The following is a 216,109-nucleotide window of genomic DNA, read 5'->3' as shown; positions in this document are numbered from 1 at the left end:
TGTTGTGATTGGATTATACATTTTCTTGTGATATTTTTATTATATTTCATTTTGTAAATGGAGTAAAAAAAATATACCATGAAGAATTAAAACCTATTTGGGATATTTTCATTCTTCTGGCTCTTGGACAACTTCTGTAGATTTATAGGAATGCACCAAGTCCTCCATCATAGCCTCTGTCCTCACTCCTAAGGCCTATGAAAGGCCATATTTGTTTCTGTGTCTCCTGGGCCTGAACAACTCCAACATCCTGTGAATCTCAGGAAATGCAGTTCTGATTGATGTGGGCATTAGCATCATGACTGCATTTGACTGCCACCTTCCCTTCCCTACAGCCCTGAGCAAGGGTTTTCTGGGGCTAGCTAGTGAGGGGAACTCTAAACAGCAAAACCAGGGGTGCTTGGGAAATAATCTGCTTTTTTTCCATCATATGGTGCTGGGATTGAACCAGGGCCTCTGGCTTGCTAGGCAAGTGCTCTTCCACTGAGCTACATCCTCAATCCCAGGAAAGAAATGTAATGCCCTGGATCTTGGCCCAGGTTTAAGTTGGTTCCATTTGATTATCCACGGTTCTTTGTGAATAATAATTATATTTGAGGTATTTTTAAATAGTTTTATAGTGTTGAACTAATATTACTTGCATAATAATAGGCAGGTAAAAGTAGGTTGGGCAGGCAAATGACTCAGTGACCATTCAGTTATGATGGTGAGTGGCAACATACTTGAAGTCATCCCCACAGCACCAGGTTTAAAAACTTGTCAGATTGTTTAATATCTATTTTTCTGAATAAATTCTCAGTAAAGGTCTATTGCCATTTTTTCAGACAGTAAACACAGCTGAGTGCTGTGGTGCATGCCTATAATCCCAGCAACCTGGGAGGCTGAGGCAAGAGAATCCCAAGTTCAAGTTCAGCCTGGGCAACTCAGATCTTTCTCAAAATTAAAAATAAAAAGGATTGGGGATGTAGCTTAGTGGTAAAACACCCCCTGGTTCAATTCCCAGCACACACACAACCAAAGTAAAAGCATTCCACTTGAGATTAAGAACTAAACTAAATTTTAAAGACAATTTTCTCTAAAATTATGCATCTTTATAAATCTTTGTTATATGATAAACTTCAAAAAAGATGGAGTACTGAGGTTAGGGAGAAACTGTCATTCAAAGAGCTGTCTGTGCAGTGACAAGAATAGCTGTGTGAGAATGTTGAAGGAAGAAAATGCTGGGTAATAAGTTTGGCAAGAGTTGACCTACTTATTTGTCTGATTCAGTATCAGAAACTCAGTAGCAAAGCTGCAGAGAAGGACTGGGAAGTGAGTTAATCCAGCAGAGAGCTCTTTTTTCTCAGAAATGTTCTGATCAATAAGGCATTGAGCAAAACAGAGGGAGACTAAAATCTCTACATTAATAGGTGATAAAGCAAAGGAGGAAAGAATGCTAGTTCCTTAAAGGATGTACTGGAGTACACTTCAGCCTTTTATTTGCCATTACGCTTTCAATGAGCACTTACTAATCATTTGTTTGAACGTACATATGAAGTAGACTGCTTTAAGGTGAGCCACTTCCAAGTTGCTGGCATGTGAGTTAATGATATCATAGATTCTGAAACACAGTAGAGAAAGAACTCATGAGGGGTCCTTGCTTGGGTATCGGGGGTGGAGGCAGGTTAGAAAAGAAGTGGAAAGGATGAGCCTGGAAGCAGGACACCAGGAAGGAGCACCCCAGGGTGACTGCACATTCGAGCATATACACAAGAATGGTGAGAACTGCCAGCCGATTTTTTTTTTTTTTTTTTGCAGATTTTTAAAATAAATTTTGTAATGTTTCAAATTCAGGATGCCAATCATCCCTTCTATCTGTACATGACTCCAAAATATATGAAGACACTGCAAGCTGGTCGTAATGACTGCCAAAGATGCAGTGTGGCAGCAGGCTCACATTCACTCCGCCCACCTGTTCTTGCCTTCGAGCTTATTGAAATAGCCATTTGGACCACTGGCAGCTAAAATATATATTTGTTAATAATTTTATTTTATCCCAGCAAGATTACAATGGACTTTCAAATGAATTGGCATTTTACTCAAAATTTGGGTTGTGGGGAAATTAACTTCTCTGTGTTACATAGTGAATAAGTAATAGTCACATAAGAAATAGGCTTTTTTTTTTAAAGAAGAAAAGGGTGGAATTTAATCTTTTATTTATAGGACACCATAAGATATGAAATGCCACCTAGAAATAAGAAACCCATTTAGAAGGCAAGTTTCATACAGTATGTACAGTTTGGAACTGTTCAAGTATAGTTTTGTTGTAAAAAGTGCTACAATAACAAACCACATATTAAAAAGAGCTCTTAGTAAATAAACAGTAAGACGAAATTATACCGAACATAGTACACAACAAACTTTATGCCTCAGTTGTACAGCCTAGAAGTTAAAGGTCCCAGGAGTCCCATCCTGAACTTGGAAGTATAGCCTCAAAGGGAGTTTCTGGCACCACATTTTGATCTTCCTCTTCCTTTACTGAAAAATACTTCTCAATCAAGTTTAATGAGGCCTTGTACACAGACTCATTTTCGTGGTTCTGTAGAGCTTCAATTTTGTCCAAACCTCCACATTCTTCAATCCTTATACTCAGTTTCTCAGTTTCACCTAGTTCCTCAGCAACCTGAAAGATATTTGAAATGGCATCCAGAATAACCAGAATAATTTTGGTATCTTTCGCAGTTAAGAGGTTCATCAATGGTTCTATTATGCCACAATGAACAAGGTATACAATCTGTTCAACTGTCCCACCACTTGTATAATTGGTCATAGCCCATACAGCTTCCTTTTGTGTCTTAAAGTCTGCCTTAGAACACCAACGAGGAATGGGACAAATCCATGATTGACAAATTGCTGTATCTGGTCCTGTCGGCCAGCTGTGATGTTTGACGTTGTCCATGTAGCTTCCTTCTGAAAATTAGGTTTGGTATTGGTTAGTTAGGCTGGGAAAGACTGCTAGTGCACCTGCATCTATCACAACCTGAGTCTGTTCATCTGTTCCAGTCACAATATTCCCTATGGCTTATAGAGCAGGAGTCACAATTGGCAATTCAGAAGCTTCCAGAAGCTTCACAAGTTGGGGCACAACTCCTGTTTTCACAACCGTTTCAATGCGTTCATTTGGACCATCAGTAAGGTAAGAAATAGCCCAGCAGGTATCTGCTAATATTTCTGGATCATCATGATGCAGGAGATGAACTAAAGTGGGAAGAATTTGCTCAACAGCATCTAATGGGAGTGCAGGATTCTTGTGACAAAGATTTGAAAATGTCCAAGTGAGATTATGTAAGTAACCACATGCTGAAGTTGACAGATCAGGAACTGCAAGAAGAGCCAGCAGTGGGTCCACTGTGGCATATTTGATAACCAAGTCTCGGGAAACTGAACCATCACCTGCAATGTTTCCTGGAGCCCATACAGCTTGTTTACTGATGTGAGCGTGCGGAGATGCCAAGAGAGAAATGAATGCTGGGATAGTACCTCCATCCACCACAGCCTCAGTCTGTTCTGACGTCCCAGAAGCAAAGTTAGTGACAAACTGAATGGGACTACAATCAGTTTTGCCCAAAAAGGACACAAATTTCAGATCAAAACAGCCCGGATTATGTTGTCTATGGGGGGGGGGGGGCTGTTTTTCCCAAGAAAGCAATTTCCTAGCAGCTTGAGAAGCTTGGAGTTGGCTTTCCAGATTGCTGCTCTTTATGCCTTTGACAGTGTCATCAACAGACCAATTCACAGTGCCCTGGTTGTTGCGGTTTTCCTGTAGAGGCAAAGGAGCATCATCAGGAAAGGAGCTTACACTTCTCCTTTTCAGCATCTGTCATCCTTCTTAGCCTTCTTCAGCTCCACGTTAACTTCTATTGGGCGCCGCCTCATTTCTGTGCTGTCTTTTCCCTTGTTCTTGAATCTGGTGAGCTGGCAGATTAGCATTCTCATTGGTGGACATGATTATGAGACAAAGGGAGAAAGCTGCACGGCCAGCTCAGGCTTCCACAGGAGGCAGCTCGCAGGTTGCGGATCAGCTGCCCTGGAAACGTCCACCGCGGCTCAGCCCAGAGACGGGGTCAAGAAATAGTCTTTACAGATATTACACCAGATGATCGCTCAGGTCCCTTCTAGGCTCCAGTATTCCAAAATGTAGGTTGTCCTTTGTGAGCCCAAACCACCAGCCATGACATCTTTGGATACCAGACCCAGCCAGAACCCAAATGCAATAGGGGTTCTCACCATATTGCTTTAAACTGCCGAGCTCAGTGACTCTCACCGTGGTGTCACAGTTAGAGTTACTTGATGTGTTCTGAAGTTTGTAGATGCCTGGACTCCACTCCAGGCATGACATCTTGGGATGTGAATCCCAAACAGAACCCAGGCGACTCTAATGTACAACCATGATTAAGAACTTAGCTCACCCCACACATGGGTGGAGTGACTATCTCACTGGCTTACCACCTTCTTCAAATCAAGGCCCTCTGTGTTATTCCAAGAGCCAACTTTCCAAGCATCCTCGAGCACTTTACAGCACATACAGGGACACTGGAGCCTGAAAAGACTTGAGCAATCATTTAGTACAAACTTTGGAAAGACTATTTATTACTGTGATTATTTCTTATTCTTTATGTAACAGAGAAATTAATTTCCCCAAATATTGAGTAAAATGTCAATACATTTGAAAATCTGTTGTACTATTGCTGGGAGAGTGCTTTGTTCACATAATTATAAGATTGTAAATCATTATTATGTGCTTAAGTTCCCTGAGGGCCAGTACAAGGAACTTGATTAGTTTCATTAAGCATGTGCGGGAAATACAACTTAATTTATTTTAAAACATCATACTCGTTAGAGGTGTCTACTAATTTAGATGTGTTTTCCCCAAGTTATACCGAATCAGGGAGGCTGAAAAATAATAGTAATTTGTAGAATAAATAGGTTACTTTTACCAAAGGTACTTAGGAGAATATTTATAATAGTTTAAAATGAGAACTAGATTTTTGAAACATGGACAACTCTGAGCAGACAACTGATTTTCAGATAAGATATTTGAGTAATTATTCAGATGAATCATCCTACTTAAAAATTCTGAATAAAATATTATTTATTTAAAGTATTGAATAACAGACAAAGTGTTCAGGATTATCAGGACAGATATCTAAATGAAAGGAGACAGATACATGGAAAGACTCACAGAGCACTGAAGCTCTGTTGCCCGAGGGCATTTGCCAAACAAAATTCCCTTTTGGTTTGCTGACTTCCCAGAACAGGAATGAAGAAGCCAGAACTAGGACATGCGCAAGGTGGAAAGGCTTCACCTCTGTGAAGCTCAGACCTCTAAGTGCTACAGCTTCCAGGGTAAGGAAACCAAAGGAGCATCTCCTAACTCCCCACTGTCAGGAGACACACACAGACACCCCCACACACACCTCAAAGTGGCTGAGGAGATGTGATCACATGCCAGTCATCCATAAAGTCGCAGCCAGGATTCATATTACCTGGGGGGGTGGGGGGAATAGACCTATAGTTATTTAAATAAAATCTTCCCACAAAGAAACTAGAAGTTTTTACTGGCAATTTCTACCAGTCAGGAAGACAAACTTATTTGAAACTTATTTGAACAGAATAATAGATGCCCCAGAAATTAGGTACAGGAAATATCATGAAGTAAGGCCATATCCACACAATTTCAATAAAACCTTTCTGTAATTGTACCTTCACCAATGCTACAACTTGTTTATTACAATAGTCTAAGCAATATGGTGAAGATCTTTTTTCCTCTAATTCCGTCAAGTGTTCTGTGGGAAGCCATCCTTATTTAGCAGAATCAGACTAGGTTGAGCCATGGGATGCGGAGGCCTGGCTTCCAGGAACTAACAGCAACAGAGGTGTGTCCCGGATTGCCAGGAAGCATGTGGTGCTGTGTGAGAGTGGTTCCCTGTCTTCTTCTGGAATATTCTCCCTAAGAGAATGACTCTCCTAACTCCACCATATCCTGTCATCACAGAAAAAGCTCCTCCCAGTCTTGCCCCCTTTACCTGTGTGTTATAAATAAAAGAGAATTGGGCTACTCCATGTTGTTGTTGTTAGAGGCCAGAGCTGGTATGGCCAGATCCGTCACAGCCTCCCTCTAATAAAAAGAGTATTGGCTCTTGTGTTTTTATTGAGTAGATAAGTGTTTTCATAATAGATTAAAAATACAGCCAACATCATCCTCCAGCAGTTAACCCTTTTCTCATCCATGCAGAACATGGCTGAGAGACCCCAGCGACGGTCTTCTATGTTGCTCACCACATTGATTGCCTTTACTATTATATTATTTAATGTTTGAGCATTTTAGAAAATGTTGTAAAATCTATGAAGTGTCAAAAAGTAGTTTACTTACAAGAATCAAAAATCACAGTACAGCATGACTGCAGAAAGATGACAAGTCCCTTGACTATAATAAAATAATGATTTAATTAATATTAACATTTTCATAATCATTTAAAAGCTAGTCTGTATTATTGGTAATAAAAATTATTCAAGTCCATTTTTCTTTGACTTACCCAATAGACATTTTAGATTACATCAAATTATTAAAAATTGTGCCAATTCACCATTCCGGGTGTTTACTGATACATGTACTTAATGCTATTTGCTACATGGTCCTTTCTTTCATTAATTACATTGCATTTTAAGATTGGAGCTAAGGAAATTTGCATAATTATCTGCATGCATATTTATACTCTGTGCCCGTAGAATCACAGGGAACAGGTGGAACTATTCAATGAAGTATGTGACAAATGCTATTGGAGTAAGTAATATGTTTAAAATTAAGATTTTTACCTTGTAGCAAGCAAAGTTCCCCAAATAAGTACATATTTGAAATGTCTCTTTTTGAAGACCAAAGCTGAAGCAAATGCCCAGTATAAGATTATATCTGAGCACTCTAGGTCAAAAAAAAAAAAAAAACAAAACAAAAAACTAAAGTCAGAGCTACTGCTATATGGAGGGAGTTTAAGCTGTCTTGATCACATAGGATGATGTACACCTGACGCCAAGGTCACCGCACTGGCAGGGCATTTAAGTATTTCCTTTTCGTGGGTAATGACAGCCTGTATAGTTCTGCCTGTTATGTGTGTGAATGAATACACGCTCACACACATACACACAAAGCCATTAATAAGTGCCTTTCTGTGGTGGAAGGACAAAAGAAGGACATTTTTTTAAAAGATGACATATTTAATGTCCTGGTTTCAAGAAAGAATTGTTTCTAGCAATAGGACAAAGAGCAGGGATGCTAAGTAGAGCAATACTAAATGGAAATGGCAGAAAGAACCATTAGTAGTAAGTCATAAATCTATTGTTTTAAGTTTAATATAATATGAGGGAGGGAAATGCTTCAAAATCCTAAAGAAAATGTACAGTTAAGTGAGAGAGATTATTCTGCTACTGCGATGTAACTAATGGTCGGGGACCAATCAGGAAACAGAAATCACACAGCATCTGAAGAGGGGAGCCTTAATAAAATGAATTATGTACTAAACAGAGAATTGGACTCACAAGGGATTGACTGGTTTTCAGAGTCTGAGATTTTATTTTCTCCTACTTAAGCTAATAAATTAACCTGTTATTATTTAATGGATGCTGACAGAAGACTTCCATGGATCAGAGACAAAGAATTTTATCACTTATGACCCAGAAAGCAATATAGGTATCATGTTTAGGTCAATTCTAGCTCCTCAAGTCCCACAGCAACAATGCAGAGAATCCCAGATGAGAACACACTCCTTAGTAATCAGCAGTAGGTAACCCTGCTCTTTGTCCTCCAGGTTTCTTACTGTAAACACAACCCTGAGAAATGAGCCAGGTAAATAGTAGTGGCAGAGCCTCTTTCCTTCCTTCTGCAATTCCTCCAGCACCATCTACGACAATACACTGTGCCAGCTGCAAAGGAGAAAAGGACCCACGTCCATGTTCACAGAGCAGGTGATCAAGGTTGGATTTAGAGATGAGAAGCAATAAATTGAGAACTGGAAGATAGGATTATCAGTAGTACCAGGCACAACTGAATTAAGATATTGTCTGAAAATATAGAACAAAAAGGAAGAGTGATTCGATTCATTTTAACAAGGCTGTGTGTGTGTGTGTGTGTGTGTGTGTGTGTGTGTGTTGTGTGTGCATGCGCATGTGTGCGCAGCTGCTGTGTTCTGAGAGTTAAAGTAACTAAAAGACATGGTCCCTAACTCATAAGAAATCTTAAAGAGCTTACAACCTGGGGAAAAGAAAAATAATCATAAAATAATGTCTCAGACAGTCTTTTACATCAATGATTTCCTTTCATACAAAAGGGGAAAATAAAGGGAAACACCTTAGTAAAAAAGAAACGTGTTATGGATAAACTGCCCTACAAGAAGGTAGGTAATAAATCAGATTATGAGGCATCAGGAGAATTCAGCGAAAGAAATATAACTAATATTTTAAAAATATGATTTTCTTCAATAATCAGTACACTCCCAAAAATAAGATTTATTATGTGAGCTTAAACGGATTATGGATGGCAAGCATTTTCAGAAATTAGTTCAGTTGGGTTAAGTTCAGTGGTAGAGCGCTTGCCTAGCACGTGTGAGGCACTGAGTTCACCACTCAGCACCACATAAAAATAAACAAATTTATTTTAAAAAAGAAATAGTTAAGTTTAATAAACATTTGTTGAAGACCTAGAATATACCAATTAAAGAATGCAATAAATTTTGTTAAATGACTAACATAAATATGTAATCCTTTTCTCCTACATTTTCTGTTACTTATTGATCACCTCATCATATGGCAGCAAATTTCTAATATTTTCCACAGAAGGAACAGGTAGGTAATTTACTTTCCTTTTGCATGACTGATCATAATTTATTATCAATAATTTTAGCTTCACAACTTGCTATTGATAATGTCTTATAAATTTTTAGAACTGTTAACAAATTGGGGGAAACATTCTTTTCACACATAAGTGCTGTTTCTCCTCTGCTTTCCCTTACTGCTTTGCTTCCCTTACTTTTTTTAAAACAATTTTTTAGTCGTAGATGAACACGATACCTTTATTTTATTTATTTTTATGTGATGCTGAGAATCAAACCCAGTGCCTCACACATGCTAGGCGAGCACTCTACTACTGAGCCACAACCCCAGCCCTGCTTCCTTTACTTTTAAGATGTATTCCTATCATGATAACAACTCCTGTCCTGCACCTTCATTCCATTGCCTAAGTCAGTTCAATAGCAATAACTTCATTATACATGAAAGTAGGAGACTGACAAGGGACCAGTGGTTTTTGTCAATAGGCAGTTTCTATGAAGCAGAAACTGTTGTCTTGGTAAATGTCTGATGGATGACTCTGTGGGGATAAAAAAAAAATCTACAGTTTGTACCATCTGCTAATTTTAATGGTATAAATACTCCCCCACTAGCTACCAACAGGACTTCACTGAATGCAAAGTTAGGAAGTGACAGGCACAATCAACTGTCCTGAGCCAGCATGTATGGCCCCAGCACACCAGGGAGTAGGAGAATCAGCTCACCATTGCTCTACACTGAATACAAAGTGGAGAATGGTGCTTTTCTCCAGGGAAAAATAATGAATCTAAGGTTTGATGAGACTGTAATTTTACTGATTCTCTCTCTCTCTCTCTCTCTCTCTCTCTCTCTCTCTCTCTCTCTCTCTCTCTCTCTCTCTCTCTTCAACTTATTCATTTTTTTCTATTTATTCTTTTTAGATATACATGACAATAGAGTATATTTTGATATATTATAAATACGTGGACTAAAACTTGTTCTAATTAAGATCCCATTCTTGTGGTTGAACATGATATGGAGTTTCATGACTTATTTCTTTTTAAAGCATCTAAAAAGCAGCTTAATTTTTTCCGTTAAGTCATGAGTCATGGATGTTGTCAACAAAGCAAAAGGAATTTGAATGCTAAAAATTGTTTCATCCTTTAAAATGCAAAGCAATCTTCTGATAGTCATAAAACATGTGAAAGAAACATGCTGGACCTGATCATTTCCCTCACATTTCCAGAGAGTGCTGGTAGTTTCTGCCCCACTCTCATATTTGTCCAACCGAGTTGATACCTCACTGCATCAGAGAGTGAGTGAACTAATGCCACTGCCCACCCCCAGAGCATAAGAAAGCACCTCCGCATGATTTATGTGTAGAAACCTGCTTTAAAAATGGGCAAACACTTGAAAGCAATTTACAAAAAGGAATATCAAAATAGCCAATATAAATATGCAAAGGTACTCAAAATCATTCATCAGTAGGTAAATGCAAGTTAAATCTATTGACAGCACTGAACACCACACTAAAATAGATAAAATTTTAAAAGATTGGCAATACCAAGTATTGGTGAGAATAGAGCAATTAAAACTCTTATGCATTGTGGTGGGAAATTAAATCGACATAATCACTTGTCAGAATCTACTGATGCTAAATGTAGATCTATCCTATATTCCCATAATTCCGTTCTAGAATATATGCCAGTAATGGTTCATTTGAACTGTCAACTTGATTGGATTAAGAGATGCCAATGATTAAGAGGCTTCTGTGTGTGTCGATGATGAGGGCATATGTAGGAATAATCGGAATGTGGGATAGCTACTGAAGTGGAGACCCTCCCTAAGCATGTGCAGCACCACCTAATAGGATGGTGGCTTGGATGGAATAAGGGTTAGAAGGACAAGAAGCAGAAGCAGATGAAATGAACAGGTTCTTGATTACTGATTTGATCATCTGAGAGTATCGGACTCTTCGCTTCTTCATTCCTCCAAAGCGGACTCTGCCAGTGATTTGGTAGTTTCCAGAAACCTTGGTCTTGAACTAGGGTAGCACTGTTGATCTTTCTTGTTCTGGGGCTTCTGCATCTTGGACTGTGCAGTTGCTGGTTCTTCCATTTCTCCAACCTGCAGAAGGCCATTGTGAACTAGCCAGCTTCTGGTCGTGGAAGCCAATCTAATAAATCCCATTTTTATAATCATACTTCCTGTTGATTCTGTTCCTCTAGAGAACCCTAATACAATGCCCAACCGAAATAAGTGTCCATCAAAAGACATGAACAAAAATGTTCATAGCAGCTTAATGTAGAAATGACCCCAGTGTCTATCAACAACAACAAAAGAAGAATAAATAAGTTGTGCTCTTTCCCCACTCCCAGTACTGGGGATTGAACCCAGGGTTTTATGCATAGTAGGCAAGCACTCTACCACTAAGCAACATCCCTGCTGGGGTCTTAAGTCCCCTTGCTCTTCTCAGTGGCAAGGGAAGGGGACACTCCCCAACAAGGCCAGTCCGGGAAAGGTAGGGCCAACTGATCATCCGCACCCAGCCCTCCGGGCAGAGGACAATCAGACAAGTCAGGGAGACCAGTCACAGCAGGAACTCATTTATTGAGGAAGTCACACAGCTTTTATGTAGGGTGGGGGCTAGGCGGGAACCAATCAGCTTAAAGGTCAGCAAGGCACAGAGGTTCACGCAGGTGAGAGTCCCATAGGACTACATGGCAAGCACGAGCTGATCACATTCTCAGAATTGTTGTTAACCAATCCCTGATGGTGGTCTGATTTATGGTCATTAACTATTGAAACCGCCTTTGAGGCCTTGATGTTGCTTACTCGCCAGAGAGTAAGGAGTCAGCCTGAGTTAGTTAACGTGTCATTAGTCCCAACACATCCCCAGCTCTTTCTATTTTATTTTGAGACAGAGTCTTGCTGTTTCCCAGTCTGGCCTTGAACTTTCAATCCTCCTGCCTCAGCCTTTTGAGTAGCTCCCAAGGAATTATAGGCCTGTGCCACCACTCCAGGCTCTTAATTGTGGTACATTGATACAAAAATGAATCACTACCTATCCATAAAAAAGAACCAACTGCTAATTTGCACCAAAACATGATGATTCTCAAAGACATAATGCTCAATTAAAAAATAAATAACACAAAGGAATATATGCTTATGTTTTTTAATGCTTCCATGGATATAAAATTCAACAGGAAGCAAAACTGACTTTTGCTATTGCAGAAGGGTGTTGTAAATATGGAAAAGAAAAAACTAAAATGAACCCTGTGGTATTGAATTGGAATTAGCATAAACTCATGACTTTCAAGAAAGATAAATAGAAATAGAGAAATCAGTGTATTTATAAGTGTGTGTGTGTGTGTGTGTGTGTGTGTGTGTGTGTGTGTGTGTGTGTAGACAGAGAGAGAGAGAGAGAGAGAGAGGAGATAGACAAGCAGGTATGCCCTAGGTCTGTCTAGTGAGAGAGCCTGGAAATAGGGATACCCACCCACACCTTATGTCCAGATCTTGGCTTCTAAATACCGTTTTCTACCAACAGGAAGAGCTTGGCGAAATGGCTGACTCCAGAGCTGGGGCAGGGAAAATGAAAAACAAACATGGAACAACCTACTAAGTCCAAAAAGGAGGTCGGGCTCAACAAATGATAGGGACATGGCAGAAGGTCACAGGATCCTCTTGATGGGCTTCCACAGGCCCAGCTGGAGACAATATAAGCAGAAAAAAATAGAGTAATGAATTATAACTATCTGAATAAGATAGGAATTCATACAGATTGAAAGTTTTCTGTGGACCGAGATGTTCACACGTTTAAATATTCAAATCTTTATTCCAAAGATCAAAGAACAACTCTATTGTTGAGAAGACTAGGAGATCCCTTGTTAATCAAGTGATCAAAGTGAATTCATTACTTTGTAATGGGATAAATAAAAATTTTATGTCTAAGCTATGGAGACAGAAGAGCAATGTTTGAATGCTAGGGGTTGGGAGGGATAAACAGGTGGAGCACAAGGGATTTTTTTTCTTTTTTTTATTGTAAATAAATGGGATACATGTTGTTTCTCTGTACATGGAGTAAAGGCATACCATTTGTGTAATCATAAATTTACATAGGGTAATGTTGTTTGATTCATTCTGTTATTTTTTCCCTTCCCCCACCCCTCCCACCCCTATTTTCCCTCTATACAGTCCTTCCTTCCTCCATTCTTGCCCCCCTCCCTAACCCTAATCCTAAACCTAACCCTAACCCTAACACTAACCCCTCCCACCCACCATTATGTGTCATCATCTGCTTATCAGCGAGATCATTCATCCTTTGGTTTTTTGGAGATTGGCTTATCTCACTTAGTATGATATTCTCCAATTTCATCCATTTGCCTGCAAATGCCATAATTTTATCATTCTTTATGGTTGAGTAATATTCCATTGTGCATATATATATATATATGATATATGTATATATATATATATATATATACATATATCACAGTTTCTTTATCCATTCATCAATTGAAGGACATCTAGGTTGGTTCCACAATCTGGCTATTGTGAATTGAGCAGCTATGAACATTGATGTGCCTGTATCTCTGTAGCATGCTAATTTTAAGTCCTTTGGGTATAGGCCAAGGAGTGGGATAGCTGGGCCTAATGGTGGTTCCATTCCAAGCTTTCTGAGGAATCTCTATACTGCTTTCCAGAGTGGCTGCACTAATTTGCAACCTCACCAGCAATGTATGAGTGTACCTTTTTCCCCACATCCTTGCCAACACCTATCATTGCTTGTGTTCTTGATAATTGCCATTCTAATTGGGGTGAGATGGAATCTTAGGGTAGTTTTGATTTGCATTTCTCTTATTAATAGAGATGTTGAACATTTTTTCATATATCTGTTGATTGCTTGTAGATCTTCTGTGAAGTGTCTGTTCATATCCTTAGCCAATTTGTTGATTGGATTATTTGTATTCTTGGTGTAGAGATTTTTGAGTTCTTTATATATTCTGGAAATTAGTGCTCTATCTGAAGTATGAGTGGCAAAGATTTTCTCCCACTCTGTAGGCTCTCTCTTCATATTACTGATAGTTTCCTTTGCTGAGAGAAAGCTTTTTAGTTTGAATCTATCCCAGTTATTGATTCTTGCTTTTATTTCTTGTGCTATGGGAGTCCTGTTAAGGAAGTCTGATCCTAAGCCGACATGTTAAAGATTTGGATCTACTTTTTCTTCTATAAGATGAAGGGTCTCTGGTCTGATTCTGAGGTCCTTGATTCATTTTGAGTTGAGTTTTGTGCAGGGTGAGAGAAAGGGGTTTAATTTCATTCTGTTGCATATGGATTTCCAGTTTTCCCAGCACCATTTGTTGAAGAGGCTATCTTTTCTCCATTGCATATTTTTGGCCCCTTTGTCTAGTATGAGAAAATTGTATTTATTTGGGTTTGTGTCCATGTCCTCTATTCTGTATCATTGATCTACCTGTCTGTTTTGGTACCAATACCATGCCGTTCTTGTTTTTGTTACTATTGCTTTGTAGTAGAGTTGAAGATCTGGTATTGCCATACCTCCTGCTTCGCTCTTTCTGCTAAGGATTGCTTCTGTATGATATTAAAGTAGTAGATATAGGGTTTTTTTTGTTGTTGTTTTTGTTTTTGTTTTGTTGTAACATGTGTCCAAACTCACAGGATGTACCGACCAAGAGGAAGCTCTAATGTAAATTATGGACTGACTTCAGATGAAATTGATGTCAGTGTAGATTCATCAATGGTAACAAATGTACCACTGTGGCCAGAGCTGTGGTAATGAAGAATCTGCGAGCATGGGAGGCATTATAGAGACTCTCAGTAACTTCTGCTCAAACTGATTTTTTAAAAATCTCCTGCCACAGGGTGGGATGAATGCAAACACAGCAACACTTTCACCATATTCCTACCAAATGCACATGATCTGAATCTGATCATGACAAAACATCAAACTAAAATGGAGTGTCATTCTACAAACCAACTGGCTTGGGATTTTCAAATGTGCAAAGGCATGTGAGTTGAGGAAAGACCGAAAAACCATTCCAGAGTGAAGACAAAGGAAACTTGACAAGTTTAATGTAGCCAAGCCTTTGGATGGAACCCAGGGCCTCATGCATGCTCAGCAAGTTCTCATCCACTGAGCTACATCCCAGCTCGTAGAACAAATGTCTTGCCTTCCTCAAGATGCACAAGAAACATTAGTGCGGCTGAAAATCACCACAAGAATTGATCATTGAAAACTGCACATCCAGTCTCAGAATTGCCAATGTCAGCTTCTCTGCTTATTACTCTCAAATCTTTTATCCCAGGGACAGGAGATATGAGTTTATGAAAATGATCCATATTTGAGATATTGCAAATGAAGCAGACAAAAGTCTAGTCTCCATTTTCTTCCTTTGGGAAATTCTTAGAAGAAAATCGATACCCTTCCCTGCAGAAGAGATAAGCCAAGGTGAGCACAAGGTAAGAAGTGCTTGCTAGACATGTGAAATTATCATTTTTATGAGTTTGAGGAGATGTTTGCATTAAAATATCTCACTAGTTAAGAGACAAATGAAGGGAAAGCTTATTTTTCAGATAGTTATGGTTTCCAGGGCAGAGAAAATGTTCAAAGGAATTGGGGTCAAAGGAGGTGAGAAGGTATATAGAACTCTTAAAGTTAAAACTTGAAGAAAAATCAAAAGACCAAGAAGAGGTTAATTTATGCTGAATATTCTATTTTCCTAGCCTCTCGACTACCTTGTTCCATTTAAGTATGTCTCTATTCCTGACCTGCATTAATATTCCCTCCTTGGCATCACTTCTTAGCCTTTAGAGGGTGTTGGTAGTGGGAGAAGCCATAATCTGCCTACGTGAAGTTTCACGCTACTGAATCATGAGAGCAATTTACACCTCATTTAGAATTTTGAGACCAAAATTCCATATTTATTGTCCTATAAATCTTTGAAAATATCGTTTTAATGATTCTTTGCGCCAAAGCATCTTATGAAATATTACTTTCATAATATTTTGAACCATTAACTACCCAACAACCATCTCTACTGTCTGTTTAGGAAACCCTAAGTTCACAAGTCACACACAAGTAGCCACTTTCTGACAACATCAAGATCATATCAGAGCAAGTAGAGAAACAAATTATCTGAGTACAGTATTTCAAATCTACATTTTAAGAAAAGAAACTCCTTTTCCCCTTTTCCTTAAAATTTTTACTTATTCGGGGAAACATGGGCAGTTTCTTTGAGAAATTCAATTTTTTTTTTTGAGAAATTCAATATTTCTGAAAGGGAATATTTTCTTCTCCTAAAAGTCTGTATACACTGTGGAAAATGGTTTGATGGTTCCTTTCAAACCCAAAATGGATTACAATTCAGCCATGGCTTTTGTTGTCACTCATGGTGCCCCAGAGAAACGAAGATTTATTTCCATACAGAAACTTGTAAACAAATGTTCATAGCAGCTTTATGGCCCAACACTGGAAACAACCTAAACGTCCTGCAATTAGTGAACGATTAAACAAACTGTGGTACGTCCATACCACGAACTATTATCCAGCAATAAAAAGGGACCAAGTCTTGATACATGTAACAAACTGGATGAACCTCAAGGAAATTATGCAGAGTTAAAAAAAAAAACAACCCCAAAAGGATACATGTGACATGGTTCTATTTATGTAACCCCCCCCCCAAAAATAACATTATAGAAGTGAAGAACCATCAATTGCCAGAAGTTAGAGATGGTAGGGAGGGGAAATACGGCTATAAAGGGATGTCAGGGGAGAGTCCCATGCCAATGACGGAGTAGAACACGTTGACTGTGGTCTTGGTCACACAAAGCTTTTTATGTGATAAAATTGCATCAGGCTACCCACACATGCACGCACAAATGCATGTCACTGGTGAGACCTGTATAAACTGTACGACTTACATCAGTGTCAATCTCTTGGCTTTGATATTTTATTACAGTTAGATGATGCTACTGTTGTAGGAGGCTGGGGGAAGAGTACATTTCTTTGCAAACTTCTATAAATCCATAATTATTTCAAAATTAAAAGCAACAAAAAGGTCAGAGTCCAAACATTAAATCTTTCAATTTAATGTGATTTCTTGGAAATACAAACACGAGCAGGGAACAGGAAGGGGATGGCTAGCTGGGAAGTGTGGTCATGCACTCATGCCATGTCGCCATGGTAACATGGTAGCATTTCCTGTGTGTAGCATATTTTATACACATTAACCAGGAATATAAAAATGTGTTCTGTGTTTAGGTCTAACCTTAGGGTTTAAAAGACCCGATGTAACCTGGGTGTGTTAGGGCCTCAGCTGTGTGTTCTACCTTCCATCTTCCTAAGGCTATTGGGATTAACCAGAACTCTAGGGACAGGTCTTGGAACTTCTGACTACTTGGCCCCCATACGTCTGATCTTTTGTGTTAATGGCAGAATGTTGTCATTTATCAGTTCTGCTACTTGCCTACTATTTTCACTCTTTGAGAAGATTGCTCATCAAATAGTAACAACATTTTCCTAGGTTCCAAATATATCTCATCACTTGGTATTTTTTACCAAACATTTTTAGTTGTAGATGGTCATAATACCTTTATTTATTTATTTATGTGGTGCTGAGAATCGAACCCAGTGCCCCACACATGCTGGGCAATTCTTCTACCACGGAGCCACAACCTCAGCCCAACTTGGCATTTTTTAATACCATAAAAGCATTGTTACATATGCATACATGCGTACAATGTAACTATATGATTTGGTCAATGTCATTCCCCAGTATTTTTCCTAAATACTTGTGACATTTGCCTATCTCTCAACCTATCATGCTGATTTTGTCTATTCTTTTCTTATTTCTTATTTTTTTCTACTCCCTTTGGGATGCTTCTCCTCTGTCCTTTTCCTTTTTTTTTTTTTTTTTTTTCATTTGTTCTAATTAGGTATACATGACAGTAGTATGCATTTTGATACACTGTACACAAATGGAGCCTAACTTCTCATTCCTCTGGCTGTTCATGGTGCTCAGTCACACCAGTAGTGTAGTCATACATGTACATAGGGTAATCGCATCTGTCTCATTCTACCGTCCTTCCCATCCCCACTCCCCCACCCCTCCCCTCACACCCCTCTGCACAATCCAAAGTTCCTTCATTCTTCCCTACAATCCCCCACTATGGGTCAGCATACACTTATCAGAAAAAACATTCAGCCTTGGGTTTGGGGGAATTGGCTTATTTCGCTTAGCGTGATATTCTCTAGTTCCATCCATTTACCTGCAAATGCCATAATTTCATTCTTCTTTAAGGCTGAGTCATATTCCATTGTGTATATGTACCACATTTTCTTTATCCATTCATCTGTTAAAGGGCATCTAGGTTGGTTCCATAGTTTAGCTATTGTGAATTGAGCTGGCCTTTTCAAGATAGGAGTATCTTTAATTTTTTTTTTAGCCATGGAGGACAGGTTCAGAGGTTTTAAAATTACTAACACAAATTGCTGGGACAAGAAATAACATTTGGTCCCTGTGTGTTTTATAAAGAAGACAAAAGAGTTTCAAATAAATTCAATTTTCAGATAAAGTATGTTTTTAGGTATATTCAGAGCCCAAGTAAGTCAGAAATTCTACCTTAGGCTATTTATGAGACAAACAAAAAACCTAGATCCCATAATTTTGATTGAATTTTCTGAAATGTGAGTTTAATCAAGAAAATTGCACTAAATGTAAAATTGAATGTACATAGGTTTATTTTTAATTGAGGTAAAATTCATACAACATAAAGTTAACTATTTGAAAGTGAACAATTCAGCAGTATTTAGTACATTAATAATGTTCAACCATCTCATCTATCTAGTCATCTGGCTCCAAAACATTTTCATCAATCACAAAGAAACATCCACATGAAGTAAGCAGTTACTCCCCATCCCTCCCCACCCCACCACAGCTTCTAGAAATTACTATTCTACTTTCTATTTCTATAGATTTGCCTATCCTGAATATTTTTCTTAAAGAGAACTTCAGTCTTCTTTCACTTAGCATGATCTCAAGATTCATCTATGTTATAACATGTTTCAAAGCTTCATTCCTTTTTTGTGGCTGAACAATATTTCATTGTACATATATAACACAATTTGGCCATTCATGGACATTTGAGTTGCTTCCTTTTGGTTATTGTGAAGAGTGCTGCTATTGTATTTGTTTGAGTACCTATTTTCAATTCTTTGGAGTCTATATCCCTGAATAGAATTGTTGGGTCATATGTTACTTCTAAACTTTTTTTTTTTTTAAGAAGCCTTCAAACTGGTTTCCAAGACACAGAGCTGTTTTACATTTCATGCATGGGTTTTTAAAGAAAAGTATGAATCTTCAAAAATGAAACACATCTTCTATCTCCTTCCTTGGATTTGGCATACTCTAGAATAAATCAGTGGTTCTCAATTCTGGACCGACAGCACACAGAGTATAAAAGGAGGAGAAAAGGAGGAGGAAGAGGATGGGAGAAACAGGAGGAAAGGGAGAAGCCAGAAGAGGTAGTTGGTGGCCACCACCAGTCTCCAACTCTAGAAATACTAACGCAGGGCCTTACGCATGCTAGGCGAGCACTCTACCAACTGAGCTGTATCGCAGCCCCCATCAGGTAATTCGGGTGGCAGTGGGGCTGAGGACTACAGCTGCTCTATATGAATTCAGGATGAGCAGTTCGACAATTTCCCTCTAGAGAATAGGAACCATTAAATCGTCAGGAAACCAGAATTTCTTTTTCTTTTTTTTTTTTTTTAATATTTAATGAAATTGTCTTTATTCATAAGTTTGTCTTCATAGAAAAGAAGAAATGATGAATAAAGCCAAGCCACAGTACCTGACACGCAATATAATAAACAGTAAATTACAGTTGTGCTGACCATTATCAATAGTAGTATAGAGCGCAGCAGCAGCAGCATTCAATTATCCAGATTTAAATGTCAGATTTCTTAAATGTACTAGCTGTGTGACATAGAGCAAAGAGCATAATTTCTTTGAGTATCATTTTGGGAGGACTGACATCTAAGGAAGTTATTATTCAAATATAATGTGCTTCATAAATGCCTTACAGTTTTGAACCTGCAAAATGTCACCCCTTTGCCTTGAATTGAGACTTTCACCATTCCAAAGTCTTTTCTTTTGGTGAGATCCTACATAGAATGTGGTGCTTATGTCATATTGAGAGTGGCCTGATAGACTACAGCGTGTTCCACTAAATCTCAATTTAAGAAAAACAACATTTTTTTAGTGTATATACTATATGCTCTACTAAAACATTACTTACTGTTTATCTAGAATTCAAATTCTAGTATTTTTATTACACAGATCTGGCAAATTCAACTCTATTTTAATGAGAAGTTTACAAATAAGATAGTTCCTTAATCTAGTATTATTGGTGTCATCTTAGAGATGATAAAAATGACTAGATGACACTGACATTAATTTCTTTATATATATATATATTTTAATTTCATAAAGACAACAGTGTAATATATACCACAGGTAAACTAGGAAACCAGAATTTCAATTTCTTAATTTCCTTAGTCCTTGATTCACGGTCATGTAATGCATCTAGAATCTTGGTTGGCACATAATTGGGCAAAAATATTGGCTGATATTAAACATCCAATTTTATTTTAAGCTTAAAATTAATCAGTGTAACAGCAATCAATAATTGCTAAATGATATCAATAATTTTCATCCCCAATATTAGGTAGGAAACCAGATGGAAAAGTGGAAATCTCCTGATCAGATAATATTTTTAGCACACTTTCTTTTGTTATTAATAGCTATGTTTATTAGACTTTTTTTCTGTATAATATTGGGAGAAAATTATTTCCTCAGTCATCATTTTAAGTATGAAAGGGTAAACAATAAGTTGAAGGCGAAAAATAAGATGTTCAAACATTCACTGCACTTGTAGTGTACAATCAAAAAGTTCCCTACATTTACATTTATTTATTTTTAAAATGTGAATTCTACCTAAATTTTCCAGTTTTGCGCTCAGTATTAAATGTCCCATCCCTAGTCTCACACTATTCTCTTTTCTTGTCAGCCTTGGAAATTCTCCTGATTTTTTCTGACTTATAGCAAACTGTTACTAATGTTTTCAGTATCTTTCTGTTAAACTTCACGCAGTCCTTACCAGAGAAGATTCTGGCAAATACTTCTTTATGTTTTTACCAGACTGGGGCAAAGTGGAGATCTGCTTGAGTGGAAATATATTCTGACACGTTATATTAGTCAATTCTGTGTCATTGTCATGACCAAAATACCTGACCAGAAAAGTTAGAGGAGGAAAAGTTTATCTGGGGCTCTTACATAACTACAACACAGTTATGGGAATAAAGAAATCTAACACTGATACAAAACTATTTTGGGGGCGGTGAGGGACAGTTACTGGGAAGTGAATCTGGAAGGGAATAACCACTAAGCCACATCCCCAGCGCTTTTTAAATTATATTTAGAGACAGGGTCTCGCCGAGTTGCTCAGGGCCTCACTAGGTTGCTGAGGCTGGCTTTGAACACCCAATCCATCTGCCTCAGCCTCCCAAGCCACTGGGATTATAAGCATCTTGCCACCATGTCCAGTCAAAACTATTTTCTAATCAGTCGTCCATGTTTAAATTCCACCAATTACCCCTATAATGTTCTTTATAGGTGCCATTTTCACCTGGAGCAGGATCCAACCCAAGATTATACATTACATTCAGTTTTCAGGTTGCTTTAGTCTTTTTTTTTTTTTTTTTTTTAATTTTGAAACAGCCTCTGTCTTGATCAGCCTTGACATTTCTAAAGAAACCAAGTCAGTTCTGGTTTTTGTTTCTTTTGTATCTTGGGGGGTGCTGGAGGTGGAACCCAGGGCTTTGTGTGTGCTAGGCAAGTGCTATAACGCTGAGCTGCACCCCCAGCCTTTCTAAAAAATTTTATTTTGATACAGGATCTCACTAAGTGGCCCAGGCTGCCTTCAAACTCCTGAGCCTCCTGCTTCAGTGTCCTGAGTAGCTGGGATTACAGGGGTGCACCACCATGCGCAGCCTAGAAACTTAAATGTGTTCGTTAACTTTTTTCTAAAACAAAGCATAAATTAGGGTCTTCTAGTGTCATGGGGGTAAAGCAGAGAGAAAAAACAGAGAAACTCTACGTAACAATAAATGCTACATGTGGGGGAAGGATATTGGCCAAATTATATTGTACATTGTGTGCCTGAATGAATATGTAACAACTAATCATTATGTGTAGTAACTGTAATGAACCAACAAAAAATGTGGAGAGAAAAAAAAATGAGGATCAAATGAAAAACAAAGTTGCCAAAGATAAAAAATGCTACAAAAAGAGATTCTCTTATAAAAATGTTTCTACATGCCAGCAATATTTACTACCCTGAACATCTAATAAAGTAAAATATGTGGGGCAATATGTTTTAAGCTTCACATGCATAAATTTGTCTTAAATGTTAAACCCATAATGATGATTTTACATACATGAGTAAATCATAAGAAAGTAATCCCTTCTTTAAAAAAAAAACAGGATTGTGGTGCACACACGTGTGTGTGTGCGCGCACATACGTATATAAAGAAGAAAGGAGGGAAGGAAGGAATAAGAAAACAGCCCAGAAAGCCTTTCTCAAAGCTGAACCATGAACTTACATAAAAGGAGCACAAGTTAGAAAAGTTGTCTTTCAAATGCTTTTCAGATAGAAGCAGAAAGAAAAAGCCAGTTGTTGCTATTTTATGTGACTTGCAGCATCCTTAAAAGAAACAATCATTTAGCATGGTGGGCAGTGTAGCATTCTACTTCAACCCTGGGTCAAATTCTCTACCAGAAAATATCTTGAATTTGTTCATATCTTTTAATTTTTACTGCCAATACTCTGATAGAGCCGATAAATTAGTTCTCATTTCAATGGGTTTTAGTAGCAGCCTAATTAGTCTGTCTCTGGTGTCTTCTCCATCCAATCCTTCCTTAACTTGCAATTGGTGGTTTTCTGACATCTGTTACCTTGAATGTGGTAATGATTTCATGGGTGAGTGCATATGTCCAAACTCATCAAGTTGTATACATTAAAGAGTGCATTTTATGACTTACCAACTATATCTCAATAAAGGTTTTTTTTTTTTTTTTTAAGAAATGTATCCTTCTTAAAACACATATCCAATCACATCCTTCTCCTACTCAAAACCCTTTGATTGTGGAAATATACTCCAGATTCCTCACATGGCATTAGTGTCCCCCCAACCCAAGTCCCCAAGGCTAACATATCGGAAAAGGTATCAATCCTCAAAACATGAGAACCTTCGTTTCACTATGCTTTGTTTAGATTGGTCTGTCTGGAATACCCATTCTAACCTCTTTTCTGTCTTCTAAGCCTTCCTCATTCTTCAATGCCCATGTGAAATGTTCTCAATGTTTTAAATCTTTTCCTGAGTCCCTCCCCAAACCTGGCTCCACTGAGATCAACACCTTCCTCCTATGCTTGGCATTTCCTTCATATTACGGGTAGCTGGAGAACAGGGCACTTAACAAGTGCTCAAAGAACTTCAAGTGTTGAGTTGAATGGGATCATCATTTTTAAAATAACTTTATATATATATATATATATATATTTTTTTTTTTTTAGTTGTTGATGGACCTTTATTTATTTATATGTGGTGCTGAGAATCGACCCCAGTGCCTCACACATGCCAGGCAAGGGCTCTACCCCTGAGCCACAACCCCAGCCCATAAATAACTTTTTTTTTTTTTTTTTTTTTTGTGGTGCTGGGGATTTGAACCCAGGGCCTTGTGCTTGTGAGGCAAGCACTCTACCAACTGAGCTATATCCCCAGCCCCATAACTTTTTAATTATAGAAACTTTCAAACATAGGTGAGACTAGATACAATGGTACTCTAATAAATTCCCACATGACTATTCCCCATCTTTTTTTTTTATTAGAGCTCAACAGTTATATCTATCCCATTTTTAAAATTTAACATTTTTTCTGTTCAGCTGCATAAACCAGAACCCTGAGTTCTGACTGATTTACAATGTTTCAATTTTTTTTTTTTTTATTGTAAACAAATGGGATACATGTTGTTTCTCTGATTGTACATGGCGTAAAGGCATACCATTTGTGTAATCATAAATTTACATAGAGCAATGTTGTTTGATTCATTCTGTTATTTTTTTCCCTTCCCCCCACCCCTCCCACCCCTCTTTACCCTCTATACAGTAGTTCCTTCCTCCATACTTGCCCCCCTCCCTAACCCTAACTCTAACCCTTCCCTCCCCCCCATTATGTGTCAACCTCCACTTATTAGCGATATCATTCGTCCTTTGGCTTTTTGAGATTGGCTTATCTCACTTAGCATGATATTCTCCAATTTCATCCATTTGCCTGCAAATGTCATAATTTTATCATTCTTTATGGCTGAGTAATATTCCATAGTATATATATACCACAGATTCTTTATCCACTCATCAATTCAAGGGCATCTAGGTTGGTTCCACAGTCTGGCTATTGTGAATTGAGCAGCTATGAACATTGATGTGGCTGTATTTCTGTAGTATGCAGATTTTAAGTCCTTTGGGTATAGGCCAAGGAGTGCGATAGCTGGGTCAAATGGTGGTTCCATTCCAAGTTTTCTAAGGAATCTCCACACTGCTTTCCATAGTGGCTGCACTAATTTGCAGCCCCACCAGCAGTGTATGAGTGTACCTTTCTCCCCACATCCTCGCCAACACCTGTTGTTGCTCGTATTCTTGATAATCGCCATTCTAATTGGGGTGAGATGGAACCTTAGGGTGGTTTTGATTTGCATTTCTCTTATTACTAGAGATGTTGAACATTTTTCCATATGTTTGTTGATTGCTTGTAGATCTTCTTCTGTGAAGTGTCTATTCATTTCCTTAGCCCATTTGTTGACTGGACTGTTTGAATTCTTGAAGTAGAGTTTTTTGAGTTCTTTATAGATTCTGGAGATTAGTGCTCTATCTGAAGTATGATTGGCAAAGATATTCTCCCACTCTGTAGGCTCTTTCTTCGCATTGCTGATAGTTTCCTTTGCTGAGAGAAAGCTTTTTAGTTTGAATCTATCCCAGTGGTTGATTCTAGCTTTTATTTCTTGTGCTATGGGAGTCCTGTTAAGGAAGTCTGGTCCTAGACCAACAAGATGAAGATTTGGACCTACTTTTTCTTCTATAATCTGCAGGGTCTCTGGTCTGATTCCGAGGTCCTTAATCCATTTTGAGTTTAGTTTTGTGCATGGTGAGAGATATGGGTTTAGTTTCATTCTGTTGCATATGGATTTCCAATTCTCCCAGCACCATTTGTTGAAGAGGCTATCTTTTCTCCATTGCATATTTTTGGCACCTTTGTCTAGTATGAGAAAATTGTATTTATTTGGGTTTGTGTCCGTGTCCTCTATTCTGTACCATTGATCTACCTTTCTATTTTGGTACCAATACCATGCCGTTTTGTTACTATTGCTTTGTAGTAGAGTTGAAGATCTGGTATTGCAATACCCCCTGTTTCACTCTTCCTGCTAAGGATTGCTTTAGCTATTCTGGGTTTCTTATTCTTCCAGATGAATTTCATAATTGCCTGCTCTATTTCTGTAAGGTACGTCATTGGGATTTTAATTGGAATTGCATTGAATTTGTATAGCACTTTAGGTAGTATGGCCATTTTGACAATATTAATTCTTCCTATCCAAGAACATGGAAGATCTTTCCATCTTCTAAGGTGTTCTTTAATTTCTTTCTTTAGTGTTGTATAGTTCTCATTGTAGAGGTCTTTCACCTCTTTTGTGAGATTGATTCCCAAGTATTTTATTTTTTTCGAGGCTATTGTGAATGGGGTAGTTTTCCTAATTTCTCTTTCTGAAGATTCATCACTTATGTATAAAAATGCGTTGGATTTATGGGCATTGATCTTGTAACCTGCTACTTTACTGAAATCACTTATGAGTTCTAAGAGTTTTCTGGTGGAATTTCCAGGTTCCTCTAAATATATAATCATGTCATCGGCGAACAGGGATAGTTTGAGTTCTTCTTTTCCAATTCGTATCCCTTTAATTTCTTTGGTTTGTCTAATTGCTCTGGCCAGAGTCTCAAGAACGATGTTAAATAGAAGTGGTGAAAGAGGGCATCCCTGCCTTGTTCCAGTTTTTAAGGGGAATGCTTTCAGTTTTTCACCATTTAGAATGATATTAGCCATGGGCTTAGCATAAATGGCCTTTACAATATTAAGGAATGTTCCCACTATCCCTATTTTTTCTAGTGTTTTGAGCATGAAGGGGTGCTGTATTTTATCAAATGCTTTTTCTGCATCTATTGAAATAATCATGTGATTCTTGACTTTAAGTCTATTAATATGGTGAATTACGTTTATTGATTTCCTGATGTTGAACCAACCTTGCATCCCTGGGATGAAACCCACTTGATCATGGTGCACTATCTTTTTAATATGTTTTTGTATGCGATTTGCTAAAATTTTGTTGAGAATTTTTGCGTCGATGTTCATTAAGGATATTGGTCTGAAATTTTCTTTCCTTGATGAGTCTCTGTCTGGTTTAGGTATCAGTGTGATATTGGCTTCATAGAATGAGTTTGGGAGGGTTCCCTCCTCTTCTATTTTATGGAATACTTTGAGAAGTATTGGAATGAGCTCTTCCTTAAAGGTTTTGTAGAACTCGGCTGAGAACCCATCTGGTCCCGGACTTTTCTTTGTTGGTAGGCTTTTGATGACTTCTTCTATTTCAGTACTTGAAATTGGTCTATTTAAATTGTTTATGTCCTCCTCATTCAGTTTAGGCAATTCATATGTCTCTAGAAACCTGTTGATGTCTTCGAAATTTTCTATTTTGTTGGAGTATAGATTTTCAAAATAGCTTCTAATTATGTTTTGTATTTCCATCCTGTCTGTAGTGATATTTCCTTGTTCATTCCGAATTTTAGTGATTTGGGTTTTCTCTCGTCTTCTCTTTGTTAGTGTGGCTAAAGGTTTATCAATTTTGTTTATTTTTTCGAAGAACCAACTATTTATTTTGTCAATTTTTTGTATTGTTTCTTTTGTTTCAATTTCATTGATTTCAGCTCTGAGTTTAACAATTTCCTGTCTTCTACTACTTTTGGTGCTGTTCTGTTCTTCTTTTTCTAAGGCTTTGAGCTGTAGTGTTAGGTTGTTTATTTGTTGAGTTTTACTTCTTTTATTAAATGCGCTCCATGAAATAAATTTCCCTCTAAGTACTGCTTTCATAGTGTCCCAGAGGTTTTGATATGATGTTTCTTTGTTCTCATTTACCTCTAAGAATTTTTTAATTTCCTTCCTAATATCTTCTGTTATCCATTCATCATATAATAGCATATTGTTTAATCTCCAGATGTTGGAATAGTTTCTGTGTTTTACTCTTTCATTTATTTCTAACTTCAATCCATTATGATCTGATAGAATACATGCTAGTGTCTCTATCTTCTTGTATTTGCTAACATTAGCTTTGTGGCATAATATATGGTCTATTTTAGAGAAGGATCCATGTGCTGCTGAGAAGAAAGTGTATTCACTCTTGGTTGGATGGAATATTCTATAAATGTCCGTTAAGTCTAAATTATTGATTGTGTTGTTGAGATCTATGGTTTCTTTGCTCAATTTTTGTCTGGAAGATCTGTCCAGTGGTGAGAGCGGCGTGTTAAAATCACCTAGTATTATTGTGTTGTGGTCTATTTGGTTTCTGAAATTGAGAAGGATTTGTTTGACATACATAGATGAGCCACTGTTTGGGGCATAGATGTTTATGATTGTTATATCTTGCTGATTTATGCTTCCCTTAAGCAGTATGAAATGACCTTCTTTATCCCTTCTGACTAACTTTGGCTTGAAGTCCACGTTATCGGAAATGAGGATGGATACTCCAGCTTTTTTGCTGAGTCCATGTGCATGGTATGTTTTTCCCCATCCTTTCACCTTTAATCTATGGGTATCTTTTTCTATGAGGTGAGTCTCTTGCAGGCAACATATTGTTGTATCTTTCTTTTTAATCCAGTCTGCCAGTCTATGTCTTTTGATTGATGAATTCAGGCCATTAACGTTCAGGGTTATTATAGAGAAATGATTTGGTTTCCCGGTCATTTGGTTCATTTTTAAAATTTTGTTTATTTATTTGTTTGACACAACTTGTTTCCTCCTTTATTTGACAATTCCTTTAGGATAATTCCTCCCTTTGCTGATTTGCTTCTTTGTTTTTCATCTCTTCCTCATGGAATATTTTGTTGAGAATGTTCTGTAATGCTGGCTTTCTTTTTGTAAATTCTTTTAGCTTTTGTTTATCATGGAAGGATTTTATTTCATCGTCAAATTTGAAGGTAAGTTTTGCTGGGTATAAGATTCTTGGTTGGCATCCATTTTCTTTCAGGGCTTGAAAAATGTTGTTCCAGGCCCTTCTAGCTTTTAGGGTCTGGATTGAAAAATCTGCTGATATGCGTATTGGTTTCCCCCTGAATGTAATTTGGTTCTTTTCTCTCACAGCCTTTAAAATTCTGTCTTTATTTTGTATGTTAGGTATTTTCATTATAATGTGCCTTGGTGTGGGTCTGTTGTAATTTTGTGTATTTGGAGTCCTGTAAGCCTCTTGAACTTGATTTTCCATTTCATTCTTCAGATTTGGGAAATTTTCTGATATTATTTCATTGAATAGGTTGTTCATTCCTTTGGCTTGTTTCTCTAGGCCTTCCTCAATCCCAATAATTCTTAAATTTGGCCTTTTCATGATATCCCATAGTTCTTGTAGATTCTGTTCATGATTTCTTACCATCTTCTCTGTTTGTTCAGCTTTGTTTTCAAGGTTAAATATTTTGTCTTCAATGTCTGAGGTTCTGTCTTCCAGGTGTTCTATCCTATTGGATATGCTTTCTATGGAGTTCTTAATTTGGTTTATTGTTTCCTTCATGTCAAGGATTTCTGTTTGGTTTTTTTTCAATATCTCTAACTCTTTATTGAAATGATCTTTTGCTTCCTGTATTTGCTCTTTTAACTGTCGATTGGTGCGATCAATCAATGCTTGCATTTGCTCTTTCATCTCATCATTCAATGCTTGCATTTGCTCTTTCATCTCCTCGTTTGCTTCTCTGATCATTTTAATTATGTACATTCTGAACTCCTTTTCTGTCATTTCTTCTGCCATGCTGTCATTGGGTTTTATTGATGTAACATCTAGATTTGTTTGCAGCATTTTCTTTCCTTGTTTTCTCATGTTGTTCAGATATCAGTGGACCGCTGAGATATTGCAGATTTCCTCTGTTGATTTACAATGACCCTGAAGATTTCTATATATATCCCCTCTTAGCCTTCAGTAGGCTGAAGTCTTGGAGGAGGTTGATAATGCGGTGCTCCACAAGGAAGCTGCCTCTCTAGGAGTGGTGGCCTTCAGGTGGGGTATATTCCCTGCTAGTGGGCAGAGGTGCCTCCACTTGTTGACCAATGGTCATCCAAAGGGGACCTAGGCTGCGGGCTGAGGCAAGGCCTGTTTGGGCCTGAGTCTCTGGTTTTACCGTCCTTGTGGGAAACCTCACCCAGCAGGGAAGACTCACCCGGTGGGGAGGTCTCGCTGGTCAGTTTCCTCCTAGAGGTTCCCCTCAATTTACAGCTACTGCCTGGGCTGGGCTGCCTTCCTCTGCAAAGTTTCCAGGGGCCCGGCCCTACCTCCTGGGCCTGGGAGCCTCACCCTTCGCAGATGAATCTCCTTAGGCTGCCCCTCCTCAGAGAATTTGCCCATAGGCCTGGAACCTTCGCTCCGCCCTAAGCCTGTCTCTGTGCGGCTCTTCCACCCAGAAGCCTCCTAGATCCTGGGACCCTGTTCTGCACCTAATCGCCTGGCTGCGTGGCCCCTCCTCTGAGCAGCCACCTGTGGCCCCGAACAATCGCTCTGAGTCCCAGAGACCCGCCACAGGCCTCTTCCTCCAGACAGCCGCCCAGTATGCCGGTGCGGTCACTAGGAGTCCAAGAAACTCACTTCGTGCCTCCTCCTCCCACCAACCACCCGTAGCCCGGGGCAATCAATCACTCCGAGTCGAAGTGACCCTGCCCGTTCCTCCTCCTTCTCCAGATAACCCCCCGGGTGTTCAGGAGCAGTCCCTCTGAGTGGCTCTGAATCCACGTGACCCGCTGCACGGGTCCTCTGGGCAACCGCCCGGAGCTCTGGTGTGGTCCCTCAAGACCAAGCGTCCCACCACGCTTCTCCTCCAGGCAGCCCCCCTGTGTTCAGGAGCTGTCACTTTAAGACCAAACCACTCACCACTCGCCTTCTCCTCTGAGCAGCCGCCTGGAGCGCTAATGCAGTCACTGCGAGTCCAAAGGACCCGCCGCGCTCCTTCTCCTCCTTCTCCTACTCCTCCGGGCAGGCCCCGGGGTTCAGAAGTGGTCAGGGTCCAAACAGCTCGCCACGCAGCCCCTTCTCTGGCAACCGCCTGTAGTTCCCGTATAGTCACCCGAATCCAAGCGGCTGCTCCTCTTCCTCCTTGTCCTCAGGGCAGGCCCCGGGGTTCAGAAGCGTCGTTCTGATTCCAAACAGCTCGCCGCGCGGCTTCTCCTCTGGCAACCGCCTGCAGCTCTGGCGCAGTCTCTCCGAATCCAAGTGGCCACGCTCCTCTCCTCCTCCTCAGGGCAGGCCCCGGTGTCCTGAGTCCACACAGTTCTCCCCGCCACTCCTCCCCCGGGCAGCCGCCGGAGCCCCAGTGGCTGCTCCGAGTCCCAGCGCTGTGCCGAGCGGCCTCCTCTATGGCGCTCCAGCGGGGGGAGGGGCGTCTCGCCGGCAGTTCTACTTCACAAAGTTTCCTGCGTTCCGGGACCCCCGTCCCATCCGGGATGCCCCCCCAGGGGGTGAGAGTCACCCGGCTACTTTGAGTTGGTCCCAAGCGTCTCAATATCTCCTCTCTTGAATCCTGAGTTCTGGAGCAACACGTAATGCAGCCACCCTCTAGGCCGCCATCTTGAAAACCACCTCTCAATTTTTTTTTTTTAATTATCTGTGCAAGAGTGTAGCTTCTTGAAGACTGAGGAGGTGTCCTTTGATCTCTGTACCTGGCCTGGTGTAGTGTCTGGTACACAAGAAGTTAAATACTTATTGACTGAAAAACAGTCATACACAAATATCAGTGGGTCATTCCACTTCATTTTCAAACTGACTTCAGAGTCTAAAATTGCTTATCACTTGCAACATTCCACAACCCCCAAACTTAGAAATAGAGTCCACTAGATTCTTGCCATTATTTTTTTTCAATTTTGTTTTATTTTATTTTAGTTGTAGGTGGACACAATACCTTTATTTTATTTTTATGTGGTGCTGGGGTTCGAACCCAGGCCTCATGCATGCTGAGCGAGCGCTCTACCACTGAGCCACAGCCACAGCCCCTCTTGACGTTATTCACTTTAGAGACCTTAGTGAACACACATTTATGAATGTCAACAGTTGTACAGGTTATGCATAAATTTTTTTCCACTTGAGAACTATTTACCACAAAGAAACAAATTGGACATGCTTATTAATTCATAATGATAACACATGGAAAAAAACAAATTCCAATCAGGTTGCAAATGCCAGTCAGAAAACTAAGCTCAGTCAGTAGGTAAGTGATTTGGTGCCACATATCATCCTCAAAATTTATGATGAAAATACCAAATTCAGCAAAATTACTAATTCCCATACTCGGGGGACTTTCAGAGTCATTTGCAAACAGCAGAGATTGTGTATATTAGATCTTTAATTGTTAATCACGTAAGTTTTCTTACAGGTTAAAACAATTGTACTATGCACAATAATGCATCAACTTTTCTGAATTCTTCATTGAAAAGACAATTATTTTACTCTTTGTCTTAACAACCATTGAAAATCAATTGGCCACAGATGTACAGTTTTTCTCTCAAATCCATTGATCCATGTATCTATCTTAATGCCAGCATGACACTGTAATAAGTTTGAAATGGGAGAATGTTAGTTCTTCAGATTTGTTCTTTTTTTTCAAGATTGTTTTGCATGCCCTTGAAATTCCCTTTTTACCACAGTGATAATATCGGATACCACTGATGAGTCTACACTGACACATTTTTATCAAAGTCCCTAGTTTGCCTCGGGATTCACTCTGGAGGTTGTACCTTTGATGGGTTTTGACAAATGTATAATGTTATGTATTCACCATAGTAGGATTGTATAGAATAGTTTCACTGTCCTAAAAACCCTATTCTCTGCCTTGCCTATTCATCTTTCCCTCCTCACTAACATCTGGCAACCCCCAATTTTAATCTCTGTAGCCTTATCTCTTCCAGAATGTCATATAGTTGGAGTCATATGGTATATAGCTTTTTCAGACTGACTTATTTCATTTAGCAATTTCCCTTTAAGACTCCCTCCACATTTGCATTATTTAATATCTCATTTCTTTTTAGCGCTGCATAATATTACATTGTCTGGATATACTATAGATTATTTATCCATTCACCTACTGAAGGACATCTTGGTTTCCTCCAAGTTTTCACAATTATGAATAAAATTGCTATAAATGTCTATGTGCAGGTTTTTGTGTGGAGAGAGGTTTTCAGTTCATTTGGGTAAACACCAAGAAGCATGATTTCTGAATTGTGTGATAAGTGTGTGTGTAGTTGTGTAAGAAACTGACACACTATCTTCCAATGTAGCCGTACCACCCTGCATTTCCACCAACAATGAATGAGAGTTCTTCTAGTTCACATCCTCACCAGCATTTGGTGTTTTCAGTGTTTTGGATTTTGGTCATTCTAAAAGATGTGTAGTGGTAATGGTTATTTTAACTAATTATAATAATTAATTGCCAAATGACAACATTTTAAAAATCTTTGTCATCTGGATGTCTTCTTTGGTGAGGTGTCTGTCCAGGTCTTTTACACATTTTAAAATCAGGTTATTTATTTTCTTATTTCTGGGTTTTAAGAGCTCTTTATATATTTTGGATTACAATCTTTTATCAAAGGTGTATTTTGCAATATTTTCTCCCAGGCTGCAGTTTGTCTTCCCATTCTCTTAACATTGTTTTTAGCAGAGTTTATGCTTTAATTTTAATGAAGTCCAATTTATCATTATTCTTTTCTGGATCACGCTTTTGGTGTTGTATCTAAAAAGTCATCATCATACCCAAGATCATCTAGATTCTCTCCTATGTAATCTTCTAGGAGTTTTATAGTTTTGCATTTAACATTTAGGCCTGTGATCTATTTTGGGTTAATATTTGTAACAGAGCTGTGTCTAGATTCATTATCTTGCTTGTAGGTATCCAGTTGTTTGAGCGCTATACATTAAAAAGACTATTAGATCAAGTAACTAAATTAATAAGGATCTTTTCTGGGCTATTGTGTTCTATTTGTCTGTTCTTTCACCAATACCACACTCTCTTGATTACTGTGGCTTTACAGTAAGTCTTGAGATCAGATCATGTCAGTCTTCCAACTTTACTTCTCTCCTTTAATACTGAGTTGGCTCTTCTGAGCCTTTTGCCTCTCCCTATTAGTTTTGATAGAGATTGCACTGAATCTGTAGCTCAAGGCAGAGAAAGTGACATCTTACAATTCTGAGGCTTCCTTCTCATGAACATAAACTATTTAGTTCTTTTATGTTTTTATCAGTTTTTTTCTATTTTCTTCATAATAGATCTTGCATATATTGTTACATTTATAGCTGTGTATTTCATTTCAGAGGTGCTAAATAGTATTGTTTTAAAATTTCTTTTTCAACTTCATTGATTTCTTCTTCAGCCTGTTGATATATATTATATCAATTGTTCTCCTTTATGGAATCAGTTTTGCATACCTGAGATAAATTCCACTAAATTATGGTATATAATACTTTTTACACATTGTGGGATTCAGCTTGCTAATATTTTATTAAGAATTTTGAGTTTATGTTCACAAGAAATACTGGTCTGATTCAGGAATAGTGATACACACTTGTAATCCCAGCAACTCCGGTGGCAGAGGCAGGAGAACTGCAAGTTCCAGGACAGCCTCAGCAACATAGCTAGACACACAGCAACTTAGTGAGACCCTGTCTCGAAATAAACAATAAAAAGGACAGGGGATGTACTCAGTGACAAAGCATTCCTCCGTTCAGTCCCCAGTGGTCCTGTGTGTGTGTATTTCTTACAATGGTTTTTGGGTTTGAAATTAGTGTGATGCTGGTCTCTTGAATGAGTTTGAAAGAATCCCTTTATTTCTATTTTGTGACAGAGACTAGAAATCTGGTTAAATTCCCTACTTAAATATTGGCAGGATTCACCTGAGGATTCTTTGGGGTCTGATACTTTCTTTTTGGAAGGTTAATCATTGATTAATTTTCTTTAATAGATATAGGCTATTCACATTATTGATAATAGTAATTTGTGTCTTCTTTTATTCTTAGCCTGGCTAGAGGTATCTCAATTTTATTGATCTTTTCAAAGAAACCAATTTGGTCTTACTTTTTTCCTATTGATTTCCTTTTTCAATTTCATTGATTTCTGATAATTTTTCCTCATATTTTTTTCTTCTCTTACTTTGGATTTAATGTGCTTTTCTTTTTCTAGTTTCCTAAAATGGAAAATTAGATTGTTAATTTTAGCTCTTCTCTTCTAAAATATACAGCAGTGCTATAAATTTCCCTCCAAGTGCTGCTTTCACTTCACCCCATAAAATCTGATGCGCTTAATTTTCATTTTCATTTACTTCAAAACATTTTAAAATTTCTCCTGAGATTTCTTCTTTGACCCATGTGTTATTTATAAGTAAACTGTTTAACCTCCAAATATTTGGAGCTATCTTTCTGTCACTAATTTCTAGTTTAATTCCATATGGCCTGAGAACAGGAATTAACCAGAGCAGAGAAGCAGCACCCTACTTTAAAATCCACAAACATCCATCATTAATTATTTTAAAATCATTATTTAATTTTCTCTAGGATAATCGGATTCCTGATTGTAGAAGAAAATACTGGTTTCAACACTTTCATACTTCAAGTAATGAAACACAAATACTGTGGCAGGGCATACTACTTCGGGAAAGTCTACAGGGCTCAAATTTTAAAGGAAAGCTCATTTTCCCCTCCCACCTTAGCTGTCCAATTTAGTTGAAACTAAAAACAAACAAACAAACAAACCCTACCTGGAGAGAAACTACCTCTTACATCTCATCTTTTCTAGGTCAGAAAGCTGAAGGGGGAAAAAAATGGGGGGCGGGGAATGACACATAAGCTCGTCCAAACTCTCTTTTGCATGGACTGCGTAGGAATATTTGGCCCGTGAGACAACTTCCTCCTATTCGCCAACATTTTGTGTCTTCTTTTCTTTTCTTCCTTCCCCGTCCCTACCCTACCCTGCCGGCCTTATCTTCTCTGCTCCCCCTCTGCCTATCGCCGGCGGTTCAAAATGTAGGAGCGATTCCAGGTTCACAGATCCCGCCTCCCTGGGACGAGTCTCTGCGTTTCATCCAATCAGAGCCCAGGCAGGAAGATGAAGCACTGCAAGACCCCGCGTCGCCCAACTTCTCGGGGCTTCACTCCGCCCACGTCACGTGACCCAAGTCCACGTCTCCCACCTTTCCCGGGAGTGGTGGGCTCCTTCTAGGCACCGCCCCTCCAGGCACCGCCCTCAGATGGCGTTCGCGGATTGGTCGCTGCTCGCTCGGTCTCCTGGGTGACGGGAACGCGGTAGCCCTCTTGAAGGAGATCGGGTGCGCCTGCGCACTTACTAAATCGTGCGGCTGCTGGAGCTTTGAGATGAAGGTAAATAACTTACAAATCCTGGGGTTGGAAGGACGCGATCACTGGGCCTTCATCAGCCCGCTAAGCGTCCCTGTCAGGAGAGGGTCTGTGCCCGCTTCCCTTCTCTGGAGTTGTGGGGAGGACAGGCACGAAATGGAAGGAACCAGGGGAAAGAAAAGAAAATAGCAGAAAAGAAGGCGGAGAGGCCTCTTTTTGCCGGAACCGCGAACCGAGTAGAAGTGTGGGAAGAGGGAACCCCGCCACGAAAGGAGCAGACTGGGTCTGAAGACACCCGAACTTCACGGCAGAAAGAAGGGGCCACGGTGAAGTTGACTCAGTCGGGTAGCATGATCCGCATCATTTCGAATCCCCTGACAAGCCGGGCAACTGCCCGGCGCCCTAAAAAGAACGAAAAGTCTCCGAAGGAATAGTCTTAAATTGCATTGCCGGTGACTGGTCCAGACTGCCAGGTAGCGAGAGCACTTTATTCACCAACAAATCTGCTCCCGCACGCGCAAGTCTCAAGTCTTTTGCGCATCTCCTTCTGCACGCAGGTTTTCTAGGCTTGGGCTTCTCGTGAACCCCACTCCCTGGTCACTGGGGAGGATTTACCTCAGCAATACCTCCCGTCCTCCTCTGTGAAGAACTGGAAAGCTCAATTTTAAAATTATTTTAGACGTCTAACCCTTCTTTGTGGTTATATTAGCGTGGAAATAGGAATTGACAGATTAGTGATCATAACTCATATTTCTAAAGCTCTTCACAATTTATGAAGTATTAGAAGTAAGGAAGTATTCTCCATTTACAGTTGAGAATTCTATGCTTGAGGTAATTTAGTGACTTGCTTTAAAGCCCTGCAGTTAATAAGTGAGAAACAAAATTTAAATCTTGGTTTTCTGGGTATGAAGTTAGTACTTTTCCCTCTGCATTGTACTTGGAGCATTCTAGAGCTCCACAGAAGAAAAATAATATGTAAGATCACAGCCAGAGGCAGGTCTGCCATGAAGATAATAAAATTTAAGTTTAAGGGCTCCTCGCTTGCGTACAAAATTGCAAAAAGTAAGAGGCTTTATAAATACTTTTGTTTTCCCCCTCATGACTGTCTCCATGCTCTACCAAACCTAAGTGCATCTGGGATTAAAGCACGTCTCTGCTTTCGATCACGATTATATCTCAACTGCTTGTTTGGATGGATATTCCTTTATCTTTGGTATATGAAATGCTCACGGTGTTTAATTTTTAACATTGGAAGTTTTGTGTTGCCGCTGATCAATGTTTCATGTAGTAGTAGTAGTAGTAGCTAAGCTTCATATGACTAGATATGAGCATCATTGTTTAATCTGTAGCTTAATATTAAAATCTAATTATTTTTCACTTGAGTTTGTTACAAGATCAGCGCTGCTTGATATTAAGTATAATGTGAATCAATCTAAATTCAAAATTTGAGTAGCCACATTAAAAATTATAAAGAAATGTATAAAACTAATTTTAGTAATATGTTTTATCTTGCCCAGTATATCCAAAATGTTATTAGTCAATATAAAAATTATTAAGATAGTTGCAACCTTTTTTTTCCGTAGTCTTTGAAATCTGATTTTAAACTTATATCACATCTAAATGTGAATTGCCCATATTTCAAATCCTCAATAGCCACATGTGGTTTGTGGCTTCCTTATAAAAAGTTATACATTTTTGTAAAGTTAACATTTAGAAAAACAAAGGCCAGCCTGGAGCAGTGATGCACTCCTGTCATCAGGATGATCACAAGTTTAAGGTCAACCTGGGCAATTTAGGAAAATCATGGCAAAAAAAAAAAGGAAGGAAAAAAGTTTTGTAATAAACACTTTCCTATATCTTGAGGTCCATACTGTATTAACCACTTCTGTTTGGTTGTGTTTTGGTTGGTTTGGTTTGGTTTATTGCCTTATTTATTTATTTATTTATTTATTTATTTTGGATAAGCACTAACATCAGACTTCACTAACCTGAATCCTACTGTTCTCATGATCACAGTTTGACATCTTTTCTGACCAACCCTTTTTTTACATGTTTTAAAAATACAAAAATTCTATTTATTTTTTAGCGTGTTTTCTCTCTGCTAGAAAAGACTTGGCTTGGCTCACCGATACAGTTTACCTGGCAAAAAACATCAGGAAACTACCTTGCAGCAACAGGGTAAGAACCAGCGAATGTTTTAAGTAATTGTATCATGCTCTTGTAAACAAGGCACGTGTTCTACCACTCGAAGTTCTTATGTGACAGTAGTATGGTAGGAAAATGAATATTCTCACTCCATTAACATCACAGTTCATAGAACCTTTTCCCTGGCAATAACTTTTTAGATACAAATTATGAAAGTACCATGAAAGAATGCTGAAATCACTTGAGTGGCAGCCTAATTTTTTATATCTTTAGATAAATAAAAGATGCAATTAAATCATGTCTTCATATTCTAATTGTTTCCAGAGCTGATCATACAGTGAAAATCTTTGATCGTCATGGACAAAAAAGAAGTGAAATTAACTTACCTGGGTAAGTATAAGCTTTATTGCCTAAAAGATTTTTTTTTTTAAATTTAATTTTATTTTATTTTGGGGGGGTACCGGGAATTGAACTCACAGGCACTGAACCACTGAGCCACATCCCAAATCCCCAGCCCTTTTTTGTATTTTATTTAGAGACAGGGTCTCACTGAATTGCTTAGTACCTCACTGTTGCTGAGGCTGGCTTTGAACTCGCCATCCTTCTGTCTCAGCCTCCTGAGTCACTAGGATTACAGGCATGCACCACCCATGCCCTGCCTAAAAGATTTTTTTTTTAAGTTGCCTAAAAGATTTTTTTAAATAGTATTTTCTTAAAACTATAGTCAAATAAAATTTTACAACCTATATATAACCCTCATCTTTTGCCTTCTGCATTTACAGAGGAATTTGTTTTCTTCTACCACATGCAAACTGATTACACAACTGGAGCTCCAAAAGGACTTACTTTCTTCATACATAAGTAGTTAATGAAATATGTAGATGTATAGTATATGAGTTAGAGTTTATATCTACAAACACACATAAATTCACAGGGAGGCTTTATAGCAGAATCATAAATGAGTCCAAAATAAGGATTTTGAAATTAGAGATGCCCAACCTGCATCTATTTTAGTAATTTCTTCTCTAATAAGTTGAAAAATAGTTACTTTCCACATACATTTTAAAGAATGAAAATTTTATTTTATCCACTTTCATTAAACCAGTCTGGATTAAAATAAGTATAATTTAGGCACTTTTAATGATTTAGTGTAGTCATTACCTGTATTAGTTATTCTGCTGATAGTAGTTATTCTGCTGTCCCAGTAGTTAAGATGTGTAGAGACCTTCACCTAATTGGCCTTTTGCTGCTATGCTTTTAAAATTTGCATGTTTTCTGTGGTTTATTGACCATTTTTTGCAAACCAGGTAGTTTTATTTCTCTTGGTCTCAGCCTTTCACACTCCCTGTTCTGCCCTACTCATAGTGCTACCATTTTGGAATTGACAATTCTCTCAATTGTCCCTTCTGATTTTTGTAATCTGGGAAACAGGAGGTCAGAGTAGTCCCATGGTCCTTATGTCTAAAATAAGACACTCAGTGAAAAACCAGTTTGAATAAATCATATGAGATTAATTGCCTAATCTCTAATATCAATATTGATTACATAATGTCATCATTTCTTCTGAATTCGTTTACTGTATTCATGATAGTCGAATTTGACCAAAAATGATCTCCAGGTAAATAAATTTCTGTTATACATTAAGTCTTTAATTGGCAGATGATTTTATCAACAATTTGAAAGCTTCCCTCTTCCATACTTCCAAGATTTATGAGGATATTACGGAAAATTAAGATCTTATAGTATAGTATATACTTAAATTAAGATCTTATAGTATAGTACTATAGTATAGTATAGTATGAAATTTCAATACAAGCATACAGAATGCACTGACCAATGCTAGGGTTGTGGCTCAGTGGTAGAGCACTCGCCTAGCACATGTGAGGCACTGAGTTTGATCCTCAGCACCACATAAAATAAACAATAAATAAAATAAAGGTATTGTGTCTACCTATAACTAAAAAAAATTTTAAATATCTTAAAACTTATTTTAAGTTTGAAGAATAAAAGAAGTAATTCCCAACTTAAATGTAAATCAAAACATGGCTTAGCCAATACCCAAGAGCAGATTCTCAAGATGAAAAATAATAGCATTAGAGAGAAAGAGTTCTTAAGGATTTCAGAAATTTTAAAGTCTTTAAATTATAGCAGATATTCTGGAATAATCTTAAACAGTAAGAATCATGTTAAATAGTGCATTTACAGTTTATAACTATGTTGTGACCTCAAGTGAATCTGTTCTTATTCTATCAAGATATAAAATGAAAATAACTTTTCTTACCACTTCAGAATTCAGTCGTCCCATTGTTTGTGATCTTACATCTACTTGACCTTGATCTACTTGATTTTCAACTTATCTGGATATAACTTCATTTCTTATCATTGCCTTCTTTACCTCTCTGTAAATCTGAAATGACCTTTCAAAACTTGATTGTAACAATTTACCTGTCGATTTTAGGTGCGATTTGATGGAGGTATTTGATGAGTATGTTTTCCCAGAAGGCCAGGTTCTTCATAGGATGCAAGAAAATCTGTTAATTTATTAGATGTAATAATATTTAACATAGTACATTAAAATGGTATTAAAATAGAATTAAAAAATTATCCCCTCAACAAAAATCTGAACTAAGTATTAGCTAAGCAGTGAATAGTGAGTTACATTTCTCGTTTTAGAGTTTATGACCTATTCAAAATAGATTGAATAGTTTTGTGATAAACAAAAGTCACAAATAGGTATTTAAATTTCTTTCCCCCTACTTAAAAAAATGTACAGAAATGCTCTGCCCTCCTTTTTTTTGTTTAAAGAAACTGTGTCGCTATGGATTGGGATAAAGATGGAGATATCCTAGCAATGATTGCTGAGAAATCCAGTTGCATTTATCTCTGGGATGCCAACACAAATAAAACCAGCCAGCTAGACAGTGGCATTAGGTAAGGATAATTTTATTTATTTATTTGTTTATTTATTTTTGTCAAGTGGTGATCTCAGTTCTTTGTTTTTACTTTGTTTTTTGACTAACATCTATTCATTGTACATATTATTGGAGTATAGTATGAAATTTCAGTACAAGCATACAGAATGCACTGACCAAATCAGAGTAATTAGCATTTCCCAACTTTTTTTATTTTTTAATCTTCATTTAGAAACTTGATTATTTGTAGGTTTGTGCCAGCAATACTTAATCTTAATTTTAAAGTACTTTATTTTTAAATGACTTGAGTTTCTTTCTTATAAATGAAAAAGTTCATTTCTGTTATTATATTTATATATAATCCTAATCTAAGCCAGTTTATTAGAACAAAGTTGTTGTAATTATGAAATAGAAATAGCTTCTAAAAAAGTCACTTTCAGTGAAACACTAAAAATCACAAAGATGGGTTCAAATATACATGGGAAAATCTGGAGATGGAGTTGACTACAGTGATAGCTGTCTATAGGAGTTCTGATGATGCAGCCCAGATGCTCCATCTGTCCATATCCTTTCTCTGATTGACTTCATTTTAAGTCAGACTCACTTTGGGTCCTATTATTCTTCACAGCAAGTCATTTCAGAGAAAAGAGTAAGGCCCTTTCTTTACACCACCAGTGACCATTCAGAAGTTCTGTCTCTGAATGTAGCAGAAAAGTCCATGGGATTGTCGGTTCCACCCGGTGAAGGGTGGGGTAAAAGATTGGGTGGAGGACTGGGGATATAGCTCAGTTGGTAGAGTGCTTGCCTTACAAGCACAAGGCCCTGGGTTCAATCCCCAGCACGGAAAAAAAAAAAAAAAAAAAAAGTTTGGGCTGTTTTCAAGTGAAAAAACTCTAGGTCAGAGAGAATAAATCACACACACTGCTAAAATAGAAAACATTTTTTACCATATGGAAAAGAAAAACTTACCAGTATTTGAACTAAAACTTCATCATGTTGACCTGGGATAAGTTGCTTAATTTCTGTCTAAGCCTCAATTTCTTCATCTTTATGGAATGGGTATGATATCTGCTTGATGGCTTCATGTGGCCTGCAGGTGGGCAGGAAGAGATCATATACACACTGTAAAATTAAATGATAAATTTAGTTACTAGGGATAAATTTATTTACTAGGGAATAACAGAACCCAGAGGAAGCAAGGTGGCCTTGCCGAGCCAAACCAAACATAACTTCAGTGCAGTGTCCTTTGACCCTGCAAAGTGACTCTGGAGCCACAGAGCTGTAGAAGATACTGTCCGTCCAGTGCCAAGTCTCACTAGGTCTAAGAACCTTCATCTCTTGCCCTGTCCTTTTTTTGGGGGGAGATGGGAGGGACTGGGGATTGAACTCAGGGGCCCTCAACCACTGAGCCACATCCCCAGCCCTATTTTGTATTTTATTTAGAGACAGAGTCTCACTGAGTTGCTTAGGGCCTCACTAAGTTGCTGAGGCTGGCTTTGAATTCAAGATCCTCCTGCCTTAAGCCGCTGGGATTATAGGCATGTGCCACCTTGCCATGGTTTGTCCTGTCCTTTTGCACTTGGGTTTGCATCACTTTTCCCAGAAAGATTTTACACACTCCACACAAGGGAATGTTCATGAACATTGAATACTGATTCCGGAACCAAATTCAGCAGCAGTGAAGTCATACCCTCTCACCCAGAGAATAATGTATAACTAATTGCCAGGTGTTTCTAATTGATATGTCACCCTTTCTAATTGATATGTCACCCAGCTGTCTCTGTTCCCACAGAGTCCATTTCTCTGCATCATCTAAAGGTTGTTGTGATGTTTAAATGTGTGTTATGACCAGGCAGGAAATTAAGACCTGGGGAAATGGTATATGTTATTGTAATTGTCATTAAGATAAAATTTAGGATGTTTTACTCTTGGTATTAATATTTAATGTCTAAAAATATTTGATATATACAAATATATAGCTTCTACTTTTTGTTCTTTATGTAAAAGTGAATCCTTTATGTAGGTATGTATGTTAAGGTGAAGCTATTAAGTTGGAATATCAATATTTTATAAATATTTTTATTTTTCCAACTTACATGCCCTTAAACATTTTAGATTCCATCTATAAATTTGATCTGAAATTATTCTTTTGAGGACTTCAAACACCTTAAAAAGGACACAAAATATATTCAAATAGAATTATTAGGAACTTACTATGATGCTACTTAACTAAAAAACTGCCTTAACATAGTAGGCTGAAATTATTTCTTCATTTTTGTCATATTTCTATATCTTCTTAGGATTTTACCAGTAATTACTCTGTTACTGGCTAGGCCTACAACAGTAGTCAGTTAGGCAACTGAGATACAGCCATCTTTTCAGAGACAACCCCACACACAACATCTGATTCATTAACCAACTCAGTCTTGGCTGGATCATGGCACATGGATGCCTCTCCCAGGGCAACACAGCCCTGACTACTTATTATCCTGTTTAGTCTGTTTTTTGATTGATCCTCAGTTATCATATTAGTAAGACTCTTCTAAACCCACACCTTTCCTATAGGTTGAAGGTTTTTAGTAGTCTGTGCATTTCTCTAGAATGAGCTGTTCTTTTTTTTTTTTCCCCCCCAATATTGGGGTACACATTTTAGCCAAGTGTTCTGCCACTAAGCTACATGCTCCACCCGAATATTTTCTTTGGAGTTTTACTTGACCATAGATAACATAAGATTATCCTACATTGGCGTGATCTGTTAATATTATTGGGAACTTTTGTGTCTTTTTATAACTCGTAGGCCCCTTTAGAGATCTGATCTCCTAAAAGAAGGACAGAGGCTGTTCAGTCAGCTCTTCTTTTCAGGATATTCCAGTTCCTTGATCTTCTTGTAACTCCCTGCTTACCCTCTATAGGTGGTGGGGTGTGACCATTGGTGCTGATAGACGGTTGAATAGCCCGGTGTTGCATTATTCCTATCGAACATGAGCACCGGTGCTGATCAAACCTTGTTCTTGTTATACAGGCCCTCTTTTCTCCGTTACTATTTAACTTGCTCACAATTCCTTTTATTCATGTGTTCTGAGAAGCAGATTCCAAGACAGAATTAACTGGATAAGAGATTTACTACAGGGAACGCCTAGAGGGGGAAAGAGAATACATTGGAAGAGCTGTGAGATCCCAGTGCATGTCCAACTTTTGTGAAAGAGAGGAAAGGAAAGTTGAGGAGAGACTTCTTAGACTGTAGCACAATTCTAAGAAAGTTCAGCTGGGCCTGTGGGGAATCTCTGAGTCAAAGGAGTCCTGGGTCTCCAGGAATGGGCCTTGGAGTGTCCCTGTCATGTTCTGTCATTGTCTGAAAACAGTCCATGGGAAAACATAGCTCGCTCATGGAGGTGACGGATTCCAGTGCTGAGCTGCTGGAGTCCTAGGTCATTTTGCAGCTGGAGATCTGAGAGAGGCATTCTCCTGGCTGCTACACCTGTTTAAACAGGTAGAGAAAAATGCTTGTTTATCTTTTGTAAAATATTTCTAACAAGTTCCCAGGTGATACTGCTGGTTCTGGGATTGGATTTTGAGAGCTGCTGTTCTAGACCCATTGTGATTTCTTTCCTCAATGTATGGGATGAGCTATTTCCCAAACAGTCCTGATTCCCTTTCATAGGGAATTATGTAAAAGTCCAACCCATGAGTCTTAGATTGTATGTTATAATCGTGGTAGGTAAAAGTGCTTTCTCCCTGCTTCTGAGCTATTCTTAATAGTGACAGAGAAGGCAAAAATATATATCCTTTTTTTAAAAAAATCTTTTTCATTTTTAGTTGTAGATGGACACAATACCTTTATTTCATTTATTTATGTGGTGCTGAGGATCCTACCCAGTGCTTCCCACATGTAAGATGTGCACTCCACCACAGAGCCACAACCCCAGCCCAAAATACATCTTTTTTAAAATCACAAATTCCCAATGATTTTTCCAATTCAATACATCGTGTTATTTGAATACTACTTTTTGAAATCATGAAGTTTCATCATCCCCATTAAGATTTTTACTACAATTAGAGTAAACCCATCATTAGTAAAGTAATATCATGAGTCATTTCATAAAATTTGAAGTTGCATCATAACCTAATGGAAGTCTATATTCATTATATATTTGTATTTTGAGTCTGACCCTAAGATCATCTTATAGCATCTGCATAATGTCTTTTAATATTTGCTTTTTGCCCTTAAGCATTAATTTATAATTTTGTGCTTCAGCTTCTAAGCAGAGGTTAAAATTATTTCATGAAGTACTTTTTGAAAGGATTATTTAGAGGTCATGATTGTGAATTGTTTAGTAATTTGTATCTTAATGTTACAGGGATCAAATGTCTTTCCTTCTTTGGTCAAAAATTGGAAGTTTCCTGGCTGTTGGAACTATTAAAGGAAATTTGCTTATTTATAATCATCAGACATCTCGAAAGATTCCTGTCCTTGGTAGGTTGTAGCTGGAAACACTGCTAAATATTTGAGATGCTTTACCTAAATGTAAATTCTTTTGCCTTGGATTTCCTTGATATTACAAAGGAAATTTTATAATAGGAAGGCCCTCCCTGCTTCAGTCTCACAGCTAGTTAAACGGAAAGATCCCTCTTCACTGTTTACGAAGAATTTCCCAGGGCATATATAATAGACCAGGTGAAGGTCAGTCTGTGCCTTTGGGCATCAAGACCATAATGACATGGATTCCATTTGTCCCTTTCTCACCCAGCTTGTACCTTCCAAGGTGGACTGACTGGCTCATATGCATATAAACACATATTGATCTTATTTGTTCATTATTAATTATAGTTAATTTAGTTGCATTATAATGTAATAATTTTAGTCTGTGTAGTAGGTAAACCAAAACACTTGGTGATTGCTTCAATAAAGTTTCTCCAGATTTCTAATTCTGACCTCTTACTATAGCCAAAAACCAATTAAATCTAGGTGTTGGGCTATGAGTTCTTTTTTCTTAAATAATGATATTGTATTTTTTATACCTTTATTTTAATTATTTATTCATCTTTTGTGGTACTGAGGATCAAACCCAGTGCCTCACACATCCTAGGCAAGTGCTATGCCACTGCCGATAATTCCAGCCCCTGGGCTATGAGTTCTGTTTGCCTCAGGTGCATGGCTAGTGGGTGCTTGTTTCTTGTCTGACCTTGCTTCAGACTCTCTGCGCCCTCTGAATATCCTAGAAGAAGCAGTATTGGTTCTTTTCAGTCAACATCATGCTGATGAGTGGTAGAACTATTGGGCTTACTGCAAGTGGCCAGAAAAAAAGAATAACTTACTGCTAACAAAGGTGTTAAACTCAGAGGTAATGGCACCTACAGAATATTTGAGAACCTTTCCATTAAGGGTAGAAAATCATTTCAAATTGTCTTCACCTATATGTATCTCTTTAATACTAATTTTAATTCTGCAGCTAAACAGTAATGTCATTGACCTATTTGAAAGATTAAACTAAAATTTTTGAAGTTATCATATAAATTTATCATATAAATTGTCTGTTTGACTTCAGTAGGCATTTTCTGTTTCCCACTTCATCTGCAGGTGTATGCTATCTGCTAGTTTATAAGCCCCAGAAATTGTGACACTTGAAGAAGAAAATAATTTTCCAGAATGTGATTATTTTTTAATAAGGCATTTGTCATGTATACATTATTTTGCTCTTCAATTTAATATGAATATTGATGCTGCTCACTTCCTTATTTAATAACTATATAAAATGGGCCTTAAGATATTCAGATTAATTACAGATTTTAGGTCCTTGAGCTAAATTTATGCCTGCCTCTCTCACAGGTTACTCTGATTTGTGGCTGCTTTTTTTCCTAACTTGCTTTCTAAAACAGCCACCCTGCTTCTGATAGCAGCTGATGGTTGCATGATCTGTCAGCACTTTGCAGTAACTAAGGATCTGTGACCTTGTCCCATGTTGCACTTACTTATTTCCTTGAACTAGACTAGATACAAGCTGTTCTTGCTTTGCCTGGTTCTACTATGCATGAATCCAAGTTAGAACAGTTTAACTAAATAACACCAATCTCCTGTAACACTGTTCCCATTTCAGTTACCATAATGTGTTAACTATTAATTAAATGAGTCGATAATATTAAAATGACCCAGAACTACAAATGGAGACACAGGTTGGCTTTTATCATGAGGCTAACCTGAGTTCTGAGCACTGGAAGCAAAAGGGCCTTTGGGTTTATAGGAAGAAAGAGGAAGACCTTCTTATCCCTTTCTTGGGTAGGAAAAGGAGTTCGTCTTGGCATATCTCTTTACATAGCGTTTTTTCCCTCCTACCTCCACAGTATACCCTAGTCCTTCAGCAAAATCCTATCTCCCCAGTCTGTTCTCTGAATGTTCTCTTCACTTTAGTTCTGTGGTCTCCTGATTTGAAATACTCCCTGTACCCCGAAAACTCCTTAATTTATATCTCTTCCATACTGTACACTCACACATCCAAGTGCTTCCTCAACAATCTTCCATGAGATGTCAAGTAAATGCTTCAAATTTAATATCTTGACCCATAGCTTCCCTCTTGCTGTTGATGACATTTCATCGTGAAGCCAAACTTTACATCATCCTTGATCCTTTTCTTTCTCATATTTTCCATGTCTAATTTCTCAGAAACTCTCATAGGTTCTACCTCCAAATATTCCCAGACTCCAGCCTGTCTCATCACCTTATCTGCCACCATCATGGCGTGGGCCTTGGTGTTTTCCACCTGAATTTCTGCAGTCTCCTCTTAATTAGTCTCCCTGCCTCAGCTCTTGCCCTGCCATAGAATACAGTTGGTCCTCCATATTGGGGGGTTCTACCTCCTCAGGTTCACCCAGTCACAAATCAAATATATTTAGAAAGAATTATATCTATACTGAGCATGTACATATTTTTTTCTTTTCATTATTCCATATATAATATGGTATAACAACTACATTGTATCAAATATTATAAGTAAAATAGAGGTGATTTAATATAGACATAATTTAATATAAAGGTGATTTAACATATACAGGAGATCTTACACTCTTTTATGTAACAGACTAAAGCATCCAGGGATTTTGGTATCTGGGGGGGTCCTGGAACCGATCCTGTTGTGGATACCAAGGACTACATGCTCAAACTAGAGGCCAGAGGGAACCCTCTGCTTAGAACCCTTCAGTGGATCTCCCTGGATATCAGAGCCACTGTCCTTACAGTGAACAGCAAAACCCTCCAAGATCTGGCCTCTGCCATTCCTCTGATGTCATCTCACATCTCATCCTCTGCTCCAGTCACACTGTGCTCCTTTCTGGGCTTCCTTCACTCCAGGCAAACTCCTGAACCAGGATCTACTTGCTTAACCATTTATTTAACACCTGCTTTCTGCAAGGGTGCTTTGCGGGTACAAAGAATAAAATAACATGGTTTCTGCTCTCAATAACAGCTAAAATAGCTCACACTGGCACCACACTTAGTGTGTGCCTAGAACTCTCGTTATTGCTTTAATTCATTTGCTCCTCAAGGAAATAGGTCCTATTACTAGCCCCCCAATTTATGAATGAGGTGACTAAAGACAGGTTAAGTAACTTACCCTTGGTTTTGCAGTAAGTAGTGCAGCCAATATTCAAAGCGAGGCAATCTGGTTCTGGAGTCTGTATACTTAACAGACTCCAGAATTAATAGAATTAACCTTGGGACTCTTGAAGATTTCTCTATTTCAAGACCTTCATAAATGCCTACACCATAAAGCCTGTGAGTACCCCCCACCCCACCCCTGCCACCATCACACAAAAAAATAATAATAATGTAGTTCTTTTGCTGACTAGAAATCTCAGTGAGAAGAGTTTCTGATTCTTAGTGGTTCTCTACTATTACTAGCTAAGAGATTCACTTCTTAACTCAAATCTCACTAGGGTGCATTTATATTTGCAGCTCAGCATTACCATGAAGTGTCATGAGCAATTAAAATTGTGAGTGTTTTTCTGCTTCAAGGTTTACCACACCATGGAACTGATTATAAGTAAAGATGACATCTCTGCTTTGGGATTTACTTAAGACATTGTCATTACAGACTTTGTTATGTAGTAAACAAACAAAATTTGTCAGATCAGAATATCTTTTCTTATGTGCTGATATCCAGATAAAAAGTTGAAAGAGCATTACCCATCTGAACCTTCTTCTTGATTTACAACTTAGTAATAAACTGTTTTAAATAAGGTCATACAGATACTAACTGCTTGAATGGGATTCTGAATTCTTTGTTGTTTAATCCCATATCACCTAAATTTTCAGACTGTCATCATAGATTTATTTATTTATTTATTTTGAGAACTCCATGTGGCTGTCCAAAAATCATCTCTTTTTTCAGGAAAACATACTAAGAGAATAACATGTGGATGTTGGAATACAGAAAATCTGCTTGCTCTAGGTGGTGAAGACAAAATGATTACAGTTAGTAACCAGGAGGGTGATACAATAAGACAGGTAATACAGTAATGTCTCTATGGCTTGATATATTCAAATTTTTCCTCGAAATAGTTTGTCTATCAAACTAACCTATGAAATTTAAAAGTCTCTGTGTGGTTTATATATGCAATAATTTCATATTTTAAGTGTCAAAAACCTTTCTCTATGTAGTGTTAGGACATTTTTTTTTAATATGAATACATTATCCAGATATCCTCCTTTGTATATTTCCCTGTTGTTTTAGCATAGATTATCCGCTGTGGTTATAGAAGTATGTTTGTGAAATAACTCATATTTTATATATGTATATTGACAATATAAAATGTTAATAACTAGTAGATCCTAATCAGGCCTGCCTGATTCTAAGGTCCAATTCTTTTTTTTTTTAATTTATTATTTTTTTTTATTATAAACAAATGGGATACATGGTGTTTCTCTGTTTGTACATGGCGTAAAGGCATACCATTTGTGTAATCATAAATTTACATAGAGTAATGTTGTTTGATTCATTCTGTTATTTTTTCCCTTCCCCCCACCCCTCCCACCCCTCTTTACCCTCTATACAGTCCTTCCTTCCTCCATACTTGCCCCCCTCCCTAACCCTAACTCTAACCCTAACACTAACCCTTCCCTCCCCCCCATTATGTGTCATCCTCCACTTATTAGCGATATCATTCGTCCCTTGGCTTTTTGAGATTGGCTTATCTCACTTAGCATGATATTCTCCAATTTCATCCATTTGCCTGCAAATGCCATAATTTTATCATTCTTTATGGCTGAGTAATATTCCATTGTATATATATACCACAGTTTCTTTATCCACTCATCAATTGAAGGGCATCTAGGTTGGTTCCACAGTCTGGCTATTGTGAATTGAGCAGCTATGAACATTGATGTGGCTGTGTCTCTGTAGTATGCTGATTTTAAGTCCTTTGGGTATAGGCCAAGGAGTGGGATAGCTGGGTCAAATGGACGGTCCATTCCGAGTTTTCTAAGGAATCTCCACACTGCTTTCCAGAGTGGCTGCACTAATTTGCAGCCCCACCAGCAATGTAAGAGTGTACCTTTCTCCCCACATCCTCGCCAACACCTGTTGTTGCTCGTATTCTTGATAATCGCCATTCTAATTGGGGTGAGATGGAATCTTAGGGTGGTTTTGATTTGCATTTCTCTTATTACTAGAGATGTTGAACATTTTTCCATATGTTTGTTGATTCCTTGTAGATCTTCTTCTGTGAAGTGTCTATTCATTTCCTTAGCCCATTTGTCGACTGGATTATTTGAATTCTTGGAGTAGAGTTTTTTTTGTTTTTTTTTTTTTTATTGTAAACAAATGGGATACATGTTGTTTCTCTGTTTGTACATGGCACAAAGGCATACCATTTGTGTAATCATAAATTTACATAGAGTAATGTTGTTTGATTCATTCTGTTATTTTTTCCCTTCCCCCACCCCTCCCACCCCTCTTTACCCTCTATACAGTCCTTCCTTCCTCCATACTTGCCCCCCTCCCTAACCCTAACTCTAACCCTAACACTAACCCTTCCCTCCCCCCCATTATGTGTCATCCTCCACTTATTAGCGATATCATTCGTCCCTTGGCTTTTTGAGATTGGCTTATCTCACTTAGCATGATATTCTCCAATTTCATCCATTTGCCTGCAAATGCCATAATTTTATCATTCTTTATGGCTGAGTAATATTCCATTGTATATATATACCACAGTTTCTTTATCCACTCATCAATTGAAGGGCATCTAGGTTGGTTCCACAGTCTGGCTATTGTGAATTGAGCAGCTATGAACATTGATGTGGCTGTGTCTCTGTAGTATGCTGATTTTAAGTCCTTTGGGTATAGGACAAGGAGTGGGATAGCTGGGTCAAATGGACGGTCCATTCCGAGTTTTCTAAGGAATCTCCACACTGCTTTCCAGAGTGGCTGCACTAATTTGCAGCCCCACCAGCAATGTAAGAGTGTACCTTTCTCCCCACATCCTCGCCAACACCTGTTGTTGCTCGTATTCTTGATAATCGCCATTCTAATTGGGGTGAGATGGAATCTTAGGGTAGTTTTGATTTGCATTTCTCTTATTACTAGAGATGTTGAACATTTTTCCATATGTTTGTTGATTGCCTGTAGATCTTCTTCTGTGAAGTGTCTGTTCATTTCCTTAGCCCATTTGTTGATTGGGTTATTTGTATTCTTCGTGTAGAGTTTTTTGAGTTCTTTATAGATTCTGGAGATTAGCGCTCTATCTGAAGTATGATTGGCAAAGATATTCTCCCACTCTGTAGGCTCTTTCTTGGCCTTGCTGATAGTTTCCTTTGCTGAGAGAAAGCTTTTTAGTTTGAATCTATCCCAGTGGTTGATTCTAGCTTTTATTTCTTGTGCTATGGGAGTCCTGTTAAGGAAGTCTGATCCTAGACCAACAAGGTGAAGATTTGGACCTACTTTTTCTTCTATAAGATGCAGGGTCTCTGGTCTGATTCCGAGGTCCTTAATCCATTTTGAGTTTAGTTTCGTGCATGGTGAGAGATATGGGTTTAGTTTCATTCTGTTGCATATGGATTTCCAATTCTCCCAGCACCATTTGTTGAAGAGGCTATCTTTTCTCCATTGCATATTTTTGGCACCTTTGTCTAGTATGAGAAAATTGTATTTATTTGGGTTTGTGTCCGTGTCCTCTATTCTGTACCATTGATCTACCTTTCTATTTTGGTACCAATACCATGCCGTTTTTGTTACTATTGCTTTGTAGTAGAGTTGAAGATCTGGTATTGCAATACCCCCTGTTTCACTCTTCCTGCTAAGGATTGCTTTAGCTATTCTGGGTTTCTTATTCTTCCAGATGAATTTCATGATTGCTTGCTCTATTTCTGTAAGGTACGTCATTGGGATTTTAATTGGAATTGCATTGAATTTGTATAGCACTTTAGGTAGTATGGCCATTTTGACAATATTAATTCTTCCTATCCAAGAACATGGAAGATCTTTCCATCTTCTAAGGTGTTCTTTAATTTCTTTCTTTAGTGTTGTATAGTTCTCATTGTAGAGGTCTTTCACCTCTTTTGTGAGATTGATTCCCAAGTATTTTATTTTTTTCGAGGCTATTGTGAATGGGGTAGTTTTCCTAATTTCTCTTTCCGAAGATTCATCACTTATGTATAAAAATGCGTTGGATTTATGGGCATTGATCTTGTAACCTGCTACTTTACTGAATTCACTTATGAGTTCTAAGAGTTTTCTGGTGGAATTTCCAGGTTCCTCTAAATATATAATCATGTCATCAGCGAACAGGGATAGTTTGAGTTCTTCTTTTCCAATTCGTATCCCTTTAATTTCTTTGGTTTGTCTAATTGCTCTGGCCAGAGTCTCAAGAACGATGTTGAATAGAAGTGGTGAAAGAGGGCATCCCTGCCTTGTTCCAGTTTTTAGGGGGAATGCTTTCAGTTTTTCACCATTTAGAATGATATTAGCCATGGGCTTAGCATAAATGGCCTTTACAATGTTAAGGAATGTTCCCACTATCCCTATTTTTTCTAGTGTTTTGAGCATGAAGGGGTGCTGTATTTTATCAAATGCTTTTTCTGCATCTATTGAAATAATCATGTGATTCTTGACTTTAAGTCTATTAATATGGTGAATTACGTTTATTGATTTCCTGATGTTGAACCAACCTTGCATACCTGGGATGAAGCCCACTTGATCATGGTGCACTATCTTTTTTTTATGTTTTTGTATGCGATTTGCTAAAATTTTGTTGAGAATTTTTGCGTCGATGTTCATTAAGGATATTGGTCTGAAATTTTCTTTCCTTGATGAGTCTCTGTCTGGTTTAGGTATCAGTGTGATATTGGCTTCATAGAATGAGTTTGGGAGGGTTCCCTCCTCTTCTATTTTATGGAATACTTTGAGAAGTATTGGAATGAGCTCTTCTTTAAAGGTTTTGTAGAACTCGGCTGAGAACCCATCTGGTCCCGGACTTTTCTTTGTTGGAAGGCTTTTGATGCCTTCTTCTATTTCAGTACTTGAAATTGGTCTATTTAAATTGTTTATGTCCTCCTCGTTCAGTTTAGGCAATTCATATGTCTCTAGAAACCTGTTGATGTCTTCGAAATTTTCTATTTTGTTGGAGTATAGATTTTCAAAATAGCTTCTAATTATGTTTTGTATTTCAATCCTGTCTGTTGTGATATTTCCTTGTTCATTCCGAATTTTAGTGATTTGGGTTTTCTCTCGTCTTCTCTTTGTTAGTGTGGCTAAAGGTTTATCAATTTTGTTTATTTTTTCGAAGAACCAACTATTTATTTTGTCAATTTTTTGTATTGTTTCTTTTGTTTCAATTTCATTGATTTCAGCTCTGAGTTTAACTATTTCCTGTCTTCTACTACTTTTGGTGTTGGTCTGTTCTTCTTTTTCTAGGGCTTTGAGCTGTAGTGTTAGGTCGTTTATTTGTTGAGTTTTACTTCTTTTATTAAATGCGCTCCATGAAATAAATTTCCCTCTAAGTACTGCTTTCATAGTGTCCCAGAGATTTTGAAATGATGTTTCTTTGTTCTCATTTACCTCTAAGAATTTTTTAATTTCCTTCCTAATATCTTCTGTTATCCATTCATCATATAATAGCATATTGTTTAATCTCCAGATGTTGGAATAGTTTCTGTGTTTTACTCTTTCATTTATTTCTAACTTCAATCCATTATGATCTGATAGAATACATGGTAGTGTCTCTATCTTCTTGTATTTGCTAACATTAGCTTTGTGGCATAATATATGGTCTATTTTAGAGAAGGATCCATGTGCTGCTGAGAAGAAAGTGTATTCGCTCTTGGTTGGATGGTATATTCTATAAATGTCCGTTAAGTCTACATTATTGATTGTGTTATTGAGATCTATGGTTTCTTTGTTCAATTTTTGTCTGGAAGATCTGTCCAGTGGTGAGAGAGGCGTGTTAAAATCACCTAGTATTATTGTGTTATGGTCTATTTGGTTTCTGAAATTGAGAAGGATTTGTTTGACATACGTGGATGAGCCACTGTTTGGGGCATAGATGTTTATGATTGTTATATCTTGCTGATTTATGCTTCCCTTAAGCAGTATGAAATGACCTTCTTTATCCCTTCTGACTAACTTTGGCTTGATGTCCACACTATCGGAAATGAGGATGGATACTCCAGCTTTTTTGCTGAGTCCGTGCGCATGGTATGTTTTTCCCCATCCTTTCATCTTTAGTCTATGGATATCTTTTTCTATGAGGTGAGTCTCTTGCAGGCAACATATTGTTGGATCTTTCTTTTTAATCCAATCTGCCAGTCTATGTCTTTTGATTGATGAATTCAGGCCATTAACATTCAGGGTTATTATAGAGATATGATTTGGTTTCCCGGTCATTTGGTTCATTTTTTAAATTTTATTTATTTATTTCTTTGACACAACTTGTTTCCTCCTTTATTTGACAATTCCTTTAGGATAATTCCTCCCTTTGCTGATTTGCTGCTTTGTTTTTCATCTCTTCCTCATGGAATATTTTGCTGAGAATGTTTTGTAATGCTGGCTTTCTTTTTGTAAATTCTTTTAGCTTTTGTTTATCATGGAAGGATTTTATTTCATCGTCAAATTTGAAGGTAAGTTTTGCTGGGTATAAGATTCTTGGTTGGCATCCATTTTCTTTCAGGGCTTGAAAAATGTTGTTCCAGGCCCTTCTAGCTTTTAGGGTCTGGATTGAAAAGTCTGCTGATATCCGTATTGGTTTCCCCCTGAATGTAATTTGGTTCTTTTCTCTCACAGCCTTTAAAATTCTGTCTTTATTTTGTATGTTAGGTATTTTCATTATAATGTGCCTTGGTGTGGGTCTGTTGTAATTTTGTGTATTTGGAGTCCTATAAGCCTCTTGAACTTGATTTTCCATTTCATTCTTCAGATTTGGGAAATTTTCTGATATTATTTCATTGAATAAATTGTTCATTCCTTTGGCTTGTTTCTCTAGGCCTTCCTCAATCCCAATAATTCTTAAATTTGGCCTTTTCATGATATCCCATAGTTCTTGTAGATTCTGTTCATGATTTCTTACCATCTTCTCTGTTTGTTCAACTTTGTTTTCAAGGTTAAATATTTTGTCTTCAATGTCTGAGGTTCTGTCTTCCAGGTGTTCTATCCTATTGGATATGCTTTCTATGGAGTTCTTAATTTGGTTTATTGTTTCTTTCATGTCAAGGATTTCTGTTTGGTTTTTTTTCAATATCTCTAACTCTTTATTGAAATGATCTTTTGCTTCCTGTATTTGCTCTTTTAACTGTCGATTGGTGCGATCATTCAATGGTTGCATTTGCTCTTTCATCTCATCGTTTGCTTCTCTGATCATTTTAATTATGTACATTCTGAACTCCTTTTCTGTCATTTCTTCTGTCATGCTGTCATTGGGTTTTATTGATGTAACATCTAGATTTGTTTGCAGCATTTTCTTTCCTTGTTTTCTCATATTGTTCAGGTATCAGTTGACCGCTGAGATATTGCAGATTTCCTCTATTGACTTACAATGTCCCTGAAGATTTCTATATATATCCCCCCTTAGCCTTCAGTAGGCTGAAGTCTTGGAGGAAGTTGATAATGCGGAGCTCCACAAGGAAGCTGCCTCTCTAGGAGTGGTGGCCTTCAGGAGGGGTATAATCCCTGCTAGTGGGCAGAGGTGCCTCCACTTGTTGACCAATGGTCATCCAAAGGGAACCTAGGCTGCGGGCTGAGGCAAGGCCTGTTTGGGCCTGAGTCTCTAGTTTTACCGTCCTTGTGGGGAAACCTCACCCGGCAGGGAAGACTCACCCGGTGGGGAGGTCTCACTGGTCAGTACCCTCCTAGAGGTTCCCCTCAATTACAGCTACTGCCTGGGCTGGGCTGCCTTCCTCTGCAAAGTTCTCAGGGGCCCGGCCCTACCTCCTGGGCCTGGGAGCCTCACCCTTCGCAGATGAATCTCCTTAGGCTGCCCCTCCTCAGAGAATCTGCCCACAGGCCTGGAACCTTCGCTCTGCCCTAAGCCTGTCTCTGTGCGGCTCTTCCACCCAGAAGCCTCCTAGATCCTGGGACCCTGCTCTGCCCCTAATTGCCTGGTTATGCGGCCCCTCCTCTGAGCAGCCACCTGGGGCCCCATACAATCTCTCTGAGTCCCAGAGACCCGCCACACGCCTCTTCCTCCAGACAGCTGCCCAGTGTTCCGGTGCGGTCACTAGGAGTCCAAGAAACTCACTGCGTGCCTCCACCTCCCACCAACCACCCGTAGCCCTGGGCAATCAATCACTCCGAGTCGAAGTGACCCTCCCCGTTCCTCCTCCTCCTCCAGATAACCCCCCGAGTGTTCAGGAGTGGTCGCTGTGAGTGGCTCTGAATCCACGTGACCCGCTGCACGGGTCCTATGGGCAACCGCCCGGAGCTCTTGGTGCGGCCACTCAAGACCAAGCGACCCACCACGCTTCCTCTCCAGGCAGCCCCCCTGTGTTCAGGCGCTGTCCCTTTAAGTCCAAACAACTCACCACTCGCCTTCTCCTCTGAGCAGCCGCCTGGAGCGCTAATGCAGTCACTGCGAGTCCAAAGGACCCGCCGCGCTTCTCCTCCTCCTCCGGGCAGGCCCCGGGGTTCAGAAGTGGTCTGAGTCCAAACAGCTCGCCACGCAGCCTCTCCTCTGGCAACCGCCTGAAGCTCTGGTGTAGTCACCCCAAATCCAAGCGGCCGCGTTCCTCTTCCTCCTCCTCGTCCTCAGGGCAGGCCCCGGGGTTCAGAAGCGTCGTTCTGAGTCCAAACAGCTCGCCGCGGAGCTTCTCTTCTGGCAACCGCCTGTAGCTCTGGTGCAGTCACTCCGAATCCAAGTGGCCACGCTCCTCCTCCTCCTCCTCAGGGCAGGCCCCGGTGTCCTGAGTCCACACAGCTCTCCTCGCCACTCCTCCCCTGGGCAGCCGCCGGAGCCCCAGTGGTTGCTCCGAGTCCCAGCGCTGTGCCGAGCGGCCTCCTTTTCGGCGCTCCTAGTTGTCCGAGTTCACTGCTCCAGCGGGGGGAGGGGCGTCTCACCGGCAGCTCTACTTCACAAAGTTTCCTGCGTTCCGGGACCACTGTCCCATCCGGGACGCCTCCCCAATGGGAGAGACTCACCCGGCTGCTTTGAGTTGGTCCCAAGTGTCTCAATATCTCCTCTTTTGAATCCTGAGTCCTGGAGCAACATGAAATGCAGCCACCCTCTAGGCCGCCATCTTGAAACCCCCCTGGAGTAGAGTTTTTTGAGTTCTTTATAGATTCTGGAGATTAGTGCTCTATCTGAAGTATGATTGGCAAAGATATTCTCCCACTCCGTAGGCTCTTTCTTGGCCTTGCTGATAGTTTCCTTTGCTGAGAGAAAGCTTTTTAGTTTGAATCTATCCCAGTGGTTGATTCTAGCTTTTATTTCTTGTGCTATGGGAGTCCTGTTAAGGAAGTCTGATCCTAGACCAACAAGGTGAAGATTTGGACCTACTTTTTCTTCTATAATCTGCAGGGTCTCTGGTCTGATTCCAAGGTCCTTAATCCATTTTGAGTTTAGTTTCGTGCATGGTGAGAGATATGGGTTTAGTTTCATTCTGTTACATATGGATTTCCAATTCTCCCAGCACCATTTGTTGAAGAGGCTATCTTTTCTCCATTGCATATTTTTGGCACCTTTGTCTAGTATGAGAAAATTGTATTTATTTGGGTTTGTGTCCGTGTCCTCTATTCTGTTCCATTGATCTACCTTTCTATTTTGGTACCAATACCATGCCGTTTTTGTTACTATTGCTTTGTAGTAGAGTTGAAGATCTGGTATTGCAATACCCCCTGTTTCACTCTTCCTGCTAAGGATTGCTTTAGCTATTCTGGGTTTCTTATTCTTCCAGATGAATTTCATAATTGCTTGCTCTATTTCTGTAAGGTACATCATTGGGATTTTAATTGGAATTGCATTGAATTTGTATAGCACTTTAGGTAGTATGGCCATTTTGACAATATTAATTCTTCCTATCCAAGAACATGGAAGATCTTTCCATCTTCTAAGGTGTTCTTTAATTTCTTTCTTTAGTGTTGTATAGTTCTCATTGTAGAGGTCTTTCACCTCTTTTGTGAGATTGATTCCCAAGTATTTTTTTTTTTTTCGAGGCTATTATGAATGGGGTAGTTTTCCTAATTTCTCTTTCAGAAGATTCATCACTTATGTATAAAAATGCGTTGGATTTATGGGCATTGATTTGTAACCTGCTACTTTACTGAATTCACTTATGAGTTCTAAGAGTTTTCTGGTGGGATTTCCAGGTTCCTCTAAATATATAATCATGTCATCAATGAACAGGGATAGTTTGAGTTCTTCTTTTCCAATTCGTATCCCTTTAATTTCTTTGGTTTGTCTAATTGCTCTGGCCAGAGTCTCAAGAACGATGTTGAATAGAAGTGGTGAAAGAGGGCATCCCTGCCTTGTTCCAGTTTTTAGGGGGAATGCTTTCAGTTTTTCACCATTTAGAATGATATTAGCCATGGGCTTAGCATAAATGGCCTTTACAATGTTAAGGAATGTTCCCACTATCCCTATTTTTTCTAGTGTTTTGAGCATGAAGGGGTGCTGTATTTTATCAAATGCTTTTTCTGCATCTATTGAAATAATCATGTGATTCTTGACTTTAAGTCTATTAATATGGTGAATTACGTTTATTGATTTCCTAATGTTGAACCAACCTTGCATCCCTGGGATGAAACCCACTTGATCATGGTGCACTATCTTTTTTTTATGTTTTTGTATGCGATTTGCTAAAATTTTGTTGAGAATTTTTGCGTCGATGTTCATTAAGGATATTGGTCTGAAATTTTCTTTCCTTGATGAGTCTCTGTCTGGTTTAGGTATCAGTGTGATATTGGCTCATAGAATGAGTTTGGGAGGGTTCCCTCCTCTTCTATTTTATGGAATACTTTGAGAAGTATTGGAATGAGCTCTTCTTTAAAGGTTTTGTAGAACTCGGCTGAGAACCCATCTGGTCCCGGACTTTTCTTTGTTGGAAGGCTTTTGATGCCTTCTTCTATTTCAGTACTTGAAATTGGTCTATTTAAATTGTTTATGTCCTCCTCGTTCAGTTTAGGCAATTCATATGTCTCTAGAAACCTGTTGATGTCTTCGAAATTTTCTATTTTGTTGGAGTATAGATTTTCAAAATAGCTTCTAATTATGTTTTGTATTTCAATCCTGTCTGTTGTGATATTTCCTTGTTCATTCCGAATTTTAGTGATTTGGGTTTTCTCTCGTCTTCTCTTTGTTAGTGTGGCTAAAGGTTTATCAATTTTGTTTATTTTTTCGAAGAACCAACTATTTATTTTGTCAATTTTTTGTATTGTTTCTTTTGTTTCAATTTCATTGATTTCAGCTCTGAGTTTAACTATTTCCTGTCTTCTACTACTTTTGGTGCTGTTCTGTTCTTCTTTTTCTAGGGCTTTGAGCTGTAGTGTTAGGTCGTTTATTTGTTGAGTTTTACTTCTTTTATTAAATGCGCTCCATGAAATAAATTTCCCTCTAAGTACTGCTTTCATAGTGTCCCAGAGATTTTGATATGATGTTTCTTTGTTCTCATTTACCTCTAAGAATTTTTTAATTTCCTTCCTAATATCTTCTGTTATCCATTCATCATATAATAGCATATTGTTTAATCTCCAGATGTTGGAATAGTTTCTGTGTTTTACTCTTTCATTTATTTCTAACTTCAATCCATTATGATCTGATAGAATACATGGTAGTGTCTCTATCTTCTTGTATTTGCTAACATTAGCTTTGTGGCATAATATATGGTCTATTTTAGAGAAGGATCCATGTGCTGCTGAGAAGAAAGTGTATTCGCTCTTGGTTGGATGGTATATTCTATAAATGTCCGTTAAGTCTACATTATTGATTGTGTTATTGAGATCTATGGTTTCTTTGTTCAATTTTTGTCTGGAAGATCTGTCCAGTGGTGAGAGAGGCGTGTTAAAATCACCTAGTATTATTGTGTTATGGTCTATTTGGTTTCTGAAATTGAGAAGGATTTGTTTGACATACATGGATGAGCCACTGTTTGGGGCATAGATGTTTATGATTATTATATCTTGCTGATTTATGCTTCCCTTAAGCAGTATGAAATGACCTTCTTTATCCCTTCTGACTAACTTTGGCTTGAAGTCCACATTATCGGAAATGGGGATGGATACTCCAGCTTTTTTGCTGAGTCCATGCGCATGGTATATTTTTCCCCATCCTTTCACCTTTAATCTATGGGTATCTTTTTCTATGAGGTGAGTCTCTTGCAGGCAACATATTGTTGGATCTTTCTTTTTAATCCAATCTGCCAGTCTATGTCTTTTGATTGATGAATTCAGGCCATTAACATTCAGGATTATTATAGAGATATGATTTGGTTTCCCGGTCATTTGGTTCATTTTTTAAATTTTATTTATTTATTTCTTTGACACAACTTGTTTCCTCCTTTATTTGACAATTCCTTTAGGATAATTCCTCCCTTTGCTGATTTGCTTCTTTGTTTTTCATCTCTTCCTCATGGAATATTTTGCTGAGAATGTTCTGTAATGCTGGCTTTCTTTTTGTAAATTCTTTTAGCTTTTGTTTATCATGGAAGGATTTTATTTCATCGTCAAATTTGAAGGTAAGTTTTGCTGGGTATAAGATTCTTGGTTGGCATCCATTTTCTTTCAGGGCTTGAAAAATGTTGTTCCAGGCCCTTCTAGCTTTTAGGGTCTGGATTGAAAAATCTGCTTATATCTGTATTGGTTTCCCCCTGAATGTAATTTGGTTCTTTTCTCTCACAGCCTTTAAAATTCTGTCTTTATTTTGTATGTTAGGTATTTTCATTATAATGTGCCTTGGTGTGGGTCTGTTGTAATTTTGTGTATTTGGAGTCCTATAAGCCTCTTGAACTTGATTTTCCATTTCATTCTTCAGATTTGGGAAATTTTCTGATATTATTTCATTGAATAAATTGTTCATTCCCTTGGCTTGTTTCTCTAGGCCTTCCTCAATCCCAATAATTCTTAAATTTGGCCTTTTCATGATATCCCATAGTTCTTGTAGATTCTGTTCATGATTTCTTACCATCTTCTCTGTTTGTTCAACTTTGTTTTCAAGGTTAAATATTTTGTCTTCAATGTCTGAGGTTCTGTCTTCCAGGTGTTCTATCCTATTGGATATGCTTTCTATGGAGTTCTTAATTTGGTTTATTGTTTCCTTCATGTCAAGGATTTCTGTTTGGTTTTTTTTCAATATCTCTAACTCTTTATTGAAATGATCTTTTGCTTCCTATATTTGCTCTTTTAATTGTCGATTGGTGCAATCATTCAATGCTTGCATTTGCTCTTTCATCTCATCGTTTGCTTCTCTGATCATTTTAATTATGTACATTCTGAACTCCTTTTCTGTCATTTCTTCTGCCATGCTGTCATTGGGTTTTATTGATGTAACATCTAGATTTGTTTGCAGCATTTTCTTTCCTTGTTTTCTCATATTGTTCAGGTATCAGTGGACCACTGAGATATTGCAGATTTCCTCTATTGACTTACAATGTCCCTGAAGATTTCTATATATATCCCCCCTTAGCCTTCAGTAGGCTGAAGTCTTGGAGGAAGTTGATAATGCGGTGCTCCACAAGGAAGCTGCCTCTCTAGGAGTGGTGGCCTTCAGGTGGGGTATAATCCCTGCTAGTGGGCAGAGGTGCCTCCACTTGTTGACCAATGGTCATCCAAAGGGGACCTAGGCTGCGGGCTGAGGCAAGGCCTGTTTGGGCCTGAGTCTCTGGTTTTACCGTCCTTGTGGGGAAACCTCACCCGGCAGGGAAGACTCACCCGGTGGGGAGGTCTCGCTGGTCAGTTCCCTCCTAGAGGTTCCCCTCAATTACAGCTACCACCTGGGCTGGGCTGCCTTCCTCTGCAAAGTTCCCAGGGGCCTGGCCCTACCTCCTGGGCCTGGAAGCCTCACCCTTTGCAGATGAATCTCCTTAGGCTGCCCCTCCTCAGAGAATCTGCCCACAGGCCTGGAACCTTCGCTCCGCCCTAAGCCTGCCTCTGTGGGGCTCTTGCACCAAGAAGCCTCCTAGATCCTGGGACCCTGCTCTGCACCTAATGGCCCCGTACAATCCCTCTGAGTCCCAGAGACCCGCCACACGCCTCTTCCTCCAGACAGCCGCCCAGTATTCCGGTGCGGTCACTAGGAGTCCAAGAAACTCACTGTGTGCCTCCTCCTCCCACCAACCACCCGTAGCCCTGGGCTATCAATCACTAGGAGTCGAAGTGACCCTCCCCGTTCCTCCTCCTTCTCCAGATAACCCCCCAGGTGTTCAGGAGCGGTCGCTCTGAGTGGCTCTGAATCCACGTGACCCGCTGCACGGGTCCTCCGGGCAACCGCCCGGAGCTCTGGTGCAGCCACTCAAGACCAAGCGACCCACCACGCTTCTCCTCCAGGCAGCCCCCCTGTGTTCAGGAGCGGTCGCTTTAAGTCCAAGCAACTCACCACTCGCATTCTCCTCTGAGCAGCCGCCTGGAGCGCTAATGCAGTCACTGCGAGTCCAAACGACCCGCTGCGCTCCTCCTCCTCCTCCTCCTACTCCTCCAGGCTGGCCCCGGTGTTCAGAAGTGGTCTGAGTCCAAACAGCTCGCCGCGCAGCCCCTCCTCTGGCAACTGCCTGTAGCTCTGGTGCAGTCACTCCGAATCCAAGCGGCCGCACTCCTCCTCCTCCTCCTCAGGGCAGGCCCCAGTGTTCTGAGTCCACACAGCTCTCCTCGCCACTCCTCCCCTGGGCAGCCGCCGGAGCCCCAGTGGTTGCCCGAGTCCCAGCGCTGTGCCGAGCGGCCTCCTTTACGACGCTCCCAGTTGTCCGAGTTCACTGCTCCAGCGGGGGAGGGGTGTTTCGCCGGCAGCTCTACTTCACAAAGTTCCCTGCGTTCTGGGACCACTGTGCCATCCGGGACGCCTTCCCAACGGGTGAGAGTCACCCGGCTGCTTTGAGTTGGTCCCAAGTGTCTCAATATCTCCTCTTTTGAATCCTGAGTCCTGGAGCAACATGAAATACAGCCACCCTCTAGGCCGCCATCTTGAAACCAGGTCCAATTCTTCACCTGATATGTTAAATTACTTCCAAAGTAATCCTGATTACATTTAATTTCAAGATTAAATTTTACTGTTGTTCAAATTTCCCAAGATTGATTAGATTTTCAGAGGCTTTTTCCATGAGAGAATTTATGTTGCCAATAGCTACATAATCAATAGGAAATAACCAATAGGAAAATTTTGTTTTGGACAATTGTTTACAATTTAGTATCGCTAGAGTAATATTAGCTAACATCTTCTGTCAGGAATATAGCACTGCTATGTGTTGTAGAAGCAGTATGAAATATGACTGTTGTAGTCAGCTAATACTGCATAACAAATTAATTCAAAATGTAGTTGCTTAGATATCTGTTATTTCATAGTTTTTGTGGACGAGAAATCCAAATACAGCTTCTCTGGGTGCCTCTGTGTCAAGGTCTCTCACAAGGCTGCAATGTTGCCAGACATGGCTATAGTCTCTTCTGAAGGCTTTATGGGCAGGTGGGATCTGCTTTTAACCTCACTCATGTGATTATTGATAGAGTTCAGTTCCTTATGGGTTGTCAGACTTGGGGTCTTAGTTCCTCTCCAGCTATTCACTGGAAGCCTTACTCATTTCCTTGCCACAATGGATCTCTACATGGAATGTGCTGTGGTTTGAATGTGATTGGTCCCTCAAAGGGCCATGTGATAGAAACTTGGTCCCCAGTGTGGCGATGTTGGAAGGAGTCTCGGGAGATCGAAAGAAGTTAATGTGGTTCTCAAGGGACCCTGGTTAGCCCTCATGAGAAGGTTGTTATAAAAGAGTTGCTCTCTGACTTCCTGTCCACCTAAAGGAGTTGCTCTCTGACTTCCTGTCCACCTAAAAGAGTTGCTCTCTGACTTCCTGTCTCACTGTGTGATTTCTCTTCCTCTCACACATTCCCTTCATGATGCCACAGGCTGGTGGCAGAAGGGCCCCACCCCAAGAAGACATTACTAATCATTCTAAAACATGCATGACCTTACATTATGAGTAATCAAATTTTGTGAAACAATTTGCAAGTCCTATAGCATTTAGGAGATGGATGAAATCAATGAAAGTTGAATTGTGAATATTTAAGAGACAGAAGGCAATCTGAATCAGTCAGGGTATAGGCTAAAATGTTAACAGTCCCCAAATTATACAGACTGTAAGAATATGACAGTTTGGGTGGTTTTTTTCCCCTCTCTCTCTTACTCATGTAACAGTGGAGAGGTGGGCAGGTCATTTAGGTACCACTGCTTCACAAAGTTATACAGAGTACCAGCTTCCTTCCGTCTTAGTTATCTGCCATTTTGTAGGATATCATGTTCTCTGTCAAAGTTGGTACACCAGGATTACATTTGCATTTCAGTCACAGAGAAGGGAGAAAGAGCAGAAGTGGAGTGCAAGAAATTTGTAAAGGGCTTAATCTGGAAGATGCATGTTTTATTTCCATTCATATTATACATCTAGAACCTAGTTATACGGCCACACCTCACTGTTGCCTGGAAACCTGCAAATTTAGTCTACTGAGAACCACATGCCCTGCTAAAACTTGTTTTGGTGAATAATGCAAAACATTTAGCAGTCTGTGTCATTCAGTCTAAGCAGACAACATGAACAGAGATAGGAGGGGACACTTACTGTAGTTTGTCCTAGTGTAACAGAAGGTGAGTTTTGACTGAGAGAGTAAGGCAGAAGAAAGTTGGTTCTGTATCTGGAAAGCTCAAAGTTGGATAGATGTAAATCCTTCTATCATGCTGAGCATCACCATAGCATGATTAAAATTGATCTTCAGGAAGATTAATCTAGCATAAAAGTTGTTTGCTATGACATAATTTTTATAAATATTATAATTCTGATCATTCTGTTTGAATGCCTTTTAGACATAGAATGGTAGATATACAATACAAATGCTATAATGCCCCTTCCCCACCATATACCCATACCACACATCACCAATAAAGAACTGAATATTTTTCTTCCACTCACCCAATGCATGACCTTAGAATATTTTTTCCATAGAGCATCCCAGTAATTCACTACAATTTAGCCATTATTCACACACAAGATAACCGTTTCCCATTTCTACTCCCTAAGAAGTCACCTTCCAAAATTAGATATACTTCTTAGGTCATCACGTGGTAGGCATGCATACAAGTATTGTTTCATCTGGTTTGCCTTCAGAACTTTGGTATTCTGCACATCACTCCATTATTATTTGTATGAATTTCTTTTTATTTATCCAACATTAGAAATAAAAGCAAGTTACCTGTTTTGTTAACATTCAGAATGATTTTTGCAGGTGGTATTTTGTTTTGTGTTTTGGGGTTCTGGGAATTGAACTCAGGGCCTTGTGCATAAGCCCTAATTCTCCTAGAAAGAATTTAAATATCGGTTTTGTTCACGGTGTTGATATTTTTACTCTTGTAGACATCGGTGAGATCAGAGCCAAGCCACATACAATTTGCCACGATAAAGACCGATGACCGAAGTGTTGCTGCTGAAAACACAGTAAGAATTCCAGATCAAATCCATGCCCAAATCACTGGTCATTTTGTAGAATATACTTACTCCCTCTTCTTGGGTGGGGTTGATAAATAAATTATGTTTGTCACTTATTAATCCAAAGTATGGCTCAGTCTCTCAGGCCTGAAAATTGTTTTTGCCTCTGCTGACCTGGTATCAAAGAAAATGAGACTAGCTTCCTGTTAAGTTGGTGGTGTTGCTCTGTTCATTCGTGTGGTACAAAAAAGGGAAGTAGTGATTTGTGTGACTTTTTTTTTCTAAGATTGGGTGAACAGATCTTAGGAAGTTGTAATTTTTCATTCCTTAATACTTAGATACATTCTCCCTTCTACATTTTGACATTCCAAAATCCAGATGCTTTGCATAATCAGTATACATATATTTAATGAAGAAATGCATCTTTATTTTCTCAAAGTAATTTTTATGTTGATGCTGACTTACTGTTGATAACATCTTAGAATCAGGGAAATTTTAAAAGTGTCACTCTTGATGAAACCAAATAAATAAACATGCTCTTTTCTCTCCCCAACACAAATATACCTTCCACTGAGAATTAGGTTAAGTATTAACTTGTGTCAGTAGAGGAATGCTAGTTTAGCCATGCTCACCTGCAAGTGATGGAAAGCAATGATATAAAAAGCCAGGCTATATAATTTGGTTGATATTTCACTATTTAATTTTTAAGAAACCTATTTTACTAGTGTTTTATATGAGAAAGAATACTGCAGAAGTTAAACCTGTGTTGTATTTTTTCTGAGATGTTTTGTTTTTAGGTAACAACTACTGAGATACTTTTTGCTCAGTTTTTATATTCCAGATACAGAGAATTTATAGTGGTTATTTTTGTAATTCTAGCAACTTGCAAAAAGACCAAATGAGGGACTGGAGGGGAAGACACACCTTTGGGCTGGTGAGGCGGTGGCCTCAGTCTTGGTTGAAGTATGCTTTCATTTGACTACAGAACATTAAAGCACAAAAAGTAAAAAAAAAAAAACAGGCTAGTTTATCCATAGAGGTATGGGGATCTGTAATCACAGTTGGTTCAAAAGCAGAGTGACCTCTTAGAATAGAAGACTCTTTAAACTCTGAATATGAAATAACTACAGTGAAGCGATATCAGACTTAAATTCCCACATTGCACAGGGTTCCAATGAGAGATGTAGAGTTTAAGAGGCTATTCTAGCCAGGTGTGGTAGTGCACACCTGTAATCCTAGCAATTCAGGAGGCTGAGACAGGAGAATTGCAAGTTTGAGGCCAGCCTCAGCAAATTAGCAAGACCCTGCCTAAAAATAAGCTCAGTGATTAAACACCCTTGGGCTCAAGCCCTGGCTCAAAAATAAATAAATAAATAAATAAATAAAAATAAATAAATAAAAAAGAGTTATTCCACAAAGATATTTTAGTATACTTCACAGGGCATATTAAAGATGTATAAAGCCAAGGACGCTTACCAAAATATACCTCACTAGATCCATTTTTTTGTTAAATCACATTATCATGCTAATTTAGCACATTGAAATTTGATTTATTGTTTTCCTAAATTAGGTTCAGTTGTTTGGATTTGCTTATTGGTGTTTTCAAGAACTACTAAATAATTTATTTCACAACCTTCTGATCTTTTTTAACAGATAAGTGCGGTGATTGGCAAGAAAATTTTGTGTATTTTTAATATAAATGATCCAGATAGCCCAATTGATCTGGAATTTCAGCAGCGCTATGGCAGTATTGTCTGCTATAGTTGGTATGTACAAAGAGCTCATTATAGAAAGAAATCCATGTGTTTTCCCATACTAATTATACGTACAAAGCTTTGTCTATAACATTCATTTCTCTCTATAGCATTTCTGAGTTACAATCTGTGATTTAGTATGTTAAACTACCTAGCATATGATCTGATATTTAGTTGGTCCTTGATAAATTATATTTTTTAAGGTGCTTGCTGATTTTCCATATTGCCAGTAATATGTGAGTCTCCTTTTTTAAAATTTGTTTTTCTTTACCTTATTATTGCCTTCGTTGCTGCAGGTTTGGTGATGGCTACATCATGATCGGTTTTTCACGTGGAGTTTTTGTGGCCATTTCTACTTTCGTTCAAGAAATTGGGCATGAGGTATTTCAGACTCGCAACCATAAAGATAATCTAACCAGTATCGCAATATCACAGACTCTTAACAAAGCTGCCACATGTGGAGATAATTGGTAAGTTACACCCTCCCATCACTAGAAAAGTTTATTTAAGGAGTACTCAAGAAAATTGACAAGACTTTGGTAACTGATACATGTCAGACATGCATACTTTCTTGGACTCTTAGAACATGTTTACAATTGCAAATTTCTAAAACACCTCACCCTCTGCTGCCTTGAATACTCAGGGAAAAAATATAAGAGGGAATATACTAGAAAGTCGATCTTAAAAATAATATAGGCAACCTCAGGTAACCCAAGTCAGCACACTGCACCTGTCTCTCAGGCTGTATACAGCTGGGAGACCTGGAGAGAATGATGGAGCAGCTATTTAAGGACTCTCAAAAGTAAATATTAGCAGGCAAATTAGAGAAGGCCAGAATTCAAAGTACCACTGAACCAGCAATGAGGCTTCTATTTCTCCTCCAGTCTCTTGACAGGCAGCCCAAATCCTAGAAGTAGGTACCAGAGCACAGAGAGCTGTAGAACAAGCCCTCTGGTTTCTTGTTCAAGTTGCAGAAAAGGAAACATCTTGTGGTCAGAGGTAGTTTGGGAAATCTCCTGATTTTTGAGTTTTCGTTCTTTTTTTTCCTCTCATGCTCTGGGCACCAAGCAGCCTCACCATGACAGTGGCAGCAAAAGCATTGTCACCAAGGACCCAAAGGCACCTAAAACTCGCATGGGGGGTAACCTTCTTCATCTGTTGGGGGACCCGTGGTCCCAAGAAGGTTGAACAAACCCTGTTGCTTATTTTTCTTTCTGCTCGCACATGCTGGTGCAGTTGTAGGAACTACAACAGAGTACAGGGTATCTGGGTCCCCAGAGTTCCAGAAGGACCACCAAGGGAACCCCCAAGGAACCAGACGATGAAGAGGGAGGAACTCAAGAAAGTTATCTGAAATAGATGTTTATGAACTCCTAGGTTTACCCCTCAGCTTATTCTAAACATTTACCAAAGACTTTGAGCATTGAACCCAAGTCCAATACTGACCACTGAGTGGGCCCTACAGGGACACATCTAGTACTACTGCACAAGCTTGCAAAATAGAGCTGACACTGAAACCATAGCCCACAGAATACTGCTTGAAAGCTGTGGCCTGGGGATTGGGGAGATAGCTCATTCGGTAGAGTGCTTGCCTTGTAAGCACAGGCCCTGGGTTCGATCCCCAGCACCAAAAAAAAAGAAGAAGAAGAAAGCTGTGGCCTGAACCCAAAGGGATTGATTGCCTGCTAAAACAAAGATATTGACCTTCTCCAGAGGAGTTAGATTGGACATAGACTCTCGGAACATAATATTCAAAACGTCCAAAAGATAACCCAAAATTACCTGGCTTCTGAAAAATCAGAAAAAGTTCAACTTACTTGGGAAAGGGCAGTCAGGAGACACCAATGCCAAGAAGGTACAGATGGCAGCTAAGACTGAAATACTCCAAAAGGGCTAATAATCTAAAAATGGAAAGATTGTCTAAGAAAAATAAATAGAACCTCTAAAGAAGAATCAAGGGGAAATTTTAGAACTTTAAAAAAAATGCAGTAAGTACAGTGGACTGAATAGCCAATGGAGATCAAGGTAAACAGTCAGTAAACTTAAAGATAGATCAACATAAAATGTCCAGTCTGAAAAAAAGGAAAGTGAAAAAAAATAGAGTGTTAGGGACTTGTGAGACAATACCGAAAAGTCTTACATTTGTGTTATCAGAATTCCAAAAATAATGACTGGAAACTTCTTTGTGGTAAAAAGCATAAACTAAATATTATAGAAGTTCAGCAGACACCCAAAAGAATAAAAGCAAAGAAATAAACCTTGACAAAGAAAAAAATCATGAAAGGGCCAGAAAACATTTTAAATGGCAGTGAGTTTCTCATCATAAGGCATGGAGGCCAGAAGGGTCACAGTGTTCTTAAACTGATGAAATAACAGTACTATGAAATTCTATGTCCAGTGAAATTATCTGTTTAGCAATGAAGATAAAAGCATTCTCAGAATAAGGAAAATGAAAAGAATTTTTACCAGGCAGCAGACTTCATCTAAAATATTTGCTGAAGGAAGTTCTTTAGAGAAAAGAGAATTGAAGACAGGAGGAAATTTGGGATGGTAAGAATGAAGGAAAAACCCAGCCCAGTAGTACAAACCTATAATCCCAGGAACTCAGGAGGCTGAGGCAAGAGGATTGCAAGTTTGAGACCAGCCTCAGCAACTTAGCAAGACTCTGTCTCAAAACAAACAAAACACAGAAGGAAGAACAGGCAAGGAATGTAATTTAGCGGTGGAGCACTTTCCCAACCTAGCATGTATGAGGTCCTGAAGTCTATCCCCAGCAACACACACACAAAGGAAGACCAAATATCTGGGTGAATATAATGGATATTTTTTTCTTTAACATAAATGTGACTTTAAAAGCAAAAGTTGTAAAGCTGTTTGATAGGGCCTTCAGTGCATGAAGATGCAGCACACAGGACAACTGTAATACAAAAAGGAGAGACTAAAAGGTTACATATGTAATAAGATCTCTACATTCCACTGGTAAATGGCAAATGATAAAATATTGGTTCTAAGAAGATTATGAAAAATTAAATATGTGCATTGTAATCTAGAGCAACCACTAAAAAAACTATTCAAAGATATTTATAAAAACGCAATAGATAAATTAAAATGGAATACTAAAAATCAAATATAAATGAAGAAAATAAAAGAACAGGGACAAAAGGCAGAGGAGACAAACAGAAATGTCATAGGCCTAAATTCAAACCTACCAAGAACTACATTAAATGTAAATGAAGTTATTAGGCTGTTAGAATGGATTATTTAGATGACCATATTATATGCTGCCTGTAAGAAACTTACTTCAAATATAATGATATAACCAAGAAAAAGTAAAAGGATGAAACAAATTAGAACATTCAAATGCTAATAAAAAAACTCCAGCAATATGAATATGTAACAGCAAATCCCACCATTGTGTATTACTATAATGCTCCAGTGCAAAAAAGAAACCCCAGCAAAAGAAAGATGGGGCTGGGGTGGAAGGAGGCAGCATGAAGGATCCTGGAGTCACGAACTATGTGTGTCCTGATTGTGGTTGTGAACCTCAGGGATCTCACGTTAGAAAACTAAATAGGACTAAACACTGGGTACCAATGGAGCTGGGGACATCTGATTAAGGTTTGTGGATTATATCAATGTCAGTACCCGATTGCCATATTATGCTGTAGTTTTTCCAAGATGTCACCACTGAGGGGAAGGGTATATGGAATCTCTTGGTATAACTTCTTACAACTGCATGTAGATCTATCATTATCTCAAAATAAAAAGATTAATTAAATTAAAAGAACAGGGGAGATATGTAAGGAGGAAACATTAGGAGGGAAGAGAACGAGGGAGACAAGGAGGGAAGAAACGTTACTCCTGTTGGGCTCCAGTGTTGGGCTGTACAACTTTCATTTTCATTGACCTGCTTATTCTCCCCAGTAAGCTTCGGAAGTAGTATTAGGCCCCCATTTGTATCAGAGCTTTCAATCTAGACCCTCTGATCCCAAAGCTACTGCTCTTTCTATTGTACCTCCCACTTTTTGTATGAGCCAATTCTGGGCAGGGGAGAAGGGTAACGTGTTATAAAGAGAACCTTTGTCATCTTACAATGATTAAACTGCTCAGAAGAATGTTCTTCTACTCGAACTTCATCAGAACCATTCGAACCGCCCTTTGCAATAGCTATAGATCAGAGAATCAGTAAGGTACAGTTCTCCTTCCTGTGCCCACAAACACTCAAATAAGCAAACAAACCTAACCAGAAGGAAATTTCAAAGATAAATGAAATATAGAAATTTCAATATTTTCTTACTTTTAACCCAGTAGATCATCCTGTATGTCCTATCTGGGAGACCCCTGATCCATTCTGCAGTTTATAAATTTTTGTGTGAACTAAAACAATTTTGCATGAAGCTCATATATATTTAAAATATTCTCTTTTTTTCAGTATTAAAATCCATGACTTGGCAGAATTAAAAGACATGTATGCTATAGTCAACCTGGATGATGAAAATAAAGGTATTTATTTTTCTAAAGTAGTTGACATTTTGTCATTTCAATTACAGAGAGTAATGTTGTTTGTTGTTGTGTGATATGCATTCATTGAAGGAGGAATAAAATTAACACCCTTCATTAGAGTTCCCTAAAATAGTCTCCTTATTTTAGTAATTATGTTAAATCATACTACTTGACTAACAGAATATTAGTACACTCTAAACCAGAGATTTATAGTGAATTGTACCCTTATCCTACTTGGAAAATGAATATATACTTTCCATTTGAGTCATATTGGATGAGTTTGCACTCATATCCTTATGCCCCTCTATGGCGAATTACCTAGTTTAAATAAAGACTACTAAAGAAAATATTTGAAGATTTTTTTTAAGCCTTTGCTAGCTTAAGTGAAAGTATGTACTTGCTTGCCTGCAACAGTATATTGTTTTTGATTGTTTATGTTGTGGACTTTTTCAGGGTTGGGTACCTTGTCCTGGACAGATGATGGCCAGTTACTGGCCTTGTCTACCCAAAGGGGCTCACTCCATGTTTTCCTGACCAAGCTTCCCATACTGGGGGCAGCCTGCAGCACGAGGATTGCGTATCTCACCTCCCTCCTTGAGGTCACCGTAGCCAACCTGGTTGAAGGAGTATGAAAATGGTGTTATTTTTATTTTATTTATTAATAAATCAAAACAATTTTAACAGTTGATTCTTCACTCTTGCATCTCTGTGTTACAGGAGACACCGATCACAGTCTCAGTTGATGTGGAGCCCAACTTTGTGGCAGTAGGTCTCTATCATCTGGCTGTGGGAATGAACAATCGAGCCTGGTTTTATGTTCTTGGAGAGAATGGCAAGTTGAAATCCATTTTCTGTATTGTTACCTAGCATATCATTTCTATATTATTTGGAAAGCACTGGAAGTTTCTCTTAAGACTAGGTCTTTCGCTCATTTTTATTCAAACATCTCTTTCTTAACTTGAGTGGCTTTATGAATCCCCCAAAAATTTTGTGTAATTTTTAGAAAGATTTTATTCTCTCCCTTTGAAGTGAGCATAGCATGGTAGAGGGATACATTGGTTCTGGGTTCTGGGTTCCATTTCCCCTTCTGCTTCAGCAAGCTGGGAGAATTGTAGCCTACTTACTCTACCCGAGAGCCTTGGTTTTCTCATCTGGAAAATGAGGCTGCTCCTGCACGCAAGGGATTGTGAGGCAGACTAAATGAAATCTCACTTTGCACGGTGGCTTTGTTAGGCACACCTAAGCCTGGTAGGTGCTCAATAAACCAAGGCTTCCTCTCCCCCTTTATTCTTTGAATAATGTTTAATATCATGTGAAGAAAAGCTTTCCTCCCTCTTTCTCTCCATCCTTTTCCCCACTTGTAGATCAGAAAACCTTCAGAAATAGGAAAAAACCTGTTAAATAGAAAACCCCATTAAGCTTCTTGTTATTTAAGGTTTAATTCACTTATTTTCTATTGTGTCATATGAACCATTGTGGAATTCCTGAAGGCAAATTTATTTGGCTACTATGATTTTCTTTAGAATAGCTAAAATAAGATTTAAGTTCAGAAGATTTTTACACATTTAAAAATTACTTGCAAATACTTATATGAGGTAATTTTGCCTAATTTTAAAGCGTTTAATTTTTTTACATTGCCACAGGTGTAAAGAAATTAAAAGACGTAGAATATCTTGGAACAGTAGCTAGCATTTGTCTTCACTCTGACTATGCTGCTGCACTTTTTGAAGGCAAAGTCCAGTTACATTTGGTAAGTATAATTCTGATGTCTTGGAAATCTGCCAATCTAAGTAGTGATAATGGTCAGGTGGCAAGTGTGTACAGAGCCAGGTGTGGGTAAAGGTGTACAAAACTCTTCCCCTTCTGTGTGAGATGTTCAAGTGACATTTTAGCCCTGTTCTCTAGAACCTTGATAAATATCAGCAGTGCTCCCACCACATTGCCCATAGTAAAAACCATGCAGTTGATAAATTGCATCTAGAAGGAACTACAAATAAACCATAAACTTCTGGACTCTCTGCAATGCATTGACTCTTAGATTTGTGCATGTTACATATGAGGGTATGTCCATTGACGTACCCTCAAAACTATATTGACAGACCCTCAAAACTATGTCCATTGACTCATTCAACAGATACTGGCACCTGTAATGATAGGACTTCTAAATCGGGGCATCTGCCACATAAATAAATAAATAAATAAATAAATAAATAAATAAATAAATAAATAAATAAATAGATAGATAGATAGATAGATAGATAGATAGATAGATAGATAGATAGATAGATAGATAGATAGATAGATAGATTTATCATTTTGAAAAAAAATTTTTTTTTGTACTGGGGATTTAACCCAGGCGCGCTTAACCACTGAACCACATCCCCAGTCCTTTTTAAAATCTATTTTGTTTAAAAAAAAAAAATAGAAAAGAAAATATATTTTGTTTAGAGACAGGGTCTCACTGAGTTGTACAGGGCCTCACTAAGTTGCTGAGGCTGGCTTTGGACTCGAGAGCCTCCTGCCTCAGCCTCCCCAGCTGCTAGGATTATAGGTGTGCACCACCATGCCCAGCTCACATACATATCTTGACTCTTCACATCTGAGGAGCCAAAGAAATTAGTGGGAACATCTACTGCTACCCTGCAGACCAGCTGTGGTTTCTGAGTAAGCAGGCCTAAGGTAGTCTTGAGATTCCAAATGTGTAGTTGAACTTGAGAAAAAGGACACTTTTCCCTGGATGTACACTACATTTATGCAAACAAATCTTTACATTTTAGATAGAAAGTGAAATCTTGAATGCTCAAGAAGAACGTGAGACTCGACTCTTCCCGGCAGTGGATGATAAATGCCGTATTTTATGTCATGCCTTAACTGGTGATTTCCTCATCTATGGGACAGATGTATGTATTATCTTTTTTTTTTTTTTTTTTTTTTTTTCTCTCTCTCTCTCTTTTTTTTATTGTAAACAAATGGGATAAATGTTGTTTCTCTGTTTGTACATGGAGTAAAGGCATACCATTTGTGTAATCATAAATTTACATAGGGTAATGTTGTTTGATTCATTCTGTATTGTCTTCTTTAATAGAGCATAAAGGACTTCTAATTTTTACTTTGTGACTTCGACTTTTTCCTACTAGTTTTTTTTCTATATTGAATTCAATATGAGGAACAAAGTTATCCATGATTAATCATATACACTTACGTAGAACATAGATGGCATGATCTGCTAGTATAAATGTTTTGTAATTTTTAAGCAATTTCAATGGCATAGTGAAAGGGTAGACTCTGGACAGTGCCATGCATCACTGAAAGCAGGTGAGAAACTGCTTCATGACAACTTCCCACAAGACAGAGGTGAATGAGAATTGACTTGGGACAGCTCTTCTCCAGACTGCCTGCTCGGTCATGTCCCTGCCAAGATGTGGGTGAGACTAGGTTTGAGCCTCACCTCTGTGCCTGGGTGCATACTGCAACGTAGCCATGGTGTGATGATGGAGCTCTTCCTCATGAAGCCACCTGGGCCTGGACTTCTCTTTACAAAAAGATTTTAAACTACAAATTCAATGGTTTTAATAGGTAGCAAACTATCCAGGTTATCTGTTTTCTTCATTGGTGAGCTTGAATAGTTTGTGTCTTTGAAGGAATTTGTCCATGTAAGCTATGGAATGTTTAGGCATAAAATTATTCATAATACTCCTTATTTTTCTTTTAATATTTATAGAGTCTGTAGCAATATCACCCATCTCATTTCTGATATTATAGTCTGTGTCTTTTCACCCTGTTTGATCTACCTAAAGGTTTATCAATTGTGTTGATCTTTTCAAATAAGCATCTTTATATTTCATTGGTTTTTCTCTGTTGTTTTCCTGTTTCCTATTTCATTCCTCATTCTGCTTCATTCTTTATCCTGCTGATTCTGGTATTAATCTGTTCTTTTCTTAGTTGTTAGGGGAGAAGTTGATTTCATGTACTTGAGACCATTCTTTTCTAACCTCGTCCTTCTGTGCTAGGAAATTTCCTCTATGTCCTGCTTTAGCAGCATCCCCCAAATTTTGGTATATTGTGTTTTTTTGTTTTTATTCAGTTCAAAATACCTTATAATTTCCCTTTTGATTTATTCTTTCATTCATGGATTTTCTTATACAGTGTTGGTAAATTTGCAAACAGTTGAGATTTTCTAGATATCTTTCTGCTACTGATTTCTGATTTCATTCTATTATCGTTAGGGAACATAATTTGTATGACAAATTCTTTTGAATTTGTGAGACTTACTTTATGATGCAGAAAGTGATCTATTTGGTAAATATTCCTTTTGTACCTGGAAGGAAAAAGTATGCTATTCTAGAGATCAAGTTGGTTGATAATATTCAAAACTTCTGTATTCTTTCTGATTTTATATTTTCTTATTTAATTGATCGAGAACAATTGTGAATTTCCCTCTCTTGTCTCTTTGTCCCTGCTGTTCTCTAAGTGTTTTATGTATATTGAAGCTCTATTGTTAGGTACCTAATCATTCAGGATTTTTATATTTTCTCAACAAATTAGCCACTTTAGAATTTTGAAATGACCTTTTTAAATCTCTGGTAATAGTTTTGCTCTAAAATCTATTTTTCCTGATATTAACACAGACATTTCTGCCTTATGGAATGTTAATCCTGCTAGGTATTTTTACATTTTTTTCTACTTTTAACTTATTTGTATCTTTACAATAATGAAAACTTTTCTCTTATAAGTAGCATATAATTGGATCTCACAATCAGACAATCTCTCTGCCTTTTAATTGGGGAATTTAGATTTTCAAGTATAATGGGCTTACCTCTCTGCTTAGTTTTGAGTCTGTCATCTTGCCATTTTCTACCTGTCCTATCTGTTCTTTATTGCTGTTTTTCTCCTCCTTCACCTTCTTTTGGACTGTGTATTTTTATCATTGTATCTCATTTGTTGACTTATTAATTATAACCTTTGTTATTTTGTTAATTCCTGTCTGCATTCAAGTGATGACACACCATGTAATGCATTTGAACCCAGAATAGCATATGCCCATTTCTCCCCTCCAACCTCCGTCCCAATGTCACGCATCTTACTTTTACCGTTGTTATAAACCCCTTCGTATGTTGTTATTGGTTTCGTTTAAACAATCAGCTATCCTTTAAAGAGATTTAAGGAAGAAATATCTTAAATACTTGTTCCCGTAGTTGACATCTTTGGTGTTCTTCATTCCACTGTGGACCCATGTTTCCACCTGGTATCTTTTCTTTCTGCCTGAAGGTTTTCCTTTATCATTATTCACCATACTGGTTTCCTGTCAATGAATTCTTTTAGCTTTTGGTCTGAAAATGTCTTTATTTCGCCTTTCTTTTTTTTAAGATATTTTCACTAGGTACAGAATTCTAGGCTGACCACTTCTTTCTTTCAGTTCTTTTTCTGCCCCTCTATCTTCTCACTTGCATTATTTCCAACAAGAAACCTGTCATCTTTATCTCGTTCCTCTGTGTGCACTGTTTTTTCCTCTGCTTTTAATATTTTATCTTTATATCTGGTTTTGAGCAATTTGATTGTCATGTGTCTTGATATCGTTTTCTTCATTTTTCCTGTGCTTGAAATTGTGGAGCTTCTTGAATCTGAGAGTTTATAATTTTAATAAAAATTAGAACTTTTTCAGCTATAATTTCTTTAAATCTGTGCTACCACTCTAATTGCAGGGATTCTAATTACATGTATATCACACTGCTTAAAATGTCCCAAAGATAATACTCTTTAAATTTTTAAATTCTCTTTCTTCTTTTTCATTTGCAATAGTTTCTACTGCTGTATTTTCAAAATCACTAACCTCTGTTTTATCATGTCTGATCTGCCATTAATGCTATCTAATTTTTAAAAAATTTTAGACATGGTAATTTTTATCCATAAAAGATCTATTTGGGTCTTTAAAATGTCTTCCAAGTCTCAAATTAACTTTTTTAAAAAAAATTTTTTTAGTTGTTAATGGACTTTTATTTTATTTGTTTGTATGCAGCGCTGAGAATCAAATCCAATGCCACACACATGCTAGGCAAGTGCTCTACCACCGAGCTGCAACCCCAGCCCTCCAATTAACTTTTTAAACACATGATGTACAGTTATAATAATATCTAATGAACTTATCTTCTGATCCTAATATCTAGATCCATTCTAGGTCAGTTCTGATTGATTATTCTCAGTATGGGTCATATTTTCCTGTATGCCTGGTAATTTTACCCTTCACATTCGGGATATATTTGTATTTCCAAAATATTGTTGAACTTTGATCTGAAATACAGTTAATTTTCTTGTGTCTTGCTTTTATCATTTGTTCTTGGCAGATATGAAAGAGTGCTCAGATATAATCAATTATTTCCCCCTCCTGCAGCATGGCTTTCCTGAGTACTCTACCCAAGACCCTGTGGGATTTAAGTTTTTAGAATGTGGCTGTTGGGAATAGTTTTCTGTGAGGCCAGTCACTGTCCACTCTGTTCCTTTTGGATGGTTCTTTCCTGGTCTCAGTAATTTTCTCATATGCGTGCACTGGTCAGTACCACCTGAGTCAAGGTGGACCCTCTGTAGATCTCCAAGTTCTCTCTCTCTGCAGCTTTATCCTCTCTGGGACTCTACCCTGTCAACTCCAGCCACCTTCTCCCTCTGCTCTCAGCTCCATCTCCACAGCTTGGAATCTGCTCTACCTGCAGCCCCAACCCCCTTGTTATGGCTTGAAGTCTCCCTGAAAGCAACAAGCTGGGGCTGTCCTATAACTCCCTTGCTGACCGTCTCTCAGAGATCAGGTCCTTTGATACCTAATTTCAGCATCTTGAGAATGGTTGTCTCCTGCACTTTGTTTATTAAAAAATAAAATAAAATAAAAAAATACAAGTGGTTATTTTGGATAGAAAAGGAAACCCAGTGTTTTTCTCCATCTTGGCCTAAATGAAGTCCAAGACGTTATCATATGTTTTTGTTTCAATTAAACTTTTTTTTAATTTGAGATCCTTACAAAATTACATGCAGTTGTAAGAAATAAGAGAGAGATCCATGTACCCTTCACCTAGGTTCCGCAGTGTACAATTATAGTCCAGCATCACAACCAAGATATTGACATCCATACAGTCAACACAGAAAATGTCATCACCACAAGGACCCCTCCTGTTACTGCTTTATAGCCACACTCACTTCCCTCCCAACCCCACCCATCCTTAACCCCTGGTAACAAGTAATCCATTCTTCATTTCTATAATTTTACCATTTCCATAGAAATCATACACTATGCAGCCTTTTCAGATTGGCTCTTTAGCACACCATGTACTTCCAGGAGGTTCAGCCAGGTGGCAGGTATCAACCATTTGCCCTTTTTATTGCCAAGTAGCGTTCCCTGGTATGGCTACACCAGTGTATTCCACCTCTCACCCACTGAAGAGCTTCTGGCTTGACTTCTAAGTGAGGTTTCTTTTTCAGGTGATGAAATGTTTTAAGTTGATTAAAGTATTGCACAACTCTGTAAATATGCCAAAAGTCGTAGCCTTTGAGAGGGTGAATTGCCCAGTATGTGAATTATATTTCCATAAAGCTACTGAAGAAAAAATAAAAGTGCAAGCACCTTCAAAACAGGAGCAAGAATCAGTTGAGCACATCCATGTATATTTCCAGTTCCTCTGTTCCGTTCCATTGACCTGTGTGGCATCCCTCCATCTATGCAACACAGTCTGAATTATCCTAACTGTATGTTTTTTAAAAATCCTTGAAATTGGGCAGACTAATTCCCACTTTATTCTTTATTTTCAAACTTGGTTTAGCTCTTCTAATTGCTTTGCCATTCCATTATAAATTTTAGAATAATTTTGTATCTACAAAGAAATCATATTGAGATTTTTATTGGGATGATGTTAAACCTGTATATCAGGTGGGAAAATTAACATTTCTACCATGACGAGTCTTCTAATGCATTATGAGCATAGTGTACCTCACTGTTTATTCAGATCTTTGGTTTCTTTCTTTAGTGTTTTCAGCATGAAAGTCCCATGCATGTTTTGTTAAATTTACACCCAGACATACAATTTTTGAGAAATTATAAATGTAGATTAGCCCTTATTCAAAATTTTTGAGACCAGAAAGAAATGCTTCAGGTTTGGTTTGGTTTGGTTTGGTTTGTTTCAGATTTGGGGATATTTACATAGATATCACTAGTTGAGCACTCCAACATTTGAAAACTTCTGAGTGTCATGTTGGCAAAAACACAAAAAGTTTCAGATTTCAGATTTTCAGGTTAGGGATGTTCAACCTGTATTGTTTTGAGATGTTCAAGTTCATTGCTAATATATAGAAAAACAATTGATTGTATCAGGTGAAATTTTTGTTTTGTTTTTATCTTAAAACTGATTTTCTAATTTATTAATTAAGAGAAAAAAATTTGAAAAAACATAATTTGAAAGTTTCTCTTAAGGAATAAGGGGATTTCAGCAAGTAAGAAATCCTTTGAATCAATTATTTCACATCATTAAAAGCATATGAATTAAAAGAATATTGAATCACTTGTACATTCTCATTTCATTTATTTTCCTGAGTCTGTACACTTCACATATACTAAATATCCTCAGGTTCCTCCTTCATCAGAAATAATGACGCTGTAAAAATTAGAAGTATGTTTAACTTGAACACAGAAGTCAATATTTCCTTGACCACCTCTTATATTTTCATAACTGGATTTTTTTTTAGACTGGCATCATTCAATATTTCTATATTGAAGACTGGCAATTTGTTAATGATTATCGACATCCTGTTGGTGTGAAAAAGATTTTTCCTGACCCAAATGGGACCAGATTAGTTTTCATCGATGAAAAAAGTGACGGATTTGTTTACTGCCCAGTAAGTCTGGAAAAATTTTAAATGCTAGTTTTTAAAAATATAAGAAAAAAAAGTGTTTTTAAAGAATACCTCACATAAAATTTTCTCTCTTACACGGTATCAAAGATTGTCGTACTTGCTATCACCTATCATGTTGTTATATTTTGTGGAAATTTTAGCCTTATTACTGCACAATGTAATCATCACAGCACACCTTCCTGCACATGAGTTTTCTCCCCAGATGCACAGGAAATCTCAGAGGGCAGAGGCTATACCCTGCCCTTTCTGCCCACCTTAGTTGATTAAAAAGTTGTTTTATATTAAAATGATCATTAAAAAACAGATAGAGGCTGGGCACAGTGGCGCACACCTGTAATCCCAGCTCAGGAGGCTGAGGCAGGAGGATCAGGAGTTCAAAGCCAACCTCAGCAATTTAGTGAGACCCTAAGCAACTCAGTGAGACCCTGACTCTAAATAAAATACAAAAAGGGCTGGGGATGTGGCTCAGTGGTTAAGCACCCCTGAGTTCAATCCCTGGTACCAAAAAACAAAAACAAAAACAAAAAAACAAAAAAACGCATGGACCTATCTAAAAAGTCAGTTACTCCTATTTTTGGACATCCTTAACTTTTATGAAAATAGATTTAGAAAGAGGAAGTGTGCTTTGTTATCATTACTTGGGTTTCTTATTTACTATTTTTAAAATTTTTTTCTAGATGTTGATAGACCTTAATTTTATTCATTTATTTATGTGACTTTTTTTATATATTTATTTATTATTTTTAATTTTTTTATATTATTTATTTTTTTATTGCAAACAAATGGGATGCATGTTGTTTCTGTTTGTACATGGAGTAACAGCATACCATTGCATATTCATACATTTACATAGAGTAATGATGTTTGATTCATTCTATTATTTTTTTTCCTTCCCCACACCCCTCCCACCTCTCTTTTCCCTCTATGTGACTTTTGATGTCCCCTTAATGGTTTCTTGTGCCTAGGTCCCAGCTTGCAGGCCTGCAGCTGCTCCTGAACTGCCTTATGGCCCCTCCCCGGGGTGTCGGTGTTCTCCTTAGTGTCTGCCCAGGGAAGCGGCTTTCCCTCACTTGCCTTGATATGAAGATTTCATTCCTCCTTCCTCCCCCTTCCTTTCTTCCTTTCCTCTCCTCCTTTCCATCCTCCTCTTCTTTCTTTTCTTTTTCTTTCTTCAAAAAATATAACGAGATGCCTGGATTATTTAGGCCAGATTCCCATTGTGTACTTCCCACTTAACCCATCCTCTCTGCACCACATATCAGAGGAGGAAGAACGGCATAAATGTGAAGATGACGTTGTATTCCTCCACTTGTGTGGCACAGGTTCCCCTGGTAACAGGGTGCCAATCCTAGCTGCCACCCCGCCTTCCTGCCCCCATGGGTTTGCCTGCTGCTTCGACCGGGCATGCACTTGTGGAGGGTGCTGTTGGGTGCCTATCAGGAGGTCGGGTTAGTGTCTGGCCATGACTTCTGGGAAAGGGTGCAGAGTGAGGCCAGCCCTAAACACGTGGATGCCATTGATCATTCTCCTTTCACAATTCTCTTTTCCTTGATTATTTCTGTGAAAGAGCTGGGTGATTGGATTCCCAGTTTCCCTATCTTTCTAAATGAAGATATGTAGGGTTGTTGGATGAAAATTAAATGGGGTGATGTGTGTAGGTTTTTGTACATAACAGGTGCTCAACAAATGGCTACACGTAAAAAAAAAAGTTCTGAATCCTCTGCTTGCTGTGCTCATCCATACAAACTGAGCCTTAGTGTAACCTAGAGGTGAGAAGCATGGACTGGAACAGGCTGGGGTTTAAATCCTGTCTCTCCAACTAATTAGTTGTGTGACTTTGGGCTGATTTTTCTGTGCCTGAGTTTTCTCATCTGAAAAGTGGGGCTAATTAAAGTACCTGTCTTGGAGAGAATAAGGTTACAATTAAATGAGGTTACACATATAGGAATATACTTTTGTGTAAGTAATACAGTGCCTTTAAGTAGTGCTGTCAAATTGGAATTTAATGTGAACCACATAGAAAATGTTTAATTTTCTACCAGCCACATTTTTTAAAAAAAGATAAAAAGAAAGGGATTTTTTTTTTTTTTTTTTTTTTTTTTTTTGCAAAGCAGGGGATCAAAACATGAAGTTAGGGGCTGGGGTTGTAGCTCAGTGGCAGAGTACTTGACTAACATGTGTGAAACGCTGTGTTCAATCCTCAGCACCACATATAAATAAATAAAATAAAGGTTAAAAAAACATGAAATTCATTTTCATGTATTTAATATGGCCCAATATTATCACTTCAATATGTAACTAAACATAAAAATTATTAATGAAATGCTTTACAATTGCTTTTTTTCTTTAAGATCTAGTGTGTGTTGATTGGATTAGGTACATTTCAGTGCTCAATACCTTTATATGGATATGTTACCTGGGCCCAGGCCAGAGGCAACTCGAGTTCTGACTAACTGGTCTTAGTTTCCTGCCCACATCAGAGATAGGAGAAAACTGTATAAAAAGGAAAAATGAATTAATTGCAGTTTGACCCAAAGTAGGAAGATAATCTGACTTCCTTGTGCTACAGAAATGTCACAATTGGTAGGAACAAAAAGCCAGGAAATCTGCATATGTAGATTTAGCCAGAGTTAGGGTACAGTTCCAGTTTTGAGATTTTTTTGTCACCAGGGCTTTGGGGGTGGTTTCATCTCCCATTCTCAGCATGAGGTGATGGACGATAGAAAACTGGGATGAAGAAATCTAACAGATCAGTAGGAAATGGAGAAGAAAAACAACCTGGAGCTTCTAATTTTAAATGGGTTCATTACAGATGTTATAAAGCAACTCCATATCATATAACAGAGCTCTGCAGTGTCAGTCATTATTTTCAGGGATCTTAAATATCATTCTCATTTTGAGAGAAGATGGAGTAGGAAGAACACACGGTTCTCCATTTAGGATGTAACCCTATCTGCTAAAGTTCACTGAAATTATATGGATTGATTTTTAAATAGTTTATATTATTATACTAGCATTTATATTTGCTGGAATTTATTATAGAGAAGTTTTTTTTTTTTAAATAAAGCATTCCCAGTATAATTTTTGTAAATTTCAAATCATATATGAATTCATTTCCATTTCTTAATACCCAGAATTATTGACTACCCATTATTATTAAAAAGTTCCTGAGGTGATAGCCTAGCATGTGTGAGGCCCTGAATTCTCTCACCACCAACATATACGCATGCGTGTGTCCAGGAACTGGTGTGTTTGTAGTTTAAATTTCTGCCATCTTGAGCAGCTTCTACATGTTATTCTTAACCTGAATCCATTGTGTCTATAAATTCACCATATTTTAGATCAAAACCTTGATTTGCCACATAGCTGCAGCTTTTCCAAGTCTGAGGTGGTACAGGACTAGGAAGAGAAACTTCCCTTCCTGCTGTGGTTAGAGTAACATCGGAGTAACATTGGGTCCAGTGGGGGTTGGGAAGCTCTCCCAGTTAAGGCTGTAGATAGGCTGTTCCTAAGGCAAATGATAATGATTTAAATGCAGACGTGAGTGAGTCTATAAACCCTATGTTGTAGGTTAATGATGCTACCTATGAGATTCCAGATTTCTCACCAACCATTAAAGGTGTTCTTTGGGAAAACTGGCTGATGGATAAAGGTGTATTTATTGCTTACGATGATGATAAGGCATACACTTATGTCTTCCACAAGGACACCATACAAGGTACCGAATCGCTTTTTTTGTACATTTGTTGATAAACAAATTTCCATTGCAAAGACATTAAAAACCTTTCTTTCTGATGTTTATGCTAAGTATTGTCTTTCGGCATTAAGAAGTCTGCTTTATAATATAGGATCTAAGGTTATTTTGGCTGGTGGCACCAAAGTTCCCTTCTCTCATAAACCTTTGCTGTTATATAATGGTGAGTTGACCTGCCAGACAGAGAGTGGAAAAATAAACAACATCTTCCTCAGCACCCACGGCTTCCTCAACAATTTCAAAGACAAGGCACCGAATGAACTGAGACAAATGCTGGCCCAGACTTTAATGCTCAAAAGGTAGGGTTGAAACACTTCTTTTGGAGCTTCTCACTTGCTTTTGTGATTTTTCAAGGTCAAATCTAATTCAGTAAATGTGTATAACACCAGTTGCTTATTTCACAAGGCTATTGTGAGACTCAATAAAATAATGAATAGAAAAATGTATATAAATTCCAAAGGAAGTACCATTATCAGATGTTATAGTTAAAAGTATTTTATTGGGGCTGGGGTTGTGGCCCGGTGGTAGAGCACTCGCCTGGCATGCGATGAGGCCCTGGGTTAGATCCTCAGCACCACATAAAAATAAAATAAAGGTAATGTATCCATTACAACAAAAAAACAAAAATTTTTTTTTTTAAAAGTGTATTATAAGAAAAATCCTTTGGAGTAAAAAGGTTTCTAAGCACCTACATAGTTGTAAAATTCTAATAAACTGAATTATTTCAACAATATCTTTGTGTGTGTGTGTTTTAGATGTTGATGGACATTTACTTTATTCATTTATTTATACGTGGTGCTGAGAATCGAACCCAGTGCCTCACACATGCTAGGCAAGTGCTCTACCACTGAGCCACCACTCCATCCCTCGACAATATCTTGACTTTATCATAATGAAGTCTGACTTTGCCTTGCTCCAAGATTTCCTTTTCCTACTTTTTTCTCTTATATCTTAGGGCCACAGGGAATTCTTTGGTGGTTCTGATTCTTCTAACCATCTCTGAGGTGGAATGTTTCTCAGCATCCCCCATGAGCTCCTGTATTCTCTTCTCACTGTTTCTCCTGAGTGAATCTTCTCTCCTTCCTAGGCATCAATATGGTCCACATGAGGCTGACTTCAAAGTCTGTCTTCATCTTAAACCTGTTTACAACTGCCTTCCCCTCATATGTTCTCGGAAGTCCATGCTCCTCAAGCTTGCCTGCCTAAAACTGAGCTCTTCACCTTCCCCTGATCCGGTCCCGTCCTGATCGACTTGCCCAGTGCACACACATGAGCACCTCTACCCCGCGATCCTTTTCTCCTCTCATTTTCCTTTGTCTTGATTCAAGCACTGACTTGGAAAGATGGGTAATATAACCACTTATCACTGGTCTCTTTCCAGGTAGCCTCATGATGATCTGTTCTGTCTTCACACAGTTTTAAAAATATGAATATGATCTTCTCATGCCCCTGTTTCAAGATCTTTCAGTGGGCCTGTAGCCATGTAGCTTTGTGCCTTGCATGCACAGAGGTCCCATGTTCAATTCCCAGCACCACATGAGAGAGAAAGAGTCAGGGGGGCAGAGAGAGAGAGAGAGGGAGAGGGAGAGGGAGAGGAGAGACACTAAAATGGCAAACTTTTTTTTTTTTTTTGATACTGGGTATTAAACCCAGGGGCACTTAACCTCTGAGCCACATCCCCAGACCTTTTTATATTTTATTTTGGAACAGAGTCTTGCTAAGTTGCTTAGGGCCTCTCTGAGTTGCCAAAACTGGCTTTGAACTCACAATCCTCCTGCCTTAGCCTCCTGAGCAGCTGGGATTACAGGCATGTGCCACTGGGCCTGGCTAAAAGAAAAAAAAAATTTTTTTCAGTGACTTCCAGTTGCCTTTAGGAACTCATGAGAGATCCCAGTGTGACATACTCAGCACTAGATGATTTAATACCAGCTTCAACTGCCCCCACTCAGCTCTGTCTCTGCTCCACAGGTGGCTTGGGTTTTTTATTTTTCATCCTTCTTCCTGGAATGCCCTTCCCCTATCTCTGGAGGATAGAACTCCTCATTCTTTAATCACCAGGAAACCTTCCCTGACTCCCCACCACCACGTAATCCCAATCAGGATCTTCCAGCATGTTGCCTCAGGGCCTGGATGAAGTGTGGGTCAGAACACGTCACTACTGACCTGTGTGACTTGGGTCAGTCTCCTAAGGTGTCTAAGCCTTACTTCTCCATCAATAAATGAGAAATAATCACTTGTAGTGGGTAGAGTGGTCAGGGTAGCCAAATAGAATACATGTAAACAGCACAAAGGTTCACATACCCGGAGCACCTGGTCACCTCTGTCCACCGTGGTGTGCTCATTTGCCCACTTCCCTGTCTCTTCTGCCTTCCCCAGTGATCACTGCCCTGAGGACAGAGACTGTGTGTTGGACCTTGTATCTTGGTTCTAAGCACAGAAGTGCTCAGTAAGCATGTGTTGGATAGAAAAATGGACAGGTGAGCAGGTGGATGGCTGAGCAGCTGGGCGCCTGTGAGGTTTTCACGGAGGCAGAGGTTCTGTGAAGTTTAATTGGCATTTATGTTCATATTTTAAACTGGAGGTCAGCAAACTTTTTCTGCTATGGACCAAATGGTATTTCAGGCTTAAGGGCCATAGGGTCTCAGCCAGAGCTGCTCCAGGTGACTCTTGGAGCACAGAATTATCCAGAGACAATACATACAGGAGCAGACTGCCGAGCAGCCATGTTTCCCTCATATTTTACTACCAAAAACTAAGCGTGGATTGGATTTATCCTTTTGGCCAGTTTGCCGACCCATTTTAAGTGGATTGGATTTATCCTTTTGGCCAGTTTGCGGACCCATTTTAAACTTATAATTCATAGGACTTTATTAGACTTAAGTATGAACAAAAATAATTTTCACCTATGTGTGAAATAAAAATACAAAAAAAGAATTAATTGAGTTAATTGGGCAGAAGGGCTGCTTACAAAGAGTAGATGCAAATTAATAAAAAAAATTTCAAGGGAAAACATTTATTGTTCAAAAAAGAAAGTTTATATATTTTCTCATTAACAAGTGACAATTATGAGTTAAAAAATGTTTTGCAAAATTTATTTAGGACATGATAATAGATTATATATAGTCTGAAAATTGCAAATAGGTGGCAACGGAGCTCTCCAGTGAAGTGTATGTCCTCCAATCCCAGGTTTTCTGATGGTTGGGAAGTATGCAAGATTCTGAATGACCATGCTGCCTGGAATGAGTTGGCCAAAGCTTGCCTGCATCACATGGAAGTGGAGTTTGCAATCCGTGTTTACCGGGCAATTGGAAATGTTGGCATAGTGATGTCCCTAGAAGAAATAAAGGTATACAGCATTTTATGAGAATTATCAGATTAAGATTTAAATGCTATCTCTTCAAATAATTTAATTTCTTCAGTTAATCTTACCTAACTCAGAAACAGGCACTTAAAATATTGCCACTTCCTGCTGAGCAAAGTCTTTTTAAAAATGGGGTTAAACCTTTGTATTTCTTCTCAAAACTGCTTTTCTTTGCAGGGAATAGAGGACTACAATCTTTTGGCAGGACATCTTGCCATGTTTATGAATGATTTCAACCTGGCTCAGGATCTGTACCTCGCATCCAGCTGTCCTGTGGCTGCCCTAGAGGTATGGCTGCAAATAAGGAGGGAAAGAATGTGCAGAGTGCCTTCCCCCGCCTAAAATGTTAACACTTCAGCTCGAAGAATCCCCGAGTAGCTGGGCACAGTGATACATGCCTGTATTCCCAACAACTCGGGAGGCTGAGGCAGGAGTATCATAAATTGGAGGTCAACCTCAAGCAACTTAGCAAGGACCTAAGCAACTTAGTGAGACCCTGTCTCAAAAAACAAAAAGGACTGGGGATGTGACTAAGAGGTAAAGCACCTGTGGTTTCAATCCCCAGTGGAAAAAAAAAAAAATCCCAAAGTACCATTAACTTGAAAATACTTTCATTCTTCACTTGAGAGCAGCATAAAAGGCATAATGTTGCAACATTACTAAATAATTTAAAGTCTAAATGTGTTCAAAGAAAACAGATTGTGTTACTTACAAATGCATTTGCAAAGAAAAATAGCTGCCATGTATTGAGTGCTTATATGTGCCAGGCACTTTGCTAAGCCCTTGACATTTATTAGCTCATTTAACTCTCACAAAATCCTGTAAGATGGTACTATTATTTCCTCTATTTTCCACATGGGAAAAATAAGGCACATTTATCTTTTTTCTATTTATGGAATTCTCTTATGTATTGAGAGTTATAGGAGAGGGACTAGAACAGAATGAAGGACCACATTCAAGAGCAGCATAGAAGAAGACATGGCAATGTAGAAAAGTGATCGAGAGCCCAGACTCGAGAGTTGGACACTTCTGGGCTCAAATTTCAGTTCTGTGTGACCTTGGATAAATTATTCAACCTTTTCAGCCCTGAGGTCCTTCTTCTTTTTTAAAAATAATTTTAATATGTATATATTAAATTATATATATATAAATTTTAATATATATTAATATAAATATATTTTTTTAGTTGGCAGTGGACCTTTATTTTATTTATTTATTTGTTTGCAGTGCTGAGATTCGAACCTAGTGCCTTGCATGTGCTAGGCAAGTGCTCTACCCTCTACACTGAGCCACAACCCCAGCCCTCCCTCTTCTTTAGAGTTATGATAACAATATCTAGCCCACAGGGGACTTGCAAAATTTTTTCAAAGGGAATTAGACCTTTTAGCATAGTGACTGATCAGTAGACACAAAATAGTAGTTATTGTAATTATTGATGCTCTTCCAACCCAAACCAGCATTTCTATAAAAGGGGTTGTTTTGAAAATATATTTGTTACTAATTTCACAACTTTTCTTTTTCATATTGTTCTACAGCAGATTTTCATTTTCTTTTCTGCGATGCTGGGATCAAACCCAGGGCCTCCTGCTGCTTGGCAGGCACTCTACCACTGAGCCACATCCTCAGCCCTAAATTTTCTTTGCATTTTATGTTTATGTTTCATTTTCATTTTTACAGTGAATTTTAATTCTTGTTTTCATTATAAGTAAACTAAATTCATTTTAGGAAAAGAAAAACTAGATTATTTTACCATATTAATTTGAGATAACGGGACACCCTGAGAAAGTTTCACAACTTGGATGGGTACTCACCAAAGCGGGACTATGACTACAAAAAGTAAAGGCAATGACATCATCTTGGCTCTTCTGCGTTTACCTGGTCCTGTGCCCCTTGCTTTGGAAAGGATTTGAGGGATGGCTTTAAAATGAGGGGTGGTTGCAGTTTGCTACTCTTTAACCTCACTTGGAGTGTAAGTTAGCCAGGTAGAGAGGGCAGGGGCAGAGCCCTACTGCTGGCTCTGTCGTGAACTAGCCGTGTAACCTTGTGCAGAATCTAGCCCCTCTCTGTCTCAGTATCTGGATCTCTAAAATGACGAGTTCATTACAAAAGGGTAGAATGAAAAGTAAAATCAACCAATGCCCTAGACTAGTGTCTGGGAAAGAATAACACTTGGAAAATATTAGTTATTCTTAATTCTTTACAAAGTGTAAATAGGGTGAGGAACAAACTTAAAAGATTCTATAATGTTTAGTGTTTATTTGGAATTGTGTAATGGACCACAGGAAGGACAGATGCTGGTAAAAGATCACAGGAACCAGGAAGAAGGAAACTTTATATTTTACTTATGTTTTCTATGTTTCTTATGTTCGTGTTGCCATGTAGCTTCAAAATGTCTGAGAGAATAACATTAATTCCTATAGTAAAGTGTTTCCCAACTTTTTTGTTATTGCCCCTCAAATGTGAAAAATGAAATTTAATTGATCACATTAATTTTTACTGGAACATTATGATTATACATAATAGTGGGTTTCATTATGCCATACTCAAACACATATATAGCATGATTTGATCAATCTCATTCCTCAGTACCTTCCCTCTCCATCCTCTCCTCCCTCCCCTGATCCACATACTCTACTGATCTCCCTTCTATTATCATTTTTCAACTAGTGCATTATAATTATATATATTGATTACATTAATTTTAATTTACCCCTACTGAGAAAAGTTGAATACTAAGGAATAAGATTTCATTAGGGAATGGGATTGTGACTCAGTGGTAGAGTGCTTGCCTGGCATGTGTAAGGCACTGGATTCGATCCTCAGCACCACATAAAAATAAACAAAATAAAAGCATCCATCTACAACTAAAAAAAAAAAAAATTTTTTTTTAAAGATTTCGTTAGGTAGGATTGGGTTTGGGTAGGGCCACAAACCACTGTAATAGCTAAATTTAGGGCTCTGTCACACCACTGAGAATGCAGGAATAGTAGTTATCCTTGTAAATGCCAAGTTTTACTGTTTAACAAAATTTTTTTTGTAATTAATTTTATTAAAACTGACACTATATGGTGACTTTGCAAAATAGCATGCTCTTTTGAAATTAAGGTCTCTTCCTAACAGATGAGAAGGGATTTACAGCATTGGGATAGTGCTCTACAACTGGCAAAACGTTTGGCCCCAGACCAAATACCATTTATATCCAAAGAATATGCTATTCAGCTTGAATTCACGTAAGTCCTCCTTGTTACATTTTTTTCTGTGTGTATGTGTGTGTGTTGACACCAGGGATTAAACCCAGGGGCTCTTAACCACGGAACCACATCCCCAGCCCTTTATTTTGTATTTTGAGACAGTGTCTCACTAAATTGCTTAGGGCCTCACTAAATTGCTGAGGCTGGCTATGAACTTGCAATCTTCCTCCCTGAGCCTCCCAAGCCATCGGAATTTCAGGCATGCGCCACCATTCCCAGCCATCATTATGTTTTCATGGGTAGCTAATTGCTACATATTTTCCATTTTAAACTGCGTTTAATTTATAAATCCCTTGATTTAATGACTTTTTAAGAGAGAAAAAAGTGATGTTTACTATACATTCAAAAAGCATTTTATCTAGCTGGGAACGGTGGTACACACCTGTAATCCTTGTGGCTCCAGAGGCTGAAGCAGAAGGATCGAAAGTTCAAAGATAGCCTCAGCAATTTAGTGAGGCCCTAGCAACTTAGCAAGACCATGTCTCAAAATTTCAGGGCTGGGAATGTGGATCAGTGGTTAAGCACTCTGGGTTCAATCCCTGGTACAAATTTAAAAAAGGTTTATCTGACTAATGATATCCTATCTGTACATTTATCCAATTTGATTTTCAACATCAAAATCTAAGTTTGGGTCTAATCATTTTCCACATTTATAGTGATACGCTTTCATAACCTGTGTGCATGACCCTGATCTCTTTTAACACTTTGAGGATTTGCAATGTAATTTCAAGGCAGAATGAAAAATACTGAAGTTTAGTCTATATCTTAGTCCATTTGTGCAGCTATAACAGAATACCTGAGACTGAGTAACTTATGAAGAACAGGAATTTATTTTTCACAGGTCTGGAGGCTGGGAAGTCCAAGATCAAAGAGAGTTCTCCCTCTGTCTTTGTAGAAATGTTCTGATGACTTAATAACCTCTTGAAGTCCCTGTCTCCCAGTACGATCACATTGGCAATTAAGTTTCAAAATATGTATGCCATAGCAATCTGCATCTTCCATCAGCTTAAAATTGTAGATTTTTCTTTTTTAAATTGAATTGCATATGGATGAAAAATAGTGTTGAAAGTCAAGACCGAAGCTTTTCACAGAGTGATGCTCAGTCCTTGAATAGTAATCCTTTATGATGCATAAGTAGGCTTTGCAAATCTCTCCTACCTTAGGAAATTCTATAATCTATGCTGAAAAGTTTAGAATTTTCTTATACGCTTAATTGCTAGCCCATCTTATTTGCCATTAGTTTTGTTTCTTTGTTTGTTTGTTTGGTACTGGGGATTGAACCCAGGGGTGCTTTACCACTGAACTACATCCTCAGTTCTTTTTGTTCCGAGACGTGATCTCACTAAATTCCTGAAGCTGTTCACAAATTTAGGAAATTACTCCCTCAGCCTCCCGAGTTGTTGGGATTATAGGTGTGTGCCACCATGCCGTTGTCATAGTCTTAATCAACAGTCAATACATTTTTATTTTGGTGCTATATACACTGACATTCAGCTGTGGTTACTTCTACCAATGCAAATAGCTGCAAAGACTATAAATGAATAATTTATTTGCAAATATAAATTCACACAGTTCACATGTGTATGTGTATATGCAATGACAACATCACAACTGTGTAATTTCTCTTGACATTTATGGTAAGATACATTCAAATTCCAAAAACATTAGAATGTAGAAAAATACTGGTCTTTGATGAACAAATAAAATATGGTTTCAACATTTGACTATTAAAAAACATTTTTATGTAGTTGTACTTTGTTTTCATACAGATGTTTGAAAATATTGACATACAAATTTTGGTTGTGGAAATTATTTAATCAAAAAGTACTCATTTCTGTTCAGGATACCTAATTTTAAATTTTCTGTTTTACAGTAAAAAAAAAAAAAAAAAAATTCTTGGAGGCATTATTTCTTCATAGTCAGTCTTGTTTAAATTTGCCACGTTTCTGTCCCTTAAGTTATTCCAAGGGCTGGGGGTGTAGCTCAGTGGTAGAGTCTATGCTTCAGCATGTATAAGGCCCTGGGTTTAATCCCCAGCACCACCCCTTAAAAAATCCATGTACCAAATGGACATATTAGAATCTTAGAATATAACACAAGAGACAAGGCCCTAGTACCTTGGCCGTCCATCTCCATCCTGAGAGTGTATCTTAGAGTATAAAACTTCTGTGCTGAAAAGAAAAAATGATCCAACATTTCCTGTCAGACAACAAACAGAAGGCTTCCAGAAGCCCTCAGGGAAATTGATGCTTTTGGAGCAAATCCAAATTTTCAGATGTTCTTGGTGGTGGTAGTGGCAGTTACTTTAATCCTCACTGCTTGACAATTGAGAGCCACCAATTATCAAAGCTTTCACTGCTTTTTATACGCAGACATTTGACTCTGGTCTTGTACATTCCAGCCCCCAACCATCAGAAGAGTTTCTCTTGTGGTAATAGTGACTTGCCACCTGGCATGGTGGTGCATGCCTATAATCCCAGTGACTAAGACAGGAGGAGCCCAGAGGCTAAGGCTGAAGATAGCAAGTTTAAGGATAGCCTCAGCAATTTAGCAAGGCTCTAAGAACTTAGCAAGACCCTGTCTCAAAATAAAACAAACAAACAAAAAAGGCTAGGGATGTGGCTCAGTGGTTAAGTGATCCTGGGTACAATCCCCAGTATCAAAAAAAAAAAAATCATGACTTGCCTAAGTGTGCCCTACCATCATGAGGTATCAACTACTGATTTTGATATCTACAGCCCAAGGCCTGCGCTTAGTTCCCAGTCTGTTTCATTATGTATCCAAGACATAGATTAGGTCAGAGCAGGGCCAAATCTATCAAGTCTGGAAGAGATTTAGCTCTCCAGTGTGAGATTAGACTAATGAACTAGATCCATGTGAGAATTCCATAATAAAATAATAAAGCAAGTGAACTAATATAACATAAAAATGAAATTAGAGTTCCAGAATCTCAATTTAGCATCTCCTAATTGAACAGGCTCCCAAAAAGGAGTTATCATTTCTCTTGTCAGGAGACATCCCTGGGTGGGTTCATACAGTTGGACGCAAATTAGAAATTTCTACTTAAGAATATTGCTTATTGCAAAGCCCTGGGCTGACAATAGAAAGTTCTCAATCAACAAAACAACTTAACTTCCCAACAGCAGTTGAGGGAACAGTGAGGCCTAGAGAGATTGAACAACTTACCTAAACTGATAAAGTGGAGCTAAGATAGATCCCAAACAATGTCATTTTCAGAGCTGATTATAGTAAAGGAGTTAGTTTCTCAAAGGAAGATGGATGTCACCAAAAAGATCTTAAGCAAATCATTGTCCTAAATAATGAAAATTGAGATAATAAATACAGCTTCTAAATTTGCAGATCTATGTTAGTGTTCATCATGGGAACAGAGCCTGTTATTAATTTTTTTAATTTTTTTTAATTTATTTTTATTGTAAACAAATGGGATACATGTTTCAGTTTGTACATGGAGTAACAGCATACCTTTTGCATATTCATATATTTACATAGAGTAATGATGTTCGATTCATTCTGTTATTTTTTTCCTTCCCCCACCCCTCCCACCTCTCTTTTCCCTCTATACAGTCCCTCCTTCCTCCATTCTTGTCCCCCTCCCACCCCCCATTAAGTGTCATCATCCGCTTATCAGTGAGATCATTCCTCTTTAGGATTTTTGAGATTGGCTTATCTCACTTAACATGATATTCTCCAATTTCATCCATTTGCCTGCAAATGCCATAATTTGATTATTCTTTATAGCTGAGTAATATTCCATTGTATATATATACCACAGTTTCTTTATCGATTCATCAATTGAAGGGCATCTAGGTTGGTTCCACAGTCTGGCTATTGTGAAGTGGGCCGCTATGAACATTGATGTGGCTGTATCTCTGTAGTATGCTGATTTTAAGTCCTTTGGGTATAGGCCGAGGAGTGGGATAGCTGGGTCAAATGGTGGGTCCATTCCAAGTTTTCTAAGGAATCTCCACACTGCTTTCCAGAGTGGCAGCACTAATTTGCAGTCCCACCAGCAATGTATGAGTGTACCTTTTTCCCCACATCCTCTCCAACACCTATTGTTGCTTGTATTCTTGATAATCACCATTCTAATTGGGGTGAGATGGAATCTTAGTGTAGTTTTGATTTTCATTTCTCTTATTACTAAAGATGGTGAATATTTTTTCATATATCTGTTGATTGTACATTCTTCGGTGAAGTGTCTGTTCATTTCCTTAGCCCATTTGTTGATTGGGTTACTTGTATTCTTGGTGTAGAGTTTTTGAGTTCTTTATATATTCTGGGAATTAGCACTCTATCTGAAGTATGAGTGGCAAAGATATTCTCCCACTCTGTAGGCTCTCTCTTTTCATTGTTGATAGTTTCCTTTGCTGAGAGAAAGCTTTTTAGTTTGAATTTATCCCAGTGGTTGATTCTTGCTTTTATTTCTTGTGCTATGGGAGTCCTGTTAAGGAAGTCTGATCCTAAGCCAACCAGGTGAAGATTTGGACCTACTCTTTCTTCTATAAGATGCAGGGTCTCTGGTCTGATTTCAAGGTCCTTGATCCATTGTGAGTTGAGTTTTGTGCAAGGTGAGAGATAGGGGTTTAGTTTCATTCTGTTGCATATGGATTTCCAGTTTTCCCAGCACCATTTGTTGAAGAGGCTATCTTTTCTCCATTGTATATTTTTGGCACCTTTGTCTAGTATGAGAAAATTGTATTTATTTGGGTTTGTGTCTGTGTCCTCTATTCTGTACCATTGATCTACCTGTCTATTTTGGTGCCAATACCATGCCGTTTTTGTTACTATTGCTTTGTAGTACAGTTGAAGTTCTGGTGTTGCGATACCCCCTGTTTCATTCTTCCTGCTAAGGATTGCTCTAGCTATTCTGGGTTTCTTATTCTTCCAGATGAATTTCATGATTGCTTGCTCTATTTCTGTGAGGTATGTCATTGGGATTTTAATTGGAATTGCATTGAATCTGTGTAGCACTTTTGGTAGTATGGCCATTTTGACAATATTAATCCTATACCCAGCAAAACTAACCTTCAGATTTGAAGATGAAATAAAATCCTTCCATGATAAACAAAAGTTAAAAGAATTTACAAATAGAAAGCCTGCACTACACAATGTTCTCAACAATATATTCCATGAGGAGGAAATGAAAAACAACTATGTAGGTCAGCAAAGGGAGGAACTACCTTAGAGAAAAACCACTCAAAGGAGAAAGCAAGCCAACTTAAAAACCAAAAATAAGCCAAATGACTGGGAATATAAATCATGTCTCAATAATAAGGCCTAAACTCCTCAATCAAAAGACATAGACTGGCAGAATGGATTAAAAAGAAAGACCCAACAATATGCTGCCTGCAAGAGAATCATCTCATAGAAAAAGACATCCACAGACTAAAGGTGAAAGGATGGGAAAAAACCTACCATGCACATGGACTCAGTAAAAAAGCGGGGGTTTCCATCCTTATATCAGATAAAGTGGACTTCAAGCCAAAGTTAGTCAGAAGGGATAAAGAAGGACATTTCATACTGCTTAAGGGAACCATAAATCAGGAAGACATAACAATAGTAAATATTTATGCCCCAAACAATGGTGCATCCCTGTACATCAAACAAATCCTTCTCAATTTCAAGAATCACATAGACCACAACACAATAATTCTGGGCAACTTTAACGCACCACTGTCACCACTAGATAGATCTTCCAAACAAAATCCAACCAAAGAAACCATAGAACTCAGTAACACAATCAATAACCTAGACTTAATAGATATATATAGAATATTCCATCCATCAACGAGTGGATACACTTTCTTCTCAGCAGCACGTGGAACCTTCTCGAAAATAGACCATGTGTTATGCCACAAAGCAGGCCTTAGGAAATGCAAAAAAAATAGAGATACTGCCTTGTGTTCTATCAGATCATAATGGACTGAGAGTAGAAATCAATGACAAAATAAAAAAAGGAAATTACTCCAAGACTTGGAGACTAAATAATATGCTATTGAATGAAACATGGATAACAAAAAACATCAGGGAGGAGATTAAAAAATTCTTAGAGGTCAATGAGAATGATGATACAACATATCAAAATCTCTGGGACACTATGAAAGTGGTACTAAGAGGAAAAGTCATTGCATGGAGCACATTCCAGAAAAGAATGAAGAGTCAACAATTAAATGACCTAACATTACAGCTCAAAGCCCTAGAAAAAGAAGAACAGAATAACAGCAAAAGTAGTAGAAGACAGGAAATAATTAAAATCAGAGCTGAAATCAATGAAATTGAAACAAAAGAAACTATTCAAAAAATTGACTAACAAAAAGTTGGTTCTTTGAGAAAGTAAACAAAATAGATAAACCCTTAGCCACACTAACAAAGAGAAGGAGAGAGAAGACTCAAATTACTAAAATACATAATGCAAAAGGAAATATCACGACAGACACCACTGAGATACAGAACATAATGAGAAGCTATTTTGAAAATCTGTATTCCAACAAAATAGAAAGTACAGAAGACATTGACAAATTTCTAGAGACATATGGTCCACCCAAACTGAACCAGGAGGACATACACGATTTAAACAGATCAATATCAAGCAATGAAATAGAAGAAGCCATTAAAAATCTACCATCCAAGAAAAGCCCAAGACCAGACGGATTCTCAGCTGAGTTCTACAAGACCTTCAAAGAAGAACTCATTCCAATACTTCTCAAAGTATTCCAGGAAATAGGAAAGGAGGGTACCCTACCAAACTCATTCTATGAAGCTAATATCACCCTCATACCCAAACCAGGAAAAGACACATCAAGGAAAGAAAATTTTAGACCAATATCCTTGATGAATATAGATGCAAAGATCCTTAACAAAATATTGGCAAACCGTATCCAAAAACATATTAAGAAAATTGTGCACCAGGATCAAGTGGGGTTCATTCCTGGAATGCAAGGATGGTTCAAGATTCGTAAATCAATAAACATAATCCATCATGTCAATAGACTTAAGGATAAGAATCATATGGTTATTTCAATTGATGCAGAAAAAGCACTTGACAAAATACAACACCCCTTCATGCTGAAAACACTAGAAAAAATAGGGATAGTAGGAACATACCTGAACATTGTAAAGGCTATTTATGCTAAGCCCATGGCCAACATCATTCTTAATGGAGAAAAACTGAAACCATTCCCTTTAAAAACGGGAACAAGACAGGGATGTCCTCTTTCACCACTTCTATTCAACATTGTCCTTGAAACTCTAGCCAGAGCAATTAGGCAGACTAAAGAAATTAAAGGGATACGAATAGGAAAAGAGGAACTTAAGCTGTCACTATTTGCGGATGACATGATTCTCTATTTAGAGGATCCAAAAACCTCCTCCAGAAAACTTCTAGACCTCATCAACAAATCAGCAAAATAGCAGGCTATAAAATCAACACACATAAATCTATAGCATTTTTATACACAAGCAACAAAACAGCTGAAAGGGAAATGAGGAAAACAACTCCATTTGCAATAGCCTCAAAAAAAATAAAATACTTGGGCATTAATCTAACCAAAGAGGTAAAAGATCTCTAGAATGAAAACTACAAAACACTGAAGAAAGAAATTAAGGAAGACCTTAGAAGATGGAAAGATCTCCCATGTTCTTGGATAGGCAGAATTAATATTGTCAAAATGGCCATACTACCAAAAGTGTTATTAATTATTGATATGGTTAGGATCTTAAATGTCCCCAAAGGCCATGTAGTAAAAGGCTTGGTCACCAGCCTATAGTGCTATTAAGAGTTGGCAGAACTTTCAGGAGGTGAGGCCTAGTGAAAGGCCTCTTCTGGAGCATGCCCCTGAAGGGGATATTGGGGCCCCAAGGCCCTCCTCACTTGCTTCCTGGCTGCCATGAAGTGAGAGGCTTCGCTCCACTGCACATTCCCTGCCATGATGCTCTGCCTCACCACAGGCCCAAAGCAAAGGGTCCAAGTGACCATGGACTGCTCTGATGTGAGCCAAAATAAACTTCCTCAAGGTTCTTTTTCTCAGATATTTTGTCACAGTGAAGGAAAACTGACTAAAACAATTATATCATGTATGATATGTTTTATTGGAGTAAGATCCAGGGTCGTCAATTCTGTAATATCAGGGTATTCTTCCATTTCTGTCTTTAAGAAACTAATGGTAACCATATTCTCTCTATACATATTTTTATAAATATTGGGTCTTTGGAAGAAAACATTAGTTTTTATGGTCCATGATTTGAAAATAATTAACCAAAGGTAGTTCATTAGGCCTACCAAATGCCTAGCATATCACATGGTAAGTACCTTACAGTGCAGTGTGATCCATTTTAATATTTTTGAAGTGACAAAATAATGATGGACTGCACTCTGAAATAATTTTTGCATCTATGTTGTTTATTACATCTTTTGTGAACTTAAGCAACTCAGAGATTATCTTTTAAGTTTTACACATATAAATAAAATAAATATGAATTAAATTCACTCTGATTTTTCTTTCAGGGGTGATTATGTAAATGCTTTGGCTCATTATGAAAAAGGAATAACAGGTGATAATAAGGTATTCTTAAATAAAGATCTTTATCCTGTTCTTATTTGCATTTTACTTATTCAATATCTAGTAGGTGACCCTGTTTTTCAGTTCATTCACAAATTTGCAAGAACATAGTTGAATTATTTTAAACACTTTTTAAACTCTTAAAAATTAAAGATGGCAATATTTCACCCATCTGTAAAGAAATGTTTTCATTACATCCTAAATATGAGCTTCTAATTAAGACTGGAAGTTAAAAATTGGCCTGTAACTTTCCCATGCATAGGCCAATATAATTCAGTAAGAAAATGAATGAAAAAATTATGGTACATCCAAACAATGGAACATTAGAAGAGTATAACATATTTATATGTATTAACGTGGAAAGCCTCTGAGCAGACAAATGCTTTGCACAGAGCAGATACCAACTCAAGAAGCTCAATTTTGCAATAAAATGGGTCTTTTTAAGTTAGTTGGTGTTCTAAAGATTGAGAATCTTTTTTTTTCTGTTTATATCTAAGTTATTACGGAATGCAAGTTCATCATATTCAATTTTTAAAATCACCCAATGATATTAATGTGAAAAATGAGAGTCCAATATTCACTCCTCCATCTGTATAATCACCATGTTAATGATTTCATATGCTGACATCCAGAATCTTATGAAGCACACAAATATATATGTCATATGGGATATTTGCTAAACATAAAATCACTTTTTCCCATTCATTGAGCAAGGAGTAACTGGGTGTCCATTCTCTGCAAAGTAGCATTTTGCTTGTTCCTGGCCTTTCCAATATATGAGTCTGTTTATCCTTTAAGAGAGTCTATGTTCCATTGCTTGGGTGTACCATAATATTTTCATCTACTCCATACTAAATAGGGTTTTCTTTCCCTGTTTTCAAAAATACTACAAACACTGCAATGAATATCCCACTCAGTACATATTTTTTTAGCTACCAAAAATGGTATTTCTTTTTTTTTAAATGAAGGATATATTCTTGCAAGTAAAATTTCTAGGCCATAAAATGTTCTTTTAATTTTTGATATTGCTAAATTGCTCTCCAAAAGAAATTATAGTAATTCACAAACATATTGTTCATGTATGTTTTATTTTATATGTATTTGACTGAGGGAAGTTGAGCATGTTTTTATTTGTTTATTGGCCAGTTGTATTTTTTACTAATTGCCTGATCTTATCCTTTGCTAATTTATCTCTTGGGTTTTTTATATTTTCTTTAACTACTTCTGCTTTACATCATTTTTTATGTGCTCTATCAAGTACATTAATCACTAGCCACATGTAGCTGTTGAATTAATTATTTAATCTAAATAAAATTGAAAATTCAGTTCCTCTTTCATACAATTCAGTTCCACATTTCACATGCCCAGGAGTCACTATTGGCTACCATGTTGGACAGGGCAGACGCAGACTTCTAGCATCACAGAAAGTTCTACTGCACATGCTGCTTTAGATAAAATAGGATCTGACTTGTTAGTCTTTGCCTCATCGTTGCAGGAGCACGATGAAGTGTGCCTGGCTGGAGTGGCCCAGATGTCTATAAGAATGGGAGACATACGCAGAGGGGTTAACCAAGCCCTCAAGCACCCCAGCAGGGTTCTTAAAAGGGACTGTGGAGCCATATTGGAGAATATGAAGGTATTCTTTTCTCTGCACAAATGTTCACGTGGTTCTTACACATAACAAATTTAGTATCTTAATGATCCTGTATTATTTTAGCAATTTTCAGAAGCAGCCCAACTGTATGAAAAAGGCCTGTACTATGACAAAGCAGCCTCTGTTTACATCCGCTGTAAGAACTGGTAAGGGCTGGTGACTTTTGATTTCCAAGCAGGTTTGGAAATTAATGTGTTGGGATTTCCCCACTTTTTTCCTTGCCAGTCTTCCTACCTGTCCACTCTGTTAACCCAACTGCGCCTGCCATCTTGTTTTTACTACTTAGATAAGTTCACATGAATAGTCTTTTCCTAACAACACTTTCTGCTAATTCGATATGAAGATATCCCTAATTAGAAAAATTACAAGGAAAAAACAAACAAAACCCAAGAGAGTTAATGAAATAACCTTTATCTTCCCACCTAGGGAACTATCAGGAGGAAAAGCAATTAAGTTTACTTTTACCTATTGCAGCCAAGATTTTTGAAAGGTTCTGGATTTTTTGGTTTTGTTTTTCACACCAACTATTAAACCCAGGGGCAGGGGTGCTCTACCACTGCATTATACCCCAGCCCTTTTTATAAACCCAGGCTGGCCTTGAACTTTGCGAGCCTCCTGCCACAGCCTCCCAAATGACTGGTATTACAGGTATATGCCACTATGCCCAGCAGATAGTTGTTTTTGAATCCTAAAAACTAGCATTTGTTTATATCCAGCTACTTGAGGAGGGAACACAGTACTGATATCATTCCTTGTGTCTACCTATTCAGGGCAAAAGTTGGCGAGCTTCTGCCTCATGTTTCCTCTCCTAAGATCCATTTGCAGTATGCCAAAGCTAAAGAAGCAGATGGAAGGTATGTATAATTTCTTAAATTTATACAAACCTAAAGAAGTAAGTTTGATAAGTTAATCATTAACATTTACAATGCTCTAAAAAAGACAGAAAACATCCTTTATATATAACCTTTCCTGGTCCGAAATGACAGTCTTCAATGTCTTCCTGTATCTCATACCTCATACCTTCCTTTATGTATTCAGATATAGACTATGCTATCTTTTTATTTGAGGGTTAAATGGAGGAAGTTGAAATTTGACTTAATGAAGCATAAAAATGGAACTAAGTGATCATCATTTTATTAAGGAGAATAACTTAAGAGATAGAAGGAAATAAAAGTAAAGAACCATGAATTCCACACACATGGCTGCAACTGTTTAAACCATAAAACAGTATGAAAAGATAGAAATGAATAATTAATATTAAGTATGCCAAGATCTTCTCCAGCTTAACATAGTGTAAGAAACTCAAAAACACTAATATTAGAAAAGAGGCTCAAGACAAGAAGGCAAGTCTCAGAGGAATAGATACAATTATGAAATTACTTTTGTGTAAACTTGAAGAATTTTCACCTCATGAATAGTAACAAAAGCATGCCACCATATTTGGAAAATGTATTTTAAACTAATGGTGAAAATACATTTATTTTATATGAGTGATGAAAGTATAAATTTTACTTTGGAAGAATCTATTAAGAGACTTTTAAATGTTAGTGATACCCCTCACTTATAGAAAAGTAACCTTAGGAACTAGAGATAACTTATAGTCTTGTTGAAATGGAAAGAACCAGAGAATTAGTCCAAGCCAAAAAGAAGTCCTGAGCGCCATCTAGAGGTCAACACAAAGACTTTATATCTTTGTTAAGCATGTGTAACTGAAAAATTCAGTTTTCTGTTTTATAAATAATCCTATGTTGCTGTTATAATATTCCAACTCAAAAAGGAAAAACCAATAACATATAAAGAAATTCTATAATTTTGACTCCATTGAGAAAATAGAATTCAATATTGGCCTTTTACTCTTAGTTTATCAACCCCTTAAAAAGAACATATTTCAGTAGGAGAATTCCTGCTATTTTTTCTGATGAAAGAAAAGGAAGTTCAAGAAAAACAAGCAACTACTGTCAACACATTGGAAAGTGACCTGAACGTTGACTGACATTTCCCTCCTAAACTGGCAGCGTCGGGAAAGTTAATCTCAACTATTTCTTACAGATACAAAGAAGCTGTCCTGGCTTACGAGAATGCAAAGCAGTGGAACAGTGTGATCCGCATCTATCTGGATCACCTCAACAATCCTGAAAAGGCCGTCAGCATCGTCAGAGAGACCCAGTCTCTGGACGGGGCCAAGATGGTAGCCAGGTAGCTCAGTACATTAACATTTTTGGACTTCCAAAAACTAACTTTAAAAGAAGGGTCCCGCCTCCCCTTATCAAATACATAAATTCAAAAGGAATGTTTATTCTTTTTGATTTTTTAAAATCAGGTCTAGGTATTTAAATCCAAAGGCTGTTTGTTGTGGTCAGCATATGAGCGTTTGATTGTCTAGAGTAAGCATATACTGTAGGACTACAGTTTATGTAATAAATTTCTATTTTTAAGTTGAAAATAGATTGAAAAAGATTTTATTTTGTAACTCACAGATTTATTTTATATGAGAGTCAAGCTGATTAAAGTACTTTATTTTAGGTTTTTTCTACAACTTGGTGACTATGGGTCTGCCATCCAGTTTCTTGTCATGTCCAAATGTAACAATGAAGCTTTTACCCTGGCTCAGCAACACAACAAAATGGAAATCTATGCAGACATTATTGGTAAATATCATTGTTTCCCTACATTCTCTAAAGGAGTCTTGAAATCTAGCAAGATTCCTACAACTTAAAGGTGAGATGGTATTATAAAAAGGACTATTTTGAAAAATCAAGGTTTTTTGCACAGTTCAACAAAAACCAGATTTCCCACATCTTGCTATTTATCAACTAGTAGAGGTAAATATGATTTCACTATGAAATGATAAGAAATGCAGAATAATTTTAGAAATATAAGTATTTTCATAAATTTAAAAAATTGAGTTACAAATTAAGAATATATGATTATTGCCAGGTGTGGTAGTGCACTCCTGAAATCCCAGAGGCTCAGGAGGTTGAGACAGGAGGATCACAAGTTCAAAGCCAGCCTCAGCAACTTAGTGAGGCCCTAAGCAACTCAGTGAGACCCTGTCTCAAAATAAAAGATAAAAAAAAAGGGGGGGGAGATGTAGCTCCCTGGTGAAGCATCCCTGGGTTCAGTCCCCGGGATATGATGACTCAAGTTCGGCGCTGAAGGCCTGTAGTCCCAACTGAAGCAGAAGGACTACAAGTTCAAGGCCAGCCTCAGCAACTTAGTGAAACCCTGTTTTAAAAAAGAAAGAAAAAAAAATATATATATGAATGTATGTATGATTATTTTTATGAAGAGTGATATTTTCTTGCCATGCTTTCCATTGTTCTTAGACGCTACTGAAATAACTTTTAGATCCTAGTTTCATGAACCACATACAATTTATTTGTGTTGTCTTGCTTTAGCCTTTTTTTATTGTGGTAAAAATATACCTAATACAAAATTTCCATTTAAAACTGTCCAGTTCTGGGGCCAGGGATGTGGCTCAGCGGTACAGCACTTGCCTTGTGCACACTGAGCACACGTGTGCATTACCACTGACCAAGCTGCAGTACCTCAACCTGAAATCCTCTCTCTCCACACCCTGTCCCTGTCTCCCTCACTCTTGTGTGTGTGAGGCCTCGGGTTCAATTCCCAGCATTAAGTACGTCCACACTGCAGTACACTTGTCACCACCACCCACTTGCAGAACTTCATCATCCCACTCTAAACCTCTGTACCCATGTACTCGCTCCCCGTTCCCCTCCTGGCACGCACTTTCTACTTTGTCTTTATGAATTTGACTATTCATGGTACCTCATGGAGGTAGATCAGAAAATATTTGCTCTTTTGTGTTATTTTCTTTTTTTAAAATTCACAAAATGACCCTAGGAATTGATAAGACTCATGAGAAAATTTCTGTCTCCATCTCCAAGAGAACATTTGTTGGGAAGTCATTAAAATAATTGGAGAAAATAAAGTGCTAAAGAGAAAAAAAGAAGTAGAGATAAAAGCAACTTTAGAACTGCCAGTGTTCAACTTGACAGATGTTTGTCCTAACTTACAAATCACCATTGCACTAAATCATCTAAGTTTTCACAGACGATAGATAGATAGATAAGTATCCTCTCATGGGGTACAGTGTCCAAGTTATGCCTTTCTCTTCTAAACTCCGGATCTGCCTTGAGCTGGACTTGTAGGGCTGTTGTTGAACTTGATCCCACTGAGCCGCCAGGGGAAATGTATATAATGAGTTGGAACCCCAGGGGATGTGGAGCTCCTCCTTGTTTGTGCTTAATATACTTAAAAGCCCTAAACCAAAAGAAAACAGTAAGAGAAGACTATTAATGGCTGTAACTACCACCTACTGGCCATTTTGAATACCCGCTTCCCTGCTGTCTGGCACACACAGAGACTTGCTCAAACCAGTAGTGCCAGGAAAGGGAGGAGGGTCTCATCTGTGTTGGGTTGACTTGGACTCTGTTCTGAATCTTTGCGGTGCTGGGGATTGAACCCAGGGCGTTGTGCTTGCAAAGCAAGCACTCTACCAACTGAGCTATATCCCCAGCCCTCTGTTCTGAATCTTTAGGCAGATTGAAGTTGTGGTCATAATGGTCCCGGTACCTGTCGTTTAGGAAATGGGATCGCAAGACTCTAAGAATGACAGAAGTTCAAAAGCTAATAATGAATCATAACCTGGATTCTTATAAAAGCTTCATTTTCTCTCCCAAGTCCTGTTTAGAGTGAAACAAAGATGGAACAGAGTTAATATCCAGGGTGATGATGATGAATGTCTTAGGATGAAAACAGACACTAATAATAACATGGATGCTGGCTATAAAAAGTTTTTAGTCTGCAGTTTTAACATCAGTCTTCTTAGGTCTTTTTTTTTTTTTTTTAGGTTGCAATAAAAGGTAGACAGGTTCTGCTCAGGTATTTTACTCAATCAACTTATGTTTTAGGTTCCGAAGACACGACTAACGAAGACTACCAAAGCATCGCCTTATACTTTGAAGGAGAAAAGAGACATTTTCAGGCTGGAAAATTCTTCTTGCTATGTGGCCAATATTCACGAGTTAGTATTTGCCAAGAACACATTCCTGGACTCCACAGAAATGATTATGGGAAATAGTTTAGAATGCCAGTATGTTTCCAAACACCCAGATTTGGGATCTGTCCTTCTTTTCCGTTGTCCTTGACCCTGAGGATTGTACCCTTTACCACAAACTGAGCTGCACCTACAGCCACTCAACCTTGAAATCGTCTTTCTCCACACCCTGTCACTGCCTTCCTAAAATCTCTCACATCTGTCCCTTTCATGCTAACTGCATCAGCCCAGAGCCCAGATGTCCTTGCTTCTGATGATCCTGAGTTTCCTGTTTCCCTGTTTTTAGTTTCTCTGCCTGAAACTCCATCCTTCATTTCGTTCCCCTAACTAGGCCTTGCTTTGCCTAAGGCATGGGGACAAGTTCAAACAAGAGGCATGGTAAGTTCAGCCGTGGGGTGAAGCTGGGTGCTGACTGGGTCAGGGCTGGCTGGCACGTACCTTGTCGGAAGGGGACAGCTGCTGCCCACCTCCAGCATGTGAGTGCCATTCAGGAGTCTGAGTCCAGTCGTGCCAGATCATATGATTTTCAAGAGAAATGGAAGTCTGGGTCTCCCAGTTTTAAAATGTGGGTTCAGATATTTGCATAATACTTCACAGGCCAAAGAAAACACGTGTGCATGAATTTAGCCTACAGGCCACCAATTTACTGTTTCTGCCATCTTAGAAAAAGGCCCAACTCCTCAGCTGGCACTCAGAAGGAATTTCCAGAATTTGACCAGCCAGCCTGAGCCTCCCAGTCTGGTTCCAGCTGTTTTCATGGAAGCATCACACTAGATTCTCACATCTAGCCCTTTACAATCCCACTCGCCGTGGCTCCTCTTCACCACCCACCCAGACCCATTCATCCTGTGGGCCTTTCCCCTGGGTTGTCCCCATCCGTAACCATCTTTTCTTCCTCAGAGCATCTATGTACCAAATGGCTATACCTGGTCTTTTCAGCTTCTTAATTTTATTATGGGTTTGATGTTCAGGAATTAGGCAATTATGACTTAAAATAATTGGTTCCTTTTATTATCACATCACACAGATCTCCCCGGTTAGATTGTATCCAACATAAGAAGAAGGCCATACACACCAGGAGGGCCTTCCTGGTCTTCACAGGATCTAGCATAGCCCTGCATACAAAGTTATAGGTTATCAGTAAATTTTTGTTGAAAGAATGAATGAAAGTCACTAATTCTTCCTACTAGAAGAGGGTATAGTTTGCATCTGCATTTCATCAGAAATCAGAATTAGATTTTTCAGAGGATTAATTGGATCCTTCCATTTCTTTTAAACTTGACCCAACCTTTGAAGTTTATATGTAAGACCCAGCAGGCCCCTAGTTGAGATGAAGATTTTCTCACAAACTATAATTATTTTGTGTTTGGAAATTTTGTTTTTCCTGCTGTGAGCTCAGTCTAAAAATGTTTAGTTGCTGTACATTTCTCATTTTAGGCCCTGAAACACTTCCTGAAATGCCCAAGCTCAGAAGATAATGTGGCAATAGAAATGGCAATTGAAACTGTAAGTAAACTCTACAATGAAACTTTCAAGAATGCCAGTGTTTTAAAAAAAAAAAAAACTTTTTGAAGAATTTCCAAATATATGCAGAAGTAGACCAAACAGTATAGCAAACTCCCACACTTGACAACTGCCCCCACACAGACAATATTATTTTATTCATGCCCCGCCCTCTTTCCTTGGATTATTTTAAAGCAAATCACCATTATCATATCACTTCCATTCTGGATACAAATCTTTGTCTAAAAAATAAGAACCTGGGCTGGACAGATAGCTCAGTGGTAGAGTGCTTGCCTAGCATGTGTGTGGCCCTGAATTTGATCCCCAGCACCACAAAAGATAAAGAAAGAACCTGTGGGTTTTCTTTAGCTGTAACTTGCGTACAGTGAAGTTGACAGAGCCTAAGCATGCAACTTGATAATATTTTAATACGTGCATACCTGTGTAACCCTCACAGATCTTCCAGTTCTACCAAAGGCTCCCTCATGTCACCTCCCAGTCAGCACCCCCACCCAGGTTAGCAATCCTGACTCCTATCCTTAGAGACTAGTTTTACCTGTTGATGAACTTCATACAAATGTAACCAGCACGTGTACCCTTTTCCGTCCAGTTTCTTTGAGTCAGTGTTATGTAGGGGAATGTGTCTCTTATTGCAAGTAGCAATGGGCCATTCTAATTCACTGCTGTGTAATATTCTACCATATGACTATGTCACAATATATTTATTCCTTACACTGGTAATGGGCATTTGGATTATCTCTAGCTTGTGCTTATTATGAATAAAGCTGCTGCTGCCTTCAGTGGTTCATACCTTATGGTGAACATAAGCACTCAGTTTTATTAGATATACATCCAAGAGAACTCAAAGTTTATAGGGTATACATGTTTTTAGCCATAGTAGATACTGCCAGGCATTTATTTTTTCAAGGTGGTTGTTCTAGTCTACATCCTAGTAAGATGTTTAGTCACTACTCATCTTTACCAACATTTATTGGTCTATTTCAGTTCAGCTCTCCTGATAAATGTGTAATGATATCTCATTATGGCTTTCATTCATTTTTCTAATAACTGCTGATATCGAACACTTTCTCATGTTTATTGCCCATTTGAATATTCTCTCTTGTGCAGTGCTCCTCTGTCTTTTTTAATTTATTTTTTTATTGTAAACAAATGGAATACATGTTGTTTCTGTTTGTACATGGAGTAACAGCATACCATTTGCATATTCATACATTTACTTAGAGTAATGATGTTTGATTCATTCCGTTATGTTTTTCCTTCCCCCCCACCGCTCCCACCTCTCTTTTCCCTCTATACAGTCCCTCCTTCCTCCATTCTTGCCCCCCTTTCACCTCCATTACATGTCATCATCTGCTTATCAGTGAGATCTTTTGTCTTTTGGATTTTTTAGATTGGCTTATCTCACTTAGCATGTTATTCTCCAATTTCATCCATTTGCCTGCAAATGCCATAATTTTATTATTCTTTATAGCTGAGTAATATTCCATGGTGTGTATATATATATACACCACAATTTCTTTATCCATTCATCAATTGAAGGGCATCTAGGTTGGGTCCATAGTCTGGCTATTGTGAATTGACCAGCAATGAACATTGATGTGGCTGTATCTCTGTAGTATGCTGATTTTAAGTCCTTTGGGTATAGGCCAAGGAGTGGGATAGCTGGGTCAAATGGTAGGTCCATTCCAAGTTTTCTAAGGAATCTCCACACTGCTTTCCATAGTGGCTGCCTAATTTGCAGCCCCACCAGCAATGTATGAGTGTACCTTTCTCCCCACATCCTCGCCAACACCTGTTGTTGCTTGTATTCTTGATAATCGCCATTCTAATTGGGGTGAGATGGAATCTTAGGGTGGTTTTGATTTGCATTTCTCTTATTACTAAAGATGGTGAACATTTTTTCATATGTTTGTTGATTGCTTGTAGATCTTCTTCAGTGAAGTGTCTGTTCATTTCCTTAGCCCATTTGTTGATTGGGTTATTTGTATTCTTGGTGTAGAGTTTTTGAGTTCTTTATATATTCTGGGAATTAGTGCTCTATCTGAAGTATGAGTGGCAAAGATATTCTCCCACTCTGTAGGCCTCTCTCTTTGCATTGCTGATAGTTTTCTTTGCTGAAAGAAAGCTATTTAGTTTGAATCTATCCCAGTTGTTGATTCTTGCTTTTATTTCTTGTGCTATGGGAGTCCTGTTAAGGAAGTCTGATCCTAAGCCAACCAGGTGAAGATTTGGACCTACTCTTTCTTCTATAAGATGCAGGGTCTCTGGTCTGATTTCAAGGTCCTTGATCCATTGTGAGTTGAGTTTTGTGCAGGGTGAGAGATAGGGGTTTAGTTTCATTCTGTTGCATATGGATTTCCAGTTTTCCCAGCACCATTTGTTGAACAGGCTATCTTTTCTCCATTGCATATTTTTGGCACCTTTGTCTAGTATGAGAAAATTGTATTTATTTGGGTTTGTGACCATGTCCTCTATTCTGTACCATTGATCTACCTGTCTATTTTGGTACCAATACCATGCTGTTTTTGTTACTATCGCTTTGTAGTATAGTTGAAGTTCTGGTAATGCAATACCCCCTGTTTCATTCTTCCTGCTAAGGATTGCTTTAGCTATTCTGGGTTTCTTATATTTCCAGATGAATTTCATGACTGCTTGCTCTATTTCTGAGAGGTACGTCATTGGGATTTTAATTGGAATTGCATTGAATCTGTGTAGCACTTTTGGTAGTATGCCCATTTTGACAATATTAATTCTGCCTACCCAAGAACATGGGAGATCTTTCCATCTTCTAAGGTCTTCCTCAATTTCTTTCTTCAATGCTTTGTAGTTTTCATTGTAGAGATCTTTTACCTCTTTGGTTAGATTGATGCCCAAGTTTGTTTTTTTTTTTTTTTTTTTTTTTTTTGAGGCTATTGCAACTGGAGTTGTTTTCCTCATTTCCCTTTCAGATGTTTCGTCGCTTGCATATAAAAATGCTTTAGATTTATGCGTGTTGATTTTATAGCCTGCTATTTTGCTGATTCATTGATGAGGTCTAGAAGTTTTCTGGAGGAGGTTTTTGGATCCTCTAAATAGAGAATCATGTCATCCGCAAATAGTGACAGCTTAAGTTCCTCTTTTCCTATTCGTATCCCTTTAATTTCTTTAGTCTGCCTAATTGCTCTGGCTAGAGTTTCAAGGACAATGTTGAATAGAAGTGGTGAAAGAGGACATCCCTGTCTTGTTCCCGTTTTTAAAGGGAATGGTTTCAGTTTTTCTCCATTAAGAATGATGTTGGCCATGGGCTTAGCATAAATAACCTTTACAATGTTCAGGTATGTTCCTACTATCCCTATTTTTTCTAGTGTTTTCAGCATGAAGGGGTGTTGTATTTTGTCAAGTGCTTTTTCTGCATCAATTGAAATAACCATATGATTCTTATCCTTAAGTCTATTGACATGATGGATTATGTTTATTGATTTACGAATCTTGAACCATCCTTGCATTCCAGGAATGAACCCCACTTGATCCTGGTGCACAATTTTCTTAATATGTTTTTGGATACGGTTTGCCAATATTTTGTTAAGGATCTTTGCATCTATATTCATCAAGGATATTGGTCTAAAATTTTCTTTCCTTGATGTGTCTTTTCCTGGTTTGGGTATGAGGGTGATATTAGCTTCATAGAATGAGTTTGGTAGGGTACCCTCCTTTTCTATTTCCTGGAATACTTTGAGAAGTATTGGAATGAGTTCTTCTTTGAAGGTCTTGTAGAACTCAGCTGAGAGTCCGTCTGGTCCTGGGCTTTTCTTGGATGGTAGATTTTTAAGGCTTCTTCTATTTCATTGCTTGATATTGATCTTTTTAAATTGTGTATGTCCTCCTGGTTCAGTTTGGGTGGACCATATGTCTCTAGAAATTTGTCAATGTCTTCCGTACTTTCTATTTTGTTGGAATACAGATTTTCAAAGTAGCTTCTCATTATGTTCTGTATCTCAGTGGTGTCTGTCATGATATTTCCTTTTGCATTATGTATTTTAGTAATTTGAGTCTTCTCTCTCCTTCTCTTTGTTAGTGTGGCTAAGGGTTTATCTATTTTGTTTACTTTCTCAAAGAACCAACTTTTTGTTATGTCAATTTTTTGAATAGTTTCTTTTGTTTCAATTTCATTGATTTCAGCTGTGATTTTAATTATTTTCCTGTCTTCTACTACTTTTGCTGTTATTCTGTTCTTCTTTTTCTAGGGCTTTGAGCTGTAATGTTAGGTCATTTAGTTGTTGACTTTTCATTCTTTTCTGGAATGCACTCCATGCAATGACTTTTCCTCTTAGTACCACTTTCATAGTGTCCCAGAGATTTTGATATGTTGTATCATCATTCTCATTGACCTCTAAGAATTTTTTAATCTCCTCCCTGATGTTTTTTGTTATCCATGTTTCATTCAATAGCATATTATTTAGTCTCCAAGTCTTGGAGTAATTTCCTTTTTTTATTTTGCCATTGACTTCTACTCTCAGTCCATTATGATCTGATAGAACACAAGGCAGTATCTCTATTTTTTTGCATTTCCTAAGGCCTGCTTTGAGAAGATTCCATGTGCTGCTGAGAAGAAAGTGTATGCTCTCGATGGATGGAATATTCTATATATGTCTATTAAGTCTAGGTTATTGATTGTGTTACTGAGTTCTATGGTTTCTTTGGTTGGATTTTGTTTGGAAGATCTATCTAGTGGTGACAGTGGTGCATTAAAGTCGCCCAGAATTATTGTGTTGTGGTCTATGTGATTCTTGAAATTGAGAAGGATTTGTTTGATGTACAAGGATGCACCGTTGTTTGGAGCATAAATATTTACTATCATTATGTCTTCCTGATTTATGGTTCCCTTAAGCAGTATGAAATGTCCTTCTTTATCCCTTCTGACTAACTTTGGCTTGAAGTCCACTTTATCTGATATAAGGATGAAAACCCCTGCTTTTTTACTGAGTCCATGTGCATGGTAGGTTTTTTCCCATCCTTTCACCTTTAGTCTGTGGTTGTCTTTTTCTATGAGATGATTCTCTTGCAGACAGCATATTGTTGGGTCTTTCTTTTTAATCCATTCTGCCAGTCTATGTCTTTTGATTGATGAGTTTAGGGCATTAACATTCAGGGTTATTATTGAGACATGATTTATATTCCCAGTCATTTGGCTTATTTTTGGTTTTTAAGTTGGCTTGGTTTCTCCTTTGAGTGGTTTTTCTCTAAGGTAGTTCCTCCCTTTGCTGACCTCCATTGTTGTTTTTCATTTCCTCCTCATGGAGTATTTTTTGAGAACATTGTGTAGTGCAGGTTTTCTATTTGTAAATTCTTTTAACTTTTGTTTATCATGGAAGGATTTTATTTCATCTTCAAATCTGAAGGTTAGTTTTGCTGGGTATAGGATTCTTGGTTGGCAACCATGTTCTTTCAGAGCTTGAAATATGTTGTTCCAGGCCCTTCTAGCTTTTAGAGTCTGGGTTGAGAAGTCGGCTGCTACCCGTATTGGTCTCCCCCTATATGTAATCTGATGCTTTTCTCTCACGGCCTTCAAAATCCTACCTTTATTTTGAATGTTAGGCATTTTCATTATAATGTGTCTTGGTGTGGATCTGTTGTGATTCTGTGCATTTGGTGTTCTGTAAGCCTCTTGTATTTGATTTTCCATTTCATTCTTCAGGTTTGGGAAATTTTCTGATATTATTTCATTGAATAGGTTGTTCATTCCTTTGGTTTGTATCTCTGTGCCTTCCTCAATCCCAATAATTCTTAAATTTGGTCTTTTCATGATGTCCCATAATTCTTGGAGATTCTGTTCATGATTTCTTACCATCTTCTCTGTTTGGGCAACTTTATTTTCAAGATTAAATATTTTGTCTTCATTGTTTGAGGTTCTGTCTTCCAAGTGTTCTAGTCTGTTGGTGATGCTTTCCATTGAGTTTTTTATTTGGTTTATTGTCTCCTTCATTTCAAGGATTTCCATTTGGTTTTTTTTTTGTTTTTGTTTTTGTTTTTGTTTTTTTTTTTTTTGAGAATCTCTATCTCTTTGTTGAAATGATCTTTTGCTTCCTGCACTTGCTCTTTCAGATTATTGGTATTATCATTCATTGCCTGCATTTGCTCTCTTATCTCATCCTTTGCTTCGTGAATCATCTTAATCATGTATAATCTGAAGTCCTTTTCTGACATTTCTTCTAAAATGCTGTCATTGAATTCTATTAATATAGAATCTAGATTTGTTTGGATCATTTTCTTCCCTTGTTTTTTCATGTTGTTCATGTATCTTCCCCTTTAGCAGTGCAGATCTGGGATATTGCAGATTTCCCCCTATAGGCTTATAGTGGCCCTATAGGTTTCCAAAACCCTTTCTTTAAGGGGAGATCAATATTAGCAGTGCCCAAATCAGACACTATGCAATCTTAGACCAAATAGCCCCTATGGGGACAATAACAAAATTGTCATAATAAACAAAGTGAATTCAAATATTATCTTCGGGAAAGCAAACAAGTTTGCAATAAGGTCTGCAGTTTCTAATGGAGGACAAAGAGGATGCAGAGGGATGTAGAATGTGGCTGTTAATGGGATAAGAAAAGAATATACAGAAGTTCTAGAAAATAGAAAGGGCGAGAGTGTAATCAAAAGAAATCGGATATTAGCATGCAAAAAAGGGAGAAAGAGACTCTGAGGGAACAGGTAAACAAAAGGAAAAAAGAGCAAGAAAAGTAAAGAAATAAAAACTTAATTTTTTTTTTAAAAAGGAGAAAAAAGAAAATCTACTGTATAACAGTCATATACTAATGAAACCTCCCAGTGTTCAGCAGCCTGATGTATGAGAGGTACCTGACAATGAGCTTCAAGCCTCCAGCAGGCGTCTCAGGATGGGATTTGCCCCACCTAAAGATTGGAGCTATGGCTTCCAGGATTATCCAAGATGGCCACTCTGGCTTCGAAATGTGTTGGCAAATGGGGAGCTGCAGCTCAGGGGTGGATGTGGTCAGCTGGAGGTCCTGGAGACGGGATGCAGTTGGTCCGGCAGGGGTCCTGGAGGTCCGGTGTGTTTGGTGTGATTGTGGGATCCTGGAGGCCGGGTGCAATCAGTCCATCTGGGGTCCCGGTGATAGGGTGCAGTCAGTTGGTCTGGGGGTCCTGGCAGCAGGGAGCAGTCAGTCGATGTGAGGGCCCCAGAGGCAGGGAGTGATCGGTTGGGCTGAGGGATCCTGGAGATGGGGCTCAGTCAGTCTGGCCAGGGATCCTACGGGGCCTGGCTGTTGTCTCAAAATGGCAGCAGCCACGTGTAATCAAACCTGCAGGTACTGTAACCTTTTTTCCAATTTTGAATTATACCAATTTATCCTTACTGATTTGCAGGATTTTATTACATATCCTACATATCAGTCTTTTCATCATACACACACACACACACACACACACAGAATAAAACTCTCTCAAGATGTGGCTTATTTTAATTCTCTAGTGGTGTCTTGATGAACAGAAATTCTTGTTTTGATAAAGTCTAATTTGGCAGTCTTTTGTAGTTAATGCTTGTTAGTTCAATTTAAGAAAACTTTGCCCATTCTTTGGTCATGAAGATATCTTCCCTATGTTTTAATGTACAAGTTTGATCATTTTAGCTTTCTCATTTAGGTCTATGCCTATCAGATTAATTTTGTGTATGGCATGAGGTAGGGGTCAGAAAACTTTCTTTTGCATATGGTTATCCAGTTGACCTAGTACCACACTTATCAAAATGCCATCCTTTCCCCACTGAATTTCCACACAGTGTTTGTCATAGATGAAATGACCAACACATATAAATCTGGTTTTTGTCTTTTTTTTTTTTTTTTTTTTTTTTTTAACATATGGTGCTGGGCATTGAACCCAAGGCCTCATGCATGCAAGGCAAACACTTTACCAATTGAGCTATATCCCCAGCCCAAATCTGTTTTTTGATTCATAAGTCTCTTCCATTATTTTAGTTATCTGTCTTTTTACCACTGCCACACTATCTTACTTATTATGTGTAGTATATATTATAATCTACTTTAAATTTCTGTGGATTTGCCTATTCTAGACATTTCATATAAATGGAATCATACATGCAACATGTGATCCTTGGTGTAATCTTTCATTTAGCATAATATTTTAAGGTTCATCCATGTTGTAGTATGTATCAGGACTCCATACCTTCTTATGGCTTAATGACATTCGATGGTATAACTGTACCACATTTTGTTTATGTTTATCGGTTGGAGATTTGGATTGCTTCCACTTTTGTGCTATTACAAATAATACTGATGTCAACATTTATGTGCAATTTTTTTGTGTGAACGTGTGTTTTCTTTTGTATATATTACATAGAAGTGTAATTACTAGGCCATATGCAAACTGTTTAACATTTTGATGAACTGCACAGCTGTTTCCCAAAGCAGCTGCACCACTTTATATTCCCACTAGCACTGTATTGAGATCCCAATTTCTCCAACAATGATTTCTTGATAATGTCAAATACCCAGTTAGGAGTCAAATTTCCTAACTCTCACATAAATGCTTTTTTACAGTCGGTTAGTTCACATCTGTCTCCAACAAGGTCCATGTGTTATGTTTGCTTTATATGCAACAATCCTCTTTTAATCTCCTTCCCCTCCCCTCTTTTGCTGTATCTCCTACCCCTACCTCCTAGCCCCTGCCATCCAGTTGTTAAGAAAATGGGAAATTTTTCCTGAGGAATTTCTGACATTTAGATTTAGATGGTATATCCTTGTGGTATAATTTTCCTGTATATCCTACTAAGTAGTAGTTAAATTTAGATACTTGATCAGACATAGATCTGACATATTTTGAAAAATGACTTCTTAGATGGGACATGTACTTTCTATTTCATTGTATCAGTAGGCTCATTTCTTAAGTCTGGTTGGGTTGCCGTAGACTGAGAGCTTAAACAACAGAAATTCATTCCTCATAGTTCTAGAACCTGGGGAGTCCGAGATCAAGGTGCCTGTGATTTCATCCCTGTGTGAGGGCTCTCCTCCTGACTCGTGGACGCCTGCCTTCGCACTGTACCCTCCCATGGCTTTCCTCCGTTTATTTACACAAAGGGAAAAGAGATGTCTCTACCTTCCTCTTCTTTTAAAGTCACTAATATCATCATGTCTTCCAGTGTAACACATTGTTTTCCTGATCAATACCACTCACATGAGTGGATTCACTTGACCTTTATGGAGATGATTTCTAAGAGATCTGTAAGCAAGGGTCTTCGCCAGAACCCCATCCAAGTTTCCAGCTGCCTACCCTCTTCTGGGATCTGTGGCTACTCCATTACACAAAGCCGCCTGCAGAGGTGTCCTCAGGGAGCCGCTGCAAGGGCAGGCACTCAGTACAATGATGTTGTGCAAGCTGAATATCCCTTATCCAGCAGGCTTGGAATAAGACTCTGATTTCAGAGTCTTTTGGATTTGGGAATATTTGCATAGACTAATTAGCATACCAAAATCTGAAATGTTCCAAAATCCAAAACTCTATGAGTATCATGTTGGCCCTCAAAGTTTGAGATTTCAGATTTTTTGATTAGAGAGCTCAACCTGTGTAAGGCCCAGCTCTTATGCTCAAGATAAGATGCTTTTTGCAAGATATTGCAGTCACTGATCCTAAGGTTTTTTATTGAAACTTAAGAAGCATAATCTCTGTACAAAAGAAACAGCAGTTGAGAAAAGTTACAGTTTCTAAGGATAGATGTTTATTTTTTATTTTTTATTTGTTCTATTTTCCATGACAGCAGAATGCATTTCGACAAATGGAGTACAACTTTTCATTTCTCTGTCATAGACAATGCAGGGTCACACCATTTGTGCAATCATACATGTATGTAGGGTAATGATGTCTGTCTCGTTCCACCATCTTTCACCCCCTCCTCCCTTCCCTCCCCTCATTACTCTGCGAAATCCAAAGTTCCTCCATTCTTCCCTTACCCGCGACCCCTGCTATGCATCAGCGTCCACTTATCAGAGAAAATATTTGGCCTCTGGTTTTTTGGGATTGGCTTATCTCGATTAACATGATACTCTCCAAATTCTAAAGATAGATTTTTACTGAAGACTATAAACAAATGTAAAAAGACCCTGAGTCCATATTGTGCCTCAGGCACTTTACTATAGATACTTTCATGTACTCTTTCATTCCACATCCACAGTGAAAGATTATCTTTTTCCCCTCTTGTAGGTTTAAGATGCTGACTTTCTGAGGTTTTTTGGTTTTTTTGTTTTTTTTTTTCCTTACAAAACAGGTTGGCCAGGCCAAAGATGAACTGCTGACCAATCAGCTGATAGACCACCTGATGGGGGAGAGTGACGGCCTGCCCAAGGTAGGTGGGACTCTGCTTTGTAGGGTGCTCATGTCTTCCTCATAGTTCTACTTGACTCTGCCCAGCTTTCACCTATCATGCTTTTGCAACATGGGCTTGAAAATTTGTCTCTGAAATTAGCTGCAGATCATCTAGACAGACCCTGAGTGTTTTAGGATATTACATATATTCACTCTTTAAAGTTAGCGTTCCACCTGTGAAATTGCTGCATCCCTCCAGAAAACAGTCCCCACCACCCATGACTTCTCTCAAATTTATAGTTTTGTTTAGCTAGGAATTATGAAACAATCATTGTCACTGACCACTGGTCCCTAAAAATCAGTGTGCTTTGCTCATAGTTCAAAAAATTATGGACATTAACAAAAATCATATTGAGCATAAAAATAACTCACTTGAAAGTAGAAATTAATCGCAAAGGTTGTCTTTTCAAAATACATGACTGCCTGAAGGTTTCTGCAGAAACTGGTCTTCTCCTAGGACCATCTAGCAAGCTTTTCAGAATGCCAGGAAGCAGATCTCCCTCTTCACTTTCATGTTCAAGGAATGCTGCTCATGGAAGAACGCAAGTCAGATACAAAGAGAAATATACACTTTCACAGCTGGAGAGGGTGGTAGATGCCTGAGTCTATTTCCTTTATTTTACAGATGAAGCCACTGAGACCCAGACAGGCTAAATTGACTTGCTAAAGGACTCAGGTCCTGGACCCCATTCATACCACCTCCCACTGTGTCCACTTATTCCAATAACCTGGAAAGCAGCATCACATACATGATGAAATGCTCTCAGGCACAGGCGTATAATCCCAGCAGCTCGGGAGGCTGAGGCAGGAGGATCACAAGTTCAAAGCCAGCCTCAGCAACTTAGTGAGGCCCGAAGCAACTTAGTGAGACCCTGTCTTAAAATAAAAAATAAAAAACAGTTTGGGGGTATGGCTCAGTGGTTAAGTGCCCCTGGGTGCAATCCCTGATACCAAAAAAATTTTAAAAATTAAAGAAAGGAAAAAGAAAGAAAAGAAAAGAAAGTCTCAAATGAGGCTGGGAGTAAAGTGGTCAAAGACCAAAGAAAATGTTATAGAACAGAGAATTTATATAGACTTTTAAATTTTTTTTTAATCTTGGAAAACTGGTATATTGTGTAAGAATGCATTTTTGCCCCAAGTACATGAAAGATCCTCTGTGAAGTAGGGTTGGGCACACAGACTCGGAATCCAGACCATGGTGGTCCAGACCCCGTCTCTTCCTCCCTCCTGTTGTGTCAGTATCTCATCTGTGAAATTAGAATAATAATCATTTCTCCTGAAGGATTTAACAGAGTTATGATTCCTTAAGTACTTAGAGTGCTAGTGGGCACATATGAAACTCTGAACAAATTCCTTTACTGGGTTTTTAAGAACAGCATCAATTCTCAGTTACTGGCAGATGAATGTGATTCTAACTTAAGTGCAGAATTACAGGTGTTCTTCCTCTTAGCTGATGGAGAAAGTGATGTTTCCTTAATGGTTTCTATGACAGGATGCCAAGTACCTGTTCCGCTTATACATGGCTCTGAAGCAATACCGAGAAGCTGCCCGGACCGCCATCATAATCGCCAGAGAAGAGCAATCTGCTGGTAAGTCCCTACACATACGTTTCTGTTTGTTTGGGTTTGGGCTTTTGTGGTGCTGGGATTTGAACCTAGGCCTCACACGTTAGGCCAGTACTCTCACACTGAGCTGCATCTCCTGCCCCAGGTCCCTAACATTTCTTTTTCTACCCAAATAGACGATACAATTAAGCCCTAACCCTTTTTCTGGCAGAAAAAAAATTGCCAGATTCTAATCTGGGCTTGTTTTGAACCCAAAAGAATAAGAAAATAGCCATTTCTAGGTTTCAGAGAAAAAATTATTAACCATCACAGAGGGACATGGAGTAACTGGACTGAGCCTTCCCCTGTGGGGCACTGTTTGCAGCTGTCCTTGCCACCTCACAGTCCTGACTCTGGACTACTCCTCTGACCTTCCCAGCCCACAGTCCTTCCTACAAACAGCATTACATGGCCTTGACCATGTAAGAGATACCAGATGGTGGAAGATATTTGTGCTGTATTCTGGTGGACCTGGCTCTTTGTAATCTGCAGGACTACTTATGGAAATTCCAGAATGTTCTATGGTTCCCTTATATGCTTTGTAAATAGTTATTGAATAAATCAGAATTCTTCACTAGTTTTTCCAAGGTGGTTCTCTTAGATACTCATCAATATGGAACACAACTCTAGGAAATATGTAATTAACTAGCACATTACTTTATTCATCTGATGTTGACCTAGCACCTACTATCTGTCAGATGTGTGCTAGGAGCTCAGAATGTAGGACCAGGCCACAGTTCTGCCCTCAAGAGTGCACAGTTTGATGGAAGACAAAAATTAAATTCAGAGTTGTTATTCAGGGTGACAAGTGCTAGACTAGAAAGAGAAATGTGATAAAAAAAAAAAAAAGACTCAAGGAGAGGGGGGCCAGCGCATCCCAAAGGCTGGGGTGGTGACGGTTGCCAACAACAGCTCCAGCTGTGTTTGAATGGAGACAGTAGATGAGCAGAAAGGGGGTGGGCTGGGAGAGGGACAGCCAGGCTATCACATCTGCAGGCTGCAGCAGCAGGGAAAGGCCATGACAGGGTGGGGGCAGTTTTATGCAAGGGTGTGACCGGGAGGTGCCAGGCTTCTGGTGAGGCGTGAGGTTTGGAAAGGCTGTGACATCTGAATGAAGTTCAGGAGGAATGCTGGTGAGTCACTATGGCCGAGGAAGATGAGGAGCACTCGCAACGGGCATGGTGGGCACGAGGGAGGGAGGTGGAATTTGAAGGACTTGGATCTCAATGACCTAGTAGACTTTGGGGTCAGGTGATTGTCCTGAGGAAGAGTGAAACATCTGGAAGGGCAGCACCATCTTTTTCCAAAGGGACTGGCTGGATGTTAGTACTATGAAATAGGAACAATTGCTCAGTGACTGTATGGAAGAAATGGTTAAAATATTACTAAAAACAAAATTAGCAATTTCACTTATAGAATGAGGGCCCATAAAAGTCCTCAGATTTTATCCTTTGAAGTAATGTCATTTTTCCACTTTTTTCCAAGGAAACTATCGGAATGCACATGATGTTCTCTTCAGTATGTATGCAGAACTTAAATCCCAGAAGATCAAAATTCCCTCTGAGATGGCTACCAACCTCATGATCCTGCACAGTTATATACTGGTGAAGGTGAGGCCCTTGGAATGATAGAGTAATGCCACAACACACTGCTTCATGTGCAGAGAGAAAGAATGTGTAGCTATTGCATAGCAGTGCAAAACAATGAGGGACTTACTGAGGAGACTGGTAGAAACGGTTTGCTAAAGTTGCAGGGGTCCCATGGTACCAAAGCCCAAGCAGCAGGGAGGGGAGAAAGGAGCAGGCTTTGCCATGTGTACCTTTCTATATTGTTTTAATTTGGAAGCAAATAGGTATATTAGCTGTGCCTAAAAACAAATTTGCTTAAAACATTTTTGTTTATCCAGTGGTCATTATTTTATTAATTCTAAGTTAGTGGATTTTACAAAATTCCAGTGCTTTTAATATTATTTCATTTTTATCTACATAGAAAAAATATGCCTTAAGACAATTTTGAGAATATAGAAAGTATAATGGAAACAATCATTCATGCTTGAAGTCCTTCACCCAAATATAAGTGTTAACATTATGTTGTGCATATCCTCTGTACTTCTTCAAATGCATGTACATACGTTTTCAAATGTTTTACTAAATTGGATTATATTTGTTTCCAGTTGTGCATTGTTTTTTAATCAGCATTTTCAATAGAAACAAAATAGATTATGCAAACCTCAAATACTTATTCATATAATATACATCAGTGTTGTATGTTGCATGCATGTGTCTGTCCATGTGGAGATACACATGTATATAGACATATAGACATGCTGACATATACATTCATATCTCTGTAAAGGTACAGACAGAATCCAGCTTATGTATTTTCCCAAATTTTCACTTATATGAAAGTACTTTTGTATATTAGTGATAAATTGATTCTCTGGCCAGTCCACAGGAGCTCATGTAACCTTGAAGGTACTTAGTATATAGTAGTCACATTACCAAAGATTTAAACCCCAATTGCTATATCAGCACTGTCCAGTAGAACTTCTTGTGGTGATAGAATGTTCCGTACCTGTGCTGTCCAGTACAACAGCTGCCAGCCTGTCTGTGGGGCACTTGAAATGTAGCTAGTGTAACTGCTAAACTCAACTTTTACTTTCCTGTGATTTTAAAGTTTAAATTCCACACGTGACCAATGGCTACCACTCTTCGGTGCTGATTAATAGGAAAAGGCATTTAGAACGCCAACATGCATCCCCAGGGAGTCCAGTTTCCTTCAAAGTAGCAGGCTCCTTCTTTCCTAGAGAAAGTGCTGAAGAGAGAGAGGTTTTTCTCAGCAGCCAACGTGAGAGGTGACGCTAGGGTCCTGGGAACACAGATACAGCACAATAGAACCTCAGGAGTGGAGGGAGGCTAGAAATGAGTCGGAGGGAGCTGAGGTGCAAAAAAATAGGAAGGGATTCCTCCTCCAGGCTGTCCACCACCATAAGCCATGGGATGCTTCTTGGGTCCTTTTCTTCTCCTCTGGCCCCAAGGACTGACCCATGGCTTCCATTTCAACCAGACCTTGTTCTTCTCTCTCATGGAGAGCATCCTGTGACTCTTCCCCTCAGCTCCAATCGCTCACTAAGCATGTCCAAGGCTTTCTAGGATTTTGGACTGCTTGTGGTGTCTAAAGGAAATCACCAAACCCTCTGAAGGGAGAAGAAATTGATGCAGAAATGTCACAGGTATCTTTAACACACAGGACTGAAGAAAGATTCATCCATACACATTTCAGGGGAAATCCGGACTTGGCTTTGGAGCTGCTTTCTCCTCAGAGCCGGGACAGGGAGTGTGGCTTAATGACGGCCTAGGACCATCAGTGTGGGTGGCTGAGCCAGGCATTGCTAAGGCCTGGAGTCAACAGGAGGTGGAGGAGGATAAGCAGCAAGGGCTTCCCCGGGTCTGATAAGAGATTAACAATAACTCATAATAAAACATAATAAAACATAATAAAATATTTTTCTAGAAATATACTCTAATAAAAATTAGGTGAATGTGGTCTCTTAAGAATAGACAAAATGTTCATATTTTTGGACCATGGTGGACCGCAGGTGACTAAGACTGTAGAATGCAAAGCCACGGATGAAGGGGACTCCTGTACTTCTCTCCGCCCCCACTGCCCCACTTTGTGGGTCCCCTCACCTCACCACCGGGTGACTATGGTGACTTTGTGGCCTGGTTTGCCAATTCTGCAGCTTCACCTCATCTTACCCACACCCCTCCACCTCAGAGCCTTCTACCTGCCATTGCCCTTTCCCCACAATGAGCATCACCCTCTACCTTTAGCAGATTCCTTCTACCTTTCCTCCTTCCTCTCACTCACACCAACTTGGCAAAGTTGATATTACTAGTCCTCTGATAATGGCCAGTAAGAGATGGACCAGGGATTTGAATTCATGTCCAGTGGTCTAGCGCAGATTAAAATGCAGAGCACAGAACAGGTGAGGCCTGAGGTCATGGTGGCAGGCAGCAGCTGTTGAAGGAGAAGTAAGGGAGAACTCGCCAGTGGTATCAGCCAGGAGAGGCTGCAAGGATCTTATGATGGCCCCGCTCTGGGCCGCAATCAAGAAGTTGTTTGGGCTGGGCACGGTGGCACATGCCTGTAATCCCAGCAGCTCAGGAGGCTGAGGCAGGAGGATTGTGGGTTCAAAGCCAGCCTCAGCAACTTAGGTGCTAAGCAACTCAGCAAGACCCTGTCTCTAAATAAAATATTAAAAAGGGGGCTGGGGATGTGGCTCAGTGGTTAAGTGCCCCTGGGTTCAATCCCTAGTACCAAAAAAAATTGTTTGGGGAACAAAGCATGAATTTGGGTTAACGTAAGCCTGTAAAAAGAATAAAGTATATCATTTATTTCAGATTCATGTGAAAAATGGAGATCACATGAAAGGGGCACGCATGCTTATTCGGGTGGCCAACAACATTAGCAAATTTCCATCACGTAAGTACTGTGTGAAAGAGCTCACTACCCTCCTGCAGTTTGAGATCTAGACTCATGGACTCAGCCAGCCAGTGTTTTTTTGGAAGCTGGTCACATAAGTAACCCCTGCCTGGCATGTGCCAAATTTTCTGGCCCCCGGGAAGAAAATATCCAGCATAAACCACATTGTTTGGACAAAGATCTTTAGGCATATTGAGTCACTCAACAGTTCTGGACATGGTGAGAACTCTCCCCAAATCCAAGTTCCCAGTTGCAAGCCAAGGGCCAACTGGTCAAGCAGGTCTAGTCTAAGGAAAAAAAGTCTCAAACCTATACATGTGGCTACTCTTCTGCACATGTGGGGACTATTGCTATTCTCCGTAAGATAAGCAAACTGGAGCGAAGGGAGTGAAGATTAACATCTGTTGCCCAAGATCACACTGTCAGTTAAAAAGTCTGATTACGTGTTCTCAACCTCAGTAGGACATGTTCTCTGAAAAAGTTCTGTTATTCTAAAGGACATGTCATGATAATATTCTTAAGTAGATAAGACTTTGTACCATAATATGACAGATGTCAGCCTATTTTTTTCCATAAGGGATCACATGTTAAATGTTTCAGGTTTTGTGGGCCTCTTTGCCTCTCACAACTATTCGATTCTGCCATTTTTGCTTGATTAATACATACATGAACAAGCAGGGTTAGGTTCCAACAGAACTATTTTTTGGACACAGAAATTGGAATCTTATATAATTTTAACATGCCACAAAATATTATTATTCTTTTGATCTTTTTTCAACCATTTAAAATGTAGAAACCATTCTTAGTTCATGGGTCATAAAGTCAGAGTCAGATTTGGCCTAGGGGTCATAATTTCACCCATCCCTGCTCTCTAAATGTATTTTCGTTACAGAAAAGGACTTAATACCATTTGGCAAAGGGTGGGACAGAACAAACCCTCTCACGAATGCTGATGGGAATGGAAGCTGATGTGGCCTTTCTAGGAAGCAATTTGTCCATTAGTAGTGAGTCATTTTTAAAAGGTCATGTTCTTTTGAGTCAGTAATTCTGGTTATCTATTCTGAAGGAAGAATTAGGTGCCTGCAGGAAGATTAGTGCATAAAGTTATTAATTCCCAGACCCATTTATCAGCAATCCTGTCATTCATAAAAATCTCAGGTGTGGAAGGAGCCTCACACCCGTGTCTCCTCCAGGGATATGGGTCCCGGTGTCAGAGAGCAACACGTTAAATCAAGGGAAAGACATTTGGTGAGCAGTTAGCCTGACTACACAGTGGTGTCCTTTCCTTATTAAACAGATCATGTCTGGGTCTTTGCAGAAATAGCTAAGCTTGGAGAAGTATGATTCTGTTTTTCTAGCAACCAGGGTTGGAGTCACGCCAGTGCCACTGAACACAGGCATGTGCTTTCTGCTGTCCCATTTGTATTGCAGACATTGTGCCCATCCTGACATCTACTGTGATTGAGTGTCACAGGGCAGGCCTGAAGAACTCTGCCTTCAGCTTTGCTGCTATGCTGATGAGGCCTGAGTACCGCAACAAAATAGATGCCAAATACAAAAAGAAGATCGAGGCAATGGTCAGGTAGGCAGAGACAGCCATTTCTACTCTCTAATCCCATTTCCCCGAGGCATTTTTCAAAATGGAGCTACTAATGCGCAGGCTCAATAAGAAAGTGAATAGGAGGTAACAGATTATATTCAACTACAAAGCACAGAAAATCCGACAATGTCTTGAACAAGTCAGGATTAATGTGACTCATACAGAAGGCATTATGGTCCTGGGTTGGTGCCACTGTGTCCTAATACCACCAAGCACAGATCCAACTGTGCTATCCACAGGATGGAAGTTTCCTCCTCTTGGTTGCAAGATAGCCGCCACACCTACAGACATCACATTCCCATTCAAGGAAGGAAGAAATGGGGGAATTAAAGGAAAGGCCTTTGCCTTTTTATTTGAGAAGGCACCATACTCAGGACTCCCAGTTCACCTCCTTAGCCAGTACATTGCTACACAGTATCTCTAGCTACAAAGCATACTGAGTGGAAACAAAATTCTCTTACCAAAGAAGGAGAGAATGAATGGCTACTAGGTCAGCAGTAAGGAGTGTCTGCCCAAGAGAGATGAAAAAAATAGTGGATATTCTCAGTGTGAGAAATTGTTTCAGCAGCCCTTTGCCAGTAGAGTCTAAGTCCTGTACATTTCCAAAGGTTCATAAGGCATATCCTCGCTTCAGGAAGTGAGGTTTTCTGGAGAAAAACTAGGAAAAGTAGCAATAGCATCTAAAAAAGGAAAAATTGCAATCATTTAGCAGTTCTAAACAACTTGCTCAGAGTAGTGATGGGACTTAGGATACCTGTTAGTCACAGAGTGACCAGGGAACCAGCTGTCCTGGAAACGTGACCTAGGCCTCAGCCAAGGAAAATGGAAGCTGGTAACACAAGTGTCAGCTGGCCCTGGGACCATCCTCGTGGCAGAGAACTTTTAAACTGGGTAGGACTACCCGAACACCCTTTTCCAAAAGCTGACAGGTTTAATGGCTTCACACCAAATCAGTCTGACCAGTACACCAGGAAGCATGGAAGGGTAGAACTGCAAAATGGAGGACGGCTTAGAACAGGCTGGCCAAGGCCCTGGCTCAGAGGAGATGGCGTCATTCTCTCTTCAAGAACAGGTGGTCTACAGCTATGTGGTCTAAAATGGCACCGACTACCACATATGGCTCTTTGAATTTAGATTAATTAAAATGGAAATAAACTTTGAAACTTAGTTCCTCACATATATCAAGTGTTCAAAAGCTACACGTGGCTGGTGGCCACAGTATTGGACAGCACAAAACTAGAACTCTCCCAATGTCACCTGAAATCTGTTGGAACAGTGCTGGATAGCCTTTACAAAACCCTTCCGCTACACTACAAGGAAAGAGAAGGAAAATACCAACCTCAGCACTCCAGAGACACAGCAAGACCTACCTTTGTTTTCCACCATTTAAGTGCTGTGAACTCCCAACTCCTGAAGCTGGGTGATCCTAGGTTTTCTCCCTCTTCCCTGCAGCTTGATCAAGGGGGACAGGAAGCTGGGAAATATCTCAAATCTCAGAGTCTGCCTATGAAGAAGCCAGTAGCTACATGGTCCTTTCCAAGTGTGCTTTCTGCTATCCATGTTCCATGAAATGTGTTTCTAAATGCATGTGATGGTTCCTCACAGGAGACCTGATACATCTGAGACAGAAGAAGCCACGACCCCATGTCCATACTGTGAATTTCTTCTCCCAGAGTGTGAACTCCTCTGTCCTGGATGTAAAAACAACATCCCCTATTGCATTGCAACAGTAAGTTCCCTATAAGAATTTCCTTTTCATTTGAATACTTGCTGTATTTCTGCATTTTCTTCATTTCTAAAACAATCCTATCTCTCCATTTTCCTGCAACACTTAGCATACGATCTCATGGTCGCAATGTTCAAAGCATATGTAAGCTAGGGCACTGTCCAGAAGGCACTGCAGGGCAGCAGGAGATGAGGATCAGACGGCTGTGGGTGCAAATCATTCTCCTGCCACTTAAGTGCATCTGTAGTAAGGCCTTCCTACTGAGATCAACTAGACCGATGAGATCACATGTCCTCACAAGGTCTTGGGACAATACCTGGCTGGCATGCTGCAGTTTATTTCATAAGTAGTAGGATTTTGTTTTGTTGTTGTTGTTGTTTTAATAATGGTGCTTTTTTTTTTTTTAACCTTTACTTATTTATTTTTATGTGGTGCTGAGAATCAAACCCAGTGCCTCACACATGCTAGGCAAGTGCTCTACCACTGAGCCACAACCCCAGCCCAGTGGTAGTTTTTATTAAGACCAACTCTCAAAAATTATTTGTTGATCACTGGGCTAATGGAAACTCTGTTTTAAATGAAAATAAATTCAGAAAATGATGATTAAAAAATGAAGATTTTTCTGTATTTAAACAGGAATTTGGTAAGTAAAATTAGCTTTAGTACTTCTGATGCCATCTCTTTCTAGGCAAATATACACCTATGTGAAATAGCAATAACTGCATAATTTGGAGGCCTGGCCTCTTACTATAATTACTGTTATAATTTAATGGGATTTTTAAAATAAAGATGAATTTTACGCTTAAATGTACTGTTTCCAGGGCCGGCATATGTTGAAAGATGACTGGACAGTGTGTCCACATTGTGACTTTCCTGCACTATATTCAGAATTTAAGACGTAAGTGTGCATCCTTTCACAGTCACACAAATTTACATGAGAACAGACCTTTCATTTTTCACTCCTTTATTCTGAATTCTTCTTTTTTCATGTTCCTGAAGACCCCTAAAGACCCAAATTGTCCTCCTGAAAGAACCTTCTATGACCTATGGACCATTATCCTTAAGAGGATCTTGTAATAGGCATGGTGGTGCCCACTCATAATCCCAGTGACTCAGAAGGCCAAGGCAGGAGGATTGCAAATTCAAAGCCAGTTTCAGTAACTAGGCAAGACCCTGTTCCAAAACAAAAAATAAAAAGGGCTGGGGATGTGGCTCAGTGGTTGAGTGCCCCTGAGTGCTATCCCCAGTACCAAACAAATAAAAAAAGAGGATCTTGCATGAGAATGAATTTCTAATTCATAAATTACATGATGAACATGAGTTAAGAGGTATAGACAGAAAATAGTTTTTCACACTAGAATAACCCAAAGGAAAAGAAATACTGTATATTTACCTTACTCTGCATTTCCCTCCCCAAAACAGCATGTTAAACAATGAAAGCACGTGTCCTATGTGTTCAGAAAGATTAAACTCTGCTCAACTGAAAAGCATTTCAGACTGTACCAAATACCTGCGAACAGAGATGGAATAATGGGCAGCATGTGCAGGTAAGTGCGCCGTCTTCTCACGTTCCAGAGCACACGCAGCTTATACTTGGTTTTGGTGTTGACTTCTTTTTGTGTATCATGTATTGTTAGATATGAACAATCTGACAATGATCCTCTGATGTATTTTTTTAATGCTAAAATGCAGGCAATACAGTTTTCAGTGACAGAGGTTATTTGGCCAAGCAGAATCACAGAATGCAACTACAACTTGTTTTATCAAGTCACATGGAATTCTTGCTAATCAGTCCATTAAAACTGTAGCCACCTAATGAAAATGGAGATTTCTGGGGGTTCTATGATATACTTCAGTAGAATATGCTATAAGAATTTTGGTTTCCAGAGATCTGAAAAAAAAAAAAAAATTCATTTTCTTTCTGAGTCTGTTTTGTCAAGTGGAAGCTACACATACTTGTGCTGCATTCCACTGACAAAGATTTACTCACATGGCTACATACTGCAGAGGGAGGAAGGAAAATGTAGTCTCTAGCTTGGAAGCCAAAAGCCCTACTAAAAATCATGAGCTCCGCTGTGTGAGGTTCTTTTACTAAAGGAAAAGAGAATAATCTTTTATTATTACTGACACAGCACCTCAAACTTAACCTTAGGAGGAAACTCTAGGTTTCCGTCCGCAACCTGTTCTCTCCAAGTCTTCCCCACCTCTGTAAATGGCAGCTCCATCCAGTCATTTGGTCAGGAAGTGAACTGGAGATGTGACCTTGATTAATCTCTCCCTTACTGCCACCCCCATCCATTTACCTCCGTCATATCTAGTTTCCTTTCTAAACCCGTCCATGGCTTTAGAACAGCCTACAGGGTGGTGAGCTGGCCCCAGCCGCCGCCTCCTGTCTCAGCTCAGGTTACTCCTCTACCTCACGATGTTGCAGCCCCATTGACCTTTCTGCTGTTCTTGAACACTCCAGACTTTTTCCACAGGGGCTGCACCATCTTCCATTCCCATCAACAATGTACGAGGCTCTAGTTTCTCCACATCCTCACCAATACCTGTTACCATCAGCCCTTTTGATTATGATCATCCTGCTGGATGCAAAGTAAAATTTCATTTAGATCTGAATTTGCATTTCTTTAAGGGCTAGTGATGTGGATCCTCTTTTCCTGTTTATTCCTTTGAAGATATACAAGTCCTTCGTCCATTTATTTTATTAAGTTCTTTTATAATATGTTCAAGTCTTATCAGATATGATTTGAAAATATTTTCCTTCTGCTTTTTTTCCCCACTTCCTTGATATCTGAGCCACAAGTTTATTGTGGTGAATTCCAATTTATTTTTTTCTTTGACTGCTTGTGCTTTTGGTGTCGTATCTAAAAAAATCTATTGCTTAATCCAAAGTCATGAAATTTACACTTATGTTTCTTTTTAAGAATTCATAATTACCACTCTTACATTTAGGTCTTTGACCCACTTCTGTACGTGGTGTGGATCCTCCTCCTCTTCCATGTAGATAATCCGGTTGTCCCAGGCATTCATTGAGAAGACTATTCGGTTTCCACTGGCACTGGGTTTTCTTTCTTGTGCCTTTTTATTATAGTGAAACAAAATTACATCTATAATCTTAGGGGTTGTTGTCTTTTTGAACTGTCAAAATTATTTTTCTAGTCACAAGTTGTTCATTAAACATGTCTGAAAATATTTCCTCACACTCTGGCTTTTTGCTTCTGAATGGGTTTTTGGATAGCAGACACTAGTGAATTAGTTTATCATTTCTTTAATTTCATAGTTATTCTGTGTCCTATCTTTATTTTTAATTGTTCACTGAAGTTAAAGTATTTTCCTGTGTTCTTCTAGAAACTCTAGATCTCTGACTCATCTTGAAATAATGTTCATCTACAATGGTTTGAGGCTGCCTCCCTCGCCACCACGTAGATAGATTTGCAGTCTTCTAGCACCGTTTGCTAGAGGGCTTTCCTTTCCTCATTGAACTACTTGGGTGCTTTTACTGAAAATCAGTTAGGTTTTAAGTGTGGCTCTATTTCTGGATCCACTGATGGATTTGTTCATTATCCTAATACTGCATTGTCTTAATTATTTAGTTTTATAGTGGTATATTAAAGTCAAGTACTGTGGATGCTCCAACTTTCGTTGTTCTTTTCCCCAATATTATTTTGGCCATTCTTGGTCTTTTTATCTTTATGATAGCTTATAATCAGCTTGTCAAATTGTGGATTGGGATTTCCTTTGATTTTCTACTGCTATATAGCATCTTAAAACAACACACTTATTATCTCAGTTTCTGTGTGCTAGTGTCTAAGCGTAGCTTAGCTGGGCCTTCTGCCCAGAGTCTCACAAGGTTGCAGTCATGGTGGCTCGAACTCATCTGCGGCTTGAAGTCCTCTTCCAGGTTCACCATTAGCAGAATTCCATTCTTCATGGTTGGAGAACTGAAGCTCTCAGCACTTAGAGGTAGTTTCCTGACACATGAAATTATGCTTCAAAGCCCAGCACAGGAGCATCTCTCCAATGTACAACCTCCCTCCAGGCAAAGTCTAGACCTTCTTTAAAGGGTCTTTATCTAATTAGGTCAGGTCACCCAGGTTAAACTCCTATTGATTAGTTCAGTCAGCTGACTGGGGATCTTAATTGCACCTATAGAATCCCACATCTTTGTTAAATAATGTAGGCAAACATGGTTATTACCACAATCACAAGCCCTTCCCCACACTTAAGAGCCTTAAGAGCCAAGTACCAGATAGGTAGGATGCATACATTGAGGGTGGGAATCTTGAGGGTCATCTAGAATTGTTTGCCAAAACTACATTGATTCTGTAGATCATTTTGAGAACTGACATCTTTAACACTATACACCAATCTATTAATATAGCTCTACATTTATTTCAATCTTTTGAAACTCCTTTTGACAATATAATTTCCAGTATAGGAATCTTCCATGTCTTGTTAAATTATTCATAAGGGTGAGGCTTGGATATTAAATGGAATTTTTTCATTTTCCACTGGTATGGAAAAAATGCAACTGACTTTTGTATACTGACCTTGCATCCTGCAACCTTTCCCCACCCTCCTTCAGTACTAGGGATTGAATCTGGGGCATTCTACCACTGTATCCCCAGCCCTTTTTATTTGGAGACAAGGTCTTGCCTAGATTGGCCAGGCTGGCCTTGATCTAGCAATACCTGTGCATTAGACTCCCAAATCGTGTGATTACAGGCATGTGCCACCATGCCCGACTTTTTCTAAACTTACATTTTATGTCATAGTGCATAATCCTTCAGATTGTCTATGTAAATAATCATGTCAACAGAGAAAAACTTTTCTTCCTTTCAAATATTTATGACTCTTATTTCTCTCTCTTCCCATATTGCATTAGCTAAGATCTCTAGGACAATTGTCGTATGAAAAACATCTTTGTCCTATTGCTGGAATGGGGGGAAAGCATTCAGTATTTCACCCTTGTGAAGATTATTTGTATGGTTTTTGAGAGAGGCCTTATGTGGGGCTGGGTTGTGGTTCAGTGGTAGAGCACTTGCCTAGCACGTGAGGCACTGGTTCAATTCTCAGCACCACATATAAATAAATAAAAAATAAAGGTCCATCAACAACTAAAAAATATTTGAGAGGCCTTCTATCTTAATTACAAGTTTCCTTTATTTCTAGTTCACTGAGTTTTGAATTTTGTCAATGAATTTTCTGTATCAACTAAGATGATTATAAGGTTATCCCCCTTTATCCCATTAATACAAATTATATTTTTAAAAATTATTTATTTTTACAGACTGCATTTTGATTCATTGTACACAAATGGGGTACATCTTTTTGTTTTATATTGATTTTTGAGTGTTAAAATCAATTTTTATTTAGGGGATAAATTCACTTGATCATGCTATATTTCCTTTATGTACTTCTGGGTTATTTTCCTTATACAGAGAATATTGTGTCTATATTTATGAAGAATACTGGTCTGTAATTTTTTTGTTGTTCTGATTTCTTTTCCAAGTGTTATTATCAGGTTGAATTTAGGTATGCTGTTTCATTACTTTTGTCTTGCCTTCTATTCAGCTAATCCAATCTTTAATATTTCACTTGAGTCTTCTGTTGACTTTTTACCTACATACTTTTGCAAAATTATTTATTTGATCAGTAGCCTATTTCACAAACATACATATATACACAGATGCGCACACACACACACACACACACACACACACACACACTCTATAAACCTTATTTTCCTTTAAGTTGTGTCTTTTTAAGAAATTACAAGAAAAATATGGATGTAGTCTTATACTTGCCCACCCATTTACCATTTCCATGATTTTCTTGCATTCCTGAATCTAGATTTCCATATGGTATTATTTGCTTTCAGCCTAAAGAATTTCCTATAACATTTCTTTCAAGTTCAGGTTTATTAGTGACTATTTGTCTTTATTTTACTTCATTTTTGAAGGATATTTTCACTTGATAAGGAATTCTGGTTTGGGGTTTTGTTGTTTATCTTTTAAGAGGATACTTGTCTCCAATGTCAAACATCATTGTTCCCTTGTGCATATCATTTTCTATGGCTACATTCAAAACGTTGTAGTTTTTATAATTTGACTATTTGACTAGGAGTGTGTGTTTTTATTCACCTTGAGATTTTCTAGGCTTCTTGGATCTCTATGTTTATTTTCATCAATTTGGAAATTCTAGGCCATTATTTCTTCAAATAGTTTTTCTATCCTTTTCTACTCTTTCTTGGACTCCACTTATATCTATATTTGATTATTCTTATCAAATATTTTTGATCTATATTCAAGTTCACTGACTTTCTAGGTAAAAGCATTTCAAATTTGTATTTTCAGTTCTAAAATGTTCTTTTTTAGTTTTCATTTTTTGAGTTCTCACATCTGTCATTCCTTATGACATACGTCTAAACATAGTTTAAATGGTGTTTTAAAGTCTGTTATTTTAACATCTGTGTGCTCTCAGGATTATTTTCTATTTTCTTCTAGCTACCTGTCACATGTTCTAGTGTTTTCCTCACCATTCAGTAATATTTTATTGTATGTTGGACATTATGTAGATATTTTAGAACCCTGAGATTCTTTATTTACCCTTAGAGAATGATTATTGTTGTAACCAGCAGTTAAATTCAAATTCCAAACTCTGCCCAGCAGCAAAAATCTCCATTTAATTATTTCAGTTCTTGAACTATTGCTTATCAGTGGGCTTTTTGAGAGGCTATATTTTAAACCTGTAAAACTTAAGGATTTGTGTGGAGTTTACAGATTTTGAGGCAACCCCATTTTTTGAACTCTTCCCCTCAGATTCCAGTAGCTCTGGCATCCACAGAATCTATTCTCTGACTCCAGGCTAATTTGAACAAGCCATTCCGTGCCTCATTTTCTTACCCTCAGGTAAAAAGCCATGCGACCATGACTCTTACCCAGAAACCTTCTCTTCTTTCAAGGATTGATACCTTTCCAAGTTCTGCCTGCTTCTAGTGGTTCTCCAGTGCCTTTGAATAGTTATTATATTTTGTCTCAAGTTTATAACTGTCATCAGTAGGAAGACTGATCTGCATCTCTGCCACTTGTTTTCAGTAAACCTTCACGGAATCTCTCCAGTGTCCCTATATTAAAGTTGATGATACTCTATAAAAACTTCGAGTCCTTAAACCATGCTAAGTCACAGCTCCTTGAAGTGAGGGTCTTCAGTGAGTTATGACTGTATACTGTCTTTTGAAAAAGTCATTGTGTCTTTTAAACAATGAATATTGGTTGAAGCCATTGTTCGCTGGCTCCTTTAGATAAGCAACCCTTAACTGTTTAATTTCAGGAAAAAAAAGAAAAAGTATGTATGTTCTCTGCAGTTTGCTGAGGACTCACTCTGCATTTTCTCATTCTTTGCAGTGTGGTCATCATCATCATCATCATCATCATCATCATTCTCAATTTCTAATAAAGGCTCAGAAGCTGCCACACAACATTAGTCAGTTGCAAGGCGAGTACTGAAACTCAGTACCGACTACAGACTGGCAATTCCTAGCTTGAATGTAGTGTTCTTGCTCCACAGTTCAGAAACAAGCAGAAAATTTGGCTTGAGTATTGAATGCTAGTAATCACCTGAAACCCTTCTGAAGGCATGTATTTGTCTTTTCTAGATACAGTGTTCCTGAGAAGATAGCAATTTTTTCACAGGAGACTGTTTCCACCCCAATGGACTTAAGAGGTGGTTCTTCACAGACACAGAAACAAGAAACAAAGGTGACCTCTCCAGGTCAGCACGTTCAGCTTCTGTAGAGTGGCAACAGTGACACATAATAGTGTTGCTTATTATACTTTGTATATTTTCTCTTTAAAGTTTACACATTCTAAACTCTGCACTGTTAACAGTGACCTATAATTGTAAATATTTAGTTTTTTGATTACTTTTATATTTTGAAATATCTCCTTTAAAATAAAATAATTGACTATATATTTGTAATATTAGAATTGGAGACAGAAAAAGAGATGATGAAAGTAGCTTTGAAGCACGTTGTGAAGTTTGGATAGGCATACATTAAGTGTAAAAAAATTTTGAAATATGTTCATACAAATCAAGGCTATTTTAGTAGAATTTTGGTCCCAGAATCAAAACATCAAAACACAGTAAAATCTTTTTTTGTCTGCTGAGTCATTCTACTACACACTGTAGAATTTTTCACAAATCATTTGACTTCCCCTGAAAACACCCATTACTTGGAATCTTCCCCAAGGCTGTGTGACAGTTCCTTACTTGTATCATGCACACCACACAAGTTGCAAGGGATCCATACTTTTTTCCTGCAACTTCAGCATACACTTCCTTGCCATCCATAGCCAACATCACCAGAGTCTGAACAGCTAACAGAAATGAGTCACCTCTGAATAAATTACACAATTTTACATCTATGGCACTCATAAGCTGAGGCTAGGGTCCACAGGGCCAATAATGTTTTATAGCATCTAAGCAACTCACCTATATGATGCTTCCAGCTTTATGACCTGTCCTTCCCTCCTAATGGCCAGCAGAACAAGCCAGAGGCCTTGGCCTAAGTGGTACAATACAATTTATTTACATAAAACCCACCCATAAGCCCCCACTTATGAGGGCACCCAGGAACAATTAGACCTGTACTGTCATCCTCATACGTGAAATAGCGTATTTATAATTTCCAAAAGAAATGTTCTTGTATACATTTGTAGAATATTCATAATGAAAAACAAAAACATGATGAACAAGTAAAAGACACTTTTTTCTGGCTCCAAAGCGGCCCTTTTCAGAGTTACAAAATAACTGGGCAGACATGACTTGCATATTCAAAAAGAAAAGGAATGCAAGAATATGCATGAGAAAATCATCTTCACTCTACTGGTGAAAAAAACCTTCACTGAAACTGAAAAGTTTCAAGCCTGCTTTAACAAAGAAGGGCATGGCTCAGTGGGTAAAGGCTTAAGGCAAATTTTTATTTTCATAATGAATTAATCTCCATGAAAGATATTTTTTCACACTGGTAAATACACTTTAAATGTCTTCAGAACTTTGTCCAATCTCCCAAACAAGATTATCAGTCCTTTTAACATGTACCTCACAGAGGCAGCACACACCTCTGAGCATTTACTGACAAGATTAAAAAGAAGCTAGAAAACTAAATTCCAGGTTAGATCCGCAGCCTCAGAGCCACTGACAAGCAAATTTATAGGTACAATCTGAAGTTCCAACAGATCCATCCCAGGACAGAACCCCATCTCCAGCCAGAGAGCCTAAGAAAATGGCTCAGCCTAAGCCCTACTGGATTGAACCTAATGGGAATGCACAAGGACAGGCATGCCTGGCAATCCTCCTGTGGCCCCCACACCCTCTACTAGCAACAAAGAGGGCCTCTCCATGAGAGACATGCAGGGACGTGCGTAGGGAGGAAAGCTGGAAATTCCAGCTCTGGCTCTTCAACTGCAAAAGTCGTGTTTCACACAACTGGTTAGTAAGGAATATGGTGAGCTTTTATCCACTCATCTGTAAACTAAAAAGGAACAGTAATATACCAACATACTGTTTTGCTGTACAAGATGACCACCTCGAGAAAAATTTGTACACACATCACATGGAACATTTTTATTCCTAGTTTATACTTTGTAAGATGCTTGACAATGTACAAAGAATACCCAGTTCTAGGTGGTGAATGTTTTGTATTGATTTATTTACAAAATTTCACCACATAATAAGAACTACCTTAAAAAAAAATACCAGCATTGGTCCTATAAAGGCCATTAAGATAAATTTTGAAGCCTACAAAAGACGCCTTCGTACCACTGCTCCCAGCTTTATCACTGTTAATGAAAATCTGGCACCAAAGCCCACATGTAGTTTCTGTTCTAATTATACACAGTCATTCTGAAGCACGACCATCAAATTAGATTGGCAGGGGACAGTGGAGGACCCAAGCAGTCCTACAGACCTCTATGAGAGGTGTGCACGAGCCTACCAGTTATATCCTTCTAGCTGTGCTGCCTTTGGAATGGGACCACCATGTCATCCCATTACGCTAAACTTGGTTCCCCTGGAAAAAACAAGGCTGGCCCTAGACCAGCTAGACTAGTCAGGAGGGTGGATAAAAAGTGGCTGTTGGTGAAAAAAATTGTTTCATTTCTTCAAACTTTTTCCTTTTCCTTTTTTGGACTCCTTATCTTTTTCTGGTTTTGAAGGCTTTGGAGATTTTGTCTTTTTCTGTTGGGGGGAAAAGATGCACAAAATAGTTAGCAGCTGTGTTCAAGAGTAAATGAAAATGAAACAAGCTTCTCTCTAAAATAAACCTTATCTTTATCTGCAGCTTAATTTAAAAAGAGAGGCTGCAAACATCTAGGACTACTGCTACCCTGATGAGCTTGCTTCTAAGCAACAACTGGGCTAGTTACACCTGTCAAAGACAGCAGTAAAAACTGAAGCTATTTATCTAGAACTAAGATACACTCCCCATGTGAGGCAAAATAAGCAGGAGTTAATTTACAAATAAGTTTTTTTGTTGGTTTTTTGTTTTGGTACCAGAGATTGAACCCAGGGGAATTTAATCACTGAGCCACATCCCCAGCTTTTTTTTTTTTTTTTTTTTATGAGATAGGGCCTCACTAAGTTGCTAAGGCTGGCCTTGAACTTACAATCCTCCTGCCTCAGCCTCCCAAATCGCTGGGACTGCAGGCATGTACCACCACATCCAGCCTAATACGGCCATGTTTACATAAAGAATTTCCCTTTAGTTTCAGGCTGGAGATTTAAGCACATTCATTTTGTAAAGAGGGAAGAGGAATAAGGAAGACTACCTCTTTATGTCTACATAAGACAGAGTGGGATCCACTGGAAAGGGCAACCATTCCTATCTTGTATATACAACACAAAAATGAGGGGCAAGGAGCATCTACACACATCAAAGGACAGAGGAGCACACAGACTAGATTCCTTTGCCTTGGTCGTAGTCAACTGAGCTGATACCCTGACTGATTTTAATCTTTCCTAGCAAATGACAAGGAAAGATGAAGTTTTGCTCTGAGAAAGTTCTACAGGCAATTCAATGACTACAGCAAAACACAAATAACAGAAGGGCAAAATGGGTTTGCTAAAAATGTTTTTCCATCTGCTGCAAAAATGTGTGTCTGTGGATAAGAAAGCATATACCAAGGGCCGAATACATAAAAATCCTACTTTTTCTTAGAGAATATATGACCATCCATATAATGGCCTATTTTCTTACCATTTGGCTCTTCTACTATTATAAGAAGCTGTTTATAAAATGAAATCTATTCCTCCACCACCCTAAGTCACAATTAACAAAACATGAGAAGCATTTTCGGCTTACTCTGCCACTTGCCGTATAGGCCCTATTATTTACAAGGTAAAGATCATCTATTTTGAGGATCTCCCATCCATCGCTTAAAATACTACCTTGATCATTGCGTCAGTCTCTATAGCATCTTGGTCTTTCTCATCAGACTGAGAGTCATCTTCCTGTAACTCTTCATTGTATTCAGAATCCAGTGCTGGGCCCGTGCTGGGTCTAGATGCCTTTATTACCTGCAGTGAGTATGGGGTGAGGTGGGCCTCCTTATTGTAAGCTCTTGTGAAGGCTGCTTTCACCTGCATAAAAGGAGCAGAGGGAGACTACTAAAACTCTATTGCCAAACCATTCCCTTAAAGCCTAAATGCTTGGAGAGGCATGGAAGCCCCTTGAAACTATCTGCAAAACATTTACACATACATGTGTAAATGAACTATATATGTATTTTTCCATGGAGAAATTCCATACTTTTCACAACATTCTTACTAGAGCTCATGACTCAAAAGAGACTAGGAATCAGTATGGGAAACGTTAGGCATTAAAAGAGTCACTAGAAGTCATGTTTTAACTATTGAGCACTCCCATATTCCTACTAAGTCTGAAGCAAAGTCAGTCTGTGAATCAGTAAATCAAAAAAGGCTCATTATCAGGTTCAAATTGACCTTTACTTCAAAACACTTAAGTTTCCTTGAGCAGAATTCTACAAATACTAGTGATTTAAACAGCCCTAACTTCAGGCTTCTAAACATAATTCCAAAATAAATCCATGAATTTAGTAATGACCATTAAGTCAGATCAAAATTCTAGAGAAAACAAACTACAGAGAATATGTTCACTAAAACAGCATCAAATAAACAAAGGTGAGACATTACATATTCATGTTATATCACTTGAGGGTTTTTTTTTTAAAGAAAGGGAGTGTGGCAGAGTGGGCCTATAATCCCAGTGGCTGGGGAGGCTGAGACAGGAGGATCACGAGTTCAAAGCCAACATCAGCAACTCAGCAAGACCCTGTCTCTAAATAAAATATAAAAAAGGGCTGTGGATGTGGCTCAGTGGTTAAATGCCCCTGTGTTCAATCCCCAGTACCAAAAAGAATAGAAAAGAAGGGGATATGTTTTTACATAGCATACTATCCAAGAATAAATACAGAATATATAATATCCAGAATAAATATAGAATCCACAAATTAGGTAGGTTAAGAAAAAAGGAGGGTTGGGGAGATAGCTCAGTTGCTAGAGTGCTTGCCTTGCAAGCACAAGGCCCTGGGTTCAATCCCCAACACCGCAAAAAAAAAAAAAAAAAAAGAAAAGAAAAGAAAAAGGAGGCCAGGCGCAGTGGTGCACGCAGTAGCCTGGGGCAACTCAGGAGGCTGAGGCAGGAGGATTGAGAGTTCAAAGCCAGCCTCAACAAAAGCAAAAAATAAGCAACTCAGTGAGATGTTGTCTGTAAATGAAATATAAAATAGGTCTGGGGATGTGGCTCAGTGATCAAGTGCCCCTGAGTTCAATCTGTGGTAACAAAAGAAGAAAAGAAAAAGAAAAAGGAAAATCATACAATCCTCAACCAAGAAACTCACCTTCTTTTTCTTTCTTCTTTTCTGGTTCCAGGATTGAGCCCAGGGATGCTTTCCTACTGAGCCACATCCCCAGTCCTTTTTATTTTTTGAGACAGGATCTCACTAAATTGCATAGGGCCTTGCTAAGTTGTTGAGGCTGGCTTTGAACTTGCGACCCTTCTGCCTCAGCTTCCTGGTCACTGGGATAACGGGCATGCACCACTGCAACCTGCTTTTTGTAACCTATTACTGTGAACGGATATGGAGAATAAAAATTCCCAAAATAATGAAACCTGAGGATAAGAAAGAGGAGTAAAAACGAAGGCCATGCTTTGACAGCTATCATCTCCCAAGACGAATGTCCTCCAGATGCTGCTTACAGGAGAAAGGATGTTTATCATCCTCAAAAGAAAACCGTCTCTAGGAGGCCTTACCTCCTCCAAAGCAAAATTCTTTCTGGCTCTGTCCACAGACCTCAACCGAAAGGCCCACATTCCTGACTGTCTAAGCAAACTCACATGTTCACTAGACCACCCCTCAAAATAACCCACATAAACACAGTCCTTTTCTTTGTTTGGGGGCTCACTTTCCACCAGGAAACTGAGTTCTACGACGCCATTTCACCCCTGCACCCCCCGTTCCTGCGTGAGACTTCTTTCTTGGATAAAAGAGCTGATCCGTGGAGTTCCACTCATACCCGTCTCTCTTTCTGTTCTAACTACCGCCTCACTTTCACTTCCTCCCTCTGCTCTTATCAGGAATATGTTCATGTTTGCTCCTCAGATTTGACTTCTTGCTTTTCTGCTCAGCATGAAGCTAAGATAAAAAATACAAATTACAAAGGTAAATCCAGAAGTCTTTTCTTATCATTGTACACAAATACTACTTTAGAAAGCATAGGCCTTAAAAGGCAATAAATTTTAAGAGAAAATAAAGTAAACCTTTTAAAAAGCACTTAAAACACCACTAAGTACTACCAGGGCAGACCCAGTCATTACAAAGCGATGAATAACCAGGAGGCCGCACAACTTACCTTGGGGTCCAGCTTGGAAAAGGGACTAGGCTTGCCCCCCCAGCTGCTGATTTCCATGATATTCTCAAAGTCTTCTTTCATCAGATAATATGTGTCCATAAGTGCAACAACATCCTGTACTCCTTCTACCCCTTGTGAGGTCAAGGGTTGTACAAGTGCATCCCTTATGTGTGACAGATAATCCATGTTCACAGTCCTTTTGCTACAGTAAGTTCTAAAACCAAAACAAAAGACACAATTGAAGTTGATGGCAGGCTATCACCAATTCAAGTCATGTTATGCATATCAAAAGAGGCAATCAGGCAGAGTTTAATCCAAGTTTAATACTGCCTGGTAGAATGCCTACTATTAACAGTGGCAGGAAAGGCCTGGGGTTCCACACCAGGGAAATGGACACACATCACTGTGCTTAAAAGGCAGTTTTCTCCTTACTTGGACTAGTGACTAAAAACCAAACATGGGCTCTATTTGCAGCCTACTCTTAAGGTCCAGGCAGCAACAGTGTTTCTCTGTGTGCATACTATTATTGCCATAAAGATTACTCATTCCAAGTTCCAGAATACCAAAAGCATCAGTAAAAGGTGGTGAGACCTGAGATTCGATCTCAACTCTAGTCAGAATGGCAATTATCAAAAATACAAGTGGGGCGGGGGTCATAGCCCAGTAGTACTACCAAGTACTACTTGCCTAGCATGTGTGAGGCACTGGGTTCAATTCTCAGAACCTCATAAAAAATAAAGGTACTGTGTGCATCTACAACTAAAAAAAATGTATTTAAAAAAAAAAGAATACAAGTAACAATAAATGTTGGCGAGGATATTGGGAAAAGATACACTCATACATTCCTAGTGGGACTGCAAATTGGTGCAACCACTCTAGAAAGCAGTATGGAGATTTCTCAGAAAACTTGGAATGGAACCACCATTTGACCCAGTTATCCCGTTCCCAGTATATACCCAAAGGACAAAATCAGAATACTACAGTGACACAGCCACATCAATGTCTAAAGCAGCTCGATTCACAATAGCTAAGCTATGGAACCAACCTAGGTGCCCTTCAAAGGATGGTTAAAGAAAATGTGGTATATATTCACAATGGAATATTACTCAGCCATAAAAAAGAATGACGTTATGACTTTTGCCTGTAAACAGATGATCTTGGAGATTATCATGTCAAGAGAAATAAGCCAATTCCTAAACATCAAAGGCCGAACATTCTGATATGCAGATGCTAACACACAATAAGCGGGGAGGAAGAATAGAAGTTCAGTGGATCAGACAAAGGGAAACGAAAGAAAGGGAGGAGGGATGGGAATAGGAAAGAACAGAATGAATCGGACATAACTTTCCCATGTATGTAGATGAACATATATACTACATGAGTCAAAATACACTCACTCTACGTCATGTGTATCTAAAAAGAACAACAAACAAAGGTGGTAAGCCTTCCTCACCGCCACTCTCCACATGAGGGTGTTTAGCACCTTTTGGTCTCTGATGATTCCTTTTGGAATTATATAAGAATGCCTCCCTCACATGCTTTGAAATCTTCAATTCTAGATCAGTGTTTTCAGGGTTTTCCCCAAACCTCAGAAAACTGAAGAGAATATTCCTGCAGAATCAAAAAGTGATCCACACTTGCCAGTGGAAGATAAGGAACCAGTTCTCTGATCTGCCGAGACCTAGAATCAGGAAGACTTTTTCCTTTTCTCTCAAATGCTATCACTTTTTTTATTTGTAAATGGACACATTACCTTTATTTTAGTTATTTATTTTTATGTGGTGCTGAGAATCGAACCCAGTGCCTCACACATGCCAGGCAGGTGCTGTACCACTGAGCCACAGACCTACTGTCACCTCTTTAAAACAAAATAAATGAACGAAACAGTATTTCTGGTTTGTTGTTGTTGTTGTTGTTGTTGTTGTTTGCGGTGCTGGGGATCGAACCCAGGGCCCTGTGCTTGTAAAGCAAGCACTTTAGCAAATGAGCTATCTCCCCAGCCCACAAAACAGTATTTCAAACGTCACCATCTTAAATCTTTTCGACCTAGATGCCTCTGTGTGCATACTTTAAAGCTATTAGTATCAGAACCCACATGTTACTAGCTGGGGCGCGGCCTGAGGAAGTGGGTCACTGGGGGCGCCCAGTTGAGAGGCATGTTCTCCCCCAGGTCTCGCACTCACTGGCTCCTTCCTGACAGCCATGAGGTGAACAGCTTCTGCCCTAGAGCCAGCCAACCGTGGAATGAAAGCTCTGAAATCATACACCTAAATACATCCTTCCTCTCTGAAGGTGATTTTCTCAGGTGTCTGTTACAGAGATGAAGCGCTGCTAGCACACATTAGAATTAGAAATGAATGTTTAAATCAGGGTCCTATTCCTGCCTTCACATAACTAACGTCTGAACCCTGAGAGGTCATGGAGACCTCTTCCTCAATCAGAACTCCAGAAACTCACCCTTGTGACCGTTTGATTACTTAGGCAAAGAGCTCAAAACACTCTCCTGTTAATCTCGCCCATTTCCTGTAGATTTAGTCTTCTATAATTAAGGACACTAGTACCTGAGGAGAGGCACTGTGAGTCCCTAAGCCACAGACCCCAAGACCATGAAACATTTACAAAAGAACTATTTGGAGCTGTTGAACTGTCATCTTCTAATTGAATCAGAGAACGTTAAATCCAGAAAAGTCTAGAGATGATATCTATATACCTAAAATCAAGGATTCTTAACTTCAGGGATCTGTACTTCCCTATGATCATATTATTTGAGCATCTGTGTACTTGAGGCAGGGGGTAAAGATCAAAGCTTTCAGATTCTCAAAGGTGCTTAGGAGCCCAAAAAATGTTAAGAACTAATAAGAAAATCACTCTTTCATTTTGTAAAGATAAAGGGAAACTGAGGCCTCCAAGAGTTCAGTGACTTGGATCAGGATTAAAAGGTTAAGCGGGAAGGTCTTCACCTAACCACAAACGTCCCTGCTGATGACAATGCCCCACATATAAGCCACTAGGAAACCTTATGTCCTGAGGAGCAGGCTCAGTTCCTACCTCAAATGTCCAGTCTAAGCGGGGGAGGGGACAGTCACAAAGCAACGTGGAAGTCCAGGGCTCAAAACCCACTGGAGCAGGGTGGGAGCCTCAAGGAGGGACACCCCAGGGCAGAGTGACGCAGGCCTTAAAATTCATGGTTATAAATAAATCCTTCAAGTTTGCTTAATATTTGTTACATGCACATTTTTTAAGTTTATAATTTAAAAAAAATTGTACCAAACACAAGTATTTTGAACTTCTTTAAACTTTTCCAAGTATATTAATTTTCAATTACCTGAATGGCCTCTGCCTATCACACACTAAACTGTGTTTTCTATCTCAAATGAGGTCTGTTCACTATTAAAATAGGCAAAAACTAGTTCATTTCTCTGAATAGTTCAATTTTTTCCAATTAATCATTCTGAAGCTAAGACACTATTCCCACTAGTAATAGGCATAATCACAATAAGAGCAGCACTACCTCAGATGTATATAGTTTTAAAAATGTATTTTTATGACCCATCTATCATCTGTATTATCAAAATGTCCTATTAAGTGGTACAGCAAATGTTGTACTGGTTACAGATGATAAAACTCAGGCCCACAAAATATAAGGAACTTATCCATGATCATTTACAAAGTTAGTAATAAAATCAAAACTAAAGTTCAAATCTTTAGACTCATCCTGTCTTACTAGATAAAGGCTAATCTCCTCACCAAAAAATTCCAGAAATGGAGTAATTCTGCTTACCTGAGACTCATATGCAATGCTAGGTCCTGAACAATACGATCGTGTTTGCCTGTAGATGAGTGTTTGCCCAGCCAGCTCGGAAAGGCAGGAAACTGGGTCATGTACCCCCTCATCAACTCCCCAGGAAGAACACTGGCATAAATGGCCTGAGAGGAGGGAAAAAAATCGATTGCAGTCCAAAAGTGAAATCAGTACAACGTTAGTTCTTTAGTTGGCTTCCATGCAGGGTGCTATGGTTCAGTCAGGACTTGGGTGTGTCCACCAAGCCTTCAAGAGTTAAAATCAAGTTCCCACTGTGAGGTACTAAGAGGGTAGAAACTTAATCAAAGTTTAGTTTTTAGAGGTGAGGATCTGGAAAGTGATCTGGATAAAGCCATCAAGGTGGGGCCCCACCTTGATGAGAGAGAGATCAAACACACATGCACACACACACAAGCATGTTCTCCATCTCTTGCCATGTGATGCTCTGTGCCACCTTGGAATTCTACCAGCAAGAAGGCCTCACGAGATGCCAGCCCCTAAACCTCCATAACTGTGAGCTCACTAGAACTCTCCTCTAAGCTTACAAAGTCTGTGGTATTGCATTACTAGTAACTGAAAATGGACTAATACACGGTCTCTAGAAAATGAAGCAGTGTTGTCCCAGGTACATAATTACAGGGCAGTAAGCCCCTTTCCCTGTCTCTAGGGAAACTTCTCCTAGAGAAAACAATGGATTGCAATCAATACCTTGTTCTAAAACATGTGATAGCTCTCAGAGAAAGCTTGCATCCTCAGCTAACTGACCTCACCATACCTGTTACCTCATGGATGCTAAAGAAACAGCACAGAACTAGCTGAAGAGGAATGTGATTATCTTTAACATAAGCAAATGATAGTACAGGTAGATTAATGTATGGAATGTCTAATAATTAGAGAATTGATTAAACTGGCACTTGACCAAATCAAAAAGGGAACTCTACACATCTTTTATGGCCAGGGTTTTTTTTGTTTGTTTGTTTGTTTGTTTTTTGTTTTTTGGTACCGGGGATTGAACTCAGGGGCACTTGACAAATGAGTCACATCCCCAACCCTATTTTGTATTTTATTTAGAGACAGGGTCTTACTGAGGCTGGCTTTGAACTTGCCATCCTCCTGCCTCTGCCTCACAAGTCGCTGGGATTACAGGCATGTGCCACCGCACCCAGTGGGTTTTGCTTTTTTAAAGACTGGAATTATACTCCACATAAACTTTGTATCTTGCTTTATCCTAGTAATATTCTCTTGTTTTTTCATATTAGATAATCTCTACAAACAATAAAGGGCGCAAAATTTTTCATCAAGGGATTATCACAAATAATCCTTCTCTTATTACTGGATATGGAGGTTTTCTCCCAGTTTCTGCTATCAGAACTAATACATTAGGGAATATGTTTATACATTAAGCTTTTCCTGTGTTTAAAATTATTTCTTTAAGAGAAATTCTCAAAGGTACAATTATTAAGTAGGGGGGAAAACACTTTTAAAACAAAAGATTCTGCATCTCCAGAATAAGTCTTTGTTTTCTCTGGCCAAGAAACATGTGTGAAGAATTAAAAGAAAGCGGGCCTTCAAGAAGTCCTTTGCTTATCATACAGGTCACTAAGGCTATAAAATACACAAAAGTCAAATAAGAACTAACAACACTCTTAAATAAAAATGTCTGCCGAATTCTGCTTTCACTTAAAGATATCAACTTAAATACAGTACCCAATATAAAGCTGCTTCTTTAGCAAAAAAGGACATTGGAATTCCTGCATCACAGAGAAGACTGCTGACTGGCATGGCTCATTCCTTCAAGGAGGAGCAACTCTCTAGGAGAGCCACCAGGAACAACAACAACAAAAAAAAGAATTTTTAAAGGCAGAACAGGGCAAACAAAATTTCTGATTCACATCTTTGGTTATAACCAATACCCACCCTTCCTATTTCCATTCATACACTTATATAAAAACATTTTTGAAACACTGAAAAATAAGGACAGATTAGTAGAGAGACAATAGTGATCAGAGTGTTTTCATCTGTAACAGATCATGTTTTCGCCAGAAGAGCCATAATGTTCATCTGGTACCTTAAATAATTACAGGAGCCAAAAGCTATTTTGTTCTCTTTGGCTAAAGCAAAGTCCACTCTTTTGGTGGTGGTTGTTCAAAGTCCACTCTTGACAGAGAGCCCTACACTTACCTGTGTGGGCAGAAGACTCCAGTTCTGCTTACTCCGGATCTGACTGTCCACCAAGTCACCATCGCATATGCTGTCTGCTGCTCGGCTTAAAAGCATCAAGTGCTTTTTCATGTCACCCCTGCAGGAAAGAACCAGTCTGGATCACACCACTATCTACACCCCAGGTCACTCCTTCCCAAGTTTGTGGCCTTCACAGACTGTCCTAACCCCTCAGGAGTCTGAAAGCTCACCCTGCAGCTACAGGCTTCACGTGTACATAGTTCTCCTGGACAAAGAGGGGTGCTATTGAATAGTCATGAAAAAAGAGATCCGATTTGTCCATAAGCGACATGTGAGAGGTCTCTTCTCCAACTGCAAACACCTTCCGGGCAACATCAAATGGGCCCTGAAGAGAGAAAAGGACATACCTGTTAGAATGACCAAAATCTCAACCACTGAGCACAAAAAATGCAATGACACAGAGCAACAGGCACTCTCACTGGTTGCTGGTGGGGATGGTATAGCCACTTTGGAAGACAATCTGGCAAATTCTTATAAAACTAATCTGACTCTTACACCAGCAGTCATACTCCTTGGTATCTACCAAAATGAACTGAAAACTTCATCACACAGAAACTTGCACACAGATTTTTACAGCAGTTTTATTCATAATTGCCGAAACCTGGAAGCAACCAAGATGTCTTCGGCATCTGGATAAACAAACTATGGTACATCCAGACAATGGAATATTACTCAACAAGTAAATATAAAAAGTTTATCAAGTCATAAAAAAGACCTGATGGGAATCTTAGGTGCATATTATTGTATGAAATAAGTCAACCTCAAAAGGCTGTACACTACACAATTGTAATTCCAACTGTAGTACATTCTGCAGAAAGCACACTACAAAAACAGGAAAAAGTTTAGTGGTTATCAAGGCTTAAGTGGGGAAAAGGGATGAAGAAACAGAACACAGGACTTTTGGGACAGATGATCTACCCTGTGTGGCACAACCAAAAAACTACAGAATGTACAACAATTTTACAGTTTAACATATGTACCACTCTGGAGGGGAGGCTGGCTGGGGAAAGGCTGTGGGTGTTAGGGAGGGGGAGGGTTAAGTGGCACAGGCATAGGAGAAATCTGTTCCTTCCACTCAATTTTCTGTGAAACTAAACTGTTCCAAAAAATAAAGTATATTAACTAAAAATAAAACACACAAACAAAAAAAAAAACCCATTACTTAAATTGTGGACAGAGAAAAAAAAAAAGCATTAATCAATGCTCTAACATAATAATAAATTCTGACTAGTAAAATGAAGCACAGCTGTGTGCGGTGGCACATGCCTGTAACCCTAGCAGCTCAGGAGGCTGAGACAGGAGGATCACGAGTTCAAAGCCATCCTCAGCAATGGTGAGGTACTAAGCAACTCAGTGAGACCCTGTCTCTAAATAAAATACAAAACAGGCTGGTGATGTGGCTCAGTGGTTGAGTGCCCCTGAGATCAATCCCTGGTACCCCAAAAAATAGAGTACAGAGGAAATTGATACAGACCTCTGGTTTCTCAGAGATTAAACTAAACCACTTGAAACAGATTATTCCAACCGGTACAAAACCATACAAAACACAAAAGCTACCAGGCTTGGTGAAGCATACCAGTAATTGCATCTATCTGGGAGACTGAGGCAGGACAATCATAAACTTCAGACCAGTCTCAGCAACTTAGTGAGACCCTGCCTCAAAATAAAAAATAAAAAGGGCTAGATATTAGCCAAATTAAAATTTATATTGTTATAAACTCATGTGCTTGTACAAATATGTAACAACAAATCCCATCAATATTCACAATTATAACGCATGAATAAAAAAATGGGGGGTGTAGAGGGCTGGGGATGTAGCTTAGTGGTAGGGCACCCAAGTTCAATCCCTAGTATGAAAAAAGGAAAAATGAAAGCCATACATAAGGGACTCTGGAAAAGCTATTTTGTAACTGTTCAAGTATGAAAATAACTGAAACTTATCCCTTTCTTAAAATTTATCACAGACAATTTATCATTAATAACCCTTGAGGAAAAATGAATTTGAATTAGAAATACTTCCAGCCACTATGTCTTATTATAAATATCCACGGGTTGCATAGGAACAACACTACTATTAAGCTTGTACCTATGAACAAGAAGCACTGGCCTTGGGAAGAAACTAAGAAATGGAAGGTATTTTACCAGTTTGATATCCTTCTTGGCTCTGTGAGAGTCAGCCTTGGCCTGGTCATAGGTTAGTGCCTTACTTCGTGCACACCACATACTCAGATTGTGCAAAACCTAAAAGAATCATAAATAAATGAAAGATGGGTGAACACTGTTGCTTCACCCCCAGCAAGATAAACAGAACTGGAGAATATCACGCTAAGCGAAAGAAGCCAGTTCCAAAAAACAGAGGGGAATGAAGGGGAAGGGGAAGGGGCGGGGAGGAGGAAAGACAGAATTAACTGGACGGAACTCTCCTGTCCTTGTACATGAAAACACAACCAGGTGACTCCACAGCACGTACGACCTCAAGAACAGGATCCTGATTAGAATAAGTTATATTCCATGCATGTACAATATGTCAAAATATACTCTCATGTAATCTAAAAAATAAAAAAGTGAAGGCATTAATGCAAAAGGATCGACAACTGTCATAAGATATATTTAATTTACCTGTCTGATATCTTGATTGGCTCCCAAAATTATTTCATTCATTGCAGGTGGGGGAATCTTTAAGCCCTCTTTAAATGCAATAGACATCATAGCACCCTGGAATTCAAAAGGAAGGAAGGTAATTTTAATGTTTTCTTTTTTTAGAACTCAAAATCTAACTTAAATAAACAAGGTAGTGTGATTAAAAAAAAAACAAAAACAATCATACCTTAATCTGTTCAACCCGAGGTCTTTGAAAACGAAGATCAAAACAGTAATGAACCAAAGAGCGAATCTTGGGATGATTTCTATCATTACACATACAAATAATGGGGATTTTAGTATGTTTTATGAGGCTGATTAATTCCTATAAGGCAAATTTGCAAAACAAAAATAATTACTTAAACAATAAAGAATATCACACAATGTATTTTAGGTTTTAAAAACCTCCCTAACAATGCTTTGATTATTATAAATATCGATGAATAATAAATATTTTCTAAAAATCTAAAAATGAACAGTAAAACTCAAAAAGCACCGTGCTTCCATTACCTGCACTCCCCCGCGGTCTTCACTGCCCGCCATGCCGTCTACTTCATCCATGATGAGAGCGTGTTGCGTGCTTACGGAAGGGGCTGCTGCACCTGAGCCAGTGAGAAGCAACAGAATGGGACAAAAGCGAACAACAATGTTCAAAAACTGCTATTTTACAGAAAATTATATAACACATTTTAAACTTCAAAAACTTTAAGAGTAAGCAGTACAAGTAAATTCTCACATCCCTTCTGCTGGGTTTCCCTTCCCAGAGGTAAATAATAGTCTCTTGAATACCCTTTCAGAGAAATTCTACACGTTAATAATGTAAACCTTAGTTCTGTCATTTATATATTTTGGTGATGTTTTCCCTTGTCTGTAGATATAGAACACTTCCTTTGTTGATACTGGGATTAAACCCAGAGAGGCTTTACCACTGAACTACATCTGTGGCCCTTCTTATTCTGAGACAGTTGCTTAGGACCTCAATAAATTGCTGTGGCTAGCTTCAAACTTGTCATCCTCCTGCCTCAGCCTCTCAAATTGCTGGGATTACAGGTGTGCACTACTGCACACAACTAGAACACTTCATTTTTCAAGGCTATTTAATATTCCATTTTAACAAAGGTATCATAATTTACTTAATCACTATCTACCAATGAAATATTAAGATACTTCCAAGCTTTTACTATAAGTTATACTTAATATGCATGTCAGTCATTTTACACACAAACCAGTATAGCAATAGCTGAATTCCAGGAACTGGAATTTCTGGTTAGAGGGTGTGTACAATTAAACTCTGAGAAATACAACCAAGCTACTCTCTTACCAGCCATGAACAAGAGTGACATTTCCTGAGCAACTTCTTTTAAACAAAGATTTTCTACCACTTAAAGCACCAAGAATTCAAGTGACCGGCAGTACACCACAGGTTCTAAACAGACAGTTGAGTCCTTAATTTGGCATCTTAATTTTCCCCATGAACTCTGTCCATTCAGGATCACCAACCACAGCCTGAAATACAATGGGCACTTTCACGCTGTATTTTTTCTTCTCTTCTACTACTTTTGCCTGAGATGACATCTTCTACCACCAGACAGATCTCTCTTTCTTCAAGACCTTTCAAATAAATAAATACCATCTTTTCCCAGCTCACTAGCTTAGCCAGTGCCCCAAACACGATCATTCCTCATCCACAGGCCTTATGACCTCACTCATCACATTGAATTATATTTATTTTCCTGTGAATCCTCTAAAATCATATGCAAAATGCCAAAATGTGCATTTACACATTTTTACCATAGTCTTAGAAATCTCTAAGCCTAAAGCAGGGTAATTTTTATCCCATAAGGGTTACATCAGAGGCCTTTCTTATTTTCTTGATAGCCCCAAGATTTAGCAGGGTGCCTGCTGCACAGCAGTACTCAATACTTGTTACAAAACAGCAGTTCAAAAAGTCACATACTTGAATAAAAGCCTTTGATGCTGGTATTATTCAGTGATTCAGCAACAAGCGCCTTCAAATTGTTCTTACTCCGAGTGTCACTTGCATTTAGTTCCACATAGCTGTATCCTAATTCCTAATCAAAATATCAGACATCATTACTATCACAATGCAAATTAAACAAAAGGGAGAAGTTCATTAAGCAGAAAGAGAATGCAAAAATCACATAGAAAACCATAGGTAAAAATATCAAGTATGATACTAACAGGCAATGATTTTAACTATAATATGCCTCAAAATATTAGCCATTTTTTAAATATCACATGTAGACAGCACACTCATGTATATAAACACATGAAAGTGTGATCGTCAAGCCTCAGCTAGTAAATCGCTAATCTGGAAGAATATACTTGAACAATTTTACAAAGTTTGATTCTTAAACCCCTAAAAAATTTAAATATAAAACCCCCAAGAATTCACTATCAGATAAAGGATTAATCTATTATAAAATAACAAAATGTTCCAAAACCTGAAACTTTTTTTGAGTGTCTCATCAAAAAGTTTTGGGGTTTCAGAACATTTTGAATTTCAGATTTGCATATTAGGAATGTTCGACCTGTATCTAAAAGATAATGTACTCAAGTGCCTTAATGATAGCATACTGACTGGCTCAAAGGTGAATTTTACTTATTTCATTAGCCACTTGCCCCAATCCACAGTTTTACTTTTTGAGATTTCAGTCACCCTTTGTCAACCATAATCTGAAAATATTAAGTGGAAAATTCAGAAATAAACAATTGTTAAGTTTTAAATTGCATGCCATTCTGGGTAACATGTTGAAACCTCAGGCTGTCCTGCTCCATCCTGCCCAGGACGTGAGTCAGCCCTTTGTGTGGCTTTCCCCTCTGTATGCACTACCTGCCCATTAGTCACTTAGAAACTGCCCTGTTTATTAGATCAAGTACCACAGTAAGGCAGTGCTTGTGTTCAAATGACCCTTATTTTACTTAATAATGGTCCAAAGAACAATAGTAGTGATGCAAAGAAGGTACCAGGGCAATAAAACTTGGAAGCACAGATTATTATGTGGCCATGCTCTGGGACATATAGGAAAAAACAGTATATGTAGGATACAGTTCCATCTGAGGCTTCAGGCATCCACTAGGAGTCTTGGAATGTATCCCCCACAGATAATGAGCACTAGTATATTATCTCAGAAAGGATGAAAATAACAAATATCACCAGAACCAAAGCAAATTTTTAAAAGTTGGATTTTAGAAAAATATACACAGGTTTATACATACATCACACACACGAGCATTAACTGACATGCAAGGTTATCTTTCCAACCATACTAGATAGTGCACCCACCTGACACACCAGAGAAGCTGTGGTAGTTTTGCCAACACCTGGAGGGCCTGAGAGCAATGCTGCTTTAAAACTAGAGCCATCGTCTTTGCCAGCAAATTTACCAAACTTTGCTGCCAGAGAAAAAGAAGTTCCAGAGTGTTAATCTGTATTACCAACAGAGATTCAGGAATGGCAGGAATAGGTTGTTGTGAACTATCCACAGAAAGCATTCATCCAGGTTAGTTCTAAATTTGTTGAATAAAAATGAAAACTAATTTGCTTTCAAACTCTGGCATGAAACAATATTTTTTAGCTTCCTTTCCTACAGAAACACAGATCATGGTGCTCGATGCCTGGTTTCAATCCTGACTCTACCCATCTCCAGCTGGAGCACTTGGGTTAAGACTGAATCCCTCCATGTCTGTCTCCTCCTTTGTAAAATGAAGATCAGCAACAGTGAAGTAGCTGGTACTGGTGATGTGAGGATCAAAGTGCTAAGCACAGAACCTGATCTGCCTTAATAAATGCCAACAACCAGAATCAGTTACATGAGCACAAAAAGAAATAATGAATTGAAGATGCTATGTCTAAAACTATCTTGCATAGTTCAAAGTTAGAACTTTCTTCCTACCCTTACTACATGGTGCTGGCACATATAGGGACTCAATGCGTACTCAGTAACAGACAGATAGCTGCACCTGCTATTCATGAGCACAGAAAAAGAGATTATAGTTCATTTGTAGTCTTAAAGTCTTCTCCAGGCATACAAAATACTTGTTCCCCTTTTAAGGTAGGTTTTATATGGTTTCAGAAAATGAAAAATTAAAACAACTAAATCTTAAACTGAGTCATTACAATTATGTTATTTTACTGTTAGAATAAAGTAATCTGGCATTGCCTGCAAAGTCTGGCAGCCATGTAGATATTAATGACCCAGTTACCACTTTGGGGATTTGCTACAGATCCTAAGGTTTGTCTTGTTATTTTTCACAAACTATCTTCTAGGGCTATGGCTGAAACTTAACAAAATACTACCAACACTACTGCATTGTGATCTGAAATCTCAGTTCCCAAAATACTTTGGACATTAAACACATATTTTGACTTTTCATCTTTCATGACAGTTACATGGTAAACAAGGACAGAAACTACAGAAGTGCAGGCCTATCAGGCTTACCAAAAGCAAGTCACACGCTACTGGGATTTTAGGTTGCCTGTTCTGAGTGCATGTCTCAGTTATTTACTCACACCTTTCACCCTAGGGCTTTGGGCATTCTGAGCTCCCACTCTCTTTCCCACCCAAAATCCACCCACCCCTTTACCTGGCTATCTCCTACTTGGATTCCAAGCCTTAGAGAAGCCATTAATTCCTTCAGGGATGGGGCACACATCTTCATCCCTGCCCCCACACTTCTACCCAGCAGCACCCTATACTTACCCCTCTAACAGTACTTGGCACAATGCATTTCAATGGCTGGTTCATATGTCTCCCCTACCACCTGTGAGCTCCTGAGGGGCTTTGTTCACAACAGCACCACCAGGTCTAGTACAGCACCTGGGCTCAGAGCAAGCCTCAATACGAGCTTGCTGACAGATGAATGAACCAACCATTAGCCTTTTGCATGTGTGTGCAACTGAGCAATTACATGTTGACAGACACAGAAAAATGAGTGAAGTTGTAAAATCACCATGTTTTTTCTCTTCAGGAGAACTCTTATGCCAATTTCGGAGCCAGCGCAGCAGTTTATTGGCACAGCTCTGGTCACCTTGCTGTCCAATTATGGTCTTGAGCGAAGTTGGCTTGTATTTATCCACCCAGAGCAAATTTTCCACTTTGCTTTCGCTGCTGTCAGTTAATTCCCTAGTCTTGCTGTCACCCTGTGTGTCCTGGGCCACCTGCTCCTTAAAGTCCAGGCCTCTCCGAGGCACGTTTATATCCTCTGTCTCCTTTTTTACTGCTTTTATGGAACTGTCCCTTTTAGGAGTTAGCTTGCTCTTTTTAGATTCTGATTCCTTCTTGGTTGGACTACATTTTCTTTTTCCTTGGTTATTTTTTTGGGGTGTTCTCTCCAATTTGGATTTTTCTTTCTTCATCTTAAAAAGCAGAAAAATAAGAGAAAAAGAAACCTGATGAGACACAGAAAATTTCAATTCTGTTAAATGTACTCCAAAGCAACCTGAGATACCCAAGTGAGCTACTTAATCTGGGCCGGTCTTTTCATGATGGACCCTGCAATTTGTGGGAAGCAACACTTTCCAAACTTGATAAAAATTAACAACAAACACACTAAAGGTAAAGAACATGTTGTTGTTGTTGTTTTAAAGTAATAAGAACTATAATTTAAATTTTGAAAAAAGTGCAATGACTTAAAAGATTTTTCTTTCAAAGTTTCCTGACTAGTTAAAAGTTAATGCCTCCACAAAAATTTGAATACAAATGTTCATAGCAACATTATATTATACAACTCATATAATATAGCCAAAAAGATGGAAACAACTCAAATGTCCATCAACTGATAATTGGATAAACAAAATGCAGTCTATATTGACACAGAACGTAATTCACCGGTAAAAAGGAGTAAAGTACTAATATATGCTACGACATAGGTGAACACAAACCATTATGCTAAGTAAAAGGTCACATACTGTATGATTCTATTTACATGAAATGTCCAGAATAGGCAAGTCCACAGAAAGAGAAGGTAGATTAGTAATTGCCAGCTGGTAGGTATGATGAGTGACTGCAACTGAGCATCAGGTTTCTTTTTGGGCTAATGACAATGTTTTGGAATTAGTGGTGAAGGTTACACACTCATGTGACTGACTTACACAACTAAAAAGGTTGACTTTTATAGTATGTACATAATATTTCAATTTCTAAAAATGTTAAGTGTCTTTATCAGTGATAAAGAACATTTAGCATCATCTTAAAGTATCTACCCAAGATAGTTATCAATTACAAAGGGGAAAACAGTTTCTCTACTAGCACAGAAACCAGGAAGACATCATGTCAACCAACTAATTGAACAAGACATGCCAGCATCATGTACATATCATGCACTGAGAAGGGGGTACTCCTGCCAAACAAGTAACTCAATCTAATCAAGGGAAAACATCAAAGAAACCAAAACTGAAAGATTCTCCAAAACAATGTTGATTTCCCGTTTTCAACAACTTACTAGAGTTACATAATCCAAATCATCCCCTATTTCTAATACCTAATATGTAATAAACTGGATAGATAATCTTGCCTCATTGGTGACAGTGCTAGGGATGTTAATCTCGAGATGGCAGAACTCTTTGCTCCTGCTTGTGAAAAAAGCAGCTATATATTGTTGGAATTAATGAGGCTAACACTAAGAGAAGCAGAAAGACAGAAAATGAAAGGGTTCTACAGTTCCTCCACGAGACCCACCCTGCTCTTAGCTCAGTTTAGCTATATGAGATGACATTTTTTTGTTTTTTACTAAAACCAAGACAGGCTGAGATTCTGTTAAAAAAGAAAAAGCCCTAATAGTTCATTACTAACTAAGGATGAATCATGCTAATGCCTATAGCATATCCTTTAAAGAACTCCTAAGCTGTATCTTTTGCAGTAAAGACAACGTAAGAATGTGAGATGCAAGGAAAGTTTAACAAGTTGATATATGCAATACACTGCCCTCTCTCTGCCTCTATTATTCTACATATTCTTTTAAGAAAGGTAAGGAAATACACCATAGAAGACATTCTGAAGAGAGTCCTCCAGGTCAAAAGGAAATAAGGTTAAGTTCATTTGTGGCAAAAGGAACAGTTAATCTTCTAGTCAATGAACCTGTATCCACATAAGATATGTATCCTTTAAATAGGAAACATTTCTATGTTCTTACTTAAATAAATCAAGTTCATTTATACAAACCTCAGCTTCAACTGCTATTTCATACTTAGACTTCTTGCCTGGCATAGTTCGAATCAAATTCAATAGTCCATCTTCATCAATAATTTTTGTCCCCAAGGCTGCTGCCTGTTGATTAAAAATGCAAATCATCAAAACTGCATCCTAACCATTCATTTCTGAAACAAGGAAAGAAAAAAAAAAAAAAAAAAAAAAGATTCCAGAGCCTATTAGGAGGGGAATTGCCACATTTGTATTTGTAAATTAGGTAACACTAGAATTTTGGGAGGGCAGTGGGTACTGAGGGTTGAACCAGGAACACTTTACCCCTGAGCTACATTCCCAATCCTTTTTTAAATTTTTTACTTTGAGGCAAGGTCTCACTAAATTGCTTAAGGTCGTGCTAAATTGTTGATGCTGGCCTCAAACTTGTGATCCTCCTGCTTTGGCTTCCTGTGCCATTGAGATTACAGGTATGTGCCACTGCACCCAGCAAAGCTGGGATTTTTAAAAAGCAAAACCATTCACTGAAAAAGCACCATTAAAAACAAAGAAAGAAAATGCCAGGCATGGTATCACATGCCTGTAATCTCAGCAGCTAGGTAGGCTGAGGCAGGAGGATGGCAAGTTCAAAGCCAACCTCAGCAACTTAGCGAGGCACTTATTAGCAACTCAGCAAGACCCTATCTCTAATAAAATATAAAAAAGGGCTGGGGATGTGGCTCAGTAGTTAAGCAACCCTGGGTTCAATCCCCAGTACCAAAAAAAGAAAAGAGAGAGAGAGAGAGAGAGAGAGAGAGAGAGAGAGAGAGAGAGAATGATAGATATACTCCTTAAGAGTGATGTGCTAACAGTTGAAGTGTCACATTATTACTTCTTTTTTTTCTTTTCTTTTTTTTTTTTTTTTTTTTTTTTGAGGCAGGTTCTCACTAAATTGCTAAGGCTGGTTTAGAACTTGGAATCCTCCTGCCTCAGCCTCCCAAGTCATTAGGATTACTAGTGTGCACCATCATACCCAGCTAACATTACTACTTTTGTGAACTTTTTCTTCCAGAAAAGGGCAAAGACACCAGGATCTAAGTTCAGTTTCTTCACTCCCTCTCCTATGTTTGACTCATACAGTAGACATTTCCCACCACCTTCTTCTCTGCTAGCAAAACTCCAATGTGTCCATCCAAGTGATGGAGTACAGCTGTTCTAAGACAACCAGAGAACTCCTGCTCCTCCCCAACCTCCCTTAGAGCTCTGAATGTCCACGTGACAGCTCTAGCCAATGAGACTGTGGTGGAACTCTATAGGAGGTGTTTCTGGGAAGATGTTTGTCAGACCACGCACAGCTATTATGACATCTTGTCCCTGTGCCCTTTGTCCTGCCTTGAATGAGGCAATAGGCATGAGGACTAAGGAAAGATGGCAATAGAAGGTGGCAAGAGCCTGGCTACACTGCTCAGCTGCTGAGCCATCACAGTAACTGCTGACCTCTGAGATTCTTGTTAGGTGAGGAAAATAAGCAACAGTTTGTCTGAATCACAAACTGAGTTGGATATTCTGTTACCTGTAGCTAAAGACAATCCAAGCCAACAGACCTGAATCTTCCCTTACAGATTCCAGTAAAAAAAATTTAGGATGGAATACACTGTGACCTAATAGGAATACTAACTGCACTTGTTTCTATCTTGGAAAAAAGTTTTGTTTTGTTTTTGTTTTTTAAACTAGAAGACAGTAAAAAAGACAAAGAGGAACTATGCCTTCGATTAGAAAACCAAGATCCTGGGGTTGAAGCCAACAGCACTTACCTAAAGAAGAAATAATAGAGATGAAATTACTTTTCCTATTTTCCCCTCATTTAATTCTAAATGTAAAGGGCATAACTACCCACGGTCACACCAAAAGCATACCAAGGAAGCAGCCTTCCACTGTACAGAGAGCACAGCAGGACCTACCTTATCACTCTTGGACTGTCCACTATCACGACCCATGACAAGGTAGTTTGTTTTCTTGCTGACATTTCCTGTTACTTTTCCCCCATAACGTTCAATTAAAGACTTGGCTTCATCTCGTTCAATGGACTCCAGCACTCCTGTGATCACAAATATAAGGCCTTCCAAGCAATTTTCAGCTCCCTAAAAACCAAAATGTTCAAGCAGAGAAGAAATTACATGGTAGCTTTCCAAAGAAATATTTGGCAACAAAACTGCAGCAAGCTGATTTTTCTCATTTGACATCATAAGTAACCTTGGCATGAAAAATTGGCTGGAAATTTACAGCAAATAAGCAGAACCTGAAACTAAATCCTGAGAAATTCTTATGTAGCTAACATTTTAAATTTTTTTACTAAGCTACAAGAAAAACAATTCTGTTAGCAAGCTTTTCCCATTCATACAATTTTTCCATTTTATTCTTTTCATATCTGTTAGATAACCAACTTGCATAACTTTAAACAACCAAATGAAATCCACCCATAGGATTTCTTGCTATTGTTAAAAAGGAAAATTTTAATTATGAAAATCTTATCTTAAGAAGTTGGGACCCTCTCCTTCTCTCTGCTGACTATGCTAGGACAGTAAATCCAACAACTGGCAGGAACTTAAAGGCAAGATCATACTATCCCTTGATTGGAAAGATAACTGATAATCTAAGAAACACTGGCCAAAGAAAGCTAAATGGAAAAGACATATAATCATAACTGCAACTATGTTATAAACTTTTATTTTAGAAATAGATCAACGAAATTACACAACCAAAGTGAAAATCATACACAACATGAGAAATTACTATCACTCTTGTTTTATATGTTTGTTTTTAACCAGGGATTAAACCCAGTGGCACTTAAACACTGAACCACATCCCCAGTCCTTTTTTTATTTTGTATTTTGAGACAAGGAAAACAATTCTCACAAAGTTGCTTAGGGCCTCATTAAGTTGCTGGCTTTGAACCTGTAATCCTCCTGCCTCAGCATCCTGAGCGGTACCCAGATCCTATTACTCTGTGAATGGAGAACTGAGATCAACAGACTTAAAACAGGCTTGAAAAGCAACTACACAAAATCTAAAGACTAACCCACCACAAGATCGATCCTTCCAATCCAGGACACAGTTCTAGGATTGAAATGACCCACTGCAATACTACAGGTACTTCCTCTTGACAGATTCAAAATAACCTTGGAACACTCCACATGGAAGCCCCCACAACTCAAACCCCAATCATCTGCTATTTCCTGAGCACTCCACCACTATGGTTCTGTGTATCTTTTTGCTTATCCAACTTCCAGCCTCCTTACCCAATCCCTCCACTCTAGAACTCCTCTGTAGGTCTTACTCTAGGAGCAGCAAATCTCTCCTCGACCTCTCTTCCAACATTTCCCCCCACAGTCTTACCATCACTGAAACCCTGCTGTCCCTAAGGACACACTCTGCCTCAAGTCCTCTCAAGTAGTGGCTTATTTAGTCTTTCAGTGGTACACCTGGGCACTAGACTAACATCTTTCTGCAGCTTCCTGTACAATCCACAAGCCCCTCCAGGCCAGCCCCTTTCCCCTTGCCACCCCACCGCTACACCATCCTCACCCTCTCTTTATTAGGGGAACTACTAATCTCCATTTATGGTTACATATATAAAACTACGTGTGCTGTCTCCATTTTGTCTCCCATACTCACTTCAGCCCACTTTCATCAGGCACTGCCTCTCTACATTCCACTGAAACTGCTCTAGCTAGGGTCACGAAGGACCTCTGTTCACGTCACTAGATGATATGGACAATTTCCAGTCTCATTTTTCCTAGAATCTCAACATGACAGACTTAATCATGCTATCGTTTTAAAAGTACTCTCCTGCCTTCACTTCTGTACCACCCTTAAAAGACTTTTCTCTTACATTAGTGGTTGCTTCTTCTTGATCTCCTTTTAGTTTTCGCCCCCCACCCCAACTTCACAAAGATATTGTGGACAAGGCCGTCTCTCATTTCCATTCAGTACGACTTTATCAGATAATATCAATCCCTTCAAATATTATCTACATGCCAATAATGCCTAAGATTACATCTAGTCTTGACTTCTGAGTTCCATCCCTACATACACATTTGTCTACTCAGCATTTCAACATGACATTTAAAACATCTTTCCAAACTGGCTCTGTTTCAGCGGCATCAGTGTTCACCTAGTTACTCATAACCAGATCATCCTTGTGCTCACTCTTCCTCAGTTCCCTCTTCCAGTTATCACCAAGCCCTGCAGATTTACCTCTCACTGAAACCACCTCACGCCTACCGTCGCGGTTCCCCCAGACAAGCCTATCACTTCTTACCACATCTCCTGATTGATCTTCCTCTATTTATTTCTGCCTTGCCACAGCAGTCCAGACTCAGCAGCCAGAGTGCTAATTCAGATATGCAAATCTGGTCAAGTCAGTACCCCACTTAAAACTCCTTTTCTTACACAGAAACCTGTCATGAGGCTCCACAAGATATGGCCCCTTTCATTCCTTGGTCACTGCTGTATTGATATCAGTTTTCTTTTGGTTCCTCAAACATGCCATGCAAGATCCTTCTGCCTTCAAGCACATCCCACATGCTGATCCCTCTGCCCAGATCACCATGTCACCACAACCCCGTGACACCCCATGAATCCCTTTCATTTTTAAAGCCCCCGTGTAAAAGTCATGTGTTCTTCATGTCCCATCCAGGCCCTAGTCCCTCTATTATATTTAGAGCACCCTGGATTTTTCCATCATGGACATACGATTACAATTAAATATAATCTATTTAATCTTTTTCTTTAGGCTCTAAGTACATGAAGGCAAAGGGTATTTGTCTTGTCTCCAGTATATTCTCAAAGCCTAGCCCTACTAGGACTATCTGTTATTTAAAGGAAATTTAAGTATCAAGCAGTGATTCATAATGTGAATAAACAGCTCTCATTCATGAAGATGATGGCTTAGTGTTCTACTGTTAATTTTTAATTATTACTGTGCTGCTATAAGCATAGTGAATACACACACAGACCCATGAGGCAGGCAGGGGTCCTCAGAGAATGGCATACTCACTCAGTACTCTTACCTTTGGTATTTCTTTGGAACCCAGAGCTTTGGGACCCTCTCGATTCAAGTAGCTTCGATAAGCTTGATAATTAGTGCGTTTCTTTTCAGAATCTTCTGGACTTAAAGACTTTGGGGAGCAGAAAAAGAAACTGAACAAAGTCATGTAAAATTAAAAATACATACCTAGAAATAAACATTAAAGACACTTCTATCCTTTTCGTCCTGAAAATATCAGCTTGAGTTATGCAAGTACGGCTCAGCTTCCAGAATGCCTGACTTACAAAACCCTATACCAGCCCTTCTCAAAGCATTCTACTCTCTCTAAAGGCACATACCTCAGAGATTCAGGGCATAAGCCAAGTTGCCAGCTCTAAGTAAGGAAATGGAAACTAATATATTTTAGAAATTCATGTGGATTTTAAATTTTATTCCATGATAAATCCATGTTTACTTACAAGAAGATAAATTCCTTCACAAGTAAATCTGATAACCCAAGAAGATATCATGTTTACCTATGGCCTTATTTATCCCTAGAACACACCAGTCTCAAATAAAGGGTAAGCTTCAATTCAAAGAGCACACAAATTCTATGTGCCACCATTATCCCTTCTGTGTTTACTCTCCTGTTCTAGCTCTCATAAGTATAGCTCAGAAAATTCTGAGGAAACTTTTCAAACTATATATTCTTAGACCCACTTCCAGGTTTCTGACTCAGAGATATGGGGTATGGCTAGGATATGTGTACATGTGGGGAGAGGAGGGTCCTAGATACTAATTTAAGAACCACTACAAGATGTTCTCTATTGTTCTCTATTTTTTTTCTACTTCCTATTTTATATTATTCTTAACTTATAAGCAATCCAAAATCCCTTTGAGAGTAGGAAAAAAAAATACTTCTATATAAATGAGTAACTAATAAAATACTTAAACTGGTTTGGTTATGTTATGAGTAAAATAAGCCATTATGGCTGGTACTAGAACCTAACCTTACTTTTTGACAATGGCTCCACACATTGGTTATTAAAATATAGCTGCCCACACCACATGCCCTAGGAAACCATATTTTTAACAAGCTTCATAAGGGAAGGTACAAATGAATGTTATTCATTTATAACACTAATTCAAGGGGAAAAAAAATCTGAAATATAAACAACTTATAAAATAACTTTGAAGCACATCCATTTACAAAGTTAGATTTATTTGAGATCAACTGAATTTACTAGACTTTGATGTTCCCAAAACTACTAAGTAAAAGTTCTGAGTTCTTTCTATTCTAACTTCTAAAAATACCATAAAGAATGTTTAAAAAAAAAAAAAAAAAGAGTAACAGTATCATTAAAAATTACCTTTTATTTCCTAAAAATACACATCCTCTGTAAACTGACCATGTTAGTGTGCCTGAAGAAAAACATTCATCTACCAGATAAGTATTTAGTGAAGAAAAATCTGAGACCAAAAAGTTAATTGCTCCTTTAAGCATATTTATGAGCACTACCCACAAACAAAAGCATTTCAAAACCATCACCATTTCATGGTTCTGCACTAAAAAGCAATGATGATGAGCACTTAAAATAGACAATATTCTGCTTTTAATGATAAGTGCCTAGCATGAAGGAACAATGGTTTCTCATTATGAATCTAAAGTGGTTCCAAATTGGAGATTCAAAAAGAACATTAGCTTCTCAAATATATAAGAAAATTTTTGAAAAGCATTCATTATTTCACCATTTTTTCCTTTGGAAATAATTTCAGTACCTCAACACAGTCATATGAGAGCAAAAAAGGAATAAATTCAGGACAAATCCAAACAAAAATTCTTGTAATAATACTAGCTAAAACTCACACAGCACTTAATGTCCTATGCACTAAGTGGTTTTACAGATTAAGTCATAAGGTACCATTATTCTCTCTAAGCATAAGATGGGAATCAACCAGACCAAGGGCACACATCAGCTTGGTGGCAGGGCTGTGATTTGAAACTGGCTCCAGAGCCTGTGCTTGGAGCCACTATGTTGCACTGCTATTTTTGTCAAGAGTTCTCAAAAAAAAAAAAAAAAAGAGTTCTCTGCCTCTTACTACCTGGTTAATCTTAGAAAAGTTACTTAAATTCTTTCAGCCATTTCCTCTTTACAACTTGAATAATAAAAGTAAATATCTTCCAAGGTTATTGTAAATATTATGATACCATGTATAACATATTAGGAAAATATCAGATACGCATTAACAACAAATAATGGCTAACTTGACTATAATTATGTAATAGCTTTAAATAAGATAGTATTTTTTGGAGATCAAACTCAGGGCCTGGCACATGCTAGACAAGCACTCTACCACTGAGTTACACCCTCTACCCTTAAACAGTATCTTAAAAGAACTGTGATGATACAGAAAGTTAGAAATAAAACCTGAAAACAATCAAACTCAGATCAACACAAAGCCCCAAAATAAACTTTTTTTGGTACTGGGGATTGGACCCAGAGGCATTTTACCACTGAGCTACATTCCCCAGCCCTTTTTATTTTTATTTTGAGACAGGGTCTCACTAAGTTGCATAGGGTCTCACTAAATTGCTGAGGCTGGCCTCAAACTTGTGATCCTCCTGCCTCAGCTTCCCAAGTTGCTGGGATTACAGGTGTGCACCACTGTGCCCAGAGCTAGCCAAAATATATACTGTTCAGAAAGTGCATACCTCTTTTTTAGCTGGAGAACTTTTGGTTTTCTTAGGAGTTTTCTTCTCTCCTTTTAATTCATTGGCATTGTCTTTTCTTTTTGAGGCCACAGGCTCTGTTTCTTTAAAGGAACTCTCTTCTTTTGTTTTCATAAGTGCCAACTTAGAACTGACCTTTGGAGAAGAGGATACTCCTGATGACTTGGAATGTTGCTGAGATTCTTTTGAGTTTTCACATTTAGTTGGCTTATTAGGACTGTAGCTCTTTCTTGTATTTGAAAATTGTTCTGTTTTTACTAGGAAGAAAAGATTATGATGGTTGTTTTTGGAAAACAGCACCCAGTATCAACATTTTGTCTGTCTGTCTGTTTGTTGTTTCTTTTCCAACTGAATGACCTAAGTAGCACACAGTATCACAAAGTGATTTTGAAACATTAATATTTTAATTTCTTAGTTTATAAAGCATATCTGTTTTTTAAAAATTAAACATTTATATATTGTTTGCTTATATAATCAGTTCAAATTAAGAGATTTGTCTGTCATTTTAAATATAAACTACTCATTTCTGGCTAAAAGACTGTAAACAACATTCAATGACATGGATCATCCCACAAATGTGCTCTAAAATGTGCTCTGAAAACTTAATGACTAGAATATGGAATATAAAAATTCTTTTTTTGTAATACAGTCTGCAAGACCAAAATCCTGAGGTGTGAAGACCAAAAGATACTGCATAAACAGACTTACTTATAGGATTCAGATCATCTAGGCAGTAAGTCCTCCACACCTGTGGGTCCCACATTCATGTATTCGATCAATCATAATCAAAAATATTTTTTAAAACTGTGTCAATATCAGATGAATTAGAACTATGCTATATCTAATAAATGTAAACTTTTAAAAATTATGTCAATATTATGATATATGCATGTATAAATATATCACAGTGAATTCAACCTTTATGTATATCTATAAAACATCAATTAAAAATAGATAGGGCTGGGGTCATAGCTCAGTGGTAGAGCACTTGCCTAGCATGTGTGAGGCACTGGGTTCAATTCTCAGTACCACATGTAACAAAGAAATAAAATAAAGGTCCATTGACAACTAAAAAAGAATTGAAAAATAAAAATTAAAAAATAAATAAATAGATAGGGCTGGGTTTGTGGCTCAGTGGTAGAGCATTTGCCTAGCATGTGTGAGGCAATGGGTTCGATCCTCAGCACCACATACAAATAAATAAAATAAAGTTCATTAACAACTTAAAAAAAAAAGTTTTAAAAATAGATATTTAAATAAAAGGAAGACCAGTAGAATAAAGAAAGGGAAATGGAGGGAGGGAGGAAGGAGGGGAGGCAAGAGGAGGCAAAGGGGACTGAAATGGAGCAAATTAAATTATATGTGTGTATGATTATATCAAAATGAACCCAACTATTATGTATAACTGTAATGCACTAATAAAAGCATTTTTTAAACAAACTTGTCTGTACATTACATGTACAGATATTTTCTTGCAATTATTCTCTAAACAACACCCTACAACTATTTACGTAGCATTCCCCTTGTGTTAGGTATTTTAAGTAATCTAAAGATGATTTAAAGTACATAGGAGGCTGTGCATAGGTCATATGCAAATTCTGTTCCTTTATACATAAGGGACTTCAGCCGTCACAGGTTTTGGTATCCCCAGGGGTCCTGAAACCAATACTCCACTGATAAGGAAAGATGACTGTACTGACAATTGGTTTGATACTAGGACCATTAAAAAATAAACCCAAAACAATCAGTAGAAGAACTTCAGCTGACCTGGACAAATACAAGCCAACTCTGAAACTATCTCTAACATGAAAAGCTCAAAGCATTTAGTTGAAGTCAATATAATGAAATACACTTGGAAATTAATAAGAAGCCAAGAGCCATAACACATTTATTACAACAGTCTTAGAGCAGATAGGCATTCTTTACCAGCTAATATCCAAAGAGCCCTCAAAGTACAGATGATCCCTGATTTATGATGGTTCAACTGATTTTTCAACATTATAATGATGCAAAAGCAATATGCATTCAGTAGAAAGTGTACTTCAAATTTTGAATTTTGAGCTTTCCCTGAGTTAGAAATATGCAGTCTGATGCTCCCTCAAGATGCTGGGCGAGCAGCTATAAAATACTCTACAGTGTACTGTGTTGCTAAGCTATAACTTTTGGAAAACTGGGTGTATACAAGGATGTTCAGGTTATGATATTTTCAACTTTTAAATTTATTGGGATGTAACCCCATCATAAGTCCAGGAGCATCTGTAATAGTTTTATGAAATAATGTCTACCTAATACAATTATCAAATAGAATGTTTAAGAGAATTCTAAGAATTCTCTTCTACAAAGATAAGTATTCTCTCTTACTTTCTTCGGCTACTATTATTACCTTTATGAGGATATTTATGTTTTTCTGGTTTACTTAAATTGGCTTGGGCAGATGAAAATGTTTCTCTCTCTTCAGTGTTCTTTCGGGCCTAAACAAATTTAAAAAGTGTCAAGTGACAAATAATAATACCACAAAATTCACTGTGAATTAAAGCTTTAATTTTAAGTTTAAGGGTCACCTTCTAAACTAGGAAGAGGCTGCAGTATACTTTAATTCATTCAACTGCAAAATTTCTATAGCAAATGAAGCAGATTTTATAACTTCATTTTACAGATAAAATGAAGATAAGGAAACAGATAAAAGATTATAAAAATACATCTATAAAACATTATTCCATTGCATAACAACCTGCTAAACCAGAAATGGAAGCCTATGTCTGCTTCTTTAATTTCAACTCTCAAACTGTATTATGCAGTTAAAAACTAAAATCAAAACCAAAACGACTAAAATGAAAACACACTAAAGCTTAAAGAAAAATAAAAAAGCAGTTTCTCAGAAGAAAAATATCCTCTCTCTCCACTGCTTCCTCAAAATTTCATTTTATAAAGAGGCTGCAAATTGGGGTAACAGTATTTGTATAATTTGAATATCTTTAGATAAAGGCTTCTTTCTTTCTTTCTTTCTTTTCTCTCCTTCTTTCTCTTCTCTCTCTCTCTCTCTCTCTCTCTCTCTCTCCCTCTCTCTCTTTCTCTCTATCGTACCAGGGATTGAGCCCAGGGGCACTTAACCACTGAGTCACATCCCCAGTCCTTTTTATTTTGAGACAGAATCTCACTAAATTACTTAAGACTAACAAATTGCTTTGAACTTGCAATTATCTGGCCTCAGCCTCCCGAACCACTGGGATTATAGGCATGTTCCACTGCACCAGGCAAATAAGGATTTTCAAACAACAAAGTCCTTACCACTCTGTGGTATACCTTCCTGCTTCTGATAATACCTAAGTTTACAACTTAGTTTAAAATCTTTTAAAATAGTCAGATATTGGTACTGACAATTATATTGCAAAAATGTGCTTCATCAGAAATAAAGTTAATTTATTAAAGATCCAGTGCTTAAAAAAAAAAAAGAAAGAAAGAAAGAAAGAAAACATCATCAGTAGTCCTAGCTACTCAGGAGGCTAAGGCAGGGGGATTACGAGTTTGAGGCCAACATGGGCAACACAGCACTCTCTTACTTTATAAAAAAATTGATGTCAAAAATATATTGATTATTTTTTGAGATTGTCCTAATATAGACCTTGAAGTCAGCTTAGAAATAGGAAAATTATGCTTGTTAAAAAGGCAGTGATTAAAATTAATTTATGTCCTATAAGCGTTATTCCTGAACAAATACACAAAAGCCCCCTGTAAAAAAGAGTAGGGAAAAGGTACATTTCATTGTTTTGTGAAGAAAGAGAATGGGTTTTTGTGTCCTTGCACCCTTCTTTTAGGAAGAATAGGTTTTCCAATGAGTTCTTCCAAAAACATTTTTATGAATTATAATAATTTAGCTTCTTTCTGAAAGTCACTCATGGCTACATCTCTAGAGCCTAGAATACACACAACACAGAGCGACAGTATATATTCAGAGTGCAAACAGCCCATTATAATGCTACCTTTTTGGTCTTAGGTTCCTCATCCAACATGGCTAATGTTCTGGCAAACTCTTCATCTTCATGCAATTGCCTCTCCAGCTGTAAAAAGAATCAACACACTGAGATGCTTGTGTTCTTTTTGTATCTGAAAGCATGCAGTAAGTGCTCAGTAAATGCTTGCTGAAAGAATAAAAGTGTTTCGAGGTCAAAAGAGAACTCTGAACTGGAGGCAGATTTAGGGGTCATCAGCACATACATAATAATTACAACCACAGGAATGGGTGAGATTGCTCATAGTGAAAACAGGAGATATGAGCAAATTAAGTTATTTTACATATATTAAAGGATCTTCCCATTAAAGAACTCTAAAAATAAATCTTAAAGTAAAATTATCCCTTAGTGTCATAATTTATTTTTTGTGGATATTTAGAGTTTCATGTATTGGATTTTAACTTACTTTACACATAACTTCCAATACGGCTCAATTCAAAATTAAACAACTAGAACTATCTTGACTGTTCGCCTGACTAAACTAAATTGCACACTGAAACATCAAGTTATTAATGACTTAAGTAAAATGCCAATACCTCTGCATCTTCATCAAGTTGCAATTGCTTGGCAATGGCTTCATCATTTAATTTGGAATCATTTGTATTTTGTGACGGCTATATTTCAAAGAAAATCAAACAATATCAGCATAAAGCAAGTTAAAAATATGATGCTTTTTCTTGACAATAATAGCTAATTAAACACACCAATGAGAGATAAGTGTATCAGTAATAGTCATAACCCACACCAGTCAAAATGTCAAGTTTATAGCTACTCCCCAACCACATCCAATTTCTTAACAAGTAAACATCATACAAACAGAGGGTTCTCATTCAGTGCTACTATATATTCAAAAAGCACTCCTCCCCCACCAAAAAAAAAAAAAAAAAGGAAAAGAAAAAAGAGATGTCTTGCTTAAAAAGTAGTCTAGAACACTGGCAAATCAACATGAGAATAATCACACTGTCTCAAGGAAGCACTAATGAAACCAACAAACACACACCACTGAGCAGGCTAATTTAACTCAGGGGGCTGCTTTCACTATACATTATGCTTCCAATACAGCCAGAAAAAGATTAATCTAACACCAGTAAAGCAGAGAAGGTCAAATATAGCATGTTTATAAGAGATGTATTTATGGTCTCATTTGAGAACAAATTTATTGTCTAATTCTGTCTAATTTTGAAGTCAATAATAAAATGAGTTTGCATTATGAGAATTCAATTTAAATTCCAAGAATTATAACTTTTTATAATAATCTAACTTCCCTGTTTTCAAGTATAAAAAACATTAAATATAGTATCTTATTTCCTTGTTCTCCAAAATGAGGGCAACACATTTTATCCTAATCACAGGAAAACTATCTTCATTAATAAGACATGTTGACCCATTTATAATATCCTAATTTCTCCACTTATTAAAATCAGTGCATGGGCATCAACCTGAGCATTCTTGCCTGCATGTGAACGCTCACCTCTTTTCTTTTGCTTGCCACCATCTTCTTATCTGATCTTTGGACACTTCCAGTTCCAAAATAATCAAGCACCGAGGTTGGTGTAAGTTTTATTGGTGATAGAGGCTTATTCTTGATCTTAGTGTTCTCTTCATTCTTTTTCATGTTTGATGCACCAAGATAACTATTTGTAGATCTTCCATTCTCTTTTGATTTAGAGGCTGCTTTCTTACACATAAAGTCATCATCTTCATCTTACATGGAATATAACCAAATATTTTTTGGTAAACATTAATTTCATTTCTAAATTATATAAAGCAACCCCTTCTACCAGTTTTATAAAAAGCATATAAAAGCTTTGGGATACTAATTTTTTTAATTCCTATCTCCTGAATTCAACAGTACACAAATATTTACTTAGTACACAAATATTTACTGAGCACCTAGTATATGCCAGGCATGATGATACAGTAGTGAAGAAAAAAGATAAAAACCCTGCCCTCATGCAACTTTAAGTCTACAAGCAAGAACAGATAACAAATACATACTGTTGAGTTATGTGTGCTATGAAGAAAAAACAAAAAAGAGAGAATTAAAGAGCAATTAAGGGCGAAAGGTGTAGATCAGTGGTAGAGTGCTTGCCTAGCTCATGTGAGGCCTTGGGTTCACTCCCTACCAGTGAAAAACATTGTAAATTAGAGAATGATCAGGGAAAGTCTCTTTGATAAGCAACATTTGCATGGAACCCTGAAATAAAGATACCGCCAGCAAGAAGACTCAAGACAATGAAAACTACAAGTACAAAAGCCTTAGTGTGCTTGGAGGTCAATGTGACCACAGCACAATAAGGGGGTATGCTGCAAGAATCCAGGTGAAAGAGGTAGAAGCGAAATCCTGCAGGATTTTCTAGGTCATATAAAGAATTTCAGATTTTACTGTAAAATGAGAATCAAATGGAGAATTCCAAGCAGAGAATTCCAACTTAAGTCACATCCTTTGGAGAAGACACCGTATAGGGTTTAAGGAAAAACTTAAGAAGCTACAGTAGCTCCAAACAAGATGCTTTCCAGGGTGGGTTTGCAGAGGTGGTGATGAGTTGACAGATTGTAGAAAGGTGGACTATCTACCAATATCTAACCATTCATTTAAGACTTTAACATTTGATACGTTTTATCTTTTTTTAAAAAATACCCATTACAAAATTGGTCTTAAATGTCTTTTTAAGACTGGGAATATAGCTCAGTGATTGAGCACTTGCATAGCATACAAGACCATGGGTTCCTTTCCTAGTACCACAAAAGTCTTTCTACACATTCATAAGGCTTAGATAACTAGAAATTAAAAATGTACTTCAAAAGGACCTCAAATTTTTGTTTGGTTCAGTGACTCATAAAAGAAAAGGCTTCTGAATTTGGTCTATTAACAAAAGAAATTTTTAAAAAATGAAAAATCTAAAAGATGACCATGAATATTGCATCGAGGAAAGGTTCACTTTATGAACTTGGTATGTAAAACCACATGAGTGGGTACTACTTCCTCTCAAAGCCTTACTCGTTTGACTACCAATATTTGCTAAGGTCCCTATGTTCCAGAAGCTGGGCTATTCCTAATTGGTTCCCATCAAAAAATGAAAGTAATCAATGATTTTTTTTAAAGAAAGGTTGTGGAGGGATTCAAGCCTTACTTTTTAATTATATTAAATTGAAATTATAAATTTCTACAACATGAACTTCCAGATTCCTAATTATAAATGTACCAAGTAACCCTCCATTAAAAGCAAGAGGAGGGGCTGGGGAGATAGCTCAGTTGGTAGAGTGCTTGCCTTGTAAGCACAAGGCCCTGGGTTCGATCCCCAGCACCCAAAACAAAACAAAACAAAAAGCAAGAGGAGATATCCCTGAGGATGTCCAGAGATATACCATTCACTACAAACTCACTTTCTCTAATAACTGACAGGTTACCCAACCCCTCAAGGACCTCCAAATGAGCATAGATATGATTATTAGATGGCTCCAGACTCTTGGCTTTGACCAACTAGACCAGCAGTGGGCACTTAACCAAGTGGGGCCCTCGATCAGTTTGCTGAACCAATGTGTAAGGGTTTATTCCTGCATTCCTGAAACAGGTCAACAGCCTCCTAACAAACTGCCCATTTTATTTACTCTAAGCTAGTTTTTGTTTTTTGGTTTTTGGTTTTTTTTCCTTTAACCTGAAACCAAACAATTCTAATTAAAGCAAACTTGCTTGACTTTAAGTGAAGTCTAACTACCTTTGGGCTTAAAAATTCATTCATAAACCTTTCTAAAGCACATCCAGGGCTTGATACATTTAAATTTCAGTTCAACCATATGTTAACAAGAGTCAGCAGACAGGTCAGTCACTTATTTATCTATTCTCCAATTCTCTGCCTCTTTGCCAGGTGAAGGAAAGGGGTCTGATTCATACAAGATTAGAAAGACTAGACAATATTATCACCATTCTACTTAAGTAAAATAGCCATATGAATCACACATAATAGTCCTGATAACCACAGAGAACATAATCTAAAATACCTTTCATTTTCTCTAAATAACATAATGAATTATTATATTATAGAAATTCAAATATTTTATGATTTAGAGCTATTTTATGCTCCTACATTCAATTAAGCTATAGCACAACCAAACCAGTAGCACACAACAACATATTACTCTCTACAGTTACATGTCACTTAATAACAGCGATATTTTCTGAGAAAAGCATCATAGTTGATTGTACCAGTTGTGCAAACATCCTAGGGCGTCCTTACACAAACCTAGATTATACAGCCTACTATACACATAGGCATGCAGAACACATATATGGCATAGCCTATTGTTCCTAGAGCCATGATGAATAAAACAGTACAAGATTAAATAAAACATTAGATAAAATGATACAGTAGGAGATACGTAAACAGAATTCTGTTGTTGAAACATGTTACAATAAACTTTTATTTTTGAAAGTGGAAGGAGTACTAAACTCACAATAAAAATACAGTAAAGATATAAACCAGCAACATAGTTACTTAATAATAAGTATTCTGTACTATACATATTGTATATGCTATAGTTCCGTATGACTCAGTGCTTCAGGTTTGTTAACAGCACCAACACCACAAACATGGACAACACAGTGCACCATGACCTTACATCAGCTGCAATGTTACAAGGTAATAGAAATTTTTCAGTTCCATTCTAATCTATGGGGCCACTGTTATATGTGTGGTTCATCACTGAAACAAGCTGTTATGCAATATGTGGCTACATTCTATTTAGCAAGCCAAAAAAATATGCAAAATAGCCTTTAATCAAAACAAGAAGAGCATTGCTTATATCCTGGTTTTAATAAAGAAAGGAAGACAAAAAAGGAGGGAGGAAAAAGGAGGAGAGTGGGAGGAAAAACGAAAGGGGAAAAGAGCAAGGGAAGGCAGACTAGAACTTTCCAAGTAAGAAAATCAATGCATCACCTTAGGCAATGATTGCCAAGTTAAAAGCATTGCCAGTGTATGTAAAATAAAACTTCTAATCTAATGTTAAGTTTAATCATGTTCATAAGGTGGTTTTTTTTTTTTTTTTTTGGGGGGGGTGGTGGACGAGGGTGCTGGGAATCAAACCTAGGGCCTCATGCGTGCTAGGCAAGCACTTTACCACTAAGCCACGTCCTCAGCCCATGTTTATTTGCTTTAAGTTCAACAACCATACTGCCAGGCAGGAGGGAATCCCTTAATGGAGAAAAAACAAAATTAAATTGTCTCTGTGAAATGACATGGCTCTTCTAGCTTTATACCCACACTAAAAATGACAAAAACAGTGGGGTTTGGCACACACCTATAATCCCAGATACTTGGGAGGCTGAGGCAGAAGGATTGCAAGTTCTAGGCCAGTCTCAGCCATTTAGCAAGACCCTGTTTCAAAATAAAATTTTAAAAAGGGATGGAGATGTAGCCCAGGGAGAGCACCCATCTCCAGTACTAACAACATCAATCTTCACTGCCACCCAAAAAACAAAACTCAAAATTCTAACATTCCGTTTCAACTATACCTCACCTTGCTCATAAGTAGTATGACAAAAACCCCAGAACTGAGAGGGTAAGGTCAACTACTATGGGAACAGACTATGGGCAAGAAAAGATAAAGAAATTAGGGGACTTATATAAGAGAGGCGAGCAAAATGGCCTCACTGTAATAAAGGCAGTAGAGATTGAGAGAGGAGTATTATTTACAATATGGGAAAACAAATAGCTTAAATATCTATGCAGAAGTTCAATCATGTAATGGAATTCTGTGCAGCAACAAAGGGTCCTAAATGTAGATCCAATTTACTGATATAAGGGCTGCTCTGAGGGCTGAAGACATAGCATAGTGGTTAGAGCACTCACCTAACACAACTGGGGTCCTGGGTTCAAACGCCCCACACTGGGGGTAGCGGGGGACAGACTTCTCTATAATTTTGTGATCTGAACAGTCATATAGACTTTTATTTACTATTATACTCAATATTGATGAAAATATGAGATTTTGTAGTTGTAGTTTGTGGTGCTGAGAATTGAACCCAGTGCCTCACACATGCTAGGCAAGCGCTCTGCCACTGAGCTACAGCCCCAACTCTATGATGAGCTTTTAATAATACAAACGTCATTATGGAAATGTAAATTAGTATTACTTCTAGAAAGCAACTTGGAAGAACATATCTAGAACCTTAAACTAGTTCATATCCTTTAGTGTAATATTCTTGGAGATGTCAGAGGTGCAGGAAAATATGTATATACAAACAGTCATCAGAGATGGAAATGTAGCTCAATGGTAAAGCATTTGCATAGCATGCACAAGTCTGGGTTTGATCCTGAGGCACACCGTTAGGAACATGAAAAGTGTAAGCAATCAAAATAATCAAAACTGGGGAAAGGTTTAAATAAATTGTGGTCTAACCATTCAATGGACTCAGACAGCTGTTAAAGATTAAGCAAAATTTCAAGGCCAGAAAACTGAAGAGAAAAAAAAAAAAAAAGCAGAATGCATCATTCTGTTTGTTTACATTAGTCCTAACATTATAGGTATTACATCACCCCTAAAAGGTGGGCCTCTTCATGAATCCTGCTAGTGACCTCTTGACAAGAGTGAAGAGCAAAGACCCACTCTCTGAATATATGACATGGGTTTGAACTTAACAATGTCTTTAAGCTATAGATCCCCAAAAATGTCCTATTCCTAACAGACATAATTTTATAAACATTTTCATAATTTCTGAATAAGAAAGTAAATCATAAATAGATCTCCAAGAAAAAATTATGGAAGTGTCCTGCATGGAATTTCAACTATGTTTTCACTATATTAAGCAAAAATTACATACAAGGCCCACAAAATATATAGCTTCTCAGGTCCCTTGGAAAGCAAGAGCAATTCTAGTGAGTTAAGTTATAAAAGAGAAGGAAAAGGACAATTCTCAAGGGCAACTCCCTTGCTTTGACACTTAGTGCCTCCTGATTCGTGCACTTTCCCACACTCCTTACAGTTATGGCAGTAATTAACATGAAAAGGAAATTCATGATCCTAAGAAAAGTGATATTTCTGACAAATATAAGGATTTCATAACTACAGTAGCCTCTAAGTCATGCATATCTGAAGGATCCTGTCATGGGGCTTTGATGAAACCAGAAAACCTGAAGAAAGCAGTCCTACTGTCTCTACAGGATGACTGTTGAACAGGTTGTCTTAAAGCCCTTTAGATCTCAGTATTTCAGAGCTATACCAATACATCATGGAGAAAAAAGGTAGAAGAGGTCAAGGATGCAACCAGCTGCTTGCAAAGATGCAGTCATTTAACAGGTGTTGCTGTGACTATCCTCACATAAAATAAATATTTGACAATCCAACACACTGTGTATAGATGAAACGCTCCTCTTTTTTAACATTTGCTATTTGCTAACAAACCTAAATTTGTTTCTGCCTTGTAGAAGCCAAAGGCAAACTATGTTCTCTTCTCCCCAGAAACTTATAATAAAATAATAACAAATAGATCTAAGTCAAATTTCTGAGAACTAGTTGAAAATCATGGGCAACTGAACACTTAAAATTTCCCTCCAGGATATCTGTCTCCTTATGAAAACACCATTTATTTTCATTAAAGACAACATAAACTCAAATGTGGTAACAACAACCAAGTAAACCAGCATTATCCAACACACAGCGGAGGAACTGCCTGGAAGAGAAGATTGCTTTGCCACTCTGAGTCAGATACATTCATTTATTTAAAAGGATAACAAAAGAAAAAGAGAATAATGTGCAGGTCCATATGAAAATCTATTTACAAGCCAAGAAGAAAAAAAATATATAATCTGGAGTTCATACTGCTCAAAGTATCCAAATGGATCTCTGAATATCCTAATTCTGACTTTCTTTCCTTTGGTCTAGAACACATCAAAATCAAATTAATGGAGAGATCTCATTATAGAAATTAACAATTATTTTATCAGCAACAACTGAAAAATTAAAAAGGGAACATTGATGCTTAAAGTTTGTTTCTATGAAGTTCCTTTTCAATATTTCCTTGAGTCAAAAACCTAAATTGTCATTTTGGTTTTGGAGGCAGAGAAAGGTTCATTTATTTATCAAGCCACCAGTAAGTATTCACTAATTAAATAGAAGAGTTTATGTAGTAAAACAAACATTCTATACATATCACCATAATAAAACTTCTGAGATTGTTCATCTTTAATTAAGAAACCAGATCTCATGATTCATTACCAATGAATCCTCTTAGAATCAAATGGAATGCAGTATACTTTTTAAAAACTTTTATAATTTGTGGGGTCTTATAAAATAGTTAAGGAATGATAACAGAAAAATTGAATAGGCTTGAAACATGATGTTATCCACCACATAGGTATCAAACCCATTGGATCTCACAGAAAAAGGAAAAAGAGGGAACAGGCCTGGACAACTGGCCAAAGTGCATGACCCAGAACTTCTTAGAATTCAAAGGCAAGAAAACAGGCAACAGAAGGAAACCTCACTGGCCAGAGTTAAGGCAATGATTCAGAAATGCAATTCCCCACACAGAAGAAGAGGGAGGGCACAGTGTAGGCTCAGTATCAGAGTAAAGTACAAATCACCTACCTGCATGTTATTTTGATAATGACAGCCAGGCACAGTGCCTGTAATCCCAGCAACCGGGGAGCGGGGAGACAGGAGGATCGAAACTTAACAAGGACCTAAGCAACTTACAAAGGTCCTGTCTCAAAATAAAAAATAAAAGGACAAGGATGTGGCTCAGTGGTAAAGTGCCCCTGGGTTTAATCTCCAGTACAAAAAAAACAAAAAACAAAAAAACTCTGTCCCTTAAAAGCTTAACAATCTTGCCAATGATTCAGAAAGAAATAGATAAGTCTATCAAATATACAGAGGTGGTCTCAGGACGTAGCTCATTAATAGAAAGCTTTCCTAGCAGATTCAAGGCCCTGGATTCAATCCCCAGCATCACACAGAACAACAACAATAATACATGTAGAAGATGTGACATCAGATGACAGGAAAAATATAAGTAGATGAGAGACATTCAAAGATCTACTAGATTCTTCCACTGTGAAACTTGTGCAACCTTAGATTAAAAGTTGCTTCTCAAAGAAAACATTTTTTCATAGTCAGCCTTAATATTAGGTGGATTTGAAGAACAAATGAGATAAATATGAAAAATTAGCTATACAATAAATAATTCTATTTTATTCCATGAAACCATTAAAAAGTATTTGATAAAAATTATAGTAGTGCACAGATAAATTTATCTTAATATCATTATAGATAGCAATATATAATATATAAAATTCCCCCTGCCTTTCAGTCTGGAGACAGGAATTCCACATAAAATAAGAGATTCCTATGTAAAACATACTATAATTAAAATACAAGTAACAATCTAATCTGATACAGAGCTGTGAAAGTTTATGAAATGAAAATTTTAATTAGGCTTTCTTGTTGTCTTTTTTTCTTTAGTTTTGATGGACCTTTATTTTATTCATTTATTTTTGTGTGGTACTAAGAGTGGAACCCAGTGCCTCACACATGCTAGAAAACTACTGAGCTACAACCCAAGCCCCTTTAATTAGACTTTCAATAAGTGTAACAGAAAAAACTATAAAACAGAACTACTGATTTATAAACTATATATTCTTTCTAGTACATATACATAATAGATAAATTTTTCTGTCAAATCTTACCAAAACTTTTCACATTTAGCTCAAATTCCCTCTCCTCCAGGAAATATTTCCTGAACTTCCAATTTAAGTTACCTCTCTCATGCCTGAAAATCCTTCTAAAATATTTTTATCACTGTTAGTTTTTCCCCTATATGTATGTAAAAGTATTATCTCCCCAATAGACTTTATTAGTATACTTCAGTCCTGAATACAATTATGCATAGAGAGCACAACACTTTTGTTTAATTAGTAAGAATTTAATATTGTGAAATAAAAGTATTGATCATTCCACAGTGTGTACATTTACGTGTGTATATATAGCCAAACATCACAATGTACCTAATAAATAATTATTTGTCATTATTATTTTTAGAATTTAAATTTTTTGAAAATATAGACAATATATTTAAAATTTAAATTTTTTAAAAATTTTAAGCATTGAAATGTAATATTAAAAAACAGATAACACAATAAGGATTTAAAACCTGGAATCAGCCTAGAAACTAACAAGATAAAAATGTAATACAGTTAGTTTATTCCAGAAAAAATTTAAGGGGAAAAATAAAGATAATTTTCTAGACTTGAAAACTGGAAAAGAAAAAGTTAACTTAATAGTTAGCACCTTTTTTTGCTTTGTTTTTTAATTTTTTAGTGGTGGTTTAACTTTTAAGATTAATGATACAAGTGGGCTGGGGATATAGCTCAGTTGGTATAGTGCTGTCCTCAAAAGCACAAGGCCCTGGGTTCAATCCCCAGCACCGCAAAAAAAAAAAAAAAAAAAAAAAGATTAATGAGTCAGAAGGAAAAGGAAAACGCTCGGGAGAGGAAGGACCCTAATAAAAGCACTGTGCCCAGAGCACTGAATCGTGAAAAGAGGCCTGTGCTGTTTCTCATAATACAGGTAGAAGAGCTACCCTCTTCCAAATGCTACTCAGCTTCAAGAAACACTATTCCTTTTAAAGTGATCATATTCTTCTCTGTGAACTGCCTATTCACAAAGCAATGTCGCAGACAGACTCACACCAACAATACAATATCCAAAAAAAAGAAAGAAAAATTGAATTCATACTAATAAATCCCATGCAGACATTAAAAACAACGAGACAGGGATCTTTTAAAATTGGAAGAAAGGTAGGCTGAGGAAGGGGAAGGAAGAACAGGAAAAGGGAGAAGGGAGAAAGGGAGGAAAGGGAAGAATGGCAGACTAAGACATTAAGTTATGAAAAAGCAAGCTGCAGAAATCTTACAGTAAGATACTACTCAAATACGCATATATACACACAGGTGAGTTTAACATAGCTATGTAAGGCAAAAAGGCTGCATGAGCGATATGGAACATTTGCCATGTTAACCTAAATCATCTATCCTCAAAAATTCTAAGTTCCATTTCTTTTATACAGAATCTTAGTGTACAAATTAATATTAATATTTAGCAATGATCAAACAATATACAGTTCTTAGCTTCCTCTCACTTTAAGGAAATTTTCTACCTCAGTCATTCTAGGTTTCCCTGAAAACATCTCTGAAAAGCTCCCTGTCATACACAGAATTTACGCCCATCTGTCTCATACACAAAACTATGTCTAAAAATTAGCAAAACATATATTATACGAATCCCCGGTAATATTTTCTGCTACTATTTCTCCAAGTTGCAGGTCACTGATATTATATGGTAACCCAGAAAACACAACCCCAATTTTTTTTTTCCCATTTAACACCCACCAAATAATTATAACTTAAGAGCACTAACTGCCTCTGAGCTCAATTAAAATTAGCAGTCATAAACAATTCTCAAGAGAAGAAAACCCCCACCTTTTTGGATCAAACAGTGGCCCCTGATGAAATTGCACCATGAAAGGTCATCTTTATCAAACAAAACTCAAGGCCTCTCACTTCATTAAACAGCTGAAAGTAAATATATTTACCCAGTACAACAAGTATTTGGGTTTTTACCAACCCAGAAGAACATTTTAGTAGTCAATGGTTAGCTATGAAGAGATTTACAAGCAATTTTTTCCTTTTCCCATAACATGGGGAATTAATGTAGTTAAATTAGTCTTTAAAATAGTCTATAAATCCTAGAGGACAGATTTAATCAAAGTGATGATAAAAAATATGTCATGAAGCTAATGGTAAACCTAAAAGTATGTATAATAATATGGCCTAAAAGGCTGTATAATAATATAAACAAAAATATTTGAAATCTACATTATTCCTAAATCTGTTTTGTACTGTTTAGAAAAGTACTATTGTTTTCATTTCAACATGTGATCAATACTAAAAAATCAGTAAGATAGTTTACCTTTTTGTATGAAGTCTTTGAAATCTTTTTTTAAATACATTTTATTGTGCATATTCAAGGTATAAAATGTGTGATACATAGAGATAGTAAAAGATATTTCGGTGAAGCAAATTAACTTCTCTATCATCTTACATAGCCGTTTTCTTTAATTTTTGTAGTAAGAATAACAAAAATCTACTCATTAAGCAGTAATGTCGAATACAATTTTATTAACTAGAGTCCTCTTTTATACATTAGATTTCTAGACTTTGTTCAGCTGAATATTCCACTGTATACATACATACAATTTCTTTATCTGTTATAGCATAGTTTGTTTCCATATCTTGGCTATCACACATAATGCTGCAATGAACATGGGAGCACAGGCATCTTTACAAGGTGGTCATTTCATTCCCTTTGGGTATATGTCCAGAAGAATGACTGTGGGCTACACAGTAGTAATATTTTTAATTTCTTTAAGCACCTCCAAACTGTTTTCCATAACAACTGTACCAATCTACATTCCCATCAATAATGTTCATGAGTGCCCTTTTCTACACACACCTGACATTTGTTAGTTCTTAACTTTTAGACAATATCGATCCCATCAGGTATGAAATGACATCTCACAGTGGTTTTGATTTGCATTTCCCTAATGATTAATGTTCTTGAGCACCTTCATAATCTGTTGACCATCCTTAGGTATTCTTTGGAGAACTGTCTAGTAAGGTCCTTTGCTCATTTTTTTAATTGGGTTATTTGCTGTTCTACTACTGAAATATATGAGTTCTTTATAAATTTTTGATACTTAACACTTTAAGTACATGGCTTGCAAACATTTTTTTACAATTAGTTAAACTGGCCTTACATTTTGCTGATTACTTCCTTTTCTGAACAACATCTGTATTTCACTCTCACAACATGCACAATTGAGGCTAATCACATTTCAAGTGATCAAGAGTCACATGTAACTAGTAGGTGCCATATTGAACAGTGCACATCAAGTGATCAAGAGTCACATGTAACTAGTAGGTGCCATATTGAACAGTGCACATCTATAACAAAAGTGGGTCAAAGGTCATTTCCAAAGTTCTAAAGCATAATTGGCATCATCAACAGAAAGCACTAAGTACCTCAACAAAAGGAGAATCTGCCTATAAAGGCAAATATAGGCTTATCAATAGAGTCAAAACATAAGAATTACAGGTAATACTCAGAATTTATTATGTGTCAGACCCTATTCTTAAGTATTTTTCAGGTAATATATCATTTGATATAAGGCCACTGATGTAGGTACTAGTAATATCTCCATTCTACATATCCAGAAACTAAGACAAAGATAAAATAGGTAGATTTAACCAAGGTAGCCCAACACTATGGCACACACCTATAATCCCAGCAGCTTGAGAGGCTGAGACAAGAGGATCACAAGTTCAAGGTCAGTCTCAGCAACTTAGTGATACCCTAAGCAACTTAGTGAGACCCTGTCTCAAAATAAAAAATAAAAAGGGCTGGAGATGTGGCTCAGTGGTAAATTGCCCCCGGGTTAAAACCCCAGTAAACAAAAAAGAAAAAAAGAAAAAAAAAAAAGATTTAACCAAGACTATGCTCTTAAACTCCATATATGCTATACTACAAGAAAAAAGCCAAAGATAAGAGTTTTTTTTTAAATCAGAATAAGGAAAATGAGCATAAAATAAAAGATACAGTATGGAATTTAAAGCAAAAACTATATTTTGGAACTAACATTTTTATTACTAAATTATGTCATGTAAAACTTCCTATAAGATGCTCCAAACTCTAAACAAATTGTTATTTTAGATTAGAATTTGCATTTTTAAGTTTTTATTACCACAAACATTTCATTAACTTTACACTGGTAATGTAAAATGAAAATGTTTGTCACCAAGTATCGAAAATTATAGTTTTAAAGAAAAAATAAAGAACTGTTTTAAGATCATGGATTTCAAGTAATATATTACCTCAAAAGCTGTTCGTTTCTTTTTTGAAACCCTGATTGTATTATGCTAATTTATTGTGGACTTATTAATAGTCTCATTCTCTTTTATGGAGTGAAGAGGGGCTTATCCTCATCCCATTTGCTTATCACTTCAAAGAATAAAAAGTACAAGAAGATAAAACAGGCAAGAATAGAGCTAGTTTCTTTCCTGTATTTCAGTTCTAAGGAAAAAAAACAGAAAGCTGCATATACTGAACATCACATTAGATGGGTACACTGTACCCCAAAACTTTGCCCTATAAGGGGATAATGCTTACTCACAAAATGACATAACCATTACCTAACGGTCCATAAAAGTCTCAGATAAAATGCTAGACATCTCTTCAGAAAACAACATTCAAAAATTCCTCTACTGAAATAAACAGTCCTTGTTGAAGAAAATCTCTGATCAACCCTTAAACTGACCCCTTTTGTGTACTTAAAATCACAAGATAACATTAGCCTGATCCACAGTTGAAGGCCACGGCTGTAGCTGTCGGCTGTAGCTGTCTACACACTGCCCTTTTCAGGGTAGGCAAAGCCTGATCACACCTTCAGTTACATAACAAACCCACGGCCATTGTTTTCATTATCCTGCCCACACACTCAAACCTTCACAAAGGTGGCTAGATCAGAAGGGTGGTGGGAGGCTTAAAAAAAAAAGACTTCACTTGTACAATGTGTCTGAACAGATTTAGCAACAGAAAAAAGTTAAAAGTGCCAATATGCCACTGTTGAAACAAAGAAACATCAGTTTACTAAAAATATTTCAAAAATGTGTTAACATTTACATTTTGTCTTTGATCAATTTGAACAACTTCATCAATAAATGCTTCATATAAATGAACTTCATAAAGTTCACCTGTAGGTTTTTTTTGTTTTTTTTGTTTTTTTTTTTTTAGTTTTTGTTTCCCTTTTTTCATCTTGACTGCCTAGCAGTAAATGTGTAAGGTACTGTGTTTGGCTCTTACATATATATCATCCCATGTTATCCTGGCTATGGCCTCCTCTAGGAATTAACAATGCTAGAATCAAAATGACTTCACCACTAACTTATCTGAACAGCTCCCAACTACAATGACAATATAATTCAGAGATTCTCACATAAAAGAACAACTATTTATACTATTAAACTTTAAGATTAGTACTCAATTATTTATAAATGTCTTTTGCTCTTTGATCACTCTTAAAACTGATCAAATAAATTTAGGCATAAAAACAACCCTTTTTGTTATAATAATAAAATCTGTAATGTCACCAGAGAGAGTTCAAATCATACCTATGCTAAACTATAAATAAGGTTGAACCCAGTAGTACCTGCCTAAAATCCCAGTTACTCAGTAGGCTGAAGCAGGAGGATTTTAAGTTCAAGATCAGCCGAGGAAACATAGTGAGATCTTGTCTCAAAAAATAAAAAAACTCTGGGGCTGGGGCTGTAGCTCAGTGGTAGAGTGCTTGCCTCGCATGTGTGAGGCAGTTGGTTCGATCATCAGCACCAGATAAAAATAAATAAATAAATAAATAAATAAATAAATAAATTGTGTCCATCTATAACTAAAAAATATTTTAAATAAATAAAAAATAAAAATAAATTATGGGGATGTAGCTCAGTGGTAGAGCACTTGAGAGGGGTTCAATCACCCACCAGTGCCACAATAAACAAAACAGAATCAGGTGCTATGGTGCATGCCTGTAATCCCAGCAGCTCAGAAGGCTCAGACAAGAGGATTGCAACTTCAAAGCCAGCCTCAGCAATTTAGAGAGGCCCTAAGCAACTTAGTGAGAACCTTCCTCAAAATAAAAAAGGCCCAGTAGTAAATTGCTCCTGGGTTAAATCCTCAGTACCAAAAAAAAAAAAAAAAAAAAAAAAACCCACAAACCTGTATAATCACTATATTATTATGACTTTAGCATGCAAAAAAAAAAAAAAAAACTTACATAAAAAAAATAGTTCAGGGCTGGGTTGTGGCTCAGTGGTAAGAGAGTTTGCCTAGCACATATGAGTACTGGGTTCAATTCTCAGCACCACATTAAAAAAATAATAATAAATAAAATAAAGGCACTGTGTCCATCTACAACTAAACAAAATTTTTTTTTAATTTTTAAAAAGTAGTTCTAAAATAACCCACTAATATTTTAACATATGATTCAAGGTAAATCTTCAACAAAAGTAATTCAATATAAAGCATTTTTTAAAAATTGTCCTGTAATTGGCCCTTTAGCCCACAGAAAATGCCAAAGATGACCATTCCTCTGATAAATATAATTCAACAAAAAGGCACTAAAAATTCAATTCAAAATGAAGGCAATACATTTAACATAAATGAAAAGCTCAAGAACATATCATTGCATCTCTCCAAAAAACTGAGCATATTTAGTACCCTTACCTGTTTCTGAAAGGTATGTAACAGGATCCTGCCGCAAAATTTTGCTAGGTTTAGAAGACAATGGCAATTTTTCTGATTGCTTTTTGGCATTTTTTACCTGTACTGTCTCCTCTGATTCCGAATCTATATGTGAAAGGAAAATAAAACTTTGAAAAGAAGTATTATAACATTCTTAAAGTTGTTATCGTAAATTAGTTCCTCAAGGTCCTTTTCAGGGGATATCTCTCTTGTAAATTGTCACAGGTGACTTTCACCCAGTGATAAGCCTGTATATTAGTTTCCTATTGCTGCTATTACAAATCACCACAAACTCTGCAGCTTAAAACAACACAAAGTTTATTATTTTCACAGTTCTGGAGGTTATGAGTCTGAAATTGGTCTCATTGGTCAAAAAAATCAAGGTGTCACAAACTTAAAAAAACCAAGGTGTCAGCAGGGCTGTGTTCCTTGCTGGATCATTTGGGGAGAATCGCTTTCCCTGTCTTTACCAGCTGCTAGCGGCTGCCAGCATTTCTTGGCTCATAACTACTTCTTCCATCATCAAACCCAGCAACACCAAGTACAGTCCTTCTCATTCTGTCACCTCTGATTCTCTGAACTTCCTCCCTAATCTCTCTCCTTGTGCCTTCCTACTCTTTGTGCACATCGAGTCCATCTCAATCCAGGATAATCTCCCTATTGGAAAGTCATCTGATTAGCCTTTGTAACTTTTATTTCCTTCTGTCACTTAACCCGACATAGTTGCAGGTTGTAGGAATTAGGCTGTGGGTATCTTTGGGAGCCATTATTCTGCCCAACCACAGCCTAATTGCCCAGTTCACTTAAATATAAATCAGGACATAGTGTGAGCACCTAGCATAGTGCCTCATACAAAACAGATGTTTCATAACCTGTTGTCCTCCCTCTTCCTCTGCACCATGCATTTGTAAGTCCTGCCTCAGTCAATTGTTTATAATATAAACAATTATATTGCCACAGTTTTCCAAACAAAGCAAACTCCTAGAGAACAGGGACACACAATTCTTGAAATTCCTTATAACACAGAGCAGTAAAAGGCACATAGTAAATACTGAATACTTTTAGAACTGAGTCAGTACAATTTCTATCACTGTCAAAATCATGACAGTCTGGGTGAAGTGACAAGCATCTAGAATTCCACCAATCAAGAGATTGAGGCCAGGAGTTTGAGACTAGACTGAGCAACATAGTGAGACCCCATTTCAAAAGATACTACCTATTGTAGTGGTATACACCTGTAATCCCAGCTACAAGGGAGATTGAGGCAGGTGTATCACAAGTTCAAGGCCTTTTAAAATGTAAGCAAAAATGACTACATCTTTCAATCGATCACAAAAAATAAATTTTAGACCTCTGCTTGAAAAGCAATATTTTAAGTTACTCCTTTTCAAATTCAATTTCCAAGAAACTCCCAGTCCAAAGAAAAAGTAATATGATTGTTTTTTAAAATATGGGGCTGGGAATATAGCTAGTATATTATGTATAAAGTCCTGAATTTGATGCCCAGTACTGCAAATGAATGAATAAATAAACACACCAGAGGCAAAGTAAATCTGAGACAGGCTATATATTCTATCCCCATCTAAATAAGTCTCTACTACATTAATAATTTAAGTTCTAGACTGGGGATATGTGAGACCCTGGGATTGATCCTAGCACGACAGAACACACCCATAAACCCACACACACGTGTATGCACACCTATATATTATATATTACCTTCCTGATCTGATAAATTCTGCAGTTAAATAAAATTGTTTTAGCTGGGCACAGTGTTGCATGCCTATAACTCCAGCACTCAGGAAGCTAAGGCACGAGGTTCAAGACCAGCCTGGGAAACATTGCAAGACCTCCATCTCAAAAATAAAATTTTTAAAAAATTGATTTAATTTAAAAATTGTTTTAATAGCCAAAAACAGTGGTGCACACCTGTAATCCCAGCAACTCAGAAGGCTAAGGCAGAAGGATTGCAAGTTCATGGCCAGCCTCGGCAACTTAGCAAGACCCTGTCTCAAAATAAAATATAAAAAGAACTAAGGATGCAGCTCAATGGTAAAGTGCCTCTGGGTTCAATACCAGATACCAAAAAAAAAATTACTTGCACAAACAGCCCTATTCTCACAGTGCCTATAAACATCACAGAAAACTAAGTGCCTCAGAACATCAATTTGGAAAACACTGTTCAAAGAAATACAAAACAATTTTAAACTTTAAAGGCCCTCAGAAGAAATATTACCTGAATCATAGATAATCCTCTTTCTCTTGTTTGGTTGCTTCTGTTTGGAGGCATCCTCTTTACAAGAGCTATTTACCTAAAAACATCACAGTACAATTAGAACACAAAAAAGCCTATCATATAATATCCTTTTTTTCCCCCTCTGATTAGTCATGGCCTTAGTGGTTCTCAAGGGTAATTTTGTCCTCAAGGAGACAGATGTCAATGTTGAGAGACATTATTGTTTATCACAACTGAGGTGGAAGAAGGGTACAGGACATCTAATGAGGAAACCAGAGATGCTACCAAACATCCTACAAAGCACAGGACAGTCCTCCACAACAGAGTTATCTAGCCCAAAATGTTAATAATGCTCTTACTGAACTAAAGAATAAGACAATAATTGTATCAGGATGGTAAAGAATTACATAAAAAGCTGTATTATTATTCAGCCCCTCTTTCAACACTAACCAATGCATAACGAAGAATAAAAGGATGTCAGATATTATAAGACAAGATAGTTTGAATCTTGAGTGTCCCCCAAAGGCCCATGTATTAAAGGCTTGATTGCCAGGGCTGCACTATTGGAAGGCAGTGAAACTTTTAAGATGTGAGACATGTGGGCCTAATGGATTGGTGACAGGGAGTGGGGAGGGGTTCCCCATAAGGGGATTGTGACCCTTTCTCTTTCTCTTTTGGCTATTGGCCATGAAGTATGAGGTGAACAGCTTTGTTCTGTAATATACTTCCACCAAGATGTACTTTCTCACTACAGTACCAAGGTGATGAGATGAATCAAACATGGACTGGAACCTCCAAAACTGTGAGCCAAAATAAACCTTTGCTCTGTTCTAGTTTAGAAATAAAATCTAATCTAGAAGCCCACTACTAGCCAATGCCTGTTGGAAAACTAAAACCAAGGCAAAAGGAATTATTTGTATTTTGTAATTAAACATCACATTTCTAACATATTCAAATTTTTCCAAAAAGCATCAAGAAAGCAGACAACAAAAAATAAAAACTGTAATCAATTAAAAGGTACAAATACATGCTATTTCTGTCCATAATGAAACTTCAAAAACCTAAAATCAACTAGTCTGCAAGAAAATGGAACAAATGAACATTGTAATTCAATATGTACCATTAAATCAGAGAAAAGAGTTAGCAGCAACTACAATAATTCAAAAGTCAAAGATGGTTTCCCCAAAAGGAAAGAGCCAAAGAAAGGGAGTCTCAAATTCTACCTACTATAAATTTTACCCAATTTCTTGCTTTCTCCTATACTATCTGGAACACCTCCAAGGCTTAGCTAAAGTTAAAAGAATTGAACACAGATTTCAGCTGCTGCCCATCCCAGGGAGGCAAGAATTTGAAGTTTGAAATTCAGTCAAGTCAGCTGCTTGATAAACCAAAAGAATCAATATTCTTTGGAGGAATATAACAGAATCCAAGGTGCCTACACTATACCGTTCACAATCTCCATGATAAATCCAAAATAACTAGCCATGCAAAAAAGAAGAAACATGACTGTGGTGATTGATTTTATATATTTATATATATATATATATATATATATATATATATAAAAGCTTGAGGTATGCCAAATATTTAGCCAAACATCACTTTAAGTGCTTCTGTGAGGGAGCTTTTGGATGAGCTTAATAAAAAGACAATCAATAGCAGGCTAAGTTGGGGCTGGGGCTATAGCTCAGTGGTAGAGTGCTTGTCTAGCATGTATGAGGCACTGGGTATCATCCTCAGCACCACATAAAAATAAATAAAATAAAAGCATTGTGTCCATTTACAACTAAAAAAAAAAAAATTTTTTTTAAATAATAATAATGGGCAAAGTTAAGCAGATACCCTTTGTTTTAGTCAGCTTTTCATCACTGTGACCAAAATATCTGACAAGAACAATTTAAAGGAGGAAAAGTTTATTTTGATTCACTATTTCAGAGATTCAGTCCATGGTCAGCTGATTCCATAGCTCTGGGTCAGAGGTTATGCAGAACATCATAGTAGGACGTGGTGGAAGAATACAGCTCAGAACATGGCAATCAGGAAGCAGAGGGAGCTATGCTCACCAGGGAAAGTTACTACTTCCTCCAGGCACATGCCTACAGTTACTGTCTAGTTAACCCATTAGTGGATTAACCACAGATTAGGTCAAGTCTCTCATTTCATAACTGAAAATCCTTTCATATCTGAAAATTCTTACATTGTCTCACGCCATGAACTTTTAGGGGACACCTCATACCTAAACCATAATACTGTCCTTCATGTAAGTGAGCCTCAACCAAGTAGTTGGAGGTCTAAAAAGAACAAAAGGCTAAATAAGAATTTTTGTGCCTGACTGCCTCCCAACTAGGACATCAGTTTTTTCCTGCCTTTGGACTATAACTGGAATGTCACCCTTCCTGGGTCTTAAGTCAGCCAGCCTTCAGATCACAGCCACACTGTTAGCTCTCCTGGTTCTCAGGTCTCAGACTTAACACTAGAACTACACCATTAGCTCTCCTAAGTCTCCAAGTTGCCAACTGCAAATCTTGAAACTTTTTAGCCTCTATAATCACATGAACCCATTCTTTAGAATAAATCTCTTTATATTCTATTGCTTCTGTTTCTCTGGAGACCCCTGTCTAATACAAATTTTGGTACTGAGAAATGTACTGCTATAAATATACATGTAAAATAAATATACATAATAAATATTAAATAAATATATAGATATATAAAATACAGAAGCATCTGTGGAACTGGGTAATGAGTAGGAGCTACAGGGGTTCTGAAGTACAAGCTAGAATAAACCTAGAATGCCATAATTGATAATGTGGACACTAAAGACAATTCCAGTAAGGGCTCATGAAAAAAGAGGAGAGTTTAAGGAGTGCTATAGTAAAAACTTCTTTCATCTCAGAGAATATATATTCATGAACAGAATGAAGATAAAAATATGAATGTTAGGGCTTGGGATCTAGCTCAGTGGTAGTGTTTCCCTAGCATGCACAAGACCCTGGATCTGATACCCAACACAAAGAAAAGAAGGAAGGAGTAAGAGGTGATTGGAAATTGGAGTAAAGAACCTGGCTGAGTTGTGTTCTAGTATTTGGTGAAAGATATAACCTCTAAAGAAAGAAATTAGATATTAGCTGAGAAGATTTCAGAGCAAAATGCTGAAGGTGTAGTCTGAGTCCTGCTGACCGCTTATGGTAAAATGAAGCAGAGAGAGATGAACTGAACAAGGATTGTTAAGCAAAAAGGAACCAGAACTTGGAAGACGTAAAAAATTCTCAGCCTGTTCATCCTGTAAAAAATGAGAAAGTTTGTTCTGAAGAGAACACCAACAGCACAGTTGAATTAGCACTAACGAGATTATGGGATTACACAAGCACAAACACTGCCAGTTTGAACAGAAGGGGATGGAGACAGGACAAAGGAAGGCTGTGAGACTTCTTAGATTCTATAGGACAGGACAATAAGAATAATATTCTTCAGGGAGAATAACAGCAAAAGCAATTTAGAGGTCATTAGGACTGCCTCTCAGTTTCAACAGTGAGGACAACAGCTTGGTTTCAACAGACCAGACATCCTCCATCTGTAGCTTTGAAGGTGAGAGGTCCTTGAGAGCCACAGAGGCAAAACTGCTGCCCAGGGCTGCGGAGGTAGAACTACCACCTAATGGGTCTAAAAGTTAGGGCATAAACCCCAAGAAACTACTCTTGAGCCTTAAAACCTCATGTGCCTTGCTAGGTTTTAGACTTACTTGACACTCACTACCCCTTTTTTCCTTCTGATGACTCCCTTTTGGAATGGGAATGTCTATCTTATGCCTATTCCACCATCATATTTGGTTTCAGAGAATCACAGCTAGAGAGCATGAATCATATTTCAAATCTCACCTATAGCTAACATAGATGACATTTAGATGAGACTTTGGACTTTAAGACAATGCTGGAATGAATTTAGACTTTTTGTGGCTACTGAGATGGAATGAATATACTTTGCATACAAGGACATAATTTCAGGTGACCATGGGTGAAATGTTAGGGACTAAATGATTTGTCTATTAAATCTGTACTTACTCAAGGCTCCCACTTCATCCTTGAAATACTAGCCAGAGCAATTAAGACCAAAGAAATTGAAAGGATACGAAAAGGAAAAGAAGAAATCAAGTTGTCACTATTTGCTGATGACATGATTCTATATTTAGAGGATCCAAAAAACTCCACCAGAAAACTTCTAGACCTCATGAATGAATTCAGCAAAATAGCAGGATATAAAATCAACACACATAAATCTAAAGCATATTTATTCAATAAGTGGTGAAATATCTGAAAGGGAAATAAGGAAAACAACTACGTTCACAATAGCCTCAAGGCTCCCAGAATATCAAGTTTAGGAACTCAGTTTATATACATTTCACACAATAAAAAATTATATTTGGAAAACTGACCTTGATTTCCTCTATTCCTTTCTTTCCTTTTAAACTTTCTTCAACAGACTTTGTTTTCTCATTCTTCTTTACTGTTTCACTTACAAGTTTTTTTCCACTTGGTAGAACTCCAAAGAATTTCCGAATGTCCTAAAAGAGAAAACGAAGACTCATAAACAAACAGTAACTGTATAAAATTCTAAGTTCAACAATAAATGGGGTAGCTTTACTCACACATTGGTTTACCCTGAGTAATTTCTCCATATTGAGATCGTTCCATGTGTGCAGTGGCATCCTTTTTATGTACAAAAGCTACCTGATAGAATTACCTGAGGTAAAAACAATTTGCCAGGGCTGGGGATGTGGCTCAGTGGTAGAGCACTTGCCAGGCATGCACAGGCCTTGGGTATTTGTTGATCATGTATGCACAACATAAGCCAGCACAGGTGGGGAGAAAATAAAAAGTTGAAGAATATGATCTTTATTCGTGGGATTTACTCTTCAATTTGAGGGAAGTGTAACTCTCTCAACCCCAATCATTCTTAGTAACTAGGAAAACTTGAAATTATTTTCTCCTTTATATGATTTTCCCAAATTTCTGCAGAAAAAATTGGGGTTCTCATTACAATATGTTCTTCTTACTCTATCCCATATTCAACTATAGAATTCAAATCAATCTAATGCAACTTTACAATTTATACTTAAAATTACTCATTTTTCTCATCCTTTCCATGTATTTTCCCTAGCTTTCAAGAATTTACTCTTGAAGAAACAATGGTATAGAGGAAATAGACCTTGGAATCAGAAAACTTTGGTTTGAATCTGTGCTCTAGAGGTTTCTATCTGTGTGACAAGACAAGATACCTATCTGTGGACAAGCTGCTTTAATTTGTCTGTTTTCTCATACACAAAGTGGAACTAATCATAGCTATGCTTTGTGAGGATTAATTATGCATCTAAAACAATTGTGACTCAGTTAAAAGCTTCAGTTCACTTCACTGCTGAACTATCCCTTCACAACACCAAAACATCTCCATTTATAAATTATGCTTATAGGCAAGGGTGTAAGGAACACAAAACAATGAGAACTTAGAAACTTAATTCCAAAGAACTGGGTTCAAGAACCAGCTGCAGGGGCCGGGGCTGTAGCTCAGTGGCAGCATGTGTGAGGCACTGGGTTTGATCCTCAGCACCATATGAAAATAAACAAATAAAATAAAGGTATGCTGTCCACCTACAAAAGAAAAAAAGAACCAGCTATACCATTTTAACTTTTTTCCTATCCTTCATGTTCATAATGTTTAATACTTTTTATCCCTCCAATGTCTCTCTTTATTCTTTGAGAGAAATGACTACAAAAGTACTTTTTAAGATATAAGAAAAGATAGCAATTATTTTCTAGATCCTGTCATATTCATACGATATCAAAAACCTCAACCTGTGTTTGTTCCAGACACAGACAGCTTTGGACTAAGTCAATAAACAAAGCAGACAAATGAGGCACAGAGGCATGTTAAAATGAGAGATGAGAGAGAGATTAAAGACTTCCCTTTTAAACCCTTTTTTTAAATCTCCTAATAGAGAAAGTTATAAATCCATTAATTAAGTCCAAATCTAAAACATACTGCTTACAGAATGGATACCTCATCTATAAAACTGAGACACTTGAGTGAGGTGCTAAAAGGACAAAAAAAAAAAAGTCTTCCTTGTAACTTGCAAAGAATCAAGTTTGAGGCTGACTACTTTACTGCTTCTGAAGGAAACGAGTTTCACATCAGTTTCCCTTTTTGAAATTACACAGTGATTCTTCACTGAAACACATACAAAGAAAGAGCTGCACCATAGAAATACCAAGACCTGAACCATCAGTGTACAGCAAGTTTTGGGACATCAAGTCTTTTTAACATCAGTGTAAAGCCTGTTTTTGGATCTCAAATGCTTAACACTCCAAAGAAAAAGAAAACAAAATAAAATTCAGAGACTAAAACTGTCAGCAACACTGAACACTGCTTCCATCTCTACTGCGCTCTTAACACTGTCACGCCCTTCCCTTCCCAATTCTTTCCACTCCCTCCTTGCCTTTTTCCTTCCCCCTTATCCTGCCCACTCCCTTCCCCCATATCCCTGTACTATAACTGAAGCCTAAGAGTTAAAGAAATAAATGCATTCTGATCTCACTTAATATGTACTGAAAACCTAAACTTTTAGAAAATAATTTTCACAGACAACTTCTTAGGACTCTTTCCAGTGTTAGCAGTCGTAGAATACAAACATGTAAGAGACAAAGGCCAGCAACTAGGCTAATTAATTTATACTGTGTGACTTTACCTTACCCTTCCAATTAACATTCCCTTTCTAGTATTCTAGATCTTCAAAGATTTCATGAACTGCAGATCAAACCTAATAGCTAATCATACTACCAAATAATAGTTCAACACTTCCCTCACCTGCCAGAATAATATTTGCTGCATAAAAAGGAAGAAAAAGGAAAAAATTTTAAATTTACTTTTATAATCTTGGCAAGGGGAAGGCGTTTTAAGCAGAAAATCAAAGCTATAAACCATCCATAAAGAGATCTGATTAGAGAAAATCACACAAAAGATGTCATAAAGTTAAAATAGAGGTAACCAAGAACTGTCTACATCATTTGTAAATATATGTAATATATAAATGGATTCCTACAATTCAACAAAAGATAAGCCAATATAACAATAAAAGCTAGTAATAGACAAGTTAAAAATGAAATGCAAACAACCAACACAACAGAAGATGCTCAACTTCCCAAATAATAAGCAGGTAAATTAAAATTTGATTGGTTTCCTCTAAGTTTTAAAAGATTGGTAATGCTAAAAATTCATCAAGGACATGGGGAAACAGAAGCTCACACTGCTGAGAGAAGTAAAAACTGGCATAACCTTCCTGAAAGACAATCCAGCAATACTTACAAAAGTCAGTTTTTTTAATATTTTTAATTATAGATGGATACAATATCTTTATTTTATTTATTTTATATGGTGCTGAGGATTAAACCCAGTGCCTCACATGTGCTAGGCAAGTGCTCTACCACTGAGTCACAATCCTGCTTATCAAAATCTTAAATGTAGCCAGGCATATAGCACACCTGTAGTCACCTACTAGGGAAGTAAAATTTTAAATGTGCACATACCCTTTGTCTGGTAATTTGGTTTTTCTTTGACCATTTCTTGGGAGCAGAAACAAAAAGAGAATAGTTGTTAACTATTCTTTCTTTCTAAATGATTAGGAACTGAACAAACAGGTCAGTTGAAGCAAGGCAAAAGATTCAGGCAAAGATCACATAAAAGATCACATAAAAGTTGCTCGACTTACAGCAACTAGATACAGATTTATATCTTTTGAAAATCCTCTGAGGTAAATGATGCAAACAAAATTAGAATACATTCCCATTTTATAAATAAATGAAATGAATAATTAAGTCAGACAAACACAAGTTTTTCCACTTATACGGGATATTTGGGATGAGTTACTTCATTTCTCTGTCCTTTTGTCTCCTCATAATGCCACCTGCCTCATAGGATCCCCAAGAGGATTAGCGGTGGCACACCAAAAACCTCCAGAATGGAAACTGGTCCTCTCACTCCAGATCTCTATCCTAGTTTTCAACTTGACCATGGCTGCCTCCTCAGAGTGTTCCTGTAACTCTAAGGACTATGCAAAGCAGACACAGGCCCCAATTAACAATGTGTGCTTTCCCCTCCTATCATTCGTGATACATTTGATCCTTTTAAGCTTATAGGCAGGCACTGTGCCAGGGACTCAGAATGCAAAAAGTTGAGTGGTCCTTTATGAGAAAAATGCCCTCATGAAGCATTCTGAAAGACAAATTGGTACATTAGGACATAAAAACCTAAATACAATACAGTGCTGCAACAGAACTAAGCATAAGGCCACGAAAGCACTAGGAATACTTAACACAGGACTGAAGAAGCAACACCTGAACTGCACCTTAACATGATCAGTAAGAAATACATCTGACACTCATAGAAAGCTAAGTTTGAAGACATTTGCTAGTTCTATTCTGCAAGCTCGTCTATCCTAGCACCATATCTCAAGTACAGGGTTAGTACCCACCAGACTAAGTAGATGATTGATTAATATTCAATGACTAGCCAGGCACTGTGGCACACACCTGTAATCACAGTGGCTCGAGAGGCTGAGGCAGGAGGATCACAAGTTCAAAGCCAGTCTTAGCAAAAGCGAAGCGCTAAGCAACTCAGTGAGACCCGGTCTCTAAATAAAATACAAAATAGGGCTGGGGATGTGGCTCAGTCAGTGGTCAAGTGTCCCCAAGTTCAATCACCAGTACCCAAAAAAAAAATAAAAATAAAAATTCAATGACTACTTGAATGGTTATTCCAAAACTCATTCCCTTCACACCTGGGCTCAGAAAGAGAGGCTTTAGATTATGTAAAATGAAATTGTGGTAGATTTCTTTTTCTGTTTTTGCAGTACCGGGGACTGAACCCAGAGTCTCCCACATACTAGGCAAGCACTCTACCACTAGAGTAAGCCTCATCTTCCCCTCCTTTTTATCTGGAGACACTGTCTCCCTAAATTGCTAAGGCTAACCTTGAATTTGTGATGCTCCTGCCTCAGCCTCCAGAGTTGCTGGGATTGGATTAACTGAGTCTGGCTTAGATTTGTTTTTAATGCAGCCTCCTCAGCCAGGGCCTCTGCCTCCCACCTTCTCTCAACGATGAACGTCCAGCAAACTGAGTGAGTGAGCTTCAGGTCTTCCTGAAGAATGTGTGAGGATGAAACCATTCCACATGTGGAGGAAATACAAAATGCACTTCCTAAGGGAACGAGAGAAGAGCGTAGCAGGTAAAGGGCCACCTGCTACACATAAAGCTAAATCAGAAGAAAATATGGAAGAAGAAAAAAACATAAGAAGAAGGCAGAGAAAAACAGGCAGGAAAGTTATTGAGGGGAGTGATCCAAAAATTTTCAATGAAGCTGCCATTGAACCAGACACAGATGCCCCTCAAAAAATGGGAGATGGAAATGTAGCAAAAACTGAGGTGATGACAGATACGGCAAGTGAGGAGAAAGGGGCTGTCACTGCAGTCCTAAATGACGGTGGACTACAGACAGCTGCTGACTTGTTCACTGATGCGATCAAGCCAAATCCTCAGGTGGCTATTCTGTATGCTAGAGAGTCAGCATTTTCAATTAGAGAAGCCACGTGCTGCCATCTGAGACTGTGACAGAGCCATTCCAATAAATCCTGATTCAGCTCAGCCTTCCAAGTGGCAAGGGAAAGCACACAGACTTCTGGGACATTGGGAAGTAGCAGCCCATGATCTTGCCTAGACTGCTAGAGCCAATGCTGAAAGAAGTTCAAGGGAAGGTCCAAAAACTTGCAGAACACAGAGAAAGTACAAGTAAAACCATGAAGATGAGAGGTCAATGAAAGAATAGAAAGGGTTAAGAAAGCTCGACAAGAGAAGAGCATGAGAGCCAGAGAAAGCAGCCAGCTGACAATCAAAAGCTGGGAATGGCTCTTTTCCAGGTTGCTTTCCTGGAGGAATGCCTGGAATGGAGGGGGCATGCCTGGAATGGCAGGAATGCCTGGGCTCAGTGAAATTCTTAGTGACACAAAGGTTCTTGCAGCTATGCAGGAGCCAGGTGTTATGGTGGCCTTCCAGGACGTGGCCCAGCACCTGGCAAACATGTCAAAATAGTTGAGAAACCCATTCATCAGTAAATTATCAGCCAAATTTGGAGGTAAAGCATAATGCCCTCCTGACAGCCCTTCCTGAAGGAAAAGCAACCTAGATCACCTAATGGATGCCACAATAACAGATCGGTGTACCTCTAAAGTCTCACCTCAAGACAGCTGGGTGCTTTGAAGCTAATCCCCACAGCTCTGCACCAAAGGCAGCTGAAGCTTTCTACAGTGTTTTGTCATGGGGGTATTCATTCAGGTCATGTTTTCCTACTAGAAATTACAAACTCAACCCTTTTAAACCTTATATTTAAAACAAAGTAAAAGGGTGTGTCGATTCCTAAATTTAAAAATAAATTTGTATCAAAAGAATCTTTATTTGGAATTTATATTTTGCTATGACTTTACCTTTCTTAAGAATTTGTAAGATATTAGCACTCACTGTGCATTATTTCTGAACTAAATTATTGAAGTCAACTTTCTTTATTTGATATTTATGTTACTCTCCTGTCATATTACAATACTGTGGCTAAAAAAAAATATTTTCACTTTTAATAGGATACTTCCTCTTCTTCAAAATTTGTTTTAACGAAACAAATTACTTTTTTAGAAATCAGAAACACCTCTACAAAATTGATGTTACTGATACAGCAAAGTCTACCACCTGCCTGAGGAATAATTCATGAGAGAAAAACAGAAGTGTGGTTTGAGAAACCTTTGAACATTAACAGGCTCTAGCTAGATCCTGCATCAACTTGCTTTATTCACTCACTCCTCTATTCATTCAAGAAATATTTACTTAATCCCAGTGGCTTGGAAGGCTGAGGCAGGAGGATTGCAAGTTCAAGGCCAGCCTCTGCAATTTAACGAAGCCCTAAGCAACTTAGAGACCTTGTCTTAATATACAAAATAAAAAGGGCTAGGGATGTGGCTCAGTGGTTAAGCACCCTTTGGTTCAATCACCAGCACCAAAAGGGGGAAAAAAAAAAAAAACTTACTGAAAGCCTTCTATGGGCCAAGAACTATTCTTAGTGCTTGGTATAAACAAAACAAGCAAAAATTTGTTCTCATGGAACTTAATGCTACTTTCTGCTCTCATCTTTCTGGCTTTAGAAAACAAAGCTAAGCATAAGAAATAAAAAACAAGGGCTGGGGAGATAGCTCAGCTGGTAGAGCGCTTGCCTCGCAAGCACACGGCCCTGAGTTCGATCCCCAGTACCGAGAAAATAAATAAATAAATAAATAAATAAATAAATAAAAGAAACAGATGCAATAAAGCACAGTACAGGACCAGAAATGGGGACTAGAAACCACTCTCCCAGCACAGCCTAAAATCTACTGACTATCTGTGAGGGTCCTTCCATGACAATGAAAAGATCCACTTCCATTCTTAGGTATTTGCAAGAGGAAGTCACATCCAGTATCATGGAGCAACAAGACTACTCTCTCAATTAAATACTAGAGCAGAAGTTTTCAGGTACCTGATTCAAAAATACAAACCAACAATGACAAAATTCAACAGAAAATAGAAATAATTATCTAATTTGGGTTTAAAAACTAAGGTTTCCTTTCAAACTTGCATAACTGGGATAACTGAAGCATTTGAGAATGATTATGCCTAATCTAATGGTTTATTCCATAAGTTTAATATTTTCATCTGGGCTAATGTCTGAGTGTGGAAGTCAACTTTTTACAAATGAGTTCTGATCCAAAAAAAACAAATATAAACTACTTGAATGAATATAAAAATTCAGTTCAGAGCTGAAGAAATAGCTCCTTTTGGAGAGCGCTCACCTAGCATGCCCAAATCCCCAGCCCCTCAAATGAGAAAAAAAAAAAAAAAAAAACTACAAAATTCAGTTCAATCCTAAAACAGACCTACAACATAAAACAGCACAACAATGTAGTTCTCTCTAGGTTACCTTCTTCGTTGTCATAAAATGTTTTGATAGCCATGCAGAAAGGGCTAAAGAAACTGTCTTCATGCCAACAAAGTTTAACTTCTAGTTGATTTTTTTATTGGAGATACAAAGTTTATCTGCACGTATTCACTCATCAAACATTTACAGAAAATGTATCATGTACCACACTATACAATAGTTCCCTATCCTTGTGGTCCCTCTTCTTGCAGAGCTTACATGCTACTAACAGGGTTACCCACTTATTAAAATATGCCAAAACCTGCCAAGGAAACAAAATGGTCTTTCACTAACAATAGTCTTTCAGTAACAGTACAATGCACTCTTGTAAATCTGATGAAAAGTATGAATACATTCCCCAGAAATACACAAAAACAAACATGCACACAAAACTTTGTATGCTGGGTTAGGGGTATAGCTCAGAGGCCCAGCACTTGTCTTGTATGTGGGAAGCCCTGGCTGGGTTCCATACCCAGCACTGAGGGAGTGGGGAGGGACATGGAATGCAATTCTAGGGACGTTCCCAAAAGCTCATTAAGAAACCCAAGTTAAAAACTTTGGACCCACACTCATATTGTGTGAGCTAACACACACCCACTTACCCTCCATACAATTTAAATACACAGTTACCACCCAGTCTTCCCCTCCATGGCAAACCCCCTCTGAGCTCCATATTCATGTAGCTAACAGCTTGCTAGATACATCTCTGTCCAAATGCCTCCAACTCATAATATTCAAAACGGAATTCATCTTTTGCTGGCACTTGCTTTTGCTCCTTTTTTTTTTTTGGGGGGGGGGGGTGCTGGGGATCGAACCCAGGGCCTTGTGCTTGCAAGGCAAGCACTCTACCGACTGAGCTATCTCCCCAGCCCCTGCTTTTGTCCCTTTATCCCCCATCTCCACATAAGGTACCTCCGTTCACCCAAGACAGAAACATGGGCACCGTCTTTCCTCCTCATTCTGACCCTCCACCTACTCATCTCACCTAACCTGGCCCCCAAACACTGCTATATTTTCCCTTCCATTGCCACTGCCCTGATTCAGGAGCTCATTTATTTACTTATTTAACAAACCCTTATGTAGGATTCACTCTGTACCATGCAATGACTTAAACCCTTTAAAAATATCAACTTATTCAATTCACCTATCAACCCTATGAAGTTATTGTTAACCCCAATTCAAACATGAGAAAATTGAGAACACCAAGTCATTCTCCAGTAAACATTTGGAAATTTAAGATGTGCTTAAATATAAGCAAAGGCTACTTGCATTTTTCTAATTTAAGGTATAACTAACAATTATACAACACTATTAGAGAGAAGTATTGCATATCAGGCACCCCAAATACAATCTGAATATACTTAGGGTAAAACAAAATATCTGACTTTGTCAAACACACACACACACACACACACACACACACACACACACACACACACAAATAAGGCATTTTGCATGTCTTCAACCCATAGCAAGTTTCCTTCTTGGTTGGTTGGTTTCAAAACTATTAATAGGTAGAGATTGAAAAAAAACATTTTTGCAATAAGCCTCCTAAACCCAGAAACGAGTACCATAATGACCTTTTAGCTTTAGAAGGTCCAAGTACAAAATCTGATATATATTTACTTTGAAGTATAACCAAATGAACTCTAATTACTGCTAATGGGCTTAACCAACAGCAAGTAATACTTCCCTGTGAAAAATGTAAAGAGAAAACAAATTGTCACTGTGTTCACTTAAAGAGTACAGTATTTTATGCAAAATAAGTATCACAGTGCTCTCCAGAGTGATTTCCAAAATATTGTATGTTGGTTTCACTTCTCTATTTTGAGTGTATTGATTAAATATATTTCTGTGTGATATTTTTAAAGAGCCATACAAATTCATTAGCAGAAAGTGATTACAAATATACATCACCAATCTATCCAAATATATAAAAAAAAAAATCTCTTATCTTGAACTAATCACTAAAATGCAAAACTTTAATACAATGATATAGCTGGTGGAAGCACAGTAAATAAAATTTATGATATATTTTAATAACAAACTATTTTAAATCATATTAAGATCTTGTACTTTGGAAGCAAAAAGTAAGCTCTAAGAAGACTTTCCTCCTAAGATCAGGAAAAATTCAGGATGTCCACTTTTGCCATTTGTATTTAACACTGTGGAGGTTCTAGTAAAAGAATTGGCAAATGCCAGACAGGGTGTTGCTTACCTATAATCCCAGCTACATGAAAGACTAAGGCAAAAGGATCACAAAGTCTAGGTCAGCCTGGTCAATTTAGTGAGACACTATGTCAAAATAAAATTAAGAGCTGGGGGTGTGGCTCAATGGTACAGCCCTTGCCTACCAAGGGGGAAGCCTGGGTTCAGTCCCCAGTACTGCAAAACACAGAAACACACAAATAGACAAGGAAACAAAATAAAAGGTACCTAGATTGAACAAGAAGTAAAACTCTTTTCACAGATCAAAAGAAAAAATCTTACATGTTGGGGTTTGGGGTATAGCGCAGTGGTAGAGCACGTGCATAGCACATTGAGGTGCTGAGTTTGATCCCCAGCAGCACACACAATAAACAATATTGGTCTGTGGATGGGCTAAATCAGTGAGTCATGGGCCTGAGCATTTCTCTGGGCAAAAATTTGCATACCATTCACATTTATCAAAGGGAACTGTGAATCAAACAGCAGTTACAAACTACTGTCCTATAATATAACTTGTACACAGGAGTTTAAAAAAAAAATTGTGAAACAGAATTTTAGTCTAGGGTTTTGCTAGATATTTTTGTACTGGAGACTGGAGAGCTTAACTAAATACCACAAAATGCAAAATTCCTTCTACATTCTAAAACCTTTTCCCATTAACAAAGAGTAAAACTGACCAACTTGACCATTTCTTTTCTACAAAAAGGATTGTTTTTCATATTAAATTTCTCAAATTTGTATCCAGCATGTTCCCCAGTTTCCTGAAATAAAGGGTTGGTTGCCAATCCATAGCACTAGTGGGAGGTAGTGGAACTTTTAGGAGGTGGGGCCTAATGAGGGAATAGTAAGTCACTAGGAGTATGCCCTTGAAGGATACTGGGACTCCAATCTCTCCCCTTTCCTTGCTTCAGTGGTCATGAGATAAGCAGCTTTGTTCCACCATGTACCCACCCACCATGATGTTCTGCTCTGCCACGGGCCCAAAAGCAATGGAGCCAGTTAACTGTGGACTGAAGCCTCTAAAACCATGAACCAAAATAAATATTTCCTCCTTAGAAGTTGATTATCTCAGGTATTTTGTCACAGTGATGGAAGCTAACTAACACACTCACATAGAAAACCATAAGGAATCCACTATAAAATTATTAAAGTATATGAGTTTAACAAGGATACAAGATCAGTATACAAAATTCAATCCTATTTCTATACTCATGCAATGAACAATCCAAAACTGAAATTAAGAAAACAATTCCAAAGGCTGGGAATATAGTTCAGTGGTACCACACTTGCCTAGCACATATAAGGTCCTCAATATGAGGCCAAATCTCCTACTCTGCCACCTGCCCTCAAAAAAGAAAAAAAAAAAAAAAAAAATCAATTCAAAATATTATCAAAAAAGATAAATTACTTAGGAATACATTTAACAAAAGAAGTGTAAGCTGGGCACAGTAGTGAACACCTGTATTCCAGCAACCTGGGAGTTGACACAGAAGGATTACAAGTTTGAGACCAGCTTCAGCAATTTGGCAAGGCCCTAAGCAACTTAGCAAGACCCCATCTCAAAATTTAAAAATCAAAAGGGCTGGGGATGTAGCTTCCCTGGATTCAATTTCCAGTACATCCCTCTTCCCAAAAAAGGAAGTGTAAAATTCAAAATATTATTTGAAAAAATTAAAGACCTAAACAAATAGGAGGACATTCCATGTTCATGGATCAGAAGACAGTATTTTTAAGATGGTAATATTCCCCAAACTGATCTACAATTTCAACACATTTCCTTTCAAAATCCTAGCTATCTGTAGTCTAAAATGCATACAGAAATTCGAGACTGGAATAGCCAAAACAATCTTGAAAAACAAAAAAAGTTGGAGACTCTTACTTCCAAATGATTTCAAGAATTATCACAAAGCGACATTAAGAAACATAGTGTACTGCAGCATTACAATAGACAGAAACCAAAGGAATAGAATTCAAGAGTCCAACAAAAAAATCCTCACATTTATATTCAACTGATGATTTTTACCATGGGTGCCAAGATAATTCAATTGGAAATGAATAGCCCTTTCAAAATACGATGCCAGAACAACCAAATATCCATGTGCCCAAGAATAACTTGGACACCTCATATAAAACTGAGAGGTAAAATCAGAGAGGCAGGTAGGGGCCTCATAGACCAAGTACTAGGATATATGGGAAAATTATATTACAACAGGATCTCAATATTATCCCAGGAGGGCAAGCAATTCACACAATGATGTGCAAGGTATTCACAAATGAAGCCGATTAGATTACAATGTATTTAAAGTGACATGACAGTCCTTCAAAAATGCTGCCCCTTAAGTTTGATGTGTGTTTAATTCAACCTTATGTATATTTTCAATCATTATAACAATGAATTAATTACATATGCTGATGTTTTTATTTTTCTCTTCAGTACTGGGGAATTGAGCCCAGGGTCTCTCTACCACTGAGCCACATCCCAATACCTTTTTTTTTTTAACTTTTACTTTTAAGATACAGTCTCATGAAATTGCTGAGTCTGGTCTCCAATTTACAATTCTTCTGCCTTGGCCTCCTGAGTCACTGAGATTACAGGTATGTGTTGCCATGCCTATATACTGATTTCTTAAAAGTAGCATCTCCTGGATTTTATTCACATTTTGAGCAAACTATTAACTCTCATAGCAATCCAAATTGTTTACATGACTCCTTTCTTGTTTCTTTAATCTATATTCACATGATTAAACCACATAGCTTTCGGACACATACTTCCCATTGCTGACAACAATGAATGTTATCAGTTCCTTGTGTTCCTTTCCAGAGAAATTTATATCTTGGAGATTTTATCAAGGTATAAAATTTTCTTATTTTTCTAATAGCTGAACAGAATTCCATTGTGTGGATACAGTGTTTCATACCTTTATTGGTAACTTCTGATTGGAAAATATCTGGGGGAACAATGGAGCTCTCAGATTACCTTTGTCTGTGGATGAGCTAAGATGGTACATTATGGGTCTATGTGTATTTCTCTGGAAAAAGTTGTATGACATTCACATTTACCAAAGGGAAGTGTGACTCAAATAGAATTTAAGAACTGCAGTCCTATAACATGTGCATAAATGTTTGAAATAAACATGTGGATTAGAATTTTAGCCTAGCGTTTTGCTAGACTTTTTTGTACTGAAGGCTGAAGAGCTAAACTAAAAAACCAATAAAACACAAAATTCTTACTACGTTCTAGAACCTTTTCCCAGGCTGGGGAGATAGCTCAGTTGGTAGAGTGCTTGCCTTGCAAGCTCAAGGTCCTGGGTTCAATCCCCAGCACTGCAAAAAAAAAAAAAAAAATACAACTCAGACTTAGAACCTTTTCCCATTAACAAGCAGTAAAACTGTCCAACTTGATCATTTCTGTTCTGCAAAGAGGTCTGTTTTTCAACGGCATCATGAACAGAAGTACTAAAGAAAGAAAAAAAATCAAATTTTAAAAGTACCTGAATGATCAAAGTTAACCATACAAGAGGTTGTTCACTGTTACTGACATCAGAAGCATCTACAATGCCTCTTAAAATCTTATATAACTTTCCAAGAGTCCCTTCTGAAAGAAACAAATTATTGGGAGTTAAAGAGTTGTATATTACCTACAACATACCATGCTCCAGAATGGAAGCTTTACATATATTATCTTGTTTAATCCTCAAAAAAAATTATTGATGGGGCTGGGGTTATGACTCACTGGAAGAGCGCATGCCTAGCATGTGTGAGGCACTGGGTTTGATTCTTACCACCCCATGTAAATAAATAAAGGTCCATCAAAAACTAAAATAATTTTTTTTTAATTATTGGGGGGTTGGGGTTGTGGCTCACTGGAAGAGTATTTGCCAAGCATGTGTGAGGCACTGGGTTCAATCCTCAGCAACATATATAAATAAACTGACAACTAAAAAATGTTTTTAAAAAATTATTGAAGGGGTAGCTATTATCCCACACACACCCTTTTTCATTTTTTAACAGATAAAGAAATAAAGACTAAAAGAGACTAAAGTTAATTCACTTAACTGGCCCAAGATCATATAACTATAAACTACTAAAGTATCATCTCATTCTTCACCTTTAAGACTTCAAACTCATCAATTTTCCACCCTGCCATCCCAACTCCCAAGTGTAATGATGATCATTTTAGGGAGATAATATAATGTAGTAGCCAGAAAGACCTAGGTTCTAATTCTAGTTCAACCATAGTTGTATGATAAAACAGTTTAAAAGGTCCCTTTACCATCTGTAAAACTGAATTGCTGTGAGTTAATATGAAAAAAAAAAAAGTATTTAAAAGCAAACAGCTCACAATTGACCTGAAGATGATGACTGGTCCAGGGTTGCTATTATCGTTATTATTTTATCTTTTTTTGAGAAAAAAACACAAAGGGCTGCAAAGTTTCCTGATTTGGCATGAAACTTTTTTCCTTAGAATGCTAGTATTCTGACAAGCTGAAGAATGACTTTAAAAATTACATAAGATTGTTCAGTATCTTCTGGCTTTATAGAACACCTTAATTTGTCCTTTAGAAACATTCCAAACACATAATTGTATCCTTGCCATACCATGATGAATGCCTCTTGCCAGCTGCTATTTTACTCTCAATTCATTTGAAATCCTTTATACAGAATTATACACTGAAGTTTTGGGGGTTTAAGAATACTTTTTAACATCAGGTGATAAGGGATGACAGCTGTCAAATATATTACATTTATTTCTATTCGTTGTAATTTTTTTTTTCCTGGTAAACTGTGCTATCCGTTTAACTCCTATGAACATTTAAACAAAATAAAACATCTTCCCCCTGCCATTGGGTCTCAAAACGGCTGAGATGAGAGTTTCTGGGAGTTGCTCATCATGAAAGTTGCAGGCCTCAAGTAACTTATTCATAAGAAAGGAAGTTTGTTGCATTCTTCCTCAAGACCCAAAGCTTGAAATCAGCGCTCCAGGAAGCACTCAAACTGAGTTTGGGTGCAAGAGTAAACAGGAAATTAACTTTAACGCTCCGTCCCAAAATCATCATCATTCTTCCTTCCTCCCTTCCCCCAAGAGTTGAAAAACAGTGAAAGTGCCGCGTAGCACCAAAATCCCCGCGCATCAGTCGACTTGGAGAGCTGCAGCCCGCAGTCCAAGGAAGCTTGCGCCCAGTACCGGGTGCCGGGCCCCTCCTGTGCCTCGGCTCCTCTCGGGAGCACCCACCGCCGTCCTCCCCCACCCTGCATACCAGGAGCGTCCCGTCCGCCCCCGGCCTGCAAAGGCTCCCAGGCCCCCGAGCTGCACGGCTCCTCCCCAGGGGCTCACCATCGCAGCCCCAGGACCGAGGAGCAGGCGAGCAGGCCGGCGGGCGGGGGAATCCGTTATCGGGACTCGGGATCCATTGGCGCCAACAACTTCTCCCGCGAAGTGGCAGAAGCGGAGGCAGCGGCGCGGGGCAATGACGTCAAGAGCGCGCGCTTCCCCTCAGCCCCGCCCCGAGGCGGGAGGTGCAACATCGCCCAGGTGGCGCCCGGAGCCCGCGGGGCCTGCCATCGCGAAGGGTCACGGGGCCGTGGTCAGCTCGCGGGTTTGCGTGCGCGATTTTTGGCAGGGGCGCCCAGATGGGAGATACCGGATTGGTTTCCTCGCAATCCCGGGCACCCAGGTTCCTCCCGGTGACACCTCTGGAAGGTGCGCGGTTCTACAGTGTCTTTCAAAAGTTCGTACTATCACCAGTAGGAAGAAACTTTGGGCCGGCCAGGTGGCGCACGCCTCCAGCCCCGGCGACTCGGAGCATGAGGCAGGAGGATCGCAAGTTCGAGCCCAGCCTCAGCAGTTTGCATCAGGGCGAGGCCCTACACAACTTAGTGAAACCCTGTCTCAAAATAAAAAATTGAAAGGGCTGGGAATGTGGCAGTGGTAAAGGCCCTTCGGTTTAAAAACTGTGGGTGTATATCTCACATCTCATATGTAAATATCTACCCTAGCCCGAGGGCAATGACACCTCTACTCCTGACCGAAGGACAGAAATTCGCCAACTCAGACCCCGTCTCGAATTAAAAGGACTGAGAATGTAGCTCAGTGGTAGAGCACCCTCTGGGTTCAATCCCCAGTACCGGGGTTGGAGGTAGGGGGGAAATGACATTTACTCTGGTCTTTTTCTTTGTTATAAGTTTGACTCACTAAATTGTGGGGTTTTGTTTGGGTTTTTGCCTACTGATAAGAGGACACCCACAGTTGAAGATCACCAGGCAAAAGAACAACCTTAACGTACATTTCAAGGGGCTGCGGTTGTAGCTCAGTAGTAGGGCGCTTGCCTAGCTCGTGTGCAGCACCGAGTTCAACCTCAGCACCTCATAAAAATAAATAAAATAAAGGTCTTAAAAATATATTGTACATTTCAAGACTTTGTAAAATCATCTAGTTTACACGCCTCACCCCGTTTTATAAATGAAAAATAGGAAGCTCAAACAAGTTAAGGGGTTTAACTGTTCCACAGTTACCAGACTAGGAAATCTAGACCTTCTAATTCCAAACCTGCACTGCTCCTGTTCTGCTGAATCCCACAAAGAGCAGTGGTGTGTATTAAGCCAGGGCACACAAGGTGCATCCCCCTAGAAAAGCTATGATGGGAGAATTTTGACAGAAACCAGTTTTATATTCAGCACCAGAAAAGTGCTGAGTTGTGAAACAGAATGCAACATTTACATACGCTTTTGAGAGAAAAAAGGAGACCATCGGAGTGATTAGTCAGGTAAGCAATATCTCTGCTGCCGCCCCAGATTTTCAGATCTTTTTCCACCCACCCCTTGTTGGGTCTTGCACTTTATGACACCAATATCTCTGCAGTGAAAGTTAGCAAATTCCTCTGGAATACAAAACCTGGTATATATTAAGCACCTATTATAATATTGGCCTAGTTTGTAGCTATGGACCGACCTCATTTAACTCATTTGTCCCCACTAACCACTACTATTCCCAATTTATAAACAAGTGAACTGTTACCCATGAACAGGGCTTCACTGCTTGCGTTCCTCTGAAGCCAGTATGCTAGGTTCTCAACTGCACTGTATGCTCAGTTATGAGACCATAGACAAGTTCCTGTGCCTGAGTTCCTCATCTGTAAAATAAGGTAATAGGTACCACTCTGTAAAGTGTTACCGAACTGTTCTTGAAACAAAAGTAAGTAATAATTGTGTTTTTTAAGTCAGCAATTATTACCAAAATTGTTACAGGATGGTAGGTGTTATAAAAGGAAAAAGTTCCTGAAACAGACATCTACTGCACAATTTTGCTTAAGGAAATACTTGGATTAGGGAGGAGGCAATGTCATTAGATCCTTTGAGAAATCAATAAAAATGGATGCACCAACTTGCTAGAAAAGTAAATATAGCACACACATCACACTAATTTTTTCCTATAATTTCTAGGTCTAAACCAATTTATAATATTCACTGTCACTTCTGAAAAGATACTTTGTGAATTTGTTAGATCATTTCCCTAGGAATGTTTCCTTGAAAATACTCTCAGAGATGTGCCACATAAAAAATCACACTCCTCTTTTGAACCAGGAGTGACCCATGATTGATTTAACCAAATAATAAAGTGGAAGTGATGTTAAGCCAATTCCAGAACTAAGCTTTAAGAAAACTAGTAGTTCCTACCTTGCTCTCTTGAAGCCTTGAGCTGCCATATATAGTAGGAGGGGTGCAGCTGAACCCAACCTCATAACCTCATAGCCATTTCCACCAGGTACTACACCTGTTAAGGAAGCCATCTTGAACTAACCATGTCAGTGACTGCTGGAATTCCACTCAACAGTCAACAGCTCATAGAGCAGGAAAATATCCCCTAGTCCAGGCTCATTTAAATTTCCTGACCCAGAGGGGCGTGAGTACAATAAAACGATTACTCTTTTAAGGTACTCAGTATTAGGGTGGTTTGTTGATAAAGCACTGCATAACCAGAATAGAAATTATTTTTAGAAATTTTTTATAAGATTTTTTTTTAAAATTTTTAGTTGTCATTGGACCTTTATTTTTTATTTATTTATATGTGGTGCTGAGAATCGAACCCAGTTCCTCAGGTATGCTAGGCAAGTGCTCTACCACTGAGTCAGCCCCTATTTTTAGATATATTTTTAAAGACCCAAAATATAATTTTTAAAAAAGCATGAATGGAAAAATAAATGTTTTTTTTCCACTGCAGTGATTCTTATTGGTGCATTCATTCAACAAATATTTTTTGAGCATCTACTATGTGTGAGCACTTTTTATGTTCATAGGGATACCCAGAGTAAATAAGACAGACAAACTCGGCTTTCCTAAAATTTATGTTTTTAAAGAAAAGAGAAAAGTAAGTAGACAAAAATAAATGGTATGCTTTTAGATAAGCCAATGTACTGTAAAGAAAATAAAGAAGCATAATGAGATAGAGGATAACTGGGGAGGAGAATGTGAAAGTATTGTAAATAAGTGATCGAAAGACCCTAAGGAGATACTGATCTGAGACATGAGTATTGAGAAGGCAACAGCAAGCATAAAGCCCCTGATACGGGAATAAGTTAAAATATTCAAGGAACAAGTTTTGTGACTAGGGACCGCTTAAGAGGGAGTGATAAGAGATTAGGCTGGGCAGAAAGGGAGAGATTCTGCTGAGCCCTGGGTCCCAGCAAGGAAGTTTACTTTTTGTCTAAATGTGTAATGAGGATGTTTTACAAGGTTTTTTTTTGTTTTGTTTTGCTTTTTGGTTTTTTTGTTTTGTTTTGTTTTGTTTTGTTTTGTTTTGTTTTGTTTTGTTTTGTTTGGCCAGGGATTGAACCCAGAGTGGGGGGTGCTTAACTACTGAACTACATCCTCTGCCCTTTTTTATATTTATGTTTAAACAGGGTCTCGCTGAATTGCTTAGGGCCTCACTAAATTGCTGAGGCTACCTTTGAACTCATGATCCTCCTGCCTCAGCCTCCAGAGCCATTGGGTTTACAGTCATGTGCTACCATGCCTGGTGGTTTTACAAGATTTTAAACCAAGAGATTACCATGATCCCATCATTCTGATACTTTGTATTTTGTATCCAAAAAGAAAAAAAGATTCCTATGTGTTCTATGGTAAAATATGGTACCCACTTGTTCCCAATGGCAAAGAAATCCTTAAGAGGGCTAAAAATATTTCTCAATTTTTTTTTTTTTTTTTACTTGTCTAAAAGGGAGCCACTGAATCTCTTTATTAAGTTTGTTTCTAAATAAATAGCGGCATCTGGATTTTAACCTTTACTTGGCACTGTTTCATAATAGTGTCTAATTTGAATTTGTTCTAGGCAAAAGACTAACCAAAGACCAGCCTGGGTGCACCTTACATTTTTATGTGACCTTTCTTTGGCAATGAAAATAAAACTATAATAAATCATGACTGTTTTCATGTCTTAGTATTAACAGAAAGACTACAATTATGCATCTCCAGGAAATTGAAGATTCACAGAAAATACAACAGGCTAGGGCTGCTGATTTTTATATAGTTTTTCAGAGAGGCACAAAAAAGTCACTTATGACTAATGTCAAACATTATCTAAAGATTCCTTGCCGTGACCGATATGATCCTACAATATGTACATTCAGAAAAATGAGAAATTACACTCCACTTATATATTATTTATCAAAATGTATAAATGCATTCTACTATCACATGCAACTAATTAGAACAAATTTTAAATTTTTTAAAATAAAATTAAATTTAAATTTAAATTAGAGATTACTTGCATGTTTTCTTTATTGTTTTAACCAAAAGTTTTTTCCTTGTGTTCCTTAGTCATCTGTTAAACTCTTATTAGTATAACTATTTCTCAAACAAGCTAATGAATAAATAGAACTGATCTTTCATTTATCGAGTCAATTTGTTAAAAGATAATAAAGTGATTGGAGAAGCACTGAAGTTTCCAAAATTAAGAACCTCTATCCCAAAACTAAACTATTTCTTAAAATGTTTTTTCTTATAATAATGATTTGAAATCTAACATAGAAAAGACATTTTGAGGGAGGTATTATATATTGAATCTGATTACATAATACTCACTGGCCTTGTCTTAATCCTTAAAAGAAAGTATTTCAGGGAAAACTTTATCAACACATCCAATTTTGTAACAGATCTATTCTTCCCCCACTCCTTCAGGAATATATCCCTGGTGGAAATATTGTTTACATCCATGAAAAACTCTGCCCCAAAAGTTAGAATATTGACATCAGCATCTTTGTTTGTATGTTTCTAAACTTCCAAATAGTTGAGTTGTTCTTATAATAATTGGCTCTCTTTTCATAACATAGAGAGAGAAATCACTGTCCTCCTGAAATGATGAAAACCTGTGTTTTACTAAGAAAGTGCATGATCTGAATTTTGATCCTCCTTTATGGTCTAACTACTGCTGGTGTAAGAGGAAAACAAGTGAAATGGTCAAAATAAATTCTCCATGTCAACACCTCTGTCTTAGTTAACCTATCTAGGCAGTAGGATTAACTCTTTTCTTGAAGTCACTTTGAAATCATTTTCAGAAGCACAATAGTCACATTGTCTTTTACTAGACTTTTAAAAATCAACAGAAATCAATTGAATTTTCACTGTGCAACAACAAAAGTGACCTTCTGCCCCCTAGATAAATATTAGCATGTCCTGCTTTATCAGGGCTTATTGGAACATTTTCCTTATAGAAAATAGTCCATTAGGCAGCTTGTCCTTTTCTCTCTGGTAGCTGCAGATCCACACCAGTGATGTTGACCTTGTAATCCATTTAGGAACATAATCATTAAGTCATAATCTGTCACCATTAAAGTGTACATATTATAATTTAGGAAATCAGGCACTAACTGCCAGTTATCTTAATTCTTGGATGATGCTCCATTAATCTTCTTAATATCATTATGTTTGAGTAATCTAGGTTTATATAAACTTGCCTGATGAATTTTTTGGGGGGGAGGGAGGCTACCAGGAATTGAACTCAGGGGCACTCAACCACTGAGCCACATCCCCAGCCCTATTTTGTATTTTATTTAGAGACAGGATCTCACTGAGTTGCTTTTTGCCTCACTTTTGCTGAAGCTGGCTTTGAACTTGTGATCCTCCTGCCTCAGCCTCCCGAGCCTCTGGGATTACAGGCATGTGCCACCACACTGGGCACCTGATGATTTTTATATTCTACAAATAACAGAAAATGTCTACCAAGTAAATCAGTATCTTCACTTAGGTGTGTTTACATTTAAAAGAAGGGCTGGTGGGCTGGAGTCATAGCTCAGTGGTAGAACTCTTGCCTGGCACATGTGAGGCCCTGGCGTTTGATCCTCAGCACTGCATATAAATAAATATAGGTCCATTGACAACTAAAAATATATTAGAATAAGAAAAATAAGGGCTAGGGTTGTGGCTCAGTGGTGGAGCACTTGCAGAGCATGTGTGAGGTGCTGGATTCAATCCTCAGCACCACATAAAAATAAATAAATAAATAAATAAAGGTATTGTGTCCATCTACAACTACAAAATATTTTTTAAAAAAGACATAACTTTACTATCGACATACACATTTGATTACATCTATAATGTTTCTCAAATAGTGGACTCGTTACTTATGATATTCTTGGATAATTTTAAGGGTGCATATAAACAAATCAACAGTATTTGAATTCCAAATACTTTCAAAGTATTTTGAAGTCACAGAATGTTTAATGATTTGATAATCTTTTTCTCCAAGTTCTTTAAGTCAAAATAATTCTACCACTCTTATTGTTGTTTCAGAAAAATGTGAGGCACAGCAAATAAAAGAAACTAACACCACTTTTTTGAGAACCTACCATAGTAAGAATGACCACATACCTGGATATTCTTTACCCTTAGGACCCTTAAAAATCTGAAATTCAACTGGGTACAATGGCTATAGTCCCAGCAGCAGGGAAATTGAAACAGGAGGATCGTTTGAGTCCAGGAATTGAAGACCATCCTGTGCAACATAGTGAGACCTACCTTCTCAAAAATATAAGAAAAAGAATCTGAAATTTTATGATAAATTATGCCCAGAATAGTCATATTTCAGCAATGTTTGCATTAAAAAGAATTTATGAACTTCCATGAAAATGTCACAGTTCATCTTGTTTTTTGTTTTGTTTTGTTTTGTTTTGTTTTTTGCAGTGCTAAGGATTGAACCCAAGGCCTTGTGCTTCCAAGGCAAGCACTCTACCAACTGAGCTATATCCCCAGCCCAAGGTCATTTTTCTTGACATGAAGTTTAATCAGAATTAAATAGGATTATCACTGTTTTCACAGAGTAGTATACATTAGAAGTTTGAAAATTTTTTGCAAATGGACACAAGTCAAAATAAAAACAGAAAAAGGAATTCTAATAAATTCACATCTTTCATAAAATACATGGCAAAAAACTAACTGAGATATAAGTCTGGTTCATTAACACAAAGAAGATATAAACAATACTTTTAATATATTCATTTAAACTACTGATTGCTATGAGAAGAGCTAATTTCGTTTAGGAAAATGAGGTGAATTGCTTTAGTCTCTACATTTTTAAATATTAGACCTGATTTTTTTCTTGCTGTTTGTTATTCTTTATTTAAACTCTGGGTTCTCATTTCCCAGAAGAAAAGAGTGGGGAGAAAAGAAAAAGGAGCGGGGAGGAAAGAGGAGTTGAGAGAGAGAGAGAGAGAGAGAGAGAGAGAGAGAGGTTTGTCTCATGGGATGAGTCTCGGGGATTCCCTCCTATCCATGTTTTCCTCGAAGACCCTTTAGGAGTCCTCCACTGTGAGACGAACAGACGTGTCCTACTGCAGGTTTGACATTTGACAGCGGTCCAGGAGAAAAACGTTCCACTTCTCCAACACCGTCACCTGTTCACACGCCATGCCACCTTCGTTTGCAGAAGGAAGGAGAGAGAGCCGAATGTCCTGGGATTCCAGGCCGGCTGAGAGAGGAGGATATCAAGTTCGATGTCAGCATGAGCAATTGTCTTTCTTCCCTATTTTAGGAAGATTTATCTGTCCTTGAGTATACACCCACCATAGGAGCGAAGTAATTCAGATTTGGGGTATGGTCTCAGAGAATCTCAGAAGTGACCAACTCTCAAAGTAACCAGTGAATTACATCCCATGATTGATTCAGGTTGGGGCAACTGGTCGACCTCGGTCCTTTTGAGAGTACTGGTCAACGTGTCTTACGATGAATTAGACCTGATTTGATGCCTTTATTTATCATTATCTCCGGGATGGTGGTAAGTACTGTAATTGATAAAGTAAATATAGTATATAAGAATTACCTGGGATTCCCTACACATTTTTAAATGCTTTTTTTAGTTTTAAAGTGTAATTTGCAAAATTTAGCATTACTATATGTTGAAACTCACTGTTATAGTTGAATTTCACCTATTTTTCCTTCTTCCACTGACCTGCTTTAAGTGCCAATAATAATTATTAAATTGTCTAAAATGAAGAAGTGAATTCACAGTTTTCAACAAATGAGATTTAAAGAAATTTTTTTCTTAAGCTTACCTTTTATTTAGAAGTTGTTATAATTTCCCCACATATATACTTCCTACATTGTAGGTTTATGTTTATTGCTATTAATATTTCCATTGGAGTCTCAAGCTTAAAAAATAAAATTATAGGGGCCGAGGATATAGCTCAGTTGGTGGAGTGCTTGCCTTGCAAGCACAGGGCCCTGGGTTCCATCCCCAGTACGAAAATAAATAAATAAATAAATAAATAAATAAATAAATAAATAAATAAAATTATAGGTGGAGAGGTAATTATAAATAGAAATTATCAAACCCGTGTGTGTGTGTGTGTGTGTGTGTTTGTGTGTGCGCGCGCGGGTCTTGC

General features: G+C 38.0%; 2 protein-coding genes and 2 pseudogenes across 7 annotated transcripts; 2 read left to right on the top strand and 2 right to left on the bottom strand.

Moving 5' to 3' along the window:
• Positions 1-1,928: 1,928 nt before the first annotated feature.
• Positions 1,929-4,613, bottom strand: LOC306669511 (importin subunit alpha-1-like; annotated as a pseudogene). The gene has a single exon. The product of its transcript is annotated as an importin subunit alpha-1-like (transcript).
• Positions 4,614-35,583: 30,970 nt separating this feature from the next.
• On the top strand, positions 35,584-143,733 carry WDR19 (WD repeat domain 19). 4 transcript variants are annotated; one of them, XM_079152785.1, is made up of 37 exons: positions 35,584-35,628; positions 37,691-37,782; positions 38,074-38,139; positions 40,555-40,680; positions 45,020-45,135; positions 49,043-49,158; positions 65,674-65,754; positions 67,399-67,511; positions 67,796-67,969; positions 71,932-72,002; positions 72,456-72,628; positions 72,720-72,834; positions 73,646-73,752; positions 74,780-74,902; positions 80,724-80,873; positions 84,462-84,609; positions 84,740-84,944; positions 87,832-87,991; positions 88,184-88,294; positions 91,127-91,236; positions 99,782-99,839; positions 101,332-101,472; positions 101,554-101,636; positions 102,261-102,344; positions 103,540-103,686; positions 104,014-104,138; positions 106,425-106,537; positions 108,008-108,076; positions 118,368-118,445; positions 119,958-120,054; positions 121,555-121,679; positions 124,473-124,554; positions 125,986-126,136; positions 127,760-127,883; positions 128,702-128,778; positions 129,303-129,427; positions 135,541-137,950. In XM_079152785.1, exons 1-36 carry the CDS (start codon positions 35,623-35,625, stop codon positions 129,409-129,411), a joined length of 4,026 nt encoding a protein of 1,341 aa, XP_079008911.1. In that variant the 5' UTR covers positions 35,584-35,622; the 3' UTR covers positions 129,412-129,427; positions 135,541-137,950. The 4 variants fall into 4 exon arrangements, with proteins under 4 accessions (XP_079008911.1, XP_079008910.1, XP_079008909.1 ...); XM_079152784.1 differs by lacking the exons at positions 35,584-35,628; positions 135,541-137,950 and adding exons at positions 35,641-36,435; positions 143,375-143,733; XM_079152783.1 differs by lacking the exon at positions 35,584-35,628 and adding an exon at positions 36,412-36,435 and having other exon boundaries at positions 135,578-137,950.
• Positions 137,496-207,700, bottom strand: RFC1 (replication factor C subunit 1). The gene is made up of 25 exons (XM_079152804.1): positions 207,574-207,700; positions 192,426-192,554; positions 187,994-188,069; positions 185,740-185,862; positions 170,882-171,114; positions 169,947-170,024; positions 169,381-169,458; positions 167,784-167,871; positions 165,383-165,657; positions 162,713-162,820; positions 159,602-159,781; positions 157,683-157,787; positions 155,473-155,878; positions 153,806-153,915; positions 152,456-152,570; positions 151,009-151,100; positions 150,686-150,823; positions 150,478-150,573; positions 150,001-150,099; positions 148,029-148,183; positions 147,799-147,916; positions 145,597-145,742; positions 141,816-142,029; positions 139,332-139,523; positions 137,496-138,122 (listed from the first exon to the last, which is right to left on the bottom strand). Exons 1-25 carry the CDS (start codon positions 207,574-207,576, stop codon positions 138,039-138,041), a joined length of 3,441 nt encoding a protein of 1,146 aa, XP_079008930.1. The 5' UTR covers positions 207,577-207,700; the 3' UTR covers positions 137,496-138,038.
• On the top strand, positions 195,747-199,250 carry LOC306669056 (hsc70-interacting protein-like; annotated as a pseudogene). The gene has a single exon. The product of its transcript is annotated as a hsc70-interacting protein-like (transcript).
• Positions 207,701-216,109: the final 8,409 nt, after the last annotated feature.

The sequence above is a fragment of the Sciurus vulgaris genome (assembly GCF_902686455.1).
Source record: "Sciurus vulgaris genome assembly, chromosome: 9".
Taxonomy (NCBI): domain Eukaryota; kingdom Metazoa; phylum Chordata; class Mammalia; order Rodentia; family Sciuridae; genus Sciurus; species Sciurus vulgaris.
Note: the sequence above shows the minus strand (reverse complement) of the source record. Positions and strands in the feature narration are given on the sequence as shown.

What these genes read in the sequence shown, in the direction of transcription:
- WDR19 (XM_079152784.1), top strand. An exon ending in CAGACTTTAATGCTCAAAAG is followed by an intron (nt 84,945 to 87,831) that starts GTAGGGTTGAAA and finishes CTCCAATCCCAG; the next exon opens with GTTTTCTGATGGTTGGGAAG. An exon ending in ACAGTTATATACTGGTGAAG is followed by an intron (nt 121,680 to 124,472) that starts GTGAGGCCCTTG and finishes CATTTATTTCAG; the next exon opens with ATTCATGTGAAAAATGGAGA.
- RFC1 (XM_079152804.1), bottom strand. An exon ending in AGGAACCTAAGACCAAAAAG is followed by an intron (nt 167,872 to 169,380) that starts GTAGCATTATAA and finishes AAATTTGTTTAG; the next exon opens with GCCCGAAAGAACACTGAAGA. An exon ending in AAATAGCAGTTGAAGCTGAG is followed by an intron (nt 155,879 to 157,682) that starts GTTTGTATAAAT and finishes CTGCTTTTTAAG; the next exon opens with ATGAAGAAAGAAAAATCCAA.